This window comes from Capricornis sumatraensis, chromosome 19 (genome assembly GCF_032405125.1).
Source record: "Capricornis sumatraensis isolate serow.1 chromosome 19, serow.2, whole genome shotgun sequence".
NCBI classification, from domain to species: Eukaryota; Metazoa; Chordata; class Mammalia; order Artiodactyla; family Bovidae; genus Capricornis; species Capricornis sumatraensis.
The window spans coordinates 65,721,424-66,009,781 of record NC_091087.1 but is presented as its reverse complement, the minus strand read 5'-3'; the positions used below and the strand labels follow the sequence as shown (position 1 = coordinate 66,009,781).

General features: G+C 43.6%; 6 protein-coding genes, 2 non-coding genes and 1 pseudogene across 14 annotated transcripts; 5 read left to right on the top strand and 4 right to left on the bottom strand.

Moving 5' to 3' along the window:
- Positions 1-8,842: 8,842 nt before the first annotated feature.
- Positions 8,843-20,802, top strand: LOC138094852 (alpha-1-antiproteinase). 2 transcript variants are annotated; one of them, XM_068990844.1, is made up of 5 exons: positions 8,843-9,097; positions 16,803-17,446; positions 18,312-18,582; positions 19,557-19,704; positions 20,528-20,802. In XM_068990844.1, the coding sequence occupies exons 2-5, from the start codon at positions 16,807-16,809 to the stop codon at positions 20,717-20,719; spliced, it is 1,251 nt and encodes a 416-aa protein (XP_068846945.1). In that variant the 5' UTR covers positions 8,843-9,097; positions 16,803-16,806; the 3' UTR covers positions 20,720-20,802. The 2 variants fall into 2 exon arrangements, with proteins under 2 accessions (XP_068846945.1, XP_068846946.1); XM_068990845.1 differs by lacking the exon at positions 8,843-9,097 and adding an exon at positions 11,333-11,410.
- Positions 20,803-54,994: 34,192 nt separating this feature from the next.
- Positions 54,995-55,066, bottom strand: TRNAW-CCA (transfer RNA tryptophan (anticodon CCA)). Its single transcript has one exon. It is a non-coding gene; the product is annotated as a tRNA-Trp (tRNA).
- A 7,922-nt stretch (positions 55,067-62,988) lies between these two features.
- SERPINA6 (serpin family A member 6) lies at positions 62,989-87,070 on the top strand. Its single transcript, XM_068991523.1, has 5 exons — positions 62,989-63,036; positions 75,352-75,980; positions 80,968-81,238; positions 85,050-85,197; positions 86,807-87,070. Exons 2-5 carry the CDS (start codon positions 75,371-75,373, stop codon positions 87,068-87,070), a joined length of 1,293 nt encoding a protein of 430 aa, XP_068847624.1. The 5' UTR covers positions 62,989-63,036; positions 75,352-75,370.
- Positions 87,071-95,021: 7,951 nt separating this feature from the next.
- SERPINA10 (serpin family A member 10) lies at positions 95,022-111,686 on the top strand. Of its 6 annotated transcripts, none has more exons than XM_068991555.1 (6): positions 95,022-95,082; positions 98,044-98,819; positions 100,650-100,923; positions 103,219-103,369; positions 108,092-108,205; positions 111,409-111,686. In XM_068991555.1, exons 2-5 carry the CDS (start codon positions 98,081-98,083, stop codon positions 108,158-108,160), a joined length of 1,233 nt encoding a protein of 410 aa, XP_068847656.1. In that variant the 5' UTR covers positions 95,022-95,082; positions 98,044-98,080; the 3' UTR covers positions 108,161-108,205; positions 111,409-111,686. The 6 variants fall into 6 exon arrangements, with proteins under 6 accessions (XP_068847656.1, XP_068847655.1, XP_068847654.1 ...); XM_068991554.1 differs by lacking the exon at positions 111,409-111,686 and adding an exon at positions 110,024-110,095; XM_068991553.1 differs by lacking the exon at positions 111,409-111,686 and having other exon boundaries at positions 108,092-108,991.
- Positions 110,108-159,806, bottom strand: LOC138095509 (serine/threonine-protein phosphatase 4 regulatory subunit 4). The gene is made up of 22 exons (XM_068991549.1): positions 159,686-159,806; positions 159,118-159,191; positions 157,357-157,463; positions 156,157-156,264; positions 155,129-155,250; positions 152,501-152,623; positions 151,208-151,377; positions 150,247-150,366; positions 147,396-147,473; positions 146,656-146,739; positions 145,898-146,080; positions 136,213-136,318; positions 134,604-134,751; positions 130,298-130,442; positions 127,886-127,927; positions 127,711-127,785; positions 121,019-121,088; positions 120,366-120,449; positions 119,972-120,068; positions 118,818-118,888; positions 113,137-113,284; positions 110,108-110,132 (listed from the first exon to the last, which is right to left on the bottom strand). Exons 1-22 carry the CDS (start codon positions 159,804-159,806, stop codon positions 110,108-110,110), a joined length of 2,301 nt encoding a protein of 766 aa, XP_068847650.1.
- A 3,045-nt stretch (positions 159,807-162,851) lies between these two features.
- On the bottom strand, positions 162,852-212,259 carry LOC138095512 (serine/threonine-protein phosphatase 4 regulatory subunit 4-like; annotated as a pseudogene).
- Positions 212,260-234,199: 21,940 nt separating this feature from the next.
- Positions 234,200-234,272, top strand: TRNAS-GGA (transfer RNA serine (anticodon GGA)). The gene has a single exon. It is a non-coding gene; the product is annotated as a tRNA-Ser (tRNA).
- A 28,407-nt stretch (positions 234,273-262,679) lies between these two features.
- On the top strand, positions 262,680-264,659 carry LOC138095229 (interferon alpha-inducible protein 27-like protein 2). The gene is made up of 4 exons (XM_068991248.1): positions 262,680-262,745; positions 262,879-262,908; positions 263,517-263,678; positions 264,457-264,659. The coding sequence occupies exons 1-4, from the start codon at positions 262,739-262,741 to the stop codon at positions 264,657-264,659; spliced, it is 402 nt and encodes a 133-aa protein (XP_068847349.1). The 5' UTR covers positions 262,680-262,738.
- A 9,595-nt stretch (positions 264,660-274,254) lies between these two features.
- LOC138095084 (interferon alpha-inducible protein 27, mitochondrial-like) lies at positions 274,255-279,963 on the bottom strand. Its single transcript, XM_068991051.1, has 6 exons — positions 279,835-279,963; positions 278,832-278,981; positions 277,789-277,917; positions 275,927-275,956; positions 274,959-275,120; positions 274,255-274,479 (listed from the first exon to the last, which is right to left on the bottom strand). The coding sequence occupies exons 2-6, from the start codon at positions 278,953-278,955 to the stop codon at positions 274,397-274,399; spliced, it is 528 nt and encodes a 175-aa protein (XP_068847152.1). The 5' UTR covers positions 278,956-278,981; positions 279,835-279,963; the 3' UTR covers positions 274,255-274,396.
- Between the last annotated feature and the right edge of the window lie 8,395 nt (positions 279,964-288,358).

Genomic DNA, 288,358 nt, shown 5'->3' with positions numbered 1-288,358 from the left:
CAGGGATTATCTCACAGTGCTGTTGTGAGGCTGCCAGAGGCAATATCCATGAAGACTGTGATCTACACATCATAGGGGAGGAAACTGCCGCTGCACTCGTTAGGAGCTTCTAGACGCTTGGACTGTACACCATCATCAAATTCAGGCCTCCTCCAAACACTCTAGTCAGTGAGTGACAGTCGTTCAGTCATGTCTGACTCTTTGCAACTCCTTGGACTGTAGCCTGCCAGGCTCCTTGGTTCATGGAATTCTCCAAGCAAGAATACTGGAGAAGGTTGCCATTTCTTTCTCCAGGGGATCTTCCTGACCCAGGGATCGAACACAGGTCGCCTGCATTGCTGGCAGATTCTTTACCATCTGAGCCACCAGGGAAGCCTCCAAACACTCTAAAGTAGGCACAATCTCTCTTTCATTGCTGGGCTTACAGAGATTAATTTTCATAAAGTCTCACAGTTACTAACAGCTGTCTAGAATTGGCTTCGTATGGAAGCCTTTCCACTCCATCAGGCAGACGTCCAAAGGGTAGGGTGTTTGGAGGAAATCCAAAGAGGTTAAAAGAGACATCCTAAGGCAATCTTCTCTGTCAGGGAGACTGCAAGGAACTGTCGCCTATGTGAGTACAGCGTCCTTCTGTTTGGTTGATCAGTTAAAAGGAAACGAAGATGTATGTTTTTACAGAAGCAACACTTCCTTGTGAAAATATCAACACACAAAAATATGCAGAAGGAAGTTAAAGTCACCCAGCTGGTTAGTGCATTATTCCAGATAATTCCAAGTCTGTTTCCTTCCGGAGCCCTCTATACATATTCTTTAGTTTCTACATATATTGGTTCTTACCCTCTACATTGTATTTCAAATGATGTTGGTCTCTTACTTCTTCATGTTCAAATCAAACCAAAAGACCAAGAGGGAAGAGGGTAGAGAAGGGGAATCAATTTCTACTGAGTCCATGACATGCCAGTCCTTTCCATATATTCAATGATCTTACCCTAACAGTCACCCTAGGACCCTGGAACCAAAATCTGCATTTACAGATAAGGACAGTGAAGACTTGAGGGGTTAAGTAACTTGTCCACAGTGAACTGAAGCCAACTCTGACTGTCCGCAGATCCTACATTCTTGCCAAACTCCACACTGATCCAGACAGGGTTGGGACCACCATTTTTCCAGAATTCTGCATACAAGAAAGGGGAGCCCCAAGTGTCATGTGGGAGGATACTATGTCTACGTGTGTGTGTGTGTGTGTGTGTGCACAAAGTGTTTGCCTTGGACCACTTGAACCACCCTAGCCTCCCTGTTGAGCCTGAGGCTCCAACCTACAAGAGGAGGCCGCGTCGTCCTGAGTTCCATCTGCTCAACTTCTAATACATGAAGCCCAGTCACTTACAGTGCTTCCCCCACCTGCTTCCCTTGTACCCTGGAGAGGCCGGAGGTGGAGGACAAGGACAGAGGGAGGAAAACACACGTCCCCACTGTTTGCTCTGCACAGACCCTCTTTCCAGGAGGCAGCTGTTGACCTAGCTGTGTTTACCTTACTTGCTCAACCCTCTGTAAGGTGGATGGTTGAATACAAGGCCTCAAAATCTGTGTAATTAGAATGGAAAGTATTGATTTCACCCACCTCCTAGGGGCAATATTGGCCTTTGCTCATTTGACTGAATTATTTCATTTGTAGTTGCCTGCTATTAAAATCACTGCCACACAGCCCCAAAGATGACCAAAAAGAGGAAAATCATATTTTTTGAGCCAGACTTTTCATGATCAGTATCTCACGGAATCAATCCTCCCTTAGAACCCCATGATGGTAAAATGGTCATACTCATTCCCACTCCCCAGAGAAGACGAAGCCACTGGATCCGGTTCTCAGCTCCTGAAGACAGGTCTGGAATTTAAACTGCGTCTATGCTCCAATCCCATGAGGTTGCTAAGAGTCGGACACGACTGAGCGACTTCACTTTGACTTTTCACTTTCATGCATTGGAGAAGGAAATGGCAACCCACTCCAGTGTTCTTGCCTGGAGAATCCCAGGGACAGGGGAAGCCTGGTGAGCTGCCGTCTATGGGGTCGCACAGAGTCGGACACGACTGAAGCGACTTAGCAGCAGCAGCAGCAGCAGCAGGCTCCAATCCCAGAAGCCTTTAGGGCATCAGGAAGGGGAAGGCGGAGTGGAGAGAGGGCAGCTCCTCATAAAGTTCCATGTAGGAGACCCTATCACTAGGCATGGGGGAGTGAGGGTGCATATCTGGAGGTGGTAAGGGGACAACAGGGTCAGCTCCTGGGCAGTGAGGCCAAGGAGAAGGGTCCTCACACTCGCCAGGCTGAGCCCCAGAGAGAGCGGAAGAAGGGGACAGAGGGCATGACGCAACCCCCTTCCCTCGGTGGCATTTCACCATTATAGCTCAGCCCCCGCTGTGCTGTGCTCCCATGAACTGTTTCCCTTTTCTTGCAGGACAGAGGAAGAGGCAGATGGGGAAGTAGCCCTGGGTGGTGGGGGGAGGCCAGGCACGGCGAGCAGAGCCACCAGGCTCGTGGTCCAGGCTGTAAGGAACAACAAGCCAGACCTCTCCCCTCGGCCTTCCCATGGAGGGGGCCCCTGGAGATTGTTCACACGATGACTTCTGGCTGGGCTCGATTAGCCAGAACAACTGTTTGTTCTTTAGTCTATGAAGTTGCATGCCCCATGCAAATGTTTAGCATCCTAAAGGTTTCCACACTTATATCTTGGCAAAGCACCGTAACCGTCTGATTTTTTTTAAGGCTCCATTTCGACTCTCTTTCATTTAGCTCAGCTCATCAAGCACCCTGTGAGCACCTGTTTGGGGTTCAAATCAGTCAGAGAGGCTGAAAGCACAGGGTCCTGCCCTCCGGTAACCGCAGTCTGGTGGTAGAGCTGAGTATGAGGGTTGCTCCTTGCCCTGTGGTCACACAGCTTGAGTCAAATCTCTCCTCTGCTGTCCCCTGGCTCTATGACCGGGGGCCAGTTGCTTGACATCGATGAGCCTCAGTTTCCTCATTGGGATAATGGGGATAACAAAATACCCACCTCATAGGCATAACGTGAGGAGAAGAAGAGCTCACTCTCTGAAATACTTAGGATCCTATCTGGCATGCATGATATGCTCAAGAAGCATCAGCTACTAAGAGAACTGTTGTAAAGGAGGTGGACAAAGTGCCGTGGAAGCAGCAGCCAGTGGGGATGCTGGGATATGGGGGTGGGGTATCAGGAAAGCTCACGGATGAATCTGTTCTGGAAGGCTGTGTCAGACACGTGAGGAGAAAGACGACGGTGCTTCCCTCACAGGATGGAGAGCAGCCTGACAAAGGCTGGCAGCCTGGGAGGCAATGCCTGGCCAGGGACAAAGTGATGACGAGATGGAGGTGTGGAGGTGACTAGGCCCTCAGTCAGGGGTCAGCGCATTTGTTTTGGGAAAGCCAGATAGTAAATACTCAGGCTTTGAAGGCCATCCGGTCTCTGCCACAGCCATTCAACTCTGCACCTGGAGCATGAAAGCTGTGTTGGACAATGAACAGACGGGCGTGGCTGTGTCCCCGCAGAACATTTTATGTGGATGCTGAGGACTGATTTGCATATCATTTTTGTGTGTGTTACAAAATGTTACACAATTCTTTCATTTTCTTCTCAATCATTTAAACATGCAGAAGCCCTCTTGGCTTGCTGGCCATACAAAAGCGAGAGCAGGCTGGATGGGCCTGTGGGCTATTATTTGTCCCCGGTGGAGGGGATGCTGGGATGAGCCCAGGGGAGTGAGATGGGCCAGGCTGCAGAAACTACAGAAACAAGAAGCTAGTGTTGGGGCTCCACAAGTGAACCCTAGGACTATGGATGGGGCGAGGGACAGAGGGTGACTAGATGGATGGAGGGTGCTGGGCGGGCACAAAAGAAAACAAAGGAATTTGAAGATTGTACGAGTTTCCTGTTGCTGCTGTAACAAAATCACTGTAACTTACTTCCCAAAACAGCACAAATTTATTATCTCACAGTCCTGGGGGTCAGAAATCTAAAATCAAAGGACTTCCCTGGTTGTCCAGCAGTTAAGAATCACCTTCCAATGCAGAGGACGCAGGTCCGATACCTGGTCAGGGAACCAAGATGCCACGTGCCACGGGGCAGCTGAACTGGTGTTCCACAACAAGAGAAGCCCGCTCGCCGCATTGGAGACCCAGTGCAGCCAAGATATTAAAAACTTATAATTTGTTTAAAATTTTTATCTAAAATCAAGGTGGTCTCTGTGCATGTCAGTCGTGTCTGATTCTGGAACCCCATGGACTGTAGCTCACCAGACTCCTCTCTCCAAGGGATTTTATAGACTAGAATACTCTAATGGGTTGACATTTCCTCTTCCAGGGAAACTTTCTAACCCAGGGATCAGACCTGAATCTCTTGCATCTCCTGCATTGGCTGGCAGATTCTTCACCACTAGCAATGTGGAAGCAGGGTGAAATTCAATTCCTTCTGGAGACTGGAAGTAAGTTCTTTCCCTTACTTTCTCCAGCTTCTAGAGGGCACCTGCATCTTTGGATCTGAGACCCCTTCCTGTCAACCTAACCTCTGTTTCTATCATCTCCTTCTCTGACTCCAACCCTCCTGTCCCTCCTTTATAAGGACCTTTGTAATTATATTAGGCTCACCTGGATAACCCAGGATAATTTCTATCCCAAGATCCTTAATCCCATCTGCAATGTCCCTTTTTGCCATGGAAAATGACACATTCACAGGTCCTGGAGATTAGGACATGGGCGCCTCTGGGGACATTCCTCTCTTGCTCACAAAGGTATGGACAGATATGGACCAAAGAGATGGACCAGAGGGACCACGAGGTTTAAGTAGATGACACCACACCATCTCCACATGTCCATACTGGTAGTCCCACGAGGGTCAGGGACAGAGGGGCAGAGGGGAGGGGGCAACCAAGAAGGGGCTGCAGATGAAGAGCTGATGGAAGAGGCCTCCAACTTGACATCGAACAAAGTGGGTCATGTGTGGGTGGAGAGAAGCTGAAGAGGTTGCAGGAGCAGAGAAGGACAGGAGGCGAGGGGCCGGAGGCTCAGACAGCCATCCACAAGGATGGTGATCAGCAGAAGAGCCCAGGCTGGGCCCAGATGCCCTTCCCCTAGGATGTAGGATGTGATCCCTGGGCCTGTGGGTGTCAGCGATGAAGCTGGGAGAAGGCAGGACTGTGCGGGGAGGTGGCTACATGATTGTTAGGGGAAGAGAGGTTTGGAGGCAGGGCTGGGGCCGAGAGAATTGGGCTTCTCATGTGGCAGGTGTGTACGAGAATAAACTGCCCCTACTGGAGAGGACTTCTGGGGAAGGAAAGCCTCTGGGGAGGGGTCTCAGCTACCTGACTAGGACACAGGAGGAGGAGAGGCATGGGTGAGGTGATGGGGGCCTGAGCTGCAGAGCGGAGATGGGGTAGAAAGAGAGGAAAACAGGAGACAGGCTGTGAAATGCCCCTGTCTGCAGGGCCCTGCCAGCAGGAGGTGGGTCTGTCTTTGGACTCTTTGCTCCTTCTTTTCATGGAGAACGGGAAAGACTCCCTCCGTAGAGGGAGGGAAGGGTTGGCAGAAAGAGAACTGAACAGAAAGTGAGGACATATGATTCCAACAGGGCTTCCAGGGAACCCTGGGGTCTGCCCCAGTGCCTCCTGGTATTTACACCCGGTGTCAGCTCTGCGTCCAGTGTTGCTCCTGCGTCCTGCTTATCTCTTAAACACATCCCCACTCCATCTCTCCCTCAGTGGGACGACTTAAAGGGCTTTGGCCCTTGAGGTTTGGATTCCCACTGGGCTGTGAGTTTCTGAGCAATTGAGACCACATCTTTTCACTTTTGCCAACTCTGAGCCTAAAGGTGATGATAATATGTAGTGAATGAATGAGTAAATGAGCAAGTGCATGAATCGGGGAGGAAATGAAGGAAGAGGACCACAGAAGCTGACTGTAAGTAGAGGAAAGAAGGGAGGAGTAGAAGAGGGGGGAGGCAGAGGGGCCGCACCGTCAGCTTCGTGGTAGCTGTGCCTCGGTTTCCTCATCTGTACTGAGAGGACATCGCTGGTACCCAATGCACCGGACTGACACAGAGCCTGGGGGTAGTACGTGCTCACGAAGGATCGGCTGTGATGTGATGCAAGTGTTGAAAGATCACACGTTGGAGCTGGTTTGGGAGGTTGCATTGTAAAATGAAGGCAGCAAGGGACTCAAGCAAACAGAAATGTCTAAAGTCAACAAGATAGAAGGCAACAAGGTAAATCGAACCACCGCAACCCAAGGTCTGTGTTGGGCAAGCTGAAAGAGCCCTATTGCTCTCTGTTATCTGAGACACCCACGCGGGGCTTATACTTCTGAAAAACAAGTCCCAAAGTCCTTCTCAGCCTCCTGCACATCCGGCCTTCCCTGTGGTGCCCAGGAGGACCTTTGCCAACCCCCGCTCTCTTCCTCGCCCAGAGAGGGTTGCTGATACCAAGTCTTGGGGAAGAAGAGAAAGAAGATGGGCCTGGGGCATGGTGTCACTGCCAAAAAACAAGCATGTGCTTTCCAAGATGTCAGCCAGGGTTGCAGAAAGGAGAAGAGAGATAAATGAAAGGGATTCCTTATTCCCAAAATGTGAACAACCACAAGGAAATACTTATTAAACAGGACAGGGGTTGAGCCTCATCAAAGGTGAAAGTCCATAATGGCCAAACATTCAAAAGGATAAAGTTAAAATAAAGTGTGTAAAAAATAGTGACAATAAAAACATTCCTTTTATCCATTTTAACAAGTAAGGGATGGAGCAACAGCTGGGTGTTCTATTCCTTCTGTTAATAGTAACTGTATTGTCCCTTCCAATGCAAAGAGTGGCCTTCTTTTTCTCCAGGTAAGGATGGAGAGTGAAATGAAAAGCTGTGAATAAGTCAGATAGTTCCAGAAAAAGCAAGAATTGAACCACACACACAGGAAGTAGCCATGGAGGTTGGGCACAGAAGGAAAGAAGGTCTGCAAGGGTGTTGCAAGCTGGTAGAGTTGCGAGATGCCAGGATGAAGTGAACTCATCCCGATGATGCAAACTCGGTCCATCTCCTGGAATCAAAAACCTGGACCACACAACTAACCCTACTAATATAAATGAGCTATGAGAAGACGGACATGGTGCCAGGCATGCTAATAGAGCAGGCCTGTCAAACACCCCACCAGCTTCCCTACATTTCAGCCTCATGACAATCGTATGAACAAGAGAGATTCTAAGTATGCCCATTTAACAGAGGAGGAAACTGAGGCCCAGAGAGCTGAAATGAGTTCTTCCTCTAAGTCCAGGTTCCCCTGCCTCCAACCACCCCTCACCCAACTTGGTCCTCGGTCCCTCACAGGTGCTCAGAAAGATGTAATTGCCCATGGCCCTCTGACCTAAGGAAGCAAAATGAGCCCAGCCCCCAGGAGAGGGGATTGGTGGCCTTTAGCCAGAAGCTTGAATCTGAAGAGGTGTCTCTGGGCAAATGCACTAGCCCCTCCCTCCAAATCTTTCTCCTGCTCAGATCCTGGGATTCATCTGAGGTTTTCCGGGCTCAGAATATCAAAGATAAAACATGTTTGGCATTGACTTAGGGCCCATCTGTGCCTGAGACTGTCTTGTATGTTATCATCACACTGGCTCTTCACAGTCCTGGTATAAGTGGTCATTCTTATTCCCCAACTCACAGCAGAGGAAATGGGGGTGCAAAGAGGTTAATTAGCTAAGATCTCATCAGATAGTGGTGGAGTGAAGGCTTAAATCCAGGTGCTCAGCCCCCCAGCCCATGCCTGAGCCACTAAGCCACAGTGCCCCCTGAAGAAGGGAGCTGGTGCCTGGAAGGGGGCTCCCATAGAGAGTATCGGGGGTACACTGATGTGTCTGTGTGTGTGCCTGGGACAGTCAGTGTAGGCTAGGTCCCACACTCTCTGGGAAACTGCCAACAGATGTAGCTTCCCTGAGGTGCTCCCTCACTCTCTGGACCAAGCAGGGCCTCGGGTCCTTCATCAACTTGGTCTATACTCCCCTCACTCCCTTCCTGCTGCAGACTGCACACGTCACTGTCATCTTTATTTCCATCCCTCTCCCACATCTAGGCAGGATTATGGGGGGACAGGGTCTCCCCAGACACCGCCAATTCACAGCCAGCCCACAGCATCTTTCTAGGATACACTCACTCCCAGAGAATCAGTCTGGATACAACAATCAACAGTTCCAGAAGTAACCAAGTGGACAGAACTTTCTCCAGCTTGGCTTCTGATTAGTGATTGGAGAATGGCCCCTGGGTGGACCCACCCCAGGCATTCTGTGCTTGCCCGTTTTCCCGGATCATCCCACCCCTCCTTCCCAGAATGCACGTCCAGAGGAGCTCTCTGCAGTGTGAAATACTACAGAAGTGGGCAGTGGGAGGATGGGGAGACGAAGAAGGGCTGAGCATGGCGCCCTGGACCCAAAAGGAACAGGTCCCAACCCAGAGCCCCTCACTTTCTCCCCGGCCCTGCCTCACATCCTTTCTTCACCCCTCCTCCAAGTGCCCCGGTGCCCCCTAATGTCTTACATCCCTCCTTCCTGCAGCCAGCGTCTGTAACACACCCTCCCCAATAAACACAGCCCATCTCAGTCTCTGTGGGGCTCCCCTTGTGCGTTTCAGAGGTGGCTTAGGCTGCCTCCCTCCACGGGTGGCCCTGAAAACCTGCCAAAACGTTGATGCCCGGCTCTGGGCCAAAAGGAGACACCTGTCATGCCCTTTAATCTGCTCTGCCAGGTGCTACCAGCCCGCTTACAGAAGCTCAAAGGCACTGGGTGATTCATCCTGGGTCACACAGCCAGACACAGCAGGGACAACAGGTGACACACAGGACTACCGCCTGGGCTGGGAAGGGCTTTCTGGCATCTGCCTGGCTCCTGGCAGCTTTGTGCAAGGCGGCTTCCTGCCCAGGGTCCCCACCCCTCCCAGACCTGCTGCCTGAACCACCCAGAAGCTCCTTCCTCCTGCGCTGGCAGAGCCTGGGCGCCGCGCTTAGGGCACACACTGCCTCCAGGAGCCCCAGGGGAGGAGGAGTTCCTTCTGCCACAAGAACCTGGCATTGAAGGTAAGGGGGATGGGGGGCACCTTCCTACCTGCCCCAGACCACCAGGCTGAGAGGCACTAAGCGTGGCAACAGCCTGGACACTTGCCTACACCCACTCAGTGCGAGAGCTGAGAGGGGCAGCCAGGCATGGAGGGAGGCCATTTTACAGATGGGGAAACTGAGGCACGGGGAGGGGAACAAATGTCCAGGAGGTACGGAGGGCAAGCCTTGTTTCATCACACCCTAGGTCTTCAAGCTACGGGTAGGTGCAGAGCCCTGGGTAAGAAACTCCTTCAGCCAGCTCAGGAGAAAGAATCAGAGTTCTGAAGCTAGCTTGTGGAATTGGAGAGTCCGGAGAGATGGGAGCGGAGAGTCCTTCCCTCCCTGAACTCGTTTCTGCTCCTATATGGTGGGGGAGGGAGGGGCGGTGGTACACACTCTCCTCACAGGGACACTGAGAGGACTGAGTAAGGGAAGCCTGGAGGGAAGCTCCTGGAACACTCCCCTCATCCCCAGACCACCCACCTAGAATCACAGCAGGGAGACCTACGGGCACAGGGCTCACCATGTGCCCCCGACGCTGGGCTCTGAGCTCTGAAACTGCTGCATTTAATCCTCACAGCAGCCCAGCGAGGTATGAACTGTCACATCCCCATTTTACAGATGGGGAAACTGAGGCATGAAGCGATTAAATGACTCACCTGAGATCTCACAGCTAGTGAGTGGGGATGCTGGGTTCCCTGGTCTAAACCTGTGTGGTAGAGGAACCTACCGGCTGTTCATTCGCCAGGCACAGTCCCATAGCTGGGGCCAGGGGATGAGCGGAGGACAAAGACACACTTGTCCACTGGCTCAACAAATACCGAGTGTACATGGCGTGCCAAGGGCATGTAGGGCGGTGCACACAGCGTGATGCCAACTGCCTCAGGCTTCTAAATGGACTCTAACCCACTGAAAAGCCCAAGGCGGCTGGCATCACACTACATGCACCACCCCAGTAGGGCCCCACTGGCCTCAATCCCACACTACCACCCTGGCCACCACCAGTGCCCCCAAAAGCCGGCCATAGCTCCTGGATGGAGCCACAGCTCCCAGGAAAATTCAGGCAGCCTGTGGGTCGAGTTAGCTGGCCGGAAGCCAGATCCAGCGGAAACAGAAACAGGCCTGAGGCTGGCCAGGAATTGCACCTCCTCCCACCTGGAGAAGCTTGGTGAGCAGGTGTGAGCAGAGGGCTGTGCAGATCAAAATCAGGAGCCTAGTGTGTGCCCGGTGCTTTATATAAGTGAGTTCCACATCCCTGGCAATGAGCTGGAAGTGGGACTTCCAAGGCCTTAGGATGCAAATGAAACTACCCCATGTTTCAGAGAGATGGACCAGCTTGCCTGAGGCCACACAACTCTCTGTAGATTTACTCTCTGACCCCGGGCTTGTGCCCACGCCACCCATATCAGCCTTAGGTAGCTGTGTCAACTGCAGTCAGGACCCATTTTCTTTCCAGGGAAGGCGAGAGCAGTTTTGTGTCTGCTTGGTGACTTTAGGTAGATGACCAGTTTCTCTATCTGCCAGCTGAGCTCATAACATTCTCTACCCCTTGCATCTTCAGGAGTGGGCCTTTTGTTTGTTTGTTTTTTATTTTTTATTTTTTTGGCTACGCTGGCTCTTCGCTGCTGCTTCCTCTTGTTGTGGCAAAGGGGCTACTTTAGTTGTGGTGCACAGCCTTCCCATCGCAGCGGCTTCTCTGGTTACGGGCCACGGTCTCTAGGGCACAGGCTCCAGCAGTCACTGTATGGGATAGTTGCCCCACAGCATATGGAATCTCCCCTGACCAGGGATCGAACCTATGTCCCCTGCACTGGCAGGCAAATTCTTAACCACTGGACTACCAGGGAAGTCCCAGCAGTGAGCATTGGGCATTTCAAGGTGGCTCCATCAGTGGTACCTCTTGCTACTGATGAAGCAGCAACTGAGAGCTCCCCAGTGGATTGCAGGCCAGCAAAATCATGCCATCCCCCAGAATGTCAGCATCAATGCCACCCCAGCTTGGATGCAGGATGCTGTGGTTTATGAGCTGGGCACAAAGACTCTCTCGGGGATATGGAGCACAGGGCTGCGTGCCGCCCAGAAGGAGCACCGCTGGACAACGTGAGCAGGCAGTCCAGTGTCCAGCCGATGGACTTAGTCCTTGTTTGTTCCTCTGATAACTAGGGTGACCTTGGTTAATGTTTACCAGCAGCCTCCCCCTTCGCCCTTCTGGGTCCAGTGGTTAAATAGGGGCAAGGACAGGGGTCTGTCTCCTCGGCCTCAGTCACCAGCCCTGACCTGGGACAGTGAATCGTAAGTATGCCTTCCACTGGCCAGGGGCCTCCAGGACCCTGCGCTCCCCAGGCAAGCCTTGGGGATGCAAGAAGGATGGAGCAGGCTGGGGCCGGGCCATCTGTTGTCATAGTAACAGCAGCCCTAGGGGTCCTTTCCTGCTTCCCAAGCCTATCCAGGGCCTCCCCAGTTCCTCCCGGTGACTAAAGTGGCCCTCTGCAAGCAGAAGTGGAAGTGAAGGGGTGGGGGCTGGCTTTGGCATCCAGTGACCTAGGAGGGAGTATGTTTCTGCTGGCACAGCTCCTGTATCTTTCCCGTTGGTGGTCTTCTGTAGGTCTCACCGCCTCTGCATTTGCTCGGGTGTGTATCTTTTCTCGCTTCTACAGATGAGAATGATAAGGCTCAGGGAGGGACAGTGAGTAGTCCAGGCTCACAGAGCCACCTGGTAGGGAAGCCAGGTCGGACCAGAAGCTCTGAGTTTCAGCTGCCTCCATTCTCTGCAGAAGTGCCCAGAACAGAACCGTACCAGGTCTTAGCCTGGAGTTACCGAAGCGGGCACCCCTGTGCACAGCGGGCCCCTGGCCATCTTTGTGTGCCATGGAAGATGGGGAGCGGGGGAGACCACTGTCCTGGGGGTGGGCTTTGAGCTGTATTTCTGAGCCCCCACTCTGCACAGGCAGCCTCTATTTAAGCCTCATGGCAATCCTCTGAGGTAGTTACCATGGCATTTCCATTTGACAGATGAAGACTTCTGGGACAGGGAGGTTCATCCCTTGCCCCCAGTTACACCATCTAGGATTCAAGCTTAGGCTGAATCCCCTTCAGAATCCCTGCTTCTGCCCTCATGCCCACTGCAAAATTGTCCCTTCGGGTCTCAGGCACCAGCTGAGGAATGGGAAGCCTGGGTTGGCTTTGAGTCACCTCTGATGCTGGGTGACCTTCGACAGTCACTCATCCTCTCTGCCCTTTTAGGCAAAGCATAGATAACGTTGGCCCTCCTGTCCCTACCCCACTCCCACTGCCTTTGATCTCTGGACTTTAGGAAGGATATGATTTTTTCCATCACTGGTGTTTGGAGATGGAATACAAATAAGACCCAAGCCAAGGCAACCAGACTCTTTTAGAGGATCCTGAAAGAGCCACACTGTCGATAACAACTGACGCCTCTGAGAACTGACAGAGTGCCAGGCATTTCTCGGCACTTTGCACCTATTTAATTTGCATAATAGTCTTTTAGGGGAAGTATGCCCATACCATCACTGGGAAACTGAGGTTCAGAGAGGTTGAGTAATTAGTCCAAGGTCACAGAACTGATAGCAAATTGAGCGTGGGCATTCTGGCCTCATAGCCTCCAATCTTAGCCACAAAATGACGATGTCCCTCTTTGTTCAGCCAGGTCACCCCTGAGGTTTTCTGTTCTGAGGCCTCTGCCTTCAGCTTTGTACACAGAGAAGGGCTAAATGCCAAATTCAGGGATCAAAACACCCAGGATTAAATTTGGTTCTGTAGAGACTTCCCTCGTGGTTCAGTGATTAAGACTCCCCATTTCCACTGCAGGAAGCACAGGTTTGATCCCTGGTCAGGGAACGAAGATCCCACATGCTGCACACACAAAACATTAGTTCTGTAAGCCACCAGTTCAGTTCTGTGATTTCCAGTCATTTATTTAACTTCTGCAGCCCTCGATTTCTCCATCTATGTTGTTCAGTCGCTCAGGCATGTCCAGTTCTTTGTGATTCTGTAGGCTGCAGCACCCCAGGCTTTCCTGTCCTTCGCCATCTCCTGGACCTCCCTCAAACTCACGTCCATTGAGTTGGGGATGCCATCCAACCATTTCCGCCTCTGTCGCCCCTGTCTCCTCCTAGCCTCAGTCTTTCAGCATCAGGGTCTTTCCCAGTGAATCAGCTCTTTGCATCAGGTGACCAAAGTATTGGAACTTCAGCTTCAGCAGCAGTCCTTCCAGGGAATATTCAGGACTGATTTCCTTTAGGATAGACTGGTTCGATCTCCTTGCTGTCTCCATCTATAAAATGGGGCTAATGATAACTCCCACCTCTCAGGGTAAGCTCTGAGGGAAGATGAGATGGTGCATGGATGCCTGCTGTTCACGAAGTGAAAAGAGGAGGAGGATGCTCATGCGGACGTTTGCTAAGAATAGGGTTTGGCAGCTAATAGTCGATGAATAAAGACCTGGAGAATTGAACTGAACATTTTCTAAACTCAGAGGCCATTCTCTGCGGAGCAGGGTTCCCCTCTCTGGCCCTGAGCCGTGTGGCTAACTGGCCCGGAAGAAATCTGCCAGTTCTCTACCCTGAACCCTCTCTGTGCACAGGTACGGGCTTCCACACCTGCTAGAGGCCCACTCACTCATCACCGTATCCGTTCCTCACACCTGCCTTGCAAGAGATTCTTTTCTCCACTTACAGGAAGGTGAGGCTCGAAGAAGAGCAATCACTTGCCCAAGGCCACTTATCTGTAAGTGGCGGGGCTGAGTCACCCTGGGCTTACCCAGGTGTCAGTAGGTTGTGACCTTAGGTCACAGTCACTTCCCTGGACCCCCCCTGGGTCACTCTTGGTCACTCGTTTTATATCCTGGGGGAAAGAAAGGGCATGAGATTAGGCAAAGGGACAGCTCATTCACTGTCCCTGACCTAACCCAGACTCCGGAAGTGGCACTGTGACGTCTTCATTCTGCTGATTTGAAGTTTGGTCCCTGCACCTCTGGGCGCTTCACCGTTTCCTCTGGCGTCTCTGGTCAGCTCCCCAGCGCTAGAATTGGGGGGTTGGGGGAAGGGACTGCCTTTGCTAGAAGGAAGAGGAGAGAGAAGTCTTGGGCACTCGAAGTTCTAAGGAACAGACTGGGAGGCAAAAGGGAGCCAACAGAGTCTCAAGACTGACGTCAGAGTGTTGGGGATCTAATTCTGACACTCACTGAATTGACCTGGGGACACTCTGTCCCATGTATAGCTTGAGAGGTGGGGAAACCAAGCCCTGCTCCAGCCAGCTTTGTCCCTGACTCACTGCGTAGCCTTGCCAGGGCTCTGACCCCTTCCTGGCCTCAGGCCATTTACTGTAAGAGGAGGAAGCCAGAGGAGGTGATTTAACCCCCAGGCAGAAGGATGGGGTGGGGGCAGGGAGGTGCTCACCCCAGCTGTAGCCCCTCTTCCCCTCAGCCCCACGCCAGCCTTGTTACCTTCTTAAGGCCAACATCCCTCTTGGCAGGAGGGCACCTCACCCTGTTAACCCCATGGGACGCTTCAGTCCATCTTGTTCCACCAAACCGAGATACCCCTGTAACTAAAATTCCAGCATTGGTACACAGGGACCTCATTTAGGTCTCCCTTAACCTCAGTTTATACAGAGGCAGAGTGAGGCCCCAAAACAAGTAAATACTTACCCAAGACCAAGTGGACAGAGGCGGCCCTGTGCAGACGAGAAGCCTCAGCCTCTGACTCTGAGGCCAGTTGGCGTATATAGTGTCCCCATCGTGCAGAGTTCAAATCCCTCATCATCTCTGAGCCTCGCCAAGATGGGGAATTTCCATCAACCACGAAGGACCACACCAAAATCCAGTGGGGAGGTAGCGAGAAACCCAAGGGTGATGGAAATATACAGAATTAATCTCAGCACCATCTTCAGCTCTAAAACCACTGGCTAGTTTACGAAAAATATAAACAGGTATTACATAATCTGTGGTCTCCTCTATTTGGGTTATTTAGAGGCCTGAAGTCCAGGAAAAAAAAAAAAAGGTAATGGAAAGAAACCAGTTTTGTGCTTCATCTTGTTGTTTATTGGAAAGAAACTTTAAGTCCAAAGAGGTAAGTAAAACCCAGCATTCTTTGTTTACAACTTTTTAACCTCGGGTTTTCATATGCCAAGTTCAAGAGCTCCTTTGTCTTTGTATTTTATTAAAATGATGGTTTTAGTTATGTGACTAATATCAATAGCCAGCTCTGTGGCTGCAGGCACACCCTCTCCTCTGCTTAGACCTCAGTTCCTTTATCTGGGAAGAGAGCAGGTGGTACTTAGGAGACCTCGGCCTGGTGGCCCAAGGCAGGGGTCTGTGTGGAGTGGAGGGAGCTGGTCCTGTGTTGCTGCAGGAGACATTGACTTTGACGATCACTAGATGGAGTCTGACCTTGCTGGGCCAGCCACAGGCCTTGCCATTCCCTGTTGTCTCCCCCGACCAGCCATGGAGCTCATCTTCCTCCCAGTCATCTTCTGAGGGCTTCTGCTTGCCCATCTACCAGCCTCTCCTTCAAGGCCATCTGCTCTCTCAGGTGCTTTCAACGTAAGGTGTGGAGGCTAGACTTAGTGGAGGTCTTACTTTCAAAGATCCCCCAAATCTGACTTTCTACCTGCGAGAAAGTGAGGACCAGAGAAACTAAGCAACTCATCCAAGGTCACACAGCAGGTGGTGACAGAGACCTAGATTAGAAGCCAGGTCTGTCTGAGAAGGAAAAGATGCTCTTCCAACTCTTACCCACCCACCCCCACCACCGCCCCCACCTCCCGACACACACAAAGACAAATTCCACTCGGCTGGAGGAGCCAGGACCTTCAACACCCACAAGCATGCTGAGCACAGAGCTGGGACAGAGGAGGCAAGCAGGATGTGTAGCTAAGCTGACCGTCAGCACAGTCCTGTGACTGAGGCCACAGACTCACTGTGAGGGCAGCCCTCCAGCTCAGGAACATCTACCAGGGGCTGAGGTTCATTGTGAGTGTTGGGGTACAGCCCCCCGCCCCAGCTGGGTTTCCTCACGGCTCTTCTGTGTTCCTGCTGTGTGTCATTGAAGCAAGATCCCTCCCACTCTGGGCTGTCACCTCTCTATCCATTAGGTGACAGATTTCAGCGGAAGTCCTCCTAGGGCTGTACCAGATCCAGTCATCCCCGAGTCCGATTCAGCCAACCTCCTGGGTCATTATCCACTTCCTGTCCCTCAGTTTCCTCTTCCCAAAATAAGGCCAGCAGCACTTACACCTTGGGATATTAGCACTTACACATTGTGGATATTAACAGAGCCATCGAGAACATGGACTATAGACCCAGACGACCTGGGAGTATGATTCTGATTCTGCTACTTGTCTGTCCTGGAACCCCGGACAAGTGACTTAACCTCTAGGAGCCTGGTCTCATCTGTAAGCCCAGGGGTGTCGCGTGACCTAGGTCAGAGGACCGTTGTCGGAACAGGGTGAGGTAAGACAGTAAAGAGCTTAGGATGGAATTTGGCATGCAATAAGTGCCATCAAATCCCTTCTATTGTTCTGAGTCATTCAATGATGCCGACATAGAAGAGTGCTTGGCATATAGATCCTCGATAAACCGGTTGCTTTGACCTGGCATCAGTCAGTGGCCAAGGGACTCACTGTATGGTCTGACCCAGCCATGGCACCCTTCTCTCTCTTGCAGGATAATGGCACCCTCCATCACGCGGGGCCTTCTGCTGCTGGCAGCCCTGTGCTGCCTGGCCCCCATCTCCCTGGCTGGGGTTCTCCAAGGACACGCTGTCCAAGAGACAGATGATACATCCCACCAGGAAGCAGCCTGCCACAAGATTGCCCCCAACCTGGCCAACTTTGCCTTCAGCATATACCACCAGTTGGCCCATCAGTCCAACACCAGCAACATCTTCTTCTCCCCAGTGAGCATCGCTTCAGCCTTTGCGATGCTTTCCCTGGGAGCCAAGGGCAACACTCATACTGAGATCCTGGAGGGCCTGGGTTTCAACCTCACTGAGCTAGCAGAGGCTGAGATCCACAAAGGCTTTCAGCATCTTCTCCACACCCTCAACCAGCCAAACCACCAGCTGCAACTGACCACTGGCAATGGTCTGTTCATCAATGAGAGTGCAAAGCTAGTGGAGACGTTTTTGGAGGATGTCAAGAATCTGTATCACTCCGAAGCCTTCTCCATCAACTTCAGGGATGCTGAGGAGGCCAAGAAGAAGATCAATGATTATGTAGAGAAGGGAAGCCATGGAAAAATTGTGGATCTGGTAAAGGATCTTGACCAAGACACAGTTTTTGCTCTGGTGAATTACATATCCTTTAAAGGTAAGGTTGCATAACCAGTCTGAGCTTTTTTGCACAGAAACACCCTCAAAATATTCTCAAACACTCAGTTCTTAACTTTCCTGGCAGCACAGAACGGGATATAGCCATGCATCTCTGCATGTGTTATTCAATTTTCCACACATGACCACTAAAACTTCCTATGATCAAATAGGGTTAGGGAATTAGGGATTAAACAAAGTACCCTCATCTCTGCAGGACTTTTCAGCGCCCTAAATGACCTAACATGCACTGCAAATTCCCACCAGGGAGAGGTGTATGATATGCAGTGCCTCCCAAAATAGAGTCAGAAAAACAAACCCCGAACCACACTTCTGACAACTGCAGCACAAAGGAAGTAGTGACACCTTTGGAGTCAGGAAGACCAAGATTCAGATGCTTCCTCTACCACATGAGCCTCCACGAAATTGAAATTCTGGATTCTGTACCAGCCTTGCATTATTCTCCCCCAAAGTCTTTTCTGTAGACTGCTGGTTCACTTTAGACCCATTTTACAGATGGTAAAACTGAGGTTTGGGGCTTCCCAGGTGGCTCAGGGGTAAAGAATCCACCTTCCAATGCAGGAGTGCAGGAGCCCAGGAGATGTGGGTTTGATCCCTGGCTCAGGAAGCTCCCCTGAAGAAGGAAATGGCAAAGCCCTCTAGTATTCTTGCCTGGGGAATCCCATCGACAGAAGAGCCTGGTGGGCTACAGTTCATGGGGTCGCAAAGAGTCGGACACGAGCACACACGCAAATCTGAGGCTCAGAGAGAAGTACCTCACCAGGAGGCTCAAGGCTCCTTTATCCTCCCACTGATACTAAACCTCCTCCCACCCTTGGCTGACGTCCGCTATCGTTTCTCTCCAGGAAAATGGGAGAAGCCCTTCGAGGTCGAGCACACCACGGAGAGGGACTTCCACGTGAATGAGCAAACCACCGTGAAGGTGCCCATGATGAACCGCCTGGGCATGTTTGACCTCCACTACTGCGACAAGCTCGCCAGCTGGGTGCTGCTGCTGGACTACGTGGGCAACGTCACCGCCTGCTTCATCCTGCCCGACCTGGGGAAACTGCAGCAGCTGGAAGACAAGCTCAACAACGAACTCCTCGCCAAGTTCCTGGAAAAGAAATATGCAAGGTGACCTCCCAAGCAGACCGACCCGGGAGCTGCCACATCTGGTCCGGTCAGAGGGTGGGGGTATAGACCCACTGACCACAGCCAAGACCACTGTGTGTCTGCTTCCAATAGAGGCCAGAATGCATGCACGCGGTACCAGGCAGACTTCAGGAGAGGGCTGGTGCCCAGGGGTGAGGAGGGAAAGTCCTGTCCTTGAGGACTTCCTCCCCAGCCTGGACACTGCCCCTTCCTGGTGCACGGGAGGGCAATGTCAACACATGTTGGCAAACCCAGAAAGAAGAGGATGGGCTTCCTGGCAAAGGTGGCAGTTGAATGTAGATTACAGGATAGAGTGTAAATTACAGGCTAAAAAGTCCACAGCAGGATGAGGGTGGGGGAGGGGGGAGAAATGCTTGGAGAGGCTGAAAAAGCCAACGCCCAGAGCAGGAAACTCCAGGACCTGTTTGAGGCTGGTTCTGATTCCTCTGTCATTCGATGAGTGTGGTTCGACCAGGTCCCCATCATGCACTCCGTATCAGTACCTGTCTCTGTGTTTGTAAATATGCCCAGGCCCGGATGAGCAATTTTATCATGTATAACATAAAACAAAGATGAAAATACAGAGAAGTACTCCTCACGCTCTCAAAAGATGTCACTCAGGACCTGCCACCACACCCCACAGTCCCCTGGGATACTGGCCCTGGAGGAGTCCCAGTCTAGGGGGCACGACCAAACCCTACAGGGAAGTAGTGAGTACAGTCCTTCCAGAGGACACCCCGGATCCTCCGGGAGGCCTTCTCAGAGGAGGTGGCCCCTGAGAGGCTCTGCAGGACAAGAGGATCGCTCTGATTCTAATATCCTCTGACCCTGGGCATAGAGGAACTAAAAGTGGAATCAACCAAAGCGTGAGAGCAGGGGGAGAGGGCGCCAACTGGAAAGAACAACCAGAAAAGGAAGCACTTTCAACTCTGCGACTTTTTTTTTTTTCATGACAGTTCTGCCAATTTACATTTGCCCAAACTGTCCATTTCTGAAACGTACGATCTGAAAACTGTCCTGGGTGAACTGGGCATCAACAAGGTCTTCAGCAACAGGGCTGACCTCTCAGGGATCACCGAGGAACAGCCTCTGAAGGTGTCCAAGGTGAGTGTGTCCCTGACATCTGTAGGTCAGAATGCGCGCGGGGCCACAGCTTTGGGGCAAGGCTGAGGAAGGGGCAGAGGGACACAGGCATGCCTGCAGACTGAGGCCCCTGAGGAATGCCATTGCTCCACCACGACAGCAGTGTGGTCAGCTGACGGAGGGGAGGAGGTGGCCTCCCGTGCTGGGCGCGAGGTTGTGTCACTTACTCTCTGTCTCATCCTTGGCGGGGACTTCCCTTTTTTGGGTCCCTATAACCCCCTACTTACAGAGAGAGACTTAGGCTCGGGGATTGCCGAGACCCTTTGGCCCCTGCATCTGAGACTCCGGGAACTACTGGCGAATCACCAAGTCTGAGTGATTTCAACCAAAGATGCCCTTTATTCAGGGGAATTACAGGTGCCCAAGAAAACAGCTGAGGTTCAGTGACTGTGAACGGAGTTCTTGGGTGGGGACAAGGTACATGGAAGCACCTCTCAAAGTCCTGCTCCCCAAGGAGCTTCGTATCTGGTTCCACAAATGAGAGGGGAGCCAAGGAGACCGAGGGCAGGAAAATCCTCTCTCCCCCGAGGTGATGGGTTGTTTCTCAGGAAGGCTGGGGAGGAAGAGGCTGGGGTACCCTCATGGATCAGACAGAGGCCTTTCGAGCATCCCTTGTGTGTCCCCTGCAGGGCCGGGTAGACAGCGATGGGGAAGGACAGGAGGCCGGGAGAGAGGCCAGCACATGCCCCACCCTGGGCAAGGTGCTCCTCCGCGCCTGGCTCCCAGGCCTGCGTGGGGGCCTGTCTCCACTCACACGTGGCCTCGTTGCTTTCCCCCCTTCCAGGCGCTCCACAAGGCTGCGCTGACCATCGATGAGAAAGGGACGGAAGCTGCCGGGTCCACGTTTCTGGAAGCTATCCCCATGTCCCTTCCCCCAGACGTCGAGTTCAACAGACCCTTCCTCTGCATCCTCTACGACAGAAACACCAAGTCTCCCCTCTTCGTGGGAAAGGTGGTGAATCCCACCCAAGCCTAACTGCCTCTTGGGGTTCAGCTTTCCCCTCCCAGGCCAGGTCCCCTTCTTCCCTCCATGGCATTAAAGGATGACTGACCTAGCCCAAGCTTGTGTGTGGCGTGTCAACCCTTTGTCCTCTTGCATCTGAGTCTTTCTTTGCATCCCCAGGATGTGTGTGGAATCCAGGCCATGGGCCTCCTTCACGTGTCCACTGCATTAAGATGCCTTAGCATTTACACTGCCCAACCCTGTGCTCGGCCAGGCTGAAAGGTCGGCTGAATCCCACAGCTTCCTGCCTCTCCCCAGTCACTACGGAAAAGCTCCAGGCTTTCTGGTCTCCTCTGGAGTCCCCAGGGGGAAACCCCACAGGCTCGGAATCCAGCCTGTGGCCCCCACCTCCACCCAGCATCCAACGGGTCCTCCTGCTCAGCCCCATCCCCAGTGGTCTTACTGCGGCCCCCACTTAGAGCCCCTCAGCTGCAGGCTGCCATGGCTTCCAGAGCCTTCAGCTCACACGGGGACACTGGGCTGCAGCGTCTCCAGCAGCAGAGATAGGAATCGGGTCCTCTCCTTGTCCCTGAGCCAGGGTTGGACACTGACCGCTCACAGGTCTCTCCTGCCAAAGGCTCTGGTTGGTGTTTGCAGGGGCCCTCTCCCATGAAGCTGGCTGGGAACACATATTTCAGACCTTGTCACTCCATCTCTGCGCCAGGACCCTCAAACATGCCATTCCTAGAGGCAGGTATCATCTCCCCCATGAAGAGAAGGTCCCGGTCTATATCACTTGTTCAAACTCCCCCAGGATGTCAGCCTCCTCCCTGCAAGACCACTTACCCTATGCCCTCTCGTATTCCCTAATCACGTGGCCAAGGTGCCCTGGATGGCTCTGGAAAGTCCTGACAATGATTCAGAAGTCACAGGAGGGGAAGTAGAGCAGACTGTTGACCCCCAGTCCCCCTGCCCCGGCCCTCCCTTAGCTAAGCTGTGTCAGGGGCCATATTTCCACTTGTCTTGCTCCTATGTTCCTACTCCAGGACCCTTCCTGTGGTCTCTGGCTGGAAACCACAGCTCCCAGGCCACAGTTAAAGGATGTCCCCTTTCATTGAGGGCCACATGGCTCCTTCCCACCCCCCAAGGCCCTACAGGAGGGCTGCTGCAGTCAGAAGGCCTGGCTGGACCCCAGCCTGAAGGAGCCAGCTCCCCAAACTCTCATGGGAATACACTTGTCCCGGAGAAGTACAGCCCCATCCTACACAAATCCAGTGATCACCGTCTAACTTCTCACTGGGAGGAGTGCACAGCTAAAGAACAGGCTTGAGTCACATCAAATGTATACCACTCAAGTCAAAAGGGCCACATCTGTGCAATTTCACAGAACTGAAGATAATGGATGGAGATCAGACCATTTCCCAAATAAGCCTCACATCTCTTGAGTTTTCTCTGCCTAGAGACTTCCAGCTTCTACAGATTCCATTAATGACACGACTATTGCCCAGCACTCAGAATGAGGCCAGACCTGAGGGTCTAAAGAACTTGGATCAAATCTAGACTCTGCCACTTCCCGACTGTGTGATTTTAGCAAAGTCATCACACCTCTCTGATCCTCAATATCCTCCTCAAAACATACCTTGAGTTGCTGTGAGGTTCACATCAGAGTGCTAAATCAGCTGTTTAAAGGCAACAGGAGGGTGCGGGTGGAAGGGACAAGGTTTGCTGACTCTCTGAGCATCTTCTCTAAGCCTGGCTCCCTGGGGGGAGCCGTGCAAACATGGTCTTGTTGAGTCCTCGTGGCAGCCCTGTGATGGTGAGAGTGGAGTTGCTCTGCTCTTCAGTGTGGCACTTTGTGCAGATGAAGAAATTGAGGCTCAGAGGCTCGTCATCTCTTTCAAGGTCATGGCAAGTGGCAAAGTCGGCTTTAGAGGCTCTCCTTATTCCTCCAAACCCCACCCCATCATACCAGACGGACTACACAGGACTTATTCAGTCATTCAGTCCTGCCTGACTCTGCAGCCCCATGGACTGCAGCACACCAGGCTTCCCTGTCCTTCACTATCTCCCGGGGTTTGCTAAAACTCATGTCCATCGTGTCGGTGATGCCATCCAACCATCTCATCCTCTGTCATCCCCTTCTCCTCCTGCCCTCAATCTTTCCCGGCATCAGGGTCTTTTCCAATGAGTCAGCTCTTCGCATCAGATAGCCAAAGTATTGGAGTTTCAGCTTCAACATCAGTCCCTCCTGTGAACACCCAGGACTGATTTCCTTTAGGATGGACTGGTTGGATCTCCTTGTTGTCCAAGGGACTCTCAAGAATCTTCTCCAACAGCACAGTTTAAAAGGATCAGTTCTTCGGTGCTCAGCTTTTTTATAGTCCAACTCTCACATCCATACAAGACCACTGGAAAAACCGTAGCCTTGACTAGACGGACCTTTGTTGGCAAAGTAATGTCTCTGCTTTTTAATATGCTGTCTAGGTTGGTCATAACTTTCCTTCCAAGGAGTAAGCGTCTTTTAATTTCATGGCTGCAATCACCATCTGCAGTGATTTTGGAGCCTGAGAAAATTAAGTCAGCCACTGTTTCCCCATGTATTTCCCATGAAGTGATGGGACCGGATGCCATGATCTTCGTTTTCTGAATGTGGCACTAAATTCCTCCTCAAGCCCTGAGGAGTGCTGGGGCCCACGGCACTCGCGTAGGATGCCTCTGCAAGGAATTCCGGGATCTGCCGGAATTCCTCCCACCCAAGGTTAAAGAGCTCACAGCCTTGAGCAAGCAATGTGGCACGCTTCCCAACACTGACGTTCTGGGGGAGTATAGGCCACTTGGAGTTCCTGAGAGTCCAGGGAATTCACCTAAGATACAATCATTTCACAAAAAAGTGGCCCGTCGTTACATAAGTCTGGACTCTGGTTGACAGAGACCCAGTTCAAACTAGCTTAAAACCCCAGAGCAGATTTCACTGGTGCATATGGGAACCAACAGGGTCCACTCCCTGGGGGCAGGGGAAGGGGCACCCCACAGGCCCAAAGGTCAGGACAACCTTGTCACTAGGGGGACAAGAGTGTGCCACAAGCCAAGCAGGATAGTCGTACGCCTCAGCATTGCCTATTCTTTAGAGTTTTTAGATGTAATCACCGCCTAGTCTGACCCTCAAAATTGGTCCTTGAAGGACGCAGCTGGGACTCGTTATCCCCAAGGTATAGATGGGGAAACGCAATCCAGCAGGTTGGAAGACCTGCCCAGCATAGGCCTAAAGGCAGGTCCCTCCGTCTTCAGCTGGGACTGCCCTAATGCCGTCTATTCTCCAGTGCATCTCAGACCTTAGGAAGAATTCCAACCTGCCGGTCTAGGCAGGGTCCAGCTCACTGCCCTAGCACCAGCTGAAACACAGCTGCTGGGGGTTCTAGATTGCTCTGCATCCCCAGGCAGGGACTCAGCTCTGCCCTGAGATGGATGGAAGGGAAAGACACAAGCATGGGCTCAGACAGAGCCAAGTGGAAGGGACACTGACACCTCCCCATCAGTGGCAGGGAAAAAGAAAGTATACCCATTAGATTTTCATCATAAATACATGAGCCTTAAAAAAAAAATAAAAAAAAAAAATACATGAGCCTTTGAGGTTAAGTGCCGGTTCTGCCACCACTGGTGGGGTCACCTGAGCCTCATTCATAAAGTGAAGATGAAAAAGATGCCTCTGGCTTCTCACACATGTGTGCTAGTCTAGAAATGGAGAATACTGATTACATGTTGATTTCCATTCCAGGAGATCTCCTGATCCTCTCCACAAGCCCATGGGGTGGGCATGAGCTATACAAGAGAAAGCAAATCTTTTCTGGATATTTGTGCTCCCTGGGATAGGAGGAGACCCAGACCTCACCTTCAAAACATGCTGGTCTGTGGCTGTGGATAATGGGTGTTGAATGAGGTTGTGACATTATGATTAATACAAATGAATATGTGTATTTCATCTTCATGCCAGTTCTGCACAGAGATCCTAAAACCCTTGGATTTTCCTAACTGATGAGCGCCAGAAAGGTGTTTTTTGTTATATTAATAAGGCGACATTTGGAAAACCCCCTAGGTCACCTATGGATGGGGGTTGTGGCCATGGAAAACCAACCCCTAATCTCAGGAATGGGGAACGGGATTGGGGATCCAGTTCAAACAACAAAAGTAACACTGGGGCTCTGTAATAACCTAGAGGGTGGGAATGGGCAGGAGGTGGGAGGGAGATTTAAGAAGGAGGGAGCATGTATACACCTATGGTTCGGTTCAGTTCAGTCGCTCAGTTGTGTCTGACTCTTTGTGACCCCATGGACTGCAGCACACCAGGCTTCCCTGTCCATCACCAACTCCCGGAGTTTGTTCAAACTCATGTCCTTCAAGTCGGTGGTGCCATCCAACCATCTCATCCTTTGCCGTCCACTTCTCCTCCTGTCTTCAATCTTTCCCAACATCAAGCTCTTTTCCAAGGAGTCAGTTCTTCAAATCAGGTGGCCAAAGACTGGAGTTTTAGCTTCAGCATCAGTCTTTCCAATGAATATTCAGGACTGATATCCTTTAGGAGTGACTGGCTTGATCTCCTTGAGTCCAAGTTACTCTCAGGAGTCTCCTCCAACACCGCAGTTCAAAAGCATCAGTTCTTCGGCACTCAGCTTTCTTTATAGTCCAACTCTCACATCCATACACGACTACTGAGAAAACCATAGCTTTGACTAGATGGAGCTTTGTTGGCAATGTCTCTGCTTTTTAATATGCTGTCTAGGTTGGTCATAGTTTTTCTTTCAAGGAGCAAGCACCTGTGGGTAATTCATGTTGATGTATGACAAAAATTAAACCAATGTTGTAAAGCAATCGTCAATCAATTAAACATAAATAAATATTCTTTAAAAAGTCAGTGAGACTGCCCTATTAGTAGGCAAGGGTGTGTGCCAGCATGGGACAGTCTATGGGGTGAGTCCAGCTCAGCAAGCCTCCCGAAAGAAGAGAGAATTTCCATTTCCTGCGTGAGTAGCTCTCCGTCAGCCCATCCTGAGTTGACACAGTGAGTGAGGCTGGGCCACCTTGACAGAGGAGGAAACTGAGGCACGGACAGGTTTGACTTCGATTTGCCAGGGTCAGCATTTGAAGGCAGGCAGTCGAGGCTTTGCAGTTCTGCCCAGCACAGTCGGTGGGGGGGATGGATTGACATGGTTTTCTAGAGTCTTTTCCTATGTAGGTTATTACAGAATATTGAGCTGAGTTCTCTGTGCTATACTGTACGTTTTTGTTGATTATCTATTTTATATACGTGTGCTGTGTTAAGTCAATTTGGTCGTATGTGACTCTTTGTGACCCTAGGGACTGTAGCCCACCAGGCTCCTCTGTCCATGGGATTCTCCAGGCAAGGATACTGGAGTGGGTTGTCCTTTCCTTCTCCAAAGGAACTTCCTGACCCAGTGTCGAACCCGTGGCACCTGTGTCTTGTCTCCTGCGTTGGTACGCAGATTCCTTACCACTGAGCCACCAGGGCACTCGGTTTCTTATATAGAGTAGTGTACATATGTTGGGCCTCCGAGGCGGCTCACTGGTAAAGAATCTGCATGCCAAGCAGGAGACACAGGTTCAATCCCTGGGTCGGGAAGATCCCATGGAGAAGGCAATGGCAACCCACTCCAGTATTCTTGCCTGGGAAATCCCATGGATAGAAGAGCCTGGCAGACTCCTGTCCATGGGGTCTCAAAAGAGTTGGACACAACTTAGTGACTGAACGAGAGCAACAATAAGTGTGTATACGTTAATCCCAAATATCATTGCACACTTTAAACTTCTGTAATATTGTAAGTCGTTTATATCTCAATAAAGTTGAGGTAGAGAAAGTAAATGCAATAAAATAGTTAAAGGCAAAAAATGTAGCCATAAACAACTTAAAAATATAGCTGAATATTTAACTGAAAAATAAAAAAGGGTCCCAGCACACAGGAGGCCCCTGTAATAACCAGGCTGGTGGGAAGGACTGTTTCAGGGTTACAGTTCTCCTTCTCCCGCCTGCCCCAGGCTTGGACAGAACCCCGTAGTCTCAGTGGTCTTCACCAGCATGTCTCCCCTGCAGAAGCCGGGCACGAGGCCCCTCAGAGGGGCCCCCATTCCCAAGCCAAGTTCTCTAAAATGCTTTTCTGTCTCAGGAAATTTTCCTTTTTCTTTGCTTGTTTGTTTGTTTTCATTTGTGTTCTGAGATAGATAACATTATTTTCTTTTTCTTTGTGTTTTATTTTTTATTTTTTGAGAAGATCCTTCTTCCTTACCTTGTTCATTTAAACTCCAGCCAGAGCCAGAGTTCTGGACCTCGCCTTGTAGATTTCACGCTCCCCTTTAACCCAGCTATCTCACTGGAGAAAGGCGAGCCCCTTTCGTCCCCTTTCCCCCGTGATAGTCTGTCCCCCAGATTTTCAGCGGACAGCCCAAGGTCTCCCCCTCTGCTCCCCGGCCCCCACCTCTTGCTCCATGGACCCTGGCCTTGAGCTCACTCTTGGAACACCTCCTCTGAAAGGCTGAGGTGTATTCATTAACTCCTCAGATAACCCTGCTACCTTTTCTGTCACCTCCTCCCCTTTCTTATCTGGGTTCAAGGGCCTGTCTTCTATCTGCTTGCCCCTTGTTGATCCTAAAAGCTTTAGTTTGCAAAACCCTCTGCCCCCTACCCCCAGGAAGCTCAGGAAAGCCTTCTCTCTGGGGGCTGTGGTTGCATGTGAGTGTTTAGTTTGAGCAGCCTTGACCCTCAGGTGCTGTTGTCAGTAAGTCTTAAAGGTCATGGTCATCAGGCTCCTGGAAGCCCAAGGACCACAGAGGCATCTGAGCTCCAAAGGTGACAGATAAAGAGATTTTTGTACGGTCTCTCAAACCTGTTGCAACAAAACCTGGGATCCCTTGACAAGTTCCCCAATGGTGATTGCAGCCATGAAATTTAAAGATGCTTACTCCTTGGAAGGAAAGTTGTGACCAACCTAGACAGCGTATTGAAAAGCAGAGACATTACTTTGTCAACAAAGGTCGGTCTAGTCAAGGTTATGGTTTTACCAGTGGTCATGTATGGATGTGAGAGTTGGACTATAAAGAAAGCTGAGCACTGAAGAATTGATGCTTTTGAACTGTGGTGTTGAAGAAGACTCTTGAGAGTCCCTTGAAGTGCAAGGAGATCCAACCAGTCCATCCTAAAGGAAATCAATCCTGAATATTCATTGATAGGACTGATGCTAAAGCTAAAACTCCAGTACTTTGGCCACCTGATGTGAAGAGCTGACTTTTTTGAAAAGACTCTGATGCTGGAAAAGATTGAAGGCGGGAGAAGGGGACGACAGAGGATGAGATGGTTGGATGGCATCACTGACTCAATAGACATGGGTTTGGGTAAACTCCGGGAGTTGGTGATGGACAGGGAGGCCTGGTGTGCTGTGGTTCATGGGGTTGCAAACAGTTGGACATGACTGAACAACTGAACTGAACTGAACTGAAGAAGAATGAACACCCCAAACTAACTGAGTCCATTAAACATTTTGGTCCCCATGAGCAAATTCAGTTGGGAATCGCTTGGCCCAAGCCTATTCTGAATGAGAAAAGTCTCTTCAGCCAGGATGAAGGAGGCCTTCCAAGTGGCTCTCATACTCCAAGCCCTCCCTCCCTGCACAGCAGAGCCCCCCAGAGGCGCTCTGACCCCATGGGACCCGGGGCAATGCCTGGACAACTTTCGATTGTCACACCTGGGGGCTGGGGAGGGGTTACTGGGATCTAGTTTTATCCAGGATGCTGCTAAACACCCAACAATGCACAGGATACTGCTTCACAGCCTAGAATTTTCCAACTCATAACTAGTACTGAGCTGGAGACCCCTAACTCCCTGTGGCCCCAGCCCTTAGAAGCAGCCAAGCTCTCCCTTCAGGAGGCAGTTATCACATGAACAGCCCATTATGCACAGAGCCCCAGACCAGAAATACAGAGATCTGTCTGTCTCAGCTCTTCTTGACCAACTGCATAGCCCTGAGCACATTAATGACCATCTCCGAACCTCACTTTTCACGTCCTGTAAAATGAAGATAACAAAATTTGAGACAAAATGTCTATGAGTGCCACATGGTTGAGGGTTCTCATGTGATCTATTTCAACAGCCTTCTCCTGGCCTAGAGCATTTTAGAATCTGAGGACCATCAGCTCCATACTCTAGGGGCTTATAAAGTGATGGCTGTAAGAGTTGCAAGAAAAATGAGAGATGGAGGAAGTGCGTGGAGTTAGGGAGAATCTGGGCTGGAATCAGGGAAGACGGATTCCTCACCGCTTTTCTGTGTTCTGGCTGTGTGTCATTTGGCAAGATCCTTCTCACTCTGAGAAGCAGCCTCCTTGTCCTTTAAAAACCAGGGTTCAGTGGAAGTCCTCCTAGGGCTGCTCCAGATCCAACCATCCTTGAGCCTGATTGGCCTGCTTCCTGACTAATCATCCACTTCCTGAGCCCCAGTTTCCTCTTTGAAAACTGGGGGCTGTAGCATTTACACTTCGGGGTCATTGTGGATATTAACAGAGTCTTCAAGAGTGTGGATCCGGATGACCTGGAGGTGTGATTCTGATCCTGCTACTCATCTGGAACCTTGGACAAGTCACTTAACCTCTAGAAGTCCCGTCTCCTCATCTGTAAGCCCAGGGTTATCTCATGACCTACAACATAGGGATGTTCCCAGAGCATGGTAAGATAAGACAGTGAAGGACTTAGAATGGAACTTGGCATGTGGTAAGGGCTTCCCTCGTGGCTCAGACTGTAAAGAATCTGCCTGCCATTCAGGAGACCAGGGTTCGATCTCTGGGTGAGAAAGATCCCCTGGAGAAGGGAATGGCTACCCACTCCAGTGTTCTTGCCTGGAGAATTCCATGGACAGGGGAACCTGGCGGGCTACAGTCCATGGGGCCGCAGAGTGGGACTTAACTGAGTGACTGACACACAAGTGCCATAGTCTCTGCTATTGTTCTGAGTCTTTCAAAGATGCTGATGTAGGAGAGTGCTTGGCACACAGATACTCGATGAACTATGGTTACTTTGACCTGGCATCAGTCAGTGGCCAAGGGACTCATTATATGGTCTGACCCAGGCAAGGTACCCTTGTCTGTCCTGAGGGACAAAGGCATTCTCTTTCACGTGAGGCCTCTTCCTACTGGCAGGTCTGTGTGGTCGGGTCCCTGGCACCATGTGTCAATCAAGCCCTAATACTTACAATGTCCCACACTTCTCCAAATTCACCTTCAACCTGTTCCATAAACTGGCTTGTCAGTCCAATCACACCATCTTCTCCCCAGTGAGCAACAGATAGCCTTTGCAATGTCTCCCTATGAACCAAAGATGATACTCACACACATATTCTGAATGGCATAGGCTCAAAGTTTAAGAAGCTACCTAAGGCTGAGCTATGGAGGGAGGTTCGTGACACTGTAAAGGAGACAGGGATCAAGACCATCCCCATGGAAAAGAAATGCAAAAAAGCAAAATGGCTGTCTGGGGAGGCCTTACAAATAGCTGTGAAAAGAAGAGAAGCAAAAAGCAAAAGAGAAAAGGAAAGATATAAGCATCTGAATGCAGAATTCAAAGAATAGCAAGAAGAGATAAGGAAGCCTTCCTCAGTGATCAATGCAAAGAACTAGAGGAAGAAAACAGAATGGGAAAGACTAGAGATCTCTTCAAGAAAATTAGAGATATCAAGGGAACATTTCATGCAAATATGGGCTCAATTAAGGCCAAAAATGGTATGTACCTAACAGAAGCAGAAGATATTAAGAAGAGGTGGCAAGAATACACAGAAGAACTGTACAAAAAATAGCTTCATGACCCAGATAATCACGATGGTGTGATCCTGGAATGTGAATTCAAGTGGGCCATAGAAAACATCACTATGAACAAAGCTAGTGGAGCTGATGGAATTCCAGTTGAGCTATTTCAAATCCTGAAAGATGATGCTGTGAAAGTGCTGTACTCAATATGTCAGCACATTTGGAAAACTCAGCAGTGGCCACAGGACCAGAAAAGGTCAGTTTTCATTCCAATCCCAAAGAAAGGCAATGCGAAAGAATGCTCAAACTACCACACAATTACACTCATCATACATGCTAGTAAAGTAATGCTCAAAATTCTCAAAGCCAGGCTTCAGCAGCACATGAACCGTGAAATTCCAGATGTTCAAGCTGGTTTTAGAAAAGGCAGAGGAACCAGACATCAAATTGCCAACATCCTCTGGATCATGGAAAAAGCAAGAGAGTTCCAGAAAAACATCTACTTCTGCTTTATTGACTATGCCAAAGCCTTTGTTTGACTGTGTGGATCACAATAAACTGTGGAAAATTCTGAAAGAGATGGGCATACCAGACCACCTAACCTGCCTCTTGAGAAATCTGTATGCAGATCAGGAAGCAACAGTCAGAAGTGGACATGGAACAACAGACTGGTTCCAAATAGGAAAGGAGTACGTCAAGGCTATGGTCACCCTGCTTATTTAACTTTTATGCAGAGTACATCATGAGAAACGCCAGGCTGGAAGAAACACAAGCTGGAATCAAGATTGCCGGGAGAAATCTCAATAACCTCAGATATGCAGATGACACCACCCTTATGGCTTTTGAGGAACTCAAAAGCCTCTTGATGAAAGTGAAAGAGGAGAGTGAAAAAGTTGGCTTAAAGCTCAACATTCAGAAAACAAAGATCATGGCATCCGGTCTCATCACTTCATGGGAAATAGATGGGGAAACAATGGAAACAATGGGAGACTTTATTTTGGGGGGGCTCCAAAATCACTGCAGATGGTTATTGCAGCCATGAAATTAAAAGATGCTTACTCCTTGGAAGAAAAGTTATGACCAACCTAGATAGTGTATTGAAAAGCAGAGACATTACTATGCCAACAAAGGTCCATCTAGTCAAGGCTATGGTTTTTCCAGTGGTCGTGTATGGATGTGAGAGTTGGACTGTGAAGAAAGCTGAGAGCCGAAGAACTGATGCTTTTGAACTGTGGTGTTGGAGAAGACTCCTGAGAGTCCCTTGGACTGCAAGGAGATCCAACCAGACCATCCAAGGAGATCAGGCCTGGGTGTTCTTTGGAAGGACAGATGCTGAAGCTGAAACTCTAATATTTTGGCCACGTCATGTGAAGAGTTGACTCATTGGAAAAGACCCTGATGCTGAGAGGGATTGGGGGCAGGAGGAGAAGGGGACAACAGAAACAAAGGATGAGATGGTTGGATGGCATCACCGACACAATGGACATGAGTTTGAGTAGGCTCCCGAAGTTGGTGATGGACAGGGAGGCCTGGTGTGCTGGGGTCATGGGGTCGCAAAGAGTCGGACATGACTGAGCAATTGAACTGACTGATATAGGTGCCCAAGGAAGCACCAACTGGGCTCCCAGGGGGCGCTAGTGGTAAAGAACCCACATGCCAATGCAGTAGATGTAAGAGACGTGGGCTTGATCCCTGGGTTGGGAAGATCCCCTGGAGAAGGGAATGGCAACCCACTGTAGTATCCTTACCTCGAGATCCCATGGACAGAGGAGCCTGGAGGGCTACAGTCTGTAGGGTCACAAAGAGTCAGACATGACTGAAGCGACTTAGCATGTAAGGAAACAATTGCAGTTCAGCAACTGTGAACAGAGTGCCTGGGTGGGGATTAGGCGTGTGAAAGTCCCCATCAAGGTCCTGGTCCTGAAGGAGCTTAGAACCTGGTTCTACAAATAACAGAGGAGCCAAGGAGATAGGGTGCAAGAAAAGCTTCTCTCTCCCAAGGTGGTGAGCCGCTTCCCTGGGACGCTGAGGAGGCTGGTGAGGAAGAGGCAGGTGCCCTCGTGGGTCAGACAGAGGCCTTGGGAGCGTGCCTTGTGTGTCCCCTGCAGGCAGGGGTAGGCAGGGATGGGGAAGGGCAGGACACATCATGAGAGAAGCATGAATGTGGTGTTCCAGGATGGGACCAGTCCTCTGGAGAGAAGGGACCAGTCTTCTGGAGAGAGAAGGGTTCAGAAGAGGAGTGTGGGATGGTGCTAAGTAAGTAGCTGTGACCTGTTCATGGAGTCTTACAATCACCAGATGAAAATCTTAATTTTGATGTCCTTATTCACACACACACACACATGTGTATACCTCCCAGACATGTACACACATTTATTAAGCACTACACTGAGTGAACATCCTCACAGGAAGTACCATAGTGGCCCTGGGTCATACTATCCCATAGCACTGAGTTTTGTGTTTAGAAAATTGAGGTTTCAAGGATAGCCTCCTCCTCGAAGTGACAGTGTTAGTTATCAGGGAAAACTGGATTCGAACCCAGATCCTTGAGATGGAAAGTCGTGTTCATTCCAGTACACCATGGTGATGCAGTGGTTGAGTCTTGTGGTTCTCTATTTAAAATGCTCTGGGATGATTTGGGAGAATGGCATTGAAACATGTATAATATCATATAAGAAATGAATCACCAGTCTAGGTTCGATGCAGGGTGCAGGATGCTTGGGGCTGGTGCACTGGGATAACCCGGAGGGATGGTGTGTGGGCGGAGGGGGGAGGTGGGAGGAGGGTTCGGGATTGGGAACACGTGTACACCTATGGCAGATTCATGTTGATGTGTGGCAAAAACCAATTTAACATTGTAAAGTAAAAGAAAAAATACCGATAAAAATAAATAAAATAAAATAATAATAGTAAAATGCTCTGGAGAGGGCATTTCCTTGAGTCCCAGGACAGCTCTCACCAAACTGAGCCTTGCTCCCAGGTCTGGGTGAGGAGTGGTGCAGCCTGTCTCTGCCTCAGACAAGCCTCTGTCCTCTCTCTCCTCCAGGTTGTTCATAAGGCCTCGATGACCATCAGTGAGAATGGGACAGAGCACCTCTCAGGAGAGAGTAGCTGGTATAAGCAAGAAAAAGAAATAAAAGACTCCCAAATAAGAAAAGAAGAAATAAAACTATCCCTGTTCAAAGACAACACAATCTTCTATGTTGGAAATTCTAAACATTACATACACACTCACACACAAAGCTGTTAAAACTAATAAATGCATTCAGCAAAGTTGCAGGAATCAAAATCAACAGGCAAAAGCCAGTTGCATTTCATACACTAAACTTCCAAAGGAAATTTCAAGAATAGTTCCATGTATAATAGCATCAAAAAGAATAAAGTACCTAGGAGTAAGTTTTCATCAAGGAGGCAAAAGACTTGTACACTGAAAACTACAAAGCATTGCAGAAAAAATTAAAGAAGAACAAATAAATTGAAAGACATTTCATGTTCATGGATTGGAAAACTTAATATTGTTACAATGTCAATACCACCCATACCAATCTAGAGATTTATTCAATCCCTAATGAAATCTCACAGACATCTTAGTAGAAATAGAAAAATCCATCCTAAAGTTCACATAGAGTCTCAAGGAACCCAAACATCCAAAGCAATCATGAAAGAGAAGCACAAGTTGTGGATTTCATATTTCCTAATCTCACAGCTACAGAAATCAAAATAGTGTGATGCTGGCTTAAAAATAAACATACAGACCAGTGAAATAGAATAGAGAGGCCAGAAGAAAAACCCTCACATATATGGTAAAATGATATGAGACAAAGATTCTAAGACTATTCAATGGAAGAAGGACAGTCTTCAACAAATGGTGTTGGGAAAACCGGATATTCACATGTAAAACAATAAGTTGGACTCTTATTTTATATCATATACAAAAAATAAATATAAATTGGATCAAAAACCTAAATGAAACTTGGAAGAAAGCATAGAAGAATGTTTCAAACATTGATTTAGCAATGATTTCTTGGATATGAAACCAAAAACGCAGGCAACAAAAGTTAAAATAGATTAACTGTACTATATCAAAATTAAAAACATCTATGCATCAAAGGACATAATTAACAAAATGAGAAGGCAACCTGTAGAATGGAAGAAAATACATGCAAATCACATATCTAACCAGGAGTAAATATTTACAAACATAAAAAACTCATACAACTCAGTAATAGCAAAAAAACAACCCAACAAAAATACAAACCAATTAAAAATGTATCAAGAACCTAAGTAGACATTTTTCCAGGAATATATAAACGGCCAAGAAGCGTATGAAAAGATGTTCAACATCATTAATCATTCAGTTCAGTTCAGTTCAGTCGCTCAGTCATGTCCGACTCTTTGCGACCCTATGAATCGCAGCATGCCAGGCCTCCCTGTCCATCACCATCTCCGGAGTTCACTCAGACTCACGTCCAACGAGTCCGTGATGCCATGCAGCCGTCTCATCCTCTGTCGTCCCCTTCTCCTCCTGCCCCCAATCCCTCCCAGCATCAGAGTCGTTTCCAATGAGTCAACTCTTCGCATGAGGTGGCCAAAGTACTGGAGTTTCAGCTTTAGCATCATTCCTTCCAAAGAAATCCCAGGGCTGATCTCCTCCAGAATGGGCTGGTTGGATCTCCTTGCAGTCCAAAGGACTCTCAAGAGTCTTCTCCAACACCACGGTTCAAAAGCATCAATTCCTCGGCGCTGAGCCTTCTTCACAGTCCAACTCTCACATCCTTACATGACCACTGGAAAAACCATAGCCTTGACTAGACGGACCTTAGTCAGCAAAGTAATGTCTCTGCTTTTCAATATGCTATCTAGGTTGGTCATAACTTTTCTTCCAAGGAGTAAGCGTCTTTTAATTTCATGGCTGCAGTCACAATCTGCAGTGATTTTGGAGCCCAAAAAAATAAAGTCTGACACTGTTTCCACTGTTTCTCCATCTATTTCCCATGAAGTGATGGGACCGGATGCCATGATCTTCGTTTTCTGAATGTTGATCTTTAAGCCAACTTTTTCACTCTCCTCTTTCACTTTCATCGAGAGGCTTTTTAGTTCCTCTTCACTTTCTGCCATAAGGGTGGTGTCATTTGCATATCTGAGGTTATTGATATTTCTCCCGGCAATCTTGATTCCAGCTTGTGTTTCTTCCAGTCCAGCGTTTCTCATGATGTACTCTGCATAGAAGTTAAATAAGCAGGGTGACAATATACAGCCTTGACGTACTCCTTTTCCTATTTGGAACCAGTCTGTTGTTCCATGTCCAGTTCTAACTGTTGCTTCCTGACCTGCATACAGATTTCTCAAGAGGCAGATTAGGTGGTCTGGTATTCCCATCTCTTTCAGAATTTTCCACAGTTTATTATGATTCACACAGTCAAAGGCTTTGGCATAGTCAATAAAGCAGAAGTAGATGTTTTTCTGGAACTCTCTTGCTTTTTCTATGATCATTAGAGAATTACAAATCAAAACTACAGTGAGACATCACCTCACACCATTAGGATGACTAGTTTTTAAGAAACAAGAAGAAAAGAAAAAGTGTTGGCCAGGATGTAGAGAAACTGGAACTTATATGCATTGTTGGAAAGAACGCAAATTGGGGCAGCCACTAAGGAAACACTATGGCAATTCCTCAAAAGAACAGAAATTGAATAACAATATAATCCAAGACCTTCCCTGGTGGCTCAGATAGTAAAAGAATTTGCCTGAAAATCAAGAGACCTGGGTTTGATCCCTGGGTTGGAAAGATCCTCCAGAGAAGGGAAGGGCTACCCACTCCAGGACTCTTTGGGGGAGAATCCCATGGACAGAGGAGCCTGGTAGGCTATAGTCCATGGGGTTGCAAAGCCGGTCACAACTGAGTGACAAAGCATGTCAAGCATGTCACGGTCCAAAAATGTCACTTCTGAATATATATCCAAAAGAACTGAAAGCAGCCTAAAGGAGAGATTTGTATATTCATGTTCATAGCAGCATTATTCACAGTAGACAAAAGATGGAAGCAATTCAAATGTTCATCAACAGCTGAATAAATAAACAAAATGTGGTCTACAAATACAATGGAATATTATTCAGCCTTTAAAAGGAGGAATATCCATGATACAACATGAATAAGCTAAAACATTATGCTAAGTGAAATAAACCAGTCACAAAAGAGAAAATACTATATGATTCCACTTATATGAGGTACCCAGAGTAACTGAATTTATAGAGAAGGAAGGCAGAACAGTGGTGCCAGGGGCTGTGGGAGAAGGAATGGGAGTTGGTGTTTAATGAGTATAAAGCTGCTGTTTTGAAAAATGTAAAGAGTTCTGGAGATTGGTTGCATAACCATGTGAACATTGTTAATTCTATTAAACTGAAAACATGAAAAGTTGGGATTAACATATACACACTATTATATATAAAATAGATAATCAACAAGGATTATAGCACAGTGTCCTGTATAGCACAGGAAACTCTGCTCAATACTCTGTAATAACCCATATGGGAAATAGAATCTCCCAAAAGAATAGATATATGTGTATGTATAACTGAATCACTTTACACTTGAAACTAACAGAACACTGTAAATCAACTATACTCCAGTATAATTTTTTTTTTATTTTTTCATGGCAAAATAAATAAAATAAATGTTATGCTATAGTAAGTGGGCATAAGTGTTAGTGTTAGTAGCTCAGTCATGTCCAACTCTTAGCACGCCATGGACTGTAGCTCGCCAGGCTTCTCAGTCTATGAAATTCTCCAGGCAAGAATACTGGAGTGGGTAGCCATTCCCTTTTCCAGGGCATCTTCCCAACCCAGGGATCGAACCCAGGTCTCCGGCACTGCAAGCAGATTCTTTTACTATGGGTATAAACACCACTAATAAAAAGTAATAAACTTTTCTTTCGAATTGCATGGGAAAAACTGGTAAGACAGTAAAATTTATATATGTTTTCCACAATTAAAAACAAAATAGCAGATTATTTTTAAATGTAATAATAATAATAATTGTATAATCAATATTTTCTAAAGAAGCCAGTGAAATTTCTGACATTTTGAGTTACAACTCATAATCCTATGATATTAATGGTAATTTCACATCAATTAGTTTAAAAATGGGACTTCCCTGATGGATCAGATGGTAAAGAATGTGTCTGCAATGTGGGAGATCCAGGTTCGATCCCTGGGTCAGGAAGATCCCCTGGAGAAGGGAACGGCCACCCACTCCAGTATGCTGGCCTGGAGGATTCCATAGGCAGAGGAGACTTGTGGGCCACAGTTCATGGGGTCACAAACAGCTGGACACGACTGAGTGACTAACACACACAATCCAAAAATGCCATAAGCAAAGTAAAAAGAACAAACTGAGAAATTATATACCAGATATGTTAAAGAGAATCATTTTAATTTTAAAGAATTCTTTTAAATCTATAAGACAGTAAGTAATCCAGTAGAATAATGGGCAAAGGATTTAAGCAGGCATGCTACAAAAAAATAAATACAAATGGCCAGTGAAAATATGAAAGAATTCTCAACCCATTCATTATTTTAAAAATACAAGTCAGAGTGTCACTTCTGAGCAATCAGATTGGCATAAATACATGAGTTTATTTGCAGAAATTCTCACTGCTGATTTACATGTGAGGGAATAGATATTCAAACAGTAGGTTGGGGGAATATAAATTTGTGCAATCTCTTGGAAGAAAATTTTGTAACATCTACTAAAGTTAAAAAGAAACTTTTTTTTGACTCAGAAAGTCCACTACTAGGAATTGAGCCCATAGAAATACATACAAACAGCAAATGTTTTAAAAAATTGTCTTCTTTTCAACTACAGCATTCTTAGAAAAACAAAAACTCTTCAATGCTCATAATAATAGGGAATTAATTATGTAAAATTGGATATCCCTAAGATAGAGTATCATGCAGGTTTTTTAAAAGTACAAGGCCAGTTCTGCAGAGGCTGATAGGGGAAAAGCTCACATATATAAATGTATACACAGTTGCCTATATATATGTGTGTGTATAAGCAAAATACAGAACAGTGTACATAGCATGATTTTTAAATGTAATTTCTGAATGAATGTAAACACACGTTCATTTCTCTCACCGTTACTTACTGAGCATCTACTAGGAGCCAGCACTGGCTGTGCAGCTATGAACAAGACAGACAAAATCCCCCTCCACAGGAGCTCAGTGGGGGATGCAGGAAATAATCAGGATAAACCAACACCATGTATAGAGTAGAAGAAGGCAATGAGTCCGTCAACAAAAAAAATAATGCAGAGACAGGGGATGGGGGGCTAGGGTGTGAAACACACTCGAACAGAGCGGTCAGGGAAGTCCTCGCTGAGAATGTGGAATCTGAAACCCAAGGCAGGTGTGAGAAGAAGCTGTGTGGGCATCTAAGGGAAGAGTAGTCAGGCAGAGAGAACAGGAGGTGCAAAGGCCCTGGGGCAGGAGTGGGTCTGGCTTGTTCAAGGGTAGCAAGAAGGAGGCAAGCGCCTATCGCAGTAGAGGCAAGGAGAGGGAGAGAGAAGCAGAAGCGTCCAGAGGTGTGACTGCAGCACCTGGTTTCCCGAGGGCAGGGGGCTGGGGGAAGTTGTACATCAGACCAGAAGCCCAAAAAAGGTATCCAGCAGACACATAAAAACTCGGTCTTTATGGACAGCACCACACACCGCTGTCCAGAGACCCAGCCCACCAGCCTCCTCCCTGGACGTTAATGGGAGGGCAGCTGAGGTGCAACTATCAAAGATGATAAACAGGATCATCAGCTGGGGAGGAGGTGGCCAGGCCCTGATTATGCAAGCTCGCATCACCTTGGGCCTGTTAATATTAACTCACTCTCCAGCCAGGGGAGCACCAAAAATCCCCGAAGTCACTGCCCTGATAAACATTGTTTTGCTCAAGTTGTTGGCTAAATCTTCAATGATACTCCCTTGGACTTAGATTATGATCTTGCTGAGTCCCTCACAAATGTGTAGCTTTCATCTCCTGGGGCTATATGTTGGGGAACATTTCTCCCTTGGGACAGGGCAATACCAGGTGGAGTACCGAATATGAGCACAAACCCAGCAGCAGCGACATGAATGGTCAGCCAACAGCCTTCAGGGCAATTGCAACCTTGAACCATTTCAGTAATTGAGCCATCCGACCTCCTTCTTAGAAGAAAGGATTTCTTCCTAGCAGGCACTCCCTGTCTTTGGAGTCTGGATACTTTTTTAATTCCTAGTCATTGCTCAATAAACTAAGCTTATGAGGAAGTAGATTCAGTCAATCAATCAGCCTTTCATTCAATCATCTTGGACTAAATGCCAACCACATGCCAGTCCTGGGCTATACATTTTGCTAGGGGCGAGTTCTGTGTTAGTTTGGAGAATAATTCTGAATTACAAACTTATTTGTTAAAAAAGTCCAAGGGCCTTGTAGAGACTCTACTTCCCTGCCATTTCTTTCAGGGGATATCTTTGGGGTCAATAAGGACAGTGGTACAGGTTGTGTACTGCACAAGGGCACGGGTAGAGATAGTGTGGGGCCTGAAGTCCACCCCAGCCACACTCCCCAAGTGGCGAACCCTGACATGTGGTGTCATCCACCTGGTTAAAAGATGTTCTTTTTGATTTGCCCAAAGATGCTGTTATTCCAGACAGCATGTGATAAAATGAGCATACTAAAATGTTAATGGGGAATCTAGATAGTAAAGTGTCTACTGTAAAAATTTTTCCCCTTTGCTCTGTTTCAAAACTGTCACAGGGAGGAAGGTTTAAGAGGAGGGGACATGTGTATACCTATGGCTGATTCACCTTGATGTATGGAGGAAACCAACACAGCACTGGAAAGCAATTATCCTTCAATTAAAAATAAATAAAGCTGTCATAATAAAATGGGGGTGGGGGTTAGAATGTCATTCCTCATGAATTATGTACAAGAAAAAGAGATGCTATTATGGGTTGAATTGTGTCCCTTCCAAAATTTATACATGGATTCTCAGCACTTCATTTGGAGATAGCCTTAATGTGCAACATAGGTATATGCTTAGTCGCTCAGTCGTGTCTGACTCTTTGCGACCCCACGGACTGTAGCCTGCCAGGCTCCTTTGTCTGTTGGATTTGCAGGCAAGAGTGCTGGAGCAGGCTGTCATTTTCCTCCTCCAGAGGATCTTCCAGACTCAGGGATTAAAGCCAGGCCTCCTGTGTCTCCTGCATTACTGGTGAATTCTTTACCCACTGAGCCACAGGGGAAGCCCAGTCTTTATAGAGGTCATAAACTTAAAATGAGGTCGAGGCTGGGCCTAACCCAATATAGGAAAGGGGAAACATGGGCACAGAGATAAGAAAACAAGAGAACACTGAGTGAGCCTGGTCAGTTATAACCTACACACCAAGGAGAAAGGCCTGCAGCAGACCTTTCCCTCACAGCCCTCAGGAAGAATCAACCTTGTCAACTGCTCGATTTGAAATCAAGCTGGAGACTCCGGCTTCCAGAACTGCGGCACAATACATTACAGTTTTTTAAGGCACCTAGCTGCGGGCACTCAGTTACAGCAGCCCTAATGCAGATGCTTTTCGGCAAAGAGAGAGGCACCCTGAGGGCTGGCGGTGTCCCGATCACCCTCCTTGAACCCCCGGAGTGGACACAAATGTAAGGAGGGTGTTGGACAGTGTTTTAGAAGAGAGACTCTTTACTGAAAAGTTTGAGAAGCTGGAAACTGACCACAGGCTAATGCTTGCCTAAGGATAAAAAGTCATTGCCTATCAGGATTTAAAAGCCAGTTCACGTCCAACAATGGAATACAAGCAAAGAGCTTTTGCCACTCTTGACTTTTGACACTCAGTGATATTCTACAAATAAAGACAGAAGACAAGATTGTTTAAAAATGCACAGGAACCCAAGTAGCCAGGTATGGCAAAGAGTGGTTGGAGTCTGGGTTCTGTTGCTGGCACTAACTACTCACGAGCTGCATCATCTTGGGTGAGTCATTTGAACTCAACCTTCTCGTTCACAAATCCACTCGTTGTTGGGAGAATTAAGTATGGAATGACAGGTAAAGCTCTAAGCACATAGTAGGTGCTCAAGAAATGGGAGCAAAAATCCAGAGACAAGATAAGCCTCATGAGTACTAATAAACAGGCTCAAAGGCTTGTTTGTTCAACAAACAAATAGTTGCAGGTGAAGGTCAGCAGGACCTGTGATGTCAAAATCAATACTCAGCTGGTGTCAGGTGTTTATTCCCTTTAGACACTGTGAAAATTGGCAATGATTTCTTAGTAATCCTAAGAAAGCATACAGTGAAGTACAAAGACTACCTGCTCTTGAGGCTAGACAGAGGATTCTAATTCTCACTTTGTCCCAGTATGTGCAACCCTTGGTGAGTCCCTGTTATCTCTCCTAACCTCTGCTTCCTCATCTATACCATGAGAACCTGGACTAAACTAAAAATGGCAAACATGTGGCCATATGCAATTCCTTCCAAATCTCACATCCACAGCAGACATCACCAATCAACCATGACCCTATTTTCATCTCCATTCAGGCATGGCTTCAGAATCCACATGATGGATCCAAGATGGCAGCTTGGATGGAAACCATCTACTGTCCTATCCTAGATGGAAACCGTTTACTGTCCTATCCTAGACGGTCTCTAAAATGCCTCACAGTTCCTATGTTTCCTGGGCCTGATTCCTCTTTCAGCTAAACTGACTGCATTTTGCATCCTTCAAGACTTCCATGGGGTAATTATTTGGGATATTTTACTATTTGGGGTCTTACATCTTGAGTGGTCCTATTGCTCTATATCCCCCTCTCCTAGAATAGATACTCAACATTTTCACTAGGGTCCTAAATTTTGGTAACTCCATTATTTTAAATAAGCTGGCTTCCTCTGTTCATGCCCAAGACAGTCATGGATAATGATTTAAGGCACTCTCACACAGAAAGATGGAGTCTCAGAAATTTTTTTTTTTTTTTAGTCATGCCATCAAGGCTTGCAGGATCTCAGTTCCCTGACCAGGATCAAATCCAGGTCCACAGCAGTGAAAGTGCTGAGTCCTAACCACTGGACCGCCACCAAGGAATTCTCTCAAATGCCATGTCAACTCAGTCTTCCCAGGCAGCCCTTACCAATAACTTGAAATTAATGTATCAGATAAAAACTTCTGGCCATTTCATCCCAATAAAGTGCATCCAAAGAAACTCTAGAACAAATCATTGAAGCAAAAGGAAACTAGCTGTGTGTGTGTCTATGTGTCTTTATAGAAATCAGTTTTAAACGAGTGCTAAATGAATAATTTCATTTTCAACACTGATCCTCCGAACTACTCTTCACTTCTCCTCTTACCTCTGTAGCAACCTCAGAATGTGCCCATTCCCAAGAAGTCACCTGGTACAGTAGAATACAGATCTGGATGCCACAAAGCTTTCCATGCCAAACCTGCCTCAATCTCTACAAACTGTTTGCTTTTGAACAAGTTACTCAATCTTTTCTGGGCTCATCTGTAAGATAGGTCTAATGCCTTCTCATAGGGTCATTTCAGGAGATAGCACATGTTCTATCACCTGGAAGATAGTTAACAAATACATAAGATTAGCTGTTATCCTTGCATATATTACTACAATGATTATTAGTTCAGTTCAGTTCGGTTGCTCAGTCATGTCTGACTCTTTGCAACCCCATGAATTGCAGCACGCCAGGCCTCCCTGTCCATCACCAACTCCCGGAATTCACTCAGACTCACATCCATCACGTCAGTGATGCCATCCAGCCATCTCATCCTCTGTCGTCCCCTTCTCCTCCTGCCCCCAATCCCTCTCAGCATCAGAGTCTTTTCCAATGAGTCAACTCTTCGCATGAGGTGGCCAAAGTACTGGAGTTTCAGCTTTAGCATCAGTCCTTCCAAAGAAATCCCAGGGTTGATCTCCTGCAGAATGGACTGGTTGGATCTCCTTGCAGTCCAAGGGACTCTCAAGAGTCTTCTCCAACACCACAGTTCAAAAGCATCAATTCTTTGGTGCTCAGCTTTCTTCACAGTCCAACTCTCACATCCTTACGTGACTACTGGAAAAACCATAGCCTTGATAGACAGACCTTTGTTGGCAAAGTAATGTCTCTGCTTTTGAATATGCTATCTAGGTTGGTCATAACTTTTCTTCCAAGGAGTAAGCGTCTTTTAATTTCATGGCTGCAGTCACAATCTGCAGTGATTTTGGAGCCCAAAAAAATAAAGTCTGACACTGTTTCCACTGTTTCCCCATCTATTTCCCATGAAGTGATGGGACCAGATGCCCTGATCTTCGTTTTCTGAATGTTGAGCTTTGAGCCAACTTTTTCACTCTCCTCTTTCACTTTCATCAAGAGGCTTTTTAGTTCCTCTTCACTTTCTGCCATATGGGTGGTGTTATCTGCATATCTGAGGTTATTGAGATTTCTCCCGGCAACTTGATTCCAGCTTGTGCTTCCTCCAGCCCAGCGTTTCTCATGATATACATTGCATATAAGTTAAATAAGCAGGGTGACAATATACAGCCTTGACGTACTCCTTTTCCTATTTGGAACCAGTCTGTTGTTTCATGTCCAGTTCTAACTGCTGCTTCCTGACCTGCATACAGGTTTCTCAAGAGGCAGATTAGGTGGTCTGGTATTCCCATCTCTTTTAGAATTTTCCACAGTTTATTGTGATCCACATAGTCAAAGGCTTTGGCATAGTCAATAAAGCAGAAATAGATGTTTTTCTGGAACTCTCTTGCTTTTTCCATGATCCAGCAGATGTTGGCAATTTGATGTCTGGTTCCTCTGCCTTTTCTAAAACCAGCTTGAACATCTGGAAGTTCACAGTTCATGTATTGCTAAAGCCTGGCTTGGAGAATTCTGAGCATTACTTTACTAGCGTGTGAGATGAGTGCAATTGTGCAGTAGTTTGAGCATTCTTTGGCATTGCCTTTCTTTGGGATTGGAATGAAAACTGACCTTTTCCAGTCTGTGGCCACTGCTGAGTTTTCCAAATTTGCTGGCATATTGAGTGCAGCAGTTTCACAGCATCATCTTTCAGGATTTGAAATAGCTCAACTGGAATTCCATCACCTCCACTAGCTTTGTTCATAGTGATGCTTTCTAAGGCCTTCTTGACTTCACATTCCAGGATGTCTGGCTCTAGGTGAGTGATCACACCATCCTGATTATCTTGGTCTTGAAGATCTTTTTTGTACAGTTCTTTTGTGTATTCTTGCCACCTCTTCTTAATATCTTCTGCTTCTGTTAGGTCCAGACCATTTCTGTCCTTAATCGAGCCCATCTTTGCATGAAATGTTCCCTTGGTATCTCTAATTTTCTTGAAGAGATCTCTAGTCTTTCCCATTCTGTTGTCTTCCTCTATTTCTTTGCATTGATCCCTGAGGAAGGCTTTCTTATCTCTTCTTGCTATTCTTTGGAACTCTGCATTCAGATGCTTATATCTTTCCTTTTCTCTTTTGCTTTTCGCCTCTCTTCTTTTTACAGCTATTTGTAAGGCCTCCTCAGATAGCCATTTTTCTTTTTTGCATTTCTTTTCCATGGGGATGCTCTTGATCCTTGTCTCCTTTACAGTGTCACTAACCTCCATCCATAGTTCATCAGGCACTCTGTCTATCAGATCTAGGCCCTTAAATCTATTTCTCACTTCCACTGTATAATCATGAGGGATTTGATTTAGGTCATACCTGAATGGTCCAGTGGTTTTCCCTACTTTCATCAATTTAAGTCTGAATTTGGCAATAAGGAGTTGGAAGAGGGTGTTTGCTTTGACCAGTGCATTTTCTTGGCAAAACTCTATTAGACTTTGCCCAGCTTCATTCCGTATTCCAAGGCCAAATTTGCCTGTTACTCTAGGTGTTTCTTGACTTCTTACATTTGCATTCCAGTCCCCTATAATGAAAAGGCCATCTTTTTTGGGTGTTAGTTCTAAAAGGTCTTGTAGGTCTTCATAGAACCATTCAACTTCAGCTTCTTCAACATTACTGGTTGGGACATAGATTTGGATTATTGTGATATTGAATGGTTTGCCTTGGAAATGAACAGAGATCATTCTGTCATTTTTGAGATTGCATCCAAGTACTGTATTTCAGACTCTTTTGTTGACCATGATGGCTACTCCATTTCTTCTAAGGGATTCTTGCCCACAGTAGTAGATATAATGGTCATTATTACTACTTCTTTATTAATCTGTTGGTCCTTGGGCCTTTGCATAGAGAAATACATCTGAGGAAGTGCCAAAGGGGATTTAAAAAGGGTAACAAACCAGAGGAGTACTGGGTGACCACAGTAGACTGTGAGTCTACTTGGGACACCGCTCAGAGGTTGCTTAGCCCAAATTTTGCCCATCCTTCAGAACTCAGCTCAAGTCCACATTCTTACAGGAGCCCCACTGATGTTCAGTCCTCTACTCTGCCTGGTACGTGTTAGTCACTCAGCTCTATCGGACTCTTTGAGACCCCATGCACTGTAGCCCGCCAGGCTCCTCTGTCCATGGAGTTCTCCAGGCAAGAATACTGGAGTGGGTTGCTATTCTCTTCTGCAGGGGATCTTCCCAAACCAGGCGTCAAACCCAGGTCTCCAGCATTGCAGGCAGATCCTTTCCCATTCTTTACCAGAGCCATCAGGGAAGCCCACTCTGTCTGGTGGAGGAAGCTTACTCTTGTTAACTCTAACTGAATCCTGTTCATTCATCATAAACTTTGCCAGCTCAGGATTATTTCAGTCAGTTCAGGGTTTCCAGACTCCATTACCCATTCCTGAGCTAAGTATGTGGAAAATAGGCATCCATGGCCTCAGATGAAGTATGCTTCATGAAGGCAGTGATACAATTACTCTAAATCTGCCCTCAATGCCCATCCAGGGTTAAGCATATAGTAAGTGCTTCAGAGGTTTCCCTATGGCACAGACAGTAAAAAATCTGCCCACAATTCAGGAGACCTGGGTTCAGTCCCTGGGTCGGGAAGATCCCCTGGAGAAGGGAATGGCAACCCATGCCTGTATTCTTGCCTGGAGGATCTCATTGACAGAGGAGCCTGGTGGGCTACAGTCCATGGGGTCACAAAGAGTCGGACAGGACTGAGGGACTAAGCACTGACACACAAGTGCTTCGGAAGTGGATGAATGGTTGGGAGGATGCATGGATAGGAGGATGAATGGATGGGAAGATGAATGGTTGGGAGGATGAATGGGTGAGAGAATGGGAAAGTACTTTCCCCACAGAATATAATATCTGTCCTTTCTCCTCAGCATAGTGAGGCCAACCTACTTAGGTCAGGTCAGCAGTTCCTCTCCTCTTGTTCCTAGTGCACCACACACTACACACCCAAATGATGCAGGCACAGAGGGCTGAGAGCTGGAACAGGGTACAACCTGGGGAGGTATGCAAAAAGTTACTCTTAAAAGGCCTAAATTATTAGAGAGTTATGCCACATCCCTGGCTTAAAAGATACATGTTTAGAAAGGATCACATTTCCCCTCAAATTGTTGCTGTTTGTGTCCAACTCTTTGCAACCCCATGGACAGCAGCATGCCAGGCTTCCCTGTCCTTCACCATCTTCCAGAGCTTGCTCAAATTAATAGTTCTTATTGAAATCCCATCTGGATTTTTTCAATTTGGTAAATTGATTTGAAAATTCATCTGACATGGAATAAATCCACAAAAAAAGTTGAGATTTTTGAAAAAGAAAAACAAATGCCTTGCAAATGACTTGTCTTGCAAAAATATATATTTTAAAGTATTTTAACATGTGTTTTAAAACTACTACAATTAAAACAGTATGGCACTGGCAGGAAAAAAGGAAAGCATATGCATGAGACCATATAAAATGTCTAGAAGAATCTGTGATAAATTAATTTTATATATGACAATGGTGTTTTTTCACATCCATGGGGGCATTTTGGGGGCAGTTGGTAAAGAATCTGCCTGCAATGCAGGAGACCCTGGATCAATTCCTGGGTTGGGAAGATCTGCTAGAGAAGGGATAGGCTGAATTTTTACTTTACATTGTAAATATTATATTTTAAATAGAATTTATTATTATTATAAATAAAATCTAAGCACACCTAGAGGATATAGTTAGGACTTTTCTTCTACACCTATGTGTTTATTGAATGTTGCATTTTTCCCACCATGGTCCCACATCAAGCCTCACACAGTTCCAGAGTCAAAGTCTGCCTGACTCCACAGCTGGAGCCTTACCCACTGCTCCCTTTGAATTCCCCACTAAAGCTGCCCCGGGCAGTCGATGGAGGAGGAGAGCTGCAGGAAGTGTTCTGAGCATCCTGTGTGGCTGGCTGGGCTAGCTTGAGGGTACTCTGTATCAGTTCGTCCAGGATCGATGACCTGGAAAACTGACCAACCCCAGTGACCCTGTCGGCCTCCGCAGCCTCCCTGAAGGACCCCCACTTTGCCTTCAGCCTGTACTGGTAGATGATATCCACACTCCAGGCAGGAATACCATCTTCTCCCTGGTGAGTATCTCCATTTCCCTCACCCTGCTAGGTCTCCAGGGCAGGCCAGCAGCACACACCCAGGGCCTGGAGGGTCTGGGATTCAGCCTGGCCCAAATCCCAGACAAAGGGTTCCATGGGCACTACAGTCAATTCCTCTGCACCCTCCTGCCACCCCCAGGGCATGCCAGCCAGACAGCATGCTGTTTGGGGCCAGAGAAAGTATGAAGTGTGAGTCGCTCGATCATGTCCGATTGTAGCCCACCAAGGTCCTCTGGCCATGGGAATCTCCAGGCAAGAATGCTAGAGTGGGAAGCCATTCCCTTCTCCAGGGGAATCTCCCTAACCCAGGGATTGAACCTGGGTCTCCCACATTGCGGGCAGATTTTTTTTACCCTCTGAGCCACCAGGGAGGCCTATACAGGGAGGGAAGCAGCATACTCACACGGAAGTTTGTTGATAACGCCCAGAAATTGTGTGACACGGAAGTCTTCCTCACCCACTCTGAGAAGGACCAGGTAGCCAGGAGGCAAATAGCTCCCTTCACTTCAAGACTGAGAAACTTGCCCTGGGGTTGAGCCCAGACACTATCGGTTATATTTTCTTTAACGGTAAGTAATCCAGTACTTTGGCCACCTCATGCGAAGAGTTGACTCATTGGAAAAGACTTTGATGCTGGGAGGGGTTGAGGGCAGGAGGAGAAGGGGACGACAGAGGATGAGATGGCTGGATGGCATCACTGACTCAATGGATGTGAATCTGAGTGAACTCTGGGAGTTGGTGATGGACAGGGAGGCCTGGCGTGCTGTGATTCATGGGGTCACAAAGAGTCGGACATGACTGAGCGACTGAACTGAACTGAACTGAATCCTTTAAGGATTGTTTAAATCTCGTTGCAGTTTATTAAAAAGGTGACCCACCTTTTGTCTAAGATGTGATCAGGTCATATCACACTCCCTACTGCCTCAGCAAGACTTCATTTATTGACTGACTCCTCTCTCTTCCATACCTCCAACCTTTCTTCTAGAACCTTCACCTGAACATTCAAACTCCAGTTCCTTCTCCAGCAACAGTCCCAGCTCCCTCCTTCCTGCCACAACCAAACTTCTAGGACCTGCTACATAATTTGTAGGTCTCAGTACAAATGAGTATGTGGGGCCCCTGTTCATAAATCACATTTCAATGTGGAGACAGCCGAGCATTAAACCACATTCCAGACCTGTTAAGAGCCCAGGTGGCACCTCCTGGAAGCCAGCCCTGCCCACAGAAGATATCCCAAATTGCTGTCCATTCCACCAAACACAAGTCTTGCTTCTGGGCTCATGACCTAAATTGTTTAATCAAGCTGCCTCCCCAAAAGAAGCCCCTTATTTAGCAGGGGAGCCTCTTCCTTGTGTCCTCCTAGCTTTGTGACGTTTACCTGCTCTGTTAGCCTCTCCTCAACACCCTCCTGTCTGGGCTCAGCGTGGCTTTCCTGATTCTCCTTCCACCCTACCTCCTTTGCACACACTGAGCCCATTAAATATTTACATTCCATAGAGCTCTTCCTCAGCCACCCATCTTTTCTTATTCTTCATTCTCGGGTGAGCTTGGCCCCCTCAGTGACCTCCAAATCTGCTATGCACTGAAGACTCTCAGCTCCTTTTGTCCAGCCCCACTTCCCATGAACTCCAGACTCATTTCCTTACCAGTCATCTGGTCACCTCTGTCCAAATGTCCAAGAAGTGCCTCATATTTAGCATATTCAAAAAAGGATGCATTTCTTCCCACTCTGTCCTCCACCCCCAAAGAAAGTCCCCTCTTCCTGTTCCTTTCCTCTCAGTTCAGTTCAGTCGCTCAGTCGTGTCCATCTCTTTGCGACCCCATGAATCACAGCACGCCAGGCCTCCCTGTCCATCACCAACTCCCGGAGTTCACTCAGACTCACGTCCATCGAGTCAGTGATGCCATCCAGCCATCTCATCCTCTGTCATCCCCTTCTCCTCCTGCCCTCAATCCCTCCCAGCATCAGAGTCTTTTCCTTTAAGTCTCAGTAAATTGTCCTGATTCTGTGCACTGCCCAAACCAGAAACCTTGAGGTCACTGTGGTCCCTGGCAAGCAGTGCACGGAGCATGGCTAACTGTGGATTTGACAGGAGCAGAAGAGGAGGACGCCACAAGCCCAGGTGCCTTTCCCAAATCCCATTTGCACAAGTTTCATGCTGACAGGCTTTTCCTGCTGTTAGTTTTTTGAGGAAGGCAGCCACCACCTTCTCTGCATGGGGAAAATGATGATCCTATGCTAAAGTCAAAGTCAGCTGGGAAGCAGGTGTGCCTCCTCCTTCCTGCAATGCCTGCCAGGCTGTCAGATGCTCTGGGCTCTTGAAGAAAAAGAAAAGCTATGACTGAAGATATGAGCAGAAGTAGAGTGTCTTTACACAAGATCACTCTGAGTTATTGGACCCATTTCACAGATTAGCAAACCAAGATCCATAACAACTGTACAATTATAAGTCAAACTCATTGGCCCAGTGTGAACATTCCTGGGAGGACTTATTGACCCACCTCACTCTCATGACCTTCCATCAGCTTCATATCCTCTGTTGGTTTCTGGATTTTTCTTCTTCCAGTTTCCTTGCTGCCTGAACAAGGTGTGCTCAGCTCAGTGAAGCAGCAGGTGACAACCTTGGGTGAGGGCATTTGGGTGCCACTGGGAAGGCAGTCCCCTGGCAGGACTTGGGAAATCCACACTGACTGTGGCCTGGGAGTCTGTGTGTGTGACATAAAAGAGAGTGAGGCTGTCCTGTCATCACTGCCTGTTGGCATCCAACAGGCCCAGGGGCTTACAAGGCACCAGCCAGGTCTCAGGTCCCCTCCACAAGTGGCAGAGAAGGAAAGCCTCTCAGGGTCTCTTTGATAAGAAAACCTACACAATATTATTTTGTGTCTGTGTTTGGAAGCATTGGCATGCCTCAGCCATGCCCCTGCAAAGGATGACCCAGCACCAGCACTCCCGATGAGGAAATCCTCCTTGGACTTGCAGGGCAGCGACTGAGCTCTTCCCAAGTCTCCATCTGACGTTCAACCCTGTGTACTATCTGAGAAAGCATCCACTGAGTACTAGATGTGTGCCCGGCATGGTCCGAAGGCAGAAAGGATACAGAGGAGGAGACAGTCCCATCCTCAAAGAGCTATTGGTGGAGGCATGCACAGCACCTGTCATACTACAACTACTCCTGGTATGGGAGTAGATTTCACTACAAGCAAGATACATGTTCTTACTGCGAGTGTGTCAGATGGAATTTTAAGCTGAACTGGCAAGGAGCCCAGTGCTGACAGAATGAATCACTGTGAAGGAGAAGGGTGTAGCCTGACCTCAAACTGGTGCCAGGGAACAGCTGTAGGTTGATAAGAATCCATGGGAACTTTGTTCTCACAGTCATCCCATGCACACCATCATTGCCGTCATCCCTTCACAGACTCAACTATTCCACCCTCTGACCACTGCTCTTTTCCTTCCAGCTCATTACTCTTGGTACTCAGCTCCAACAATCCCCCAACCCCCAGGAATGCACCGTTCATGGATCCTACTAGTTTTCACCTCCCTCTGTTCCCTCAGGTCCTCGCTTCCTCCTCGTCCAGCTTAAGTTCCATGATCAATCGTACCCTGAGTTCCTTTGCCCTTGTCTGTCTCTATCATAGCTTTGTGACAAAACCCTCTAATTCTAACCCTATTTCACAGCTACACTCAAACTTTTGGATGTAGCTAGAAGAAAACACAACACATTGATAGATCTCGTTTTAAATTCATGATCACTGAGCCTCAAGACAGCCGTTGATCCCTGGCAGCAATCAGTGTCTGTTCCAGCCCTTTCATGCTTCCTGTCTTAAGTAAATACTTCATACCTTCACAGTACAACAAACCTCTGACACCTCCTGCCCTGAATCACCCCGGGCAAGGGAACTTACTTCCTTTTGCTGGCAAAATATAGGTAACCGTCTTCCTACTCACCTGCGGCTCTCTCTGCTCATGTGTCTATTTCCCCCTCGTTATAATGGAGCACCTGACCTAGCTGAAGCCACCCCTCCACCTACACCCTTGGTTATATTTCATCTCAGGCCCTCAGGGACATCAAACCAGTAACCCTGCCTCTATCATCTCCTCAATCACAAATCTTCACTATCTACTAGACATGTTCTACCAGGACGCAGATTCTTCCATGTTCATGTAGATGGATGAATGGGTGGATGGATGGATGCTAGATAGGTAGAAAAATAAAGATAGATAAAAGGGAGAGATGAAGACAGAGCATCTCCTCCTCTAGCTGATGCCATTGCTTGAAAAAATTATTCTCTTGTCTCCAAATTAGGATGATGAGCCATCCAGCTTGCCTGGGGATGAAAAATAAATTGGACTCCACTTACGTAAAATGTTTACCCCTCAAAAGATATTGTTAAAAAATGAAAAGATAAGCCATAAGTTTCTTACAAAATTGAATGTGATCTTACCATATGATTCAGCAATCATGCGCCTATATATTTCCCCAGCCAATGTGAAAACTTTGTCCACACAAAAAACCCACACCTAAATATTTATAGCAACTTTATTCATAGCTGCCAAAGCTGGAAGCAACCAAGGTGTCCTTCAATGGCGGTGATTTAGTTATGAAATAGTGTCTGACTCTGCAACCCCATGGACTGTAGCCTGCCAGGCTCCTCTGTCCATGGGATTATCCCGGCAAGAATATTGGAGTGGGAAGCCATTTCCTTCTCCAAGGGATTTCCCCCACCCAGGAATTGAACTCACGTCTCCTACATTGCAGGCAGATTCTTTACCGCTGAGCCACCAGGACTTCTATATTGAAATCGGACTCAACTATGAAAAAAAAAAGAATGAAATTCTACCATTGGCAACAACATGGATAGACTTAGAAGGCACTTCAGTTCAGTTCAGTCGTTCAGTCGTGTCTGACTGTTTGCGACCTCATGAATTGCAGCACGCCAGGCCTCCCTGTCCAGCACCAACTCCCGGAGTTCACTCAAACTCACATCTAGGTGTGGTGAAATAAGCCAAACAGAGAAAGAGAAACACTGTGTGCTGTAAGTAACACTTGGAATCAAAAAATTAAGCAAATGAATGAATACAATAGAACAGAAACAGACTCAAAGATACACAAAGCAAGCTAGTGGTGACCAGTGGCAAGCGGGAAGGAGAGGACTTGCCAGATAGGGGCATCGGATGAAGAGGCACAGAGTACTCTGCAGCACAGAAAACATAGTCAATGCTTCACAATAATATAAGTGGAGTTTAATAATCTATAAAAATATTGAACCACTATGCTGTATACCTGAAACTAATATAACCTTGTAAATCAGCTATACTTCAATTAAAAAAGTGGAAAAGAGAAGAAACATAGGCCATTACTATTTATCTAAAGGATAAACAAAGGAATGTTATGAAAACTTCATATACATAAATTTTAAAAGCTAGATTAAATGAGCAAATTTTCTTCTTAAAAAATATTGCTTGAAGAAATAGAAAATCTGAAGAGTTCTCTATGAGAGAAATTAAACCCATAAATAAAAAATTCCTCCCAAAGATAACTCCAAGCCCAAATGATGTCTCTGGCACATTCTGCCAAGCATTCAAGGAAAAAAAAAAATGATGTCAGGCTTACACACTTTTCCAGATTTTAGAATAACAGACCATACTTCCCAACCTGTTAAATGAGGCCCTCATGACACGGACACCTATATCTGGCAAGAGCAGTAGTAAAAAGGTGACAAAATAAAATTACTGTAAACCAGAACAAGAACATGTTTGAAGATAAAATTCTCTCTGCCCGTTTAAGCCACAACCCGCCCCCCCTCACTTTAGTGTGTATCTGTATTACATATTAACTGGATCCCCTTGGAAGACAGAGGAATGCTTGCTGCTGCTGCTGCTGCTGCTAAGTCGCTTCAGTTGTGTCCGACTCTGTGCGACCCCATAGACGGCAGCCCACCAGGCTCCCCCATCCCTGGGATTCTCTAGGCAAGAACACTGGAATGCTTACCCACCACAAAAAGGAAAAACATGTTACCAGCAAGGTAAGTCCTTACGAGATAAGGCTCCTTTCTCAATCCTGTAAGGGGTCACAATGACTCATTCCTCGCCTTGGACTATGTAAAGGTCAGTGTGTTGCTTTGATGCACTTCATCGCAAAAACTTGCACAACCGTGCCTTGACCTCTCTCAGGTGGAACAGTCCCGGGAGTTTTCTGAAAGACTGTCTCTTGACTTATAATCCTCAGTTTGGCTCAAATAAAATCTTCCATTTCTTTCTTAGATTGGCTATTGATTAATTTTTCGTTGACAAAAGAAACTCACCAACCACTGTGCATAACACTACATTAATTGTTTTCATTCATCACCAGGAAAATGCTCTCAAGGTGGGCATGACCCTTCACCTCACTTAATGAACCAGAAAATTGAGGTTGGTGGAAAGTAGAGAATGCGCCTAAATCACACAACCAGCCATCGGCTGGAGTGATACCGCAGACCAGCCTAACAGACACCAAGCCTTCTCTCTTAGGGTCTGGATTTTAATCTCCTGCCTCCTCTGTCTTCAGGGAAGCTGGAAAGCTAGGAAGGTGAGCCTCAGAGAAGTCAAGCGACTTGTCCAAGCTCACAGAACACGTTGGTGACAGGGCAAGAGGCAGAGCTGGGACTCAGCCCGGCCCCTCCTAGCTTCTCCTGAGGATACCTGCACAGCTTGCCTGTCTGACCCCACAGTTCTCAAACCTTCTCAGGCTACTCCCCACTGTGGATCTGTAGACGATGGCTGGATCAACAGGCGCATCCACATCACCATCACACCCTGACCCAACATGCCCATCAGCCCCCTGGGCCCAGAATGGCACTGCAGAAAGTGAAAGTGAAAGTGAAGTCACTCAGTCGTGTCCGACTCTTTGTGACCCCGTGGACTGTAGCCCACCAGGCTCCTCTGTCCATGGGATTCTCCAGGCAAGAGTACTAGAGTGGGTTGCCATTTCCTTCTCCAGGGGATCTTCCCGACCCAGGGATCGAACCTGGGTTTCCTGCATTGGAGGCAGACGCTTTAACCTCTGAGCCACCAGGGAAGCAGAACTGCTCGTTATTAAGACAAGAGCACCTGTAACTTCTGTTTTGATGTGGAATGAGACGGGGAAGGAATAAGGGAAGACGGAGGCAGTGGAACTTCAATAAGGGCTTTAGCTGAGGTGTGTGGGCCCCCATTCTGATTCCTCTGCGTAGTACTGTGAGTTTAGGGAAGTCTTTTTGCAACAGAGAACAAACCTGACTCCATATTGGTTCTATTCCTGTAGCTCTAACAGCCCTGCTCTGTTGCCTGGGCTCAGCCATGCTGGCTCTGCACCTTCGGTAGAAGAAAGTTGCCCACAGCCTGAAATATGCGTGATAGTTCATGCTCAAGGCTCTGCTTACCAGGCTTGACCTTTAAAAGTATAATACTTTTATGGAAAATAAGATTTGTCGTGGAGGTTTATAGGAACATCATGAGGGAGGGAGGTGGGCAGCCGCAAAAGCAAAAGAGCAAAAACAAAGAAATATCACATTCCCTCTAGGAGCCTGACCAGAACCAAGGAGTTTGCCACAGCAAGCCACATGGCCGAATTCTGACTCTGAGAGATGGTTCTTTAGGACCATCTTCTAAGTCTGCTGACTTTCCAAATAAAGTCACTATTCCTTGTCCCAGCATCTTGTCCGTTGATTCCTTGGCCTGTGGTATGGCAGGCAGTAATGAACTTGGACCTGGTAACATTAGAGCTTCTCCCTGCCGGTTTCCCAGTTGCTAAATGAGACTAGCAGCAACAGGCATACCTTGGAGATATTGAGGGTTTGGTCCCAGACCACTGCAATAAGGCAAATATTGCAATAAAGCGAGTCACACATATAGTTTTTTTGTTTGTTTCCCAGGGCATATAAAAATTGTTTATACTATACTGTGGTCTCTCAAGTACGCAATAACATTCTGTCTAAAAAGGCAGTGAACATACCTTAATTTAAACATACTTTATTGCCAAAAGATATTAACCACCATCGGAGCCTTCAGCAAGTCAAAATCGTTTTGCAATAGCAATACCAAGGATCACTGGTCCCAAATCACCATAACAAATATAACAGTAACGAAGACATTTCAAATACTGCAAGAATTACCAAAATGTGACCCAAAGACATGAAGGGAGCAAATGCTGTTGGGAAAATGGCTCATATAGACTTGCAGGACACAGGGTTGCCACAAACCTTTCATTTGTAAAAAAGCACAATATCTGAGGGACTTCCTTGGTGGTCCAGTGGCTAAGACTTCACGCTCCCAAGGCAGGCAGCCGGGGTTCAATCCCTAGTCAGCAAACTAGATCCCACACACTGCAACTAGGACCCAGTGCAGCCCAATAAACAAGCAAACAAATAACCACAGTATCTGCAAAGTACGGTAAAGCAAAGTGCGATAAAACGAGTATGCCGGTAATCATCAGCATTCGTATAGCACGCAGAATACATCGGGCGCTGTTCTGTGCTCTTTCTGCATATGCAATCTTCACAACAACCTAGAGTGACTCTAGGATCTCCATTTCTCAGCTGAGGCACAGAGGGCTTAGTAACTTGCCTGATATCACACAGCTAAGGTCTAAATTCAAACCCTGCTCTTGACTGCTGTGTTATCCTAGGTGATAATACTACCTGCCTGGTTAAGTTCATGTGAGAGTCAAATAGGTCAGTACGCACAAAACACCAGAGCTGGTACCCAGCAGCAGCTCAATAAATACCAGTTACTACCCTCACTACGTACCTACCAGACTCGATGCCCAGTGCCTTACTTTAGGCTGTGATATCAGGGCAGAGCAGGAAATGGCAGGGAAATGAGAAAGGAGTGAGCCCGTCAATGCAGAACCCTATCAGCAAAGTAATGGTGCCTCTGGGCTGTGTTCCTACTTGTCCAGGAGAAGGGGGTGGGGGTGTGCTGGGGATTAGATTCTTGCTTGGTCCAGGAATTGCCCAAAGGCTGAGCCTGCAAATAGGACAGGTGACCCCAGCAATGAAGCCTTGCAGGAGAAGAAACCAGGAAGTCTTCTTGACCCATAATAGCGACAGGCCCCATGCTGGCCACATGTTGGCATCCTTTTTGCCAACACAGTTCATGATCCCTCGAATAAACAGCCGACCAGGGCTCAGCAAATGCCATTGAAGGCTCCTCCCTGGCAAGTCTCATCACTGCAGGTCTCCGGCTTGATACGACCATGTCAGGCAAGGGTGTTTTTTTTTTTTCCCGGAGACCTGATTCCAGATAGCAGGTAGCCTCACAGCTGCAGAAGTTAGGAGGAAGCCTCCCCGTCACAGCTTCTGTGGCCGGCAGAGTTGGGAAGGCGGGACTCAGAGCGATACATCTGTAGGGTGATTACAGAGGAGGAGATGGTCGTTCTTAGAGGGCTTCAGCCAAAAGCTCCTCCCTGGATTTGGAGTGAATCCTGAAAGGCGGGTACATCTTTCAAGTGAGACCCAGGTGCAGCCGCAACTAGCCCAGGGGGAACAACGGAAGCGGACCTCCTGGTAATCGGGGAGCAGGTTGCACTCACCTGGAAGCCACTAGCCAGGGCCTGGTGGGCACAGACCAGTGGTTCAGGGAACACACAGTAAACCGATGGACTTCTGACTCAACAATGCTTCTGAAAAAATCTTCTTCTACTTTTTAAAATTATTTTTCTATTGGGGCTAAGAGGTTGATAATTAAAGAAAATGCATTCTAATCAGGCACTGTCTAAGCACGACCCAGCACTTAGTGGATACCAGGGGAGATAAAATAACCGTTCTAGCAATGGGTTTCTTAACAGGCCTTACCTTCTGTCCTCTGTCATGCTAGGTTTATGGTACCATCCAGTCTTCACAGGAACCCCACGTGTGTATCTCAGTTCAGTTCAGTCGCTCAGTCGTGTCCAACTCTTTGTGACCCCATGAATCGCAGCACGCCAGGCCTCCCTGTCCATCACCATTTCCCGGAGTTCAGTCAGACTCACGTCCATCAAGTCCGTGATGCCATCCAGCCATCTCATCCTCGGTCGCCCCCTTCTCCTCCTGCCCCCAATCCCTCCCAGCATCAGAGTCTTTTCCAATGAGTCAACTCTTCACATGAGGTGGCCAAAGTACTGGAGTTTCAGCTTTAGCATCATTCGTTCCAAAGAAATCCCAGGGCTAATCTCTTTCAGAATGGACTGGTTGGATCTCCTTGCAGTCCAAGGGACTCACAAGAGTCTTCTCCAACACCACAGTTCAAAACCATCAATTCTTCGGCGCTCAGCTTTCCTCACAGTCCAATTCTCACATCCATACATAACCAATGGAAAAACCATAGCCTTGACTAGACAGACCTTTGTTGGCAAAGTAATGTCTCTGCTTTTGAATATGCTATCTAGGTTGATCATAACTTTTCTTCCAAGGAGTAAGCGTCTTTTAATTTCATGGCTGCAGTCAGCATCTGCAGTGACTTTGGAGCCCCCAAAAATAAAGTCTGACACTGTTTCCACTCTTTCCCCATCTATTTCCCATGAAGTGATGGGACCAGATGCCATGATCCTCGTTTTCTGAATGTTGAGCTTGAAGCCAACTTTTTCACTCTCCACTTTCACTTTCATCAAGAGGCTTTTTAGCTCCTCTTCACTTTCTGCCATAAGGGTGGTGTCATCTGCATATCTGAGGTTATTGAGATTTCTCCCAGCAATCTTGATTCCAGCTTGTGTTTCTTCCAGTCTAGCATTTCTCATGATGTACTCTACATAGAAGTAAAATAAGCAAGGTGACAATAGACAGCTTTGATGTACTCCTTTTCCTATTTGGACCCAGTCTGTTGTTCCATGTCCAGTTCTAACTGTTGCTTCCTGACCTGCATACAGGTTTCTCAAGAGGCAGGTCAGGTGGTCTGGTATTCCCATCTCTTTCAGAATTTTCCAGTTTATTGTGATCCACACAGTCAAAGGCTTTGGCATAGTCAATGAAGCAGAAATAGATGTTTTTCTGGAACTCTCTTGCTTTTTTGATGATCCAGCGGATGTTGGCAATTTGATCTCTGGTTCCTCTGCCTTTTCTAAAACCAGTTTGAACATCTGGAAGTTCACAGTTCATGTATTGCTGAAGCTTGGCTTGGAGAATTTTGAGCATTACTTTACTAGCGTGTGAGATGAGTGCATTCATTACTTTGCCAACTAAGGTCCGTCTAGTCAAGGCTATGGTTTTTCCAGTAGTCGTGTATGGATGTGAGAGTTGGACTGTGAAGAAGGCTGAGCGCAAAGAATTGATGCTTTTGAACTGTGGTGTTGGAGATGACTCTTGAGAGTCCCTTGGGCTGCAAGGAGATCCAACCAGTCCATTCTGAAGGAGATCAGCCCTGGGATTTCTTTGGAAGGACTGATGCTAAAGCTGAAACTCCAGTACTTTGGCCACCTCATGCAAAGAGTTGACTCATTGGAAAAGACTCTGATGCTGGGAGGGATTGGGGGCAGGAGGAGAAGGGAATGACAGAGGATTAGATGGCTGGATGGCATCACTGACTCGATGGACATGAGTCTGAGCGAACTCCGGGAGTTGTTGATAGACAGGGAGGCCTGGTGTGCTGCGATTCATGGGGTCACAAAGAGTTGGACATGACTGAGCGACTGAACTGAACTGAACTGGACTGAGATGAGTGCAATTGTGCGGTACTTTGAGCATTCTTTGGTATTGCCTTTCTTTGTGTGTATCTATATATATGCATATATGTATGGGTGTGTATACATATATAGTTTTTTAAAACTATAAATTTGATATATCATGATCTTTTACCTTTAAACACTTCGATGTATATTTCCTAAGAACTTGGGGTATTATTTTTTCAGTAAAGCTATTAACTTCAGGAAATTTACCACTGGTACAATACTTTTCTCTAACATATGATTCATATTCCAGTTCTGTCAATTTTTCCACTAATGCCCCTTAAAGTACATGTTTCCTGCAGCTAAGGACCTCAGCACGACATTAAGTCACGGATAATGATTTATTGGTCTTTCTGGAGTCACCCCAACCCTTTCAAGGAGCTTCTTGCTAAAGCCCTACAAGAATTGGAGACCACCTTCTCCTCAGAAATCCCACCATTGCAAACATCATGCCTCTTCAATCTCCTCCAAGATGTAACATATCGTGTTTAAAAAGCACACTTCCTGTCATCAGTAAATGGTGTCAGCATGCATATGGAAAAAGATAAATTGACCCTTTCTTCACATCATACTCAAAAATAAATAGATAAAGCAATAGAAGCTTCATAAGAAAATGTTTCACAACATTGAAATGGACAGTGATTTCTTAAATAGGACATAAACTATCTGTGGAAAAATAAATAGAAGGATTGAACTTCGTTGTGAACTATGTTCATCAAAAGATTCTGTAAAACAGAGTAAAAGGCCACAAACTTAGAGAAGCTATTTTGCAGTATATAACACATCTAACTGGCACATCTCCCAGTGACTAAGAAAAAGACAATCTGACAGAAACAATTTTACTAAAACAGGCATTTCTCAGAAGGTAAAATCATTGGCTATGAAGGAGAAACTATGCTTTGCTTTGTTTTGACCCAGAAAGTCCTGGCTCTTTCATAGGAAACAACAAAAAAAATAAGCTTATCTATCTCCTCTCACATTTTACTGTAAATAGCAGGAAGAAACTGGAGAACACTTTCAACAGTCTGCCTGGGTATCTCATCAGCCACCAGTTCGCTTGTTATTCTCTGTTTTCATGTTTCCAGAGATGACAGTGTTACTTCACTTCCCCCCACCTTTCCTCCAGCTTTCCACCACCTGATCTTCACTTTCCTTTAAGCCCTCGCATCAAGGACCACCAGGCATCCACTAACAGTCTTCAGAAGGCCTTTCCAACTCCCATTTTCCAACTGATCCCAGAACCACTGCCACATATTCAGGCTTTTTGTTGTGAAGCACTCCATTTCCAGGAGCCAAAATCTGTCCTCGGTAATGTGGCCTCATAAACTATCCAAAAATTTAGTAGCTTAAAACAGCCATTTGTTACACTCTTGGGTTCTGTGGACAGGAATTCAGACCAGGCACAGCAGGGATGGCTCGTCTCTGCTCCTTGACAGCTAGGATCTTAGCTGGAGGTTTCTGGTGTTTTCAGTAAACGGAGACCATCATAAGGCCAAAAATAGAATGAGTATCTTTTAAACCCGTGGGAGAAAATTCAACCATTTCAACGCAAAGAAGTAAAAGACACAAAAAGAAAAAGAAATGAAAAATATGAGATGAAGCGGTATGTCAGTCCTAAAACAACCATAATTAAAATGAAATGTAATAGGTTAATTTTGCCAACTGAAAGGCAAAGAGACTTTCACTGTCAGAAAATAAAAAATAAATCCAGCAAAATGTTGCGTATATGAGATGCTCTTAAAACAAGAAAGCACAGATAGCTTGCAAATGAAAAGGTGTAATATATCAAGCAAGTGTGAACCAAAACAGTTGGGAAACCAATCTTACTAGATAAAATAGAGTTTCAGACAAAACTGTGCCACATAAAGACAAGATAAAAGAAAAATGAACAATAGAGAGAAATGATACAATAATCAAAAGTTGCATAAGTTTTAATGGGCTCAAAGTATATCAACCAACAACTGACGAGAGGTAAATAAATGAACAATTATGAGTGGAGATTTTAACATTTCCTATTAAGCTTAAAATACTGATAGGACAGAGATTTGAAAAATAGTAAATTCCTAGTTACATTTATATATTTCTAGTTATATATTTATAACTATTCCTAGTTATAAATCTATAATTGGCTTAAGTAATAAAAAATCTTGAAAAGGCCAATAACTAGTAATAAAACTGAAGTGCCCTCAAAACTGTCCACTGATTTGCAGGCCTCAGGGGAACATCTCCCCACATCCCTGAAAAGTAGTAATAGCAGCACCAGTCCAGCAGAGGGCACAGTACCCTGACTCACAATTCACGATGTTGTACTCTTCCACACACTGAATCAGTCCAAGGATGGGCAATCATGTCCTTCGGGGGACTGATATGAACACTGAAATAAAGTGAGTCCCTCTCCTTCTGATGTCAGATTACCAGTTAGAACCAAGTAAACTGCAGCTGCAGTGGCCACCTTTTCCCCACCATAAAGAAACTGAAGCAGGAAAGAAGACAGCGGAGCAAAGAAAGAATTTTTTTAAAAGAGAGAGAGAGAGAGAGATTGATTTAATGACCACCTTGAGACTCCTGGATCCAGCCAGGCCTGAAGCCCTCACACCTCAGAATTATCCTTCAAGAGACCCAGTATAAATTCTTTCCTGCTTTAAAGCTATTTGAGTTGGGTCTGTCATCTGCAGTCAAGAGAGCTGATGAATAAAAATGTGGGGAAGAGAGAAGGGAAGGTGCTAGGTTTCAGAGTTGAATGGTCTTGTATTTGAATCTCAAGAGCAGCTCCGTTAAGCTCCATGCGCCTCAGTTTCCTCGTCTGGAGAAGAGTGATAATAATACTATCGCTTCACAGAGTCATGAGGATTAAATGAGCTAATCCACAGGAAGCCCTCCCACTGCTTTTATTCCACGTCTATCTTTCCCTCACACTATGGCCCCCGTGAAGGTAGGACCTTCTGGGCTGGACTCATTCCCAGACCAAGCTCAGCACCTGCTTCTTCACAGGTGTGAGCACCATCATGCTAATTAAGGACACCTGTGGCTTCTGCGCCCACTGCCACCCAGGCAACCGCAAACCCTGACGTAACTCCAGCCGCATTTTGCTATTAAAAAATCAAACCTCAGGGAATTGAATGCAGAAGAAAGTTAATTTGCAGCACTGCTGTGTTTACTTAAATTTCCTGGAAAAGGCTCCCATTGGTTAGTGACTGGGGGGAGGGGACCACCAAATGGTGAAGGCCACTGGCCCCCCTCTAACCATTAACCAGCTGGGAAGCTGACCAACAGGATTTAGCAGCAGCAGCCCTGCTGGCTTACTGTACTCATGACATGATCCAGGACAGCAGGACCAAGCCAGCAGTTGCAGCCTGAGCCCACTGCAGACCGTGAGTACCAGCTGCCCGGCCTCCAGAAGCAACCCATGACTGCGTCTTGCTCAGTTGAATTTTTTTTTTTTAATGGGGCATGAAGCCTTAGGGCAACCAGCAGTGATAGGAGACAACCCTAGAGAGGGTTTTCCAGAGTCTGTGGGCCACCCACAGGGGTTTTGATTTTTCCTGGGCTCCTGTCTTGCAGGAGTTGACTCGGCGCTAAAAGCCATTCCCAGCAATTATTACACGATGCCCCTAAGGCCAGCCAGACAGCCATTAACAGCCTCTGAGATGGAGTCTGAGAGCTGGGATGGATCAGCACAATAGAGCACCCCTGCGGGGGGGACACAGGCAGGGGAGGGCAGTGCCCAGGTGACCCAGCACAGACTGTACCCTACAGAGCTGCACACACCTGCTCCCTGGATGACCTGGGGCAAGGATCCTGCAGACAGAATGGAACTACCAGCATTACAGCGCATGGTCTGAGGTTTAAATGCACAGGGCCTGGGACTGTGCCTGACTTATACAGAGCATCTAGAAAAATAGAGAACACAGTGGGTGTGTACTGCATGTGTGACTTCAAAAATGAGGGACAAGGAGGACATACATGAATGAAATCCATGGATAATATTGATACTCTGCATTTTTACGTTGCTGGGTTTTCACTCTAGAGGAAGGCAGAACACAAGCTATGTAAACAGACGGCTGGGCTTGGGATTTCAGCTCTCACTCCCTGGGCATCAATTTTCTCATCTGTACAATGGATCCAGGATGACCCAGAAAGTGAGGTCATTGTTAACAGCTGTGACTGATATTCACAACAGTCTTGTGAGGTGGGTAGAGTTTTAATCCCCATCTTGGAGGATTAGCACAGGAGGGGATGAGGCGTGAAATCTCAGAGACAGCAGGAAGAGAAGGGAAGAGAGGACTTCTATTGGGGGAAAGCCCATCCCATTCCAGGCTGTGAACTGCATCAGGTCCTTGCCGAAGTAGGGGCCAAAGACGAGTGTGGAGATGGCCAGGACTGAAGCAAAGATCTCACTACAGTCTGACAGGGGCAGTGACAGACAGAAGCACAGAGGAGGCATTCCTGGAGGAGGTGAGGAGGTGATCCAGGCAAGACAGGGAGGGGACAGGCCAACAGACGGCAGAGTGGAGCCACATGGGGCAGGACTGGAACTGGCCCATCTTTGTCTCCAGTTCTCAGGCCAGAGCCAGGCTTTGCAAACATTGGAGAATGGAATGACCTCCCTGGCCTGACCCAGGCAGAGGGATGAAAGTCTGGTACGTGCTTGGAAGACACCCCAAGAGACACAGTGTTGCTATGACTGAGATTTCAACAGGCCAGATTTGGGGTTGGGGGGTGAGGCAGGACTCTCTGGGCAACGTGAGTGAGGATCAGCCCTGCCTGGGAGCAACAGGAGTCCCTGACAGCTTTTCTGCAGGAGGCTGGCTCATCCACTTGATTCTGGAAACATGCCCTGGCTGCAGAGGAAAGACAGGTTGGCAGGTGGTGAGCAGGAGGCATGGAGATCAGGTGGAGGAGGAGGGGAAACTGGGAGGGATGTCAAGTCCCAACTTTGGGCTGTGTCCTAGAACTGGAGAAGAGGACAGACCCCAGAAATGTAGACGGTCAAATGGGCCAGGCCAGGGATAGGTGTTGTTATCAACTCTATTTTATATCAAGGAAACGGGCAGAGTTTAAACAGTGAACCCAGGTCACCTGGGTCATAAAGATAGTGCTGATATCTCCATCTGACTTGGTCTGCTGTGAAACCTGGGAAAATGGAGATTGTCTGTAAGACAGGCAACTGGGCAGGGACGGGGCAAGGCTCTTATCAAAGCTGAGTAGCCAGGAATAGGAATTGTATTTCCACCATGTGGAGGGAGGCAGGCAGGGGGTGTTGAGGGGACTCAAAGAGAGGTTCTCATGAAGTTCTGGGTTTGCAGTGGGCTAGGAAAGGGCCTCAGGGTGTGTTCTGGAGCAGACTAGTGACTCCCACCCTCAGTGTGCACGCATTCTCCTGGGGGACTGGTTTCAGTGTGGGTTCCCAGCCCCCTCCCAACATAGCTAGTCCTGTAGGTGGGGTGATGCAGGGGGACCTGCTTCTCCTATAAGCATCCTTCCTTTATAGGAATACGGGAGCATTCCATAAAGCACAGGGCTTCGGACCACTGGCCTTGCAGATAGAGTGTCTGCTTACTGATTCTGACCTTGGCTGTATTTTTTGGAATCATACCAAACCGTTTTAATGGCTTATCATTAATTTTTTATTGTGGTAAGATATATAAAGATTGAGCCTTTCGACCAGGTTTAAGTGTGCAGTTCTCTGGTATCAGGTACATTCACATTGCTCTATAACCATCACCACCATCCATTTGCAGGACTTTTTCATCATCACAAACTGAAACTATACCCATTAAACCCTGACTCTCCATTTCCCCACTCCCCACCCTCCAGTGCTGTTAACCACTAATCTATCTTGGGTTTCTATGAACTTGACTGTTGGAGGGCTCTCATGTGGCTCCGTCAGTAAAGAATCTGCCTGCAATGCAGGAGACATACTGATCTCTGCCCCCTGGTTCCTAGCACCAAGTTCCTAAAACCCTTGTAATTCCCTAAGTGATAAGAACGCGAGAAGCATCTTTTGTTCGAGTATTTGGTCTTTGACCCTGCTTCCTGAGGCAGAGCTCCGAAATCCCTTGGCATTTCCTGGGTGACAGCAGTGTCCTTTGCTCTAATGAGATGCTGGGTGACCTCCTGGATGACCTCAGGATGGTGGCTGGTCACCTGAAAGACCAAGTCATGACTGGAACTTGGAACTTTCAGCCCCATCCTGCAGGAAAGGGCGAGGGGTTGGAGATTAAGTTCATGATCAATTCCACCTACGTGATGAAGCCTCCATAAGCATGGCAAAGGTGTGGGGTTCAGAGAGCTTCTGAATGTACATGGCGAGAGGGTGGTATACATACAAGCCACAGGGACAAGAGCCCCTGTGCCTAAGACCCCTCTAGACCTTGCCTTCAGAGAAGGCAATGGCACCCTACTCCAGTACTCTTGCCTGGAAAATACCATGGATGGAGGAGCCTGGTGGGCTGCAGTCCATGGGCTCGCTAAGAGTCAGACACGACTGAGAGACTTCACTTTCACTTTTCACTTTCATGCATTGGAGAAGGAAATGGCAGCCCATCTAGCATTCTTACCTGGAGAATCCCAGAGACGGGGGAGCCTGGTGGGCTGCCGTCTATGGGGTTGCACAGAGTCGAACACGACTGAAGCGACTTAGCAGCAGCAGCAGCAGACCTTGCCTTACTCTCTTTATTTGGCTGTTCATCATTATTATACCCCTTACTTTTTATTTATTTCAAGTTTATAGTGGAGTATAGTTGATTTACAATGGTGTGTTGATTTCTGCTGTACAGCAAAGTGAATCAGTTATACATGCACAAGTATTCACTCTCTTTTTAGATTCTTTTCCCATGTAGTTCACTGTGAAGTATTGAGTAGAGTTTCCTGTGCTATACAGTAGGTACTTCTTAGTTATTTTATAATAGTGGTGTATGTATATTAATCCCAATCTCCCCATTTATCCCTTCTCCCTCACTTTCCCCCGGGTAACCATAAGCGTGTTTTCTGTATCTGTGATCCTATGTAAGTTCATTTGTTTAGATTCCATATATAAGGAATACCATATGAGCTTTGTCTGTGTCTGATTTACTTCACTCAGTATGGCAGTCTGTTGGTCCATCCATGTTGAAGCAAATGGCATTATTTCAGTCTTTCTATGGCTGAGTGATATCCCATTGTATATATGTACCATATCTTTATCCATTCCTCTGTCAAAGGACGTGTCCTGACTACTGTAAACAGTGCTCTGGTGAATCTTGGGGTATGCATCTTTTTGAATTATGGTTTTCTCTGGATACATGGTCAGGAATGGGATTCCCTCCTCATATGGGAGATCTATTTTTAGTTTTTTAAGGAACCTCCATACTGTTCTCCATAGAGTCTGGACCAATTTACATTCCCACCAACACTGTAGGAGGGTTCCCTTTTCTCCACACCCTCGCCAACATTTATGGTTTGTAGATTTCCTGATGATGACCATTCTGATCTTGCATTCCAGGAATTAATCCCACCTTGACATAGTGTAAAATCCTTCTACTACGCTGCTGAATCCTGCTTGTTAACATTTTGTTGAGGGTTTTTGACTCAATGTTCATAAACAATATTTGTCTGTAGTTTCCTTTTCTTATAGTGTCTTTGTCTGCCTTTGGTATCAGGGCAATGAATGAGTTAAGAAGCATTCCCTCCTCTTCAGTTATTTTGGAAAAGTTTGAGGAGAATTTGTGCAAATTCTTCTTTAAGTGTTTGGTAGAATTCAAAACTGAAGCTGTATAATCTGGGTTTTTCTTTGTTGGGGGGTTTTCAATAACTGGTTCAATTTCCTGACTACTTAAAGGTCGATTCAGATTTTCTGTTTATTTGTGGTTTAATTTTGGTATGTTTTGTGTTTCTATAAATTTTCCATTTCATCTAGGTTGTCCAGTTTTTTGGTGTGTAACTTCCAATTTTTTCATAGTATTCTCATAATTTTAAAAGAATTTCTGTGGTATCACTTCAGTTCAGTCGCTCAATCATGTCCGACTCTTTGCGACCCTATGAATCGCAGCACGCCAGGCCTACCTGTCCATCACCATCTCCGGAGTTCACTCAGACACACGTCCATCGAGTCAGTGATGCCATCCAGCCATCTCATCCTCTGTCATCCCCTTCTCCTCCTGCCCCCAATCCCTCCCAGCATCAGAGTCTTTTCCAATGAGTCAACTGTTCGCATGAGGTGGCCAAAGTACTGGAGTTTCAGCTTTAGCATCATTCCTTCCAAAGAAATCCCAGGGTTGATCTCCTTCAGAATGGACTGGTTGGATCTCCCTGCAGTCCAAGGGACTCTCAAGAGTCTTCTCCAACACCACAGTTCAAAAGCATCAATTCTTCGGCACTCAGCCTTCTTCATAGTCCAACTCTCACATCCATACGTGACCACAGGAAAAACCATAGCCTTGACTAGACGGGCCTTAGTCGGCAAAGTAATGTCTCTGCTTTTGAATATACTATCTAGGTTGGTCATAACTTTCCTTCCAAGGAGTAAGTGTCTTTTAATTTCATGGCTGCAGTCAGCATCTGCAGTGATTCTGGAGCCCCCCAAAATAAAGTCTGACACTGTTTCTACTGTTTCCCCATCTATTTCCCATGAAGTGATGGGACCAGATGCCCTGATCTTCGTTTTCTGAATGTTGGGCTTTCAGCCAACTTTTTCACTCTCCTCTTTCACTTTCATCAAGAGGCTTTTTAGTTCCTCTTCACTTTCTGCCATAAGGGTGGTGTCATCTGCATATCTGAGGTTATTGAGATTTCTCCCGGCAATCTTGATTCCAGCTTGTGTTTCTTCCAGCCTGGCGTTTCTCATGATGTACTCTGCATAGAAGTTAAATAAGCAGGGTGACAATATACAGCCTTGACATACTCCTTTCCCTATTTGGAACCAGTCTGTTGTTCCATGTCCAGTTCTAACTGTTGCTTCCTGACCTGAATACAGATTTCTCAAGAGGCAGGTGAGGTGGTCTGGTATTCCCATCTCTTTCAGAATTTTCCATAGTTTATTGTGATTCACACAGTCAAAGGCTTTGGCATAGTCAATAAAGCAGAAGTAGATGTTTTTCTGGAACTCTCTTGCTTTTTCCATGATGCAGCGGATGTTGTCAATTTGATCTCTGGTTCCTCTGCCTTTTCTAAAACCAGCTTGAACATCAGGGAGTTCACGGTTCACGTATTGCTGAAGCCTGGCTTGGAGAATTTTGAGCATTACTTTGCTATCATGTGAGATGAGTGCAATTGTGCAGTAGTTTGAGCATTCTTTGGCACTGCCTTTCTTTGGAATTGGAATGAAAACTGACCTTTTCCAGTCCTGTGGCCACTGCTGAGTTTTCCAAATTTGCTGGCATGTTGAGTGCAGCACTTTCACAGCATCATCTTTCAGGATTTGAAACGGTTCAACTGGAATTCCATCACCTCCACTAGCTTTGTTGGTAGTGATGCTTTCTAAGGCCTTCAGGGTAGGGGGCACTGAATGAAGCAGTGCCTGCATGGGACCTTTTGAAGGAGGTCTCCATTATCTTCATTACCTCCACTGTAGTTTGGCCTCAGGTCAAATAACAGGGAGGGAACATAGCCTCACCCATCAACAGAAATTGGATTAAAGATTTATTGAGCATGGCCCCACCCATCAAGATCCAGTTTCCCCCACAGTCAGTCTCTCCCATTAGGAAGCTTCCATAAGCTTCTTATCCTTCTCCATCAGAGGGAAGACAGAATGAAAACCATAATCACAGAAAACTAACCAATCTGATCACATGGACCACAGCCTTGTCTAATTCAATGAAACTATGAGCCACAATGTAGGGCCACCCAAGACAGATAGGTCATGGTGGAGAGTTCTGAAAAAACGTGGTCCACTGGAGAAAGGAATGGCAAACCACATCAGTATTCTTGCTTTGAGAACCCCATGAACAGCATGAAAAGGCAAAAAGATAAGACACTGAAAGATGAACACCCCAGGTCAGTAGGTGCCCAATATGCTACTGGAGATCAGTGGAGAAATAACTCCAGAAAAAATGAAGAGATGGAGTCAAAGTAAAAACAACACCCAGTTGTGGGTGTGATGGGTGATGGAGGTAAAGTCTGATGTTGTAAAGAGCAATATTGCATAGGAACCTGAAATGTTAGGTCCATTAATCAAGGCAAATTGGAAGCAGTCAAACAGGAGATGGCAAGAGTGAATATCAACCTTTTAGGAATCAGTGAACTAAAATAGACTGGAATGGGTGAATTTAACTCAGATGACCATTATATCTACTACTTCAGGCAGGAATCCCTTAGAAGAAATGGAGTAGCCATCATAGTCAACAAACGAGTCTGAAATGCAGTACTTAGATGCAGTCTCAAAAATGACAATGATCTTGGTTCATTTCCAAGGCAAACCATTCAATATCACAGTAATCCAAATCTATGCCCCGACCAGTAATACTGAAGAAGCTGAAGTTGAATAGTTCTATGAAGACCTACAAGACCTTCTAGAACTAACACCAAAAGAGATATCTTTTTCATTATAGGGAACTGGAATGCAAAAGTATGAAGTCAAGAGATACCTGGAGTAACAGGCACATTTGACCTTGGAATAGAGAATGAAGCAGGGCAAAGGCTAATAGAGTTTTGCCAATAGAATGCACTGGTCATAGCAAACACCCTCTTCCAACAACACAAGAGATGACTCTACACATGGACATCACCAGATGGTCAATACAGAAATCAGATTGATTGTATTTTTTGCAGCCAAAGATGGAGAAGTTCCATACAGTGAGCAAACACAAGACCCGGAGATGACTGTATCTCAGATCCTGAACTCCTTATTGCCAAATTCAGACTTAAATTCAAGAAACTAGGGAAAACCACTAGACCATTCAGGTATCAGTTCAGTTCAGTTCAGTTCAGTCGCTCAGTCATGTCCAACTCTTTGCAACCCCATGGACTGAAGCACACCATGCCTCTGTGTCCATCACCAACTCCTGGAGCTTACTCAAACACATGTCTATTGAGCCATCCAACCATCTCATCCTCAGTCATCCCCTTCTCCGCCAGCCTTCAATCTTTCCCAGCATCAGGGTCTTTATCAAATGAGTCAGTTTTTCAAATCAGGTGGCCAAAGTATTGGAGTTTCAGCTTCAGCATCAGTTCTTCCAATGAATATTCAGGATTGATTTCCTTTAGGATGGACTGGTTGAATCTCCTTGCTGTGCAAGGGACTCTCAAGAGTCTTCTCCAACTCCATAGTTCAAAAGTATCAGTTTTTCAGTGCTCAACTTTCTTTATAGTCCAACTCTCACATCCATACGTGACTACTGGAAAAACTAGACAGATCTTTGTTGGAAAAGTAATGTCTCTGCTTTTTAACATGCTGTCTAGGTGTGTCATAACTTTTCTCCCAAGGAACAAGTGTCCTTTAATTTTATAGCTGCAGTCACCATCAGCAGTAATGTTGGAGCCAAAAAAACTAACGTCTGTCACTGTTTCCACTGTTTCCCCTTCTATTTGCCATGAAGTGATAGGACCAGATGCCATGATCCTAGTTTTCTGAACGTGGAGTTTTAAGCCAACTTTTTCACTCTCCTCTTTCATTTTCATCAAGAGGCTTTTTAGTTGTTCTCCACTTTCTGCCATAAGTTTGGTGTCATCTACATATCTGTGGTTTTTGATATTTCTCCCAGCAATCTTGATTCCAGCTTGTGCTTCATCTAGTCCAGCACTTCTCATGATGTACTCTGCATATAAGTTAAATAAGCAGGGTGACAATATACAGCCTTGACAATACTCCTTTCCCAATTTGAAACCAGTCTGTTGCTCCATGTCCAGTTCTAACTGTTGCTTCTTAACCTACATACAGATTTCTCAGGAGGCAGGCCAGGTGGTCTGATATTCCCACCTCATGAAGAATTTTCCACAGTTCGTGTGATTCACTCAGTCAAAGGCTTCGGCATAGTCAATAAAGGTATTATTATACAGTGAAAGTGACAAATAGCTTCGAGGGGTTAGATCTGATAGACAGAGTGCCTGAAGAACTATGGATGGAGGTTCGTGATATTGTACAGGAGTCAGTGATCAAGACCATTCCCAAGGAAAAGAAATGCAAAAAAGGCAAAATAGTTGTTTGAGGAGGCCTTACAAATAGCTGTGAAAAGCAGAGAAATGAAAGACAAAGGAGAAAAGAAAGATATACCCATCTGGATGCAGAGTTCCAAAGAATAGTAAGGAGAGATAAGAAAGCCTTCCTCAGGGATCAATCCAAAGAAGAGAAAAACAATAGAATGGGAAAGACTAGAGATCTCTTCAAGAAAATTAGAGATACCAAGGGAAAATTTCATGCAAAGATGGGCACAATAAAAGACAGAAATGGTATAGACATAACAGAAGCAGAAGATATTAAGAAGAGGTGGCAAGAATACACAGAACTATACAAGAAAAATCTTCATGGCCCAGATAACTACGATGGTATGATCACTCACTTAGAGCCAGACATCCTGGAATGTGAAGTCAATGTGAAGCCTTAGGAAGCATCACCATGAACAAAGCTAGTGGAGGTGATGGAATTCCAGTTGAGTTATTTCAAATCCTAAAAGATGATGCTGTAAAAGTGGTGCACTCAACATGCCAGCAAATTTGGAAAACTCAGCAATGGCCACAGGACTGGAAAAGGTCAGTTTTCATTCCAATTCCAAAGAAAGGCAATGCCAAAGAATGCTCAAACTCCTGCACAATTGCACTCATCTCACATGATAGCAAAGTAATGCTCAACATTTTCCAAGCCAGGCTTCAACAGTATGTGAACCATGAACTTCCAGACATTCAGGCTGGATTTAGAAAAGGCAGAGGAACAAGAGATCAAATTGCCAACATCTGCTGGATCATCAAAAGAGCAAGAGAGTACCAGAAAAACATCTATTTCTGCTTTATTGACTATGCCAAAGCCTTTGACTGTGTGGATCACAACAAACTGTCGAAAATTCTTCAAGAGATGGGAATACCAGACCTGATCTGCCTCCTGAGAAATCTGTATGCAAATCAAGAAGAAACACTTAGAACTGGACATGGACCAACAGACTGCTTCCAAACTGGGAAAGGGGTACACCAAGGCTGTAAAGTGTCACCCTGCTTATTTAACTTACATGCAGAGTACATCATGAGATATGCCAGGCTGGATGCAGCACAAGCTGGAATCAAGACTGCCAAGAGACATATCAAAAACCACAGATACGTAGATGACACCACACTTATGGTAGAAAGTGAAGAAGAACTAAAGAGCTTCTTGATGAAAATGAAAGAGGAGAGTGAAAAAGTTGGCTTAAAACTCAACATTCAGAAGAGTAAGATCATGGCATCCAGTCCCATCACTTCATGGGAAATAGATGGGGAAACAGTGGAAAGAGTGGCAGACTTTAGTTTTCTGGGTTCCAACATCACTGCAGATGGTGACTGCAGCCGTGAAATTAAAAGACGCTTGCTCCTTGGGAGAAAAGCTTTGACCAACCTAGACAGCATATTAAAAAGCAGAGATGTTACTTTTCCAACAAAGGTCCATCTAGTCAAAGCTATGTTTTTTCCAGTAATCATGTATGGATGTGAGAGTTGGACTGTAAAGAAAGCTGAGCACTGACGAATTGCTGCTTTTGAACTGTGGGGTTAGAGAGTCCCTTGGACAGCAAGGAGATCCAACCAGTCCATCCTAAAGGAAATCAATCCTGAATATTCACTGGAAGAACTGATGCTGAAGCTGAAACTCCAATACTTTGGCCACCTGATGTGAAGATCTGACTCATTTGAAAAGACCCTGATGCTGGGAAAGACTGAAGGCAGGAGGAGAAAGGGGCAGAAGATGATGAGATGGTTGGATGGTATCACCAACTCAATGGACATGAGTTTGAATAAACTCAGGGAGTTGGTGATGGACAGGGAAGCCTGGCATGCTGCAGTCCATGGGGTCGAAAAGAGTCGGACATGACTGAGCGAATGAACTGAACTGAACTGATAAGTAATAATGCCCCTACTTTCATTTTTGCTTTTGGTAATCTGAGACTTCTCTCTCTTTGTCGAATTAGTCTAGCTAAAGGTTATCAATTTTGTTAATCATTTTGAAGATTAGATTTTATTATAATTATATCCTAATATATTGTTACAATACTATAAAATATTATATTTTGGCTTCATTGATTTTCTCTAACTTCTATTTATTTATCTGTGCTCTGATTTTTATTGTTTCCTTTCTTCTGCTAGCTGTACTCTTTTTTGGTGCCTATTGACATGGATTATCTTTTTCCATTCTTTCATTTTCATATATGTGCCTTTGGATCTAAAGTGAATCTTTTGTAGTGAGCATATAGTTGTTTCTTTTTTTAAAATCCATTCTGTCAATCTCTGTCTTTTGACTGGAGAATTGTATCCATTTACATTAATTACTCATACGGAGGAACTACTCGATCATTTTCCTATTTGTTTTCTATATGCCTTATGGGTTTTTTGTCCTTTGTTTCCTGCATTACTAATATATTCTGTGTGTGTGTTTAGTTGATTTTCTGGATTACATAGGAAGATTTATATTCCTTCATACAAAGGAAGGATTTTAATTACCTTCTCCCTTCCCTCTGTGCATGTGCTATGCTGTGCTCAGTCGTGTCCAACTCCTTGTGACACTATGGACTGTAGCCCGCCAGGTTCCTCTGTCCATGGGATCCTTCAGGCAAGAATACTGGTGTGAGTTGCCATGCCCTCCTTCAGGGGATCTTCCCAACCCACAGATTGAACCCAGGTCTCCCACATTGCAGACAGATTCTTTACCAGCTGAGCTAGCAGAGAAGCCCCTCTCTGTGCACACTCTATAACTATTTCTTTTTGGGTTTTAATGGAAATTACATTTAATATGGTAAAGTTATACCACTCTCATTTGACTTTATGCCAGATCATCTTCAATAACATACAAAACTGCTCTTATATAGTTCCATTCCCACATCTTTTCAGTTATATAAGTCACAAATTACATCTTTATTCATTCTGTGTCCAAAAAGATACATGAATAATTACATTTTATGCATCACTCTTTTAAATCGTATAGAGAACATAAACAAGTGGAAATACAAGTCAAAGCTATACTAGTTTTTATACTTACTCATGTATTTACCTTTTGCAGAGATCTTTACTTCTTCTTACAGCATCTATTTACTTTCTGGTGTTCTTTCATTTTAACCAGAAGTACACCGTCTAGCATTTCTCATAGGAGAGGTCTAGTGGTAAGCTCCCGCAGCTTTTGTTTATCTGGAAATGTCTTAGTTTCTTCCTCACTTTTGAAGAACAGTTTTGACTGATAGAGTATTCTTGGCTGATAGTTTTTTTCTTTCAGTACTTTGAATGTATTAATTGAGTGGGTATTTAACCTTTCTGAGCATCTATTCTGCCTACATAAAATCAAAATAATCCTTTATACCTTGTTGTTGGTGAAGCAATCTTTTGGGCACATGGTTTGGTATTTGAAAATCACAGCAGGTGCAATTCACACTTTCAGGTGAGGAAATCAAGGCCCAGAGTTCTGACTTGCCCCAGGTCATACAGCCAATGTAGAAGAAATTGGAGCTTGAGTGGGGTCTTTGCTAGGGCTTCCGCCTACTGCTCACCATGCCCCACTGCCTTGGAGGACCTGCATCATCTAATGAGCATCTCTGATTTTGCAGGACCTGGCCATCCTGGACAATGCTGCTCACGCTGTACACCTGTCTCCTCTGGCTGTCTACCAGTGGGCTCTGGACCGTTCAGGCTAAGGGCTCTGACACTGACGTGAGCACAAGGAACCCTCACCGGGACTTGGCTCCAAACAATGTTGACTTTGCCTTTACCCTGTATAAGCACTTAGCGGCCTCAGCTCCAGGCAAGAATGTCTTCATCTCCCCTGTGAGCATCTCCATGGCCTTAGCTATGCTGTCCCTGGGTGCCAGAGGCTACACACGGGAGCAACTTCTCCAAGGCCTGGGCTTCAGCCTCGCTGAGATGTCCGAAGCTGAGATCCACCAGGCCTTTCGGCATCTCCACCACCTCCTCAGGGAGTCAAACACCACCTTGGAAATGACCATGGGCAATGCCTTGTTCCTTGACCACAGCCTGGAGCTTCTGGAGTCATTCTCAGCAGACACCAAGCACTACTACGAGCTGGAGGCCTTGACCACAGATTTTCAGGACTGGGCAGGAGCCAGCAGGCAGATCAACGAGTATATCAAGAATAAGACACAAGGGAAAATTGTGGACTTGTTCTCGGAGTCAGATAGCTCAGCCATGTTCATCCTGGTCAACTACATCTTTTTTAAAGGTACCCCTCACCCATCCCATTCAGTTAAAGCCATCAAAACCCAGAGTGTACTCTTAGGCAAAGTCTTTGATCTTACAAAGCACATGCATGTCTGAAGAGTCTCCATCTTCACCATGATCCTATTAGAAAAGTGAATTACATCACCCTCACCAAGGATTAAAATGACACTCAGAACAGCTTGCCCACGCTCTTGCAGGTTGGTTTAAGGGCCAGACATGTAACCGTGAACCCTCTGAGTGCCTCTGACTGAGAGTCAGGCACTTGGGCAGGGGCTGAAAATACAGCCTAGAACCAGACAGACAGCCCACACTCTCAGGAACTTCCAGACACCCTATTAAACAACTTCCCAAGCCAGCTCTGACCAAGATCCCTCTCAGTCAAACCGCAGCCCCTCCTCACCAACTTGGAGCAAAATTTTCCAAAGTGCCTGTCCATAAAAATCACCATGGAGGCCTGTTAAAATGACAGATCCTGGTGTCTGTGCCAGATCTGCAGGAGCAAAACTACAGCAAGAATGTTCTAGAATTTGTAATTTTAAGAAGGCCCCCTCCCCCAATCATTTTTATGAACAGGCAGCTTGAGGATATACTAAACTTTGGTAGCTTAAACAGCACAAATTTTAGGCTCGTTACTTGTGTGTGTGTTTTGAGAATTTTAACATCTGCTCTCTTAGCAACGTTTAAGTTTATGTTAGTGTTGGTGTGTTAGCCACTCGGTCATGTATGACTCTTTGCAACCCCGTGGACTGTAGCCTGTCAGGCACCTCTGCCCATGGGATTCTACAGGCAAGAATACTGGAGTAGGTTGCCATTCCCGTCTCCAGGGGATCTTCCCAACCCTGGAATTGAACCTAGGGCTCCCACATTGCAGGCAGATTCTTTACCATCTGAGCACCAGGGAAGCCCCTACAGTGTTATTAATTATAGTCACCATGCTGTACATTCGATTCCTGAAACTTACTCATTTTGTAACTGGAAGTTTGCACCTTTGACCACCTTCACCCATTTCTCCCATCATTCTATTCCCTGTTTCTGTAAGTCCTACAGTTTTAGATCCCACATGTAAGTGACAGCGTACAGTATTTGTCTTTCTCTGTCTGATTTATTTCACTTAGCATAATGCCTTCAAGATTCATCCATGCTGTCACAAATGGCAACATTTCCTTCTTTTAAGGGCTGAATAATATTCCAATCAGTGTGTGTGTGTGTGTGTGTGTGTGTGAACATAAATGCACTTTTCTTTATTCATTCATCAGTGGACGCTTAAATTGTTTCCACATCTTGGAAACATGGCTGTTGTGAATAATGCTTCAATGAACATGGGAGTGCAGGTATCTCTTCAATATAGTGGGTTCATTCCTTCTGACAATTCCTAGAAATGGAGTTGCTGGATCATGCGGTAGTTCTAGTTTTAATTTTTTGAGGAACCTCCATAGTGTTTTCCATAATGGCTGCACCAATTTACATTCCCACCAACAAGGCACAAGGGTTCCCGACATCCTTTTCCCCACATCCTCACCAGCACTTGTTTTCTTTTTAATAATAGTCATTCTGACAGGTGTGATGCAATATCTCATTGTGATTTTGATTAGCATTTCCCTGGTGGTTAGTGGTGTTAAGCACATTTCCTTGTACTTATTGGCCATTCATATTTTATCTTCTTTGGGGGGAAAAATATCCATTCAAGTCCTCTGCTCAGTTTTAAATTTGATTATTTGAGGCTTCTTTTGATATTGAGTTGGATGAGTTTCTTTTTTTTTTTTTGGATATTACTCCCTTTATCTAATATATGTCTTGCAAATATTTAATTCCATTCCATAGGTTACCTTTTTACTTTGCTGACTATATCCTTTGCTATGCAGAAGCTTTCTGGTTTGATGTGATCCCATTGGTTTATTTTTGCCTCTGTTTCTTGTGCTTTTGCTATCTTATTAAAAAAAAATCACAGCTAAAATTAATGTCAAAAAGCTTCTTTTTACCCTAAATTTTCTTCTAGGAGTTTTATGGTTTCAGGTCTTATGTTTAAGTCTTTAATACATTTCAAGTTTGTGAATGGTGTGAGATAGGTGTTCAATTTCATTGTTTTTTATATGAATATCCTTTTCTCAGCTCCATTTATTGAGGAGATTATTTTTTCCCCTTGAGTATTCTTGGTTCCCTTGTTATATATTAGCTGACTATAAATGTGAGGGGTTATTTTAGGCTTTCAGTTCTGTTCCATTGGTCAATGTGTCTGTTTTTATGCCTGTACCATACAGTTCTGATTACTATAGCTTTATAATACAGTTTGAAATCAGGAGGTGTGATGCTTCCAGCTTTCTCTTCTTTCTCAATATGGCTTTGGCTATTCAGGATCTTTTGTGATCCCAATCAAAACACAGTATTCCTTACACCTGCCAATGGGAGGACCAAGGAGTCTAGGAATGTTTTGCCTGGAAATGTTCCTGGATGCTCGCATGAATTCTCCAGGCCATGTCTCCCACTAGACTATGTGCTCTCATGCATGGCATCCTCAGCTCCCTGGGCACCCTAGTGCCTTTGCATAGTGCTTGGCACATGCAAGGAACTCAGCAGTGGTTGCATAGAAGTTCTGCAACACCGGTAGAAGCCTAAGGGAGACAGAGATGGCTGGCAGGACAGGGGCTGACAGAGTACCATTTGACACAGGGCTTTGCTCTCAAAATTTCTAAGCATTCTCATGACTGCAATGGGGCTGAGTTGATAGGAAATAATAGCTCCTGGTAATAAAATCAGAAATAGTTTGAACATCTGAAAGAAGAGCAGACATTAACAGGAGTGTGGGTTGCTTGATTATACACAGATGTTCTATGATAAAGCAAAGCTAATTAACAAGCCCCTGTTTAAGCTGAGAGACACTTTGAAATGTTTCCAGCAAGTCAGGATAATAATACAAATGAAGAATGGTGCAGCTCTCATCACTAAACTTGGGACATGGACAGTGTCCCTGGCATGTTCCTTACTTAGTGAACTGTCTTAACAGCTCTTTTTCAGAGAACATTAGAAATATTGTTAAAAGATCTTCCAGGGACTCATCCTTGCTGTCTCCAATTTCCCTTCATAAATTCCTAGGAATTTTCAAGAAGAAAAATCCTTTAAAGTAGAAATTAGATGGCATTCTAAATTTGGTTTTCTACCAAGCTGGATATATGATACACTTGCTTCTAGAAAAGAAGTACTTAGTAAAAAGCACACAGCAAACTTTTAAGTATGGAAAACCTAGCTCTAAAAAATATTTCATCCACATATTTTTGGCTGTGAATTGGAGCAGTTGGCCATAAAACACACACCCCTTTAATTCTGAGGAGTCCAGACTTCCTTTGTTTTTGTTTAGTCACTAAGTCATGTCTGACTCTTGCAACCCCATGGACTGTAGCCTGTCAGGCTGCTCTGTCCATGGGATTTCCCAGGCAAGAATACTGGAGTGCATCGCCATTTCTTTCTCCAGGGGACCTGCTGGGCCCAGGGATCAAACCCATGCCTCCTGCATTGGCAGGCAGATTCTTTACCACTGAGCCACCAAGTAAGCCCAGAGGATGGCTTGAGAGCCCATAGACTATCTCACGTGCTGTGAGACAGCCTCAGTCATGGAGATGGACCAGGCACAGTCCCCGAGTCTCCAGGATCTGCATCCATTGCTCATTACCCTGCATTCTCTGGCTTCTGCCTATCATCTCCCTTAGATGTCCTCCAGGGTGCTGAGGCTGCCTCTGAACCGAGAGTCTTGGCCTCGTGGTCCAGAGACCCCACAGGTGAATGGATGGAGAATGTCTCTCGGAGCTATGCTCTGGCCACTTTCAGGCAGCTTCAGGTGGCAATCAGTGACTTCACAAGGGTTTCTGGGTTGGAGGTCAAGGGCAGCCAGAACACTTTGGGTCTGCTGGACTCAGGGTCCTCATTCATCTCCAGACCTGTGAGATAACCTAGAGCCAAAGAGGCCCTGGTGAGACTCAACCCGTGTCTAAATACCCAAAAACCTGTCATCTCCAAGAGGACTTGGAGTTTCTTGGAATAAACTCAAGGGCTGAACAGGCTCAGGCAGGCATTACCATCAGGCAGGCTTTGGTGGCTCAGATGTAAATAATCCACCTTCAATGCAGGAGATCTGGGTTCAGTCCCTGGGTTAGGAAGATTCCCCTGGAGAAGGGAACAGTTATCCACTCCAGTATTCTTGCCTGGTGAATTCCATAGACGGAAGAGCCTGGCAGGCTACAGTCCATGGGGTCGCAAAGAGTTGGACATGACTGAGTGACTTTCACAAGGAGCAATTTCCTTCCCATCAGTATTGACCAGTAGTGGAAAGTACCATCAATTACAGTAGTGAGTTCCCCATCACAAGAGGAACAAACAAATTGCATGATGCTGTGCTGGAATGTGGTGAAGGGGATATGAGTCCAGGTGGGGATGGGAGTCTGAGACCTTGAAGGACTCATCTCACCCTGATCCTGTCTCTAGGAAATGTGCTGTGGCCCTTGGGGCCACTCAGGAGGGGAGAAGCTGCCTGCAGGAAAGTGGGTACGACTGACTGGGTGACCAGGCTGCCTGCTGTGCTTCTGTGGCCAGGACATCAGGGGGTGAGGATGGAATAGTTGATCAGTTCCCCCAGCACTACTTCAGAGCCCTCCAATCCAAGATCCACTCGATCCAAAGTCTAGTGTACTGAATCCTACTCCCAAATCCCAGGACCGGCATTCTCTGTTTTCTCTCTCCTCCCATTTTTAGAAGTCAGTCTCAGAAAGCATACTAATCTGCAGTGTATCACAAAGGAGGATGAAGCAAGGTTTACACCTTTGGGAATTTCACATCCTAGCACAAAATTCCAGCAGCTCTGGTGAGGACCTTCCAGGTTGAGGAGGCCACTGCCTGATTTGTTTGGTGGTCATCCCTGGTGCGCTGATGCCACCCAAGCTGTGCCTTCCTCCTGCTGTCACAGGCCTGTTTCCTCCCCTCCCCTCCCCTCCTCTCCCCAGGCATGTGGGTGCACTCCTTCGACCTGGAAAGCACCAGAGAAGAGAACTTCTATGTGAACGAGGCGACCACAGTGCGGGTGCCCATGATGTTCCAGTCGAACACCATCAAGTACCTGAATGACTCGGTGCTCCCCTGCCAGCTGGTACAGCTGGACTATACAGGCAATGAGACTGTCTTCTTCGTGCTTCCAGTCAAGGGGAAGATGGACTCGGTCATCACCGTGCTGAGCCGGGACACCATTCAGAGGTGGTCCAAGTCCCTAACCATGAGGTAAGCCCTTAGCCAACTGTTTCTGCAGTTCCCAGAAAGTGGGGCGAGAAGAAAAGGGATCCATCTAGCTATCCTTCTACCCCTAGACTTGCCCTCCAGGGCTTATTGTTTCCCTGTGTGCTGGGTTCTCTGACCTAGAAGTCACACTTGTTTATCCACCTGTTGATTGACACAGGGATGCTCTGGGGCATTCCACAAAGAGGGGTCCTTCTTAATCAGGAAGTTGTCCTGATTAAGTTAATCACCATGTCCTTCATTCATCCATCCAGTCATTCAGTATCCATATGTGGAAGCAACTGCTATGTACGACACACTAGGCTAAGCAGAAGGGATGTACTCTAGAGAAGGAAGCAGATTTTAGTGGAATTATTAGTGGTACAGTGATGTAAGCGCTGTCAGAGCAAGAGAAGGAAGGAGAGGCATAATGTATAAAACCTGAAGGAGTGTAGGAAACTGGACTCTGCCCCAGGAAACTGGGGAAGGGGCTACAGAGCGGAAGGCTTTCACTTTGAACTGAGCCTTAAGCCTGAGTAGAAGTTCAGTTAGCACAAAGCACCCCAGGATCACAGGTGGAAGAGGTAACAGCACCAGCCAAGTCAGGGAGGCCAGGACCCGAGCACCGTCAGCAGCAGAGGTAAGCCAAATCCCTCTCAGATGAACTTGGTAATCCAAGAATTTTGCCGGCAGAAAAATCTAGAAAGAAGCTCTTCTACTTTGTTATAGACAAAGGCTTTGTGTTCCATGGTTTGGGTTTTTTTTTTTTTATTATTATAAATGATCCTCTTGGAGAGCTGCGGAGTCCTGGTGCTTCTGGAGAGGTTAATCCAGTTCCAGAGTAGACAGGAAGTCCTAGGGTATTCTCCTTCAGGGAAGAGAGCTCTGTGTTCCAGAGAGATCCCCAGAGCCACATGGGGGCCATGGAAGGCATTCTTAGTGTCCTTGGACCAACCATCCCTCCCTTCAGTGTGTGTGCTTGTGAGCCCATGTTTGGTCCATCCATCCATCCACCCATCATGTGCTCAGTCGTGTCTGACTCTTTGCAACCCCCTGAATGCCAGGTTCCTCTCTCCATGGGATTTTCCAGCCAAGAATACTGGCATGGCTTGCCATTTCCTCCTCCAGGAGATCATCCTAACATAAGGATCAAACCCATGTCTCCTGCATTGCAGTGGATTCGTTACTGCTTGAGCCACTGGGGAAGCCCCACATGTTTGGTTAATAGTTGGGACCCATTTGCCAGTTTTTCTGGTCAACCATCCCATCCCTCCCTCCCTCACCCTCACCCCTCGAAGGGACCCTGTAATTCAGGTACAGTCCCACCAGGTGGTGATAATACTCTGTGATTCAAATTCTAAACCCTGATGTATTGAAAATTAGACAAAGGATACCCTTTCTCTTTACTCCAAAAATAATCTCTAAACTAAAATACTTTAAAACAACATTCACCAGTAACACATGCCATTTTCATCTAGATTTTTTAAAAATAAACATTCAAGGTAAAACTTTGCACCTTTAGACATCATATGTGATTGGGCATCTACTTTATTCCAATGATGTCACCCACGGCTCCTCACCTCCACACTCACGTGGTCACTTCTCACTTTTCACCACTCCCAGCATCACTACCCCTTCCCCACCATGCTCTCCAGTGGATCTGAGCTCAGCATCCTTCAGAGCCCAGCTGACACCCCACCTCCCACTGGAAGCCCCTGAGCCCTACTCACAAGGTGCTCTCACAAGAGCCTTCCCCCGGGTCCCCTTGCTCAGCTGTCACCTGCCCGCTGCCGGCAGGTCATGGGCACAGCTCTCGGGGTAGGGCAGTGGGGCTCCAAGGCAACAAGTCCTGGTTTCTTCACAGTCCTGCTGCTTCCCAGGGGTGTGACTCTGGAGAAATTCCTCAGCTTCTGAGATTCAGTCTCTCAATCTGGAAATTGAAGATGTTGACTCCACTTTGTAAGGTTGCGCAGACTAGGTGAGGTATAGGAGGTCAGGAAGGTGAGCCAGGAGCTGCCTGGTATGGGACTGCCTCCCTTACCTTCTGCTGCCACTGCTCATCAAGAGAAGTCCCACAGCTCGTTGGCCTTGGGCTCCTCCTCAGTTCCCCAGGTTGGCAGCCTCCAGGCCTCCCCAGGGTGGCTTGTGCTCAGTGCAGAGCAGCTCTCCAGCCTTCCCTTCCACAACGGACAGCGTGGGCCTTATCACTGACTTCAGGGTTTCAGGCATCTTCTCTCCCCCGTGTGGTGTAGATGAGGACAAGCACAGAGAGGGATGGGACTTGGCTAAAGCCACACAGCATTAGCAGCACAGCTGGGGCCAGGACCGCTGCTCCCAGCTGCCTGCTCCCTCCACTCCATTTCTCCCAGGGGATGCTTGCAGTTCCACAGGACTTTTTTTTTTTTCTTTTTAAAATTAAAGTACAGTTGATATGCAATATTGTGTTAGTTTCAGGTGTACAGCAAAGTGATTCAGTTATATATATCCTTCTATCATTCTTTTCCACTATAGGTTATTACAAGATAATGAATACAGTCACCTGTGCTATAGAGTAAATCCTTGTTGTTTATCTAATACATATGGCAGGGTGTATCTGTTAATCCCATACTCCTAATTCATCCCTCCCACCCCTTCCCTTTTGGTAACAATGTTTGTTTTCTATGTCTGTGAGACTCTTTCTGCCTTATAAATGAATTCATTTGTATTATTTTTAGATTCCACATATAAATTATATCATATAGTATTTGCCTTTTGCTATCTGACATTTCACTTAGTATGATATTCTCTGGGTCCATCCATGTTGCTGAAAATGGCATTAATTCTCTCTTTTTCATGGCTGACTAATATTCCATTGCATATATATACCACATCTTCTTTATCCATTCATCTGTTGAAGGACACTTAAGGTGTGTTGTCTACTGTAAAGAACGCTACAATGAACATAGAGGTACAGCCATCCTTTCAAATTAAGGGTTTTCTCTGGATATATGCCCAGGGGTGGGATTGATGGATCATATGATAACTTTTTAATGTTTTAAGGAAACTTCATACTGTTTTCCACAGTGGCTAAACCAACTTCTATTCCCACCAACACTGTAGGAAGGTTTCCTTTTCTCCATGCCCTCTCTAGCATTTACAGACTTGTTATTCACAGACTTTTTAAATGATGGCCATTCTGACTAGTGTGTGGTGATGTCTCAGTGTGGTTTTGATTTGCATATCTCTAATAATTAGCAGTGTTGAGCATCTTTTCATGTGCCTGTTAGCCATCTGAATGTCTTTTTGGGGAAAATGTCTATAGAGGTCTTCTGTCCATTTTTTCGATTGAGTTATTTGGTTTTTTGATATTGAGTTGCATGAGCTGTTTGTATAGTTTGGAAATTAAGCCCTTGTTGGTAGCATGATTTGCAAATATTTGCTCCCACCCCATAGGTTGTCTTTTCATTTTGTTTATGGTTTCCATTGCTGTGCAAAAACTTCTGTTGTGTTTGATCCTATTTTTCATTTTTGCTTTTATTTCTCTTGTCCACAAGGATTTCTTTAGGGATTCTTTCCTTCAGGGTCCAAGAGTTTAGCTGGATTGAGTGGAATCAGCTCCAAGAAAGAGCTGAGAAGAAAGGACTTTGCAATTCAGAGGTCCAAAGAAGAAGCTGCTTGTGTGTTGCAGGGAGAGGCAGATCCTGCCTCCTGCTCTGTCCCCTCCTCTGTCCCCAAACAGCAGGTCCAGCAGGGAGGCAGGGGCATCGCAGGGGAAACAGGAGTCTGGCTGATCAGGCCCAGCCCAGGAAAGTCTAACCCCATCTGCTTACTCGAGCAGCCAGGTGGACCTGTACATCCCAAAGATCTCCATCTCTGGAGCCTACGACCTCGGGGGCATCATGGGGGATATGGGCATTGCAGACTTGCTCAGCAACCGGACACATTTCTCAGGCATCACCCAAGAGGCCCTGCCGAAGGTGTCAAAGGTAGGTGTCTTTACAGCCCCTCCTTCCCCCTCTACCAAAATTCACAGTACAAATAATAATAAGCAACACAGAGCCCATCCATGAACAGGTCACTAGACCCCAGGCTGAGAGGTCTTCTCCAAGCCTCCAGTTTACAACAGGCTAAACGGAGGCTCAGCAGGAACGTGACCTCCCTAAGGTCACACAGGAAGCTGGGGACAAAGCAGCAGCACAGTCCAGCGTCCACCTGTTCTGCCAGGCCACACAGAGGGGCTCTGCAGAAGACAAAGTCGTCACGGCAGGACTGCTAGCAAAAGGAAGGGTCTGCATGAGATCACACTGAATCTCCATCCTTCAGCTTTAGGTTCTGTCACTCATTCAGAAATACTACAGACCAAGTTCTATGTGTCCCCACCTGGGCTAGACACTAGAGATGCCTCAGATGTGGCCCTGCCCTCGCAGGGTCTTACCATCCTGTGGATGACAAAAAAAGAAGGGGGGGGGGGTCAGGAGAGTGAGAGAAGCCCCTGCCCTCATACACGCAGTCTTTGACCACTGTGATGCCTGGCACACAGTATGCGCTCAGCAGTGCCTGTGTGTGAAGGACTCAGTCAGACCGCTACCACCTTACAAGGTGGCTGCAACCCCAGTTTCTCAGAGGAGGAATCTCTGGGAGAGTGAATGACTCATCAAGGTCACAGAGGCAGTAAACAGGCTAACATACGACTCAAAACCTCATATTCCCAGGACACACTGCAGGGGTTCCTAGCCCAGCTCAGCTTCTCCCTAGCCACGTGGGCCTCATTTCAGAGTGCTCTGAGCCTCTGATTCCCAGCTGCTCCATCTAGGAGAGTCCTGTCCCTTCGTTGTTGTTGTTTAGTTGCTAAGTTATGTCTGACTCCTTGCAGCTCCATGGAGCCCGCTAGGCTCCTCTGTCCATGGGATTTCCCCAGCAAGAATACTGGAGTGGGTTGCCATTTTCTTCTCCAGGGGCTCTTCCCCACCCAGGAATCGAACCTGCATCTCCTGCATTGGCAGGCAGATTCTTTACCACTGAGCCACCAGGGAAGCCATCCTATCCCATAGGTGGTGTTATTTAATCAGCCAGTTCTGATCTGTCCAAGGCTTTTGATACAAGCCACTCAGGAGTTTTACCGGCTTGAGAATATCTTCTAATTTTGATTATAACTAGGGATGTTTGAGAAGTCACAGGTGACCCTTTCCCCTACAGAGTGGGTACAACCCTTTTGCATAAATCGAACCCTCGTATTTACCGGCAAAGTGAAGAGGGAACGAGGTCTCCGTCCACCAGCGCAGGACCCAGTAAGGGACGCCCAGTATGGATGCTGAGCTCCAGTTTCAGCCCCAAGTCCTTCTCTCTCCGTTGGTGGGCTCCACCTGCCGATTTTCTAGGGAGGCAGCCCAGGTGTGACCTGGGTCCGGGGGGTGGACAGATTCCGGCGCTAGTCCGGGGGCTGCCGCATAGATGAGGAATCAGTAAGTGCCCTTCTCTGAGCCACAGCTTCGCCGTCCAGAAAACCGAGGGTGGGAGGAGCTGAGGCGGCGGAGCTCAGAAAGCTCCGCCCATGCAGCCGGTACTCATCCTCCTCGCCGGATCTGTTCCCACCAGGTGGTCCACAAGGCCGTGCTGCAGGTCGATGAGAAGGGCTTGGGGGCAGCCGCCCCGACCCGGGTCAGCGTGAGCGCAGCGCCCGGGCCGCTCACCCTCCGCTTCAACCGGCCCTTCATCATCATGATCTTCGACGACTTCACGTGGAGCAGCCTCTTCCTGGGCAAGGTTGTGAATCCGACCGAAGGTGCACTCCCAGGAGCCAAGCTGCGTCTGACGCGGGCACCCAGAGCCCACAGAAAGGGGTGGGAGGGCTCCCCCTAATCCTCCCCAGGTTCCCCTCTTGTAATAAATCACTGTCATTGCTACTGGTGACAAGAGTGGTTGAAGGGGAAGAGGGGGACGACCGATACACTGAGTAATATCAGTATAATACTGTGCCGATGTAATTTTCCGGTTTTGATCCTTGTCCTTCGGTTATGTGATATGTGGAAGCACCGTGAAAGGTCTATGGAAACATTACTATTTTTGTAAACTTTTGTCAGTTTGAAATTATTTCTAACCAAAAACTTTAAAAAGAAGGAATCATCCAAGTCAAAACACAACAGAAGGATGTATTTAAAGTGCTGGAGGGGGGGTCGGATATGTCCTATCTCTCAGAAAGCAAAAAAAAAAAAAAAATCCTTCAAAATTGAAGACAAAATAAGGAGGTTTTTCAGAGAAATAAGAGCTGAGGAAGCTTGCCACCTTTACTAAAGAAAAATTTTAAGTAGTTCTTTATAGAGAAATAAGATGCTTCTAGATGGAAACTAGGACAGACACAGAAGAATGAAGAGCACTGGAAAGAGTATACATGTGGACAAAGAAAAAATATTTCTAAACACATTTAAAGTATAACTGACTGTTTAAAACAAAAAGGTATCGATTTACCGCTTTTCAACTCCAAATTCTCCTTTCATTGCAGCTCTGCAAAAACTGATCTGGACCTTTCAGATCAGGGTCTGGACCTTTTATTCAGCCCCGGGCATCATATTAAGCTTTGTTAGAAGAGGTCACTAGAGAAAGACTGCAAGAGGAAGAGACCTTACTGTCACAGTTCAGGGCAGAAAACAGCAAGTGAGATAAAGGAGAATCAAATGGGCAGATACATAGATAGATGTTATAGATGAGAGATAAATAGGTAGATAGATAATAGATGATAGAGAGATAATTAGATGATAGATACAGGATGCTGGGAAAGATTGAAGGCAGGAGGAGGGGGGATGACAGAGGATGACGAGATGGTTGGATGGCATCACCAACTCAATGGACATGAGTTTGAGCAAGCTCCAGGAGATGGTGAAGGACAGGGAAGCCTGGTGTGCTGCAGTCTCTGGGATCGCAAAGAGTCGGACACGACTGAGCGACTGAACAACAACAGCATATGTCTCGAGAGAAAGGAACTGAGGATACCTGAGAAGGAAATGGCAACCCACTCCAGTATTCTCGCCTGGAGAATCCCCTGGACAGAGGAGCCTGGTGGGCTACAGTCCACGGGGTTGCAAAGAGTCGGACACAACTGAGCGACTTCACTTCACTTCACTTCACTTTGGTCACTCGGAAGGTAAAGAATCTGCCTGCAATGCAGGAGACACTGGGTTTGTTCCCTGGGTTGGGAAGATCCCCTGGAAAGAGGAATGGTACCCACTCTAGTATTCTTGCCTGGAAAATTCCATGGACAGAGGAGCCTGGCAGGCTACAGTTCATGGGGTCACAAAGAGCTGGACATGACTGAGTGCATTTCACTTTCTTTAAATAGACATATTTGTACACCTTTCTAAATCAGAATCTTTTTTTATTGGCGTATAATTGCTTTACAATGTTGTGTTAGTTTCTGCTGTACAACCAAGTAAATCAACTATGTGAAATTTGCTCAGTCGTATGGTCCATGGACTTCTCCAGGCCACAAAACTGGTGTGGGTAACCTTTCCCTTCTCCAGGAGATCTTCCCAACCCAGGGATTGAACCCAGGTCTCCCGCATTACAGGTGGATTCTTTACCAGCTGAGCCACACGCAGATCAACCATATGCATACATATATCCCCTTTCTCTTGAACCTCCCACCCACCCGCACCGCCCCCCATCCCACCTCTAGGTCATCACAGAGCCCCGAGCTGAGCTCCTTGTGCTATTGGCAGCTTCCCGCTATCTGTTTTTCACATGGTAGTGCACGTTCGTCAGTCTACTCTCAATTCATCCCACTCCCCGCTTCCCCCAGCTCTGTGCCCACATGTCTGTCCTCTATGCCTGTGTCTCAATTCCTGCCCTGCAAATAGGTTTATCTATACTATTTTTCTAGATTCCATATTTATGTGTAAAGTCAGCATCTTAATAAGAAAACACTAAATGCATTCCCACTAAGATCAAGAGTAAGACAACGCTACTCGTTCTATTCATTACCATTTCACATTGGGGGTGTTAGCCTATGCAATCAGACAAGAGGGAGCAGAGACATAGAAGTGTAAACTCTTTCTATTTGCAGATGACATGTAATGTACTTGCATAACCTAAGCAAATCAATGGTAAAACGAACTCAATAAAAGATTTCAGCAAGATACCAGAATACAGAGTTAACACGCAAAAGCAATGCCTTCATATACACAAACAACAACCAATTAAAACAGATAATGGAAGAGAAAATCCAAAAACAATCAAAAAGATATAGCACTTAGAAATAAACCAGAAATGTGCAGAATTGATATTGAGAAAATTATAAAATATTCCATAAAATACAAAATTAGACTTGAGCGAATGCAAAGATATTCTTTATTGAATAAGATGTCCAGCCTCATCTAAGATGTCAGTTTTCCCTAAGTTATCAACTTAATTGTATTCCAATACAAATACTAGCAAATGTCTTTTCTGGAGATAGACAAAATGATGCCAAAGTCCATACAGAAGAATAAACCTTCAAGAGTAGCCAGGAAAACACAGAAAGAGAAAAGATGTGGGGGCAGGGGGTGGAGGATAGGGGACCGGCCCAACCAGATGTCAACTCAAACGGCACAGACACTGTAACTAAATCTATGGCACTGGAATATGAATAGATAGGCAGACCAATGAAGTAGGTTAGAAAGTCTAGCAATACAAATGGAAATTTAATATTTGATAAAGATTTTCAAGTAAATAGTATTGGGACAACTGAATAGCCATTTGAAAAATGAAAAGGATAAAATTAGACTCATTCTTCACACATAAGAATAAACTAAGAATCAGAGACCTAAGTGAAAAATAAGAAAAAACTGTATAAGTACTAGAAGAAAACACAGGTAAATTTCTCTGTAATTTAGGTAGAGAAAATGGTTTCCCTACCATGACTCAAAGTCCATATGAAATTTTTCAAAGGACTGAGAAATTTGACCATATAAAATATTTTTAATTGCTTAGTCAAAAATTCGTAAGCAAAGTCAATAGAAGTGAAAATCTGAGAGAAGATACTTGCAAGAAATGTCACTGATAAAGAGCTAATATCCCTATTATGAGGTGTTTCAACATATGAAAATATGTTCAACCTCATTATAAGAAAAATGCAAATTAACACTACATTGAGATACCATTTCCTATTCATCAGATTGGAAAAATGTGAGAGCTTTTCAGGACACTCTACTGGTTGTACGGAAACAATCATTTTCATATGTTGCTAGTGTGAATGCCAGTGGGTCCTTGTAAAAAAAGGATGACCTAGAAACTAATTAAATGGTTACCTGCAAGGGAGTGAGGAGGACAGAGTGGAAGAGATTGGGGGGTAAGGAATAGCACTTCTCTTCATCGACCTTTTTATATGGTTTAGACTTTTAGAGTAATGTTAATATTCTGTATATTCAAAAATAAAATTAAGTGAACAAATGAGGAATGCCCTAAAACCATGTGAAAAGAAAACAAGTGAATTCAAACATATTTCAAACAGATAATATAACTACATTAAAGGGGAGAAGAAGAATCAGTCCAAGGAGCTTTTCAACATACTAGTTGGACAATATGCTTCATCAGCTACTAGCAGGCGCAAGGCGTGTATACGCATGTCCGTGCACACACACTGCCTTATGATGGACCGCTGGAGATGATAAGGTGACCCCAAGAACAAGAGTATTCTCTTCCGTGAGTAGTATCAAATTCTCAAATCCAAGAAATTTAGTATGGTCACAATACCTGAAGCTGCTGCTGCTGCTAAGTCGCTTCAGTCATATCCAACTCTGTGCGACCCCATAGACGGCAGCCCACCAGGCTCCCCTGTCCTGGGATTCTCCAGGCAAGAACACTGGGGTGGGTTGCCATTTCCTTCTCCAGTGCAGGAAAGTGAAAAGTGAAAGTGAAATCGCTCAGTCATGTCCAACTCTTCACGACCCCATGGACTGCAGCCTACCAGGCTCCTCCGCCCATGGGATTTTCCAGGCAAGAGTACTGGAGTGGGGTGCCATTGCCTTCTCTGATACCTGAAGCTACTATGTATAAAAAGAAGAGAATGGTAAAACATGTGGAAAATGTTTTAAAATTAGTGAACCTGGGTAAAGCGTAACAGTTCTTTGTAACTATCCTTGCAACTTTAAAGTTTGAAATTATTTAAAGATAATTTTTTAAATTAAAAACTGAAACAAATGACTAATGAACCCCAGCACAAAACAAAAAGAGAAAGGACGTGATCTCCCAGGTAGAAGGACCATCTCAGTGAAAACCTGTTGTCACACTAGGTGGCTGTACTGGTTAGCTCCGTTGGAATCCAGAGGTCTGGGTTCAAATTCAAGCTCTGTGTTCTTGAATAAGTTTATTGACCTCTCTGATCATCTGTTTCTTTATACTAAGGAAAACTTACTACCATGTCCCTCTGACTCTGATGTCCTTTTCCCTGAACCAAAGAGAAAGCCCATCTCAAGGAAAGAAAGCTAGGTTAGTTAACCTGTCATGCTAGGCAGATGCAGGTGCTATCCAGGCAAGCCCCTAATTACCCGGAAGTTAAACCCACCTTGCTGATCACAGTAGCACACTTGCCTGGACCATCAGCTTTCTAGCACTGGGGACAGAGGATGAATCTGCCATCTTGTTAGGTGTCACTGGAGCCGGGGGAGGCAGGGTGGAGGCAGCCTGGAGCAGAAGCAGGGAGATAGAAGGCCAGTGGGGAGGGAAAGAGAGGCTGCTTTGCAAACAGTGAACCATTTGCCCCACACATCTGTGTGTCGCAAGGATTTTGGAAGCTCTTTGTTTTCTATCTCTGTGCCCCACACTCACCCAAGCTTTCCTCTTGATCTGATCCACACTGAGCGGACTAACTGCGATTCACTGGTTCCTGAAGCCTGATTCTGGCAATACCTGGCTCTGGTTGTTTTTCAGACATTCAGCCCCTTGGGCCCTAGGACAGATTTGCTTTAGAAGCCCCTGGATCTCGCCCTCCAGAGTGGCTCCCGGAAGCACTATGCTGCCTGCCTACTGAGCTGTTCCCGGAATGACTGTACTTTCTCCTCTGAGTTGATTCTGATCACCACACACCTTCCCATCAGATGTTTCCCAGTCTCTCTCTGCAGAAGCTGGTGAATGAAATGCAGATGGGAAATCAGGTGGCCTGGCTGTATTCCGGCACCACCACAGGCAGGAAGGGCCTTAAGGAGTATGGGTGTGCATTTTCTGGCTTCCCTGGTGTCTCTACCAGAGGGTAAAGAATCTACCTGCAATGCAGGAGACCCAGGCGTGATCCCTGGGTGGAGAAGGGAATGGCTACCCACTCCAGTATTCTTGCCTGCAGAATCCTATAGATTGAGGAGCTTGGCGGGCTACAGTCCATGGGGGTCACAAAGAGTCAGACACCACTGAGCGACTAACGTTGACCTTTTCCCCCCCAGCATCTTCTCCTCTATCAAGTCCAAATCCAGGGTCTGGGCTTGCCGCTGAAGTTCATTCTGGCTCTGAAATTATACCACAAATATCATTCATCAGCTCTTCCTACCAGGTAGCAAGCTCTTTACAGGCACTGCTTTATTTAAGCCTCACCGCAGTCCTAACAGCTCAGCCCTGGGAGTCACACTTTACAGATCAGGAAACTGAGGCAAGAAGAGGTTAAGGAGCTTGTTCAGGCCCACACAGCTGGTGAAAGAGCTTACAGTTACTGGGGCAAGTGTTGACCTTGACCTGCTGGGAGCAGTGCAGGACTCATCTTTGCTGAAGGTGGAGAACTTCCCGGCCACCCTTCCTGGGGGTTGGGACCCACCACCTTAGAAGCAATGTTGCCCATAGACTTCCTGGTTCCTGGGTGCTGCTGAGATATTCATGGGTCAGGGGCACAGTTTTGGCTACTTTATGGAGAAGGAAAAGCAAGTTCACAGAAGTTAGGTTACATTCCTGATGTCCAGCAGCCAGGAATTTGGAAGACTTAAGATTCAAGCCCAGGGAGTCTGACAGAGGCCTTTACACTCTTTCCAATACATTCTGCTGCCTTCCTTATAAAGATCCATTTCTGAAATTCCCGCAGAAGTTTTAAGACTCCCAAATGGTCAAATGCCCCATGATGACTTTTATGGCACCTCTGAATCCCCTGTGAGTGCTGTGCTCCACACCCTCCATGCTCACGAGTTCCTCCCAGGCGTTTGCCCCAAGCAGAAGCCCGTCACCCCCAGCAGGAAGCAGACCTTGCCTCCTGGTTGCCAGCCGCCCCTCAGCTGCAGAACTCCAGGGGCCGGAAGGAGAGGCTGGCTCCTGTGCTGAGCCTAGAACCCTGGCCCAGCCTCATCTGCCTGCACCCTTCACTTTGGCCTCTTCAGGCAGCCATTCTCAACAGAGCAAGTACTTCCCCAGAGGAACACTCTGGAAACTTGCTGGGGGCACTTTTGATTTCCACAACCATTTGGAGCAGCGTTATTGGGTTTCCATGAGTGCGGGCCAGACATACCAGATATACTGGAAACACACAGGCCTGTCCCCCACAATGAAGTGGCGTCACATGACTGCAATGTCCCGCTGCAAGTCCACGTGGGTGGAACATTTGAAAACCCACTTATAAATGATCTGAGCCCAGACTCTCACAGGGCCACAAGTATTTTAGCTCAGCTAAAAACACCATCCCCCCCACCACCACCAATTTTTAATTCCCAAGAAATTTCCTATGAAAATAAATCAGAGGAAGATTTGTATGTTGTTTTGGAGGAACTGAACGTGACTCACCATTGCAGAAAGCCGCATCGCTGGTAGTGATCGTGGCTGTGGTGTGGAAGGGCCAATACGACAGGTGCGCAGCAGAGAGCGCTCCCACCTGGTCCCACATCTGACAGCATCACTGCCGCTTCTAGTGCAGTCACGGCAGAGCATACTTAAAGAAACGTTATCTTCTCACAGTTTCCTTTTCCCCTCCATATTATAAAGCATTATTATTATTTTTTAAATTTTGTGGGTAGATTCTATTAACTACAAATTTCACTTCAGAGTAGTAAAGGGCACATAAAATATTTATATTATCAAAAAGAGTCTAACAGTCTAACAGTTTGAGGATTTTAGTCTTAGAAGTCCATTGACCTGGTGAAGCAGAGAGTTAACCTTGAAATAGGCTCTTTATGGCTGGTGGTGATTAAAGGGTCTGTCTCTCCCACTGCGGGGGGCGGGGAGGGCATGGGGGGGGGGGGCTTCTCAGGTGGCACAGTGGTAAAGAATCTGCCTGCCAATGCAGGATATGGAACAGATGTGGGTTCAGTCCCTGGGTGGGGAAGGTCCCTTGGAGAAGGAAATGGTAACCCATTCCAGTATTCTTGCCTGGAGAATCCCCATGGACGGAGGAGGCTGGTGGGCTACAATCCATGGGGTCACAAAGAGTTGGACACGACTTAGCAACTAAACAACGACAGCTCTCCCAGTGGACTGAAAAGTTCCCTGGGAGGTGCTGGGGGCAGGCCTTATTCATTTCTGCCTTCCCTCCTCACACGGAGCCCAGCTTTGAGTTGGGGACCCGGGAGGCCTCCATGGGATCCAGCCCTTCCTTCCTGCGAGGTGTTCAGCACCTGCAGCAACTATGTCCCACGAGGAGCTGGATGTCACTAGGGTGCTGCATGGGTTGAGAAGCAGAGGCTCTCATGGAGGAATTGTCCAAGAGTCAGGAGTGCAGGATTACAGGGGATTATGGGAAGCTTCTCTCTCCATCTTGGCTTTCCCAGAAACACCACCGTCTCCAAGCAGGATGTTAATCAGTAACAGCCCCCTGAGGGCAGGGGGGGGTCACACTTTGGAATAGCAAATATTTACTTCAGCCTTTCAGCTACAAGCCCTAACCTTCTGTCTTTGCCCTGAATGAAGGACCTTCCCAGGCACCAGGTGGCCACTCACTGGTAAGAACAGTGGATCAAAGGGAGCCTTCACAGTGTCTGCCTAATGAGGAATAGGGAGAGAAGACCTGTCCTCTCTGGGTGGGTTCTCAGGGGAGGGGGTGGCAACCTGGGCAGCGCTGAGCCCTCATTCCTGGACTGGATGGGGTGGGCAAGGAGGTGGGGGGGGGGGGTAAGAGGCTTGTTGTAGACACAGGAGGCTTCCTCCGCAGAGAGGAGGCCAGTGGAAGAGGCTTTGAAGGCTTGAGATGTCATGCCCACAGCACTCCGTGCAAGCCCCACATAGCTCCCTGGCCCTCTTCTCAGGGACCTGTCTGCCCGAGCAAGTGAGTTCCTGCTGCTTCCAGATTTGGGGGTGGGTTTGCAGCTCCAGGTACATTCAGGGCTGAGAAGTGGTGTGTGAGGGGTAGGTTTATTACTACTCAGGTTCTAGAGTGCTGCATCTCTGTGTCATCCTTAAAAAAAGTCTTTTAATTTTTTTTATTTATTTATTTTTGGCTGTGCTGGGTCTTCATTGCTGCACGGATTTTTGTCTAGTTGTGGCAACCAGGGGCTACTCTCGAGTTTGCAGTCCATGGATGTCTCATTGCAGTGGCTTCTCATGTGGGCTACAGGCTCCAGACGGGCAGGCTTCAGTAGTTGTGGTACGTGGGCTCAGTAGCTGTGGCTCATGGGCTTTGCTCCGTGGCATATGGGATCTTCCCAGAGCAGGGATTGAACCCGTGTCTCCTGTATTGGGAGGCAGATTCTTTACCACTGAGCCACCTGGGAAGCCCCTTAGAAAGTGAAAGTGTTAGTCACTCAGTTGTGTCTGACTCTTTGCAACCCCATGGACTGTAGTCTGCCCGGCTCCTCTATTCATGGGATTCTCCAGGCAAGAATACTGGAGTGAGTAGCCATTTTCTTCTCCAGGGGATCTTCCTGACCCAGGGACTGAACCTGGGTCTCCCACATTGCAGGCAGATTCTTTACCATCTGAGCCACCCGGGAAGCCCCTTAAACAAAATTAATGGCAATTACAATGAAGTGAAGATGAACAGGTTCAGGAATAGCAGAGGACTTGCAATTTGGGACAAACTGGCAAACCATAGACAATTCTCAAAGAGACAAAGGCAGGCTGGCTTTTCTTAGGTTCTGGGAGGAAGCTGGGGAGGGTTGCTTTGAACAAAAGCTCATTGGAGGAGAATGAGAGTTCAGAGTTATTGCAATTTCTTGTTGGAACCAAGTGGTGGGTAGTTTGCTGTTACTAAGGTATGTGGAAATCTTCCTGCTGATCATGAATACTGAGATGAGTGGGAATGTGTGAGAACCCACCCTGCCATCTCCTTCTTCAGGGGTATCTTCACAACCCAGGGATCAAACCAGCATCTTCTACATTGGCAGGCAGATTCTTTACTACTAGCATCAGTCTGTGGAAACCATTACAGACAGAAGTGACTCTGAATTTGAGAGTATCGCTGTGGGATTAATTTACAAAGGGGTGCTAAAGCCTGTGATATAATGAAGGCATGAACCTGGGTACTTTTGGTACACTCCAGCAGGTCTTTACCTAGCACATTTAATGCTGGAGTTACCTTTAGAGTGCAGGCTTGCCATTTAGAATTGGGCAAAGCTTCCTAAATGCTCACAGAAAACAGAGGAGTATTTCGCTGAGTAAGGTCATGCCACTCAAGCAATGGAAAGAATGAGGCCCTGGATCCTATGACACTGTTTAGCAAAAGCCAAAAGCAATGTGCTAAGTCCCAGAGCCAGGGGTCATCTTGTAGCCGGCCCAGCGAGGACACAGGTCTCTGCATCCACAAGAGGCCGGGGAACCTCACCCCACCAGCACATTTTGCTTCAGGTGGCCTGGCTGAGTGAAGGTCTCTGCTGATAGAAACTCTGTGAGGCCTGTGGCCTCCCTTGCCCTGTGTGCCCTGCGCTGAGTGGTCCTGCCCCACCCAAGCCCTCCTGGGGCAGTGGGTTCAGAAGAGAGCGAGGGTGCATCTCAGTGAACTTCCCAGCCAGCCTCTGGTGGTGTCAACACTAGGAGCCCCGTGTGCCCATGGGGGTTTATTCAGATGGAAACTCCAGGTGATCGGGAGCTAGGCTCTGGGCCCAAGGATGAGAGGGAGGCCAGAGAGGGGGCAGTGGTGGGGAGTGTGGTGTATGGAGACCCACTGCCCAAGCTGGAGGGCTGGCTCCGCTAGAACAGGCAGCCTCGGAGTGGGCGAGAGGACGCACTTCACAGGTTGAGTGTTAGACAAGACGGTCCAAGCAAAGTTTAGCCCGGGCCTGAGTGGTTTGAATTGGCTCATCATCCGTTCCTATCCTGGGGGGCTCTGGAGAGAGTGAAGGCAGGAAGTCCTGAGAGGAGCTCTGTGACTGGGCCCCAGGGCTGGGCCGAGCGCTGTAGGGGAGGCACGGGGTGTCTATTGCAGAATCAGGCAAACTCAGCATTCATCCTTGCCCCATGGCCACCCAGACCCTCTAAGTCCCCAGCCAAAGGCCAAGGTCCAAGTCCGCACAGCCCAGCCTGAACAGGCTGCCCTATTGCCCAGCGATCCAGGGCAGCGAATGAAGCAAGCAGACAGGGAAAGCTCTGGGAAGACCTCCCAACTCCCGGCGCTGCTGTGACCAGCATCCAGTGAGGCCGAGGACCCACACCGCATTCCCTCTCATCCCTTCCCTTCTTGGCTGCCTGCCATTCCCCTGGATAGCTGGGGCAGACCAGGAGCTGCCCGAGGGCCTGATCCCTGATGGAAACGGGAGGAGGTTTCTCTCCGTGAAATAAGATATCTCCCCTCCCACCGACTCAGGTAACAAATGTGACCCTAATTGCTCAGGGTCTCCCCAGCCCTGCCACGGGGGCATAAGCCCCGACCCCCAGGAAAGAAGGAGGGTCACCGGAGGAGCTGTACCAGGACCCAGGGAGGAGGTGGGCATCAGACATTAAGGACAATCTCTGCCTTCTTTTCTCCCAAGGAAGCCTTGCTGCTGACTGGGCCTCCACGCTGCCCCAATGCGAGTGGTGCTGAGCCTCCCACTGGCCTGCCTCCTGGCCCAGGCGTGGCTGGTGCCTGGTTCCACCCTTGCTTTCCACTCGCCAGAGGCCCAGGAAGGGCTGGAGACTCTGCCGACCCCCAGGGACCAAAACAAGACCAGCCAGACCAGTGAGAGACCATGGGCTCCAGAGGAGGAGGACGGGGAGGAAGACTCCCCCTGGCTGTCAGCCAAGGGGCAGCAGTTCTCCAGGGAGGCCTCCAACTTGGGGTTCAGCCTGCTACGTAAGATCTCCCTGAAGCATGATGGCAACGTGGTTTTCTCCCCACTCGGCCTGGCCTGGGCCATGGCTGCACTGACTCTGGGGGCCGGGGGGCACAGCAGAGCCCAGCTGGAGGGACTCCTCTTGCAGGCCTGGAACCAGACCCAGCCCACGGTGAACCAGACCCGAACACCGCGCCTGCCTGCCCTCTTCAAGAGGCTACGAGAGAGCCTCTCCCATAACCCAGAGCTGGGCCTGGCCCAGGGGAGTTTCGCCTTCATCCACAAGGACTTTGACATCAGAGAGACCTTCCTCAATCTCTCCAAGAGGTATTTCGATATGGAGTGTGTGACTGTGAATTTTCGCAACACTTCCCAGGCCAAAAGGCTCATGAATCATTACATGAGCCAAGAGACACAGGGGAAACTTCCCAAACTCTTTGATGAGATTAATCCTGACACCAGATTAATTCTTGTGGATTACATCTTGTTCAAAGGTACATGGATAACATTCTGCTCTTCCAGAGCCGTGGGTCTCTTCGCCTGTATCTTCCTTTCCTGCTGGGCCTGTGTCCGGTTGATGCCAAGGGATTTCCTAGGAACATGTTGTTCTCAGGTTTCACAAACAGATTGAAACATGCATTGAACAGGTAGGATGTACCGGGCACAGTGCCAGACAACGTGTCCATTTGATACCCCTGCCCTGGGGCCCCTATGTGCCTGCAGGGCTTACTGCTAGTTTTCTAAGCATATCTACACAGCTCTCCTCTGACATTCTGACCTGGGGAACCTTCTGGGTTTCTGATCATCTGAGATATTTAAGGTTGCATCTTCGCTCCTTCACCCTCTACTTCTGCGACCTGGGGCAAGTGACAAAATCCCTTGTCCTTGGATTCTCAGTATAGAAAATGCAGACTCTCCCACCTCCTATAGAGAAGTGAGGCTCAGAGAAGTTGGCTAGATCAAGGTCACAGGGTAAACGGCAGAAGCTGACCTCAGATGAGGGGTTCATCCCAGGTCCTTTCCATCCTGCCTTTCTCGGGGAGCACTGGCTTTGCATGGCCACCGTTGTAGCAGGAAGGTGATACCAGGGGGCTTGCAATGTCCGGGAGGAGGACTTTCATTGAGCCAGGCCAGACAGATGTCTGTGTGTAGAGCTGTGTGCCTGCATGCAGGCGGCCTCCTCTGGGTTGTGTGGCTGCTTGTCGACAAGGCGCTCCTCCCCTGAGCCTCACTGAGCACAGGATGGGTGGCAATGTCATCATTTCTGCCCCAGTGGCCTCTGTTTGCACATTATATGCACCAAAGGAGTGGTCAGAGAGCCCTTCCTGCACACAGGCCTGTGGCCAGGCCCAAAGTCTTCTCCAGGTTGGAGCTAACCCACCACAAGGAAGTGAGTGTAGACAGAAGTGGGTCCTTCGGGCATCATCTGGAATGAGTGACTTTTGCTCATCCTGTGTTTTGTCCAGAACGTGAGGGAGCCACAGGTGGTTAGGAGACATCTCCTTGCTTCAGTGCGTGATTCCAGCAGGACTTTGGGTAGATTCGTGTGTGTGTGTGTGTGTGTGTGTGTGTGTGTGTGTGTGTGTGTGTGTGTAACGGGCTTCTCTTGTGGCTCAGTTGGTAAAGAATCCGCCTGCAATGCAGAAGACCTGGATTCAGTCCTGGATTGGGAAGATCCCCTGGAGGAGGGAAAGGCTACCCACTCTAGTATTCCGGCCTGGAGAATTCCATGGACTGTTTAGTCCATGGGGTCGCAGAGTCAGACACAACTGAGCAACTTTCACCACTTTATTTTTGGCTGTGCTAGGTCTCTGTTTTGTCACGCTCCATAGTTGTGGCACTCGGGCTTAGTTGCCCCACAGCATGTGGGATCTTCCTGTGTCCCCTGCATTGGTCCAGGGATCAGACCTATGTCCCCTGCGTTGGAAGGCGGATTCTGAACCATAGGACAAGGGAGGTCCCTGGGTTCATTTTTTGCCAGTTTGGAAAGAAGCCTGGGAAAGGCTGATCTTCAGGAAATGTATTCCGGCTGCCTGCATCCAGGCATGCTTAAGCCACTTTACTCATGTCTAACTTTGTGAGACCACATGGGCTATAGGCCCCCAGGCCCTTCTGTCCGTGGGGATTCTCCAGACAAGAATATTGGAGTGGGTTGCCATGCCTTCCTCCTGACTGCCTGAGCTGTGGTCAAAACAAATCCAATAAGGATACCTGTCCTAGTTGGGCAGAAAGGGGGACGGAACCCTGGCCCTTTATTACTTTGGCAGGAAGGATGCTTTAGGGGAGGATCGTTTCCACAATGAGTTCCTTTCTTACCTGTTCAGGGAAATGGCTGATCCCTTTTGACCCTGCTCTTACCGAAATGGACATTTTCTACCTGGACAAGTACAAGGTGGTCAAGGTGCCCATGATGTACAGGTCAGGCAAGTTTGCCTCCACTTTTGATAAGAATTTTGGTTGCCATGTCCTCAAGCTGCCCTACCGAGGAAATGCCTCCATGCTGGTGGTCCTCATGGTGAGGATAGGCGACCATCTCACCCTTGAAGACTACTTGACCACAGACCTGGTGGACACGTGGCTCAGGAACATGAAAACCAGGTACGGCTCTCCTGCCGCCCAGCTCAGCCTCTCCTTCCCTGTGGGCACTCCCAATTTCATTCTGTGCCTGTCCTGTCCCACGGCGGGCTCCCTGATGGCAGGGGCTGCCTTTGTCCTGTTTTCCACCCTGTCACTGTGTATCATACTGCGTGGCTCCTTGTTCACTTGGCCAGTCCTTATCAAGGCTCTTCCACTTGTCAGGCGTTGTGATGCGTCCACGATGCTAGCCCTCCTCATGGAGCTCACATTCTAGTGAGGTGTAGGTGGGCAGCAGGGAAGGCCAGGCCAAGAAGATAGATGTAAGCAAACACTTAAGATGAAGGAGGGCTGTCAGGGTGCCCTGGGAGAGAGAAGAGTTACAGGCAAAAGTGTGAAAGTTCTGGATTAGGAGTGTGCTTGGTGGGTTTGAGGCACAATGAGGTGGCTGGTGAGGCTGCAGCAGTTTGGAGATGAGGTCGCAGGAGAACCAGCAGCCGTCACCCAGGACTGTACGTTACAGGCCCTGGGAAACACATGGGCTTTTTCAAAAGAGATGAGAAGCCACTGGAGTCAGGCTGAGGGGCAACATGGGTCTGTGCTTGTTAAGAAAAGACACTGGGGCCATGTAGGAGGAGCAAGGGGACCAGTCACGTGGTCAGCGTAAGCACCCAGATCAGGATGCTCGGCAGGTAGTGGCAGTGGAGGTAAGGAGGAGCAGGTCCTGGATCTGTGAACCTGGAAGTCACAGGATTGGCCCATGGACTGGAATGTGGGTGAGAGAGAAGAGGGAGAGTCAAAGATGAAGCTTTTGGCCTTAGCAACTGGAAAGATTTGCCACGTACTGAAAAGGGAGACTGTGGGACGAACATGCCGAGGGATATGTGCAAAAGTTCAGCTGGAAAGAGCTGGATCAGAAATACCTATAGACAGCCAGGTGGGGATATCAAAATGGCAACAGCTGGGTATCAAAAGCTGGATCTGGTGTGTGCAGGGTGAGGTCCAGGCTGGGGAGTCAGCAGCACAAAAATGGAACCATGAGACCAGATGCGAGGACCTGGAGAGGAGGCTGAGCACAGAGAGCAGGGGTGGGAGCACAGGGCAGGCTCACAAATGCTTGTGGAATAAATCAATCCACCCATCAGGGTACAAGGAAGTTAGCACCAGTAAGGAGGCCAAGGCGATGCCTCCTGAATCCGTCACTCTAGAATCTGACACAGAGGGGAGTTCAGCTAAAGGTCCCAGTGTTCATTTTATCTTCATGCCTCTTCTTCAAATCCTTAGAGCCTAGCAAAGGACTTCAACGTAGTAAGCCCTCAACAAATGTTTAGGTGCATCAATTTATATATCAGTCTTCAAGACCTGTCATGTCCTGAGTATGGGCCCTGCCCAGCTCTACAAGAGAGGAAGAAAGAAGGGTTGAGGGGGCAAAAGGAAATGAATATTCACTGGGCCTCTACTCTACACCAGACATTGTTCTGGGTGCTTAACATATGTTATGTCATTGACTCCTCTGAAGAACGCTGAAATCTTGGTATTTTGGCTGTACTTCACAGATGAAGACACTGGGACGTCTTTAAGACTAACTTAGTACCAGTCAGTAGTTTACATGCTTTTATTTTTGAGCCACAGAATCCATCTTTCTAAACAAGGGTAAGAACTCCAATGTGCATCTTTATAGGTGGTATAGAAAGACCTGAATGGGCTTTTTGGCCAACCCAATATAGCTAGATAGATAGGCAGAGAGAGAGAGAGAGATCAGAGTTTCTCTGGCTAAAAATAAATAGGGGGTTGAAAATTTCCTTTTTTCCCCTCCCCCTGTCCATTCCCAGACTCCCAAGTTTCTCCTGGAATCCTAGGAGTCTGCAGAATAGGGACTGAAAACAGCCATGCTCCAGGAGTCTGCAGGATTCATGGCAGGAGATATTTGGTTGGGTTGTTTTTAAGACATAGGGAAACAGATACAAAGTATGGCTGCTGCTGCTGCTGCTGCTAAGTCACTTCAGTCGTGTCCGACTCTGTGCAACCCCATAGATGGCAGCCCATCAGGCCGACAAAGTATGACATCTTTTCCTAAAGAGAATGTGAGTCATTGACTGGGAAATAAAACTGGTTTCCTGAAGCAGAAGTAATACATATTTGATAAGTCAGAACTCTCTTCTCTGAGTCAGACCATTACAAAAGGGCAGAATGAGCTACAGTCAACTGAAGGAGACTTGTTACTAGGAATAATCTTGGAGGAAGGTGAAGTGACCTTTTTAGTGTTCAGAGTCTAAGATTTTTGTCTATGGTTCACCATTATATGTACTTGTATCACAGAAAAATGGAAGTTTTCTTTCCAAAGTTCAAGTTAGACCAGAAGTATAAGATGCATGAGCTGCTTAAACAGATGGGAGTCCAAAGAATCTTCTTACCCTGGGCTGACCTAAGGGATCTCACGGTTACTGAAAGAAATCTGAAAGTTTCCAAGGTAAGTCAGGCTCTTTCAGGGGAGTCCAAGAGAACAAATATTTTTCCATTCCACTGAACGTCGATAAAAGGCCAAGTTGTAGTAGAAAAGTGAAAGTCGCTCAGTCGTGTCCAACTCTTTGCGACCCCATAGACTATACAGTCCATGGAATTCTCCAGCCCAGAATACTGGAGTGAGTAGCCTTTCCCTTCTCCAGGGGATCTTCCCAACCCAGGGATGGAACCCAGGTCTCCCGCACTCTAGGCGGATTCTTTACCAGCTGAGCCACAAGGGAAGCCTTGTAGTAGAAAACTAGATTAAAATTCCCAAAGACTTGAAACAGCGCCTAAGCTGGATGTTTGAAGAATTTGGAGCTACTTTATTAAAACATCTGTTTAATTTATGTAGAGCTCCCTCTCTTCTTTCTCAGTGCTTAAGGAGAAATTTACCCCCAAATGGAACTGCTTCACAGATTCACTTAGAATTCCATGAAACTGCACCACCTTACTGTTTTATTCATTTATTTGGGTGGGTGGAGGGGCTGCACCCTGCAGCATGGGGGATCTTCGTTTCTTGATCAGGAATTGAACCCATACTCCCTGCAGTGGAAGGGTCATCTTAACCACTTGACTGCCAGTGAAACCCACTGCTTTGGAGAGGGAAGAAAACCCCAGAGGTTATCTGCCTAACTTCCTGCCTCTTGTGAAAACCCCCTCTGATATATCCCTACAAAACAATCTTCCAGTTTTGTTTTTTAATGTTTGCAGTGAAAGCAGCCCAATCCACAAATGGCAAAAACTGTTTTTGAGTTTTATTCATATATATATTTTGACCTGTAATTCCCCCAACTTACATTCTTTGTCCCTAGTTCTGCCTCTATAGCATCCAACACATGCATTTCTGCTACAAACACATGAAACATTGAAGAAATGTGTTTTGGTTTTAGAGCTTAAATTCTAAATTATTGATATTTTCCCTTTGTTTACTCCAGGAAGGGAATTTTCACTCCAGGAACTTAAGAGAATGTCTAGGTATTATTATTAATACAGTTTTCATTATCTTCTTTTAGAATAATTATACAGGTCCATTACACACATCACATGAGGTTCTTGGACAAAAGGGCCTCACAAACGGGACAGGTGGCCTATATCCAGGCCACCTGAGTTCAGAAAGACTTCAAGGACCCAGAGGCTTGCTCAGGGGACACTTTAGAGTGGTACCAAGTTCTAGGAAACTGCTACAGAAGAATAACCACATTCCTGCCCCACCTCCCTCCCACCCCTTGCCTGCCAGAAAAAAGGTCAAAGTTCTCAGGGGTTCCAGATAGCTTGAAAACCTTCCAGGAGGAATATCAGCTCAGTTCAAAAACCAGTAACACAGAGACTTCCCTGGTGGTCCACTGGTTAAGACTCCACACTCCCAGTGCAGGGGGCTTGGGTTCGATCCCTGCTCAGCGAACTAGACTCCACATGCTGGAACTAAGGGTTTGCATGCCACAGCTAAGACCCGGTACAGCCAAATGAATAAATATTTTTAAAAATCAGTAGCACAAAGTGCATGCTCAGTATTTGTTGATTTGATCCATGTGTGTGTGAAATGGCCAGCCACAGAACCCTCACGTCCTTGGCCAGAATGAACTTCACAATCGGGTTCCTGGTGTCTCCTGGTGTTTGAGGGGCTTCTGAGGCAGTTGCTAGGGCAACCACAGACCATTCCTCTCTGCAGATGAGCTCTATACCAATACATCCCGAGAGCACAGCCCCATGGGTAAGGACCATAACAAAAAGTGTTCAGGGATTCAGTGAATCCTATTCCCCATGAGCACACAAATGGTCTTCCACATATTTCCTTTCCTAGGTTTTACAAAGAGCTATGATTGAGGTGGATGAAGAAGGGACAGAGGCAATGGCAGGAACCGTATTAGAAATCACTGCTTATTACATGCCTCCCATCATCAGAGTGGACCGGCCATTTCTCTTCATCATCTATGAAGAAACCTCCAGAACCGTGCTATTTCTGGGTCGGGTGGTGAATCCGACTCTCCTGTGATTTACAGCACGTGTGAATCCTTGGAGCTACAGCGATGCTGGATGCGAGGTGTCTGAGTCCACACAGGACGTTGGCACTGGGTGTCCCCCCTTGTTCTCAAGCGCTAATTTGAGCCATTCTTAGATGGATCCGCATATGAAATTCAGGCTTATTTTAAGGAGATGTTTGTATGAGCTGGCTGGTATTTTAAGTCTGTTTCTAAGAGCCTATGTTATTAACTGAAACCATCTTGGTACCTGGACTCGGCAGAACTCTATTTCAAGATGAAGTCTGGGAAAACAAGTACACCTTCTCCGTGGGTCGTGTGCTTCACTCCCTCTCCTGCTCCCTGGTGCGAATTAGTGCTTTATTTTAACCTACTATAGAATAATTTCCTGGCGACTAAAATTAGAAAAAAATAGCTGTAGTCAGGCCTGATCACAGCATCTGCCGCCATGTGGCTTTGTCTACTCCATGAAGCCATTAACTGAGCTACATACAGATCTTCCAGTTCAATCTGTTAATTTTATTATACAAAGCCAAGAAACGGGAAACTGGAGAAAGGGCCACAGTAAGGCTTTCATGGGGCTTCCCAGGTAGTGCTAGTGGTAAAGAACCCACCTGCCAATGCAAGAGTTATTAAGAGACTCGAGTTCGATCCCTGGGTTGGGAAGATCCCCTGAAGGAAGGCACGGCAACCCACTCCAGTATTCTTGCCTGGAGAACCCCCAGAGGAGCCTGGTGGGCCACAGTCCATATGGCCTCAAAGAGTCAGACACAGCTGAGCAACTGAGCACACACGGATACAGGCAAGGCTTTCATGGGCACCAGGCCCTTTTGCCTTCGTGGATTCCTTCTTCCATTTTATACACACACATATATACATATATGTGTATATACATATATATACACACACACATATATGTGTGTATAATAAAAATTTTATGACTGTATTTGTATAAAGGTGAATATATTCTGGGTTATATCTGTCTTTATACTAATTGCAAAGCATGGAACTCACTGATAGAGCAAGAAATAAGACATCTTCATGGGTCCCTGAAAGTACTGTGGGCCTGACGTCCTATGCCTACAGCATCTAATGGAGAAATCATACAGGGCATCTCAGAGGAAGAAAAACCACTGCATTAATGGCAGAGTCAGGGCCCTGCCACTGACTCCAGGCCCCAAGCCCATTCCACTCTTTCTTCTTTCTGTCTAAAGCATCTCATGGGGTGCAGTTCAACAGGCGGCGTGTGTTCATGTCTGTTACCCATTGTGATTAAATAGAATGTCAGCATGGACTTTGTCCCAAGGGTCAAAGAAAGATAACAAAACAGCTTCTGAGCCGGTCGTCTTCTGTTATAGAGATAAGAAAACATTTTAGGAGTAGTTTCAGAAACTCAGGAGTAGAGTTAACTATTTTTGGAATGTCAACTAGGTTGACTAACTACCTAATTGGATTTTTATCTGTTTGCTAGCCAATTTAAATATACTTAAATTTACTGTATTAGTTATTCCTCTTATTACAACTGACAGATTTATGTGAACGGTACCTAATGTGAATAGATAATAATAATAAGCCACAGTCTAGAGACTGACTCTTCATCATTATAAAACCTGGATATTGGTTCATTCCTGTATGCCCTTCACATGCACTAACTGATACCGGTAAGCCAGGCAACTCTAGAGCCTAGAAACAAAAATAGAGGACTAACTTCAGTTGACATCCTTAAGTGACGTGTTACTATTCAGTTAATGAGGTTCATTTGTAGAAAAATAGCAGAAAGAGAAATAAAAGAGGGCTCAGTCAAATTATTCATGTTTTTAGAAATGAAATCTAGAGAAGAAAGCCACAATACCCTCTGAAATAAACTGTGTTTAGAGAACACAATACCCTCTGAAATAAATACGGCCAAACCCAGTGATAAAAAGGTTCATTATTATCAAGGGATTCATAGAACATATACTCACACTCTTGCCTTCTCTGCATATATTTGCACAAAATGATGATGACATGGGACAACGATATCTAACGCGTTACTCTTTAAGGCAGAAAATGGCCCTATTCTCTATAAAAAAATTAGTATTTCCCCACATATGCTTAAGAAGCTCCAAGGATACTAGATTTTCTAAATATGTATGCATGGTGAAAAAATGAAGGTCAAGGAAAAATGTAACTGATCTTGCAAAAAAATCTGTTTCAACCAAAGGGGAAAATGCTGACTATTCTAACAACACTTCACTGTATTTAAGGGTCAGATTTTAAAAACTGTTCCTACACAGACACATACACACCCATACTCACTTCCTAACACACATGCCACAACTGAGATCAGATTATTGAATTAATTGAATTCATTTTATCTTCATGGTATAAACCTAGTCAAGCTGAAGAGACTGTTCTATTTCAATTCAAATTATTTCACATATGCCACTGACTGTAGGTAAAATGGACTCACTCTTCCAGAATAAGGCATCTTTATAAAGCCCAGGAAGTCAAGTAACAGAAATGATTTTTAAATGTGATGGTTATGGGAGCAAAGCTCTATATGCTCTTCTCTATTAAGTAAAATCTTTTTATCTCTATTTCTGCCAGTAAGATTGATTCTATAGGTCTGTTTTTTTGCTTATAATGCTGATTAGTGACGTTCTAGAACCTATCCTTAAAACTGCAAGTTTCCATACTTAACAAGAGATGTGTCTATTTCTCTGCAGCTACAGTTAGAGATGTATCTTTGTCATACAACTGGTTTAAAGGAACTATTTGATAAGCTGTTAGACTGAGAACTTCTACAAGAGTATCAATCATTTTTTCCAGTGGAAACTGAGGTACATATGGATATTCATAAATGTCACCAATTGGTTTTTTGCTCTATGTATCTGTCCTTGGAAGTATAATTTTAACAAATATTTCAACAATTTTAGAAATTATCATGTTCTCTTGGAAAAAAAGAAAACCTCTAAACATAATTTTGATTGACTGTCTTAACTGATAATTTAGTGCCTAAGATAAGACTGCAGCTGACTTCTGTAGATTTCTGAGCTTTATAAACATTAGTGACTTTTCTGTCAAATCACTTTCTTCTTCTCCTGCATGCATGCTGAAGAAAAGGTCCTAACTCTGCTAAACTTATTATTGAACAAATAAACTAAAATTCTGCATTTTATTCAAAGTAACAGAGTCAATGCTGACTATGAACCAAAGTGCTAGAAAAACTGATGCTGCTTTGACATCCATTACGTACCCCTGATGCTCTCTCCTAGATCATAATGTACTTGGTTCCATGTTAGCGATGTTAGTAGGAAACATCACTAACATGGTTAAGTGAAATCCACAAAGATGTATGAACTAACCAGTATTGTCCAGCTTCTCATACCTAATCAATTTTTAACTACTGACCAAATGAATGGTTGAACAATTCCATTTACCTGATGGTCCTTCAATGAGATATTAAGCATCACTAAAACTAGCCAAAAAAAGAGGCCAGAGGTAAGAAAAGGAGGAAAACAAACACCATGAAAGCCTCATACTGAGTAGCTGCCCCCTGGGTGATTTTAGTTGATGTCTGTGCCCTTTTCTTGTTCATTACTTAAAAATAAACTGTCTTTAATTACAGAATAAAAACTGCAGAAAATACTTAAAACTGTTTTCACAAACACAGGTATCTCATTAACCTGTGTTTTATTTTGGGTAAATTCATTATTCATGATTTCACATTATAAAAAGTAACCACACACGCATATGCATTCACAAATTAGATCATCTTTATCATACATCAATATATTTTTTAAAAAAAACAAATATTTTCAATATCAATATAATTATATGCTGATTGCATTTTGAAATAGAGAAGCTGACAATAGCTTCATACAGTATATCTCAAGAACTGACATTTTTAAAATTAAGAACTGTATAGGTTCCACAGGCAAATTTTGATGGAAATAATAGCATTAGTACAAATAAATGCTGTTGACATAGCTTAAGCATGATAGCTTGGAATAACAGCTGATTCAAACTAGATTCATCATTTCTAATTCAGTAAGGACAAATACAATCTAAAATGTAAACAAAGTATTTATAAAATAAATTCTTCTAGGTAACAAAGGAAATCATCAATCTATTATTTTTAAGTTAGTTGTAGCTAAAAGTTATCAGAAATCTTTGTAGAATTTTCATTGCCAAATTTTAATTTCAGAATGCCCAGGTACAACATCTTGTCACCACAATCGCAGGACTGAAATAATTTCAGACAGCTGTTTGTACCCTGTTTCAGTGTGACTTTTCTATTGGGCTGAGAGATTCGTGAGAAAATGCAGTGCCTTTTTTACTCCCAAGTCCCCTCCAAGTGATTATCTAGGTAGGGTGATTTCAGTTGATTTGGGCCTTTCATACAATTTTTAAATGCTAAACTCTAGCACAGTTAAATAGGTGGTTTCCTGCACAAATAAATGCAGACTTATCTCTTTTGTAGCAGTAGTTAAAGCACATACCTAATGTTTTTTTTTCATTACACTTCACTATAACATTGGAATTCTGTAACCACATTATTGTTCAAGAAATATATATTATACCTGCTAGGGAATATAATTTCAAATATGGAACGTTTAACAACATCAGCTGCCATTATGTATCTCTCTCTTTTCCAGTCATCAGCCATTGCTTTAGCTTTTGTTCATCAATCACATTATCTCCAGTTGTCTTTGTTTTGCCTCCTTCTTCAAGGAGATGGCCTAAGGATTGGATTTTCTGGATTTTCTTAGTCATAAAGGAAGAAAGAAAGAAGAGAAGGAAGAAGGTGGGGGGAGAGGAGAAGAAAAGAAGAAAAAAGAAAACAAAACATGAAAAAGTTTATCCATATGATACTTACAAAGTAAAGAAACAGATATACTCTACTATGAAAAAACCTAATATATGAGAACTGTGATTAAGTGGATAAGTGAATGACACGTTAAAGTTTACTTGGAATAACCTTTAATTACTCAATCTTATGTGCATCTAACATAGCATTCAATTCAACTCATACTTTTCCTGTTTTTCATTTCTATAACCACAGTGGAAATTAACACAACCTAAAATTATCAATCATCTGGCCTTGTAAAACGTAACATACAATGCATTCCTAAACTTCCTTTAAGACATATTTTTAAATGCCAGATGTATCATCTTTATGGCAATGGAAAGTTGGAAAATGTACTGCATAGAATTTTTTTAAGCAGCAAAACTGAGATAATTAATACTTTCTGAGATCACTTCACAGGCTTATTTTAAGCAAAAAGGATAGATTTTCATTTGGATATGCCATAGTGCTGAATGGTGGATAAGGGTCCACAGAAACATGACTAATATCTACAGATACTGATCACCTATTGCAGTTATGTGGCAGTGTGCATTCATGAGAAAGTCTAAATTAGAACCACATAACATGGAGAGAGTGTGGACTTGGAGATTCAGTTACACATTAACCAAGCAGCTGTGATACCAATACACCTCCTACTTCCGATTATTCAGAAAAAAAAACAAACTTCATGTGACTGTTTAGCAGTGTTTGTTTCTAGATTCATTTTTTTAAACAATTATATATGCAACTGATTATATAATTATATATTATAAATACTGAGCAAAATAAAATTTAGTCCATAAAAAGGAAAAGCATGCTCAACAATGAAAGAACACATAGAGAAGTAATCTGAAATAATGATCAGTCGCTCAGCTGTGTCCGACTCTTTGCGGCCGCATGGACTGTAGCCTGCCAGATGCCTCTGTCAATGGGAATTCTGAGGCAGGAATACTGGAGTGGGTTGCCATTTCCTCCTCCAGGGGAACTTCCTGACCCAGGGATCAAGTTTACCCATCGCTTGTGTCTTCTGCATTGGTAGGTGGATCCTTGACCACTGGTGCCAATACTGGAGAGCTGGTAGAAGTAGATTAGACTGCAATGGTCTTTACTGTTAACAATAAATGACTATCGCATTTAGAAAGATGAGGAGAGAATGAATTGCATTCTGATATTATTAAATGTGTTTTTCAATAGAAGAATTCCAGACCAGTCTTTTGAGAGGAAGAGGGTCAAGAGTGATCAAGAGGAAGAATTTCAGGATGTCAAAAGGTTAGGTGCCTCAGAGGATGAACTGAGTCTGTCCCATCGTTTCACAGAGGGCACAGTGAGGACCAGAGTGCTGACATGAACTGCACATGGGAACCAGAGCACGAGGCCCAGCTCTGTGGTCTCCATAGATCATTACCCTGTTCTACCTCTATCTCAAGACTTTAAATGGAGCTTCCACAGCACAGTCGTTAAAACAATAATAGTAGGGCTAAGAGATTCTCTGTAGTAACACTACTAACCTGTACCATCAATATTACTATTTACTATCAATTTTTTTCTATTATGTAGTCTTCCTTTGAGCTCTATTCAATAAATATACTTCTAAGTTTTAAATGAATTTGGAATACATCTATATTTGTATATACCAATATGGCCAATTAGAAATTTAGAACAAATTATAATACAGTTCAGTTCCTAAATGGGACTCCAGTATGGAGCTTCTGATGTGCAAAAAGATGCACGATGGAAACTTTATTAGAAAATATTCATCAAAATATTCATGAATTACCCTGATAGCTCAGTTGGTAAAGAATCCGCCTGCAATGCAGGCAGGAGACCCCAGTTCGATTCCTGGGTTGGGAATATCCCCTGGAGAAGGGAAAGGCTACCCACACTCCAGTATTCTGGTCTGGAGAATTCCGTGAACTGTATAGTCCATAGGGTTGCAAAGAGTTGGACATGACTGAGCAACTTTCATTTTCACTTCATTCATGAATTAAGTGAACTATGTTTAAAAGAAAATCTGAATCCTGTTTAAATTCTCTTCTAATCAGAAGAGTCAGGTGTCCCATATGGAAGAGGAAACCTGTAACTATAATTTGGGCATCTTGGATGAATTGCTTCTCATGGATATGACCTCTACTTATGTTGATTTTTTTTCCCCACTACCCTCTTACATGTCTAACCTAAGAGAAACAAACGTTTCATCAATTCAAATAAGATACAACTGGTGCATAAAAAGGAACCACGAAGGGGTTCCTTATAACTTTAAGGAACAAATGTCAGTAGAAATCTCTATCTTATTGGACCCACAACTCTAGATTATGTGTGGCAGTAGTATTTCTTAACTGGCATCATTACACCCATCCTTCTGAGCACTGGCTGATTAAATACCACGACCTTAAGCTAGTTGCTTGTTTTTGCTGTTGTTTTAGTCTCTTAAGTCATATCTGACACTTTGTAACCCCACAGACTGTAGCCAGCCAGACTCCTCTGTCCATCGGATTTTCCAGGCAAGAATACTGGAGTGGGTTGCCATTTCCTTCTCCAGGGGATCTTCCTGACGCAGGAATCGAACCCACATCGCCTGCACTGCAGGCAGATCTTTACTGCTGAGCCACCAGGGAAGCCCAAGCTAGTTGTTTAAAGAAATGCAAATATTTTGCAGAAAAATACATAGATCTCAGCTATTAATGGGAGCCATTTAAAGTTTCTTGTCAATTTCCTAAGGTTACAACATCTTCGCCATATATAAATTATCTTATACAAAATATGTAACATAACCAGAGGCATGTGATAACAACCATTTTAACTGATAGCATTTCTCCATTACAGACACTTCCCATTCTTTGGGAACTATTTAAGGGGGAAGGAAAGTACACTAAGAAAAAGAACAGAATAAAACACTTGGCAGTCCACTACTGGATTACTTACAAGGTAGCCTTCCGTGGTTGTGTATCTTTACTTCCGCTGCTCTTGGGATCAACTGAGTTACCTGTCCCTCGGGAGGTGCTGGGCAGGGAGGTATTAGACGAAAAGGAACTGGGAGCACTATTGGTGTTACGCGTCCGGAATGAGTCATCTGAAAGGAACACACGTACAGTCAGCCAGATGGAGTCCACTAGAGAGATGTGGACCTTCGAGAAGGTTCATGAGAGCTGACTTTTCCCCTTCTTTTAAAGCCAACTTTACTAAGGTATAAATTATATACACTAGACTGCACAAATTTAAGGTCCTGAAATTTGTATATACTATGAAGCCATCACCACAATCAAGCGTGAACACACCCATCACATTTGCTCCTGCCTCATCATACCTCTGCTCCCTCTCCGATGCCAGGCAACCACGAACCTGCCTGCTGCTGCTCACTACAGATTAGTCTGCATTTCATGATATTTCATATAAATGGACTCAGTATACACTCTTTTTTTGTCTGACTTCTTTCACTCAGCATAATTATGTTGCAATTCATCCTCATTTTATATGTCAATACTTTATCCTTTTTATTGCTGACTAGTATTCCTATTGGAAAATGGCATTACACTTCAGTATTTTTGCCTGGAGAATCCCATGGACAGAGGAGCCTGGTGGTTTAGTCGTTGGGTTGCAGAGTAGGACATGACTAAGCGACTGAGAACATTCCCATTGCATGGACACACCGAAATTTGTCTATCCATTCTATTGATAGACATCATGATTTCCGCCCCCATTCCATTATAATCTATTACAAATAAAGCTGCTGTGAATGATAGTGTGCAAGTTTGTGTGTGGAAATGTGCTTTCTCTTTCGTTAAGTCTTGAATGGAACTGCTGAATCATGCAGTCAGTGTATATTTATATTTAAGAAACTGCCAAATTGCTGTCTGAAGTGGTTATACCACTTTGCATTTCCAGCACCAAAATGAGAATCCTGGAGGGTTACTCCATATTCTCACACACTTGATATTGTGAGCGTTTTTAAACACTAGTGGATGTGATGTGGTATCTCCTTGTGTGTGATTTTTTTCTCATTGCATCAACTTTCATTTCTCTACTGTTACTGATCTTACTGCTACTGCTACTGCTAAGTCACTTCAGTCGTGTCCGACTGTGTGCGACCCCAGAGACGGCAGCCCACCAGGCTCCCCCGTCCCTGGGATTCTCCAGGCAAGAACACTGGAGTGAGTTGCCATTTCCTTCTCCAATGCATGAAAGTGAAAAGTGAAAGTGAAGTCGCTCAGTCGGGTCCGACCCTCAGCGACCCCATGGACTGCAGCCTTCCAGGCTCCTCCGTCCATGGGGTTTTCCAGGCAAGAGTACTGGAGTGGGTTGCCATTTGATCTTAAGCATCTTTTTATTTACTTACTTGTATGTCTTCTCTTATGAAATGCCTGTTCAAATCTTTTTCCCATTTTAAAATCAGTTGCCTGATTTGTTTTAAAGATTGTTATATATTCTAAAAACTAAAAATAGAGCTACCATATGATCCTGCAATCCACTCCTGGGCATATACCTGGAGAAAACCATAATATGAAAAGATAAATGCACCCCAGCATTCATTGCAACACTATTTGTAATAGCCAAGACATTAGAAGCAAACTAAGTGTCCTTCAACAAACGAATGGATTAAGATGATTTGGTGGAATATGGAATATTACTCAACCATGAAAATAAAGTAATGCCATTAGCAGCATTTGAATGGACCTATGACAGTAGATTGTCATACTATGAGAAGCCAGGGAACAATATCATATATCACTTATATGTGGAATCTAAAAAAAGAAAAAAGATGTAAATGAACTTATTTCCAAAACAGAAAGAGACTCACAGACATAGAAAACATAAAGAGGGTGGCAGGAGGGATAAATTAGGAGGTTGGGAATAGCATACACACACTGCTATATATAAAACAGATAGCCAACAAGGATCTATTGAATGGCACAAGGCATGTATACTCAGTCTTGTCTGACTCTCTGTGACCCCATGGACTGTAGCCAGCCGGGCTCCTCTGTCCATGGAATTTTCCAGGCAAGAATACTGGAGTGGGTTGCCATTTCCTTCTCCAGGGATTGACCCAGGGATTGAACCTCCGTCTCTTGAGCCTCCTGCATTGGCAGGCAGATTCTTTACCAGCTGAGCCACCGAAGAAGCCAGCACAAGGAACTATACTCAATATTTTGTAATAATCTATAAGGGAAGAGAATCTGAAGAATATATATATAACTGAATCACTGTGCTTATACACCTAAAACTAACAATATTGTAAATAAACTATACTTCAACTTGAAAAAAAAAAAAAAACTTTTATATTCTAGATACAAGTCCTTTGTCGGGTATATGTAACATGAATATTTTCTCCCAATCTGTGTCCTGCCTTTTATTTTTTTAACACTCTATTTCAAAGTGTCAAAGTTCTAAATTTTAATGAAGTACAGTAAGTTAATTTTTTGTGGTTTAGAGAAATTTTTGTCAATTCTAAAATCACAAAGACTTACTCCTATATTTTCTTCAGAAATGTCACATTTTTAACTTTTATGTTTAGGTTTACAATACATTCTGAGTTAATTTTGTGTATAGTGTGAGATAAGAATTGAGGTTCAGTTTTTGGGGTTTATTATGGATATTCAATTGTTTTAGCATCAAAAAATTTTAGTAAAAAAAATCTTAAAACTCAGCTAACTATGTTTGTCAGTGTAGGTCACACAGTCTTGAGTACTGAAGCTTTAGGAGTAAATGATATCAGGTAATTATTTAAATACACAGTAACTTTCAAAAATATTTTTATCAGGATTGCATTGAATCTCTGGCTCAATTTAAAAACAATTGACATCACAATATTAAGTTTTCCAATCCATGAACAAGGTGACTTCCATTTACTTATGTCTAATTTCTTCCAGCAATGTTAGTATCTAGCAAACATTTTGCTAAATTTGATCCCTGAGCATTTAATATTTTTAAAGGTTATTTAAAATGTTATCTTCAAACAGACATAATTTTTTAAAGAATTAGGTTTACAGAAAAATTGAGACGAGCATGAAGAATTCCCACCTACCCCCACAGTTCATTCAGTTCAGTTCAGTCACTCAGTCGTGTCCAACTCTTTGCACCCCCATGGACTGCAGCATGCCAGGCTTCCCTGTCCATCACCAACTCCTGAAGCTTACTCAGACTCATGTCCATCGAGTCAGCAATGTCATCCAACCATCTCGTCCTCTGTTGTCCCCTTCTCCTCTCGCCTTCAAATCTTTCCCAAAATCAGGGTCCTTTTTATTAATACCTTACATTTATATACTATACTTGGTACAATCAATGAGCCAATGGTAACATGGTATTAACAAAAATCCACAGTGTGTTCAGATTTCCTCAGTATCACCCAATGTCTGTTTCTATCTAAGGATACCATTCAGGACACCACAATACACTTACTTGTCAGGCCTCCTTTGCTGGGACAGCTTTTTAGCCTTCCCTTTCTTTTGGTGACCTTAACAGCTGTGAGGGGTTCTGCTCAAATGTTTTGTAGGATGCGCCTCTGCTGCAATCTGTGTGATGCTTTTCTCACAATTAGACTAAGGTTATAGGGTTGAGGTAGGATGACAGAGTTAAAGTAGTATTTTCATCACATCATATCAAGTGTGCACACTGACAAATCGTTTTTTCTGTTTTCTGTTTTTTTATTTTATACTCATGACAGATCACTAGATATGGGATTTTTTGAGGAAATATTTTTAAAAACTAGGATTCTTGATAAACTTGACCAAATTGCTCACAAAAACGTCCACCGATTTTCATACCCACCTGCTATGGAGGATACACTGCAATTTGTTTCCATGAATCCTTACTAGAATTCCCTTCACATTTCATCCAAACTGTGGTGCCTACAGAGCTTTGCAATGCTATACTTGATGACTGATAGGTACATGTTAAGTAAAAAGCATCAATTTGAGTTTCCATACTGTGTCTTTGACCTTTCCATTTTTTATTTAACACTATTCCCCCGCAATACACACACCCCTTCTCCACACTCCAGCCTGACAGGCTGCTGTTGTTCTCTAAAGACACAATAGTCAGCTTTTACTTCCAACAGGTTCTCTGAATGGGATGGTATTCCATACCCATCTCTGCCAGTCAAAATATTACAGCACCTTAAGGTTCATCTCAAATGACAATCATCCTGAAGCCCATCTTCATTCCCAAAGTAAATACAACCTCTATGTGAACACCTAATATATTTGTTTAGAGATATTTTGCTCCCATTTTCTCATTATGGAGCAGATATGTAATTGTACTGATGTTTTCCTCAGTCTGAAATTCATTAAGTAATAAATAATAAGCATACTTTTCTAACCAAGAAACCTAGGAAATACTTCATTCAATTTATTTCCTCTCCCCAAAATAATACTGAAACTTTAGGACAATATTTTTCAAATATTTTAATAAATGATTTACCCTTACGAGAGATATGCTTTTTAGGCCATGGATGTTAAACTTTAGAATCTGCAGATCATACACAGGCCTAACTCAATTTATTGCTCTTCACTTTATTGCAGATAAAACAGATAATGCATTTTTTTGTGTTTTTTTTTTGTTTTATGGGTTTTTTTTTTTTTTACAAATTGAAAGGTTTGTAACAACACTGCATCCAGAAAGTCTACCAGAACCATTTTTCCAATAGTATTTGCTCACTTCTTGTCTTTGTCATATTTTGATAATTCTTGCAATATTTCCAACTGTTTCCTTGTTATTATATTTACAGTGGTGTCTGTGATCAGTAATGTTTGATGTTACTATTGAAATTGTCTTAGGGCACCATGAACCACATCCATATAAGATGGCATACCTAATTGATGAATGTTGTACATGTTCTGATTGCTTTACTTTCTGGCCATTCCCTGATCGCTATCCCTCTACAGGCCTCCATGTTCCGAGATACAACAATATTGTGTCGAATAAAAGCCACACCTACTTCTTACGTATTGTCTGTGGCTGTTTTTACTCTGCTATACTACAGTTGAGTAATTGTGACAGAAACCAGTTTGGCCAAGAGAATCCAAAATATTTACCATGTGGTCCTTTACAGAGAAGTCTGCTTATCCCTGGTATAAACTTTCAAGTATGTAATACTATAATTGTTTAGCTGCATACGATCCACAGTGAAGCCTTAGTGTTTTAACTTCCTTAAAAATTAAAACTTTTAGTCTATGCCTGAGCAGGTCTTCAGACTGCAGTAAAAGCATTTCCTTAAACTTCTGCTTAACAGTTTTTCTTTTGATATGTAGCCAAAACAGGTAATAGAGATAAAATTTTCCTAGGAATAATACATCTTTAGTTCTATTCTCTTTTGCCCATCTTGAGATCACCCTATTGGCTAGGGGTCACTGCTAGATCACCCTATTGGCTGCAGTATCCTATCATTTTGTACTTCTCCTTTTTTAAAAGTACTGAACTCTGACTCTTGACACAGTGAAAACAAAATAGTATTGTCAAGTATTTTAACTGCTAGGGGAAAGTTTCTTTGCTATTTGATAAAGACATAAATTTGGAGACACTGTACCTAGAAATAAAGAAATGAGTCATTTAAAGAAAACTGTATTTTATTAAATTTAATAATTATTTGAAGAGCTCAGATTTCTACTTACCAGTTAGTGAAATCATAGAAGTCTTTGATAAACCTGAGACAGATGGTGTATACGCTGCTGTAGAAGTTTTACTAGAAAAGAACATGATTTAGTTAAAATATAAGAAAATGTATCTTTCAGTCTCAGCCTCTGATTAGAAAATACCACTTGGTCTTTCCTAACTTTTCCTTAATGCTTTCCTCTACTTGTTATGAAACATGCTTACTACTTTTATTTCTCATTTATTTTTTACATTCCACACCTCACAATTACTTTAAGTGAAAAGCATTTCCTTAAACTTCTGCTACATCAGAATAACAGTTTTTCTTTTGATATGCAGCCAAAACAGGTAATAGAAATAAAATTTTCCTAGGAATAATACATCTTTAGTTCTATTCTCTTTTGCCCATCTTGAGATCACCCTATTGGCTAGGAGCTGTAAATAATTCTACAAATAATGTCCAAAAGCATAGCCGAAACACATCCAGAGTAAGCTTTTTTTCAATTTTTTATAAAAAGGTTTAAAAAAATAAAAGAAAAACATTTTCCCATAACATAGTCTTTTTCTTGATAGTTTTAAAGACATTTACGGTTCCTTAAAATTACTTTGCTTGCTGACTGATTTGCAGCCGTTACATATTTACTATATGCATACAATATATATAAGAGTCATGGTCATTTAATTTATACTGATTCTCCCCTAATCTTAACTGTTTATAATTTTGTCTGCTGGGCCAAAAGGGAGACTAGACGTACAATCACAGTCAGGAGAACTCTGTTGTGACCATTTTACCACAGAAAGAGGCCAGTGGTTTCTTCATGGACAGAAACAACACAAACAGCAAATGGATATCACATCTATTCAGTGAATGGGGCATGTCCACACCTATTTAGAAGTTGTGTGGCACATGCGATAGAGCACCACTACAGATTCCATGATGTCGTTACACAGGATCGGAGAAGGAGTCTTCCTAGAATTCCAGGATAACTGTTCTCATGCAAACTGGTAAAATTACTATTTTTCTTAATATGAAATCTTTATAGATGGTAATTTATTGTTCACCTATGAAAAACCTCAAAATTAATTCCTATTTTATATAATAATGTAAACATCTCACATAAAGATGTGTTAAAATAAAAATTAAGTCAGAATGTGAAGAGCTGACAGATCATACCTAGTAGTACATTTGTCTAAGTTGCCATATTTTGCATGAAAAGCTTGATTATTAAAAGACTGGCTTCGAATCAATTTAGATTTCTTGATTTCTTTACCTAGAGTAACAAGCAGAAGGCAAATGCAATTGTTTAGTTCATCAGTTCATCCTCAGCTGCCCCAACCCCACTGCCTCTCCAGCTCCCACCACTGTGAGTAACACACTGAGTGGGTGGCTTCCCTGCCTTTGTTTGACCTGACTGGAGTACTTCTTACTCCACTGCCCATTAAGAAGCACCAAATGAAGTAAAAGAAAAAAAGAGCTTTTCAAACAATATCTCATATCTCATAGAGTGACTTCCTTGTAACTATCATTTATAAAAGGAAAAAAGCAGACACAAAACCCAGTTTCTTACTTGTGGATGGGGTGGCAGAAGAGGATCCAGGAACAGAAATGGGGATGCTCTTGGGCAGACTTGTTGGTGTCTTGGAGTCTCTACCTAAAACAAACTCTGTTTTAAGTGTTATAATTTCCTCTAATTAATCTCCATATACACAAGACAACACAGAGACTATGAACCACTTTCTCTCACTAAGCAGCACTTTTTTCCAAATCTTATTCTTTATATATTTAAATATTTCATTCTTAGTTACTCAGTGATCAAGTTCACAATCTTATTGCTGTTATCAAACTTCAAACTTTCCTTTGAAAGATCTGGACCTCTGCACTGATCCTCACCATTTATTTATTTGTGAGGATCTGTACGAGTTAGCATCCATTTATGAGAACAACTTTTGATAAACCAAAGAAAGTGATTTTCCATATAAAATTAAAAACAGCGTAGGGAGGTTCAAGAGGGAGGGGATATATGTATACCTATGGCTGATTCATGTTGATATTTTGGCAGAAACCAACAAAATTCTGTAAAGCAATTATCCTTCAATTAAAAAATAAATAAACAAGTACATATTAAAAAACAAAAACAAAAACTCAGCATGGCCTTTCAGAATGCTGGGATATAACATCAATTGTGTACCTTGGTGGTGAGGATGTGGGAAAACTACTCACGTTTCTTTTCAAAGGTTTTCTCATTCATGGGCCTTCCGTCATTTTGTTGCTTTTCTTTTTCTAATTGCTCCTATTAATAAAACAGTACCTTAGCATTAAAGGTAAGCATAAGTAGGTTTACTTTTTTAAGGTTTCTGAAATAACATTTATTAAAAGTTAACGTAATAGGCAACCAAAAAAACGCAAGAAGCAAAAAGCAGTCATTCACAATCACAAGCAATTTACCATCTGACATGTCCTCCCAGGTCTCATTTGTGTATTTTCATAACTAAGCATCCATTTTTATGTAATTAAGATCATACAGTTATGTATCATGTTGTTTCACACATCATGATTATTTACCATTTCAAAGTCCCAAAGCTATGAATATTTTAATGACCAAGAATACACTACACCAACTCAATCTGGAGGGAAAAAATGTAATCTTGCCTTTCTTGATGACAAAAATTTCAGAGAAGACAAAAATGGCAACAGAACTCTAGATAACGATACTGGCAGAGCTATGATTAAAATACCACATTCCCTTAATGTCCAATTAAAAGTGAGACATAAAGCAACAGAGTATGTGAAGTATAATGCTTCTAGGAGGATTCATTACCTGATCTAAATTATTAAAGTATAGCAAGGAGGTATGCTTCCATTGAATTAATTATTTAACAAGCATAAGTAGATTTAGAAAACTATTCTAATCAGAAATTACTCTAAGCTTTAGAGATATAAAAATATAGTTCACAAAAATACCTAACAGAAGTAATTTTTTTTCAAAATTGGTATCTAAAGAACTCACAGTTCTTTCAGATTTTTTTTTTTTTAACATCTACAGAATTGTGCCCTTGGAGGGTTGTCAAGATAAAACAATGAATTTGGTATCACTGTTGCAATGAGCCTTTCAGATGGTAAAGAATCTGCCTGCAATGCAGGAGACCCAGGTTTCACCCCTGGGTCAGGAAGACCCCCTGGAGAAGGGAATAGCAGTACTCGAAACCAGAATACTGGAAACTACTCCAGTACTCTTGCCTAGAGAATTCCATGGACAGAGGAGCCTGGGGTTTATAATCCATGGGGTCATAAACAGTTGGACACGACTGAGTGACTAACACTTTCACTTCACGTTCATTTACTAATTCTCATCAGCAAAATATTGGCACTGTTGGCCCTTTCCATTTCTAACTGATGAGTGAAAAAATAATATCCTTCTTTTAAAAGCCTGAGAGAAAAAAAAATTGCAGATATTATTTAAATTTTGATTGAAGTATAATACACATAGAGAAAGTAAACAAACTAAGTATACAGCTCAGTAAATTTTCCCAAAATGAACACACCCATATAATCAGCTCCCAGACCAAGAAACAAAATGTTACCAAGCTCAAAGTCTTTTTTATCCAAACAGAATAACCAAGATAACTCCTATCAAGTTCCGAACAAACATGACATAACAGGCATGTACAGAACACTACAATCAACAATGGAGAATACACATTCTTTTCAAGAAAAAGTATAAAATGAAGAAAAAGAGAAAACAGACAAGACAAAAAATTCCACACAGACTTGGACTGCATAAAAAACCATTAAATAAAAATTCTAAGACTGAAAATAAAACATGCAAAGCTGAAAAATATTGCTAAGTGAGCTTAAGAAGTAGTGTCATTTGTTTTATCTTTTCCTCTACTATTTGATCATAGTAATCACAATTATCTTGAAGTCCTTGTTGGGTAACTCTAATAGTAGGATCATCTGTGAATCTTTTTGTATTTTCTGATTTTTGTCTTGGGTTTAGGTTATTAAGTCTTAAAATTTTTAGAGCCTGTTTATTCTTTAGAACGTCTACCACTGGCAATCCTGAGCTCTAACCTTTGTTTTAGACTGCTGAATAACACAATTTGCTTTTCAGAGGATTTCTACTTAAGTTTTTAATCTCACAGCACAATTTTTTTGTAGAGAAATAGGCAATATAATAAAATAAATGGGAATATTATAACTGAAAAACACAGTACTGGAAATTTTAAAACGACTGGATGGGCTCAATAGCCAAAAGGAGAAGGCAGGAAAAGAATTGGTGACACTGAAGATGGATCAAAAGAGATTATTCACTCTGAGAAGCAGAGTTTAAGGGGAGAAAAGAGAAAGAACAAAGCCTCATGGACCTGTGGGATGATATCAAAAGATCTAACACGTGTATAATTATTGATGCAGAAGTATTAGAGTGAGCAACAGGGGACAGAAGATATATTTAAACAAACAACAGGTCAAACCTTCCCAAATTTGGGAAATAATACGTGTTTACAGATTCAGGAAGCTCAACAAATCCAAAACAGGATAAATATGAAGCAAATCATGCCTAAAAATACCAAAATCAAACTGCTGAAAACAAAAAACTATCTTGGAAGTAGTCAGAGACAAACAACATTATACACAGAAGAACAATAATTCAAATGAGAGTGGATATTTTATCAGATTTCTCGCCCTGCTTATTTAACTTATACGCAGAGTACATCATGAGAAATGCTGGGCTGGAGGAAGCACACGCTGGAATCAAGATTGCCAGGAGAAATATCAATAACCTCAGATATGCAGATGACACCACCCTTATGGCAGAAAGTGAAGAGGAACTAAAAAGCCTTTTGAGGAAAGTGAAAGTGGAGAGTGAAAAAGTTGGCTTAAAGCTCAACATTCAGAAAACGAAGATCATGGCATCTGGTCCCATCACTTCATGGGAAATAGATGGGGAAACAATGGAAACAGTGTCAGACTCTATTTTCTGGGCTCTAAAATCACTGCAGATGGTGACTGCAGTCATGAAATTAAAAGACGCTTACTTCTTGGAAGAAAAGTTATGACCAACCTAGATAGCAAATTGAAAAGCAGAGACATTACTTTGCCAGCAAAGGTCCATCTAGTCAAGGCTATGGTTTTCCCTGTGGTCATGTATGGATGTGAGAGTTGGACTGTGAAGAAAGCTGAGTGCCGAAGAATGGATGCTTTTGAACTGTGGTGCTGGAGAAGACTCTTGAGAGTCCCTTGGACTGCCAGGAGATCCAACCAGTCCATCCTAAAGGAGATCAGCCCTGAGATTTGTTTGGAAGGAATGATGCTAAAGCTGAAACTCCAGTACTTTGGGCACCTCATGCGAAGAGTTGACTCATTGGAAAAGACTTTGATGCTGGGAGGGATTGGGGGCAGGAGAAGGGAACGACAGAGGATGAAATGGCTGGATGGCATCACTGACTCAATGGACATGAGTCTGAGTGAACTCTGGGAGCTGGTGATGGACAGGGAGGCCTGGCGTGCTGCAATTTAAGGGGTTGCAAAGAGTCGGACACGACTGAGCAACTGAACTGAACTGAGACCAGAACATTGATAGAAATAACTCTTTTAAGTACAGTATGAAAAAAGGCTTGAAAACTCAGTATTCAATAAAAATATCCCTTAAAGAGGAAGGCAAAAATAAGACATTTTAGATAAAGGAAAACTAAGATAATCTGTTTAAAAATACTTGCACTCCATTCTTCAGGCTGAAGGGGAAAAAAAACGAGAGGGAAACTTGGGTCCTAAGCAATGAATGATGGTTCTATAATGACCTACAAGACCTTATAGAACTAACACCAAAAAAAGATGTTCTTTTCATCATAGGGGACTGGAATGCAAAAGTAGGAAGTCAAGAGATACCTGGAGTAACAAGCAAGTTTGGCCTTGGAGTACAAAATGAAACAGGGCAAAGGCTAACAGAGCTTTGCCAAGAGAACGCACTGGTCATAGCAAACACCCTCTTCCAACAACACAAGAAAAGACTCTACACATGGACATCCCCAGATGGTCAATAATGAAATCAGCTTGATTATACTCATTGCAGCTGAAGATAGAGAAGTTCTATACAGTCAGCAAAAATAAGACCAGGAGATGACTGTGGCTCAGATTATGAACTCATTGCAAAATCCAGACTTAAAGGAAGCAGGGAAAACCACTAGACCATTCAGGTATGACCCAAATCAAACCAAATCCTTTACAATTATACAGTGGAAGCAACAAATAAATTCAAGGGATTAGATCTGACGGGCAGAGTGCCTGAAGAACTATGGACGGAGGTTTGTAACATTGTACAGGAGGCAGTGATCAAGATCATCAAGAAAAACAAAAGCAAAAAAGGCAAAATGGTTGTCTGAGGAGACATTACAAATAGCTGAGAAAAGAAGAGAAGTGAAAGGCAAAGGAGAAAAGGAAAGATATACTCATTCGAATGTAGAGTTCCAAAGAACAGCAAGGAGAGATAAGAAAGCTTTCCTCAAGATGACATAATGGCTCAGGTAGAATGTCTGATTGAATCTAAAAACCAACTTCTAGAACAAATAAGAAAACAGCATGTCTGCAAAACACAAGGCTAATATACAAAAAGCAACAGTATTCTTAAGCTCCAGCAACAAAAAACTAGAAAGCAAAATTTAAACTTACAATTCCATCCTCAGTGTCAAGAAACATAATATACTAGAAATAAATCTAACAAAAGACTTCCTAGAACGCTATAGTTGAGACTACCAAAACTACTGAGAAGCAAAGTAAAGACTAAATAAACCAATCATGAGAAGACTCATAATGTTTAGATGGCAATTTTCCAAATTGATCTACAGATCAATGATAATTAACACAATCCTAACTAAAATTTCAGGCTTTTTAGAAATTGACAAACTGATTCTAAACTTCATATCAAAATGCAGAGGGCCTCAACTGGCCAAAGCAACTTAAAATAATAAGTTTGAGAACTGATCCTATCTGACTTTGAAAATTACTACACAGTGTTCAAGGCAGTTTAGAATGGCCAGAAAGACAAACATATAAATCAGTGGAATGAAATAGTGAGTCCCGAAGCAGAGACACACACACACATACACACACATATATACATATGAACAACTGATTAAAACAAACAAACAAAAAAAGGTGTTAAAGCAATTCAATGGGGAAAAGAAAGTTTTCCACAAATGGTGCTAGAATAATTGCTTAGTCAGATAGAAAAAAAAAAAACAACATAAAAATTAACTTGAAATGATTCATAGACCTAAATGTAAAACCTAAAACTAAAATTCCTAGAAGAAAACAGGAAAAGGTCTTTATAATTTGGGGATAGACTAAGGGCTTCCTCTGGCAGCTCAAAAGGTAAAAGCGTCTGCATGCAATGCAGAAGACCTGGATGCAGTCCCTGGGTTGGGAAGACCCCCTGGAGAAGGAGATGGCAACCCACTCCAGTATTCTTGCCTGGAAAACTCAATGGATGGAGGAGCCTGGTAGGCTACAGTCCATGAAATCGCAAAGAGCTGGACATGACTGAATGACTTCACTTTCACTTTCAAAGGATTCTTGGGTACAAAAAAAGCATGAACTATGCTAAGAGAAAACATGGATATAAGTTGCACTTGATCAATATCAAATTTCTGCTCTTCAAAAGACACCATTAAGTAAATGAAAAAAGAAGCACAGACTCCAAGAAAATATTCATAAAATGTGTATCTGACAAAGGAATTGTATTCAGAGTTTATGAAGAACTCTTACAACTTGATAATAAGAAGAGAAACAACCCACTTTAAAATCTGAAAATAGACTTCAACTAAGATATAAGGATGGCCAATACACAAAGGCAAAGATGCTCAGGCTCATTAGGCATCAGGGATATGCAATCTGAAATTGCAATGAGATACCATTACACCCTCACTCTAACAAGCATTACAGAGGATATGAGGTAACTGAAGTTCTCCACCACAGTCCGTGGGGGTGTAAAATGGTGCAGTTACTTTGCAAAACAGTCTCTGTTTTTAAGTTAAGCATACTTTAACATATGATCCATCCATTCCACTCCTAGGTTATTTTCCCAAAGAAATCCAAGTATACATCAACTCAAAGACTTCTTCACTAATATTCTCAAGCTAGAAGTAACCCAAATGTCCATTAAGGAAGGGGTATACACATGGTAAGTGACTTTCCAAGTGGCACTAGTGGTATAGAACCCGCCTGCCAATGCAGGACATGTAAGAGATGCAGGTTTGATCCCTGGGTAGGAAGATCACCTGGAGAAGGGAAAGGCAATCCACTTCAGTACTCTTGCCTGGAGAATCTCATGGACAGAGGAGCCTGGTGGGCTATAGATGGCGTCACCAAGAGTCAGACATGACTGAAGCGACTTAGCATGCATGCAAAAACACGGTGGTATATCCATAGTTTGGGCTACTATTTAGAAATAAAAAGGAGTGACCTCTTGATATACACAACAATGTAGAAGAATCTCAAAATAATTATGCTGATGGAGAGAAGCATGACCCAAAAAGTACTAATAAATGATTCAATTCATTAGTTGTAGATCACAAAGGGGCACAACAAAATTTTTGAGGGAACAGCAATGTTTGGTATTTTATATGCTGGTTTCATAGATATGTCCATATGTCAAAATTCACCAAATTGTACACATTAAGCATTTGCAGTTAATCATAAGTCAATATACTTCAAGAAGGTATTTTTTTAAAGGCTTCCAAATGTAGTTTTCCTTCCAGTTCATAAAAGAACATATTTCAAAAGATTAGGACTCTTCTTTAGTCATTTATAGAGAAAGTAAAAGTAGTGTGATACTGAAATAATTTATTAACTTTAATAACATAGCACAGTTAATACTGGTCAGAAAGGAGTAGGTGTATATGCATGTGAAAACATACCATTTCCAAAAGAAGTAGTTCTTCTCTTTCTTTCTCTTGATCCAACAAATCTTTCTCATAAAACTTTTTCTGAAACTAAGTTTAAAGTTTAAAATGAAATTGTGAAACAGTAATGATGAGTCTCTGCCAATTTTTAAAGATTCCTTTCCACACAAGGTAAAGGGAGTATACTTACAGCATCCATGGACATTTCCATCCTGTCCAACTCTAACACGGTCTGTAAAGAAAACGTTTTAAAATAATTCAACAGCAATTAAATCAACTACTCATTTCTCAAAAAGACTCTTTTTCTAGGAGAGGTCCAAAGAAGAGATTTCTCCATTATGTCAAAGGCTATCATTTGGTTTAATATTCTTGGTTCCTTTCCACAGAAACTTTTGATCCTTATGACATTCTAATGAATAAAAAATATTTTGCTCTGAAAGCATTCTCTTAATTTATGTCTTTCAGAATACACTGTCTGAAATAAATTATTTCAATCAAACACTGGCCCATCTAATCCAGGGTTCTATCTCTGACAGACGACAGTACTTCTTTACAGGAATAACTCTGATAGTCAAGATACAAGTACGTTTATTCATATGTCCAAAGCTATTGACTGCAAACATAGTATTTATTTGGTTTTATTTTTATGGTGAAATTTATGAAAATGTTGTAATTCACATCATGAAATATTCCTTTTAAATGAAATTACTTTTCATCTTAAAAAAACTGACTAGACTAAGCTATTTCATTTTTATCACAAGGCTTTGAATAGCTTCCTGAGGGGTCCCCACACCAATACATCAGTTTGATAAACATTATAGTACAGAATTTTTATGAGACAGAATGACTTCCTCATCTGCAATGTTCTTAAAATAAGAACTGTACTCCTGAATAATCCATTCAATAATCTATCTATTTAATTATAGCATTTTGCCCCTATTTTATGGGGTCAGCTTGAGTTATCTCTTCAGTTTATATATAAATACTAACTAGAACTTCCCTGGTGGGGGAAGGGTTAAGAATCCACCTTTGGATGCAGGGGACACAAGTTCAATCTCTGGTCAGGAAACTAAGATCCCACATGCTGCCAGGCAACTAAGCCCACACACCACAAGGGAGATCTTACATGCGGCAACATGCAACCAAATTAACTAATTATTTTAAAAAGTAATTGTCTCATATTTACTATTTTGAAAGTTACTGTAATTAAATGGTAAAGACAGACATATCTGGTAAAAACAAATGTATGTATATCTATGTTTTAAGATTTAGATGTATGTCCAGATTCTGAGTATTTCTGATTATTTCAATTAATGAAAGGAGAATTTACATTTCAGTAAAAGAAAATTATACTAATTAATACTAAGTTATCAAATCACTTTTTAAAAAAGCTTCCTATGTAACATCACAAGGGTCCCTAGAAAAAAGAAAATAAAATCAAAGGGTTCTCTTTTTTGCCCCCTCATCACTGACACCAAGTTGTTGATGACATAAATTCATTTCTCTCACTACAAATCAAGGCTCAAAACCTATGTATCCTGATTTCCACATTCAGATTCATAGAAATAACGACTTGACTTAATTTCATAAAAACATCAGGTAAATGTTTGGCGAAAAAGATTTTAAAGACTGTCAAGTATTTTCAAGTTTGACTTCACTAACCCAAATGTTTCCTGTTTCAGTGTTAAACACTGCCAAACAATCCATATAAGATCACAGGCTTAAAAAAAACTAACAAAAAAGCCATAAAACACAATGTTACATAGTTGAAAAGGGTTAAGAGGTCTCCATTCCAGCCCTGTAGCTACCACTTACTTACTAATAAGATCTTAAGCTGACACCTAACATTTCTAGGTCCGGAGCTTCTGCAAAGTCAAACAGGTCACTGAAGGCCCTTCTAACCCTTTCATGCCTAAGTTCCTAGGGACTCAGTTGTGGGATATGGGTAGTTCCCTGACAGGGAATGAACCTGGGCCCCCTGCATTGGGAGCATGGATTCTTGGCCACTGGACCACCAGGGAAGTCCCAGGGCTAAGTTTCTATCAAATGTGACTTTACCAACAAAGTCTTACCAATTATAATCACTTATAAACAGTCTGGTGAGTGAAACAGTCATTATTAGCTAAAGTATTTACAGAGTACCTAAAATGCAAGCTCTCTCTCATAGAGCTTATATTACCAGTAATAAAAGCTTAATGTTTCAGCGCCCTCTGTGCTTAGTTACTCAGTCATGACGTCCGACTCTTTCTGACCCCATGGACTACAGCCCACCAGGCTCCTCTGTCCATGGGGATTCTTCAGGCAAGAATACTGGAATGGGTTGACATGCCCTTCTCCAGGGGATCTTCCCAAGCTGGGGATCGAACCCAGGTCTCCCACATTGCAGGTGGATTCTTTACCAGCTGAGCCACCAGGTGGGTGCTTTCTAAAAGAACTTCCCTCTCCAGTTAGAGCACACATCCACCAAATCCTTACTACTCTAGCAATGATTAAAATATTTTAACATACTACTGTTAGCCCATCAAGTTAAAAATAGTGAAGCTATGATTAAGATCATCTTAACCCAAGAAAGACAAATGCCATTTGCAAGAGGGATACTTACTCTTTTGACAATAGCCAGAACATCTTTATCTTTTTCTTGACAGAGGAGTTTTCTCACACACATTTCCAACTGCTGAAGTAGATGCTTATCTGCAGGAATCTTCAGAGTAGATTTCACTTTGGGCAACAAGTAGCAAAGTTTCATTCTATAATAAATTAAAAAGCATTAGCCTGTGAGTAAATTTAATAACCTGGAATAATAGTCACATGAATTTGAAAGAAAATTCAAGCTTTAGCTAGCTTGAGAGTTTATTATGCAACAAATATCTATGGAGGGCCCATGATGAGTCAAGCATTCATTACTCTGGGTGCTGAAACATTGCAGTGAATAAAATCAACACAATTCTCTGCTCTCTCACAGAGCTTTCATTCTAGTCCACAGGTAGGGAGAGAGGATAAACAAATGAATAAGTGTTAGTTGCTCAGTCATGGCTGACTCTCTGCGACCCATGGACTGTAGCCCGTCAGGCTCCTCTGCCCATGGGATTCTCCAGGCAAGAATACTGGAGTGGGTTGTCATTTCCTTCTCCGACGAATGAGTAATATGTCCATCAAACAGTGGTAAGTGCTGCAGAAAAAGATAAAGCAAGGGAAGGTGAAGGACTACCAAAGGAGGGGGGTTACAAGTTTCAAACAGGTAGTCAGAGAGGGTTTCTGTGAAGCTTTCACTGAAAAAAAAATGACATTTAAGCAAAGACTTATAGTAAACTGGGGACTAACCCATGCGAATACCTAGAGAAGACTGTTATCGTAAGAGCAAATGCCCTATGAGGGGAGCCTACCTTAGGAGTTGCCCCAAATTAACAAATTGGCCCAAACTGGCTAGAGTGGTGAGAACAGAGCAAAAACAAATTTAGCTAGAAGCCTGAGTGTGGAAATAGGAGGTCAGATCATCCAGGGCCTTGTGACTACAGACTGGAAACTGGTTTTATTTTGAGAGCAATGAGAAGCCATGAAGGGTTCTGCACAGCGGGGTAAAAAGATTCAACTTAACATTTGGGAAGTATCATCTGGTTACTGTGTTGAGATTAGACTGTAGGTGGACAAGGACAGAAGGGATAGGATAGAGAAGGCTCTTTCAGTAATCCAGGCCAGAATCCAGTAATTCAGTAACCCAGTATGATGATGGTGGCACCACCATCACTCTGGTTCTTGAACCAGAGAAGCAGAAGTGAGGCGGTGGGAAGTGGCTTGTATCTGAATATTTTATACAAGCAGCAGGTTGTGCTGAGGGCCTGGAGGTAGAATGGAGAAAGGAGGTCAAGGCTCTGACCCGAGCAAGTGGCAAGACAAAATGGTTATTTACTGAGATGGAGAAGATGGCAGAAAACAGCAAGTGTGGATGAGGAAGGTGTGGCTTAACTGGACAGATTAACTCTGAGGAGCCTGTTAGGTAGTTGATGGAAATGCAGTGGGCAGTTGGCTCGATGAGTCTTCTGTCCAGGGTGGATGCCCATGCTGGAGATGTGCTGTCAGGAATCTTCAGAACATAGATGCTATGTGAACCAGGAGCCCAGAGAATTACCCAGGCAGCAAGTGCAGTTTGAGAAGGAGAGATAAAAGGAGAGTTTCTATGTCACCACCATGGTCCAAATGGGCTGATAAGGAAGCAACAAGCAAACTGAAGAATTCCAGGAGAGTTTAAAAAAAAAAAAAAAAACAAAAACCTACCAACCAAACAAAAAACTTCCTAGGAAAAGGTGGTGCAGGAAATGTTCTATTTACTAAGCTAAAATTCTATTGCTTTGCCAGGGCTGTTGTCTAATTTGTGGCTGCTGTATTCATTCATTCGTCTCAGCACTCTCCAGATACTATATTTTTATTTCTATGCCAAAGCTTGAGACAACTAAGTCCCACTCCTGGAGTTCTCAGGATGCTTTCTCAGCTGAGCTTCAGTCAAGGATTCCTCATATACAAGAAAATTTGCTTTTTATTTAACCAAAAAGGCAAAAGACGTTTCTTCCCCAGAATTTTCATCTCTGTACATAGCAATAATAGTCTCAAACTTATTCAGGACTCGCCACGGATACTGCTAAGCATGGTGGTGATGCTTTCTTTAGTTAAGAGGTCCCAATCACCCCCAAAGAGAATTGTTTTCATTTCTGGCAGCTGAAGAGAAGGCTCCTCTGAATACCAATAGTCTTTTTTCTAGCTTTGATATTGTCCAGACTTGGTGATTTTAATTTTAAACATTGACTTAAGGAAAAACAGAAACAATTAGCAGTCCATGCACACTTCATTCTTTATAACCTAAGGCACATCTAGAAAACCTACATGCAACAGAAGCTACCTAAGCCTTAGCAATTATTTATCTCGATGAGAATCCTGGGCCCAGGAAATTATGAAGATTTCAAAATTAAGGACCACACTTTTCAAGTAAGCTAAATTTTGCATGTACACTATCTCAGGTATTTATTCCTCAGAACACCCCCATGAATTAAGTACCAAGGAAACTGATGCACAGAGAGGTTCTGTAAGTTGCTGGGACACACAGCTGGTGTAGAGGTCACAGAGTGTGGCTACAGGCACTCTCCTTCTAACCTGCACGATCCTGCCACTCTCGCCTGTGGCGGCTTCCATTTTATCCACCCATCTCTACAGAGCTGGGCGAAGGCTTTGGCATCCAAGAATACATGGTGTTGCTGGATCCATTTTTTTTGGCTGGCAGCTGCACAGGCAGGAGAGTCAGAACCAAGATACATGGCTATACGATGATCTCTTACTCAACAAAACCACCAAGACTCACAGAGCAATATTCATCTTCATTTGGTTTTTGAATTGACAGGTTGCTTTCTCTTAGAGTCAATGCTATGCTGCTAGTCACACTGACTTGAGTAGAGATGATTTCATTCCCTTTCCAATAATTTTTGGGAACTGTCAGATAAGGGATAATGCAATCTGCTTTTCAAGAATCTTTTCTTGGAATCTGCTTTTCTAGAACCACAACTTCAATTTGCAAAAGGTTTACAATGTGGTTGGATCCATTATCTATTTACCAAGAGATAAATTCTAAAGAACTGCCATCAGGGTCTTTCAATCTACTTAAAACCACTTTAATTTAAATCTCAAGTCAAGGAAACCTTAGCTCTCATTTATACAGCACAGGGAAGATGCACAAAATACTAAAGCCAATGCTGTTATGTTTTCTGTATTTTCTCTACAAAATAAAACCAATATCTAGATTTGTTCCTCCTAAATAATGCTCATAACATTCTCAGGCTGAACTCTTCAACATCTTTTGACAAATCTTCTTGGTATATTTCTTTCTCAACAACTATGCTATTAGTCTATGCTTATTACCTGGCCAGTTCTTCCTGTTAAAAAGTGTTAAATGATTGTACGTTGCCTACAATGCACATCAGTTGTTTATAAAAGATGCACATATGTCACACAGCATGAAACGAGCATGAGGCATGGCTGGCATGTGAATACTCAGCAGGGAGCTCTGTAGTCCTGTTCAGGAAGTCTTGACTCTGACTGTGTCTCCTACGGACGTGAGTTCCTCACACATGGAACACCGACATAGAGCACAAACACAAACCTCACGGCTGACAGTTTAAAATTCTCTTTAAATCAGTATGCAATGTACAAATAACTCAAACACTGTGTGTGTACGTGTGTGTCTACTTAATGCCACTGAATTGTACAAAATGGTTAAAATGGTATTATGCTATGTATATTTTACCACTACTTTTTTTTAAAAAATAATATGCTTATTTAGGAAGAAAAAAGAAAGCAAAATACAATTTATTCATTTTTTTCAATTTCCAAGCAAGCCATTTTCAGGCCTGCTTCATTTAACTTCACAGTTAATTAATCAAATCCAATTACCATTTACTGGATTTCAAAACTGTGAGAGAGCTGAACAAAGGAAAAAGAAAAGAAAAAGACCTGGAAACAGCCCTGCTTCAGTGAATAAAGGGGCTTATAAAAATGGACAGGTCTTCTCTAAGCCAACTTTGAACTATTTTTTTCTCTAGGCTTAAAAGATAGATAAGTTAATCATATCTACTCAATCTTCTCCTGGTGTCAGTGTATGTATCCCTGTGGCTGGAGAAGCCTGTCAGTCTGGCTGTGACTACAGCTGTCAACCCAGTAAACTAAAGGTCTCAGAGAGTGTTAGAAGATCACACTTTCAAGTCCTACTGAGGCTCAATTAAGACTACCAAGAATTTCAAAACGAGTACAAGTTCTTGATTATTTTCAAGACTAAGAAAACACTTTTGAATAGCTCAGTTTCTTATTCATGAATAAGATACATTAAAAAATACAATTTTTTCAAATATATTCTTGGATTAGTATCATACCTTACATTTGCTACTGGATCATGTGTCAGTTCAATAGCAGGTAGAAAGAAATATTTACAGAAAAATGATTTGGAAAATATCTCTATAATAAATTCACAGGTATCCAAAAATCGGAGTCTGTTCCAATAACTTTTTCCTTGGCCCAGTTCTAGAAACAACAACAAAAAAGTTTTGAGTTTTAATTTTTCCTACATAAAATTTCCTGTGACAAAAATCACTAAGTCCATGACATTTTTTTTATACCCACAATTTGCTTAGCAAAAACAAGAGATAAGGGGAAAAAAATCATATTATATACCCCTGAATTAATGAAAGCATAAAAAACAGAAACAAATTTATTAAATATTACATTCAATTCTTCAAGCATTTATTAAATATTGAAGGAACATATCTACTATTTTTTTTATTACCCGCTATGTGCTAAGTACTGATACATATTATCTCATTAAATCCTGAAAGCCCATCGGGAAGGGCATATATTTATTCCTCCTAAAAGATAAGGTACCGAGATTCATAGAGGTTAAAGGAACAGAGCTAGAATTCAAATGCAGGTCTGTATAACTTCAAAATCTTTTGATCAATGAAGTTAACTGTTTTCTTCCTCTTGTTTTCTTAAAATGCTTTGAAATAAAATCATATATAAACAAAATTATCACTGAAAATAATTCAGGTCAATATTTAAAGGATAATTTTTTCTCCCTTATTACACACATGTTCAAAAGCAAAATTCTTAATGTTTGAAACCAAATATAATCTCCATTCAAAATAAAACATTCTAAAGGGCAGGCCCTACCACTAAAAACTGAAAATTGAATTAAAATACAGTAAAAAAAATAAAAAGAAAGATTAAAGTATATTGAGCAAAATTTTTCTTTAAACAGAATTTTATGTGCTCTAATTTTTTTTTAAGTGGTGATCCATACTTAAAATGGTAAACTATAATAACCAGAAAATCTCATTACCTGTCTATGCTGGATAATAGTTTAATAAAAGCATTAAGGCACTATGGTCAAAGCAAGTACACAATAATTAACAAATTCGCTAAGTATATATAGGTGTCTATCACTACTTCAAGAATTCATTCTTTAACCAAAGGTTTTGTTTTGATTTTAGCCCATAGCAAATTAAAATATATTTGCATTTGTTAACTGACAATTTTTTAAGACATTATAAACCACTTCAGCTCACTAGATTCACATTTGAGTGTACTATCAAGTCTATTCAAGAGAACAAAACCCACATTCCGTAATATTTAATATAGGAACACAAAACAAATTATTGGATTCATGGATAGCCTGGTTGTATCTTATTTTCAAATTGTATTCATCAGAATAGAAACTGAGTTTTCAACGATGTGTATGTATTTTAACATCTCAAGTGTAGAAATTCATGAAAGGTAGCCTAGAGTAGATGAATTTTTCATTCATCAAAGATCGGATCCTGTAAAAAAATTTCTAAAACAAACAAGAAATTAGCCTATAAAGCTCAAATACAAATATTTAGCAATACTGGCCTAATTATTCATAGCAATATGATAACATAGGCCAAATCTAACTAAGGCCAACCAGTTTATTTACTTTCTGTTCTCCAAATGAGAGTGATTACTTACGTTCGATTAATTTTTGAATCACCTCATGTCTCTGTTCCTGTTTACGATTATAACGTAGAAAAATGCATAGAGTTCGTGAAGCCGCCTTTTGGACAGGTAAGACATTCTTAGAGAAATAAGAAAAACAATTAAACAAGTCTAACGGTATATGCTCTAAATAATTTGACCCCACACATCAATTTTAAGTTATCGACTGAAAGCAGTGCTGTCTGGCTCTGAAATCAGTGTGGACGTGTCTTCATAATTTAATATTATCAGTCAGGCAAATCAACTCATCTATCATACTGCAAAGTTCAAGTAATTTGGCAGAGTCACTTCCAAATCATCCAGATTTAATTTATATTTGACTCACACCTCCTTGGCACCTCATCTTAAGTGATATTCTTCCCAAATACATCTCAGCCACTTCTAGACCATGTTACTCATTTATTCAACAAACATTTGCTAGTACACACCCCGTGTCAGGTACCTCGCCAAAAACGTGCCACTTCTCAAATTCAGAGATCCTATGACCAGGTATACGTCAGATTCCTCTCACTTAGTTCTGCCTCCTCCATCTCAATACTATCCTTTAAGATCCCTGGTCCATGACACAGATAAAGTTTAGAATCCAAGGGACACCATGCCAGTTATTCTTACTAGTGTTTTAAACTCTTTGATCCTTTGGATTTGTGTCACACCAACTGGGCAGAACCTTAATTCTAAGTAAATTCAACCATCCATCTTTACTATGGCTTCAAACTATGCATCAGAGAAAAATCTCTCAACCAGGTATACTGTATCCAGTATAAATTCACATTCACTATCTTGACTTACATATATATAACATTCAGTTCTTGAAGATTCAGACTATCATGATAGGGATGCTTGAAATTCAAATAGAAAAAATAGACATTGCTAAGAGAGTATTGCCTATTACCTCCTATTTTATACAAGCTATTTCCATTCTATCTAGTACCATTTTGTGCACTGTTTTTAATCTGTTGAAGGTAAAAAAGAATATTCACTATAAATTAGAACAGAAAATTTAAAAAATGTACATAAACAGAAATATCAGTCGAATTAAGGAAAACGAATGTTAGATAAATGAACTTAAATAAAAGGATGTTACTCTTTTCTTTTATTTTGTATATACTAATAGAATTCCAAATGCAATAAACACTAATTATTTGAAACAGAAATAATATAAAATATGTATATTTTATACCTCACAGTATAAGGTAATATTTTGGGGGCCAGAAATCAAAGACAAAGGTAATTATATCAAAACAAACAAAAGTCAATTTAAAGAAACTGCAACCACTTGAGCATGTGAATGACTGAAATTGATTAAAACATTGTTCCATATAAAAGATGAGTCTAAATGAAAGGATAAAAACAAAAACAAAATTCATTCATCATCCCTGGATTAACTCTGAAAATTGACAGAGGGAAAGAATAAGAATTAATTCTCTCTTTACATTAGGAAATATATTTTAGTATAAATTTAAAAAAGCATTTATCCTGAGAAGAACATCATCAACAATGTAGAAGAAAATAGAATTTTAAAGGCCACTCTTTTGTAAGTTCTAATGAAATAACTGATTCAGGCAAGGATCATCAATGGATGCTAAAACTGAAAGGTAAAAGGTGACTGGGAAACTGGGTATTCAGTGTTGAAGTGTCAGCTTCAGATTATGACACAGATCACAAGGGAGAAAACACAATTTTGCAGTGAACTAACAGAGATGTCCCTGCCTGCACAAGCACTCTGAGCTCATTTACAAAGGTATGGGCATCCACATGCGATACAACACAAAACACAGCAGCGCTGATAAAGCATTCTTGCCAAACACATTTGACCTAAGACTTGACAATATACATTTTAGTATAAATTAAAAAAAAAAAAAGATCTTCACAACCCAGATAATCATAATGGTGTGATCACTCACCTAGAGCCAGACATCCTGGAATGTGAAGTCAAGTGGGCCTTAGAAAGCATCACTACGAACAAAGCTAGTGGAGGTGATGGAATTCCAGTTGAGCTGTTTCAAATCCTGAAAGATGATGCTGTGAAATTGCTGCACTCAATATGCCAGCATATTTGGAAAACTCAGCAGTGGCCACAGGACTGGAAAAGGTCAGTTTTCATCCCAACCCCAAAGAAAGGCAATGCCAAAGAATGCTCAAACTACTGCACAATTGCACTCATCTCACACGCTAGTAAAGTAATGCGCAAAATTTTCCAAGCCAGGCTTCAACAATACGTGAACTGTGAACTTCCAGATGTTCAAGCTGGTTTTAGAAAAGGCAGAGGAACCAGACATCAAATTGCCAACATCTGCTGCATCATGGAAAAAGCAAGAGAGTTCCAGAAAAACATCTACTTCTGCTTTACTGACTATGCCAAAGCCTTTGACTGTGTGGATCACAATAAACTGTGGAAAATTCTGAAACAGATGGGAATACCAGATCACCTAACCTGCCTCTACAGAAACCTGTATGCAGGTCAGGAAGCAACAGTTAGAACTGGACATGGAACAACAGACTGGTTCCAAATAGGAAAAGTATGTCAAGGCTGTATATTGTCACCCTGCTTATTTAACTTATATGCAGAGTACATCATGAGAAATGCTGGTCTGGAAGAAACACAAGCTGGAATCAAGATTGCTGGGAGAAATAGCAATAACCTCAGATATGCAGATGACACCACCCTTATGGCAGAAAGTGAAGAGGAACTGAAAAGTCTTTTGATGAAAGTGAAAGTGGAGAGTGAAAAAGTTGGTTTAAAGCTCAACATTCAGAAAACGAAGACCATGGCATCTGGTCCCATCACTTCATGGGAAATAGATGGAGAAACAGTGGAAACAGTGTCAGACTTTATTTTTTTGAGCTCCAAAATCACTGCAGACGGTGATTGCAGCCATGAAATTAAAAGACGCTTACTCCTTGGAAGACAAGTTATGACCAACCTAGATAGTCTATTCAAAAGCAGAGACATTACTTTGCCGACTAAGGTCCATCTAGTCAAGGCTATGGTTTTTCCTGTGGTCATGTATGGATGTGAGAGTTGGACTGTGAAGAAGGCTGAGCGCCGAAGAATTGATGCTTTTGAACTGCGGTGTTGGAGAAGACTCTTGAGAGTCCCTTGGACTGCCAGGAGATCCAACCAGTCCATTCTGAAGGAGATCAGCCCTGGGATTTCTTTGGAGGGAATGATGCTAAAGCTGAATGAGTCAACTCTTCACATGAGGTGGCCAAAGTACGAAACTCCAGTACTTTGGCCACCTCATGTGAAGAGTTGACTCATTGGAAAAGACTCTGATGCTGGGAGGGATTGGGGGCAGGAAGGAGGAGAAGGGGACGACAGGGATGAGATGGCTGGATAGCATCACTGACTCAATGGACATGAGTCTGAGTGAACTCCAGGATGTCTGGTGATGGACAGGGAGGCCTGGTGTGCTGCGATTCATGGGGTCGGGAAGAGTTAGTTGGACACGACTGAGAGACTGAACTGAAGACTGAGCAAGCCCTTATCAAACCTCCAGCTTAAAACAAATATGGAGAAGAGACAAACAAGTAAATCCATAGAGACATTCTACAGGACAACTAAGTCTCTTCCACAATTCAATGTCATTAAAAATTGGGGGAAGGGCAAAGAGGGAATCTGTTCTGGATTAAAAGGGAACTAAGAAATATAACTACCTGAGGCTATGTATCGAGGTCAGGGGCTGCGGCCGAGAGGAGCTGCTGCATGCCTGAGGCCAGCGGCGGCGGCCAGGAGGAAAGACCCCATATCCAAAGAGCGGTGGCGGCGCGGGTGCCGGAGGGCCTAGAGAAGCTATTCCATGTTCAAGGTTGGGAGGGGTGGCGGTGAGGAGATACCCCTCGTCCAAGGTAAGGAGCAGCAGCTGTGCTTTGCTGGAGCAGCAGTGAAGAGATACCCCACGTCCAAGGTAAGAGAAACCCAAGTAAGACGGTAGGTGTTGCAAGAGGGCAGACACACTGAAACCATAATCACAGAAAACTAGTCAATCTAATCACACTAGGACCACAGCCTTGTCTAACTCAATGAAACTAAGCCATGCCCTGTGGGGCCACCCAAGAAGGGCGGGCACGGTGGAGAGGCCTGACACAGTGTGGTCCGCTGGAGAAGGGAATGGCAAACCACTTCAGTATTCTTACCTTGAGAACCCCATGAACAGTATGAAAAGGCAAAATGATAGGATACTGAAAGAGGAACTCCCCAGGTCAGTAGGTGCCCAATATGCTACTGGAGATCAGTGGAGAAATAACTCCAGAAAGAATGAAGGGATGGAGCCAAAGCAAAAACAATACCCAGCTCTGGATGTGACTGGTGATAGAAGCAAGATCCGATGCTGTAAAGAGCAATATTGCATAGGAACCTGGAATATCAGGTCCATGAATCAAGGCAAATTGCAAGTGGTCAACAAGAGATGGCAAGAGTGAATGATGACATTCTAGGAATCAGCGAACTACGATGGACTGGAATGGGTGAATTTAACTCAGATGACCATTATATCTACTACTGTGGGCAGGAATCCCTCAGAAGAAATGGAGTAGCCATCATGGTCAACAAAAGAGTCCGAAATGCAGTACTTGGATGCAATCTCAAAAACGACAGAATGATCTCTGTTCGTCTCCAAGGCAAACCATTCAATATCACGGTAATCCAAGTCTATGCCCCAACGAGTAACGCTGAAGAAGCTGAAGTTGAACAGTTCTATGAAGACCTACAAGACCTTTTAGAACTAACACCCAAAAAAGATGCCCTTTTCATTATAAGGGACTGGAATGCAAAAGTAGGAAGTAAAGAAACACCTGGAGGAACAGGCAAATTTGGCCTTGGAATACAGAATGAAGCAGGGCAAAGACTAATAGAGTTTTGCCAAGAAAATGCACTGGTCATAGCAAACACCCTCTTCCAACAACACAAGAGAAGGCTCTATACATGGACATCACCAGATGATCAACACTGATATCAAACTGATTACATTCTTTGCAGCCAAAGATGAAGCTCTATCCAGTCAACAAAAACAAGACCAGGAGCTGACTGTGGCTCAGATCATGAACTCCATATTGCCAAATTCCAACTTAAATTGAAGAAAGTAGGGAAAACCACTAGACCACTCAGGTATGACCTAAATCAAATCCCTTATGATTATACAGTGGAAGTGAGAAATAGATTTAAGGAACTAGATCTGATAGATAGAGCGCCTGATGAACTGTGGACAGAGGTTCATGACATTGTACAGGAGACAGGGATCAAGACCATCCCCATGGAAAAGAAATGCAAAAGAGACAAATGGCTGTCTGAAGAGCCCTTACAAATAGCTGTGAAAAGAAGAGAAGTGAAAAGCAAAGGAGAAATGGAAAAGATAGAAGCATCTGAATGCAGAGTTCCAAAGAATAGCAAGAAAAGATAAGAAAGCCTTCCTCAGTGATCAATGCAAAGAAATAGAGGAAGACAACAGAATGGGAAAGACTAGAGGTCTCTTCAAGAAAATTAGAGACACCAAGGGAAAATTTCATGCAAAGATGGGCTCAATAAAGAACAGAAATGGTATGGACCTAACAGAAGCAGAAGATATTAAGAAGAGGTGGCAAGAATACACAGAAGAACTATACAAAAAAGATCTTCATGACCCAGATAATCACGATCGTGTGATCCTCACCTAGAGCCAGACATCCTGGAATGTGAAGTCAAGTGGGCCTTAGAAAGCATCACTATGAACAAAGCTAGTGGAGGTGATGGAATTCCAGTTGAGCTGTTTCAAATCCTGAAAGATGATGCTGTGAAATTGCTGCACTCAATATGCCAGCATATTTGGAAAACTCAGCAGTGGCCACAGGACTGGAAAAGGTCAGTTTTCATCCCAACCCCAAAGAAAGGCAATGCCAAAGAATGCTCAAACTACTGCACAATTGCACTCATCTCACACGCTAGTAAAGTAATGCGCAAAATTCTCCAAGCCAGGCTTCAGCTATACGTGAACTGTGAACTTCCAGATGTTCAAGCTGGTTTTAGAAAAGGCAGAGGAACCAGACATCAAATTGCCAACATCTGCTGCATCATGGAAAAAGCAAGAGAGTTCCAGAAAAACATCTACTTCTGCTTTATTGACTATGCCAAAGCCTTTGACTGTGTGGATCACAATAAACTGTGGAAAATTCTGAAACAGATGGGAATACCAGATCACCTAACCTGCCTCTGCAGAAACCTGTATGCAGGTCAGGAAGCAACAGTTAGAACTGGACATGGAACAACAGACTGGTTCCAAATAGGAAAAGTATGTCAAGGCTGTATATTGTCACCCTGCTTATTTAACTTCTATGCAGAGGACATCATGAGAAACGCTGGGCTGGAAGAAGCACAAGCTGGAATCAAGATTGCCAGGAGAAATCTCAATAACCTCAGATATGCAGATGACACCATCCTTATGGCAGAAAGTGAAGAGGAACTAAAAAGCCTCTTGTGGAAAGTGAAAAAGTTGGCTTAAAGCTCAACATTCAGAAAATGAAGATCATGGCATCTGGTCCCAACACTTCATGGGAAATAGATGGGGAAACAGTGGAAACTGTCAGACTTTATTTTTGGGGGCTCCAAAATCACTGCAGGTGACTGTAGCCATGAAATTAAAAGACGCTTACTCCTTGGAAGAAAAATTATGACCAACCTAGACAGCATATTCAAAAGCAGAGACATTACTTTGCCAACAAACGTCTGTCTAGTCAAGGCTATGGTTTTTCCAGTGGTCATGTATGGCTGTGAGAGCTGGACTGTGAAGAAAGCTGAGTGCCGAAGAATTGATGCTTTTGAACTGTGGTTTTGGAAGAAACTCTTGAGAGTCCCTTGGACTGCAAGATCCAACCAGTCCATTCTGAAGGAGATCAGCCCTGGGATTTCTTTGGAGGGATGATGCTAAAGCTGAAACTCCAGTACTTTGGCCACCTCATGCGAAGAGTTGACTCATTGGAAAAGACTCTGATGCTGGGAGGGATTGGGAGCAGGAAGAGAAGGGGACGACAGAGGATGAGATGGCTAGATGGCATCACTGACTCGATGGACATGAGTCTGAGTGAACTCTGGGAGTTGGTTATGGACAGGGAAGCCCGGTGTGCTGCGATTCATGGGGTTGCAAAGAGTCGGACACAACTGAACGACTGAACTGAACTGAACTGAGGCTATGTGTAGATCTTACTTGGATCCTATATGGAATAAAATAACTATCACACCCATTTGGGGGATAATTGGTAAGCTTTGATATGAATTTTAAATGATATTAAAGATAATTGTTCATTTTGTCAAATGTAATATTTGTAACATGATTATTTAGGACAATGTCCTTTTCTAGAGATGAACACTGAAATGCTTAGAGATAAAATATGACATCTATAACTTAAACTTTTTAGCACAATGAAATGGAAAAGGCAAATATGGCAAAATGTTAATAACTGTTAAATCAGGGTGATGGGTTCGTGAGAGTTCATTGTAGTGTTTTCTCTGCCTTCATGCATCTTTAAATTTTTTTCATTACAGAAGTATGAAAAAAAGTTAGTTGATGTCATTCCTCTACTCCAAAACCTTCCAAAGCCTTCCCCTGCATAACAGAATATAATCTCCGTTCTACATCATGGCTTTTGAGCACCTGTGTGCTGTGGGCCCAAAGACCTCTCCAAGCTCATCTCTAACAACTGCCACAGTGGCTTCCTTGCTGATCTTCATAAAACCAAGCACACCCTGAATCACATCTTTGCATTTCCTCTTCCCTTTGTCGGGATCACCTGTGCTTCAGACCTCCACACGGCCACTCCCTTACTTGGTCCAAGCCTCTTGATCAGAGAGGGCTTTTTCCTGACCACGACATCCACAGTACCCTCCATCACTTTCTTCCCCTCTACCCTGTGTTTTAGTTCTTCCTTGTACTTTTCATCCCTGGTGTTCAGTGCACTGGGTTGGCCAAAATTTCATTCGGGTTTTTTTTTGTAACATCTTAAACAGAAACCTGAATGAAATTTTTGCCAACCCAATATGTGTGTGTTGTCTGTCTCCAACAGAACTTAAAGTTCTGTGAGAACAGATCCTTTATCTTTTCAGTCACTAACAGTACATGGCACATTGTAAGTGCTCAATAAATTTTATTAAGTGAATGAATGAATAAATATTATGACCATGAAATATGGAACTAAAAATATAAACCTTTTTTTCCAGAAGACACTGAAATGAAATATGTCTTTATTTGATCATGGAAAATATGCTATAGTAAATCATATATCTCTTTTAAGTGTAGAATTACCTCCTTGCAAAAGAAAACAAAGCAAACCCCTCAGACTTGAAAGTATGTTGTTCACACTATGGTGTAAATTATTTCTCTTTCCTGATACGAGAGGCTAAAACTATGGAATAATTTTGTATACTTATTAGCTTTATAAACACAAAGATGACTTCTTAGTAATTAGGTTGAGACAAACAATTAAGATCAAGCTTCACAGGACTTATCACCTCCTGTTAATACATTTTATTTTATTATTTATCACTTCCCATACCATCACCTCTTTAGAACTCAAGGTCCATTAGAGCAAGAATCTGTCTTGTTCACACCCAGATCCCCAGCTCTCAGAACAGTGCGTGAAACACAGCAAACAGAAGCTAATTGTTGAATAAAGTCATCAATAAATTCTGCTTAACTTTATGTGAAATTTTCTATGTGTTGCATTCATGCATTATCCTCTGATAAGAAGTTATTTTTGCCAGTATCACTTTTTAAGATGACTACACCTATAAAACAACTTTCAACCCCTAGGCTTTGCTTTGATACATGAAACAAACTTCAAGCAGAGGTGTTAGCATATGATATACGCCTATCGTTTTTAAGTTAAGTTATAAAATGACACCAGTGATGTCATTTTTTTCCTCTTTTTAATCTTTGAAGCTAAAACTGATTTGGGGTTTTCGAGATGGCTACTAGATTTCATTATTTCCCCCCCTTTTTTTTGAGAACAATGAGAATTCAAAGTACTCTTTAAAAAATAGTTTCTAACACATACATATTATGTGGAACTTTTGTAAACTTGAAAAAACGGTAGTAGGATGTTATAGTGAACATATAATCAAACTGCAGGTTAAATGATCCTCTGGGAATTTTAAGGAAAAAAGGCAGACAATTTACTCTATGGGGAAATTTGAGTACAAGCCTTTCTTTCCCCCTGCTTTTGACTCTAATTTTGAGGTTATCCACAGCAGGGTACCCATGTTTTTTCTATAAATGTTATCTGTTACAAGGTAAAAGAAAAAGAAGCCAAAAAAAGAGAAAGAAAGCAAACTAATATTAAGGGGTTTCAGGAATACTCTTAGGTAAGGTGAGAGAGCACAGCTGAGGCCATGACACACGGAAGGTGCACATCAGAGCAGAAGTCGCTGTGCAGTGGAGACTCCTGCCCATCTCCCCCGAGCACTGTATCAAGCGTGAAGCGAGTGTGTTGACACTCTCCCCTGTGCATCCCTCTCTTCAGCTGGGTAGCTGATCAAAAGGAGAACCCAGTGAGGAGGCAAAGGTAACAACACCCTCTAGGCAGAAGGGCGTGAATGGAGCTTGCTATTCTATTTCAAGAATGTGGAGAATTTGGTTAATTCCAAAATGTGCTCCAGTTCAAGAAAAAATCAGATAAGAGGCATTGGGCTCACATTTGTCATCATGATTGTGAACATTCTTTGTAAGAAACGATAATAGATCTGATCACTTGATATGACTTGTGGCAGACAGGCGTATTTCTGGAGCAGCTTCTCATGAGTTCTCCACTTTAAGGAGGCTGCAGCTCGCTGCTCAGCAGCTGTGAGAGCTGGAACCAAGTCAGGCAGAGATGATAACTGAAGAAGAAAACACATCAAGAGAATCAAAGATAATTAAATACATCAGCTGCAGCACTCAGCCAAATTATTCAGACTTACAATACACTGGGGAAGGGAAAACTCTTAATCATTTCCGAACTTAGGAGGCATTGCAGTTGTCACAGGGAGGTAATTATTCAGTAAAATCAAAATTTTTTTTAATCTATAAGTAAAATTTATGATTCCTGACAACAAAATTTTGAAAGAGACAAATTCATAGCTCTTCCGTATTCTATTTCACCATCAACAAACTTTGATATTCTAAATTCCTACCCTTTGTCCTCACTAGCTGCTATTCTTGCAATAACAATTAATGCTAATAAAAACTGAAAATATGAAAGTAAACCCCAAGGACAGTAAATAAAGATTGTCGTAAGAAAGGTAGAGGAAATTCAAGCTGTCATAACTCCAAAAGACTTTTACTGAGCCCTTCCAGGTGGCCAGCACTGCGTTAAGTGTTTTTCATACATTCTTTCATTGATTCCTCTCAACACCTCTGCAGAGTAAGGTCACCCATACAAGATCCAGAAGTTCTTTTGATCCATGGGATTCACCTTATTTTCTTGAACACTGCTCTCCCCACCAGTAGACATCAGTTCCAGAATCTCTGGAAGATGATCTATGAGAGCATCTAGTACCTGTTAACAGAGATATTGATTACCCTTCTAGTGATGGCTGTTTTTTTCTAATCTTAGATCAATTAACTTGCCAATTTCTACACAGGAATAGTGGGTAGTTACCAAAGAGCATTTTGGGGGTTTCTAATCTCCTGCTCTATCATCTTTCTGCTGCAAAGTCTTAGAAACATAATCAACTACCGTGGTCAAACTACCTTTGAAAGGAGTTTAGTATGTCTGCCTCTTGATAGTATTCAAATAGTTTCGATGCGAGACAGCCTAACAACATCCTTAAAACTGCCTCCCAACTTTTGAAAAACAGTTTAAGTCAGACAACACCCTCAGAGATGTCTCACGTTGAGGAGCTGAGCTTTGGCAAGCCAGCAGTTGTTTGAGTGATTAGGATACACTAGATAAAGCATCTGTCTACTTTTTGGCATTTCCAAAGTTTTCCATAACATAACAAATACATATATATTTTTAAAAACTTAATTTTTTTTTATAATAGACCTTCCCAATCTCTAGTCTATGACACAGTCATTCATCAGTTACAAGCTTACGGGACTAGTCAGCTATTAGAATTCATGAATTCCCAAGAAGCAGGAAAATAAAAAAGGCACTGATATACTCAAACCTGATATAAAAGAAGTAAAAAACAAACAGTAAGAAGATATTACCTCCAATGATTCATCTTGCAACAATGTTATTAGTTCTTTATGTATTAAATATACTCCAGAATTCAGAAGTTTAGATACCTAAAATATAGCAATAAAGTCTCTCAGATTTGAGATTACTAGACATATAAAGGTTATAACAACAATTAAGAAAAAAAAATCCCTGTCAGATTTACTTTCAAAATGAGACTTGGTTACAACATAAATATAAAATTAGATTTCTAGAAAAAATTACTTGCATACCTAATAAGCTTTTCCATCTGCATCTTAACATGCTAGAGTGTATGAACACATGATGGTAGGGAAATGCACAGGTCGGGGTGGGAGGTGTAGAAGAATGGATTTATCAATCGTAAGTTTCCTACCACAAGCAGTAACGAGCCCACGGGTGCCTATAGTTCCTATTTTAGTCTTAGAGCAGCCAACAGTGTCTTTCAAGAGAGCGAAGCCAGGGGAGCACTCGTCCTGGTTTAGAGCTCCCTGAGGGCACAAGTTCTGCTGAAGGCCAGCAGTCACACAGGGACAGGGCAAACTCCTAAGCCAGCAAAACGTCAAAGACTTTTCTAATCAAAGACTTCAATCAGCAAGAGAGGAGTTTGGAGTTGTTGTTCAGTCGCTAAGTTGTGTCCAACTCTGCAACAGGCCAGGTTCCCCTGTCCTTCACAGTCTCCCGGAGTTTACTCAAACTCATGTCTACTGAGTCGGTGATGTCATCCAACCATCTCATCCTTTGTCACCCACTTCTTCTGCCCTCAATCTTTCCCTGATGCTGGGAAAGGATAATCTTAGTATCCAGCTCCTTAAAGAACCACTTTTTCCCCCTCCAGACAAGCAATGGTGAAAATCTACAATGGTATATTCACCAGGTTCCACTTTACCTTTAAGTATTTTTTTTTAACATACTAGGTTTGAGTAAGCTTTAATTGAAAAGGGAGCTCCTGATAAAGAAGGTATTTCAAAAATCTTTGCTCTACAAGGTTGTTTTTGATTTGAAAGTATTTTGAAAATACTATCTTTCTCAAAAACAAGAATAAACTTGGACCATACTAGAGTAATTATCAGAATCAAATAATAACATTGTCAGGAAAATTTAAATCTGCCAGTGTATTTTCATTATTTAAAAGGACAAACCTACATTAAGCATCCATTTATGGAGTCAAATATCATCGTAACCCACCACCATGGTATGACTGGGTGAATACAGAAACTAGCCCCCCAGCAAATAGCTAAACCAATGATTTCCAAACTCACTTCTATCAGTGAAATATTCTTGTATATATATTTCAACACGCCTATTTCTATGGTGCTAACACATTATGTCCACTATAAAACATAAATAAAAATAAAATAGTAAAGGCATGAGATAAAATAAACTTAAGTAGAAACTCTCATATTGCATAAATACTGCTTTCTCAGCCTCTAATCTCATGCAACCATCTCATGAACCAATCTAGACAAATACAAGTATGCAGGGCAGCAACCAAGCATAAATGCCTTAATACACATAATAGATATGTAGCTCACTCAGCCAGCTAGTGCCCTCTGCCATTTCTCCTCCTCCAAAACCAAATATTCCTATATGTGTATTTACAAAGATGACTTAATTGTTCAACAATGAATTATTTTAATTAATTATACCACTTAAAGGGAGTCTTTCTTGGACTTTGCACACAGAACATTCATTTAATTCACACCAGAAAAAAATAAGCAATGACTATCATTCAATAGGCAAGAGTCTAAAGCAACATTTCTAATGCTGCTATGGATATCCTACATAGTTTTAGCTAATCTAACAATGCTTTGAACACAGTTCAAGGAAGGAGATACAATATTCTCAGTGAGAATAAGAATATTACTATAAAGGAAATAAATATTTTATTAAGCCACTAAGATTTTTTAAATTTCTTTTTTAAAATTTTATCTTTTGGCTGCACCCCAAGGCATGTGAGATCTTAGTTCCCCCACTGGGAAACAAACCCATGCCCCCTGCATCAGCAGCATGGAGTCTTAACCACTGGATCATGAAGGAAGTCCCAAGCCCCTCAGATATTTTTATGTGACAGTCCTGAAGTCGACAAATTATAGCTTATCCATGTTTACGGCAATGATGGCACGCATCTACTTCCTACAATCACTCAAGAAACATGCCCTAAATTTCAGCCTCAAGGTTTAAGAAGTTAATTACATTTATCATAAAATTTAAATTCACTTTTGTGGGACTTCCCTGGTGATCCAGGGGTTAAGACTCTGTACTTCCACTTCAAGGGGCATGAGTTCATTTCCTGGTTGGTGAACTAAGTTTCCCACATGTCCCTCAGCAAGGTAAAAAAAAATATCCACTTTGGCTCTGACACTATGAAGAGTTGTCATAACAGCTAAATATATAAGCTGTGCTCACAAAAGATGAACCATGTATGGTAAAAGCCACAAATTTAAATAAATACTCTCTCAATTTTCCATTTGTTCTCAAGTTCTTGTGTTTAGGTGCAATGCTAAATATAAACATTATAAAGCATTATAAAACCGATTTTACTTCCAGATCTACAACAGCCATATTCATACCACAATGTCTGGCTTAAAGTAAGAGAGAGTATAATTTAAGACAAGATATACTGAATGAATGGATTAATACATGATAAATGAATGTAACATCTGTATGTAAATGAATTCTGTAAACATTCTAAACAGAACTACGAGAATTTTTCCAAATTTAGGATTAGAATATGAAAGAGATATGGAGCCAATATATTTTAATAAATCTGAAAACAAAAGTGTACAATGTATCAGAAACTCATCTGGTACACATAAGCAAAAAACAACAAATGTAAAGTGGTTATCACTTTTTCAGACTTACTTCATAAAAGCAAATAGCAATAGTGTATCTGACTGGTACTTCGGGGTCATGACAAAGGCAGAAGAATGTAGAATAGAGTTCCATGTGGAAGTTTTTGGGATCAACAAAAACAATCATGGCCTGGTGGAGGTGGAAGAAGATGAGTTTTGAAGAGAAAAACATGCGTCAATAACAATATCATAGTCATTTCACTTAAATTGAAATCATGTTCTGAATCATAATTTAGTTAGAAATTATATTTGGAAGATCCAAATACATGCACATAATTCTAACATATATGCTGCTACTGCTGCTGCCAAGTTGCTTCAGTCGTGTCCGACTCTGTGCGACCTCACAGACGGCAGCCCACCAGGCTCCCCCATCCCTGGGATTCTCCAGGCAAGAATACTGGAGTGGGTTGCCATTTCCTTCTCCAATGCATGTAAGTTAAAGTGAAGTCGCTCAGTCGTGTCCAACTCCTAGTGACCTCATGGACTGCAGCCCACCAGGCTCCTCCGTCCATGGGATTTTCCAGGCAAGAGTACTGGAGTGGGTTGCCATTGCCTTCTCCCACAATAAACCATAATTGTGTAAAATAACCTGATTTGTATACTATTCTTAAGTAAAGTCTACATTACCCTCTCCTTATCTCACTCTTTTCCTCCTAAGCAACCTGACCCCTACCCCAAATGCAGGTGTCAGATTCCTAAAAAAGTCTGGAGGAAAGCTATGAAAAAATGAGGAGGCATGCAGGTTTGTGGAAGAAACCAGCCAACCGGTTCAGAGAAATACTTTCACTGCCAGCTTTATGGTCCAAAATGTAGAGTGACATATATACATAGAGACAAATATAAATTACACCAATATATACCAGACATAATGCTAACTAATAAGTGTCAAATATGGCAACAGTTTTCAATGTCATCTATTCATATATTTTATAATTAAAATGTGCAGCCACTACAAATGTATAATGTATTACCGGAAAGTTATAAGCACAGTTCTTCCGTACTGAAATATATTTCTTCTCCTGCTCTAAGATTTGGGGTGGTATCTGGTTTTCATTGTGTCCATTTTCTTGTTGCAAACCCAATGTACAAAGTTTCTTATAAAACTCCAAAAATCTCAAGTGTTGATCTGGAGTAAAAATTCCTAAAACACATGTAAAAGGTTTGATCAACATTTCATTTGAAAACAAAAATTAAAAAGAGAAAAGCAAAGTGCAGTAAAAACATAATTAGAATCGGATATTTAAACAAATGGTTGGAAATCATAAGTAAAAGTAATAATGAGGAAAAAGTAACTACTGTGAAGAAATCTAGTGAGTCTTTACCTTATGTTAATTTTAATAATATTTTCATTTTAATTTTTACAGTATAAACTGTGTGATGTAGGAATTACCTGCATTAATTTCTGCAGCATGTACCACAGTATATACCACTAATGAATAATTACAATAATAATATAGCAGCCATTATTACTATTTATTTCTGATAAATATTTTTAAAGTTGCCTACAGAAAAGACTTGCACATATGTCTGCAGAGAAGAAGCTTAAAAATGGGATCTGAGGGAATTCTCTGGTGGTCAAGTGGTTACGACTTGGCACTTCCACTGCCAGGGACCTGAGTTTGATCCTTGGTTGAGGAACTAAGATCCCAGGAGCTGTGTGGCATAGCGAAAAAAAAAGCCCCAAATATGAAAGACAGCAAAATAAACCCAAAATACTTTTGATCAATGACTGGTTCCATATTCATATACTATCTTAGACAGCTAGTAACTCGACAAATATTGCAATACTTTTCAATAGTCTATTGAAAGCCTACAGTCTACTTAAAAATATTTTTTGCTATGCTAGATTGTTACAATTAATGCTTACATTATTTTAATAAGAGAGAACTGAGTAATACATTTAAAATGCCAAGAGTTACAGGTATTATTCTACATTCTAATTTGAACTGCTTATGTGATATATTAATCATTCAAAAAAATTAATAAGGGTATACTTACTATGTACCAATAGTTAATATATCTAAACTTCTATGATCAAATGTCAACTAATATAAAAGATAAGATATTCAGAAATTTAAAGGCCTATGCCTACTTCACTCCTCCATTGTTCTTTTACATAGGTTCTATCAGTGAAAAAGTCATTAAGATGTTACACACTTATAGGGTAGGCTTTACAACCTACTGAAGAGCTGCAGTTTAGGGGCTAAGGTAAAAGAAAAAGGAAAAATTCTCTGCAATCTTGACATTTTTAGCACATATCATACCATATAATCCATGGCATAGTTTTCCTAAATGGAAAGATAAAGAAATAAGAATTGATTCATCTGCTTTGAAAGATTTTTCACAAAATGATTTCACTACGGGAAGTATAGTTTGACTTCTGTCATCTGAAAAACAAGAATAAAAACACAGTTTAGATCCAGTTGCCCACACTGCAAATGTGCAAATTACTGTGTACACACAAATTTCAGAAAGAAAAATTACTATGTTAGCCTCAGAGTAACAGAAACTATCTGACAGCAATGATGATGGACATATGATACAAAGAGGAAGTGAGAAGTGAGTGGAAATCATCAAGAACTTTAGTCACGCTAAAGAGTCTGCGGGCTCCCCTTGTGGTTCAGTGGTAAAGAACCCTCCTGCCAATGCAGGAGTTGTGGGTTTGATCCCTGGGTCCAAAAGATCCCCTGGAGAAGGCAATGGCAACCCACTCCAGTATTCTTGCTTACTGTTAGCATTCTTATAGTCATGTAGACTCATACCATGCTGCATTTTATCATTTTATTTTTGATATATTTTAAAAGTTAGTTCATATTACATTCTGTATAATGAATGTCTTCACTTTTACTTCTTATGTGACTCTTTTTAAAAAACTTCTTTTGAGTTTTTGCTTCTTTGAGTGTTTGCTTACTCATAAGTTTCTGATATTAACAATATTTCAGTTTTGATTTCAAATACTCCCTGAATTTCCCACAGTTCTCTTAACCTTTCAGGACAGAATCACTACTTTATTAGGGTCAAATCAGTCAATCCTAAAGGAAATCAACCCTGAATATTCATTGGAAGGACTGATGCTGAAGCTCCAATATTTTGGCCACCTTATGCGAACAGCTGACTCAGTGGAAAAGACCCTGATGGTGGGAAAGATCAAAGGCAAGAGAAGACGGTGGCAGCAGAAGATGAGATGGTTAGATAGCATCACCGACTCAAAGAACATGAATTTGTACAAACTTCGGGAGATAGTGAAGGACAGAGGATACTGGTATGTTGCCGTCCATGGCATCGCAGAGTCAAACATGACTTAGCAACTGAACAACAACAAACTTAAGGGTGTGACAACACTAAGTAAAATTTTGTAACAGGATTATTGGTATTATTATTGCTGCTATTATTATCATCACATTTCAGCACCACATCTATTGTTTTTACTGAATAACATTCATCCAACATTTACTGAATTTCTTAGAGAACAAACATTAACAGAAATAGAAAAGTGAATGATAAGTGGTTTCTGAACTTATGAAATTCAGACCAGCAAAGAAATCAAGCCCCGAAAATATCATAAGACAATGTGATCATTATTTAAATAGTTAGTATAAGGCAGAAGTCTGCAACTGTTTTTGCAAATGCTTTGTAGTTTATCTGTCACAAGTACTCAACTCTGTCACTTTGGCACAAAATAGCTAGAGACAATATAGAAACAGATGAGCGTGGCTGCATTCCAATAAGCTCTGTTTATACAATGGGTGGCAGTGGGATTTGACCCACGGGCCATAGTTTGCCAAGCCCTGGTATAAAGGGATTTAGAAGTTGTCAGCAAGGACACTGGATCTGAACTAGGCATTGAAGGAGAAGCAACTGGCTAGGAGGAAAATAGAGGGAAGAGTGAAAAAAGAGAACATGGAAAGCCTAGAGGTGGAAAGAATTTGGTATGCCAAGAAAATGGCAAGTGGGGTTAGAGCACCAGAGCCAAGAGAAGCAGGAAAGAACGGCAGGAAATACAGCCAGGAACACATGTTAAGACAGATCTGTGACAGCCGAGTGTGTGGCAGGAAAGGTCCCAGATCAGAGATGATCTCTGGCTTTAGCTTGGAGGCCTAGGGGTACTCCATTATTAAGAAACAGTCATTCATTCGCTTCTCAGGTACTGCTGTTTTTAGTCCTCTGGTGCACCACATGGCTTAAATTATTATTCTGTAATATCCACACAACACAGTTGTCCACATTGCAATAATTGTTAAGAGATTCTCCTAACTCAGTTAAAACATTGTTAATCCTACAATTACACAATAGTGTTTTGCACCTGAGTACTTGACATCTGTCCTTTCAAATTACACCCTACCAAAATAGTCAATTTGCATGGATAAAACTAATGTCCAACATTCATTAAGAATCTAGTCACACACTCACAAGAGCAACTAATCATCTCGCTGATTTGATCTGCGTAACACAAAGAAACACCTCCTTACCGATTCCCACCCAAATACCCCGCCCAGACTTCTTGCGACCAGGAGATTTCTAGCATTAAAATATAAAATAGAGGAAACTAATAGTGATATTGCTTCAGTCAAGATCTGTCTTAGGGTCAGTTAGTTGAGCAAGTTAAAAGCTAACCCACCAACCCAAATTCTTATTAGCTCTCCATACTAGTCAGTTACATGCTGATGAGAGGAGAGAGAGAGGTAGGGAATATACAACACCACCAGGTGCAAGGAGGGGAAAAGTGGCAGCAGAGAAAGTACTCAAAGAGGAAGGACCACAGCAAGAGAGAGGGGAAGGGACGCCTCACTCTCATCAGGAAGACTGACAATACTGCAGCAAGCTTCCTCCTCTACTAGTGACACGGAACAGGAAAACAAAATGCTTTTGGAAGCAAAGCTAAGGAGACTCACCTGTATCAAATATGTCGAGCAGATTAACCAAAGTTTCAAAGGCTGCCAGCCGCACACTGCTGCCTTCATCCCTAGAAAGTTCTATTAATTCAGGGAGCACCACGCTTTTGGTAAGTTCTGTCCTGCACAATAAGCAACAGAAGAAAACAAATCAAATCAATAAATTTTTGGTAAGAATGTGATTAAGGATCAGTTGCTGAGCTGCATGCTGCATAAAACAGGAAAAATCATGAGGATATGGCTCCTGCTTTCTGGAAGCTTGCAGTCTGGCTAGAAAAGAATGACAGTTTAAATATAAGAAATATCCATGGTAATTGCATCATTACTTTTATAGCTAACAGTAGCTGCTCAAGATATACTCACTAAGTGAATGTATTTCTGTGACAACTAACATGGTTGAACAATGAGGCTGAATATATGCGTATTTCTTTTATTTCACTTGTATTCACTTGTATTTCTTCTTTATGAAGCATAATATTCACTTTCTTTGCTCAATTGCAGTTTCATAAAAGTTCAGTGGAAATAAGGCATCACTGTGGACCTACATGTATGATGCAAACATTTTCCCTCTTCATTAGTTCCTCTCAGCATACTGGATTATAGGCGAGGAATTCTTTCAGGAAGTAGATACAAGGTGTATACTGCCCAAACTAGTCAATTTATGAGACTATCATTCTCTTGTCTCACAGCCAGAGGTATACGGGATAGAAGTTGAAGGACAGCCCGATCCTATTACCTTTGTAGGAGTCCATATTTACCAGTTTAGATGCTGGTAATTACAATCTAACCCTGTCATGATGTCAAAAGGGGGTAAAATATACGAACAAAAAGGTGAATGAAATAAGCAAGCTTCACTTTTATCTCTCTTAATACAAACACATCAGAAGGTACTTACCATGATCACTTTTAAAGATCATAAAAAGTTTAGTTCTTCAAATAAACGCCTGTTTTCATGGAATACAGAACAGGATACACATGTCTGACAATCCAGAAACAAAAATGTGACAAGAAATTGAAAGTATACTTACCCAATGCCCTGAGCTATATTTTCTAATTGACGACACATGCAAGATCGAACTTCATATTCTACATCTTGACAGAGTGATTTTACCAAGGGAAGTATTTCTCTTTTAATACTAAGAGAGAGAAGAAAGAAACACACAAATAAGTATTATAGAGTAATTAATATTTTTAAGAAATTATCCTTAAAATCTTAGCTTAATAACAACATACTTTAATATAGAGCTTTATAGTTTCCAAACCAGTCAATCCTAAAGGAAATCAGTTCTGAATATTCACTGGAAGGACTGATATTAAAGCTGAAGCTTCAGTACTTTGGCCACCTGATGCAAAGAGCAAAAGACCCTGATGCTAGGAAAGACTGAGAACAAGAGGAAAAGAGGGCAACAGAGGATGAGATGGTTGGATGGCATCATTGACTCAGTGGATATGAGTTTGAGCAAACTCAGGAGAAACTGAAGGACAGGGAAGCCTGGCGTGCTACAGTGCCTGGGCTGGCAGAGTCAGACATAACTGAGCGACTGAACAACAACAGTTTACAATGTATATTTATATATGTGATTACATTTGCATGTTAACAGCTACTTTAACGACGGCAGAATCTTTTAAAAATAAGGGTTAATTTGGAATTGGCAGCTAAAACATCTTAGCTAGATAAAAGCCTATGGCCAAATGGACTATCTGATTCTAGCAGCCATCAACCAAAATATTCTTCAATTTAATATCTCACTTTTGCATCATAATTACATAACATTCCATTCTTTCCACTTGGTATTTGTCATCTATGCAGAGAGTAGCAAATAAATTATAAACAATCTCCATAAAACCTCAAACTAAGATAAATTATTCAACACAATGAATTCATAGCAATAATAGAAAAGAGCAGAAATCTATCTTTATATCATATTTATCAATTTTTAAAGACTATAAGATAATATCATGCTATCCTCCAAACTACACTAGGTACATGATGGAAATGACTAATACGGGAAATAAGAAAAAAGAGTTACCCTTACTGATTTTGAAAAGCCAAATCAAGAAGAAATGCATCTGAACAGTAGATTTCAGAGATTTCTATATTTATAAATTTGACTCAGTTAAACTGTATACAGTATGGAGTAGTACAAATATAATTATTAAACATATAGTCATTAAACATTTTAAATCAATTTAATAAAGTAAACAAAAAATTATGTACAAATACTCACGCAAGGGCATCAAATTTGTTGGTCAATTTTCCTAAAATTTTACAACTAACTAAACGAGACTGGACTGTTTGGGAAAGTTGTGCCTTGGAAACGAGTGGATTCAAAATCTAAAGAGAAAAGATTTAGAGAACAAATTAACAAAACTTTATATATTCCTGATATTAATGTTAGCTATTTTGTTCAAAGAACATTTTAATATCCTAAATATTTTTTACAGAACCTCAGTTACATTTTGAGATCCATGATGATAAATCAAGCAATCAAAAATAACCAGGCACACAAAAAATTCAATTAAGGCTTATGGTGAATTCTTTAATGATCTGTATGTACATATAGGGGTGAAAGATTCACTTTTTCAAAAGAAAAAAGCAGTTAATTGTTAAATACTGTGAAATTTGTTTTTGTTCCATATAGAGTAATTTTTATATTTGTCCTCATGGGAAATAGATGGGGAAATAGTGTCAGACTTTATTTTTTTGGGCTCCAAAATCACTGCAGATGGTGACTGCAGCCATGAAATTAAAAGATGCTTACTCCTTGGAAGGAAAGTTATAACTAACCTAGATAGCATATTGAAAAGCAGAGACATTACTTTGCCGACTAAGGTCCGTCTAGTCAAGGCTATGGTTTTTCCAGTGGTCATGTATGGATGTGAGAGTTGGACCATAAAGAAAGCGGAGTGCCGAAGAATTGATGCTTTTGAACTGTGGTGTCGGAGAAGACTCTTGAGAGTCCCTTGGACTGCAAGGAGATCCAACCAGTCCATCCTAAAGGAGATCAGTCCCGGGTGTTCTTTGGAAGGACTGATGCTAGAGCTGAAACTCCAGTACTTTGGCCACCTCATGTGAACAGTTGACTCATTGGAAAAGACTCTGAGGCTGGGAGGGATTGGGGGCAGGAGGAGAAGGGGACGACAGAGGATGAGATGGCTGGATGGCATCACTGACTCGATGGACGTGAGTCTGAGTGAACTCCAGGAGATGGTGATGGACAGGGAGGCCTGGTGTGCTGCAATTCATGGGGTCACAAAGAGTTGGACACGACTGAGAGACTGAACTGAACTGAAACAAAACATTGTAACTTCAGGGACTCCCCTGGTGGCCCAGTGGTTAAGACTCTGTGCTCCTAATGCAGGGGGCCAGAGTCAGGGAATTAGATCCCACCTGCCACAATCAAAACCCAGAACAGCCAAATAAATATATAAACTTAACTGAAATGCTAACATGAATTTTCTCATATTATTAGTCTGAAGTTTTAAGAATATTAATGCCTTCTAACCCAATAATTCCATTTTGGGAGAAGTTACAGTTAAGGAAATTGTCCAAAAAACAGGAAAAGCTCTATGGAAATGTTCATTATTGCCTTACTTTGATAATAAAACACTGAAAACAGGCTTAAGTATTTCATAAGTAAGTCAAATATTTATAGCTACCACCAAATGAGTGATATGAGGAAACAATGAAGAAAATAATGCTAAATGAAAAACATGTATAGATTTATTATGATCACTAACATGTCAAACAGCACCATATACAGGGAAAAAATTCTGAAATGAAAATACATCAGAATGCTAAAAGTAGCAAAGTACAGAATCATGATTTTTCTTCCTTCTATATTCTCTACTACTCAAATTTTCTATAATGAATATGTGCTGCTTTCAGAGTAGGAAATAACTCTATTCTTTTTGAAATACCATTTTTATCAAAAAACAAAAACCTTTAGAGTAACTTAAATATTAAAATTTATATATAAAAGTTTTACCTCATGCCTTAGGGTATCTTTGGGCAATACTTCTATCACAGACAGAAGAGTTTCCAGCCATGCATTGCTGACACCTGAATGACAAAGACAAAACATAAGTTAACTATCTCACAAATTCAGTTTCAACTTAGCCATTAATATTTTCAACAAACTTTAATTATAAAATACCAATAATTATCTTTATTGCTACTGTAAGAAGTTTCTCTGCTTTTCTGTCTTAGCCAATATCTGGAAAACATTGATATTTTTAAAAATAATATCAAGGTGTTATCTTTAACCCAAAGTGTACTTTTTTCTTATACTATAATACTATAAATGTAAGTGTTGTATAAGAAGCAAATCTAAGAAGAAAGCATAAACTATGGGTCTTCAGGCTTCAAACAGCACTGAATTTTGTGGATTGGTTCAAAATGAGCCATCAAGAATTTTAGTCACACCACTGACCAACTAACTCTTAGGGAGAACGGCCTCACTCAATTATGGTCATCAGACTACCATGACTCAAAGATCCCACCCACATATGAGCAACAATAAGCACATGTAGGATGAAGCATGCCAGGCCCCTGACCTGCGTCCCTGTGCTCCAGGTGCAGCAGGATGACTTGGAGGAAGGAGTGGGCATATGTATGAACTGACACCGATTCGTCCTGTAGGATGGTCAAAAACGACACTGCGGCCGTTAACTGCATTTCCACCCCTGCAACATGCAGGGCTTCCTGTATAATCAGAAAGAGTTTGCTATTACATAGATGAGAGATCAGAAGTTATAATTTTTTTAAAATCCAAGGTCATAGAAACCAAACAGTCATATTCTACAGAATAACTATATATGACATTTAAGGATAGGTACTTCTTCTTAACACTTTATTTAAGAAAACTACATTAATCTGCTCCTGATTGTTTAACTCATTAGACAACATAAAGTTTTAAATGTCTTAGATAATTTATAACACTCCATTGTTTTACTGCATAAAAATCATAAAAAGTACATACACCTTCAGATAATAGGATTGGCATTTTTAACAGATCTCAGTTTCTGTTTTTCTATTTGTATTGTACAGTTTGCCACCCCCTGAAAACAATAATGCCAAAACTTAGACAATTGTGTTTTTATTACTTGTATTTCTGCTTCAAAAAATAAATATTATGCATTTTACTATAAAAAAGGAATACACTTATGATTGTGAAAATGTATTTTCCCCTTTAAACAAGTGACAAGAACACAAATTACTATGAAGCAAACTGTTTTAAAAAAGGAATATTGCTTAATATAAGAATGTTTTTAAAAATTAGTTATATTCATAACCATCTCCACTCACCTTTTAAAGTCAAAGTCTACATTAGAATAGTTTAACACATCAAAGAGTAAAACAAAAGAAAACCTATCTTTCATATAAACCTCACCAAGGTCTCATCTGTATTTCTCTAGAATACTATGTAGGTGTGCATAACATAAATATAGCCAAAAGCATTACTCTGTTTAATCAATTATGATAACTACTGAAATTTCCCCTGTATGCCTATTTTTATAACTAATAAACTTGGTAGAACAATGTGGAACTCACATCCATAAAACAAAGTTTCATATCTGTGATGTTAGGAAAATTAGTCTTTCTGCATTATTTCCTAATATATAAAACATAGATATGGCTTCATCTTCTTAAAGATTTGATTTAAATCATTTACACAGAAGTTTTATGACTTACCAACTTGTGCAAACTGAGCATTTACATAATGACCACTGTATATCCAATTGTCTCCTCTACAGCACCCTTGGATATCTGGTAAGAGTCTCATCACCTGAACCCATCTCTCCCCAAAACCTGTTCCTCCTCCTATCTTCTCCAACTCAGTAAACAATACAGGATAACTCTGTCCTTCCAACTTTCAACCCCAAAACTCTGGAGTCACCCTTAACTCCTCTCAATTGCTTACTTCCCATAATCAAATGAGCAGTCAATCCTGCCCCAAATCTGACCATCAATCACCTTTATCACTACCATGCTGGTCCAAGCCACCATCACCTCCAGCCTGAATTACTCCAATAACCTGCTAATCAGTGTCTGATTCTGTCACTGTCTCTCTATTATCCATTCTTTACAGCAGCCAGAGAGATTCTTCTAAAGTCAGATCATGTCACTTTTCCACTCAAAATTCTCCAGTGGTTTTCCAACCCACTCAGAGGAAAAGTCAAAACCTTTTCAATGACTTACAAAGATCTGCTCCCAATTTCCTCTTTTCCCAAATTTCCACACAGTTGGCTCTCTGAACTCCCTCAGGCCTCTACTCTCATCACCTTTTCAGCGAGCCATTCCCTGATGGTCCTATTTTAAACTGAAAGCCACCCCTCCGCCCCAGCCCTCACCATGACCCAACTGGGTTGATCATCACCATTATCCAACATGCAACAGTCTTGTTTACAGTCTATCTCCCACATCTAGAACACAAGCATCATGACTGCAGAATTTTTTTTGTCTGATTTTGTCTGATTCACTACTGTATCCCCAACTCCTACGGCACATAGCAGGCATTCAGTGAGTAATTGCTGGATGACTGAATATCTCTTACCCTTTCACCTAAACTTCCTGCTCTTGTGGCTCTCTCCCTTCACACACTTTGTCCACATCTCCTAAAAGGTGGCTTCAAGAGATTTTGAAGTGAGTCCTAAAGATTAGGGATTGGGAGAATTAGATATAAGGCAAAGTAAAAATGGATCATATAGAAATGCATTCTCAATTCTCTATCATGTCAGTATGGAGATGTTCCTGCCATTTTTCCTACCCCAGTGTCTCTGTAACTGTGATTTAGACCATGTACCCAGAGTCCTTAATTCAGCATGGTGGGGCCACTGCCAGGCATCAGACTAGGGAGATAACATTGTCATTCTACAGCAGCAGGGAAAGACGCAGAGCTGTCAAGCATCTTGCTCAAGGCCAGCACGCTTGTCATCGGCAACTCTAAGACCTAAGCTTTGTTGGCCTATTGCCAAAGCCAAGGATTGAATTCTTCCTTGCAGACTCTGCACTCCTCGTCACCATTTACTAAGGCATGGCTTACTTCAACCCTGAGTCTGTAGGTAGTAGTGTCAGAGACTTGGCAGATGCCTACATGGTGGGGTTCATTCCCAGAAAACTGATCACATATTAGAGTGGCTGATTTCTGTTGCATTTTGTTTTAAACTTTTGTACCACACACACACACATGTCATTTCACAAGTTTTTTTCAATTAGGTATCTTAAGAGTTCCAGGCTGAAAAGAAAAAGAGAAGCAATGATAAGGTATAAAGCAGAGTAGCAACTGGTCTCTGAAATAACCCTCCCACATCCCCTTCTCATACTGTTTCCCAAAAAGAACATTTGCTCCAAACTAAGAATTCTGGATTTGGAAAACACTTCTAGAAGATTTGATGTGGCCAGGATACATCACTTACAGGTTTCAGAAGGCACAGCTTTTATTTAGAAACAGAAAGCACTTTGCAAAGTAATATTTAAATAAATTGTGAAGGCCACAGTGTGCATTCCAGTTCACATGAGTCTGCTGTTTTAAGTTCCAAGAGATGTGATTCTGCCCCTCTTAAAGTCATTAAAGTCCTGGGTTTTGGACGTGTGCGAACTTTATGCAAAGGAGGAACAGGAGGAGTTCTCCAACTTCACATCTTCTTACTGTATTACTTAGTCTTGACTCCCGCAGCAACATATGCCCCAACTATTTTGCATTTAATTTTCGAAAAATCCTCAAGTCTTATCAGGATTTGGGTTTTTCTCTTGTTGTGCTGACTTCAACATCTGGGACTGTCCACTGTTAAGAAACCAGCACAGACTAAGAGACTTCATCAATGCTAAAATTCAATTGATTTCTAAACATATTTTTCTGAAACATAATACAATAAGAATGTGATACTTACCAGTTCCTGTTTCTCCTCCACAGAGTCACACCCTCTGGACAAACATAGTGAGATCCATACTCTCTGGGTAAATAAGTGTGCATCCTCATGGACCTTGGAAGACACTGAAAAGTAAATTCCTCTATTGCTTAAGTGCATGCCTTAATGCCAGTTACTGTTCCTCTTACATACTATCATGTGGCTGGCATTCCAACTCAAATTCCTCAAAAATGAAATAAGACGTTTTATAAATGAGTGAATGGTACACTTTCAAATTTAAAAAAAACAAGTCCCACTCAAGGAAGGAAAATGTACTAGACACTTCTGTGTTTCAATTCAGTCTTTAGTTAGCATGAATGCTGCAAGAAAGCATTTTGTAGACAATGTAATACAGTCCTTGCAGAGAAGGAAACTGCTGCCTCCAATAAACCCACATCATATGCATCCAGAAGGCCTTTCTCTTTACAATACGCAACACAGAGAAGCATAAATAAATCATTGGCTTATTCCAAAAGAGCAAATATTTTGGGTCCATGTATTTGGAAACTAAACTTTTAAAATAAAACTGATAAACATATCTACTGTAAAGACTGCTGTTAAAGGTAAAGGAATCCTAAAATTACAAAGTAACTTTGTATATTTTTAGAGATAACATCACTGATTATTTTGAAATTAAATAATAGGTAGTTAAACATGAAAATACTAACCTGGGACAGATATTAAAATACTAACCTAGTATTTATATTTTATATTAAAATATAAACCTATGACATATAAAATATCTGGGGTTCTGAGAGTCACAGTATGGCAATTTTTAGTACTTAACAGTAATAGTGAACAACTCTTTTTACTATATAATTATACTATTTATAAAAGACTTTACAACTGATTTAAATATGAATAATTGGAACGCCAACCCCGAAATATCTTTAACAATTTAACTACAGTATCTCATTCATTCCCTGATCACTCACTGCCATGTTCCACACTTACATGAAGGATGGGGAGAACTAGTTGAGAGTATCAAAAATCAAATTCTGAGAGGGGAAAATAAAGAAGAGGCGGCAGACGGGAATAAAAAGGGTGTGTTTTACCCTTCTTCTAATCTGTTTCAGTGATCAGCAAGGTTCATGAGGAGGTACACATAAAAATATCAGAAGATATCTTTCCAGAAAAGGAAACACCTGTACCAACAGAAACTATCACTTGATGACTGCAAGCATGCAATGGAGTATTCAGCCATGCATAATCACCAGAACACCCAAAGAGATCAGTGCACTTCAAGACCATGGTTCTGAAACTGAACTTGGAGCTGGAACAACTGTCATTTTTCACACATAATAAATCAGACTCATCAGAAATTTCATGATTTACACTCGAACTGTAAATAAAAATTTAAAACACTGCAAAAAAAGGATGTGCCCATTTCAAAGAAATAACTAATGGATACAAGAGCTATAAATAACCATTTCAAATGTTCCACTTTATTAAACATTTTTTTGAAAAAAGAAATTATAAACGGTTTACAGAGGGAGATGGCACTGGAAAGTGTGACACATTTCTATAAGCAAGTAATGCCTTCTTTTCTCTCTAGTCAGTCACTTTCCCCTTCTATCCTAATCACTAAGCCAATGAAAGTCTAATTTTGATAATATAATTTTAATTTAAGTCACAGCCATTTATTAAGTTGCTGTTGCTATTTAGTTGCTCAGTGGTGTTTGACTCTTTGCGACCCCATGGATGGCAGCCCACCAGGCTCCTCTGTCCATGGGATTTCCCAGGCAAGAATACTGGAGTGGGTTGCCATTTCCTTTTCCAGGGGATCTTCCCAACCCAGGGATCGAACCTGCATTTCCCGCTAAGCAGGAGGATTCTTTACCACTGAGCCACCAGGAAACTCCTATTTATTAAGTGCCAACATCACACTAAATATTCTGAGAAACTGGAGAAAAGTCAAAGACATGTTTTCCTACCTTGGAGGGGCTGCTATTGATGATATACATGCCAATATTGAAACATATCCATTTAGTTACAGCCAAGGGGCTGAAGACATAGTGCAGAGCAGGGCTAGCAATGTATCTGGTCATCCTGTAAGTACGCACTCTCATTCGATTCTTTCTGCTGAAATTCCCTGTATGTCCACGCACATCACTGTGAGGAAGTGGGTAGTTCCCTGTTCCCCAGTAAGAATCAACAAACGGTCACACCTGCATCACCAGGTTCTCTCCAGCCTCCTACCCTGCCCAAGGGGGCATGTGACAAAGAGCCCACAAGTGAGTGCCAAGTTCCCTTGTGTCTGGAGCTCTGAGCTATTCCAAACGGATAGCAATCTTTAAAAACTTTTTAACAGTTTAGCTGATTTTTCCTAACGATTTTATCTGGTGGCCACTTCTTTCTCTGAAACTCTTGTCAAAAGTCAGCATCCTTGTGTCTCATTGCTCTTCAGAGAGCTCTTCTGAATAGAATTCACTTGTTTCTTTGTGACCACTTCCGATGGGCTTGAGAAAAGTTACAATCATGTGAGTTTTGTGAACACAAGCCATTATTGTTAGAATGGGAATGATGCTTTCCCGCACGTACCTAAGTAGAAGTGGATGAGACTGTTTTGTTTCTGAGCCCTGAATATTCCTTACTCTCTTACAAGCTTAACAATATATTTATTTTATTTTATTTTTTAAGCATGTACACCCGTGGCTGATTCATGTTAATGTATGGCAAAATCAATACAGTATTGTAAAGCAAAATAAAGTAAAAATAAAAATTAAAAAAATAAAATAAAATAAAATTAACCATACATTTAAAAGAATGCTTGTGAGACCTCATCGAGAGTGTCAAGATGTTCTGATATGGGAACATTTTCTAGGCTATCGACCTCAACAAACTACCAAAAGGCTAGTAAATCCATACAGTTTTAAATCAAACAAAGACCTTTATTATGGTGCAATATGTGAATATCTTCTTAGTTTTATAATTTTGCGAGGATTGTAGATAAACATATCCATAAATTATCCTTTCTATCATCCAAATGCCTAAAGTCAGAAACCATATTCAAGTAGTAATGGTGGTCCCATTAGCACAGAAATAAAAGATTTTCTAATTAAGAGATTCAGAAGTTCCAGCTCATTTTTACTGTAGGCAGGATAAAAATAACAAATGATTGAATGACTAAGAAATTCAAGTGAGAACACTGGTCTCCACTAGAATTTATCATACTGAAAGGCAGTATTTTTAGATCTATTAAGAATACTAGCTTGTGTGATTTTTATATATGCCCAGAAAACAACTATATTTACAGTCAATGTTTTCACTGAATTTACTACTATCGTCAAAGAATTAATGATGTTACTCTATTTTGTCTTTATGGATATACATAAAAAGATATAACACAGATATTATTTTCAGAATGCATTGTGGTCAGTGTACTTTTATTTTTGAGCTATAAACCAGAGAAGAGTCATTTTATACCATCTGTCCACGCTCTCTAAATCCTTTGGTTAATCCTACTTCTTTTTTTTTTCCTTAGTGAACTGGAAGAATAAGTTACACAATTTTATGCTTCCTTTCCTGTAAAAACTCCTCATAAGATCAATTCTGACCCTGATAAATTTTCTCCATCAATCTGACATTACAGGAATAACTTCACCTTACTTCACATCAGAGTGTCCTTAAATGCTTAGCCTGTCAGTAGAGACCTACTCTATTGTGGGCTTTTTATGACCTGCAGGGAGTCTGGAACATCATGTTCTGCTTATTATGTAGAACTGTGTTGCCTTTACAAAACCCTTCTTTTTTCAAGAACTTAACTTTTAACTTTTCTCAGAAAACATCACTGGCAGTGAGGAAGACAAGTACTTTTATTTTTGAAGTACAAACCAAAGGAAAAGGCAACTTGTATCATCTCTGTGCTCTTTAACTCCTTTAGTTAAGACTATTTCTTTTTTTCTTGGTGTATGGTAAGAATAAATTATATAATTGCATGCTTAAACAAAATATTATAGTTGAACAGAATTTTTTCAGCCTAGGTTTTCTCAACTGTCAAACAAGAATAAATATATGGCATGGAATTGTTAAGAAGTTTAAGAGGATGTATCTAAACTGCTGAGAACAAGGCCTGGCCCACAGAGAGGGTTCTTCACTTTATTATCTTGGTTATCCACATTTCTGTACCACTTGAAACAGAACTTAAAGAGTAGGTAAAGCTTTCAGTAACAAACATATTTACTTACATAGCAAAGGTTGTCTATAAAAAAATTTTAATAAAATCTTTTAAATCTACTTTTATTCAGCAGATATAAAATACTCAAATAATCACATTGGGAGAAACTTATGAGAAAAGTAGAAGCAATAAGTCTTTTCAGAATCAAAAGATGGGGGTACCACATATACTGATCTTAAATAATCAAGTTTCATATGATTAAGTCTACTTTATCTCTTCCTTAATATGTATCTTTCTCCCACTCCTCCCTGCAAAAAAGGTCTCCCTAGAAATGTCAGTCAGCACTGTATCACTTCACTGATAGACTGTTGATACTTCTCATCCAAGAATACCATTAGTGGTTCAGGCCAATGTGTCATTGATCTTTCAGGTAGACACTTACTGTCTCAGAATACTAAGCTCAATCAATGCTCATTTTAAAATTATTTTTGAGTGCCTATTTTTGCCAAGTACTGTTCTACATTCTGGGGAGAGAGTGATAAATCAGACTGACAAGACTTCTGTCCTGATGGAAGAAACAGAAAAGAATGGTAGGTGAGGTAGAAAGTTAGTCAGGGTCATTTTAGAGAATGGTAAGGAGCTTTATTCTATCTGAAATGAGAAGTTACTTGTATTACTTTCCTCTATGTGCATGCTCAATTGCTCAGTTGTGTCCAACTCCTTGCAGCCCCATGGACTATAGGCTGCCAGGCTCCTCTGTCCATGGGATTGTCCAGGCAAGAATACTGGGCTGCCGTTTCTTACTCCAAGGAATTGTCCCAACCCAGGGATCGAATCCAAGTCTTCTGCATCTCCTACAACTGGCAGGTGGATTCTTTACCACTGAGCCACTTTCCTATGGTTGGTATGATAAATTAGCACAAACTGAAAGGCCTAGAAATGTATTCCCTCACCATTCTGGAGGCCATTAGTCCTAATGAGTATCACTCAGTCAAAATCAAATTGTTGGCAAGGCCACACTCCCCCCTAGGCAGGATCAGGCACTTGCCTCTTCCAGCTTCTAGCAGTTGTTGGCTTTCTTTGGCTGGTGGCCACATCACTGCAGCCCCTGCCTCTGTCTTCACACTGCTTCCTCCTCCAGGTCTGGGTCAAACCTCCCTCTGCATGTGCTGGCATTTAGGGCCCACCCCAATAATCCAGGATAATCTCCCTCAGTCAAGAACCTTACCCACATCTATAAAAGCTCTTTTTCTAAAGAAAGTGACATGTATAGTTCCGGGATGTGGTAGGAACTGTTCTGCCTACCACACCACTTCAGTAGTTTTCATTCAAGAATGAAAGATATGATTGATCTCTCTGAAAGATCTTTAAAAGATCTCTCTGAAGAAAAAAAATGAACTATGTGAGATGATGGATGTTTTAATTATTTGATAGGGGTATTTCACAATGTATAATATATATTAAATCATCGCATTGTATACTTTGAATATACACAGTTTTCTTTGTCAAAGTTTATTTATTTGCTCCTAAATAAATAAATGTATTTATTTGTTCCTAAAGAATAAATAAACGAAAGATCCCTCTGGCCAAATGGGCTCCGGAGAGCAAAGGGAGCAACAGGTCCAGTGAAGAGGCTACTATAGTAATCAGAGGAGAGATGACTAAGGCTTAGGAACTAAAATGACATATTACATATTTATTGACATCATGATCGGCTAATGAGGCAGTTAACTGTGGTAGAGCAGTTAAGAGGAAGGACCTGGGTGTCAGACTCCTTATTCAAACCTCATCACACCATTTGCTAGTTTTGTGACTTTGGGAAAGTTAACTGACCTAAGTTGTGACCCATATAGAACTGCCATGGGCATTCAAAGAGATAAAGAATCAACAAAGTGTTGTAAAATGTTTGACGGAGTGCTTCACCCATCTTGAGACCTCAACAAATGCTAGCCATTTTTATTTTTATCTGTTCCTGACATTGCACATCTTCTAATAGATGGTTTTACAACATATCTTTTGGTTCCCAAAATAAGTGAAAAAACAATAACAGGATCCAATAACTCAACAAGCAGAAACTTTTTTTTGCACTTGATTTATAAAGAAGGCACTGATATCACATGGTTAATGATATCACTATTTTAAATTTTATAAAGGACCACAATGTTTTAGAAATGTATGCTGGTGAAACAAATTCTTTCATTTTCAGACAACCAGAAGTTCAAGTCAAATCTTAACATCCAATATTAACTCAACTTAATATGTCATAGGAAGAATTCAAACTTAATCAACAAAGACCACAGAAAAAACCTGTTTTCTTTTTCAAAAGATATCCTAGGATTAAAAATAGATACAGTAATTACAGTAGACCCTTGAACGACATGGTTTAGGGGTGCCAACCTTCCACTTGGTGGGAAATCCAAATAAAACTTTACAGTGAACCCTCCCTGTTTGCCAGATTCGGTAACCACATATTCAACCAAAACCTGATCGTGAAGGACTGTGGTACATGTTTACTGGAAAAGTTCAAGTAAAGATGGGCCCAAGCAGTTCAAACCCATGCTGTTGAAAGGTCAACTGTACATTCAGAAGTGTCTCATATCTAGAATTAGAGAATTTGAATTGGAGGTCAAAATGTTTCCTTTCTGGACTCTTATTTAAATTAACCTTGAAATGAGTGATCGAATTGCACTATCATTCATCATCCACTTCAGATAGAATTTAGAAAGCAAATTGTAGAATACTACAATTAGTTCAGTTCTAATTCTGCCTCAAATTCCTTCGTCTCTAAACAGTGAAAACAGCAACCTGTTTTAAAAGCCATTTTTAAGTTAATACATTATTAGAAAGATGAAATGCAAATGCTATACAACAAAACAGAAACAGAATTAAAAATATCTTGTTTGGTGAAATTTTATAATACATAAGGCCAGAAAAATCTGCATCGCTTTATCTGATGTTCTTCAAGGTAAAGATAAGGTACAGTGTGAATTCTAAAAAGCTGCTTATACTATTGTTATAAATGTGAAAAGAATCTGGAGAACGATTAACTTCTTACACAAAATATTTATTATTCATGTCTTTAAATTCTCGAAAAGTAAATCAATCATAGAAGATTATCATTAGTAAGTACTCAAATTATTTTTCCCTGTTGATGTAATAAACTATCAACCAAGACACTCAAAACCAGCAGAAACAATCTAGAAATCTGGAAGTCATTCCTCCATTTCCCACATCAGGTCTGTCATTAAGTTCCTTCTATCTCAATAAATACATCTCAGACATATCCACCATTCTCTGTCATCCTAATTCGCTCTCCTGCTCCAAGCCAGCTTCACATATTACAAGGACTAGAGCTGCAACTTCCTCCCACTCCAATCTACTCTCCACACAATTAGCAAAATGATCACTGCAAAATATCAACGGGATAAATCCTTCTCAAAGTCCTGCCCAGCTTCAAGTCTTCAAGGCCTTCCACTGTTCGAAGAAAGAATGACTATTGCACTCTCTGTCACTGACCATCTCTCTAACCTCTTCAAGTCATGACCTACCCTTACCCACTGGACTCCACCACACTTACGACCTCTTTGAACTCCCCCAACTCCTTCTGCTCTCTCTGCCTGGACCGCTTGTTCTCATCTCCTCAAATGGCTGTTCCTCCTATCCCATCCCTTCAGCTTTCAGTTCCTCAGAGATGCTTCTTTGGCCTCCCAATGCTCAGTTGGTGCCCTCTCACTTCCGACTCCCCCGCTTCCCCCCCACCACTTCCCCTCCCCCGCTTCCTACCCCCCCAACTCCCCCACCTCCCCCACCCCCACCCCCCCACCCCCGGACTTTACTCTGTTTTTCACGCTCACCCACTTGTTTAATGTCTGTTTCCCGGCCCCTAAAAAACTTCCTTGAGGGTAAGTTCTTGTTTTGTTCACCTCTGTCTTCTCAGAGCTTAGAACAGTGGGAGGTACTCAGTAAATATTTACGAAGCCATTATTACTAAATGCTCACTTTGAGACACAAGATTGCTTTTTTATAAAATTAGCTAAGGGAGTATGGCCATGCAAAAGTGAATAAAGCAGCTCTGTGTGATTTCTGTCATACTTGTATCACCTGGAAGTCACCACTCACAGAAGCAAGGCAGAATTAAAGAAGGTGTTATGAGTACCAATAAATCTTAATATCTGAACATTATGATTTTAAATGATTTGCTCATAAACATAGGTTTTATTATTTGAGGTGCAGTTGCTTAAATGTTCAGCTGCCTACATTTTACATTAAACCCTCTATTAAAGTCAGTATTATTGCCCCCATTAAAAAGTCTTTCCCATTTGCTTAATTCATCAGCATTTTTACATAAAGTCAGAACCACATGTTACATAATCCGCTATGCTTGTTCTTTCATTGTTTTCCATAGTTTCTATGTCTTCCTGATACAGAATCTAATCAGGGACTATTTTCTACATTTTATAGTAAAGGGTAAGATAGATGAGCATCCTAAATAAATGGCTGCTTGTTGATTGAAGAAATGAATGAAATCATTCAGCAATAAAGATTTTCTCAGTATAATATAGTCATTAGTTTATATTTTCCTTATATGCATTTATTCAGTTAATCTTCTATATTATGAATTAAACTTAATAAGGTTACTAAAATCTTATCCTCTATAACTCAGTTATATAGTTTCAGCAGAAACATTTGACTCTTTGTATAAATACACTTTATATAATATTCTGTATACATTTCCATGAAATTAAATTTTTTTTTTAGACGTTAGTATTTAATTAACTTCAGTGTGAACTCTTTGGCAAACACTTTTTTTCAAAATAATTCAGAGACCTCTAAAGCTCACCACTGTCTATCCTTCACCTTTCATTCTTGCTTTATGAAACTTGCAGCATGCTCTCTTGGCCCAGATTCAGCCTGCTCAATGCAGAGTGTACAGTGTGCTCAATATTTTGAGCTATAAATCTAATTTGCTTATGCATATTAACTCCTTAGTCAAGAGGATCTACACCTGTTCCCTTCTACAAGTGTTTAAGTGGTACTCCTAGGTGACATACTAACAAGCTTAGGTCAATTAATATCACTTCAGTTGAATGAGAAATTAAACATAGACTGTGTAGACTTCATTCCACTGAAATTATAGAATGAGCTGAGAAAAACAGACATGAAACAGCTTCCTTTGCTTTTGAATCACATGTACTACTAAAAATGCAATTTCTCCATTCACCTTTATAATAAGTTAATATATATATATATATATATATATACACAAAATACATCCATACTGCCTGCATAGAAATCTAGGCATCTTATAAAAATAACATGTTATATCCCTGATCTTCATCACTGGAAGCATGCCATATATGCCTAAAAATAAAATCCAAGGGCACATAATAATAGTATTTTAAACACATATAAATTAATTTAAAAAAAAATTTTTTTAAGTTAATCCAAACAGAAAGCTAAAGCCAAGTCTATAAAACTCACTATTTGCAAACAGAATCCCCTGTACTATGTAACCTCCTTGACCTCATTAGTAGGTCAGCTCCCTGAGGACCCAAAAGGCATTATCTGTTGTGTTCATTCAAGTTCTATTACAGAACACTTTGCATATGGTACAAATAAATAATATTGCATGTATCAGATATTTAGTATTGTATATTAATAATTAATATTAAATAAAGAAAAGAAAGTTCTAGTAGATCAAACATTTTATTAGTAGCAGGAAAACTAATCTGAAGGAATTTAAAAAGCAATTAAACATAAAACTAAAAATACAGTGGCCATAATCCAATCTTTATTTGATGATTCTTGAGCAGTCACCAAAAGGTGACTATTAAGACTATCAGTTAAACTGTATTATCAATGTTCTAGAAATATTATTAATAATATGTTTATGTCAACAGAATACCAAAAAAATTGCTATGATTTTATAGGACTAAGATTTTTTTTTGAGCTACTGAAAACATAATGTTTCTACTGGGAAAATGATTAGAGAAAACTTTGTAGTTTTAAGATCTAGATTTCTCCATTTCCATCAGCTAAGTTCTCTAAATATTTTCAAAATAATTCAAAGTATTTATAATACTTCCTCCACTCAGTGGTTAGGTACAAAAGATCAGCCATCCAAAGCTCTGAACTTTTCTCCTGGCAATGACAACGTACTACTGGGAAGACATGATGAATTCAAATCTTATTTCACAGCAACTTACTCTAACTTTTGGCAAGACTCTCCGAAGTGTCTCAGCAGGGTTCTGTCGCATCAGAAATGGAAGATTCGCAATCACGCTTGTTCCCTGGATATCCTGACCAGCACTTACAAAGAAAACACAAATTTAAGATTTGTAACTATAAATTTGTGATTATAATTTACATTGTAAAAAGCAGGGATTAACTTGAAAACAACTGCTTTTAATAATGAACACCAAACTTCTGACAATTTTAAACTTTAAATGCATCAATTAGATATAAAAATTAAGCCAGAGCTGAAATTTCATTAGGTAAATCTTTCAACAAATACATGGAGATATTAATTATGTTTATGCTAAAACATGATTATCTATACACGTCTTACTGAAAAAATACTGAGACCATTATTAAATACTTACTTTAAAATTCAACCACATTTTCTCCTATGACCTGCCAGTTTGCTATACTTTATAAAAATAGATTTGATAAATTTCATTACGGTAAAATACTAATAATCATAACAACAGCAGGGACAGCAACAAAATTAGCTATAGCAGAATCATACAACTTTCTTCTAGTACAATAAAACTATCTGTTGCATTCCACTGACTCTGAATTGCCAGAAACTTAATAATATATATACTCTATATTCTTAAAAGTCAGTAGGGTATAGTTATATGGTACCTTTTTGATACAGCATTCATTAGGTCACTGAGGTGTTACCAAAACAATCTGTAATACTCTAGCGGCCTAAATACTTCAAATTCTTCTCAAGAACCATTCTCATGCAAAAACTTACTTGTTTTTAAAACACAAGCTAAGCAACATAAGTTGTGCAAGTAACTTGAAACATAGCTATAACAAATGTCATTAAATGTGGTGTCACCTCAGAAAGAAATTCCACCTATCCTTAACTGATACTAATTTGAATATTAATTACTGATGCCATAATATTTATTTAAGTAAAAATGATTTCAGTTAACTCTCCAAATGGAATTATTTGTTAGTACACGTATATAAGGCCTTAACAAGGGAACTTCCCTGGTGGTCCAAAGGTTAAGACTCCATGCTTCAACTGCAGAGGTCATGAGCTCAGTCCCTGGTTGGGGAACTAAGATCTCATATATCCCGTGGCACAGCTGAAAAAAAGACCTTAATATGGCTTTTTTAAAGAGTGTTTTCAAGTATTATTTTATTTGCTTCAGTGCTTTGTAAATTCTGCTAATAAGCAGCATATTCTGACTAAATGAAGCTGCACTGCTGTGAAGAAAAAGTCTTTTCCCTGCTGCAGTATCTCTGTTCACTCGCTCAGTCGTGTCTGACTCTTTGCAACTCCAGAGACTGTAGCCTGCCAGGCTCCTCTGTCCATAGGATTTTTCAGGCAAGAATACTGGAGTGGGTTGCTATTTCCTCCTCCAGGGGATATTCCCAATCTAGGGATCGAACACGCGTCTCCGATGTCTCATGCATTGCAGGCATATGCTTTTCCACTGAGCCACTGCTGCAGTATGGTAGGCTTCAAAATATAGGTCAGTACAATCTTTCCAGTATTCTCATCACTCTCTAGGTGAATACTTTAAGAAACAAAATTCAAGAAGGAAAGAGAAGGGGGAGGAAAAGGAGAGCCATGCCAAGGTGAGGAGAAGATCAAAAAAGGGAAAATAAAACTGCATATAAAAGCACTACTTGCAGCTGGCTGAATGGTGCATATGTGTGTGTGCCCAGTCACTCAGTCATGTCTGACTCTTTGCAACCCCGTGGACTACAGCCTGTCAGGGTCTTCAGTCCATGGGATTTCCCAGCCAAGAATACTGGGATGGGTTGCCATTTCCTACTCCAGGAGATATTCCCAACCCAGGGATCAAAATCTTGTCTCCTGTGTATCCTGAACTGATTCAGTTCAGTTCAGTTGCTCAGTCGTGTCCGACTCTTTGCGACTCCATGAACCGCAGCACACCAGGCTTCCCTGTCCATCTTCAACTCCTGGAGTTTACCCAAACTCATGTCCATTGAATCAGTGATGCTAACCAAACCATCTCATCTTCTGTCGTCCCCTTCTCCTCCTGCCCTCAATCCCTCCCGGCATCAGGGTCTTTTCAAATGAGTCTGTTCTTCACATCAGGTGGCCAAAGTATTAGAGCTTCAGCTTCAACATCAGTCCTTCCAATGAACACCCAGGACTGATCTCCTTTACGATGGACTGGTTGGATCTCCTTGCAGGCCAAGGGACTCTCGAGTCTTCTCCAACACCACAGTTCAAAAGCATCAATTATTCTGCGCTCAGCTTTCTTTATAGTCCAACTCTCACATCCATACATGACGACTAGAAAAACCATAGCCTTGACTATATGGACCTTTGTTGACAAAGTAATGTCTCTGCTTTTTAACATGCTATCTAGGTTGGTCATAACTTTCCTTCCAATGAGTAGTTCAGTTCAGTTCAATTCAGTCGTTCAGTCGTGTCCAACTCTTTGCGACCCCATGAACCACAGCATGCCAGGCCTGCCTGTCCATCACCAACTCCTGGAGTCCAATGAGTAAGCATCTTTTAATTTCATGGCTGCAATCACCAACTGCAGTGATTTTGGAGCCCAAAAAAATAAAGTCAGCCACTGTTTCCCCATCTATTTGCCATGAAGAGATGGGACCAGATGCCATGATCTTCGTTTTCTGAATGTTGAGCTTTAAGCCAACTTTTTCACTCTCCACTTTCACTTTCATCAAGAGGCTTTTTAGTTACTCTTCACTTTGTGCTATAAGGGTGGTGTCATCTGCATATCTGAGGTTATTGATATTTCTCCTGGCAATCTTGACTCCAGCTTGTGCTTCTTCTAGCCCAGCTTTTCTCATGATGTACTCTGCATAGAAGTTAAATAAGCAGGGTGACAATGTACAGCCTTGAACTGGTAGGCGAATTATTTACCACTGAGCCACCTGGGAAGCCCAGGTTGAATAGTGCCCCCCGCCCCCCCCCCCCCATAAAATATATCTACACCATAATCCTGGAAACTGTGAATGTTATCTTAATTTGAAAAGGGATCTTGAGATAAAGAGCTGGTCATGGATTATCCAGTAGACTATAAACCAAATAACAAGTGTCCTTAAAAGAGACATTCAGAGAAGACAGAATAGGAGGCAATCTGACCAGAAAGCAGAGACTGGAGTGATGTTGCCACAAGCCAGAGAGTGCTGACAACCACCAGAAGCTGGAATAGACAAGTAACAGATTCTTCCCCAGGGCCCCGCTGACACCTTGATTTTGACTCAGTGCCTACTGATTTCAGACTCAGTTGCTTTTTTAGCAACTACTAGTTGCTAATGAAGCGACTTAGCAGCAGCAGCAGCAGCAGTTGCTAAAAAAGTACTTGCTACCTTTAGCCTCCAGAACTGTGAGAGAATACGTTTTTGTTGTTTTAAGCCATCCAGTTTGTGATGATTTACTACAACACCACAAGAAACAAATAGACCACTAAAGAACTAAAAGAGGAGAGAAATACCTGAAACAGGAATGTTTCATCTGACAATGCCTGGGCCAAAGTAGAGGTTCGGCAAAAGTCTCTTAAAAGGATGGATGAGTGGATAACTCATTGCATGAACTGATGTCATGAATATTTAATATGAACATTCAGTAAATTTTATTTACTTACTTACTTTGCAGTTAGGAAAATATATGATCACTAATACCTCATAGATAGGAAGGCAAAATATTTCATGGAAATTAAAGCAGGAAAAAAATTAATGGTAGATTTAAGACCCTAAATAAATAGTTACATTAAAGGTAAATGATCTAACTATACCAATTAAAAGACAGGGACTGGCAGAGTGGATTAAAGGACCTGACTCAACTAAATGCAGCCATAAGAAACTAATTTCAAATATAACAATATCAGCAAGTTGAAAGTAAAGGACAGAAAATGATATAACACAGAAATATAAACCAAAGTAAAGCAGTGGTGGCCAAATTAAGGTCAAATAAAGTCAACACCCTTGTAAAGAAAATCACAAGAGATAGACAGGGACATTGAAGATAAAATGATAAAAGAGGAAATCTACCAAGAAGACATAGCAATTCTAAATGTGTATACATCAAATATAATTGCAATGTAATTTGAAACAAAAGGTACAGTACTGAAAAGAGAGTTGTCTAGACAAATACACAGCTAGATGGAGACTTTCATATTCCTCTCCCAACAACTGATGGAACTAAACAGAAAATCATCAAGGACATAGAACTCAACAACAACCAACAAGATCTAATTAACTTTTATAGAACACTCTCTATCCAACAACAGTAGAATACACATTCTTTTCAAGTGCTCAAAGAACATACACCATGGAAAACCACATCCTGGGCCATAAAACAGTCCTTTTAAAAACTGAACTCATACAAAGAGTTCTCTCTGACCACACAGAATCAAACTAGAAATCAATAATAAAAAGATAACAGAAAGCTCTCCGAATTTTTGGAAATGAAACAACACACTTCTACATAATTGTGTCAAAGAGGACAATTTTTAAAAATACACTGAATTGAGTGAAAATGAAATACAAAATATAAAATTACTATATTTACAATAATAAATTTATACATTTATGAAAGGAAAGAGGAAAAAAGGCAAAAATCTCAAATTAGTAATCTAATGTTTCATCTTGAGAACAAAACAGTCACAATGCAAGCAAAGGAATAAAAACAGAAAACAATAGAAAAAATAAATGAAACAAAGACTTGGTTCTTTTAAAGGATCAATAACACTGATTAACTTTTAGCAAGACTGACAAAGTAAAAATGAGAGAAGACACAAATTACCAATGTCACAATTAAAACAGGAGATATTGCCATAGTCCCCATACATATCAAAAAGGATAATATGAGAATGTGATAAGTGATTCTACACACATAAAACTGAAAACTTAGACAAAATAGACCAATTCCTCAAAAAAACTCAAACTGCCACAACTTATCCTATACAAAAAACATTATTTGAATAGTTCTACAACTATTAAGGAAATTGAATTCATATTTTAAAACTCCTGGAAAAAATCTCAAGGTTCAGATTGTTTCACTAGAGAATTCTACCAAACAGTTAACAAAGAGTTAATACCATTCTACACATTCTCTTCCAGAAAACAGAAGGGGAAAGAACACCTTCTGAAAGCACTTTAAGAAGCTCTTACTATACTGATAACAAAACCTAGAAAAATTAAAATACCCGCACAGAGAGAACAATATCCCTCATGAATACAGATGCAAAAATCCTTAACAGAATATTAAAAAATAAAACATAGTAATACACTAAAAGAAGAGTTATACACCATGATCAAATGGGATTTACTGCAAGAATGCAAGGCTAGTTCAATATTCAAAATCAGTGTAATCCATCATATTAACAGGTTAAAGGAGAAAAATATCAAAAGTATCAATGCAGAGGGAATATTTGACAAAATTCAACACATGAACACTGAAATTACAAACAAAATACCATTTACAATCCCTCAAAAATGAAACACTAACAAAATTACAGGACTCGTATGCTGAAAACAATGTTAAAAAAATCAAAGCAGACCTAAGTAATTAGAAAAACAATCTATGTTCATAGATTGAGAAATTCAGCATAATAAAGATGTCAGTTCTCCCAAATTGGTGTATAGGGTTAATACAGTTACCATCAAAATCTCAACAAGATTTTTGGGAGGCACACAATATTTTTCTAAAATGTATATGGAAAGGCAACAAAACTAGAATAGCCAAAGCAATTTTGAAAAAGAATAATGTGGGAAGAGTCTGTCTATTCAATTTTAAGACCTGTTATATTGCTACAGTAACCAAGACAGCATGGTATTGGCAGGGGAATAGACACATAAATCAACGAAACAGAAGAGAAAACCCAGAAAACAACCTCCACATATATACACACTCCACAAACATGCACAGCTGATTTTTGACAAAGGTGCAAAGGTAATTCAATGAAGGAAAGAAAGGCAGCCTTTTCAACTAATCATGCTAGAGGGGCAAGAAGACACCCGTAAGCCAGAAAACAAAACAAAACAAAAAACTCCAAACCTCCAATAAAAATAAAACCAAATTGCCTTGACCTAAGTCTCACGGTAAAATGAATCTATAAAATGTAAAACTATAAGAACTTTTAAAAAACCCACGAGAAAATCCTCTAAATCTAGGATTAGGCAAAGAGCTCTTAAATTTGACATCGAAAGCAGGATCTATAAAAGGAAAAATTGACAAATTGGACTTTATTGCAATTAAAAACTTTTGTGCTGTGAAAGACTTTGTTAAGAGTTAAAAGACATGCCATAGAGGAGAAATATTTGTAAACTACCTGCCTGACAAAAGAATAATATCTAGAATATAAAAAGAACTCTCAAACTCAACATTAAAAAAAAAAAAAAGCACACAATCCAGTTAGACAACGGGCAAAAAGAATGAGACTTTTTAATGAAGATTATATACAGACTGTAAATAAGCACATGAAAAAGTTCAATATTGTTAACTATTAGGTAAAGTAAACCCACAATGAAGTATCACTACACTAAATCACTCATTCATTGATGGTAGAAACACAAACTGATATAGCCACTCTAGAAAAAAATTGGCAGGTTCTTAGAAGATAAAACATGCAATCAGCAACTGTACCCTTCAGCAGTTATCCCAAAGAAACGAAAACTTAGGTTCACACAAAAGCCTGTGGATGAATGTTTTGAGTGGCTCCATTTGAACCAAAAACATGTCAACAACCTATATATCCTTAAATGAGTGAATGGTTAAACACACTGTAGTCCATCCATACCTACACAATGCTACCCAGAAATAAAAAGGAACAAAAACTATTGACAGATGCAACAACCTGATGAATCTCCGGAGAAGTATGCGAATGAAACACTAGTCAACCCCAGAAGGTTACACACTGTATAATTCCATCTATATAACATTCTTGAAACAGCAAAATTATACAAATGGAGAAAAGCTTAGGTGATTCCCAGAGTTTGGGGCGGGGGCAGGAGGAAAAAGACATGGCTACTACAGAGTAATGTGTGGGATTCTGGGTGGTAGAAAGCCTACCTGTCTTGATTATATTGATGTCAATATTCTGGTTGTGTACCATACTACAGTTTTTCAAATATTAACACAGAAGTGTTGGGTGGCACCCCACAGGCCAACAAACCTTGAAGTTGCCCAGCCTCAAGACAGAAGAGACCAGAGACAGGGACAGAGACATCAGCGATTTACTGGATAGGGAATCTTTCACAGCTGAAACAAAGGGTCCTGGAGCAATAGTCCACCATTTACAGCAGATGGCAGGCAGGGCATGGTAGCAATCTTTGCTTTTTCCCGGAAAGAGGCTACCAGTAAGAGGGGGAACTGACATCAGGCTGGCTCCTCAGTTACCAGGGAAAACAGCAGCTGGGGCACTTCCCTCACAGCCCCTCAGTTAACCACCATCACAAGGGCAGATGTCTCCCTTGAATAAAACTAGGGCGTGGAGCCATTTTGGCTTAAGGATTAGAACAGTCACTGGCTGCAGCAGGCGGAAGCACAGTCACGAGGCAGGGTGTAAGTGAAGCAGGGACTGCTCGGGCAGAGGATGCACAAAGAACAAGGGAACAGCCATGTGGATGAAGCAGACCTGGCTAACTCTATTATATCTTTTTTTTGTTTGTTTTTATTTTTTAATATAAATTTATTTATTTTAATTGGAGGTTAATTACTTTACAGTATTGTATTGGTTTTGCCATACATCAACATGAATCTGCCACAAGTATACACATGTTCCCCTTCCTGAACCCCCCTCCCTTTTCCCTCCCCATACCATCACTCTGGGTCATCTCAGCGCACCAGCCCCAAGCATCCAGTATCATGCATCGAACCTGGACTGGCTATTCGTTTCATATATGATATTATACGTGTTTCAATGTCATTCTCCCAAATCATCCCACCCTCGCCCTCTCCTATTATTTCTTACAACTGTCTCTGAATCTATAATTATCTCAAAATAAAAAGCAAATTTTTTAAAGATCAATGTGACAATGTTTTTTTAAAAACACATATGAACACCTCAACAGATGTAGAAATCTGACAAATCCAACATTCATTCGTGATTTAAAACTATCATGGGTGGGATGAATTGGGAGATTGGGATTGACATATATATACTACCATGTATAAAACAGATATCTGATTAGAACCTACTGTATAACACAGGGAACTCAATGATCTGTGGTGACCTAAACAGGAAGGAAATCTAAAAAAAGTGGATATATATGAGTGTATAAGTGATTCACTTTGTTTACAGCAGAAATTAACACAACATTGTCAAGCAACTATACTACAATTAAGAAAAAAATGACCAACAAATTAGAAATAGAAGGGAACTTCTTTAACCCAATTAAGGGCATCAGTGAAAAACTTATGGCTAACATCATACTTAACCATGTAAGAATGAATGTTTTCTCACTAATCATGAACAAGGTAACAGTGTTCAAATTGACTGCTTCTAAAATTCAACATTGTGTTAAAGGTTTGAGTCAGCACAATAGGCAATAAAAAGAAACAGCTTACAGATTGGAAAGGAAGAGGTGAACCTGTAATGTACAAAATAGCTAGTAGAACTAATAATGAGTCTAAAAGTGTGGCAGGATACAAGGTCAATATACAAGTCAACTGTATTTCCATATACTAGAAAAGAAAAATCATAAACAGTAGGAGGAATTGGGAGATTGGGATGACTCACATACACTACTGATCAGTTCAGTTCAGAGGCTCAGTCCAACTCTTTCAACCCCATGGACTGCAGCATGCCAGGCTTCCCTGTGCATCACCAACCCCCGGAGCTTACCATGTCCATCGAGTCAGTGATGCCATCCAACCATCTCATCCTTTGTCATCCCCTTCTCCTCTTGCCTTCAGTCTTTCCCAGCACCAGGGTCTTTTCCAGTGAATCAGTTCTTCGCATCAGGTGGCCAAAGTATTGGAGTTTCAGCTTCAGCATCAGTCCTTCCAATGAATATTCAGGACTGATTTCCTTTAGGATTGACTGGTTGAATCTCCTTGCTGTCCAAGAGACTCTCAAGAGTATTCTCCAACACCGAGTTCAAAAGCATCAATTCTTTGGCGCTCAGCTTTCTTTATAGTCCACTCTCACATCCATACATGACTACAGGAAAAACCATGGCTTTGACTAGATGGACCTTTGTTAGCAAAGTAACGTCTCTGCTTTTTAATGTGCTGTCTAGGTTGGTCATAGCTTTTCTTCCAAAGAGCAAGCATCTTTTAATTTCATGGCTGCAGTCACCATCTGCAAAGATTGGGAGACCAAGAAAATAAAGTCTTTCACTGTTTCCATTGCTTCCTCATCTATCTGCCATGAAGGGATGGGATCGGATGCTATGATCTTCATTTTTTGAATGCTGAGTTTTAAGCCAGCTTTTTCACTCTCCTGTTTCACTTTCTTCAAAAGGCTCTTCAGTTCTTCTTCATTTTCTGCCATAAGGGTGGTGTCATCTGCATATCTGAGGTTATTGATATTTCTCCCGGCAATCTTGATTCCAGCCCGGCATTTCACATGATATACTCTACATATAAGTTAAATAAGCAGGATGACAATATATAGCCTTGATGTACTCCTATGCCAATTTGGAACCAGTCTGTAGTTCCATGTCTGGTTCTAACTGTTGCTTCTTCACCTGCATACAGATTTCCCAGCAGGCAGGAAAGATGGTCTGGTATTCCCATCTCTTGAAGAATTTTCCACAGATCATTGTGATTCACACAGTCAAAGGCTTTAGTGTAGTCAATAAAGCAGAAGTAGATGTTTTTCTGGAACTCTCTTGCTTTTTCTATGATCCAACAGATGCTGGCAACTTGATCTCTGGTTCCTCTGCCTTTTCTAAATCCAGCTCAAACATCTGGAAGTTCATGGTTCAGAAACTGTTGAATCCTGGCTTGGAGAATTTTGAGCATTACTTTACTAGCATGTGAGCTGAGTGTAACCGTGCGGTACTTTGAACATCCTTTGGCATTGCCATTCTTTGGCATTGCCTTTCTTTGCGACTGGAATGAAAACTGACCTTTTCCAGTCCTGTGGCCACTGCTGAGTTTCCTAAATTTGTTGGAAATACATAAATTACTTTTTTTTAAAGAATAAAATTTTTTAATTAAAAAATATTTAAAAGACTTGAGAGAAAGTCATATATTGGGTTCAGTCTGGTTTTTCCATAATAGCATATGGAATATCCAAACGAACTTTTTGGCCAACTCAACATATAAGAGATCCAACATACTTTTAATAGGAGTCCCTAAAGAAGCAAAGCAAGCAAAAGATCCAAAAAAAAAAAAAAATTATTTGAAAAAAAGATTCAAAAGAGCACACCGTATACCTGAGAAAATCAAACCAGCATAACCAACACTGAAAGGTGTTACAGACTTTAAAAAAATCCTTTGGGCTTCCAAGAAAATGAGCATGTTACTTAGTAACAGAAGGAACATACAGACTGTCATTCAACTTTGACAGCTGTACCAGAAAAGCACATAATAACCTGTAGGTGACACTGCTTACTATAAACAGAACATGAAAAAATATAAAAAGTACACTTAAATTATAATTATAATCTCTATCAAACACATATGGATCTATGCTACCATCAGGATTTCCAGACGGATAGGTGGTAAAGTATCTGCCTGCCAATGCAGGAGATACCGGTTCGACCCCTGGGTGGGGAAGATCCCCTGGAGGCGAAAATGGCAACGCACTCCAGTATTCTTGCTGGGAATTCCATGGACAGAGGGGCCGGGCAAGCTACAGTCCATGGGGTCGCAAGGAGTCAGACATGACTAAGTATGCATGCATGCTACCATCACTGGATGGAAGGAACCCAGAAATAATCAGCATAAGTTTAAGTTAACAATATAAAATTCAGTTTATTGCTATGTGGTATGGGATATGTAATTTTAAAATAAATGCTGATCAGTACTAGATTTTTTTTTTTTTTTTTTACAAAATAAGCTTCCTATACTTCAAAGCCTACAACTTCCAACTGAAAGGCACAGGGAACAATCCTCCTGGCTACAACATGAGCTCCTCTTTTCTGTCCTAACTGCGTTATTCTTTGGGGCATGTTCCTTTTCTAGGATACCTACTCAGAAACAAGAGGACACAATCCCATTCACTCTGCAAACCACTCCTCTAAAACTAAAAAGAACTGGGTCAATCATCTAAGCTGTACACTAGTGGCTAAAAAGAAAAGATAGGGAGGGGGAAAAAAGACCTAGTGAAATAAATAAATTTAGGACAGCTGCCTTTTAAATTAATGCTACTAATTATTTTATTCCCATTGAGGGAATGCACCTATTTCAGAGAGCCTTTTATAGTAATATGTTAAACCAATGAAAAATAAGTCAATCCACTCAAGCACTTTTCGGTAAAATAGAAGGTTTCTCAGTCTTCGTTGTCATCCCAGTCCTGCCACTGTCATGGGCAACTTCATTCAGCTGAATGAGGAACAGCTAGTTTTGGCCCCCCTAATACAATGAGATCTGGGTCAAATTTTACATTCCCCAATGCTTAGCACAGTGTATAGCACACAGTAAGGGCTCCAAAAATACCTGTTGATTTAAAGTGAATTTGTCTCCACATCAGCAGCCATTGTCAAAGGCTGGATCACATTACCCAGAAATGCTCCATCTCTAGAATCTCAAATTCTGTGATCTCCTTTGCTGCCCATAACCTCTTATCTATTTTTCTATTACTAAATCCGTCTTTTACCCTCATTTCTAATCCCTTCACTTCCTACTTATTCTCCAGTTTCTAATATTCCTCCTAGTGTCACTTTCTTCCTTGGCAGCCTAATCCTCCCTATTACTTCAATTACACTCTCACCAATAAACTTACTTATTCAATTCTTCTCCTAATTACAACAATAAAAATAGTATCTAATATACTATATACTAGGCATTTAATAAACACCTTCCTTGAGATGTATTATTAGAAGTATGAGGGCTTCCCTCATAGCTCAGCTGGTAAAGAATCCGCCTGCAATGCAGGAGACTCCAGTTCGATTCCCGGGTTGGGAAGATCCACTGGCGAAGAGATAGGCTACCCACTCCAGTATTCTTGGGCTTCCCTGGTGGCTCAGCTGGTAAAGAATCCACCTGCAATGCGGGATATCTGGGTTCGATCCCTGGGTTGGGAAGATGGCCTGGAGAAAGGAACGGCTACCCACTCTAGTATTCTGGTCTGGAGAATTCCATGGACTGTACAGTCCATGGGGTCGCAAAGAGTCAGACATGACTGAGCAACTTTCACTTTCTCTTTCACTAGCTCCATTCCAGAGATGAGGAAATCAGGGCTTAGAATGATGAAAGTACTTGCCCAACATTACCCAGACTGTACAACTCCAAAAGCAATGCACTGATCATCACACACACTGCCTCTCTTCCAATCTGTGCACTCAGTTAATACCAAACTCATCCATCTGTTTTTTTCTATCCCACTCCTGCTCACAAGCTATGTAGCACTAAAAGATAAAACTGCATAATAATGGTACTTTTAAAAAACGTACAATTTCAAAAAAAAAAAAAAAAAGCCAGTCCTCAATGATGTGAGAGGCAAACAAAATGATAACCAATTTGTGGGAGATCAAGAAAAGGACCAGAAATTCTTAGTATATCATATTTGCCTAAAGCACTTTCAGAAACATTATCTTGAGTTTCCAAAAATGAGGCTTGTCTGTGCTAGTTCATGAAACCCATGCCCTTGCCCACAAAGAATAAGCTGCGTGTTGCAACAGATCTAGATACTGACAATCCTGGCTTTCTCTATTCTTATTCCTTGTTTCAACCTTGTGAGAGCTCAAAATCTAAAGAAGATGGACTCACATGCTAAAAATTCTAATCATACAGCAAGAATGAGCTAGACAACCTGCACTGTTTACCAAATGGAAATGGTTTCCTAAATCAATGGGAAAACGAAGAGGGGGAGGGAGCAGATGCTATCCAAAGGTGAGCACATAACAGTCTCCTGGAGAAATTAACCTAAGAACTGTAACTCTGCTGTTTGACTATGTGTAGGATCCTAAATGATTTGTAGGTATAGAGCCTGCTATCTAGACTAGGATCACTGCAGTTCTCATTTCAAAACCCCAAATACAACATATAAGCAGCTACTACTGTGTTTGGATTTGTAACAGTGAAACAGATGTCACCCAGGCCATGCTTTGAGTTCCCAAAGAAAACTAAACTGGACATAGTTGATATTCATTTCTTTATCCAAAATAATTAAAGCTTGTCTCAATGAAAAGAACAAAATTTTAAACATGATTAGCTTAGAGAATTAAACTTCCAAGAAAGACAAAACTTCTTTTGAAGACAAAGATGACTCAAGAATCTAAAGCAGAAGATACCAAGTATCAATCCACAACATCAAGAATTTTTCAAATGTGATGTATTTTCATGTTGTACTATAAAACTGAATCCTTAATAATGTTACATCTTCAAAACATCAGGTTAGAAAGCTTGCAAAGTTGGAGAACCATTCAACTCTGTTTACAGTCATCATGTTTAGACTCACTGAGAAACGAATTATATTTTTAATAGCACCAGAGGAAGGCAAAAGAAAACTGACATTTGAAGGCCTATGTGTCAGGCAAGATGCTTTATATATACTATCATGCTATTCTTGATAATATTTATGCAATATATTTATTTATTACTTCTTTTATTGGAGTAAAACTGCTTTACAATGTTGTAGTTGTCTGCTGTGCAACCTGTGAATCAGCTATATGTATACATATATTCCCTCCCCCTCAAGCCTCCCTCCCACCCTCCCATCCCACCCTCGAGGTCATCACAGAGCACTGAGCTGAGCTCCCAGTGCTATACCACAGCTCCCCACTATTTTACACATATGTCAAGGCTTGTCCCACCCCCTCCTTTCCCCACTGTGTCCACAAGTCCATTCTCTCCATCAGCATCTCTGTTCTTTCCCTGCAAACAGGTTCATCCATACCATTTTTTCTAGCTTCCATATATATGCCTTAATATACAATATTTGTTTCCTCTTTCTGACTGACTTTACTCTGTATGACGGATTATAGGTTCATAAACGTCACTATGGATCACGCAATGTCATTCTTTTTCACGACTGACTAGTATTCCTTTGTATATTAAATATATGTCCCACATCTTCTATACTCCTTCACCTGTCAATGGACATCCAGGTTGCTTTTATCTCCTGGCTATTGTAAATAATGCTGCAATGACTATTGGGGTGCAGGTGTCTTTTTGAATTAGGATTTTCTCAGGGGTATATGCCCAGCAGTGGGATTTTTGGGTCATACAATAGATTGTTAGTTTTTTAAGGAACCTGCATACTGTTTTCCATAGTATTTATAACAATTTACATTCCCACCAATAGTGCAAGAAGGTTCCCTTTTTACTTGAAAGTTGAAGAAACTGAGTCCCAAGGGAAAAAAAATGTGACTTCCCCAAAGTCATCTTACTGAAGATTAGAGAAAGATTTCCACCATACTCTCGAGCTATTATACCACTTATAATCATCGTTTCATCCAGTAAAAGTGGTGGACTGGCAGCCTAAAAATGCCTTCAAATTGGTAATCTTGCAAGAGAAAAATGTGCACACAAACTATTTAGTGATATTAATCACTAAATAATCACTAAAGAGCCTCTTGATGAAGGTGAAGGAGGAGAGTAAAAGAGCCGGCTTAAGACTAGATACTAAAAAAACTAAGATCATAATCTGGCCCCGTTACTGCATGGCAAACAGAAGGGGGAAAGGTGGAAGTAGTGACAGATTTCCTCTTCTTGGGCTCCAAATCACTGCGGATGGTGACTGCAGCCATGAAATCAAGACAGTTGCTTCTTGGCAGGAAAGTGATGACAGACCTAGACAGTGTGTTGAAAAGCAGTCATTACTCTGCCGACAAAGGCTGGTATAGTCAAGGCTATAGTCTTCCCAGTGGTCACGTATTGTTGTAAGAGTTGGACCATAAATAAGGCAGAACGCCAGAGAATTGATGCCTTAAAACTGTGGTGCTAGAGAAGCCTCCTGAAAGTTCCTTGGACAGCAAGGAAATCAAACCAGTCAATCTTAAGGAAGATAAGCCCCAAATATTCACTGGAAGGACTGACGCTGAAGCTCCAGTATTCTGGTCATCCAATGCAAACAGACGACTCAATGGAAAAGTCCCAGATGCTGGGAAAGATTGAGGTAAGGAGAAGACAGCATCAGAGGATGAGGTGGCTGGACGGCATCACTGATGCTATGAACATCTGTTGTTCAGTCTCTCAGTTGTGTCCAACTCTTTGCAACTCTGTGGACTGCAGCGAGCCAGGCTTCCCTGTCCTTCACCATCTCCCAGAGCTTGCTCAAACTCATGCCCATTGAGTCAGTGATGCCATCCAACCATCTCGTCCTCTATAGCCCCCTTCTCCTCCTGCCTTCAACCTTTCTCAGCATCTGGATCTTTTCTAATGAGTTGGCTTTTCTCATCAGATGGCCATAGTATTGGAGCTTCAGCATCAGTCCTAATGAATATTCAGGATTGACTTCCTTTAGGATGGACTGGTTTGATCTCCTTGCTGTCCAATGAACATGAACTTGGGCAAACTCATGGTTTTTTTTTTTTTTTTTTGGCAAGAGAAAAATGTGCACACAAATTATTTAGCAATATTCACATTATAATAAATTCTTTTACTGATAATTTCCACTATCCATCTTTTACTATCCCAAAGCCGTGTCAACATAGTAAGCAGAAAGTATCACGCATTGTGAAAAGGAGACAATCTTCTGACTACAGCAGTACCACAACTTATAAAGAGAACATTTCATTTTGAATGGCTCTTCAATTTCACATATGAAAACCTGAGCTCATGACTCCCCTCCCTCCTTTTAACCACAGAGGTATAAACTTCCCCCTGCTTCTCCGTGGACATGTCTTAGAATTACTCTATCCTTTCCTCTCTCCCTCACAGCCCACATCAAGTCTCACAACAGTATACAAGATAAGCATTTTCCTCACTTGTTCTAGGGTAGAATGAACTTATCAAGGAGCAAACATACCTGCTGCATTAATAAATTTTTCCTTATTGTTGTTTATGTATTGTTTATTCAGGGTTTTTTTCCATATTATATTTCAGTATTAACAGGATAATATTGCATGTTAACTTTGATATGTTTTTAATTTGATATACGTAGAAGGATAATAATTATTGAAATTTAGTTTCAATTATATATACTAATTCCCACACACAAACACATATATGTATATACTAGGTCACAATTTTTAAATGTATTCCTTACTTGTGAATCATGGTAAAAAAATATTTTTTTGAAAATCACTGTTCTACAGTGTTCTGCAAAGAGTAAAAGGGAAATTACCAATATCTGCCCTAAATATTGAGCTATAACAGGAATATTGAAAGGTATATAAAACATGAGTTCAAGAATAACATTACAAACTTGGAAGATTCCTGGAAACATTGTAATATCTCCTTTTATTCTTCTTAATGTCTCCATTAACAGATGGTAGTAAAACATCCATTTTAAAATACTTTTAAAAAATATAAAGACATAAAACATACCAATGGAAAGGGACTAGCTAAGAGAACTGGGTTTACATATCAGCCAATCCAGGAAGCTAAGATCCCAGGAGAAAAACAGAATAGTAACAGACAGCTATTTTTAAAGAGAGATAGATGGAGAAAATAAGGCCAAATCTCTGGCACCTGCAGAAAGAAAGGATGATAAACAGCTATCATAGGGAGGGGAGGAGACCCGATTACTTAACCTATAGAAGATGGGTGGGCTGATATGTTCAATAATTCAGTAAGTGTTTATTCAAGAGCTGCTGGGGACCAGGCACTCATTCTGGAGTCTAATGATCACAATCTAATGATGCTTTACATCTAGCCAGAGAAAGTATCAGACAAACAAATATGGAACTGAGTGCTTATTACACATTGGACTCCAAGGTGAGCCCTGGCAGGAACATGGTGATAGACAGACAGACACAAACCCTGCCCTGTTAGAGCTTCATAGTCAGAGAAGAACAGGTTAAAAAAAAAAAATCAATGAAATTATGCTAAGTATGCAAAGACCCGTTAAGGAACAGTCTACAGTACTATCAGGAACACTTTTGATATCGAGGTCAAGGAGGCCTTCCCTGAAAAGTCAAGCCCTGAAAGATGAGCAGGAATCAGCGACAAGTGAGAAAGTGGAAGGAACAGTGTGTTCCAAGGTCCCAGGCTGATGGGATTTATTCAATGATTTCATAAAGGCTTACTGATCTCTCAGTATTTGACAGTCACTGTGTTCTGGAAATAGAAAACAATAAAAGCAAAGCACTCTGATTCTGTGTATCCGAATTAGAGTGGCAAGGAAGGAACGCCTTCTTGCAGAAATAAAATCAATAGGACTTAATACAAAACTAATGACTGAGAGAAAAAGGAAGAGTATAAAATTATTCCCAGGTCCCCCTCCAGCACAATTTAAAAGGATGGTCAGGCTCCAGTAACAAGTACAGGCATATTTAGATAAAAAGTAAAGAATTCTGTTTTGGGCACATTGAGTCTGAAAAGCCAGCAAGGCATTCTGGTAGAGACATGGTGGTGGTGGTGGTGGCACCTGGCAGACATACTGGCCCAAAGTCAGGGAGAAAAGCCCAAGCTACAGCCACCGGTTTGGAAATTCTGTCAGAGAGATACTAAGTCTGGAAGTGGAGAATATGACACTTCTAGATTTAGTAGAAGAAGAGTCCCTAACACAATGTACATAGACCCTGTCTGCTCCTCTGACTGATGCTACTGTAAATTGGGCACCACATCAGAAATACAAACAAATCATTGTAAAATGTAAAAGCTCATCGGTCAACCCAAAATCAATCTGTAAAAGTTGTGTGAAAGTGAATCCTTTTCCATGATGTTAACGATAGGATATAATAGAACGGTGCTGAAGAAGCCCTATACATATTAATTCAATCCCTCACACTGCAACAATGAATAAACCAGCATCCACAGAGACTATGGAAGTAGTTCAAGGTTTGTTGTTCGGTCACCAAGTCATGTCTGACGCTGTGACCCCACAGCAGCATGCCTGGCAACATACCAGGCTCCCCTGTCCTTTGCTATCTTTCCAGAGTTTGCTCAAATTCATGCCCACTGAGTCAGTGATGCTATCTATCCATCTCATCCTCTGCTGTCTGCTTCTCCTCTTGCCCTCAATCTTTTCCAGCATCAGGATATTTTCCAATGAATAGTCTCTTCTCATCAGGTAGCCAGTGTATTGGAGCTTCAGCTTCAGCATCAGTTCTTCCAATGAATATTCAGGGTTGATTTCCTTTAGGATTGACTGGTTTGATCTTGCTGTCCAAGGGACTCTCAAGAGTCTTCACCAGCACCACAAGGTTAGCCAGCTAGATAGTGTTCAAGGTTAACCAGCAAGTCATTGCCACAGTCAGGATACTACCTCTACAAAACAAGAATCTAATTTAAATAAAACAACGAAACTAAGATCACTCATGGATTCCTTAATAACAACTTAATTTCACACGTATATTTTCTTCTTTTGAAGGAGCAGAGAAATAGATGTGCTAACCATGTGCTACTGCTGCTGCTGCCACTTCAGTCGTGTCCAACTCTGTGCAACCCCATAGATGGTAGCCCACCAGGCTTCGCCATCTCTGAGATTCTCCAGGCAAGAACAATGGAGTGGGTTGCCATTTCCTTCTCCAGTGCGTGAAAGTGAAAAGCGAAAGTGAAGTCGCTCGGCCGTGTCCAACTCTTCACCTCTGCAGCCTACCAGGCTCCTCCGTCCATGGGATTTTCCAGGCAAGAGTACTGGAGTGGGGTGCCATTGCCTTCTCCAATTAACCACATGAGGAAAGCTGATAACGAGGGTGAGCACAGAGTTAAGTTTACAGAGTCATGGAGCAAAATAGAGTCTCAGCAGCATGACTAGTTCAGCTCCCTCACTTCACTGACAGAATTCAGAGGAGTTAAATGATGCTCCTAAGGTCACACAGCTGGTTAGTGGCTGTGCTCTGTTTCTTAGCAACAGGGATTAAAAGAAAAACTCAAGTTGCTGTACATAGCTTTCACTGCCAAATAAAAAGAAACATAAAATTAGTCTAGAGACTAATATACATTGCTGTTGAGTCGCTAAGTCATGTTCGACTCTTTTGCGACCCCACAAACTATAGCAGGATATTTTCAGCCAAGAATACTGGAGTGGATTGCCCTTTCCTTCTCCAGGGGATGTTCCCAACCCAGAGATGGAACCCATGTCTCCTGCATTGGCAGGCAAGTTCTTTAGCACGGTGCCACCTAGGAAGACTGATTTTATATATATGTATGTGCTGTGCTGAGTCACTTCAGTCATGTCAGACTCTTTGTGATCCTATGGACTGTAGCCTGCCAGGCTCCTCTGTCCATGGGGATTCTCCAGCCAAGAATACTGGAGTGGGTTGCCAAGCCCTCCTCCAGGAGAATCTTCCCAACCCAGGGATCAAATCCAGGTCTCCCACACTGCAGGCAGAATCTCTACCATCTGAGCCACCAGGTAAGCCCATGTTTACATATAGAGCTAACCAATAAAACATATGTCATTCTAGAACATGAAGAAATATTTTTCTTGAAGGGAAAAAAAAAAAAAGGAAGCCACGTCTACTTACCCACCTGTATACCAAAAGAAATGAGTAAAATGCTGAGATTTTTGACCCTCCAGCAAGTTTCGGCTAATCCAATATTTGAAAACCATTTTGACTAAACAAATGTTTTCTCACTAATGTGTCTATCAGTAAACTACAATAAGCCATGTGAATGTTCCTATTTAGTAAATGAAAGATTTAATCAGCTTAAATAGCAGAGATGAGGAACAGGGATATTCCCGGGTTTTTAAACCTGCGACAGTAAGTATTGATGCTGGTGCCACTTATCTGAGATAAGTAGGCAACTCAAATCAGGAAAGATCTGACGGAAATGATAGAGCTAGCAATGCAGATATCTGAGGAAACATTAAAGCAGAAGGAACAGCAAGTGGAAAAGCGCTGAGGTAATGTGTACTTGGTATATTTAATGAACAGCAAGGATGGCTGCAGTACACAGCAAGTGAAGAAGAGAACAGTAAGCAGTGAAGTCAGAGCTGTAATGGGGAAAAAGCAGAGGTCACAGAAGTCAGGCCAAGTACATGCTCAAACCATAATGGAACTAAATTAGAAATCACTAACAAAATAAGTATGCAGAAAATCTCCAAACATTTGGAAATGAAATAATGCACTTCTAAATGACTCATGAGTTTCATGAGTCAAAGAAGAAAATCTTGAGATAAATTAAAATTTTTTCAACTAAATGATAATGAAGATGCAACATATCAAAATTTGTAGGATGCAGCTAAAGGGAAATTTACAGCATTAAAAATGCACACATAAGAGTAGAAGAACATTCTAAAAATCAATAATCTGAGCTGCCCCTTAAGAAACTAGAGAAAGAAGAGAAAATTAACTGCAAAACAAGAAGAGTGAAGGAAATAATAAACATTAGAATAAAATCAATGAAACTGAAAACAGGAAAACATTAATAATAATGATGGTGAAACCAAAAGCTGGTTCTTTGAAAAGATCCATAAAAACAAACAAACAAACAAACAAAAAACCTGGTAAACCTCTAGCTATGTTAAACAAGAAAAAAAGCAAGAAGACACAAATTAGCAAGATCAAGAATAAAAGATAGGTAGGACATCACTACTGGGCCCACAAACATTAAAAGGGAACATTGGTGAAGTGAGATCCCAGGGACTGTAGTCTACCAGGCTTCTCTGTCCACGGGATTTTCCAGGCAAGAGTACTGGAGTGGGTTGCCATTTCCTTCTCCAGGGATCTTCCTGACCCAGGGATCGAACCCAGGTCTCCTGCATTGCAGGCAGACACTTTACCCTCTGAATCACCAGGGAAGCTCAAAAGGGAATATTAGCATAGCATAATTTGATGCCCATAAATTCAATAATGCAGATGAAACAGAGTTAAGTATCCAAAACTATCAAAACTCACTCAAGAAGAAATAAATGAGCCCAATAGCCCTATATCTATTAAATAAATAGAATTTTCAGTTTAAAACCTTTAAAAAATAAAATTTCAGGCCCAGATGGTTTAATGGGTGAATTCTACCTAATATTTAAGGAAGAAATAATACCAATTCTAGATAATCTCTTCCAGAAAAATAGAAAACCACCTCCCAAGTGATTTCATGAGCATTCTTCTAAAACCAAAAACTAGACAAAGATATTATAAGAAAAGTGCAAACCAGTTATCTCTCATTAAAATAGATGTTAAAATCCTCAAAAACATTGTAGCAAATAGAGCCCAGAAACATAAAATGAAAAATTCACCAAGTAGATTTCATCCCAAGAATGCAAGGCTGGTTCATCATTTGAAAGCTGATCAGTGTAATTCACCATATTAAAGGACTCAATAAGAAAAGTCATGTACATTATCAATAGATTCAGAAAAAAAAATTCAACAAGATTTAATACCCATTCATGATAAAAACTCTCAGCAAATTAGGAAGGAATAGAAAAAACTTCCTTAACTTAATGATATCTATTAGAGGCTTTCCAGGTTGCTCAATGGTAAAGAATCTACCTGCCAAGCAGGAGATGCAGGAGACATGGGTTCAATCCCTGGATCAGGAAGATCCCTTGGAGGAGCAAATGGCAACCCACTCCAGCATTTCTGCCTGAAAAATCCCATGGAAAGAGGAGCCTGGTAGGCTGCAGTCTACAGTATCACAAAGAGTCAGACACAACAGGGCACACAGGTATTAGAGACTTACAGCCAACATCTTACCTAACGATGAGAGACTGAATGTTTTCACCCTAAGATCAGGAGCAAGGCTGAAAGATCCTCTCTCACCACTGAAACAGTGGAGGAATCTAGCAGATACAACTTTAACCCAAGTGATCAGGATTAACATCACCAGTGAATAGTCATACTGATGTCATGTACCCCTGAAATGACAGGATGAGAGAGGCATGTCTATGCCTCTATGATACTCTTTCTTAAAGGCTATACCTCCAATCTAACAATGAGAAAAACATCAGACAAACACAAGTTGAGGGGCATTCTACAACATACCTGACTAGTACTCTTTAAAACTATCAAGATCACGAAAAGCAAGGAAAAGACTAAGAATATGTAACAGCCAAAGAAGACTAAGGAGCTATGACAACTAAATGCAATGTCCTGGGCTGGATCCTGAAACAGGAAAAAAGAACATTAGTGAAAAAACTGGTGAAATCCAAACGAATTCTAGCACTTAGTAAACAGTGTTGTACCAACGTTAATTTCTCAGTTTTGACAAATATACCATAGCTATGTAAAGATGTTAGTTTTAAGGAAAACTAGTAATAGGAATACAGTAACTATTTTTGTAACTTCTCTGGAAATCTAAAATAATTCCAAAATTTAAAAACCTTCTTTTGAAAAAGTAAAAGGGTAGAAAAAGATATACTGTGTAAACACTAACCAAAAGAAAGCTGGAAAGAGTATATTAATATCAGATAAAGTAGACTTCAAACAAGCAATATTTCTAGGGGTAAAGACAAACATTACATAGCTATGAGAGATTATTTCAGTGAAAAACATAACAACCTTAACAGTATATACACTAATTACAAAAATCAAAATACATGAACTACTGGTAAAAATGATATATGTGAAAGAAGGAGTAGACAGATCTGTTAGAGACTTCAATATTTTACTATTTTAGTTAGTAGAACAAATAGAAAATATTCTTAGAGATATAGAAGATCTGAAAAATATCAACCAACTTGACCAACTGACATTGACAGAATATTACACCCAACAACAGGAGAATACATATTCATACACATGGAATAATTACCAAGACTGACCCATGCTCTGGTCAAAAAACAAACCTCAGTATATTTAAAAGAAATGACATCAAGCAAAGTGCTGTCTGTGACCATTACAGAATTAGACTAGAAACAGGAAGATATCTGGAAAAATCCCACAAACAACTGGAAAATTATGCAAGATATGCATACATACCAATCACAGGTGTAAATCATCTCTCTCCATATCCACTGTCATGGGGATGGAGCTACATGGGGAGCTGTCTTCTCCTCCACATTCTCAGGCTGGACTTTTGTAAGTCCTTTCCCCCTCCAATAATGTCCATTAAGCAAGGAAATATAGTTCATATGTTTATTACGAAAAGTATTTCCAAGCAAATGCAGCTTGGAAGCTTGTTACCAAGAGAATTTTCATGACTATTCTAAAGTCATCAGACTCCTCAGCCTGATTTTTCACCTGAATATGTAAATATTTTTATGCTAGCCATATAACTCTCATTCTGCCCCAAACATACTCAAACCAAATCTACAGAACTCTTTAAAGAAAATATTGTTGTACTCTGATAGTTTTTAGTAAAAAATGACATTTTCAGATTCATTTTAACACTACTACATCTACTCCTTAAAGAACATAGGCACTTTCCTGAATTATGAATATCTTCTTCAAAAATGACCTTTTAAAAAGAGCTCTGAAACTGTTCACCTATCCAAGGTGAAGATCCCTTATATAGATGTCCATTAGCACCGCCTAGTGGAGCAAATAACCAAGGTTCAACATCTTTTCCTTGTCTTCTTAGAACTGAAGACACCTGCTGAAGCAAGATGGACTCTTTTGAAGAAACTCAGAGAGACAGTGAAGGACAGGGAAGCCTAGCATGATGCAGTTCATGGGGTGGCAAAGAGCTGGACACAACTTAGCGATTGAACAACAACAACTCATCATATCACCTGGAGTAAAGAGGAAACAGTGTTTAAAGAACTTAAGTGACTTGAATGTGACTGCAGAGACACCAGGTCCCCTGATCCTGGCCCTTTTTCTACTACATACTATAGCTACGTGGGGGGGGGGGGGGGAGGAGGGGGAATTAACCTCAACACTTACCTTATACCACAAACAAAATTGAAGTGGAAATGAATCATAGACCTAAAATCAAGAGCTAAAACCACAAAATTTCTGAAAGCAAGCATAGGAAAAAATTTAATGACCCAGATTTGGCAAAGATTTCCTAAATATAACACAAAAAGCACTAACTATAATGAAAAAAAAATCACTAAATTAGACCTCATCAAAATTAGACCATAGCAAAGCAAAGAAACTTTGCTCTCTAAAAAAATAGGTACACTTAGAAAAATTAAAAAGCCACAGACTGGCAGAAAATATTTGCAAAGCACATACCCAACTAAAGGGAGTTCCCAGGTGGCACTGGTGGTAAAGAACCCACCTACCAATGCAGAAAACTAAGAGACACAAGTTCGATCCCTGGGTCGGGAAGATCCCCTGGAGAAGGGCATGACAACCCACTCCAGTGTTCTGGCCTGGAGACTCTCATGGACAGAGGAGCCTGGTGGGCTACGGTCCATAGGGTCACAAAGATTTGGACATGACTGAAGCAAACTGGCATGCACTCATATCCAACAAATAGGCAAAAGATTTAAATATACCTTTACCAAACAAAATATATGTGTCTGACTCATAAATACATGTAAAGATGCTCAGCGTCCACTGATCATTTGGGAAATCCAAATTATAAATACAATGAATACCACTACTCTAGACCACTGGTAATACCACCAGAATGCCTAAAACCAAAAAGAAACTGCTCATACCAAGTGTCAGTAAGTATACATATTGAGCAGCCCAAACTCTCATACACTGCTGGTGGAAATGTAAACGTGTACAATCACTTGGAAACAGTTAAGCAGTTTCTTAAAAATGGAAGCATACATTATACCTACTGTATACCCAGCCATTCCACTCTCCAGCTGTTCCCCAGAGGAAAGAAAGCACATGGCCACCCAAAGATCCATAAATGAATGTTTACAGCCACTTAGTTTGTAATACCCCCAAACTAGAAATGATCCAAATGTCCATCGACTGATGAATGCATAAACAAAAGGGACTGTATCTTTAAAATGGAATTATCAATAATAAAAAGGAATGAACCATTGATACATGCAACATCATGAATGAACTTGAAAATTATGTTGAGTAAAAAGAAGCCAGAAGAAAAAGTAGCTACTATATGATTCATTTCTATAAAATTCTACAAATTGAAAACATAGTTATAGTGTCAGAAGGCAGATCAGTGGTTGCCTGGAGTGGGAGAAGGAATCAGAAGGAAGGGAAAGAACATTACAAAGGAGCACAAAACTACACTGAGGAGTGACGGCTGTGTTCATGATCTTAACGGTGATGATGCTTTTATGGGTGTATATATATATGAAGTCAAAGTCGCTCAGTCGTGTCCAACTCTTTGCGACTCCATGGACTATACAGTCCATGGAATTCTCCAGGCCAGAATACTGCAGTGGGTAGCCTTTCCCTCTCCAGGGGATCTTCCCAACCCAGGGACTGAACCCAGGTCTCCTGCATTACAGACAGATTCTTTACCAGCTGAGCCACAAGGGAAGCCCATATATAGATATACGTGTGTGTGTGTATATAAATGCATCAAACTGTATGGTTGAAGTATGTGCCAGTTATTTGACATCAATTATACCTCTATAGAACTGAATGAAAAAATATGTACTCATCCTATGACCAGCATTCCATTCTCAGGCACTAGCCAAGAGATAGGAAAACATATGCCTATGTTCTAGAACAGGAGAATTTGCCACTGAAGTATACTGACAAAAAGCAGATCATCTGTTGCCCAAGCTCAGGGTAGAGGATTAAATGCAAAGGGGCACCATCTGGGAGACAAGATTTTCTAACTACAGGAATTCTCTGGATAGGAATTTTCCCATACATCCAAAGTAAAGGATGTTCTGAATTGCCGGCAGTTTATTTAAAAGACCAAGAACAGTTATTCTTTACTGAACATGACTCTACACTAAGCATTGTGCCCTCCACATACATTCCCAAATCTTAACAATCCTACAGTGTAGGTTTTATTATTCCCAGTTTAGATTAGGAGGCTTGGGCCCAAATAAGAAACTTAGCCTAGGTTTCTCAATAGCTAAACGAACAAGTCTCGGCCTTGGAGAATAAATCTGTTATGTCTTAATATAAAGTATTTCTGACACTACATACTGCCTTCTCAATGCCCAACATACTTATTAACTAGAGATGACTTCTAGTCTACTAAAATTTAAGAAAAGTGTGTTTGCTTCCTTAAACAAGTATCAATACTTCCTTAAACACAAGTATTTGCTGGTACAATGCCACTCATTCCCCAGGAGATGCCTAATACAAAGTAAGTACTCAGTAAATATTTTGTGTGCCTGAGCTACCAGAGAAGCCCTTTTCAACCCTAGAAAGTTATATTTTTGGAGAAAAGTTGCTGCAAGTACTTTTGTATTCTTTTTACTTTCATTTTATTAAATGTTTCATTTCTTTCTAACTATAAATTAAGATCATTACCGAGATGAAAACATTATGAATTCTAATTTTCAATGAGGAAATTTAAGAAAGTTATTATAAAAAACAAAATGTACCTGGAAATTAAAGGTAACTGAAAATAACTGGCTTAAATGCACTTCTCCATTTTTTCCCTTATTCAACTTGCAGAGTTATTGCTTCATGTAGTTAGAAAATTGTAATGTTTTTTGAAGTAACTTTCAAATGGTGATTAATTTTCCTCTTATGCACAATGGTTAAATACAATTTATATTTTACTAAATTGATTTTTAACTTAGTTTTTTTTAAAAAAAAAACAAAACCTCCTCAAATGTCAGTATATGATTAAATGATAATTTAAGTGAGAAGTGATTGTAAAATAATTAATTATTGGGAGAGATTTCTTTTTTCAAGTTAGTGTCTGTCTTGAAAGTAAGGCTTAGAAAGCAGAAGTATGGATTTAATATCTTCTTGTATCTTATATCGGAGAAGGCAATGGCACCCCACTCCAGTTCTCTTGCCTGGGAAATCCCACGGGTGGAGGAGCCTGGTAGGCTGCAGTCCATGGGGTCGCAAAGAGTCGGACACGACTGAGCGACTTCATTTTCACTTTTCACTTTCATGCATTGGAGAAGGAAATGGCAACTCACTCCAGTGTTCTTGCCTGGAGAATCCCAGGGACAGGGAAGCCTGATGGGCTGCCATCTATGGGGTCGCACAGAGTCGGACACGACTGAAGTGACTTAGCAGTAAGCTAAATTAAATTTTTTTTAAAAAAAAGCTAAGATTAGGGCATCTGGTCCTATCACTTCACGGCAAATAGGGGAAAACTGGAAGCAATGAGAGATTTTATTTTCTTAGGCTCCAAAATCACTGCGGATAGTGAGGGCAACCATGAAATTAAAAATTCTATCCATACTCTGATGAGATATCTTGTATTTTAATTTGAATACCCAGTTTGCTGTTGTGCTATCTCTTTGAATGAAATACAAATCTTTTGAGAGTGCCATGGGAAAAAAAAAGATGCTTGTTCCCTGGAAGAAAAGTTATGACAAACCTAAACAGCATATTAAAAAGCAGAGACATCACTTTGCTGACAAAGTTCCATATGGTCAAAGCTATGGTTTTTCCAGAAGTAATGTACAGATGTGAGAGGTGAACCATAAAGAAGGCTGAGCGTTGAAGAATTGATGCTGTCAAACTGCGGTGCCAGAGAAGATTCTTGAGAGTCCCTAGGACAGCCAAGAGATCGAACCAGTCAGTCCTAAAAGAAATCAACCCTGAATATCATTGGAAGGACTGATGTTGAAGCTGAAACTCCAATAATTTGGCCGACTGATGCAAAAAGCCAACTCATTAGAAAGACCTTGATATTGAAAAAGACTGAAGGCAAAAGGAAAAGGGAGAGGCAGAGGATGAGATGGTTAGAAGCATCATCAACTCAATGGACATGAATTCGAGCAAACTCAGAGAGACAGTGGTGGACAGGGTAGCTTGGCGTGCTGCAGTTGTCCATGAGGCTGCAAAGAGTTGGACACAACTTTGAACTGAACAACAACAACAACCTAAATTCATAAAATTTATTCTAAAGTAATTGCTAGTTGCATTATAAATCTCCATTATTAGCATCTCTGATTTGGAGGGGGAATTACACTGTAAGACATCCGCATACAAGGAAATAATAGATTTTGCTATTATTTCTGACATCATTACTACACACCAATATTATAAAGTCAAAAAGGTGGTGACTGAAGAACTAAGAATGAACACTTTCTCCCTGCCTCTCACACCTGGTGGCCAACAATGGCCAGCAAAAGATATTGCAAAAAGCAAAATATCTATGTTGAAAGAGGTATAAATTTAAAGATCACTGAAACACTCACGCGAGCGTGCTCAGTTGCTTCAGTCGTGTCCAACACTTTGCGATCCTATAGACTGTAGCCCGCCAGGCTTCTCCATCCAAGGGATTTTCCAGGCAAGAATCCTGGAGTGGGTTGCCATGCCCTCCCCCAGGGGATCTTACTGACCCAGGGATCAAGCCTGGGCCTCCTGCACTGCACTCCTCATCACCATTGAGCCACTGGGGAAGCCCTTAATCCCCTTCATGTGACCCTAATTCTAAGAGTTATGATTTTTACCATTAGTTGAGTCAACACTTTAAATAATAATGTGACTACTAAGAAAACACCATGCAACAAGATTGGGAGCAAAGCAATAAAACCCCAAATTTTTACTGGGAACTAACTAGATAATTCTGGGGACAAAATTCAGTCTCCTTGTGCCTCACTTAGCTACGTCTCAAGTGTCAGCATGAACTAATTGTTCGTGAAAATAAATATATACACACATATATATACATTTATAGCATACACACATATATATGCCATAATATAGGTACACTGCAGTTACAGACCTTAACCTGCATTTTATTTGAATCTTCATACAAGCATTTGTTTTAGCATTACTTTATAGTCTGTTTTCTCATAGAAACCTGTAGGTATTTTTTTATTTATATTTATTTATTTGGCTGTGCTGGGTCTTACAGCACGTGGGATCTTCAGTCTTCATGTGGCATCTGAACTCTTCAGTCGAGGCATGTGGGATTTAGCTCCCTGACCAGGGATTGAACCCAGGCCCCCTGCATTGGGAGCACAGAGGCTCAGCTACTGGACCACCAGGGAAGTCCCACATGTAGGTATTTAAATAGGGTATCAAAAAACAGCTATATCAACAAGATGAAAACTGCTCAAATCTTTCACAATTGCATCCTGTTATTAAGCTCTAGGTCTTCCCAGTGACATTATACGGGTCATCTTTACATTGATGAAAATAGTTTACTCTTTATTTTTAAGCTTTTCTTACAGATCCCATGAGAGCATTCCGCTTTCCACTGATGTCACAGAGAGCCTTCAGAAGCTTCAGTAAATAGGAAAAAAAAAGAAACAGATGCCCCGCATCGTTGTTCTCATAGCAAAAGATAAGCAAAAGGAGATGGAAAATAATCTTCAAACCCCTTAGATTCAGAGATCTAGTACTTTTCCAAAACAGGGAGTTCAGGGTTTGCCAAGGACTTAAGTAATGAGGCCTCAGCGATGATGCAAGACATACAGCTGGAATCCATTATGTACGCCTCTGAATATATGAAACAGTGATCCTGCTTATCCTAGGATGAGAAAATGAAGATGCCTCCAATTTCTATGCACAAAGGCAAGAAATCTGTGCGTCACTTTCACACTGGATAACTTGGATGATTTTTTAAAAATAGGACCCTTGGAATCATTAAAAAGCACAGCGATTAGAGATGGCACCCTTGAAAGAAGACCTTCTAATAACCAAGAGTCTCCTAGCCAAGCCATCTAGCACAATTAAAAACTAAGTGTAAAAATTCATGGAAACTCTCTTACACAGAAAGAAAAAGTTGTATGACATAAGTAAATCAGATACAGAATAACAGATAATAATATGGGCTATTACATAGGTAGTTCGTTATTGATATACTAGAAATTGCTGTACTAGAAAGTTTGTCACTTTTGTTTCCTAAAAAACATAAGGTGAGACCACTCATGCACTGCTGGGAGCAGTATAAACTGTGCAAGCACTTGGAAAGATGGTTTAGCAGTATCTTCTAAGTGGGACATATGCATATGCTGTGACCAGTTCTACGTCTATGAACATAACTGAAAGAAATGCATGTGTATCTTCACCAAAAGACTTGTACAAGAATGTCTGTAGCAGCATTATTCATAACAGCCAAAATCTGACAACAAATGTCCACCAAGAGTATATATGGTATGTTCATATAACAGAATATCACACAGCCATGAGGATGGACAATCTATTTCTCCATGCAACAATATGAACAAATCTCTTTTCTAAAAGGTTGAGCAAAAGTAGCTAAACAAAAAACTGTATATTCCATGGTTCTTACTATACTGAGCCCAAACTCAGGCAAACTAATCTATGCTGTTAGACGTTAGTATAGTCGACACCCTTTGCAGGGAATGGGGGAAACTGGGAAGGGTACAAGACAGGCTAACACAACTAGACAATCGGTCACATCCTGTTTCTTAGTCTGGATGCCGGCTATATGGGTGTTTTTGAACTTCTGAAAGCAAACAAGCTGTGTATTTCATGATGTGAGCTCATTTCTGCATATGCTCCAAAAGTTTGTTTTAAAAAACAAACTATATGTTTATGACAGTACCTCTTTAACTGAGATTCTTAATCCATTATTTTCTGTTTTTTAGAACAGAACGGTTAAAGGAGAATAGACCAGACCAGAGACCAAACTCAATACAGAGACAGGAGAGGAATATTATGAGTATCCAAGGATAAAGCAAGGCCATCACAGCGCATGCTCTGAAAAGGGATCGTATATCTCTCAACAAGGTGTTAGAAGACTCTCAGCTAAGCAACACTCTCCACTTCCCTGGCAAAGACAAGCTGAGAGCTTAGAGCTAATAGACTGCTCTCTGAAATACCCACACGCTTCTGTTCTAGCCAGGTGAGCTGTAACCAAGAGTCAGCTGTGTTTGTTCTCAGACCAGTTTATCCCAATTTACTTGATACCACAATTACATAATTTAATTAAATATTACATAAACATATGAATGCGAAGAGTCGTTTCTATGACAACTAAATTGAAAGTTTTAGAAAAACTCAAAGATAAGTTGCCAAAGAAAACTGTTATTGAATTAGGAAGAACAAGACAACTTGCAAAAGATGAGCAAAAAAGATCATAAAAATCTAAAACAGGCTTTCAGACTGCTTCAAAAGCATCTTTAAATTCTCAACTTTAAAGAGACCTGACCTTGACACTCTAAATTTATTATGGAAGTATTTATGCAAGAAAAAGGATTATGAACTGTGTTAAGCAGACCCTGACTCAAAAGGCAATGGATCTACAACAAAACTCTGGCAAACAAACATATGAAATACTGAAAGTATGTATCAATTTTATGATTCCCCACATTAACCAACTCCAGGAATTACCAACTATTCATCTCAATTGTGAGGTATTAAAAGTTGTGATGTGTCTCTCATGTACAACAGTGGAGAAAACTGGGTAAGCAATCCTGGCTATTCAAGACCCGCCTCCTCCACCCTCATTTCTCTCTCTCTCTCTCTCTCACACACACACACACACACACATATACACTTTCTCTCTCTCACACATCCCATAAGCACCCCACCTCACCAAAACAGTACTAACACACACACACACACACACACACACACACTTCCTCTCTCTCTCTCTTACATACACCCCATAAGCACCCATCTCACCAAAACGGTACTAAATGGCAGAAGTCATCAAAAATGAAAAAAAATCAAGACAATAGTAAAGGCAAAAGAAGTGTGAAGGTATAGAAGATCTTGGAAATAAGAGCATACAGAGGAGGTTTTCACACATTTCCCATAGGCAAATGGGATAAGTACTTTTTAAAGATAAAACAATGAAAAGCAAGCCAGTAGCAAAGCTAATTACTGGAGTTCTTTCTTCCTCATGAACCCATTGCTGCCTTGTGCTAGTCTTGAGTGCAAGAGTTCCCAGGATGTGATTAGCAACAGCCACAGTTTACAGGTTTTTATTTTCAGATTTGGCAGAATTCTCAGTCTGTGCTTTCACTAAGGGGAGCACTTACTATTTTCTTAATTAAAAGGCGGGCAGTGGGGGGAAAAGGGGGGAGCGCAGAAGGGAAAAAGTTCCTAATTAAAGATGTACTTTATTTGACTATCCCTAAAAGGCAAAGTGCAAAATGTTTTAAAATTCACAGTGCAAAGTGACAGATGGTTTTAAAGTGACTGTAAAAGAAACCAACATAAAAGTTAGTTTAGATACATTAATAAAGCACGTTTAATGCATAATACAAATAGCAAATATTGCTTAAACAGGCTGACCTTATCATCAGTTTAAAACAATTATAATATGTAAAGATTCTGGTAAATACCATTAGCAAAGGGGACTTCCTTGGTGGCTCAGTGGTAAAGAGGCAAACCTGCCAATGCAGAGGACATGGGTTTGATCTCCGGTCCAAGAAGATCCCGCGTGCTGTGGAGCAACGAAGCCTGTGTGCCACTACTGAGCCCACACTCTAGAGCCTGTAAGCCAGAGCTACCGAGCCTGCATGCTGTAACTACTGAAGCCTGTGAGCCTAGAACCCGTGCTCTGCAACAAGAGGGGCCACTGCAACGAGAAGCCCGTGCACCACAACAAGCAGTGGGTCCCATTTGACAGCCCATGAGCAGCAACAAAGACCCAATGCAACCAAAAATTAATTAATTACTAAAAATACAATGAATCTAAAAATACTATTAGCAAAGGAAGCTAATAGATTATCTATCACAAACCTGTTGATAGACTTTACTTGCCTGTTACTTTATCTGATTATTGGAAGGCAAAATTAATACTGCTATCCTCTTTTAAAAGTCTGAAATGTACCTTGAGCAGGTAAGTAGTAAGGAATTAGGGACATGGTACAGGAAACAGAAGGAAATTCATATTAATTGGGTTCCCGTTTGGTGTCTGGGGCTCTACACAGAACACAACAACACTGTGAAACAAGAACTACTATTTTCCACTTAACAGATGAAAAAAAACTAGGACTTAACAACCATAAATCATTTGCCCATGGTCGCACAGGCAGTAAATGGTAGAATAGTATACACCCTAAATCTGATTCTATGGCCCACAAAACAGAAAAATCAAAAGTTGCTGAATTCACCAGGCATTTTTTGGTCATCTTAAAATAAGTAAATAAATACACCTTATTCCATTAAGAGGTATATATTTATATCACAGCAAAGAATAAGAAAGAACCAAAACAGCAACAACAATAAAACACAGCTTGCTCTCCAAGAGCTTAGTCTATTGAAGAATATGTATGCACACTTTTACATTAAGGAATACCAAGGTATGCAGCCACTAACTGATACAGGAGCTCAGAGAAGCCTGAGATCCATGTGGTTTCAGCAGACAGGAAAGGTCTTATGGAAGATTCAAGACTACAGCTGGATCCTGGCAATGGAAGATGCTGGAGAGGTGTCAATATAATGAAAGGTATTCCAGGGAAGGGGAAGTACAGGGAAGGGGAAGAACAGTGAAGGATGGACGTGATGTATCTGAGTAACAGTGAACAGAGGAAGAGGACTGCTTCAAGAAGGAAAGACTGAGTGGAAACAACTCACGTGTCCATCAGCTGATGAATGAACAAACAAAACGTGATATACCCCTATGGTGGAATACTGCCCAGCAATAAAAAGAAAAAAAGCACTGACACACGATACAACAAGGAAAAACCTTGGGGAAAAAGGCAGAAAAGGACAAATACTGTATAATTTCATTTACATAAAATGCCCAGAAAAGACAAATCCATAGAGAAAGTAGACTTCTGGTTCCCAAAGGCTGGGAAGACTGGACCAAAGTACCAACACAACAGGGAAGTGACTGTTAATAGGTAAAGGGTTTATCTTGGATATGATGAAAATGTTCTACAATTGTGGTAACGAACCCACAACTGTGTGAAAACACAAAACCATTCAACTAAAAATGGCACATGAACTACATCTCAATCAAGCTTTTAAAAAGAAAAGCTGAAGGCCTAATGGGACATCCCATTGCACAGCTAAGATGGAGTCACTTATGCCAAATTAAGGATCTGCCTGCCATATCTATCTGGCAGGCAATTAGATATGTGAGTAAAGGTTTACCTAATGAAAACAGAGTATACAAACTTAGGACCCTTCTCTAAAAAATCCATTCACCTGCTTTAAGTACACTTCTAAAATATATGCCAAACTCACAAAGAAAGGAGAGAACTAGATGTTGTAATATCATTTTGACTAAGCCACAAGCTGTGACTATTAGGAAAGCTGTTTTGCTTCACAGCTAAACGCCACAGACGGGTACAGCAGCAGTACATTTATGCAAAACCACAAAATCATCTGTGTCAAATCTTCAAATAGTGTAATGTTCTAAACTTAATTATGAAAACAGCATTAATAATTGATCTGTCATATTTTAGGGTAAGATAATGAACAGTGTAATTTGGTTTTCATTGGACAGCAGTCCAATATAATGCCTTTTTAGACACTACATTCAGTTTAAATGCTGTCAGAACCCCCACTAATATAAAGCATCTCCTACTGATATTTACACATTTGACTCTGAATTCTAAGGTAGCTTAATCTCCAAAATAGATGTAATAAACAAAAATAAGACAGCTTAAAAAAAAATCTGACATTCAAAAGCAAGGAGGAAAATTCTGGGTAGAGAATATCTAAAACAGGGGAAAAGGTAATGTACTCAAAAATAAACCTGAAAATCATAGGAAATAAAAAGAACTCAGTATTAGATTTTACAGCATTGGGGAGTACAAATAGGAAAAAAAGGAATACATTACATTTAAAATAGAAGGCTCAATACGTGAGACAAGAGGCTTTAACAGCTTTAACAGAGGCAAAGTTTGGAACACGTCCATAAGACAATCCCACACCCTTCCCCTGAATCCCAGGGAAGAAAGAACCTTTCAGGCAGGCCTCGTGTTCTCTCTTCAGGAGCTGTCCTAAAGGTGAAACCCCACTTTCCCCCAGGAGGGGGTGAGATGGCAGGAATACAAAAAAAGAACTTGGCTGGAGGACCCATGCACAACCAAACTAGTGTTTGCCTTTGGAGTCACCTTGCAAACCTCCTTCAAGGTAGATGAGCCACAAGAAACTAAAGGAGGTATCAGATTTCTTTCCAAACTCTCTTGCCTAAGAAGGAGAGGCCCCATCTGTCTCTGTAAGGGCTTTGTAAGTTCTAGAACTGGGTGAAACTCATGTCCTGTGTCCAAGAACCACTGACAACTTAGACGACCTGGTTCGCTAACAACAAAAGCAAAACAGAAAAAAAGCTATCCTCAAAAAGAAGCCTTGTCACAGATACCTAGAATGAGGTATCCGTTGTCGCAAGTAAGTAGAGCAAGGCTCTCTATTTCCTAATTGTAAGCCAGCGTTTATCTGGAGAGGATTCAGTAGGAGTAAGTAGGCAGTGACTTCACATCATCAACTGCTGTATGCTAAAAGAAGCTTACCCAATTTTCACCAATTGTCTGCCTACTCCAAACAAGAGAATTGTGGGAAAAGGCAGATGCTTACAACTTCTGTTCACCACATTGGATATGTTCATCATTAAGGAATAAAGTACTTCAAATATTACACAATTATCAAAACAGGTTAAATGGAGCATTCTCTATGAAACATCAAAAACACATACTGCTAATTCATACATAAATAAAACCATTTTATTTTAAAATAAATAGGTAGATAACACCAGAAACTAATGCAACACTGTAAATCAACTATACTCCAATAAGTGGCTTCCCAGGTGGCGCTAGTGGTAAAGAACCTGCCTGCCAATGCAGGAGATGTTGGTTTGATCCCTGGGTCAGGAAGATCCTCTGGAGGAGGGCACAGCATAGTATTCTGGGGTGAAGAATCAGAGAATCAGACAGAGGAGCCTGGCGGGCTACAGGGTCGCAAAGAGTTGGACACAACTGAAGCAAAATAGCAGCAGCAGCATACTCCAATACAAAAATGTTTTTAAATAATAAAATAAATAGAAATGATGAGAGCAGGCTACTATAAATCACCAAAAGAGAAAAGGAAACAACATCGACATAAAGTCTAAGATCCAGTAACGTTTTAAAGTAACAGAATTATTGAAGAGAATGGTCTAAATTATAAGCATGCTAAAATTCTGACTTAAATAAGAACAGAAGCCAAGATGTCAGAATAAGAAAATGGAAGTCAAGGAGAGGGTTGCTTTTTTTTAAATGGAGGAAAAAAAGAAAAAAACAGTCATTCAAAGAATGTCATGGGACTAGAAACATGATCTATAAAACAAGAAAAGAACAAGAAACTTTCCAGCACCTGAAACTGGCAAAGCAGACCTGAGCTAAGGAAACAAGGATAACAAATATTCCAAGGAGATCAATAGTACCAGTTTTCAAAATCTGATTCCAAAAAACAAAAGTGAAAACTAAGTTGCCAAAAGGGTAAAAAGAAATGTGCAAGAAAAATGTTAAAACAAGGTACACAAAATACTTTAGGAAAATTCCTATTTTTGAAGTATTTTTATATATTCATTAAATGCTCACATTAGCTTTTAAACTTAAATCCACAGCACAATTTTTAAAATAGCTGAAAGAAATCTTGTAAATATTTGTCATAACCATTTGGCGTAAGCAATTCTGCAGAGCTTATGAGATGAACCTTAAGTGAGAGTAGACTCAATTAAATTTTAAAATCTCTTAGGCAAAATTATAAAGCACACATAGCAAAAGCAATATAAACAGGTTATCCTGAGGAAAAAAATTGAACTACCATATTTGCAGATTTTTTTTCTGCAAATACCATATAAAGTTCAAACTCCAAAATTAACTTAAAATTAATCATTGGATATTCTTTAAATTCATCTAAATTTACCGGCTCTTATGTGAACACAACCAAAGCTGCAAGATATTTTTTTTTTAAGAGATTTAACTCAAATCATGAGTTGTTCTGTTCCTCCTCCAAGCAATATTCTATAAGCTAGGTACCTTACTTGATTTCAGTTCTGAAATTCATAAGCCCACATCTAAGTCTAATTTATGACATAATTAAGTGCTGTGCATGCAAAGTACTCTGTTCAAGTGGTTAAGTAAATCGTAACATAACCGTAACATGACATTTCAGGAATCATTTGTGGATGCTGCCACAGGAAAAGAGAAGGAATTATCGCAAAAAGACTTTCGAAATACCTGAGCAGATAAACAGCCCTTTCAATATCACTGAGGTCTTCATCAACTGTCAATCTTTCTATTTCTTCTGGTGTCTGTCAAGTGTAAAACACAAATTATGCACACAAGCATCAGCTCAAGTCTTGCCTCCAGGGACCCTACACGAGTGCAGACTAATGAAAAACTTTCGCAATTAAGCATTATCCTTGAAAACTAATTAAGGGGTCTGCCACCCTCAAATCACAGATATCTCTAATGGTCGGGTTTTGGTGGTGGAGTTTGGGGGGGCTCTGGGGCTTTTTTTTCCCTTTTGTTTACTCTTCTAGCTTCTAGGCTGAAGCCTGAGAAACACAATGTGACTTCAGAACCTTGCTGAAATCAATCGTATGTGCATATGTAAAATATGTACGTAGATTTCATCTCTAATATCTAAGAGTGTTTTGCCAGCATTTCCATCCCAGGAAATGCTTAAAAGGGGTGGGGGTGGGGGATGAAGACTGCAGCCAGCGGAGGGAGAATGAGAAAGACGAAATCTGGATTGGGGGAGGGAAGGGAATAAACTCTGGGGCTGGAAGGAAATCAAAGATATTGTGGCAGGTGGGAGTGAAAAGAGCTAAAGGAGCAATTGCGGGGGTCGGTGGTCGGTCAACCAGGTTTGGCAGCAGTAAGGGTTGGAGCCTCGGGAAGCAAGATGACTTTGCGGGGTGGGGGAGCTAGTAGCAGGTCGGGGCGGGGGGGGGTGCCTAGTGAAGGCTGAGGATTGGGGAGCAGGGTCTCTGCTAAGAGTCTTGGAGGGGCTGGAAGGAAGGGACACGTGGTGACTCAGGATCGGGACAAAGGGTCGAGAGGGCTTTGAAGACGGAGAGGTGCAGGACGACTCCAGGATGGGTGTTGGTGGGTTGGGAGGTGAAGTGGGGGCCTTGGGTTTGCTCGGATGAGGACGGGGGTTGGAGGGGGGGCGGAGTGGGATCTGAGGTATCTCTGGAAAAGGCAGCCAAGAGAGTCGGGGCCGTGTTAACTGAAGACTGGGACTAGGTCCACAACCCCGGGCAGCAGCAGCACCAGGGAGCCGAAGCGGGGGGAGGGGGAGCCCCAAGGAGAGGACGCGGGAGGCAGCGGGCTGCGGCTGTGAGGGGCAGCTCCCGCAGGGCCCAGGAGGAGGGGGCCGCGGCGGAGGGGCCCCGGGCCGTGAGAGAGGGACGGCGCGGGAGAGGACGCCGAGCTGGCCCGAATCGAAGGGGCTCGGCGGGCCGTTCCTGAGGTGGCCGGGTTGGGGAAAGGGCCCGGGGCGGGCAGGGCCGGGACGGGCAACTGGAAAAGCCAGAGTGTCTGAGGGGTCGCGGGCTGGCCCCGGGCGCCCGTACCTCAGGGCTGGGGGTCCAGGCTGGGAGAAGCCGAGCCGCGTCGAAGAAGGGGGCCCGAGTGGGGTCGGGTTAGGGTAACACGGCCCTCGGGGACTGAGGGGGGCGGGGGCGGGCAGCAGGACTCTGAGAGGGTCCCGGGCCGCCTCCTGAAGCGAACGGGCGGGGGTCGGGGCAGGGGCCAGCCGCCGGGCGCCCTGCGGGCAGTTCCTCCTCCCCGGGGCGCACCTTGAGGCTCCGGCGGACCGGCCTCTCGATGATGGTGAGCTCCTGCAGGTCCTCCATGTAGCCGAACAGGCTGTTCTGACTGAAATCCATCGCGGTGGCGGCGGGCGACGGCGGATGCATGGACCGCCGGGCCCCCTCGCCGCCCGGGCCGGAGAGGTCCCGGGATGCCGGACGCTCACAGCCCCGCGGCCGCCCACCAGCAACACTTTCTCCCGCTCTCCGCCGCCGGAGCCGGGCGGGAGGCTAGCGGGCGGCTAGCTGGCGGCGGGAGAAGGAGCGCGGCCACCGAGGGGGCGGGGCGGCCAAGGCGAGGGGGCGGGGCGAAGCGCGCGGGCGGGCTGTGGGGGCGGGGCCGTGCCGGGGTAGGTGCCCGCCTCGGCCCCACCCCCTCCCGGGCACCCGCTGCCGGCCGGCCGGACGCAACTGCCGCTCCGCGTCCCCTCGCCGCCCTCCTCGCCCCTTCGCCCCGCCCCCGTCAGAGTGCGCCCCAGCGGTAGTGCATGCGCAGAGCCTCCTACCTACTGCAGCCGGTGGAGGTGCTGTGGGGTCGGTAGACCCCGGACGGAGATGAACCAATAAGTGAGGGAAACAAAGGGAAGGTGGGTTGGGATCTTGGTTAACTTGCCGGAATTGTGGTGCGGTTATTCGTGGGACCGCCCACCCCAGCGCACGAGCTGGGTAACTCTGCTTTGTCCTTGGGGGAGGGGTGTGTACGAAAAATAAGCATATAGAACTTGGGGTGTGCTAGGTTGTTGGGACGGGTGATCTGGGAATACAGTCCGGGAGGGGTTAACGTAGGGAGGGCAGCCGTCAGAAAAAGGACTCCTGAAGACACTTAAAACTGAATTTTAAAACAGGATTTTTCCAAGAGAAATAAGAGTAAGCGGATTCTGGGTTGAAGCCTGAGCGTCTATATGGCTGTAGAAAGTGCGGAGTAGAGCTTGGAGTGCAGGCAAACGGGTGCTTGACGAGGTAGAGAGGTCCTTAATGGAGAAGAGCCCAGGCAGCGACGTTGAGTTGCTTGAATTTTTATTCTGTTACGAGTGGGAAGCGATGGAAAAAGTTGGGGCAATTTGGGGGGACCTCAGAGACAAGAGTTTTGTTGATCATACTCTTCAGCGCCCGAGAGTCAGCAGGACCTCTTTTTTTTATTATTATTATTTTCCACTCATTCCCTCCCCACGGTCCTGTTGCTCTACCCGCCTCCTGTATGCATTCTCTCTCGTCTGATGTGTCCCAGTGCGTGTGTGTATCCTCGAAAGACAGTGCTTTTGGTTTAAGTATCTGTTTCTAATATACATGAATGCTGTTGTGATAAGAACTCATTCTGTAGTTTTTTCCCTCAACATAATGTCTAAGAGAGCTATTGGTGGGGCTTATCATATCAGGAGTTCCTTAACTGTCCTTTAAAAGTATTTGAATTGGGGATCTAGCACATTTTACTTATAAGTTCTTTAAATGATAAACTGGTTGCCAGCGGTACCTTGTTATCACAGAAATGCTGGAATGGGTATTACATGTGTCTCTCATGGACCTTGAGGGAAGAAATGGAGTTCCTTGCTCATAGAACCTACACTGCTTGGTTTCAGTCTGCCCTGGTACTCTCTAGGATGGCTTTGCACTCCACCGATGAAGATAGGAAGGTTCCTGTCTCTCCACTTTGTATATTAACTTTTGGTATTATGTCCCAATTTATATTAATCTGGCATTGGTAAGGGTTTCCCTGGTGGCTCAGATGGTAAAGCATCTGCCTGCAGTGCAGGACACCCAGGCTCCATCCTTGGGTTGGAAAGATCCCCTGGAGAAGGAAATGGCAACCCATTCCAGTATTTCTGCCTGGAGAATTCTCTGGACAGAGGCTACAGTCCACAGGGTTGCAAAGAGTCCTACAGGAGTAGTACCACATTTTAATTTTCTTGATTTGTTGTTTAGTCGCCAAGTGGTATTGGATTCTTGAGACACCATGGACTATAGCCCGTCAAGCTCCTCTGTCCATGGGATTTCCCAGGCAAGAATACTGGAGTGGGTTGCCATTTCCTTCTCCACGGGATCTTCAGGATCTGGGGATCAAACCCACATCTCCTACTTGGCAGGTGGATTCTTTACCACTGAGCCACTAGGGAAGCCCAGTTTTCACGATTAGGGATAACTATTTTTGCATATATTTAAGAGTTACAGAGATGTTTTTCCTTCCGTGAACTACCTGCTTACATCTTTTGCCTATTTTTCTGCTAGATTTCCTATTATTTTTCTGAATGAATTTTTAAAGTTTCTTCAGTTCAGTTGCTCAGTCGTATCCGGCTCTTTGCAACCCCATGGCAGCCCACCAGGCTTCCCTGTCCATCACCAACTCCCGGAGCTTGCTGAAACTCATGTCCATCAAGTTGGTGATGCCATCCAACCATCTCATCCACTGTCATCCCCTTGTCCTCCTGCCTTAAATCTTTCCCAACATCAGGGTCTTTTCCAAGGGGTCAGTTCTTCGCTTCAGGTGGCCAAAGTATTGTGCTTCAGCTTTAGCATCAGTCCTTCCAATGAATATTCAGGACTGATTTCCTTTAGGACTAACAAATTTGATCTGCTTGAAGTCCAAGGGACTCACAAGAGTCTTCTCCAACACCACAGTTCAAAAGCATCAATTCTTTGGTGCTCAGCTTTCTTTCTTTATAGTCCAACTCTCACATCCATACATGAATACTGGAAAAAGCATAGCTTTGACTAGAAAGACCTTTGTTGGCAAAGTGATGTCTCTGCCTTTTAATATGCTGTCTAGGTTGGTCATAGCCTTTCTTCCAAGGAGCAAGTGTCTTAATTTCATGGTTGCAGTCCCCATCTGCAGTGATTTGGGAACCCAAGAAAATAAAGTCTGTCACTGCTTCCATTGTTTCCCCATCTATCTGCCATGAAATGATGGGACCAGATGCCATGATCTTAGTTTTCTGAATGTTGAGTTTTAAGCCAGCTTTTTCACTCTCTTCTTTCACTTTCATCAAGAGGCTCTTCATTTCCTCTTTGTTTTCTGCCGTAAGGGTGGTGTCATCTGCCTATGAGGTTATTGATACTTCTCCCAGGTATCTTGATTCCAGCTTGTGCTTCATCCACCTGGGCATTTTGTGTGATGTACTGTGCATATAAGTTAAATAAGCAGGGTGACAATATACAGCCTTGACGTACTCCTTTCCTAATTTGGAACCAGTCCATTGTTCCATCTCTGGTTCTAACTGTTGCTTCCTGACCTTCATACAGATTTCTCAGGAGGCAGGTAAATTTCTTATATATTCTGAATATTAACTTCTTGTCAGCCTTGGACATTACCAGTATGTCCCAGTCTTTCTTGCATCCTTTTAGCCTGGTATTTGCTCTCTTACAGTGTAGGGGAAGTCCCTATTTTGATGTACTCAGATGCATGCAATTTCAGCTTTGTGAAAACCTTTTTGGGATCTTGTTTGAGGATCTTCTCCTACTCATGGTTGCAAAATATTCTCCTACATTTTCCCCTCTTTTGCTTCACATTTGTACATAACACATGTCTTAATTCATCAAAAGTTCACCTCCTATGTACTGCAAATAGGAATTCAGTATTACTTTCTGCACATGCTAAGCCAGTTTTCCCAGCAGTACCCACCAAACAATCTGTCTTTTCCCTAGCAAGACGTGATGGCATCTGTGATGTAAGCCAAGTCCCCTTAGACATCTGTCTCTGTCTCTAGGCTCTCTTTGCTCTTCTGTTGACGTAGCTCAGCTCTTATACCAGTGCTGCACTGATTTTATTGCTGTGATTTTGTTATTAATATATGTCCTAATATCCAATAGAATGAATCCTCCCACTCTTTGCCTCTTTTCTTTTTCTTTTTCTTTTTTTTTTTTTTTTAGATATTGCCTTGAAGATCAAAGCAAAAAACGGTCAGGAGTTACCCCACAGCTGCAAGTCAGGATTCCTGGTCCCTACTCCACTAGGGAGAATTCAAGGGAAAATGAAAAGGGGTGGATCTTGATGGAATCAGGATGGAGAAAAAGCAAAGACACAATGAAGGTGGTTTTCCTTAGCTAATATCTTGTAGCCTCCGTCTTCTATGAATTTTCTGAAATTCTCCTTTTCCTCTTGATTTGTAGCTGCTACTAAACAATACTTGTAAGCTTTACCCTGTTTCAGATAAGATGTGTTATGTTATCTCCTATTTGAATTTTGTAACAGCATCCTCTGGGACTTGCTGCTGCTGCTGCTAAGTCACCTCAGTCGTGTCCGACTCTGTGCGACCCCATAGACAGCAGCCCCCGTCCCTGGGATTCTCCAGGCAAGAACACTGGAGTGGGTTGCCATTTCCTTCTCCAATGCATGAAAGTGAAAAGTGAAAGTGAAGTCACTCAGTCGTGTCTGACTCTTACCAACTCCATGGACTGCAGCCTACCAGGCTCCTCCGTCCATGGGATTTTCCAGGCCAGAGTACTGGAGCGGGTTGCCATTGCCTTCTCCTCTGAGACTTGAGGCTGTTCTTAATGAACAGTTGAATACTCTGACACAGCTTTCATGGACAGGAGGTTGGTGAAGTGAAAATACTCAGGCTGAAGAGTTGCACCTGCTGTAGTTACCACCATGTGGTAGAAATAGCCCACCTTGCCAGGAAACCTGAGTCCCAGTCCCGACTCTGTCAGGGACATGCAGTGGAATGACTCTTGGAGCCCTCTTTTCCTTATCTGAACTGCTTTGTTACAGCTTGTCTCAATGTTTCCTCAGAGCAGCCATGTGAGGTACAGAAGAGATGCACTACTTTTCCAATTTTATAAAGAAACTGAGGTTCAGAGAAGTTCTGTGGCTTAGGCTTGAGCAGCTAAGGGGAGGTAGGTTTACTTATTAGTTCTGTCCCTTGAACAACACCATGGTGGTTGGGTGCATGAACTTTGGATCCCAGCTGCCTGAGTTCGAGTCCTGGCTCTGCCACTTCCAGCTGTGGGCAAGGTACTTAATCACTTTGTCCCTCGCTTCACTCATCTATAAGACAGAAATAATGAAACTGAAAGTCACTCAGTCGTATCCGACTCTTTGAGACCCCATGGACTCTACAGTCCATGGAATTCTCCAGGCCAGAATACTGGAGTGGGTAGCCTTTCCCTTCTCCAGGGGATCTTCCCAACCCAGGGATCGAACCTAGGTCTCCTATATTGCAGGTGGATTCTTTACCAGCTGAGCCACCAGGGAAGCCAAAGACAGAAATAATAGTACTGGCCCTTAACACAAAGTCATGTGAGAATTAAATGAGGTAATATGGGTACAGTCCTTAGAGAAATTCCTGGCACACAGCAAGCATTCAGTGTCTGCTGTTATTATTGTTTTTACCACCAGATCAGTATTCCTCTGTTCCCAGATTCAGGAAAGATTAAATACATTGTGCTGAATCAGTTATTGTGGGAGGCAGAATGAAGCTGTCCCAAAGATGTCCATATCCTAATCCTCTTAATGTGTGACTGTTTTACCTGACCCAACAAAAGGGACTTTAAATATGTGACCGTTGTTGTTGTTTAGTTGCTAAATCATGCACAACTCTTTGTGACCCCATGGACTGTAGCCAGCCAGGCTCCTCCGTGGGATTTCCCAGGCAAGAATACTGGAGTGGGTTGCCATTTCCTTCTCCAGGGGATCTTCCAGACCCAGGGATCAAAGCCATATCTCCTGCTTGGCAGGCAGATTCTTTTTTTTTTTTTTTTTTTTTTTTACCACCAAGCCACCTGGAAAACCCAAAAGATGTCACTAGTTTAAAGATTTTGAGGTGGGAGGATTTTCTTGGATGATCCAGGTAGGCCCAATGTCATCATAAAGAGTCCTTACAAGTGAAAGAGAGAGGCAGGAGGGTCAGTGTCAGAGTGATGGGAGGCAAGAGAAACTTGACTAGCCATTGCTTTGAAGGTGGAAGAGAGCACACGTGGATAGCTGGGAAAAAACAAAAACAAGCTTCTAGATTCTCCAGGTGGAAATGCCATGCAGCCCCTGCAGCCACCTTGAATTTAACCCAGTGAAACCCAGTTCTAATCTCCGGAACTGTGAGATAATAAATTTGTGTTTTTCAAGCTACTAGATTGGTGGTAATTTGTTACAGCAGCAGTAGGAAACTAATATAATTATAATATGATAATGAGAAAACTATTTAAATTAGATTTCTAATTGAGACCATAGGCAAAATCATTTTCAGGTGAGTAAAAAACCAAAGACAAACGTTTGGAAGAAAATATAGAAGAATAGTTTTATGACATCATGGAGAGTTTTCTTATACAAAAAAAAAAAGATTATAAATATAATATATAAAAGATTGATAAATGTAACTACTTTGAAATTTAGAACTCGGTTCGTCATAATGCACAAGAAAACCTACAAATCAGGAAAGGATATTTACAATAAAATAGCCATGGAAAAAATGCTGTCTAGAATTAAGAACTCCGAAAACTCAGTAAGAAGACAGCTAAGTGGAAACACCGGCAAAATATATGAGCAACTGTTTTGCAAAAGAAAACTCACTAGTAAACCTATGGGAAAAAGCCCAGCCTCATTAATAATCAGGGGAAGGTAAATGTAGACACCTACAGAACAGGCACAAATTTTAAAAGTCTGACGGCATCAGGTGTCTGAAGGATGTAGAACGGAGGGGACTCTTGCACACTGTTGGTGGAAATGAAAATTGTTGTAAGCACTTTGGAAGCCATAGCATTGACTTGTAAAATGGAATTTACCTCTTCAAGGTATGTACTGTGTACCCTAGAGGAATTCTTTGCACACTTGCACAGAGACATGTACAAGAAAGTTCACAGCAGTACAAATTGCAATTGCAAAAAGCTGGTAACAATTCAAATACCCATTAACAGGAGGATAAATTAATTATATTAAACTCTATCAGTGGAAAACTGTGATGATAAAAATGAACCCCAACTATGTAATTCTACAAAAATAAATCTCACAAAGGTGTTGAACAACAACTGCAAATTGCCAAAGACTACATACAGTGCTATACTATTTATATAACATTCAAAAGCAATACTATATGTAATAACTGCATCCATGACAAGTCGCTTCAGTCATGTCTGACTCTTTGTGATCTGACGAACTATAGCCATCCATGCTCTTCTATCCACAGGATTCTCCAGGCAAGAATACTGGAGTTGGTTGCCATGCCCTCCTCTAGGGGATCTTCCTGACTCTGGGGTCGAACTCGCGTCTCATTTCTCCTGCATTGGCAAGTGGGTTCTTTACCATTAGCACCATGGGAAGCCCCATGTGGTTAAAATGTTGATAAGGAAAAGGAGATGATGGATAAAAAATGGAGGCTTTTGTTAATCTCTGGGACTGAGATGTGATCAGGGAGGGGCACATAGATGTTAGTGACCTGTTTGTTTTCTGTTTCAGTTTTTCAGCCACGCCCAAATCAGCATGTGGGATCTTAGTTCCCAGACCAGGGATGAAGCTCACCCTGCAGTGGAAGTGCAGTCTTAACCACGAAACCCCCAGGGAAGTCCCAAGTGATGTGTTATTTTTTAAACTGGGTAGTGATATGTGAGTGTTTTATTGTTAGGCTTGAAATATACATATGTATTCCGTATCATGTTTTATGCATGAAGTATTTTAGAATTTTTTAGATCTGGGAGGTGATGTGGTTTCCAGTCATAGCATAGCCACTGCATTCATCCAACCATTCATTCAAAAAATATTTCAAGATTATACTTTATATGTTATATTAAGCATTAATCATAGCTATATTATAGGCACTGTTCTAGGTCTAGGGATTCATAGTAAGCTAGGTACAGGTCCTACCATTAAGGAGTACATACCCTAGGGATAGCAATAGAAATTGATCTAATAATTGATATAATTAAATAGATAACTACAAACTGTAATAATTACTATGGAAAAAATACAGGGAGCAGACTGATGGAGGAGGATCACCTCAACTATTTTTGCATAAGTCAGAAATCAACTTCTATTGTGTTAAGCCACTGAGAATTCATGTTTTCTGTTACTGCGGCATAGCCCATCTGTCCTAATGAATAAAAGATTCTAGGGGCACCAGAGTGACAATAGAGAGACGAGCTAGGAGATGATAGGAGCTTGGACTAGAGTCATGATGATAGAGATGGAGCAATGTGAACAGATTCAAGAGAGGTTTTGGAGGTAGCTGGGGATGGATTAGAGGTGGAGGGGTGGGGGTGAGGGAGACAAAGGCATTAAGGATATTTCCAAGTTCTGTGCTTGTGCAGCTAGCTGCATGGAGCTATCACCCACCCTGTGCTCATTCTGTGATTTCTTCAATGTGTGAGTAGATGGCAACTGCTGACAACGGTCGCGGAGGTCCACCTATAGCCCCAAGAGGACTTTCCCCAAGTTAGCACCTGCCCCATGGAACAGCTCCCTTCTCACCAGCTTGGGTCTGAGTGAACTAGTTCAGGTTCCTACTAGGCTATACCTGTTAGAATCTGCCCAGTACCTGGCACAACAATTAACAGATAGCAAGGCTTCTGTTACTGTTTGTTGAGAAAGTGGTAAGAGAAAGATGGAAGAGGCAGGGAGCATAGGGCAGGGAACACTAAATTGACATTGTTGTTTAGTCACTAAGTTGTATCCAACTCTTTGTCACTCCATGAACTGTAGCACTCCAGGCTTAGCAGAAGATCTGCCACCCTGGGCCAAGTCACCTGGATTAATGGAGCCTTTGCTGCTTCTTTTTCTTTTCTGCCATGATGTGCGGCTTGCAGGAGTTTATTAACAGTTCCCCGACCTGGGATTGAACCCAGGTCACAGCAGTGGAACCTCCAAGTCCTAAGCACTGGCTCTCCAGAGAATCCCTGCTCTTCTTTTGAAGTCAGTCCCAGCACAGTCAGAATGATACTATGCTCTAAACCAGGGCTTCTCAACCTTGTTACTGTGGGATTCTTGGTAATTCTTTATTTGGAAAGTGAAGTGACAGTTCGCTCAGTCATGTCCAACTCTTTAGGATCCCACGGACTGTAACCCACCAGGCTTCTCTGTCCGTGGAATTCTCCAGGCAAGAATACCGAAGTGGATTGCCATTTCCTTCTCCAGGGGATCTTCCTGACCCAGGGATCGAACCTGGGTCTCCTGCATTGCAGGCAAATTCTTTACCATTTGAGCCACAGGGAAGCCCTCTATTTGGGAGCTGGAGCAAAATGCTATCATGTACGTTAGCAGCCTCCCTGGCCTCTACCCACTAGATGCCAGTGTCTGACATAACCCTCTCCTCACACCTTCTCAGTTATGACCCTGGAAATATCTTCAGACACTTGCCAGATTTGGACACAAAACCCTCTTCTTCCCAACTGAGAACCACCGCTCTAAACTCTGCAGCGACTCCCCACCTCCTGCAGAGAACGTCCTCCCACATCCCATCACGTCTCTGATCTCCCATCCTCCCGTTTTCTCCCTCATCCACCCTGCTTTTTTGCATGCACTGGAGTCCATGCTGTCCCGTGGGCACTCGCGGGGTGAGGCGCGTCAGAGCCCTGAAGCCTGGGATGCTCTTCCATCGGAGTTTCAGAAGATTCCCCCCCCCCACCCCATTGCATCCTTCAGGGTTTTCCTCAAATGTCCCTTTCTCAAGGAAGCCAGCTCAGAACACCTTTTATGAAAATGTTTTGGTTTGTTAGGGCCAAAATACCACAGACTGGGTGACTTAAGCAACAGAAGTATACTGTCTCTCCACCTAGAGGCTGGAAGTCCAAGATCAAGGTGTCAGCAGGGTTGGTTTCTCCTGAGGCTTACAGGCAGCTGTGTCTTCACAGGGTCTTTTTTCTGTTTGTAGGCATCCCTGGTGTCTCTTTATGTGTCCACATTTTCTCTTCTTATAAGGACACCATGCATGTTGGGTCTGGAGTAGGAAATGGCCACCCACTCCAGTATTCTCGCCGGAATAATCCCATGGACAGAGGAGCCCGGCCGGCTAGAGTCCCTAGGGTTGCAAAGAGTCGGACACAGCTGAGTGACTGAACACATATATTGGGCTAGAACCCACTCCAATGGCCTCATTTTAACTCCACCCCTTTAATAGCCCTGTCTCCAAATGCAGTCACGTTCTGAGGTGCTAGGGGTCAGGATTTAACACATGAATTTTGGAGGACATAGTCCAGCCCATAATACCCAACCATCACCACTACCAGCACTCATCTGTCTAACATCTGAGTATTTTTCTTATTCATCTCTTACAGTCCTCTCCCCTCTGACCCTCCCCTCAAGCGCTGTCTGCCATAAAAGGAGGGGCTTTGTCCACGTGGTTCACCACTGCATCCTCAGTGCCTAGAATTGCCCCTGGAACATGGTAGCTGCTTATTAATTAGTTGTTCAAGTGATGAATGGGCAGAGCTTCTCCATTAACTAGTTATGAACTTGGGGAAATGACTGAACTTCTCTAGCTCTCAGCTCCCTCTGTCAAGTGAGGGAGTCAGGCTAGATAACATAGAATGAGAATTCTGCCCTATTTGAATCTTAGCACACACTCTTCCTTGGATGGTGCAGCCCTAGGGCAACCCAAGTGAGTGGAGTGAAGCAAGATGGGGCACAGATGGAAACAGATACAGGCACTGTGCTGCCCAGCCAGCCGCCAGTTCACAAAGACACAGCCAGGTAGGTGTTTAGTCACAGAGGACCTTCTCCAGACAGGCTGTGCAGACACCTGGCCTGGGAACCACTGTGAGAATCAGTTTCCCCTGCCGTCTACCTTCTATGGGTCACAGTTGGCTCCCTGAGGAGTCAAGTCCCTGGCACTCTAATGGTTTCACCTGGTTCCTTCAGCAGCTCCTGGGGGCACCAGGCCCCAAGCCCTCTGGAGGAAGGTCTCAATCCTATGAAGGCCTCAACCTCTGAGGCTGCAGGGAACCAAGAAAATAGGGTAATCGGGACAGCCATCTCTGGTCCTTAGGGTCAAAGTGGCTCAGAGCCTAGGAGACAGCCGAGATGCAGAGACTCTCAGATGGCCTAAGATGTGTCCAAGCAGGAAGATAAGGGAAGGAACAGTGAGGAGGGTCACAGCTGGGGTGTCTGCCACCCAGGTCAGGATAGAGCTGGTAGGAAGCATTGATGGGCTGCAGCCATTGAGGAAGGAGGTCAGACAGAGACGTGCATCCTAGCAGGCAGGGCACTGGGTGGGCTAGATGGAATCGGTCCTTTTGAAGTCCTGAAGGGGACTCCATGGCCCCATGAGCAGCCCAGCCTCCTGGAATTATTCTGGCTGGTCCTTGAACAGGCAGTTAGCATCATCACCCGCAGGGGTAGGCTCCAGGTGAATGTGATGGGGAAGTGGGGTGGGGGGTGTCCCATTTCCTCAACAGGGAGCCCTGTGGTGGGGCAGGCAGGGAACTGTTTCATTAGCAACAGGATTTGGGTGCTCAGCTTAACTTCCCCCCACCCTGGTCCTCCTCACTATTAACTGCCTCCACCCCTAGCCCGGCCTGATTGTCACTTTGCCAACTCTTCCAAACTCCAGCCGCCCCCTCAGCTGTCTCTGGAGGGTGAGAGGGTGCTCACTGCCACAGCGCTTCTCCTCTGGGAGGGGGTGTTCTTTTCTCATGTGTGGGCCGGGTGTATTGGGCTGTGCCCCAACACAAGGGCAGGCTCCTCCCTCCAGAGGTGGTCATCCCCGCCAGAAGTGCAGTCGCACATTTGTCTCCTGGGAGGCGGTGGGCGAGGGAAGCAGAACGCAGCGTGTGAGCGTGGGGAGGGGTGTCTGCAGATCCTGGGATGGGGTGATGGGCCCTGAGAGCAGGGAGCTGATGCTGCTGACTGTCTGGAGAGGCAGCGGGAGGCTGATTATAGGGCTGGGTCTCTCGGCCCTGGATGTGGGTGCAAGAGCCTGCGGACGCACTTGACTGTCAAGGTGGGGGTGATGGTTACCCTGGTGACTGGGCTAGGAAGTGGGTTGGCCTTGCAGGCAGTAACGCTGGAAAGAAAATATAGTAAGCACTGGTTAGGGCTTCTCTCTTCTTTTTCTTGATTGGAGCACCGGTTAGATGGAGCCTTATTATCCTAAATGAAGGACAACTTTCAGTGGTCAGCCCACCGTATTCTCTACTGTTTCCTGTGAACACCCCACTTCACACCTTTAAGTCCTGATGGCTCAGCAGTAAAGAACTGGCCTGCAATGCAGGAGGCACAGGAGACGTGTGTTCAATCCCTGGGTCAAGAAGATCCCCTGGAGGGGAGGACATAGCAATCCACTCCAGTATTCTTGGCTGGAGAATTCCTTGGTTAGAGGAGTCTGGCCGGCTATTGTCCATAGGGTCACAAAGAGTCAGACATGACTGAAGCAACTAAGAACAAGCATGTCAGCTAGTATAGAAGATCTTGGTCCTAGTCTCAACTCACCCTGGTACCTGGGGAAAGTCACTTCCTCTCTCTAGGTACCACTCAGATCTCCAAGACCCCCAAGATCCCTTCATATTCTAATTCCTTGGCCCAACCCCCCAGATATTCTGACTCAGCAGGTCTGGAACTGGGCCCGGGACTCTGCATCTTAGCCCTTCCTCTTCCACTTCCCCAGGTTCATTGTTGTACCTTCAGTTCAGAACTACTGAAGCTGGGTGCTAAGAGCTCAGGCATGGGAATCAGACAGTCCCAGATTTGAATCTCACCTCTGCTGCCTACCGTTTATCTACAGCCCATCTGAGCCTCAGTTTTCTCACCTCTATAATGGGGGAAAGAGAACTGCCAGAGTGTTGTGATGAGAATCAGCTGAGATGAGGCTGCAGGCGTGCCTGGCACGTGATGAGGGTCCCATAAGTGTTACGCTAAATTTTACTTGCTATTCTGTGTGAATCGGTAGTGTCTCTACTATCCTCTCCCCTTCCCAGCAGCCCCCTTCCGTCTAGCCTTCTCCAGCCAAATCCCACATCCAGGAAAATGGTCTCAGCAGTAAGCGAGGAAGCGTCAGGCTAGAGGAGGAGGAGACAGTATACTCACAGCTGGGGCCCTCACACCCTGTTCCATCTGTTTAATCTGTTGCCATGACAACTCATAGCTTACCAGCCTCTGTGGGGTAGAACAACTTCCTCGGACGCTCTGGATGTGAATGGTCATTTTCCCCAGGCACCAGCAGCTGGGAGATCTCTACGGCCACCCCCATCCTATCCACCACATTTTCATTTCAGGATAAACTGAGGGCCTCTCCAGGACAAGGACATAGCTGAATTTTGCTTCAAGGCTCCAGCACCTAACATAGTTACCAGCATTTGCTTTTATTCAGTTGCTAAGTCAGCAAGGAGATCAAACCAGTCCGTCCTAAAGGAGATCAGTCCTGAATCTTCATTGGAAGCACAGATGCTGAAGCTGAAGCTCCAATGCTTTGGTCACTTGATGCAAAGAACTGACTCTTCGGAAAAGACTCTGATGCTGGGAAAGATTGAGGCAGGAGGAGAAGGTGACAACAGAAGATGAGACGGTTGGATGCCATCATTGACTCAATGGACATGAGTTAGAGCAAGCTCCGGGAGACAGTGAAGGATAGGGAAACCTGGTGTGCTGCAGTCCGTGGGGCCACAAAGAGTTGGACACAACTGTGCAATTGCACTGAACTGAGTTGCTAAGTCGTGTCCAACTTTTTGCAACCCCATGGACTGCAGCATGCCAGGTTTCCCTGTCCTTCACTGTCTCCCAGAGTTTGCTCAAACTCATGTCAATCAAGTCAGTGACGCTATCCAACCATCTCATTCCGGCATAGAGCTCAAGAAATGCTGGCTGAATGAATACATAAATGTCATGTAAATCTGATTCTCTGGAGTTTCTTCATCAACAGTGATCTTCATTTAGGAGAGTTGAAGTTAGGAGTCCAGGTGTCTGTCATTTGATTTCCTCTCCACCTACCCACTGGGAAAAATCCATTCCAACCTCTTTGAATGGCGTTTATTCACCTTGACTGCATCTACACATGAATACATAAGAAACCCTGAGGCCTCCAGGACCCCCAAAGTATTGTAGTAATGTTGCCTCAACAAATTGTTCATCTAAGCTTTTGAACCACAGTGGTTATTAATATATCAAAATCTGTACACCAAGAACATTCATCTTTCCTTTGCAGGGACTTGCTTCTCCCAACCATGAATTTTTCATACCCCCCTTCCCTCCCCTTGCCCAGTTAAAAATAAATCTAATATTGTCAGTCCATCAACTTTCATCCTAGCAGCCTGTACGTTCAGATAATATATCCTCCTGTCTGGAGACAGACCCATAGGTGAATGAGTCTATGACTTTTAGACCCAGTGGTACCAGGTGTATCTGAACCTTTTTTTAAGACACATGTGCATAGGGAGAAATAGAATAGTGCACTTACTTTTCTTTTAAAAATTAATTAAAAACAAAAATTAACTGAAAGCAAAACAAAGTCATTTCCCATCTTCCTCTCTCTTGAGGACAACCTCTCTCAAGCAAAAGGCAGAATTGGTAAAACTCAAATCCACTCAGTATTGCAGCTGATTAACAAATTTCATAAGAAAAAGAGATTAAGACTCTTGGCTCAGAAAATGTTTTCAATATCACAGAGATTAATTTTCTATTATGTTCACCATTAATAGACAATTGTGAGATAATAAAAAATACATACATTGGTTTCTGCTCCTGGTTCCTGGCACAGAGCTCCTAAAACCCTTGCTAATTTCCTAAGTGATAAAAACACTAAAAGCATCTCTTGCTCTGTTGAGGACACTGCGGATAGGCTGCTGGGTGAAGGCTGGGCACCAGCATGAGCAAGCCTTTGTTAGAAGCTTGGAATTTTCAGTCTCACCCCTGGTCCTCCAGAGCAGGAGGAAGTTGAGTTAGTCATTGATCATGCCTCTATGAGGAAGCCTCCTTAAAGTCCTAATGCTAGGAGGCTTGGAGAACTTCCAGATGGGTGATCAGGAGGAGGTGATGGGAGAGTGGTCCCGGAGAGAGCATAGAAACTCCTCGCCCTCATCTCTTCCATCTGGCAGTTCATCTGTATCCTTTATCATATCCTTTTATAATAAACCAGTAAATGAAGTAAACTGTTCTGAGTTCTGTGAGCCACTATAGCAAATTAATCGAGTCTGAAAAGGGGGTCATGAGAACCTCTGATTTATAACTGATGGGTCAGAAGCACTGGTGACAACCTAGACTTGTTTTTTCCCCCATATTTTTAAAAAAGATCTGGTCCCACTCTGCAGCATATGAGACCTTAGTTCCCTGACCAGGGATCGAACCCACGCCTCCTGCATTGGAAGACAGTCTTAACCACCAGACACTGGGGAAGTTCATGACAACCTGGACTTGTGATTAGCATCTGAAGTAATGGGGGGCAGTCTTTTGGGGTTGAGTCCTTAATCTGTAGGATCTGATGCTACCTTGAGGTAGATCACATCAGAACTGAGTTAAATTGTAGGACACACAGCTGGAGTCGAGGAGAATCATTTGGTGGGTGTGTGAGAGAATTCCCCCACACACGTTGTCATTGGATCATAGAATAATGCCAACAATTGAGCTTTGGTTAATGAAGCCTGTGCTTAAGATGTAACATTTGTACATTCATTAACCAAAAATCTGAGTACTTAGCATGGCTTCACCGGTGGCTCAGCAGTAAAGAATCTGCCTGCAATGCAGATGCCGCAGGAGATGCAGGTTCAGTCCTTGGATCAGGAAGATTCACCTAGAGGAGGGCATGGCAACGCACTCCAGCATCCTTACCCAGCAAATCCCACAGACAGAGGAGACTGGCAGGCTACAGTCCATAGGGTTGCAAAGAGTCAGACACAACTGAAGCAACTTGGCATGCATGCATATATCTGCTGCTGCTGCTGCTAAGTTGCTTCAGTCGTGTCCAACTCTGTACGACCCCATAGACAGCAGCCCACCAGGCTCCTCCGTCCATGGGATTTTCCAGGCAAGAGTACTGGAGTGGTACTGGGAGGTGGTAAAATGACAGGAAAGCCTGGTGTGCTACAGTCCGTGGGTCACAAAAAGTCAGACATGACTGAGCGACTGAGCAACGACCCCTTTTAGTGTAAATCTGGCCACATCACGTATTTGTTACTTGTCTGTGTTTTTATTTCATGTTTTAATTTTATTATTTTTTAAATCTTTTTTAATTTTTACGTTGGCCATGTGGCACGGCTTGCAGGATCTTAGTTCCCTGATCAAAGATCAACCTGGGCCCCCTGCAGTGGAAGCACAGTCCTACCCACTGGACCGCCAGGGAATTCCTGCTTGTCTGTGTTTTTAACCTTGAATTTATTCAGCAGTCCCTTCAACAAGCAGAATTGAAAGCTGGTTTGGGTTCATGTTCCGCATGCCCAACTCTGTTGCAGAAAGAAAAGGACTCCTTTATTCGAACCCCATGCAAAAAGCATATTTGATCTAATAGAAATATTTATAAAGCCTCACTCTACTCACCTAATACAATGCTTGGAGTGAAGCAGGAGCAAAAGGGGTGAAAATGAGATGCAGCCCCCACCTGTTTGAGCTTATGACCTAAGAGGAGAAATAAGATATGCAAACTGTTAACAAGGGCAGCTTCATATAATGACCATATATGTGTTTTAATACAAAAAATGATTTTAGCTGCTAGAGTTATTTCCTAGGCAAAGCAGGAGTGTGGGAATGGCGGTGAGGAGAAAGAGTGTGATCTAACTGATATGTGCATGCTCAGTTGCCCAGTCATGTCTCTTCGTGACCCCATTAACTGCAGCCCACCAGGCTCCTCTGTCCATGGAATTCTCCAGGCAAGAATACTGGAGTGGGGTGCCATTTCCTCATCCAGGGATCTTCCCAACCCAAGGATCGAACATGCATGTCCTGCATTGGCAGAGAGATCCTTTACCCCTGAGCCACCTGAAAAGCCCATATACTTACTCACACTTTCCTCTTAAAAGGACAAATAGGACAAGAAGTAATGCCTAAGGTGGGTGCTTCCTGTTCAGAAGATTGCCTTAATAAATGTTTAGCCATCAGAGGTCTTCCTTGAATCATTTGGAGGGCAGGAATGAAAGACAAGCTCACTAAGGAATAGAGGAGAGAGGAGATACCAAAAATCCATCACTCCGTCGTGTCCAGCTCTTTGCAACCCCATGGACTGTAAGCCCGCCAGCCTCCTCTGTCCATTTATTGAGGAGATACAAAAACCTCAGGCATAGTAGTGGAAAGATTTTGAAAGACAGTAATGTCTAATATTCAGTATTAAGTAGTTGGCATTGGTGACTTGTAAAGGTCCTTCCTTTGCCTGAAAATCTTTGATAAAATCTGCCCCACAGACGAGGGTACGGGGTCCCATGAGTGAGTCTTCTTCATTCATTTTTATATCTCCCAATGTGTCTGGTACTTGGCAAGAAATTGATGAGTATGTATTATAAGAGAAAAAAAAAGTTTAATGAATAGACACAAACGAGAGCATGACTGATGATTTGCGAGCTTCTCCAGATGTCACATCCGAGTACAAGTTGGAGACACAGAATGTGCTATAAGGTGCTTCCAGAGGGTGGGGGTTGGGTGGGGGAGGTGAAGCAGAGCCTTTGTTCACGTAAATTTGGAGACCCAGCTATAAATAGGTGCTGTGGCCCAAAAGACTCAAAGCACCTTAAAAGTAAGCCTGTATCTGAAGGGCCCACATTCAGGATGAAACAGAATGAGCTGGGATCAAATGCACACAATTTCTCAGCAAGACAGCATGAGGCTCTTTAACACTGTGTGCTGTGACAGCGTTTGCCTTGGCAAACAGAGCCCCAGGCAGTCGGCTGGCACCTGTTTCGCCCCAACACCTGCTAAGGCTCATTCCTGACTCGCGCCAGCTCGCTGTTTCGTAAGACGGGGTAGTACCGTCTCTCTTCCTATGTCACCACAATAATCACTGAGAACAATAATTTGAACAAGGAGAATTTATAATTCTCTGGTAACATGCAAAATACTGTGGTTTATGGCCAAATAATCTCCTGACTGTTGGGTAATGGAAACTATTATGTTCTGCTTCAGTTTGCACGGCAAGCGTCAACCTTGGCTGTGTACGGAATTAGAACCACTCACTCACTTGTTTACTCTTCAGCCCATACTATTAATAACCAGAATGCCAGTGATGGAGCAGGCAGTGTGCGCCATGGAGTCGAGAGTCTGGCTTTATTTCCTCCCAGGGAATCGTGATCCAGGAGGAAGACTTGCAAAACAATGACCCTTTGATGCTGGGCTTCAGGGGAGTAATAAAATATCTCACAGACACCACTGTCCCTAGAGTTCTATCTCAAAGGCCACCATCTTTGAGGGGTCACACAGTACAGTAATTCACGTCTCAAACCCCAAACCCCACAAACATAACACAGGGGGCTGATCTGGGTCTGAAGCCTAGTCCTGCCCCTCACTAGCTAAGTGACATGGGGCATGTATCTTCTCCTTCCTGACTCTCTATTACAGGAGGTGAAGTGGAAATAAAGCATGTCCTTAAGATCACTCCAGCAACAGGGCATGGGAGGGATTGATGGATTTAGAAGCTAAGGTGGGGACATTTCTGGTGGTCCAGTGGCTAAGACTCTTGTGCTCCCAATGCAGGGTTTCATCCCTGGTCAGGGAAATAGATCCCACCTGCATCAACTGAAAAAAAAAAAAAAAAAAGATTCCACGTGCCACAATTAAGATCCAATGCAGCCAAATAAATAAATATTTTTTTCAAAAAAAAAAAAAGAAAAATAAGTAAGGTGGATCTTAAGAATGGATATTCTATGCCATTTCAGGCAAATTGTTATAACTCAAAGCACAGCACTCATTAAATGGCAAGCATAAACAGATAAGAGTCATTCCTCTTACAATTAGCTCCAGATCCATGAATAAATTTCAAGAATACTATATCCTTTCAGGCTCTTTGTCAGGCAACTGCACTGCAGTAGAATCTCAAGAACAAATGGATCCACAAACGAAATGTCCATTTACCTGCAACAGTCACTACATTTCTGACTGCACATGCACCCAGACACAGACGAGACCTACTTAACACAGTTTCTGGTTTGTTGCTAAGAAACCACACTGCCCGATATGCGTGTGACCACTCTGGTCTTGTGTCAACTCATTATGCCCACATAATTAGAGTGAGCTTAGCACTGGAGAATGGAACGTAGGATTGTGTTTTTCATCACCTATACAGTTAGTCTATTATTGTCCAGAGGCCTAGAGAATATTTTCCAGAACCAGGTGAAAGAACAGAGAAGTCAAGGAAGACTTGAGATCGTGTGAAGGGAAGGAGGAAGGAAACATGGTTCTTCACCTGACAATCCACAAAGGCCTACCAGTCGAGTGGTACCCTTTGATTATCTATCTTTTTTCCGCTTTCGAGTACTGTGCTGTCACAGTGGACAAGCATGGATACCCAGGCCTGGACGCCATGGTGCAAGTGAACCGGAAGAGTGAGGAGCAATATTCCCACAGTGATGATCCGGGTGAGCTATCTGGGCAGCCCGCAGTGATGATCGGCATCCCCCTAAGCCACTCCCCGCGTAGGAGAAAAAAGACTAGTGTGAACATGGCTGCATCTTCTCCCCTGGGAGTGAGAGGGTCAAGATAGCCCTGCCCCCACCAGCCAGCCTGTCCCAGATGAGCATCCTTCAGCCTGTAGGTGGCTGCAGTTTCCCAGAATTCCACAGTCACACCAGAGCCCAGAAGCACAAGACACGGTTTCTTTCTGAGCTTCGAGAGGGTGGTCCATAAATCACTTCTCTCAGGAAAGCAGTCTCAAGATAATTCAAAACTATTCCTCCAGTCCCGTGGCTGGCTTTCCATTTCCTTACCCCATTTTACTGCACAGTCAATTTTTTAAGATCCAAGCGATGACGCATGGGAGACAGATAATTTAGTAAACAACTTTTCAGTGTGGTGAGCAATGTGACTAAGGTAAACCCCCAGGGCTGCAGACCCCAAATAAGGGACCTATTCCTCAATGGGACAGGGGTGTGTAGCAGAGAAGGGGCCCCCGAACAGGTGACACCTAAGAACCCATAACCGTGGCTTCTCTACTTGACGGCAGACTCTTGACCTCAGTCATTTTTGCCTCTATCTTGTGCCTAGCACAGAGCCCCACATTTGGTGGGTATGCCATAACCATGGCCCTGTACTGTGAGTTACTTAGACATCTCAGATGACCACTGACCATCTCAGCCATTAGTCACATCTTTCTCTAGCTTGCTCATTCCTTGAGCCCTAGGATAATTTATGTTTGCGTAACTTTGATTGGAAGTTTTATAAAAAATGAACTCAAAGCCAGCTTCCAGGCTCTTTCCATGTCTTAGAAGAGGATCTCTTCCACTAAGGCTCTAAGCAGAGTCTGGCAGGCCAGGCCCATGCTAGCCATCAAAACCTGAGGCTCCTCAGAGCTGACCCTCCTATTCAGCACCTGCTGAGGGTCCAGGCAAGTCAGAGGCAGATGGCAAGGCTGTCACCCATCGTCTCCGTTGTCCAACAACAGGGCTTTTCACACTGCTGTGTGGGCACGTGCGTGTGCTAAGTCACTCAGTCGTGTCTGACTCTTTGCGACCCTACGGACTGTAGCCCGCCAGGCTCCTCTGTGCATGGGATTCTCCAGGCAAGAATACTGGAGTAGGTTTCCATGCCCTCCTCCAGGGGATTTCCTGATGCAGGGATCAAATGAGCATCTTTTACGGCTCCTGCATTGGCAGGTGGGTTCTTTACCACTAGTGCCACCTGTGTGGGCATACATGCGCTCATGGGTTTTGGTTGGGGGCAGTAGTTTTTAGAAAAGTAATACAAGTGTCAGTTAAACTCATTTTCAGAAAGTAGAAACAAAACAAAATAAAACACATCTAGTTCATATGTTAGCTACATTTTGAATGACAGCCTTTTAAAAAACATACCCAGTTCTAAAGGGAAAACTTAGACAAGGACTGTGCTTAAAAGCCACGTGTCATTACTACTATTCTTACTAACTTCTGTTACTATATTACATGCATTATTCCAAATCCTGTCCATGGGGGGAAACTGTGTGCCTTGGATTTTAATCTTCCCTAATCACTGCTTTCATCATGTCACTTTTCTCTTCAAGAACTTGAGCTAATGCGCAAGTCCCACTGAAGCCAGTCCAGAGTCTCGGCCCCCGTATTCTCTATTGTGAAGTCCTTCCACGCTTCCGCCCCTGCTCTCGCCAGGCCCACTGCCTCGGCTTGTGCTGGAAACCACCCTCCCTCCTGCCTTCCTACATTTATTTATACTGTTCCCCCACCATGAAGACTCTCTGCCTTTTCTCCAGTAATGGTAATCCACCTTGTCCTTCAAAGGTCAGTTTATGCCTGCTTTCTTTCTAGAATGATCCCAGATAATTAAAAAAACAACAAAACAAAACATTTCTTTATGTGACTGTCTGGAGTCTTCGTTGTGGCACGGGGGATCTTTCGTTACCACACACAGACTCTCTAGGTGTGGCTTGCGGGATCTTAGTTCCCTGTTGTTGTTGTTGCTGTTGAGTCTTCCAGTTGGGTCCGACGCTTTGGGACCCCATAGACAGCAGCACGCCAGGCCTTCCTGTCCCTCACCATCTCCTGGAGTCTGCCCAAGTTCATGTTCGTTGCATCAGGGATGCTGTCCAGCCATCTCATCCTCTGATGCCCTCTTCTCCTTAGTCTCCTGACTAGGGATCAAATCCATGTCCCCTCCATTGCAAGGCAGATTCTTAACCACTGGACCACGAGGGAAGTCCCAAACCCAGATATTCTCAGCTCTCTTCCCTCCCCAATCTGGATACTCCCCTCACTTATGCCCATGGTTCTGTCAGTTTTCTACACGTCCATGTGTTTTGTGTTTCTGTTTTAGAGATAGATGGCAACATAGTCAAATTAGAAGCTCATTGGATTTGAAATTGAACCTCAGCTGCGTCACCTATTAGCTGTGTGGTCTTGGGCAACTTGCTAACCTTCTCTGGGCCTAGTTTCCCCATCTGTTAAAAAAGGACAATAATAACTACTTTGCAAGATTGTGGTGTTTTTTAGAGGAAATGGGCATAAATGCATCTGGCACACAGGAAGCTTCATAATGATGGCTACTTTTGGCATCAGTGATCTTCAAGGTCTCCTTCTTCTGGCCTGGGCTTCCCTGGTGGCTCAGTGGTTAAAGCGTCTGCCTGGAATGCAGGAGACCCGGGTTCAATTCCTGAGTCAGGAAGATCCCCTGGAGAAGGAAATGGCAAACCCACTCCAGTACTCTTGCCTGGAGAATCCCATGGAGGGAAGAGCCTGGTAGGCTACAGTCCACGGGGTTGCAAAGAGTTGGACACGACTGAGCGACTTCATTTCACTTCACTCCACTTCTTCTGGCCTGGCCTTCTCGGAGGGTGTGATTAAAGAGAGCTGGATATCTGTGGTGGAGCAGGAAGGCAGTGACTTCTTCCTGATGCCAGTCCTGCCTGAACATGCAAACCCTCCTACCTACTCCTCCCCTCCCTCCCGCCACACACAGAATGCCACTCCCCATTGTTGACCCGTGAGATAAATTGTGCGTTTTGATCCAGGAGTGTTTTTTCCTCTTTTGTGCCTTGATCTGGGCATTTCAACATAAATATGTCCTCTTCAAGCTGTTCTCCCCTGTGGGACAAGATCTAATCCACCTCCTCCCTCATCTCTTCAATCAAAAGTTGCCAGGAATGCCCCTGGATCCTCATCTTGCTTTATGTGTCTTTGGCTCATTGCCCTGCAGGATCAAATGAGTTAATCTATGAGAAGCCCTTGAAATAGTTCCTGGTGCAACGGGAGCTCTAAGGAAGTCTCGGCAATTCTTACTATTACGCCGGTCCTCCATCACCGACTGTGCTGGATACAGTCAATCCTTCTGTCCGTGAGCCTCTCCAGACTCAGGCTCTGGCCATGGAGGCTGATGCCCGAGGATGCAGGACTTGGACCCTTGACGCTAGCTTCCCTATGGGCTCAGCTACTGAGGAACCCTGAGGAGGAGGAGAGGGAAGGGAGGGGAGTGTTGTCAGGGAACTGTTCTCTCCCAGCGCCTTCCCAGAGGCTACAAAAGGCCCTGCCTGGTAGCAGCTCCTCTCCAACTACCCCCCACCAAGTCCTCTGATGTTACTAATCCCAAAGTACTGCGTGGTTCCTTTATTAAATTCTTCTGAACTTACCCAAATTAACTATGTCATTTGTTTCTTGACAGTCCCCCGTTTGAGACCCTGGTGGCTCAGACGGTAAAGAATCTGCCTGCAATGTGGGAGACCTGGGTTCAATTCCTGGGTGGGGAAGATCCCCCGGAGGAGGGATGGCAATGCACTCCAGTATGCTTGTCTGGAGAATTCCATGGACAGAGGAGGCTGGTGGGCTACAGTCCATGGGGTTGCAAAGAGCCGGACACGGCTGAGCGACTAAGCACACTTTCTAAGTCTCGTGCACCTTACACTGTTTGGCTTAGTAGAAGAACACAGGTGTGTCAGGCTTCCTGAGGCTCTTCTGAATTTTGTTTTAAAAGATGATTTGAAGAAAAAAAAATGTATATTTACACAAAGATCATTATGAGGATAAGCTTAAGAATTGACACTCATTTTAAAGACTTAACCTTGAGACTCCCTGAAAGTATGTCAGGAACCCGTGGGATTTGGAGTTTCCTAGAGAATGTTGCAGTTTTGAGGGTGGCTGAGGAGATGCCGAGAAGACACTCAGTGAAGACCATGGCTGGGGCATGGCTCCCCTTGGCAGGGTCCTTGGGAATGGGTATCCTCTGTCCCCTCCTCAGAGCCACAGCGCCTCTCAGAGAACAGAGGCGGCACCCTGGCCAACTGCACGGAGGAAGCCATGATCAACACCAGGGGTTCCTCTGGACTGCAGAGCCGGGGTGTGCTGGAGGGAGCCCCACAGGAGGCAGTCAGCCTGCCCTAGACCTCGACAAAGGCAATGCCAGGCCAGACTTGATTTATTTTTTAATAAATAAACAAAGGCTTCCTTGACAGCTCAGATGGTAAAGAATCTGCTTGAAGGAAGATCTGCTGGAGAAGGGATAGGCTACCCACTCCAGTACTCTTGGGCTTCCCTGGCAGCTCAGCTGGTAAAGAATCTGCCTGAAGTGCAGGAGACCCTGGTTCGATTCCTGGGTCAGGAAGATCTGCTGGAGAAGGGATAGGCTACCCACTACAGTACTGTTGGGCTTCCCTGGCGCCTCAGCTGGTAAAGAATCCGTGTGCAATGTGGGAGACCTGGGTTCTATCCCTGGATTAGGCAGATCCCCCGGAGAAGGGAAAGGCTGCCCACTCCAACATTCTGGCATGGAGAATTCCATGGACTATACAGTCCATGGGGTCTCAAAGAGTCAGACACGACTGAGTGACTTTCACTTTCAAAGAAACAAAACATTTCTTGAACCTCATTGTTACGTTGTTGTTTAGTTGCTACATTGTATTCGACTCTCTTGCGACCCCATGGACTGCAGCCTGTCAGGCTCCTCTATCCATGAGATTTTCCAGGCAAGAATACTGGAGTGGATTGCCATTTCCTCCTCCAGGAGATCTTTCCAACCCTGGGACTGAATCCTCATCTCCTGCATTGGCAGGCAGATTCTTTACCACTGAGCCACCTGGGAAGCCCTGTTATAAGGGAGACTAATTGTCACCCCTCCTATCTTGTAGAAGAGGCTTGTGATCAGGGCCACCCAGAAGAAAGACCTTAATTCCTAGAATCCTTTGCAGATGGGTGTGAGCAGAATTTCCATGTTCTGCCCTTAAGGAAAGTGGCATGATGATAGGAGGTTGTTCCCACTCAGCTCTACTCTGTGCAGCCTCGGGGACTTTGGCCTAAGATATTGCCTTTATCTGCAGGATCTGGGTCAGCTCCCCACATATGTCTCCCTTCCAGTGGTTGCCAGGGGCTCGGGATGGGGTATGAAGGTCTCTGGAAAGAGATAGAAGATGAGAATTTATTGGGGTGATGGATCTGTAGTTCATTATGGTGGGGGTTACATGAACTTAAACATGTGTCAAAATTCCTAGAACTACACACTAAAAGGGGAGAAAAGTCAATTTTACTGCATAACCTAAAAAATAAAATTAATGCACACATGTACATATGTATATGTGTATGGTGGTTCGGAGAAGGCAATGGCACCCTACTCCAGTACTCTTGCCTGAAAAATCCCATGGAAGGAGGAGCCTGGGAGGCTGCAGTCCATGGGGTGGCTAAGAGTCGGACACGACTGAGCGGCTTCACTCACTTTTCACTTTCCTGCATTGGAGAAGGAAATGGCAACCCACTCCAGTGTTCTTGCCTGGAGAATCCCAGGGACGGGGGAGCCTGGTGGCTGCCGTCTATGGGGTCGCACAGAGTTGGACACTACTGACGCAACTTAGCAGCAGCAGCAGCAGCATGGTGGTTTAGTTGTTCAGTCATGTCCAACTCTTTCAGATCCCATGGGCTAGCCCACCAGGCTCCTCTGTCCATGGGATTTCCCAGGTAGGAATATTAAAGTGGGTTGCTATTTCCTTCTCTAGGGGATCTTCCTGATTCAGGGATCAAACCCTGGTCTCCTGCATTGCAGGTGGATTCTTTACTGACTGAGACACCAGGGAAGGCCCTATACATGTGTGTATATGCACACACCTAGTGTTTCATTGTGTGCCTGAAAAAGTGTTCAAGAACAGGTCCACTCGATCTGTGATCCATAGACCAGTCACCCACAAGTACTATTAGGATCCATGGTGAGACAGGACCTCATGTTAGAGGATAATTCAGCTACTTTGCTAAGTACATGTTTTAGGCTATTGCTGAGTCTTCTTTTTCACAAGAAGACTTTCCTGGTAGAGTTAATAGCGTGTTGATTTAAGTTATGGTGCAAACTCCTTTTGTAGAAGCTGGTGGGCCCTTTGAACAGCACCGCTGTGGAAATTGTAGCTATAATAATATTCATGGTATTTACATAAGAATGTTATAACAATGGTCGCTGAAGGCAGAGACCACGACATTGATTCCTGGTGATCAGCACCAGGCATGGGACCTGGCTGGCAGACAGTAATGTCAAATCAGGTTTGTTGGAGGAGATGAGGACTTGTGCTAACAGTTATCCACTCATTTGATTAACAAACTGAGGGGCCAACAGATAAACAGCTAATGCAAGGCATATTGAAATGCCTCCTGAATAGTGGCCCAAGAAAAGAGTCCTGCACAAGGATTAAAAGAGGTGACAACCTGTTGGAATGTGTCTCTCCCTGATGCCCAAGATTTTGCCTCTTTTTCATGTACACCCCCAGAACGAGTCCTTCTCTCCCAGTCTCTAAAGTCTGCTGCCCTGCTATTTTTTTAAATAATTTATTTTTAAAATTGTTTGTTTATTTTATTTTGTGGTTGCACTGGGTCTTCATTGTGGTGCACGGGCTTCTCGTTGCAGTGGCTTCTCTTGTTTCAGGGCAGGGGCTCTAGGCACGTGGGCTTCAGTAGCTGTGGTATACCCTCTTAGTTACTCCATGGCACGTGGAATCTTCCTGGACCAGGGATTGAACCCGCTCACTTGACTGATGAACCGAGTCCTCCCCTGCATTAGCAGGTTGATTCTTATCCACAGTCTGACCAGGGCTTCCCAGGTGGTGCTAGTGGTAAAGAACCTGCCTGCCAATGCAGGAGACATAAGAGACACGGATTCAGTCCCTGGGTTGGGAAGATCCTCTGGAAGAGGGCATGGTAACCCATTCCAGTATTCTTGCCTGCAGAATCCCATGGACAGAGGAGCCTGGCAGGCTACGGTCCATGGGGTTGCAAAGAATCAGAAATGACTAAAGCCACTTAGCACGTACCACCAGGGAAGTCTTGTCACCTCTTTTAATCCAGAGCCCCTTGTCCTGCTTAAGAAAAGTCAGACAAGAGAATTCCCTGATGGTCCAATGGTTAGGACTCTGCACTTCCGCTGCAGAGAGCCTAGGTTTATCCCTGGTTGGGGAATTCAGATTCTGTAAGCCTTGTGGTGCAGCCAAAAAAAAAAAAAAAAAAAAAGTCACAGAAGATCTGGTCCATGAAAAGGCAAAGAGGTGAAACAGAGGAAAAAACTTAAGACTTAAATTGAGAAGCCATTACCCTGGCCCCCTGGCACTGTCCACAACAAGCAGAGTGACCTCAGGCAGGCGTCCCCATCTATGGGCTTCTGTCTCCCCAGCTGACCAGTGGATGGGCTGGGCTCTCAGACTCCCTCACCTTCACCCCTCCAACCACAACATTCACAGAGTCACTGGGGCTGAAGTCATCACTCATCGAATGGACCCTTTTTGTCCTTCTTTTCCTCCCCAAGCTCTGCATCTCTGGGTATGTTGGTCCTTTGCTAAAGGCCGGTAAGCTTTACCATGGAGAAAAGCATGGTTCCCTCCTGACAGCAAGTCCAGAGGTTGAATGCCTGGCCCCAACCTCCTGACCCTTCTTGAGTTCTCTGGGTGCCCTTGGCACAGTTCACGGCACCCCAGCAAAGAAGTCCACCATCCTGCCATCACAGACCTTCTGGCGGATTGCAGCAGCCTCTATTATTTCAATGTATAATTTATATGTCCCATTTCCACTGCCAAGGACAGCCCACAAAGCACACTTGATCCCACACAGGAAACTGGGATCTCTGCACTCTGAGATATGTGTGTTCTCCACCCGCGACCACACACAACTTTTCTGAAGTCTTTCACTTTACTGGGGCACCTCACTAGGTCAGGAACAGTGAGACCTGGGAGTAATAGGACAATAACCACAATTTCAAGGCTGAGCTTAGAAACGGGGACATGGGTGACGTCAAACACATATGAGGCATTTGTCGCTGCCACAGGGCTGTACCCAGCAGGCTGGGATTCACAGCTTCACACAGGTCTTAGTAGCCAAGCAGCGTGGCCAACCTGGCATACGTTTTTTAAATCAGAACCCTGAGTTCCAATTTTGATGCTGCCGGCTACCCAGGAGGCCTCAGAAACATCATGCCAAGTCTCTGGACTTGAGCCTCCTCATCTTTAAAATATAAATGCACTAGCTCCTGCCCTCCCAGCCCTGCTAGGTTGCAGCAAGAATCAAGAGGAGTAATACCTGGTTTGCTTTATTGGAGATAGTGAAAAACATGCAAACCTAGACAGATAGGTAAGGGTTTTAAAACTTCTGTAGCAAAACTGCTAATTTTTTGATATAGTAACCACATATGTTGCCGTTTAAAACAAGGGAGATGTTATGTAAATTGCTTAGTTGTCTCTGCCAACGTATACGTATAACTTGCTTAAATAAAAAATATCCTCTGTGCTTTAAAAAAAAAAAAAAGAGAGAGAGGAATAATACACATAGACGTTCTTTAAAGAAAGCACTGTACTCTGGACTTCCCTGGTGGTTCAGACTGTAAAGAATTTGCCTGCAGTGCAGGGGACCCGGGTTTGATCCATGGGTTGGGAAGATCCCTTGGAGGAGGGCACAGCAACCCACTCCAATATTCTTGCCTGGAAAATCCCATGGACAGAGGAGCTTGGAGGACTGCAGTCCATGGGGTCACAAAGAGTCAGACATGACTGAGCAACTAAGTTCTCTGGCTACTCAAAGTGGTCCGGCAGCATTAGCACCACGTGGGAGCTTGTTAGAAATGCAGGTTCCCAGCTCCCTCTCCAGGCTTCCCTTGTGGCTCAGCTGGTAAAGAATCTGCCTGCAATGCAAGAGACCTGGGTTCGACCCCTGGGTTGGGAGGATCCTCTGGAGAAGGGAATGGCTACCCACTCCAGTATTCTGGCCTGAAGAATTCCATGGACTGTATAGTCCATGGGGTTGCAAAGAGTCAGACTCGACTGAGCCACTTTCACTTTCACAGGTCCCTCTCCAGGCCTGCTGATTTGGAATCTTTTACCCACTCCCCCCGACTAGGTGATCTTTGTGAGAAGCTCTGTGATAAGCAAACCTAAGTGTGGTGTGAGCAGGGACATGCAGGGTGGAGGCTCCTACCTCTCTAAGTTCAAGTTCAGTTCTCCCACTGCCTGCCTTAGTGGCCCTGGGAAAGCTTTTAGAGGCTTGTTTCCTCAACTAGAAAATAGTATCTTATTACTTTCTCTTTCCTGACGGGATGAAAGGAAAGGAAGGTGTGATCAGATATAGCCAGATATAGGCAAATGAGAAATGGAGAAATAGAGAAGATAAAATGGTGGAGAAGAGCAGGAAACCGGTCAGTGCTTCCTCCTGCCTGCCCTGTGTCCCTTCCACCCCTCTCTTCCCCAGTCTCCTAAACCTGTTGACCAAAGGCAGCTGAAGAGTGAGTGGCTCCTGTTCTGTTGGCAGAGAGCCCCAAGTGACAACCAACGTAGATGGAAAGAGAAGGCGTGGAATTGGGGGCTCTGAGGGTCCCTGGTTCTTCCAGGAGAGCTGGCGGGTTGTCAGCCTGTTCCCAGACCACAGAGCATCCAAGGGATGGTACCTGGGGAGCCAAAACCGAGGTCAACAAGGGAATGGGAGGAACCACAGAGCAGCCTTATCCTCTGGGTTGCAGGTTGTCTTGGAGACCTTGCCTACACGTGTAATGAGTGACATTACACTCGATTTTCTGTTAAGCAAGCTTCTTGGTACAACCTGAAGGTGAGGGCACTTGACCTGTGTTTCATAATTTTCCAGTGATGCTGGGAAATGGACTGCATCACACTCTACAAAATTCCATTCAAGTAATTACCCAGGGAGGTATTATAATTGCACAGATGGAAGTGCTCTATTCCGTGTGTTCAAAAAGACCAGCTTTACGGGGCTGTGGTGAGCATTAAATGAGATAACGTGTCGCCTGCCCTTGGCATACAGCTTTTGATTAATCTTTTCCCTTCAATCTTGCAGATGAATTGAAAGCTTTGGTCTGACCCAGAGGTCTCATCCTTGGCCTCAGCCCTGGCAGCTGCATTCTAATGAATCTGCTAATCGACATTTCTAGTTCACAGTGATGGAGCCCCCAGCCTTGATCCTAAAAGCCCCGACTCATGGCTGATGGATTTTTTTTTTTTTTTTTGAAAAAGCTCTTCTATTTTTTTTTTTCCCAAGTACCACAGGCAGCATGGCCCTCTGTACTTTCTGCAGCTAAAAATGATCTCTTGAGAAAATCAAGTTAAAGAAATCCTTGCAGACAATAGTTTTAAATGCTCTTGGGTGCACATTTAAAACATAGAGAATTTACAGGCCAACGTGTGTGATAAATAGTACAGAATGAGCACTGACCAGGTGTGACAGAGAGATGTAATGGCCCCAGTTCTTCACCCCTCCCTGCATCCACAGCACTGCCATGGCCTCATTTGGGGCAGGGTAATTCTGCACTCTCGGATTTGCGGCTTGATTGTGTGACTTGCTTTGGCCAAGGGAATGGAAGAGAAGTGACAGCATGCTGATTTCAAGCCGAGGCCTTAAGAAGCTTCGTAGGCTTCTCTGTCACCATAAAAGAACTTCCCCTAGGCATCTGCTTCCCCATCAAGCTGGACTCCAGAATGAACCCACTTGGATCAGAGCTACCCCAACTGCCCACTGATCATCAGTGAAAGCCAAAGCTGCTGCAATTGCCACAGCTTGAAGCAGTTATCTGGTCAACCCCAGCCTAGAATAACAGAACTGCCCCAGCCTTTGTGCAAACCCAAAGGGGTGGGGGTGGGGGGGAATGATTGTTGTTTTAAGCCACTGTGTTTGGGGATGGTTTATTATGTGGCATTCTTGTGACCATAGAAAACCTATACACCATGTGATGAAGCCAGGAAAATAAAGCGGGAGGAAAAGAAATACAGAAGGATAAAAGGAGAGCAGGAAAGAGGGGGAAGCTGAGAGTTCCTTGCACTGTGTTAGCTCATTCTGAAGATGGACCTGGCCTCCTGGGTGTCCTCAGCTCCAAGCGCACGTAGTGATAACGCACTTTGGTGCCACAGCTCCCGGTTGTACAGGATGTTCAAAATCCTGGGAAACTAAGACCAAGCCTGGAAGAAGCGGAGTTCACAGGAGGGCAGGGAAGCAACTGCAGAGTTAGAAACACCCAGGACTTAGAACCAACAAGGCCCGTATCTGCATTCAAGATGAGAGGAAGACGGGGAATCAGAAGTTACATCTTGTTGAGACTCGAGCACAACTTTGGAAGGCAGGACGGGGCTGGTCAGAGAGTTAGTCTTGGGTTGAGGGAGGCGAGGGAGACCCAGACTGAGCTTGTTTCCTGTGGTGGGGGTGGGGTGGGCAAGGACAAGGCAGGTGCCTGGTTTTAGGAGGCAGGAACCTGAGGGTTGGAAGGAGTCTAATGGGTAGACAGGGTGTATTAATCAGGGTTCTCCAGAGTACTGGAACCAGTTGGGTAGATAGACAGATAAATATAGATACAGATATGATAGTGGTGGTTTAGTCACTAAGTTATATCTAACTCTGTGACCCCATGGACTGCAGCACGCCAAACTTCTCTGTCCATGGGATTTCCCAGGCGAGAATACTGGAGCGGGTTGCCATTTGCTTCTCCAGAGGATCTTCTAAACCCAGGGATTGAACCTGCATCTCCTCCTGCATTGGCAGACATATTCTTCACCACTGAGCCACCTGGGAATCCCAGTATAAATATAGTAGTCCCAATTATTCCACGCGATATATTTATTCTACACAATTTCTGTTTATCTGCCATGATCTTATTTTTTTGAATGTTGAGTTTAAACCAGCCTTTTCACTCTCCTCTTTCATTTTCTTCAAGAGACTCTTTAATTCCTCTTTGCTTTCAGCCATTGTCTTATCTTGTTCAGTTGCTCAGTCGTGTCTGACTCTTTGCGACTTCCTGGACTGTAGCACACCAAGCCTCCCTGCCCTTCATCATCTCCTGGAGCTTGCTCAAACTCATGTCCATTGAGTTGGTGATGCCATCCAACCATCTCTTCCTCTGTCATCCCCTTCTCCTCCTGCCTTCAACCTTTCCCAGCATCAGGGTCTTTTCAAATGAGTCAGTTCTTCACATCAGGTGGCCAAAGTACTGGAACTTCAGTTTCAGCAACAGTCCTTCCAATGAAGATTCAGGAAGAATTGACTGGTTTGATCTCTTTGCTGTCCAATGGATTCTCAAGAGTCTTCTCCAACACCACAGTTCAAAAAGCATCAATTCTTTGGCTCTCAGCCTTCTTTGTGGTCCAACACTCACATCCATACATGACTACTGGAAAAACCATAGCTTTGACTAGATGGACCTTTGTTGGCAAAGTAATGTCTCTGCTTTTTAGTACACTGTCTAAGTTTGTCATAGCTTTTCTTCCAAGGAAGTGGTGTCATCTGCATATCTGAGGTTGTTGATACTTCTCCCAGCAATCTTGATTTCTACTTGTGCTTCATCCAGTCTGGCATTTCACTTGATGTACTCTTCATAGAAGTTAAACAAGCAGGGTGACAATATACAACCTTGACTCACTCCTTTCCTGATTTGGAACCAGTCTGTTGTTCCATGTCTGGTTCTAACTGTTGCTTCTTGACCTGCACACAGATTTCTCAGGAGGCAGGTAAGGTGGTCTGGTATTCCCATCTCTTTCAGAATTTTCCACGGTTTGTTGTGATCCACACCATAAAAGGCTTTGGTGTAGTCAGTGAAACAGAAGTAGATGTTTTTCTGGAATTCTCTTGCTTTTTCTATGATCCAGTGGATGCTGGCAATTTGACCTGTGCTTCCTCTTTCTTTTCTAAATCCAGCTTGTACCTCTGGAAATTCTCAGTTCACATACTGAGGGGAGAGTGCCCCTAAAATATATCCCACAGAAGAGTCCCTTCACACATGAGCATGTGTAAAGTGTCTCGTCCTGATATTATCTCATGCCTGTCAAAATGGCTGTTACTAAAAAGACAAGAGGGATGTCCCTGGTGGTCCCGTGCCTAGGACTGTGTGCTCCCAGAGCAGGGGCATAGGTTCAATCCCTGGTTGGATAACTGATGTCCTGCATGCATGTGGCACGGCCAAAAAAACAAACAAACAAAAAATGACAAGAAATAACAAGTTTGGGCAAGGATGTAGAGAAGAGGGATCCCAAATGCACTGTTGATGAGAATATAAATTGGTGTAGTCATTCTGGAAACGTATGAAAATTCCTCAAAAATCCAGAGTAGAACCACATGATCCAGCTATCTCACTTTTGGGTATTTATCCAAACACAAAAACTTTAATTTGAAGTAATACATGCCCGCCTATGCTCATTGCAGCATTATTTACAATAGCAAAGACATGGAAGTAACCTAAGTGTCCATTAAGGGATGAACGGTTGAAGAAGACATGTGTGTTCATGTGTGTGTTCAGTCACTCAGTCATGTCCGACTCTTTGTGACTCCCTGGACCGTAGCCCACCAGGCTTCTCTGTCCATAGGATTTCCCAGGCAAGAATACTGGAGTGGGTTGCCCCTTTCTCCTCCAGGGGATCTTCCTGATTGAAACTGTGTCTCCTGCCTCTCCTACGTTGGCAGGCAGGTGCTATACCCCTAGATCCACCTGGGAAGCCAAAGAAGACATGGTGTGTATATATAGAATAGAATACTATCAGGTATAAAAAAGATGAAATCTTGCCATTTGCAACAATATGGGTGGATCTTGAGGGTATTATGCTAACTGAAATAAGTCAAACTGAGAAAGAGTACTCCCATATGATTTGACTCATGTGAATGATAAAAAACCAACCAACCAAGTGAACAAACCAAATCAAACAGAAACGGATACATATGTCCAGAGACCAGATAGTGGTTCTCGGAAGGGAGGGAGAAGAGGGTGATCAACTGTATAGTGATGGATGGAAACTGACTTTTGGTGGTGAGCACGCTGTAAGACATATAGACGTAGAAACACAATATTGTTCACAAGAAACATATATAATGTTAAAAACCAGTGTCACTTTGTAAAATAAAATGGAAACGTGTCTCACCCTAAGGAGTGGCCTCAGTCTTATTTTGCACAACAGAGCACTGTGGGACTCCTTTAGTTAAAGCTAGTTCCAGACGTGTGTAACGATCACCTGGCAGAACTGGTAGAAAGGAGTTTCATAATTTTTGCCAGAGAGTGTGGTCTCGCTGTGCAAGTGCTGGACATCAAGTAACAAGACTTCTAAAGCATCATGGTAAGTTGTTACGTGGACTTCCCTGATAGCTCAGTTGGTAAAGAATCCGCCTGCAATGCAGAAGACCCTGGTTCGATTCCTGGGTCAGGAAGATCCCCTGAAGAAGGAAAAGGGTACCGACTCCAGTATTCTTGGGCTCCCCTTGTGGTTCAGCTGGTAAAGAATCCGCCTGCAATACAGGAGACCTGGGTTCGATCCCTGGGTTGGGAAGATCCCCTGGAGAAGGGAAAGGCTACCCACTCCAGTATTCTGGCCTGGAGACCCATGGGGTCACAAAGAGTAGGAAGAATTGATCTGACTTAAAAAAAAATTATGAAACTCCTTTTTAAACAACTGAGCGACTGAACTGAAGTTGTTAAGTAGTGAGATTACAAACACTTGAAGAATGGTTCGAATGTTGTGCAAACAAGGACTTGTGGCTTGGGATTAATTTTCCAGCAACAGCATCTTTAATAGGTTGAAAAAGTGGGAAAAGAGGGCATCATTGAATATTCAGGATCACCTGCATGGTTTTGCACCTGCTCCTCAGGGACAGGCTCTTGACAGAGGCTCTGTTAATGTCTCTTTGAGGATAAACAATGTTTGACGTGTAGGAAATTAAATATTTGTTGAGTGAATAAATAAACCCCATCTTGATACAGCAATCAATGAAAAGAAATCGAGCAAAGCAATAGAATGATAAAGACTACAGATCTCTTCAAGAAAATTATGGGAACTTTTCATACAAAGATGGGCTCAATAAAGCACAGAAATGGTGTGGACCAGACAGAAGCACAAGATATTAAGAAGAGGTGGCAAGGATACACAGAAGAACTATACAAAAAAGATCTTCACAACCCAGATATTAATGATGGTGTGATCACTCACCTAGAGCCAGACATCCTGGAATGTGAAGTCAAGTGGGCCTATGAACAAAGCTAGTGGAGGTGATGCCATTCCAGTTGAGCTATTTCAAATCCTGAAAGATGATGCTGTCAAAGTGCTGCACTCAATAAGTCAGCAAATTTGGAAAACTCAGAAGTGGCCACAGGACTGGAAAAAGTCAGTTTTCATTCCAATCCCAAAGAAAGGCAATGCCAAAGAATGTTCAAACTACTGCACAATTGCACTCATATCACACGCTAGTAAAGTAATGCTCAAAATTCTCCAAGCCAGGCTTCAGCAATACGTGAACCATGAACTCCTTGATGTCCAAGCTGGTTTTAGAAAAGGCAGAGGAACCAGAGATCAAATTGCCAACATCCGCTGGATCATGGAAAAAGCAAGAGAGTTCCAGAAAAACATCTATTTCTGCTTTATTGACTATGCCAAAGCGTTTGACTGTGTGGATCACAATAAACTGTGGAAAATTCTGAAAGAGATGGGAATACCAGACCACCTGACCTGCCTCTTGAGAAACCTGTATGTAGGTCAAGAAACAACAGTTAGAACTGGACATGGAACAACAGACTGGTTCCAAAAAGGAAAAGGAGTACGTCAAGACTGTCTATTGTCACCCTGCTTATTTAACTTATACACAGAGTACATCATGAGAAACGCTGGGCTGGAGGAAGCACACGCTGGAATCAAGATTGCTGGGAGAAGTATCAATAACCTCAGATATGCAGATGACACCACCCTTATGGCAGAAAGTGAAGAAGAACAAAAGAGCCTCTTGATGAAAGTGAAAGAGGACAGTGAAAAAGTTGGCTTACAGCTCAACATTCAGAAAATAAAGATCATGGCATCTGGTCCCATCACTTCATGGAAAATAGATGGAGAAACAGTGGAAACAGTGTCAGGCTTTATTTTGGGGGTGCTCCAAAATCACTGCAGATAGTGCTTGCAGCCTTGAAATTAAAAGACGCTTACTCCCTGGAAGGAAAGTTATGACCAACCTAGACAGCATATTGAAAAGCAGAGACATTGCTTTGTCAACAAAGGTCCATCTAGTCAAGGCTATGGTTTTTCCAGTAGTCATGTATGGATGTGAGAGTTGGACTATAAAGAAAGCTGAGCACAGAAGAATTGATGCTTTGGAACTGTGGTGTTGGAGAAGACTCTTGAGAGTTCCTTGGACTGCAAGGAGATCCAACCAGTCCATTCTAAAGTAGATTAGTCCTGGGTGTTCATTGGAAGGACTGATGTTGAATTTGAAACTCCAATACTTTGGCCACCTGATATGAAGAGCTGCCTCATTTGAAAAGACCCTGATGCTGGGAAAGATTGAGGGCAGGAGGAGAAGGGGATGACAGAAGGGGAGATGGTTGGATGACATCACCGACTCAATGGACATGAATTTGGGTAAGCTCCAGGAGTTGGTGATGGACAGGGAGGCCGGGCGTGCTGCGGTTCATGGAGTCACAGAGTTGGACACAACTGAGCGACTGAACTGAACTGAAGTGAACCTTGATACAGACTCCATTAACTTCACTTTGAGGCAATGAGAGGTTGTCCCATAGACCAATGGGCACTCTGACTCATTCTCTAGGATGGCAAGAAACAGACCAAGGCAACTCTAAAATAAGCTAGTCCCCGCCCATGCAAAAGAGATGGAGGTGGGTCATTCCAGGGCGGACACAGACCTGGCCCCATTGAGCATCAAGGGGCAAGCCTAACACTGGGGGAGGAAAGCCCTTCTCCAGAGGTCTGGGGCCCAGGTCTGGTGACCTGCAGGCCAGATCCGCTCAAGGCTGGGATGATCAGGATGTGGCTGTTGTTCTGGATGCTGATGCTGGCTCAATGGAAGACTCTCTGGAGACTTCACTTGTCTTCAAAATTCAGATGATTTGGCCTTCTTGGGCCCCCATCCCACAGGGCAGCAGCTCGAATCTGACCCTCCGTTTGCACAGGATGGCAGCTTTCTGGGCAGACCCGCCCACTCCAGCCCCTGTTGTCATTTATCATGGCACTTGGACTGCAGTTTTTCTTGCATTAAAACACTGTTTCAGACTTCCTTGGTGGCTCAGCAGTGGAGAATCCACCTGCCAATTCAGGAGACATGGGTTCGATCCCTGGTCTGGAAGGATTCCACATGCCTCAGAGCAACGAAGCCCGTGTGGCCCAACTACTGAGCCTGAGCTCTAGAGGCTGGGAACTTCAACTTGTGCATCCCAGAGCCTATGTCCCCAGTGGGAGAAGCCACCTCACTGCACCGAAATGAAGAGTAGTCCCCCTCTCTCTGCAACTAGAGAAAAGCCCTCATGGCAACCAAGAACCAGCACAGCCAAAGATAAATAAATAAATAAAATTATATTTAAAAAGACATTGCTTCTCAGTACAGATGCCTATCAAAGAAAGAACCACTGGGAAGACCCTGTGTGTCCATGAAATAGGAGAAAGGATTTATACTGTGAATTCGAGGAAGATTCCCAATTGTTTAAAATGCAAAGACAAGGGGGGGGGGGGTCCCTGATCTTTCTCACTCACTGCAGGCCTCCCCTCCCCCTTGCCCCACAGTTTTGTCTATTGAGAGGGATCTGGGCAGGGTGATGGGTCCCTTCTCCCAAGCAGGAGGAGACCAGACCCAGCCCATCTTTCAGTTCTGTCTCTTGGGAGAAGAGAGATGGAAATTCTTACAAGAGAATAAATCAAATAGGCAAAGACCTGAGGATGTCAAGAAGCCAGAACGCAAGCCCAGCCTCTCTGAGCCCCCATTCTTCCTACAAATGCATCCCAGTTGCTGCCAAGGACCCAGACCTGTACCCTCCAGGGAGTGTTCGCCACCTGCCCTGGGATGCTTTTGCAGTTTCAGCATCTCGAATGGATCTTCCCACGCTCTGAAATGAACACCAATGTTTGATTACACACAATCTTTGAAAAGTGTACTAGAATCACGTGCTGAATTGCTAAGTCATGTCTGACTGTTTGTGACCCCATGGAGTGTAGCCTGCCAGGCTCCTCTGTCCATGGCATTTCCCAGCCAAGAATACTGGAGTGGGTTGCCACTTTCTCCTCCAGAGGATCTTCCCAATCCAAGGATTGAACCCTACCTAGTTTTCCATACTTTAGCCCCTCTGATCGTTTCCTGTCTAACTCAGAGCAAGAGTCAAAATCCTTTCAAATGCCCACAAGGCACTGGGCCACCTCCACACACATAGACACACAGCCTCCCCAACCCCACGCTCCCTCCACAACTCTGACCTCATCTCTATCCTCACTCACTCCTCTTGTCATACTTGCTTCCCTGCTGCTCTTCAAACACCTCCTACCTCAGGACCTTTGCACTTGCTGTTCTCTCTGTGAGAGAGATGACAGCACATTTTTCTTTTTGTTCCTGTTTTCCCCCCAAGTTCTACAGCAATACTTGATATGTACAAATGGTCAATCGTTATTTGCTGAATGACTAAACAAATGAGAGAATGAATGAGCAGCAGAGGCCAGCAACTAGAGGGATGCGGCAGGACTTCAGAGAGCTTAAGACCTTAGGAGGCGTGAATAAAAAGGTCTAGGAGCATCTCAGAGCCTGAAGGCTGGATGCAGCCAGACCTCAGTGGGGCCTAAAGTTGCAAACACAGAGGGGCCTCTCTCCATCCTCACTCTGGCTTCTTTCTGTACGTTTGCCCTGTTTCTCCTTATCAGTGGATCAGCTTTCTCTCCTACTCAGTCCACATGGAGATGGCAAAGAAGAACCAAGGAAGCAGCTACCCTACAATTCTCATGTCCTTTATTATAGACCTAGTTACTCAGTGTCTCTGTGACACTTCATTTGCAGATTTCCAGGGTATGAAACCTGGTTGGTCCAGATTTCCAAGTGCCCGGCCTTGATCCAATCAATGTGGTCTGGGAAGTGACGTCATGTTCACGAACATGCATGCCAGGAGCCCACTCTGTGAATGGGAAAGAAACAACATTTAATGCTGTGAGTGACAGTCGGGGAGACGTCCAAAAAAAGAAGGTGCTGGAAAACCTCTTCCATAGAGAGATCTCTCCTTGCCGAATACAAAAGTTTGCTCCAAGAAAGGGAACTAGCCTTGCAGTTTTTCCAGTTTATGATCCACGACAAGTTTGATCCAGCCCACGAAATGAATCTCCACCTCAAGTTGGATGTGTGGTACCCAGCTCACCTGCAGTTATGCTTCGGTTTAAGGTGCTGCCACAAGAGGGCGCACAAAGCAGGGGATCTGATTCTCCCCAAGGCTGGTCCTCGAAACTCCAAGGCAGCAGACCCAAACGGGTTAGCTGTAAATAGTCAGTCTGCAAGGCTAGGAGAGACTCGGAATTCTCGGCCTGGTGCCCAGCGCTGCCACGTCTCCTGAAGCATGACACATCTCAGGCAAATTTAGTCACTTTATTATGACTTGGAGGATTGGCTCAACCTCAATAGAATTTCCAGAAGAGCTGAGGCAGGAGGCCTCAGCTGGAGGCAGCCCTAAGGACTACATATTGTCATTTAGTTGCTCAGTCGTGTCAGACTCTTTGTGACCCCGTGGACTGTAGCCCACCAGGCTCTGCTGTCTAACTAATTCTCCAGGCAAGAATACTGGAATGGGTTGCCATTTCCTTCTCCAAAGGAACTTCCTGAACCAGGGATTGAACTCACATCTCCAGCACTGTCAGGCAGATTTTTTTTTTTTTTTTTTTTTTTTTACTGCTGAGCCACCAGGGAAGCTAAGGACTACATACCAGGCAGGCAAAGTGGCAAAGCTCTGAACCTGAAAGCATCAACAGAGGTTAGTGATAGGGAACAGAGGGGCTTAATTTTTTTTCCACTTTGCATATCTAATAATGTTTAAAAGTTCAATGAACATGGACTGCTCATATAATTCACTTGTTACAGTACATCTTGGATTCTTTTCACATGGGGCTATTCTGAATAAAGTTGTTTTGGCCTCTGTGTACAAGTCCAGAAGTGTGACATATATCTTCATTTCTCTCGAGCAAAAACCTGAGAGAGGCGTTAATGGATCACATTGAATCTATAGGTCAATTTGTGGAGCATCGACAGCTTAAAATCCAGCCTTCCAACCCGTGAATATGGTTTACCTTTCCATTTTTCAGGCTCCCTTTCATTTCTATCTACAATGTTTTCTAGTTTCACTGTACACATCATGCATATATTTTGATAATATATTCCTAAGTGTTTTACAGTTTTGATGATATTGCACGTGTCATTTGGAAGATGCTTTGATGCTGTGACAATTTTACTTTAGTTGGTACTATTTATAAATACAATTGATTTTTGCAATATTTTAAGTTGCTTCTAGCAGTTTTTTGCAGATTCCTTAGGACTCACTACATAAATAATCATGTTGTACATGAGAAAGGTTTTTACTTTTTCCTTTCCAATCGTCATGCCTTACTTCCTCCTCTCCCTCCCCGCTTTCTTCACTCCAGGGGTTAGGAGGTCCAGGGAAATACCAAACAGAGGTGGTGAGAGTGGGCATCCTGCCTCCTCCCAACAGGAACGGGAATGCACCCGATATAGCAGGATTAAGAATGATGTTTGTTGTTGATTTTTTTCCATAGAAAACATTTGTAAGATTGCAAAAGTTTCTTTTTTATTTCTAAATTGTTTAGAATTTTATTTATTTATTTATTTGAAAAGGAATCTATTTTAATTAAAATTTAACACAAAGAAGAAAGAATGCAAGAAAATTGGTACAAGTTTTTACTCATTAAATGCATATTGACTGGGTAGCAACTATATTCTGGAACTGTGATAGACAGTCAGGAATAAGATCCAAGCCTGTCCTCAGGCACTCATAGTCTGGGTGGGAATAATGGAGCATCTACTAGATAAGAATATGATTATTTTTTCCTCTATTTCTGTACATGTGGGAAGTTCAGTTCAGTTCGGTTCATTCGCTCAGTCATGTCTGACTCTGCGACACCATGAATCGCAGCACGCCAGGCCTCCCTGTCCATCACCATCTCCCGGAGTTCACTCAGACTGAAAGCCATCAAGTCCGTGATGCCGTCCAGCCATCTCATCCTGGGTCATCCCCTTCTCCTCCTGCCCCCAATCCCTCCCAGCATCAGAGTCTTTTCCAATGAGTCAACTCTTCGCATGAGGTGGCCAAAGTACTGGAACTTCAGCTTTAGCACCATTCCTTCCAAAGAAATCCCAGGGCTGATCTCCTTCAGAATGGACTGGTTGGATGAACTCATTTTCAAATATTGGGCTAGCCTTATTTGCCAGGATAAACTTCACTACTTCATGACATTGTCTTTTATATATTGGTAGATTTAGTTTGCTAATATTTTGTTCAAGTTACTTACATCTAAGTTTTTAAGGGATATTGGTCTATAGTTTTCTTTTTCTGCAATGCTTTTGTTAAATTTTGATAATGAGGCTATATTGGCCTCATAAAGTGAGTTATGGAAAATTTCTCTTTTCCATTTTCTGAAAAAGTTTGTATAAACTTGGTAGCTTTCCTCCCTTTAAATACCTGATAGACTTCATCAGTGAAGCTATCTGGGCTTGGAATTTTTTCTGGGAATAATTTAAATTACATATTAAATTAATTCAGTATAGAGAGTCTTTTCCCCTATCCCTGTAGGTAAAGAATCTACCTGCAATGCAAGAGACCAGGGTTCGATCCCTGGGTCAGGAAAATCCTCTAGAGAAGTGACTGGCAAGCCACTCCAGTATTCTTGCCTGGAGAATCCCATGGACAGAGGAGCCTGTCAGGCTACAGTCTTTGGGGTTGCAAAGAGTCAGACGCAACTGAGCGACTAACATGCATGTGCGTGCGCACACACATACACACAGAGTCTTTCAGGTTTTCTATCTCTTCTTGGGTGAGTTTGTTAATTTCTCAAGGAATGCATCCATTTATTTATATTATCAAGTGTACAGACACAAAGTTGCTTATAGATCCTTTTTTTCCTTTCACTGTGATAACTATCCTTTCATTCTTTGTGATGGTAGATTTGTTTTCTCTCACTTTTTTCTTGATCAAGGAAAACTCTGGATAGATTTTTTTTTAATGTTTTACTATAAAAAGGTTGGGTTTGTGCATTTTTTCCTTATTGCTTGCTTTCTATTTCATTAGTTTCTGTTATATGTCTTTCCTTCTACTTACTTTGGAAATAATTTGCTCCCTTAATTTGGAAACTTAGATAATTTATTTTAAATCTTTTTTCTAATATGAACATTTAAAACTGTACAAAAAAAATTTCTATGTACTAATTAATTGTGTCCCACAAATTTCAGTGTTTTACCTAATCAACTAAAAATATTTTCTAATTTCACTTGTGACTTTTTAATCTGTCCTATGGATTACTTAGAATTATGCTGTTCTTTTCCATATATTTGAGAAATTTCTAAATATCTTATTGTTCAGTTCAATTCAGTTCAGTTGTTCAGTCTTGTCTGACTCTTTGGGACCCTATGAATCACAGCACGCCAGGCCTCCCTGTCCATCACCAACTCTCAAAGTTCAGTCAAACTCATGTCCATCCAGTTGGTGATGCCATCCAGCCATCTCATCCTCTGTCATCCCCTTCTCCTCCTGCCCTCAATCCCTGCCAGCATCAGGGTCTTTTCCAATGAGTCAACTCTGCGCATGAGATGGTCAAAGTATCGGAGTTTCAGCTTTAGTATCAGTCCTTCCAATGAACACCCAGGACTGATCTACTTTAGAATAGACTGGTTGGATCTCATTGCAGTCCAAGAGACTCTCAAGAGTCTTCTCCAACACCACAGTTCAAAAGCATAAATTCTTCGGCACTCAGCTTTCTTCACAGTCCAACTCTTACATCCATACATGACCACTGGAAAAACCATAGCCTTGACTAGACGGACCTTTGCTGGCAAAGTAATGTCTCTGCTTTTGAATATGCTATCTAGGTTGGTCACAACTTTTCTTCCAAGGAGTGAGCGTCTTTTAATTTCATGGCTGCAGTCACCATCTGCAGTGATTTTGGAGCCCCAAAAAATAAAGTCTGACAGTTACTGAGTATTAATTTAACACTTTTGTGATCATAAATGTGCTCTGTACGTTTCGCAGTCTTTTGAAATTTATTGATTTGCTATGGCCCAGCATATGGTCTATCTTATACAATTTTGAACTTAAAGTTTTCATTATAAAATTGGTTTTAAATATAATATTTTTCATCTTTATAGTCACAAGATGAAATCTCTTGCCAAAGCATACCATCAAAATTGGGATCATAACTCAAATGGCAGGTCAGGTGGTCTGGTATTCCCATCTCTTTCAGAATTTTCCACAGTTTATTGTGATCCACACAGTCAAACGCTTTGGCATAGTCAATAAAGCAGAAATAGATGTTTTTCTGGAACTCTCTTGCTTTTTCCATGATCCAGTGGATGTTGGCAATTTGATCTCTGGTTCCTCTGCCTTTTCTAAAACAAGCTTGAACATCTGGAAGTTCACGGTTCACATATTGCTGAAGCCTGGCTTGGAGAATTTTGCGCATTACTTTACTAGTGTGTGAGATGAGTGCAATTGTGCAGTAGTTTGAGCATTCTTTGGCATTGCCTTTCTTTGGGATTGGAGTGAAAACTGACCTTCTCCAGTCCTATGGCCACTGCTGAGTTTTCCAAATTTGCTGGCATATTGAGTGTAGCACTTTCACAGCATCATCTTTTAGGATTTGAAATAGCTCAACTGGAATACCATCACCTCCACTAGCTTTGTTCATAGTGATGCTTTCTAAGGCCCACTTGACTTCACACTCCAGGATGTCTGGCTCTAGGTGAGTGATCACACCATCGTGATTATATGGGTCATGAAGCTCTTTTTTGTACAGTTCTTCTGTGTATGCTTGCCACCTCTTCTTAATATCTTCTAGTTCTGTTAGGTCCATACCATTTCTGTCCTTTATCGAGCCCATCTTTGCATGAAATGTACCCTTGGTATCTCTAATTTTCTTGAAGAGATCTCTAGTCTTGAGAAACCTATACGCAGGTCAGGAAGCAATAGTTAGAACTGGACATGAAACAACAGACTGGTTCCAAAAAGGAAAAGAGGTACGTCAAGGCTGTATATTGTCACCCTCCTTATTTAACTTCTATGCAGAGGACATCATGAGAAACGCTGGGCTGGAAGAAGCACAAGCTGGACTCAAGATTGCCGGGAGAAATAGCAATAACCTCAGATATGCAGTTGACACCACCCTTATGGCAGAAAGTGAAGAGGAACTAAAAAGCCTCTTGATGAAAGTGAAAGAGGAGAGTGAAAAGTTGGCTTAAAGCTCAACATTCAGAAAACTAAGATCATGGCATCCAGTCCCATCATTTCATGGGAAATACATGGGGAAATAGTGGAAACAGTGTCAGACTTTAATTTGGGGGGCTCCAAAATCAGTGCAGATGCTGATTGCAGCCATGAAATTAAAAGACGTTTACTCCTTGGAAGAAAAGTTATGACCAACCTAGATAGCATATTCAAAAGCAGAGATATTACTTTGCCGACTAAGGTCTGTCTAGTCAAGGCTATGGTTATTCCAGTGGTCACGTATGGATGTGAGAGTTGGACTGTGAAGAAAGCTGAGCGCCGAAGAATTTATGATTTTGAACTGTGGTGTTGGAGAAGACTCTTGAGAGTCCCTTGGACTGCAATGAGATCCAACCAGTCTATTCTAAAGTAGATCAGTCCTGGGTGTTCATTGGAAGGACTGATGCTAAAGCTGAAGCTCCGATACTTTGACCACCTCATGCACAGAGCTGACTTATTGGAAAAGACCCTGATGCTGGGAGGGATTGGGAGCAGGAGAAGAAGGGGACGGCTGAGGATGACATGGCTGGATGGCACCACCGACTCGATGGACATGAGTTTGAGTGAACTCCGGGAGTTGGCGATGGACAGGGAGGCCTGGCGTGCTGCGATTCATGGGGTCCCAAAGAGTCAGACATGACTGAGCAACTGAACTGAATTGAACAGAACTGAACTCAAATGGCAGATATACCATATTCTTATGCATAAGCTAAATGTTCAATACGCACAAATTATTCTTAAATAATTGCCTAAAACATTAATATCATTGGTTTATTAAGTTTATTTCATTTTAAATAGTTATAAGCATTCCAGGTTTTTTAACTGTCTTGAAAGTGAAAGTGAAAGTGAAGTCGCTCAGTCGTGTCCGACTCTTTGCGACCCCGTGGACTGTAGCCTACCAGGCTCCTTCCTCCGTGGGATTCTCCAGGCAAGAATACTGGAGTGGGTTGCCATTTCCTTCTAAAATGTTAGTGTTTAACTGGGATGGTACTGCCACCTAGGGGACATCTTGGGAAATTGTTGGCATTTTTTTGTGTGTGTAGCTAGATGGCGTTCCCTATGAATTCCATTTCAAGACAGTAGAGATCATTGCAATGTATTTTTAAATGTTTACAAAAGATACACAGGGCTGGATTAATGCTTCTTGTTGAAAATCATTTATTTATTTTTTGTCTTGGTTGCACTGCGTCTTCACTGCCCCCTGGACTTTCTCTAGTGCAGCAAGTGGGGGCTGCTCTTCATTACAGCGTGCAGGCTTCTCCTGGGGGCTTCTCTAGTTGCAGAGCACAGGCTTTAGCTGCGTGGGCTTCAGTACTTGCAGCTTATGGGCTCAGTAGCTGTGGCTTAAGGGTCCTAGCGTGTTGCCTCGGTAACTATTGCGCGCAGGCTTAGTTGTTCCGCGGCATATGGCATCTCCCCAGACCAAGGATCGAACTTGTGTCTTCTGCACTGGTGGGTGGATTCTTATCCACTGTACCACCAGGGAAGTCCTCTCACCTATCTTAATCCAGAGCCCCTTGTCCTGCTTAAGAAAAGTCACACAAAAGGATTCCCTAGTTGTCCAGTGGTTTGGACTCTGCACTTCCACTGCAGAGAGCATGAGTTCAATCCCTGGTCTGAGAATTCAGATTCTGTAAGCCTTGTGGTGCAGACAAAAAAAAAAAAGTCACACAAGATCTGGCCTATGAAAAGGCAAAGAGGTGAAGCAGAGGGAAAATTTTGAGACTGAAATTGAGAAGCCATTACCCTGGCCCCCCGGCACTGTCCACAACAAGCAGAGTGACCTCAGGCAGGCGCCCCATCTATGGGCTTCTGCCTCCCCAGCTGACCGGTGAGTGGGCGGGGGTCTCAGGCTCTCTCACCTTCACCCCTCCAACCACAGCATTCACTGGGGCTGAAGTCATCCCTCATCAGTTGGACCCTTTTCGTCCTTCTTTTCCTGCCCAAGATCTGCATCTCTGGGTATGTTGGTCCTTTGATAAAGGCCAGAAAGCTTTGATCATAGAGAAAAGCATGGTTCATCCTCCCAACAGCGAATCCAGAAGTTGAATGCCTGGCTCTAACTTTGCCTCCCTTTGTGAGTTCTCTGGGTGCCCTCAGCACAGTTGGTAAGAAGGGTCCTTCTTAAGCAAGAATTGCTTGGGATCCAAAATGGTTGCATGGTTACCAGGAAAGACCTTAAGACCATAAGGTGGCAGCTGGCGCTAGCAGATACTATTTTGAGAATGGCTGGTAGGGTCCTTCACTTTGATATACTTCAGAAAATTCAAGTTCTCAGTGATGCAGGAATGTGACTGGAACCACATCCACAATCCATACACATGACCTTGCTATCTAGAGAAGGAATCTTGTCTTGCACTGATGTCATGGGAAGGGGGAAAGCATCTATCCTTATCTTCAAAATGGACCTTCTAATCAACCTGGGAATTGCATTCTTTTTATTGTGGTACTTAAAGAAGATGCACCAGAGATATCTGACAGGTCATAAGACAAGTCATGCTAGCTATCACAATGTTCAAGCCAAATCACATATAAGCCAAAATGACTTCCCCATACCACAATATGTGAAAATGTCTACCGTCAACACCAACAGCTGTAAGTTGATAGCGTGTACTTTTGACGCGCTGTGATGAGAATGACAATTTACCTCTGTGATCTTCCTCCACGAGACTTTTATCTAATCATGAAGGGAAATTTCAGACAAATCCCAGTGAGGGAACATTCTCCAAAATATCTGACCAGTACTGCTCAAAACCATTAAGGTCAACAAAAGCAAGGAAAGCACGAGAAACTGTCACAGCAAAGAAATACCTAAGTAGCCATGAAGACTAAATGTCATGTGATATCCTGGACTGGATCCTGGAACAGAAGGATGTTAGGTTAGAAATAAGAAAATCTGAATAAAGTATGATTTTGATAATAACATGCCAGCATTGGTTCATTCATTGTAACAAGTGTATCCTACTAATATATTAATAATAAGGGAAAACTGGGTGCAGGATATGTATGAACTCTCTGTACTATCTTTGCAATTTTTTCTTTGAAAATAAAGTTTATTTTAAAATATGTAGTCCTTATAGTGGTAAAGAACCTGCCTGCCAGTGTGGAGAAGTAAGAGACGCGAGTGTGATCCCTTGGTGGGGAAGATCCCTGGAAGAGGGCACAGCAACCCACTCCAGTATTCTTGCCTGGAGAATCCCATGGACAGAGGAACCTGGCAGGTCACAGTCCTTAGGGTCGCAAAGAATCGGACACAATTGAATCAAGTTAGCACACACAGACACATACAATGACAAAATCTTACCCAGGAATATGGAAAAAGAATAAGTAGAAAGACTTATCATCTTCCTGGATAAAAAAATTGCTTTTGTAAAAATATTTCTCCCTGAATATTTATTTTAAAAATTAGCTCAATTTCCATCAAAATAGCAAAAAAAAATTTCTGAAATTGAAAAAAGATATTTGTAAATTTCATCTGAAGAACTAATAAGTAGGAAGAATCAGAAGTATTTTAAACCTAAATGAAAATGGTCACAGACATGAAATCAAATATTAAATGTATAAACATTAAAATGGTATTATATTGTTGCCAGAAGAGATCCTCATTAGGACAGAATAGAATATTCCAAAACAGGTACACTGGTTTATACACAAGTATGTGTATTTTGAATATAAGATTAGAATTTCAAATCAAAGAGGAAATGGAAGATGATTTAATAAATGATGTTGGAATTTAATAAATGGTGTTTATATCTGAGCTCATTGGCTAAGACATACATAGATATGTAAAACACCCTATATGTACAAACTAAATTCCAGATGGATTAAAAAGTGAAGTCACAGAAGAACCCCTACCCCCACTCCCTCGAAATACAGGTGATGATGTATCTGATAGCAGGAACAGCTTTTTTTAGACATACAAATAAAATAATAACAAATTAAAGTACTAGTATATTCTCATAAATATTAAAAACTTTTCTACATTAAAAAAGTCCCCCTACCCCCTTGAAAAAAGAGACAATGATGAAACAAAACTTTGCAACATCTATAAGAAAGAATTGAGATAGTTAAATATAAATAAATTCCTATATCTGTAAGGGAAAAATATAACACATCCAGGGAAGAAACATCCTAGAATACCAGACTGTATTCACAAATAAGACTGCATAAGCCTAAGTAACAGAAAAGTAATTTAGCCTGGGGTTTCCCTGATAGTTTAATGGTTAAGAATCCTCCTGCCAATGCAGGGGACATGGGTTTGATCCCTGATCCTGGAAGATCCCACATGGCACAGAGCAATAAGATCCCACATGGCACAACCACTGAGCCCACACACCCTAGAGCCTGTGCTCTGCAACGGGAGAGGCCCTTGCAATGAGAAGCCTGTCCCCTGCAACTAGAGAAAGCCCTCAGGCAGCAGGGAAGACCAGAGCAGCCAAAACTAAACTAACTAATTAATTTAGAAAATAATTTAACCTGATCAGCAGTAAAAAAAAAAGAAATTTAAATTAAAATGTCATCATTTTTTTTAATCTTTCATCAGAAAAGGGATTTTTTTGTTTTAATGACAAAGCTAATTGTTGGTTAAGAGTAGAGAAAAATAGATCCCCTCCCATACTTTTAGAGGGAGTATAAGCTGAAGCAATACTTTTGAAATATAACCTAACAAGAAAGTATCAAGTGCCACAAGAAATGTATAGTTTCTGACCCAGCAATTCCTCCTCCAGGACTATATTATCAGACAATACTTGAGCACTATGACATAAGCACTTCAGGCCAGGATAAGCTATAGAGCAAAAATTTAAACCCTTAAAGGCTATGCAGGGAAGGGCTGATGCATCAAACTATAGTTTACCCCCAGGACAGAACATCTGATGACAAGTGAAAAATCACATTGAAATTCTGAAGAAAAAAAAAAAAAAAACCCAAATGCGTAGGGACAGAAAACACATCAGAAGTGGCCAGAGGCCGGGGTCAGGGAGAAGTTGATTACAAAAGACCATGAGAGAACTGGGGACTAGGGGGACTGGTGATGAAAACGTTCTGTATCTGAGCTGATGGTTGCACAACTGTAAAGGTTTGTCCAAACTCATAAAAATATACACTCAAAAGTTGAGTCTGGGGGTTTCCCTGGCAGTCTCGTGGTTAAGACTCCACCCTTCCACTGCAGGAGTCTCAGGCTCCATCCTTGGTCAGGGATCTTAATCCTGGCATGTCTCATGTAACACACTGCCCTCCCCCCCCCCACCCCCACCCCATTGAGTTTTACTCCGGGTAAATTATACCTCAATAAATATAACTTTTTAAAATATCCGGTTGAAGAATATCAAACAACTTGTGCTTAGTCCCTCAGTCGTGTTTTTTGTGACCCCAGGCTCCTCTGTCCATGGGGATTTTCCAGGCAAGGATACTGGAGTGGGTTGCTATGCCCTCCTCCAGGGGATCTTCACAACCCAGGGATGTAACTCAGGACTCCCGCACTGCAGGAGGATTCTTTACCCTTTGAACTACCAGGGAAGCCCATGAACACTGGAGTGGGTAGCCTATCCCTTCTGCAGAGGATCTTCCCCACCCAGGAATTGAATCGGCGTCTCCTGCACTGCAGGCAGATTTTTTACTAGCTGAGCTACCAGGGAAGCCCATTAAACAGCTTGGGGAAATATAAACGGTAGATTAAATAAGCAATTTGCAAAGTAGCATGCAAGTGTGATTGGAACTTGGAATTGAGGTTACACGATGGAGATGGGGTGGTCTTGGCGAGACAGGCTGGAAGGAAAAGCAGTAAGATCTACCAGTATCTCCCTCTGGAAGTGAATTAAATTTTCTCCTTGCGTTCTGTGTGTGTGTGTTTATTTTTTTGTTTTGTTTTGGTTTTGGTTTTGGTTTTTTTTTGGCCGAGAACAACTCGTCTGTCATCAGGGGGCAGAATGTTACACTTGGAACCCCGGTCCACTTGCAGCGTCTTTCGGGTGTTTTCAGGTTCTTTTCCCTTTGGTGGGGCCACCAAACCAGAGAGAATCCCATTCGGGCGGGGGGCAACCACCGGTGGGTAGAAGAGAGCCGGAGGAGAGGGGCAGGTGAAGAGAAGGACCAGTGGGGTGAAGGTGGGGGTGCGGGCGAGTAAGACCCGGGTGTAGGGATGGGAAGCCGGTGGGGGCGGGCGAGCAGGAGAGCAGAATGTGCTTCCTGGCAACCCACTCCAGTGTTCTTGCCTGGAGAATCCCAGGGACGGGGGGAGCCTGGTGGGCTGCCGTCTATGGGGTCGCACAGAGTCGGACACGACTGAAGCGACTTTGCAGCAGCAGCAGCAGAGTCTAATTGGGGCAGAGACGCTGCGAGGGGCCGGCCGCTTCCCCATTGGTTCTTCGGACAATCACAGCACCTCCTGGATCTTAGTCATTTCCTGAGCTCAGCTGCTGCGAAGAGGGCATCGCCATGATAAGTGAGTTTCTCCTTCCCATCAGGGGACGTTCTGGGCAGGGGGCGGCCCTCCCAGACCCCAACCTACCAAGGGCCAGAGGACTCGCTTCTTTCCCTCAATACTTCAACCAACTCTCTCTCCTCTCTCTCTCAAGAACGAGCGGCGGCCGCTGCGATCGGAGGAGGTGACTTCCCTGCATCCCTGCATCCCTGCGTCGCCAGGCCTTCACCTGGCCCCGGTCCGGGGATGGACGGGAGGCCTTAGAAAGGGGGCGTTCCCCTCCACTCCTGGAGCCGCTGGGGTGACTGCTAGGGACCAAGAGCAGTACTCCCTAGGAAGAGGACCCCGCGATCCCCCACGGAGCTGCTCTAGTCCTTATATGTAAAGAGCATGTAGAGAAGGTTTCATTTGAAAGGGTATTTGCTGCTAAAACCAGCAGTGGTTTATTGATTTATTTCTCCCCCACACTGACACACACACACGCACACACACACACACACACACACACACACACGCAGACCTGAAGCCCAGGAAGGGGTGGTGACTTCCCCGTTGCCACACTGCAAGTTGGAGACTCAAATAGGTGCCTCCCCTAAACTACTGTCCCTAGCTGGCTCCACAGCCCCGCTCCCATACCATTTTTTTTTTTTTTTTACCTTGGGACATTTCTCCAAGCGGCTGTCTCCCGTCTGCTCCAAGCAGACAGCCCCCAGAAACTGTCTAGGATTCCTAAAGGGGGGTCCACTCCCCTCAGCCCATGCCCCCGACCCCAAAGCTCCTCTCTCCCTGCAGCCCTGGCGGTGGCGGCGGTGCCCGCGGTGCTGGGCGCCGTGGGCTTCACGGGGGCTGGAATCGCCGCCTCCTCTTTAGCGGCCAAGATGATGTCAGCTGCCGCGGTGGCCAATGGGGGCGGAGTTGCCGCCGGCAGCCTGGTGGCCACTCTCCAGTCCGTGGGTAAGGGGCTGGGCCGGATGAGGGGCGGGAGGAACGGAGGGGAGGAGGGTCCGACCAGCACAAGTGTCGGCCAGAGGCTAAGCCTGCGGGAGGGCCGGTCCCTCCCCTCCAGTTTCGTGGTCCTCAAGGTCCCTGGTTCTTCGTCTCTCCCTCACTGTTCTCCCGAGTCCTGGGTGAGCCTTGCAGGCAGGAGTGGAGTGGAGGGGTGAGCGGGTCCTGGGAAAGAGAAGAAGGGAGGGTCCCAGGGTTTGTGATGGCTGGGCTCTAGGTCTTTGTTTTTGTTGTTTAGTTGCTAAGTCGTGTCCGGCTGTTTGTGCCCCATGGACTGTAGCCCACCAGGCTCCTCTGTCCTTGGGATTTCTCAGGCAAGAATGCCAGAGTGGGTTGCCATCTCCTTCTCCAGTGGATCTTCCCAACCCAGGAATCGAACCACATCTCCTGCATTGGCAGGTTCTTTACCACGGAGCCACCAGGGAAGCGTGGGCTCTGGGTCTACCCCTGCCAAAATCTGACCCCAGAGTGGCCTAGGCAGATCCCCTCCCCTCTCAGCCTCAGTGGGACCTGTCGCTCTTGGGGTCTGTGGCTGACTCTCTCTCTTCATCCCCTTCTCTCTCTCTTCCAGCCACCTCTAGCTCCCTCTGCCCAAAGCAGAGCCCTGGGGGATTCAGGACCTACAGGAGGCATCCACGTGGCATCTCTGGGCCTCAGGCCTTCTGAGGGGGTCCCAGACACTCGCCACTGCACCCTTCCTGCGCTCACCCTTTTTCTCTCCCAACAGGGGCAGCTGGACTCTCCACATCATCCAACATCCTCCTGGGCTCCGTTGGATCAGCTTTTGGGGCTTTGCTTGGAGGGGCCAGAAGTGCACCTCCTTCCCCTCCTCCAGGTGGACCCAGACCTGCAGGGGAGCAGCCAGGAGAAAATGTACCCCAAGTCAAACCTTCAAAACCCCCACTCGGGCCAGAGAAGCATGAGAAATAAAGATTACCTGCAGATGTAACTCCCTGTCTTTACTCCTTGCAGCCCTGGGGGGCTGTGAGTTGTGAACTGGAAGTTTCAATTCCTCCCCATTCTCCCAACCTGAAGGGCTTCCCCGGTGACTCAGTGGTAAAGAATCCACCTGCCAATGCAGGAGACATGAGTGCAATCCCTGGGGTCAGGAAGATCCCCTGGAAAAAGGATATGGCAACCCACTCCAGCATTCTTGCCTGGGAAATCCCATGGACAGAGGAGCCTGGTGGGCTACAGTCCATGGCGTTGCAGTCTTAGCGACTTAGCGACTGAACCACCACACTCCCAACCTGTCTTCTGGTGGGGGGCAGAGTGGGGTGGCCAGCTGATCAAGCACAGTATCACTTGGCAGGAGGCTCTCATTGGTCCCCATCTTACAGAGCATGGGCTGTATAACCCAGGGCTATTCGTGGGCCATCCGTGGGTCTCAGTTTACCACTCACTCAATGATGCTTGAATGCTTAGTTGCTCTGCTGCTGCTGCTAAGTCACGTCAGTCGTGTCTGACTCTGTGCGACCCCATAGACGGCAGCCCACCAGGCTCCCCCGTCCCTGGGATTCTCCAGGCAAGAACACTGGAGTGGGTTGCCATTTCCTTCTCCAATGCAGGAAAGTGAAAAGTGAAAGTGAAGTCGTTCAGTTGTGTCCAACTCTTAGCGACCCCATGGACTGCAGCCTACCAGGCTCCTCCATCCATGGGGTTTTCCAGGCAAGAGTACTGGAGTGGGGTGCCATCGCCTTCTCTTAGTTGCTCAGTTGTATCCAATTCTTTGCAACCACCTGGACTAAAGCCCACCAGGCCTCTCTGTCCATAGGGTTTCCCAAGCAAGAATGCTGGAGTGGGTTGCCAGTTCCTCCTCCAGGGGATCTTCCCCACCCAGGGATCAAACTCGCGTCTCCTGTGTCTCCTGAATTAGTAGGTGGATTCCTTACCACTGAGCCATCTAGGAGGCCACACTCAGTGATGGGGTTGACAGAGGTTCCTAGGTAGGCAGAGATGAGGGGTATCTAGGATGCATATAGAGCCACTGACCACAGGTCCCTCTGCCCTTAATGTCATTAATGGACACCAGACATCCAGAGGTGATCAGGACACTGGCCTTTCTCAGAATGCTGTGGGGTGGCTGACCAGCAGACCACCAGGACAAGGACAGTGCCGTGTGCCAAGTGTTACAGTGGATACCTCGAGAGGAAGAGATGGGGTCAGGAGTGGTCCCTACGCTTTGTGCCTGGAAAATTGAAGGGGAACTGGAGTTTACCAGTTCCTCCCCTGGTGACCGTTTGCCTGCAATGCGGGAGACCCGGGTTCAATTCCTGGGTCAGGAAAGTCCCCTGGAGAAGGAAATGGCAATCCACTCCAGCCCTCTTGCCTGGAAAATCCCATGGACGGAGGAGCCTGATAGGCTACAGTCCATGGGATTGCAAAGAGTCTGACGCAACTGAGCGACTTCACTTCCTTCACTTCCCCTGGCGACAAGAGTTCTTGGTCTCCCCTGAGACTCTGTTCCCATCCAGAGTGAGCGCTCACTTCCTTCCAGAGAGGCCTACATTCTCTGGAGTCTTTTTAAAGAAGGAGATAATCAGTTCTAAAACTGCTGTTCCTGACCCTATGAAGAAGGAGGGGCTGCTTAGGACACAGGAAGCTGGAGAGAGTGTTAACTCCCTCCGACAATAAGAAAAAGCCAGAAAACTTACAAAAGCATAAATTTCCTTGAACCCCTGAAAGAGCTGAAGCGGGGGCCACCAGATGGGCCTGAATTCTCAGGGAGGTCAGGTTCCTCCAAGGAGAGCCCTGGAGACCACCCTGTGCAGAGCGCAGGAGGGAGCTGAGGCTGCTGCAGGGGGTGCGAGTTCAGCTGAAAGCCTTAACTGATTGCTCAAGGGCAAGGATAGGCTTGCATGAGTGCAGGGGCCCTGGGGAGCTACAGTCACAAGGATGGATGCTTCAGGCCAGCCTGAAAGTTCTTCTCCCAACGACCTACTGGGTGCTACCAAGAAAGACTGGAGGCAGGAGGAAACCCAAGGAAAACGTCCCTCATTGAGGCAAGACTGGCAGAGGGGAGCTGCAGCCCCGCCCCCTAGGGAATAAAAGCCTTATTCTGCTAGGGCAAGGAGAGTAAACTGTAGTCCGCAGAGCACAGGTGAAGATCACTATAGACAGGAAAGAAAAAGAGAAAAAAAATACCTTTCCCCCTGAAGTTGGGGTGCTAAACTTTCTGGACTGGGATAGTAAGGCTCCGCCCACCACTGGGGCAGCAGGGGGAGGGGAACGGTAACCAGACAACAGCGCCCCCAAGTCCAGATCCACAGCGCCTGCGAAGACTGAGACCCGCTGGGGCCACAGAGAACCCCTCGGTCCTGGCCGCCAGGCTAGCAAAGGACAAGCAACACTGCGGGAAGGCCAGGGAACCCAGATGTGAGCTTGCTGGGTCACAGACGGCAGCCATAGGAACAAGAACTCCAAACCCCCAGCTGAACTCCTGATCAGATCGACCTCTCGCGCGGCAGTGCATGCGTGCTCAGTAGCGCCAGACTCTGTGGGCTATCTGCCCGGCACAGGGGTCCAATCTGCGTCTTCTCCATTGGCAGGCGGATTCTTCATCACTGACCCACCTGGGAAGCCCCGTTCTCGCCCCTCCCTCTCCTCCTCCCCGTCACCTGGTGCAGGGCCCGGCATAAATCCGGTTCACCACTCTCTCCACTTCGCTAGAGCAACAGACCCTGTGGGAGCTTTGTCCAGGTCTCCCCAGCACTGGCTCCCAGTGCCTGCTCCCGGGGGCTACAAGACAGCCTGGAGGTGTCAGGTGTTTGTCCCCCCACTCCCGAGAATAGCCCTCAGCCAGGGGTGGGTTTTAGTTTTGGGGGATAACTCCCCACCTCCAGAGGTCACATATCAGTACATACCAGCTAAACAGATCTTCAAGAGTTAATCTTGGTTATTCTTTAGCTGTTACTATTAACACTAACAAATACTTGTAGCTAGACTTGCCCTTCACAAAGTTAAACAAAGCTAATTACTCTCTGACTTCAAATAAGTTGTATTCTGCACCTGGCATTCTTTTCTCCCTACCCTCTCTTGCAGCATTCTGCACTTCAAGGGGAGGGGGGGGGTAAAAAAAAAGGTCAGGAGACAATAAGTTTAGGGACACCAGACCCAGTTCCTCAATTGCCTAAATGCTGTGGCCATTTCAAAACCCTGCGAAAGGAAAAGGAATGATGATAGAAAACTTCTCCCTAATCCCAGAGAGGGGGTTCACAGTTCTTGAGACCCTAGCCAACTGTGTTTCCCTTTTGCTCTTCAAAAATAAATAAATAAATAAAGCTGCTCTTTTCTCTTCCCTCCAAACTCTATCTCCATATTTCCATTCCTCATCGGCAGACAGGGAGCCAAGATCTGGGAAACACTACCCTTTACAAAGCCACGGGTCAAGGCCCTTGAGGGCGATCACCAGCAGACAGTCCCTAATCCTGTAGCTTGTCAGGGAAAGCCTGGCACAGTTTCAGTTTCCCTTTCCTTTTCAGTTTCCTTTTCTGCTGGAAAATTCCTATTTCCAAAGTCACTCAGGAGAGGCTGGCGGAGGCTGGCTGGACAAGGGTTGTAATTGTTTCAGTGTATCCCTCCCCAACCTCAGGTCTCCTCATCACTTTGAAATTATTTGAGTTATTATGAAAGCTATTTTATCTCCCTGAACACAAGCTGATTGCTTGAGCAGGCAGCTGGGACAGAGCTGATGGGCAGCGAGCCAGGTAAAGGCTCCAGATCTCCTGGAAATAACGCACCAAGAAAATGTGAGTTATGGAAAGAAGCCCGTCTTCAATAGCAGCCGGAGTCAGGGACTTGGGGTCGTGTCTTACAGGCTCTTTCAACAACGCCTATAAAAACAGGGGTGGCAGTGTGACCTGTCCTGGAATAGCGTGTGGATTTTCTGTGCTACATCGTGCCCAGTGTCTTAACCAGGGTAAATATATTTTTACCGGTGTTTGCTTTGCTGCTGCTCTTGCCCCAGTGCTTTTAGAATTGCTCTGGGGGTAAGAGACACTGAGTTTGATCTCTGAGTCAGAAGATCCCTTGGAGGAGGAAATGGCAACCCACTCCAGTATTCTTGCCTGGAGAATCCCGTGGGCAGAGAAGCCTGTCGGGCTACAGTCCATAGGGGTATAAAGAGCTGGATGACTGAGCAACTGAGCACAAAGCCTTTCATGGCTGAGCCTTCACAGATGTTGCATCATTGCAATAACAATAGAAATGAAGTTTTCTTTCCTCTCCTGAGAACAAGGGAAGTAAGGAGAACAGGGAGCAGGCTGGAGGAGAAACATAAACAGGCCTGAAAGAGTTAATCAGCCCCACTTTTTAAGTTACTAATCTGTAGTGTCTGACTCAATCTGTCCTTCAGAAAGCTAACCTATCACTCCGATACTGTGTAAACCCGGGGTCCCCAAATTTCTGGGATCCAATGCCTGATGATCTGAGGTGGAGCTGATGTAACAATAATAGAAACAAAGTACACAATAAATGTGATGCACTTGAATCATCCCCAAACCATCACCCACCCCATTGGCCCATGGAAAAACTGTCTTCCATGTAAACCGTCCCTGGTGCCATTAAGGTTGGGGACAGCTGATGTAAGTTACATTCTGCACTTGGTATTTGCTCTCTTTGCACTCTCTTATAGCAAATAACCCCTTATAGCTGTTTGTATTTCAGAAAGAAGGTCACAGGTCAATAACCCAGAGATAAATGGATCCAATTACTGGGCTGCCTGACACCAGCTGTGACTGTTTTGAAATAATACAGGAAGAACAATAGAAGACATTCATTACTTTGAGCCAATCGTTTACCCTAAAACCACAAGACCCAGGCTACATCAGTTCGGTTCAATTCAGTCTCTCAGTCGTTTCCAACTCTTTGCAACCCCATGGACTGCAGCATGCCAGGCCTCCCTGTCCATCACCAGCTCTCAGAGTTTATTCACACTCATGTCCATTGAGTCGCTGATGCCATTCAACCAACCATCTCATCCTCTGTCGTCCCCTTCTCCTGCCTTCAATCTTTCGCAGTATCAGGGGCTTTTCAAATGAGTCAGTTCTTCGCATCAGGTGGCCAAAGTATTGGAGTTTCAGCTTAAGCATCAGTCCTTCCAATGAATATTCAAGGTTCATTTCCTTTAGGATGGACTAGTGTGATCTCCTTGCAGTCCAAGGGACTCTCATGAATCTTCTCCAATACCACAGTTCAAAAGCATCAATTCTTCGGCTCTCAGCTTTCTTTATACTTAACTTCTTTAAATTTAAATTCTTCATAAGTTCTTTAAATTCCCCTAGGATGAGGGCACAGCTCTTGAGGCGATAGCCTGCTGTGTTCTACCCTTGCCTGGTAGAGGAATAAAGCCATCTTTTGATTTCCTCCAAACTCTAACTCCGTATTTCTTTTTTAAAAATTGGGATATAGCTGATTAACAATGTGATACTTTCAGATGAACAGTGAAGGGACTCAGCCATACATGCACATGTATCTGTTCTCCCCCAGACTCCCCTCCCATCCAGGCTGCCATATAACCTTGAGCAGAGTCCCATGTGCTATACAGGAAGTCCTTGTTGGTTATCCATTTTAAATATAGCGGTGTGTACATGTCCGTCCCAAACTCCCTAACTATCCCTTTCCCTGAACTTTTGTGCTGGCAACCATGTTTGGTCTCTGTGAGTCTCTTTCTGTTTTGTAAATAAATTCATTTGTATCATTTCTTTTCAGTTTGCACATATAAGGGGTGTCACATGATGTTTCTCCTTCTCCGTCTGATTTCACTCCGCGTAACAATCTCTAGGCCCATCCATGTTGCTGCAAGTGACATTATTTCATAATTTTTAATGGCTGAGTATATATGTACATCTTCTTTATCCATTCCTCTGTCAATGGACACTTAGGTTGCTTCCATGCCTTGGCTTTTAAACAGTCCTGCAACGAACACTGAAGTGAGTGTATCCTTTTGGATTGTGTTTTTCTGTCTCTTCAGCATCAGTGGACAAGGAGCCGGGAATCTGGCAACACCATGACAGCCCTTGCCAGCTCTCGTCAGCTTGGAGACCGTACGAGGTCCGGATGAACCTTTCAACAGGCACCTCCTTCCAGATGTTAGAACACGAGCAATTTCTTTTTGGGGGCTGGTCAATTCCCAAGAAGAATCTTCCTCCCTCCGTTTTGGATGTTGTAGGCTAGCTACAGCATTCTCAGTTCCCATCAAGGAGGAAGACTGAGGGTCTCAACCCATGTAAGGAGACTCTCATTCTCAGTGTGAAGCTCCTGGTGCCTCCTGGCCCAGGGACTCCACCTCACCAAAACGAAACTTCCAGGAGTCTGCCAGAGGGGACTAGCTGGGGGCCTGTCTGCTTCCTAAATAGACTTCCGGCCAGCCCTCTTGCTGCCAGTCCATCTTACTGCCAACTTGCAGTAGCACACACCACTCTGATGTCCAAGGCTCTGAGGGGTCCTAAGGGCATAGTTGCCTCTTTTTCCCTTTATCCACTGACACCTTAAGATTCAGCTTTGTTGGGGCTGCCAAGTGGAGCCCCAGGTCCGTGTGATTTCCACCTCCTAAAGTATGTTACTGTCATCTTCTCTCCCAGCCTCTTTGTTGATACAGGTTTAAGCCTTTCTTTAGTCCTTTCCTGTTCTTTTAGTGGGATTTTGAGAAGGAGCAGGTAAAAGTAACTCTCTTTATTGGATTGATCTCTCTATTACTTGCAATCAAAAGATTCCCCTGTGTTCATGAGAGTATACATTTGCTTATTGTAAAAGAAGCCCTCTTGACTTAAACATGAGAGGTTTCTTTCTCTGTTACTCAGTCATGTAAGAACCAGAGCGGTGGTTCAGCTCAGGGAGGCCCAGGCTCCTTGGGTCTTGTTGCTCTGCCTTCCTTGAAAAGCTGCTGTCATCTGCAGGGTGGAGGATGGTCACCCCTCTGACCACAGCAGAGCCCATGGGAGAGGCCAAGGGGCAAGGCAGAGCCCCCCCACTCCCCTTAAGGGCATGCCCAGAAAGTTGCATACATTTCCACTCACTTCCCACTGTCCAGACCCAGTCCTGTGAGGGCTTCACTGCAAGAGGCCTGAGAATGCAGTCCTTGGTTGGGAATCATGTACCAGCCAAAGACCAGGGCTCTGATTTTTGCCAGAAGCAAAGAGTAGTCCTCTGCCGTGTTGAAGAAGACAGGAAGCCATCCTAGCTAGATTCCCACAGTGGAAATTTGCCCTGCCTCCTCATGCCCTACTGAAACTGTACAACTCAGACGGGACTCAAACCCAGCCAAAACCCAAGTTGGGACTTGAATCCACTGTCTTTTAACCAAGATCACACACCTGGTCTCAGGACTTAAGGAAGCTCGGGTTCTTTATATTTTAGCACAGAAGGAATTCAGCAAGAGGCAAAGTGATAGGTAACAATGGGTTTATTTAGAGAGATACACATTCTATAGACAGAGTATGGGCTCTCTCAGAAGGCAAGAGGCTGTGAAATATAGGGTGGTTAATTTTTTTTTTAATTCTACTTATTTATGACTGTGCTGGGTCTTCACTGCTGTTTGGGGGCTTTCTCTAGTTGCTGTGAGCAGGGGCTACTCTGCTTGTTAGGATCTGAGATCCTGTCAGGCTGCTGATGGCTCCTAGGAGAGGGTGTTCAGGGGTGTCAGGCCTGTGATAGGGTCACAGTCATACTGAAAACCCTTCAGCATTTCTCCGAAACCCTCCGGATAGAATTCAAGTTCCCCTTCCCCAGTATGCCGACTATGGTCTGAATGTTTGTACCCCTCTGAGAAATGGAGCATTTCCTGCCATATCAATAAGCAAGGCTGTCACAGTCATCAGCGATTCCAGCCCTCCAGGGCAGCTAGGAAGGAGAAGGATACCAGCTCCCTCTGGCCCCATTCAGGCTGCAGCCCCTCCCTACAGTGAGCACTGAGGAACCCGGGATGCGAAAAACACAAGATACTGGCCCCAGCTAGCTGAGACGCACATGAAAGAAACGATTGCTGTGAGCCCAGACTCTTGCATCTTCCCATACATTGAAAAGCCCCATGAACAGAAAAGCACTAAATTCCTTGAGATATCTCATTTCCTTTAATTCACAACAATACTTTTGATGTTCAGACTACCTGCCCTCTGTTACAAACTTCTATATAACCTGACTCCTCCCCTCACCTTCTCCGCGCAGTTCTCTCAGAGTTACTTGAGATGCTGTCTCCTGGGCTTGAAGTCCTAAAAACTGCCACCAAATAAAACCCAACTCTCAACTTTTAGGATGTGACTTTTTTAAGCTGACAATGTCCTTATAAAAGAGGCCATAGAGTGCTCTATTGCCCCTGCCGTCATGTGAGGACGCAGGGAAAAGTCTGTCACTTAGGAACCGAAATCTGCTGTAGCCTAGAGCTCTGATTTCCCAGCCTCTAGCACTATGACAGATACATTTCCATTGTTTATAAGCTGCCCATTTGACAGGGTTTTTGTTACAGCATCCTGAACGGACTAAGACGGTGCTGTTCTGTGCTTCCTTCTGGGCGTGCCCAGAGCCCTGGGCTGGCTCCTGGTGTCATCAGAGGCCAAATTCAATGGACCAGTGCCTGGGGCCCATCCACCTGGCCAACTAGGAGTGCTGCCTTGGGAAGGCTAAATTCCCCAGCACCAAGCCCAGTGCTTCTCCTACAGCACATGCTCGAAGATTTCGTGGAAAGGAGGACTGAATCAACCCCTAAGTGAGTTTTCTGATGTTTTGGAATGGAACCCATCCTGCTGATAAGGAGTCTCTAAGAGGCCTTATACTGGGGTGAGAAGGGTGATAGGGACCAAGGCCCTGAAGCGGAAAGATCAGGGCGGGTGTGCTAAGTCACTTCAGTCGTAAATGGCTCTTTCTAACACTATGGACTATAGCCTGCCAGGCGTCTCTGTTCATGGGATTTCCCAACAAGAATACAGGAGTGGGTTGCCATGTCCTCCTCCAGGGGAATCTTTCCAGGCCAGGGATTGAACCCGCATCTCTTATGTCTCCTGCATCGCCAGGCGGGTTCTTTACCACTAGCGCCACTCGCTGGCCAAACTAGGTTTCTTCTCTAGCTGTTGGGGGAGAAGAAAAGCCAAAGCACTGGCTTTGACTTCGGAAGGAAGCGGTGACATCCTGAGATCCTTGCTTTCTGAGCCTGAGGCAGGCCACTTAGGAAACAGCTATGGGCAGGGAGCCTGCCAATGAAGCTCCAAAGGGGAAGCTCCCTTCCATTCCATTCCTGACTTTGCATAGGCACTGTGCCTAACACCCACCCTAGCTGAGACCTTGGAGTTTATTTAAATGAATTCCCCACAAGAGAAGGGGAAATGCAGACCCAGAGTGCAGGTGACCCTTTGGGGCCACACACAGCCCTAAGCCAGGCAGGGGGAACCTCCAGTCTTCACATTTAGACTCAGTCCAACTCTGGGCACCCCAACACCATGCCACTCTACGAGTGGTGAGCCTTCCCCCCAACTGACTTCAGGCCAGCAAGAAGGAAGGGACCCAGAGGCGCGGCACAACTCGTTTTGTTTTGTTTCCACAACTTGTTTTTATTTCTCATTTTCCTCTGGGGGTGCAGCGTTTGGCACTTGTCACCCCAGGACTGGGTCCCTCACTGCATCAGGCTGGTGGGCAGGACCCCACCTGGTCCTCTTCTCTGCTGAGGGAGCAGAGGGATGTTACAGGCCCACCAGTTTGGACACGAGGGTGGACCCAGCGAAGCTCACCAGGAGTTTGGATGACAGGGAGAGTCCACTTGCTCCTGGGGGAGAAGCAGAGGGTGAGTAGAGTGGGGTGGGCAGGCTGGGGGGGGCATCAGGCCCAGAGATTCCACCCTGAACCCTGCTCTTTTTCCCCAGCCCCCAAAGATCTCTGTTTGCGGGAGTGCTGCTGCAGGCAGATACTCAAAGGCATGAACTCCAGTGATGAAGTCAAGAGCTGGGAGCTGCCTCCCACTCCAGGGAAGAAAGCTGAACTCCAGCTGGGACAGAGATGCTCCAGCTAACCCAGAAAATCTGCTTTGGGCAGAGTCAGCCTGATCCCAGAACAGCTGCAGGCCAGAGCATCTTCCCTCCTTCCTATATCTGCTTCAGAGAAACCCAGAGAGAGAAAGGGACCACGGAGGAAATACCAAGGAACAGGAAGACTGGGGCTCACTGGGGCTGAGGTCAGGGCCAGAGGCACTGAGGCTCCTGTCCTTTACCCTCAGCCCTATGAGCAAGCCCCGCAGGGGACACTTACCCACGGACTGGAGAGTGGCCACCAGGCTGCCAGCAGCAACTCCGCCCCCATTGGCAATGGCAGATATTGACATCATCTTGGCTGCTAAGGAGGAGGCGATGATTCCTGTACTGGTGAAGCCAACTGCGCCCAGCACCACGGGCACAGCCACCACGGTGGAAGCTGAACAGGGAGAGGATAAGGTGAGGGGGTAATGGATATTCCCCTCCAAACACACACATGACATCAAGCCTGGGGGGCTTTGGGAAGTCTGGAGAAGGTTAAGTCTGAGCTTGGGAGAGACTCCAGGAGGCATGGCCAGCAGTCAGGAGTCCAGGGAAGCCACAGCTGATGGGGAAAGCAGAGGCAAGGGCTGTGGGGTCGCCGGGGACACGGTGCTGGCTCTCAGCGGGACCTTCCTTGGGAAGGGCCTCAGTTTCTGCCTTAGTGAGATGCTGGAACTGGGGAGGGAGAGGGGGACATTTGCAAGCTTCCTGTCTTTGCTGAGGAAATCTTTAAGCAAATCTTACCGAGGGCCCAGCATAAAGCAAGGAACACATTCTGAGCCCCACTTGAGTCCCGACACTGGGCCTCCGTGCCATCACTGCAGAGCCCTTGGAAGCCAGAACCACTGGGCTTCTCCTCAGTGCATCTCATGTGTCCAAACTGTGCATATGTGTCATCCTACATAATCCTCACGGTAACCCTGAACGCAGTCTTGGCGTGTTTTTCATGAGGAAAGCTGAGCTCAGAGGATTTCAAAGCCACATCCAAGGTCACACGTTAAAGGGTCTGCAAGAAACCGGGGCCCCCGTTGGGGCTACCTCCACATGAGTTTGATGGAAACGTCTCATTTCTCTTTCCAGCGCCTCCTCCCCCACCATGGACAGGAGGCCTGGGGCAGGCTGGGGCAGGTACAAGGCCAGTTGCTCCCCAAGTCCCAGGGCCTGGGGACAGACAAGGGCGAGCCTGGCCTGGCAGAGACTCACCTCCGCCCACCACAACTGCAGCAGCCTTGGCTGGAAACCAAAAGAACATTCTGTGAGTTGACCTACACTGGACACCACCCCTCCACTCCCTGAGCCCACAGTCCACCTACACAGAGGGGGCTGCCCCAGCCTGGGAGACACAGGAAGGAAGGAGCCTGGCTGCTTCACCCAGAGAACTGGGATTTCCTAAGAAGTGGCTCTCTGGGCCCTGATGTTAGTTCATCCAAAGGCGGGTCAGTATTTTATGAGTGTGGAGTGAAAATGTGAGTCACTCGGTTGTGTCCGACTCTTTGCAACCCCATGGACTGTAGCCTGCCAGGCTCCTCTGTCCATGGAAATCTCCAGGCAAGAATACTGGAGTGGGTAGCCATTCCCTTCTCCAGGGAATATTCTGACCCAGAAATTGAACCCAGTTCTCCTGCACTGCAAGCAGATTCTTTACCAACTGAGCCACCAGGGAAGTCCATGAGTGTGGAAGTCAGAGGTATTATATGACCTTCTCCTATCATCCAGAGAAAGCTATTCAGACAGCAGTCAATCCTCACTTAGAGAGACATGTTTCCTTTTGCAGGACTTGACTGAAGTCTGGGCAAACACTGTTGAATGCCTGAGTGCTACTTGAGAACAGTGCTGTAACGCGTTGAATGCTCCTGATTCTTCAAGGCCACACCTGTTGCCTCCTCCTCTGGAAGGCTGCCCCAGACTCTCCCAATTAGAACTATCCTTGCTTTCCTGTGGCTGGAGCTATTCACAGCACGGAACCATGGTTCCCTGAAACTAGAGTTCCTGGAACTCCCTGGCAGAGGTCTTAGCCCACAGCAGCCATGGAAGCCAAGACTGAGATCTTTGGGGCCAGTGGGGACCAGGAGTTCTAAACACAGCAAGGTGTGCAGGAGTGAGCTCAGCCAGCCTCCCAAGAAGAGAGCTTTGGGGTGGCAGTTAAGGAGGTAAAGAAGGTATGAAAAACAAACCCTACGTGACCAGCAGGGCTTCCCTGGTGGCTCAGCGGTAAGGAATCTGCCTGCCAATGCAGGAGATGTGGGTTTGATCCCCGGGTGGGGCAGATACCTTGGAGAAGAAATGGCAACCCACTTGCATATTCTTGCCTGGAAAATCACATGGACAGAGGAGCGTGGTGGGCCCCAGGCCGTGGGGTTGCAAAAGAGTCGGACGTGACCGAGCGATTAAACAACAACAAAGTGACCGGTGAGCCACCTGGCTGGGGTATGGAACTGGAGACTCAAGAATCAAGAGCCAATTAGAGTGTTTGAGGCTCAGTGTTACTGTTAGGGAGGAGAGAGGATAACAAGCTGGCTGGCCCCGTGGCGTGCCTGGGCCCCGAAGCACAGACAGTCCAGGGGAGAGGGTGCTATGTCTCTGATGGCCTGTCTGCTGGGCTCATCCAGTGGTCACCCTCGGAGAGAGGGGCCTGGCCCTTCTGGGCTTTTCAGAACCTCCCCCTGCCCTGAGGCTTCCTCCCAGGCCTGCGCCCCTGCATTTCTGTTCTACTTCCTATCCCAGGCTCTGATGCAGCCGCCCACCCCAGCTCCCAGCCCAGGGACCTTGGACAACGGTTCCTTCCCTTATAAATAAGAGGTCATATCATCTTCCTCTGGGGTTGTTATGAGAATTAAATGAATTGCCAAATGTCAAGTGCTAAACTTAGGATATCACAGTGTTTGATAAAATGTAGTTGTTCTGATTATTTCATCTTGTGAATTGCTTCTCATACACTGAGGAGTCCTCTTACTTCTGATCATAAGGAAGGATTACCAGCTGTGGCCAAGGTCCTCACTTTCTTGTCCCACTCCCGCGCTGAGTGGGAGTCCAAGGAGGGGTATGTATCACCCAGGGCTAGTTACCTCCTACTGGCAAAGTGCTCAGGGCCGCAGCGGGGGATCCGAGCAGGAAGGAGCCTTTCAGCGTCCCCACCAAGGATCCGAGGGTAGACGTGGCCCCCGCCAGAGCAGCGCTGGATGGCAGCGTGAGCCCTGAGAAAGAACAGAGGGTAAATGCGCAGGAGTCCGAGGTCAGAGGTCAGGCAGCCCTGGCCCGCCCCCACTTCCATCTTGTACTATTTGCACTGGCAGAGGTGGAGTGATCCTGGGGGTCCACCACAGGGCACAGAAAAGTGAATGATGGCGGATGTGCACGGGAGCACTTTGTGTAGCGATTGGAAGCCAGGGACACAGGCTCACCTATCGACCCTGATGGATCTCAAAAACAAAGTTCTCAGGGTGGGGTGGGGGTGGGGAATACCAATACATTGAGATATTCCACACAGTCTTCTATATGTAAATTAAAACGCGTGCAAACAAAAAACACCTATTTTGCAAAAATGTAGATGAAAAACAGAGGCACGTTCAACATATTAGAAGGTTGACTTGGGGAGGGGGAACTGCAGGCAAAAGGCAAGATAAAAAGCGAGACTAATTTAATAAAACCAAAGATGGGGCTTGCAAGAAGGAAATGGACCTGAGTGGAAGAATTGTGTTCAAATCAAAGCTCTGGATTTGAAATCTAGCAGGACAAACTTACAAAAAGCTGGCTGGTCACTGGAGTAAAAACATAAAGGAGTTGAATTCTAGGGGTGTGTCCCCGGGAAAATGAGAGCCAGAGAATGGGTCCCAGCCGCAGGGTCCCTTAGTCTAGACAGGAGAGGCAAGGGACCCAGATCACCGGTACACCACCCCACCTCCCCCATGTCCCCCATGTCAGAGTCCTGCCTCCCTGTGGCCCTTCTCAGAGAGAAAGCCAGGGCAGATGCCCGAGGGGAAGGACAGGGGAGGGAGACGGGCTGAGGGTGATGCCACGCTCCCTGCCCAAGGCTCCTAGAGCAGGATTCTGTGGGCTCCCTGGCGCCCTCACACCCGGCCCCCCGCCAATCCCTAGCAGGAGCACTCACCCAGTGAAGGAAGTCCTGCCAAGATGCTGCTGGAGGCTGCCCCGCCCACTTTGGCCAGGCTCCCTGCAGACAGTATCTTGGAAGCCAGGTTAGAGGCTAAGAGGGCAACCTTGGTGAATTCCATGGCACCAAAACGGACAAGCACCAAACCTGTCAAAAGAGTGGAGCCTGGATGGGGGATAGGGACACCAGAACTGGGGACATGCCCACTGCCCTGAAAAATCTCAAGGGGCTCCAGCAGGTAGAGAGGCTGCTCTGAGCTTGTGGAGAATGCAGGCTTGGAAAGGGCCCAATGACACGGTGTTGGAGTGACTGAGTGAGGGGAAGGCAGATGGGGGAGCTGGAAGAAGCTTTTACTTCCTGAGGCGGTCTGCTTCCCTCCTCCCCAAACTCACGTTTCTAGAATGCCCTTAAACCTCCATGGAGCCATTTAAAAGGTGTCAGAATTAGGAAATCAGAACCAATCACGTTTTTAAGGTATATGCCATGGGTCAAGTTGGTCAAGTTCTTGTTCTCATGCCCTCTCCTCACTAACTCAACGAGAAGAATGAAATTATCATCCCCATGTTATGATGAGAAAGCCCCGGCACAGAGAGGGTAAGGGACTCATCCAAGGTCACACAGCTTTGCTTGGCAAAGTACACGGGAACTGATACAGGTCTCGGGGCTTCCAAAGCGTGGGCTTGGAGTGGCTCTGATTTGCTTCCTCCTATTGCGTGTCTCTTCGCCTGCCCATCTCACCCCCACCCAGCCTCAAGCCTTGAGGGTCACTCGGGCACAGACGAGGCTCACTGCTCCCAGAGTCCGAGAGCCCAGGGACGGGTGGAGGTTTAAGTCCCTTCCCTCTGGAGACCCAGCTTCGCCAACCGCAGCCGCCCAAATGAGGAACAGGAGACAATTCTCCCAGTGCATCCACAGGGGTCTCCCCTACAGTCACCGAGCCCACCAGCTCCCCGAGGGTGGGGGCCGCAGGAAGGAGCAGTCCCTGCCCCCCCCATCTTACCCAGGGGAGCAGACTTTCTGAAGACGTGGACCTGACCTGGTTCTCTCGAGCTTCGCTGAGTTCAGGGAAGATCTGAAGCAGGATGTTTACAGCAGCTCTGCAGATAACAGAGGAATACCTCCCATGGGATGCAGGCAGCCAATGAGATAACTTTCATTTTCTCAGAAAACGAAAGTCACACCTGGTTTTCTCCTCTCTTGGGAAGCCCACAGAACCGTTTGGATGCTTCCTGGACATCCCTCCCCCATGTCCTCTGCTTTAGCTCTTCTCCGAAGTTCCGAGATAATAGTAGCTAATGCTAATTTCCTTAATTTTTCAAACGCTAAAACCATCACCAAATGGAAGAAATTAACTACTGGATGATCCTGCGCTCATAGCCCCCAGACTTACTGGTGCCTAAGGGTTGATCCCCATCAGTGAATCAGAGAATTGTGTAGGAGCTGATCATATACCCTGGCCACTTCTCCCTCACCTAGCCTTTAAAAATACTTCACTGAACCGTTCAGGGAGTTTAAGTTTTGGGGACACAAGCCACTTGCTCTCCTTGCACTGCCCTGCCATATACCTTTCTCTGCTTCAAACTCCAAAGTTTGGGTTTGTTTGGCCTCCCTATGCCTGGGGCCCATGAACTTGCGTTTGAAAACACTTCCCCAAAGGACCAACTGTTACTACACAGATCAACTTTCTAACCACTTCCTGCTCCCAAGATCTTGCCAAGTGCCATTTAATTTCTCTGCTGCCTTTATTACAAATTGTTAAAATAGTTGTAGACAATTGCTCTCCTCTTTTTCACCTTATTCTTAAAATTTAAATATATAATGCAAAATATTACAGAACATGAAATACTTTCAGGCATCCAAAAAGCTATAGATAATAAAAACAAACAACATCTTCACCCACCCCTGAATCAGGACTTCATAATGTTACAGATACAATTTATGTGACCTGAGAATCCCTTCTCATGTTCCTCCTTTCTCTACCTTCTCACAGGTAGTCACCCTTGAGAGTTTAGGGTTGATTAGTCCCAGGCAAGGGACTTCCCAGGTGGCACTAGTGGTAAAGAATCTGACTGCCAACGCAAGAGATGCAAGAGACACAGGTTTCATTCCTGGGTTGGAAAGATCCCCTGGAGGAGGAAATGGCAACCTGCTCTAGTATTCTTGCCTGGAAGTGCCAGGAGCCAGCACGGGAGATCCCACCCATGACAAGGTCATGCAAAGGAGACCTGATAAGCAGGGCTTCAGGACTTGAGGGACTCCCTGGGGGGTCATGCGGAAGAGACCTGACATGCAAGGCGAGTCAGGACTCGAGGGGCCTCCCCTGGATCTGCTCGAGCATCTACCCCCAAACCAGAATCTGTCTGTCTTACTATTTTATGTCTTTCACCAACTCTTCTGACATTAACAGGGGCTATCCCTGACCACCTTTTTCTGGAAAATGTTTACTTAGGGCTTTAGTTAATAAGTCTCCTGGACATGATAGGAGTGTTTCAATTCAAACCCCTCTGATGGCTCTTGAGCTTGATTGGCAGGTTTATCCAGACTTTTGCAGCTATGCATGTGATTGTTCACAGCCTCCCAACTGTGAGAGGCACGGGAAGCCTAAAACATTCTAAAAATATAGAGCCTTTCGAAGAGTTAAAAACTATTAGAATAGTGCTGGTGTAGGATTTCACTGTTGAGCCAATGCTTGCTGCCAAGTTCCCATATCCCTCATCCATTGTGCACCTGGGAGTGCATTAGTTAACATAGTTGGAATGTAAGAAAAACAAGTGTAGCCTTGGAATTAACCACATCAGACCTTTGAACTAATTGGTTCTTTCTTTGTTGTAACTCACTGCACCTTTTCTCCGTGAGAATGGAACTCTGTTTAATACTTTTTGAGGCTGACGTAGATTAGAAATATAAAGAAAAAACACTTCAGGGGAAAATAAGTTTTCTGGTTGAGCAGCCTTTATCAAAAGAGGGTCATAAAATGTCCACAGGCCTCCAAGGCCAGAAGATAATGTACACAACATTGTTTATGGGAAAGGTATGCAGAAAAAAATCCTGAGTTCGATAAGGGCAAAATTGCTGGAGTGTTTGGGCTGACTCTGTATGACCTTGCATCTTTCATTTCCCTCTATGTACAAGTCAAGGTATAAAAGTTCCTTTTGAAAATAAAGTTAGGGGCCTCGCTTACTGAAGCTTGGTCTCCCAAGCTTGGTGTCATTCATTCATTCACCAACATCATCCATCCTGAGGGTATCCCTGGACTCTGCTGAGGCTGGTCCCCGGCATGGAAGATTCCATGGACAGAGGAGCCTGGGGGGCTACAGTCCGTGGGGGTCAAAGAGTCGGACACTGAGCACACGTGCACGGATTGCAATGCATGGATTTATATTTTTAACACATATGAATATTAAATGCATAATTTTCTTGGAATTGATTGAATGTTCATTGCTATTTCAGTTGGGGTTCAAAGACAGGGAATGTGTCAATCACGTGCCAAGAGCCTTGACCTTGTAACTTCTGCTGGAACACTATGCTAAGAAACAAGAAAACTAGTTTTCAAAGAAGTAGCATAATGAGTTAAGGAGTTGAGATTGGAGAGGAAAGGGAGAAGGGGAAAAAGAGAACTAGAGAGGCTTGGTGGCCAGTGCTTTCCTCCAAGTCCCAAGGGTGACAGGATGGCGAGTGGTTCTCCCGGCTGGACCTCAGTGGGACCCCCTTGGAAAGCTTGACGAGACTCCCTTGAAATTCGAGGGAAGCAACGACACGTGTCTTACTTGGGTCTACAAAGGCTAAAGGCAGGAAACTGGTGAGCAGGCCTTCCTGAGAAAGGAAGGGGACTACTCTGAAGGTGGGTGGGTGGGGGGAGCTGCCCCTTTAGAGCTCCTTACAATTTCCTGTGGACCAAACGTGGAACCAGACAGGCAGAGCTGGAAGAGAACTGTTGCCAGCACCACCCAGAGGTGGAGGGGAGCCCAGGACAGGTGCACTGCTGGGGGGCAGTGGTGGAGAACAGAGGCAGAGATATCCGGCCCAGGGAAGCTTCCCCTTGTCAAGGACCTTGTGGGTAAGTGAACCCAGCTGGCAGCAGGGTCCAAAAGCCTACAAACAGCTGGGAGTTTGAATGTCTCCCACCAGAGGGTGTCAAAGACAGATTGACACAGCATCGGCAGAGTGCTCCTACAAAGGGACACTTCTGGGCCAGACTCTTATTCTGGGCCAAGCACTGTGCATTCAGGTATTAAGCATTTTCATCTTCACAACCACCCCGTGAAGAGATACTACTACTATCCGTGTTTCACAGATGAGCTGATGAGTCTTGGCTGACTCTGCATGGGGCCCTCTCACTGTGTTCTTTACCTGAATTCTCTGGATCCTTTTTCTTTCCCTGCCTCCTGCCCCTGCTGCATCCATTTCTTCCTGGGTCTCCATACCGAGGTGAGCACCCTCTTGGCTGAGTCTTTTGAAGACGGCTCATGCCCCATCGCCTCTCCAAGCCTCTGTGTGACCCTCAGGAACATGCAGCCTTCCTCATACAGCCGAACTCCAACAGCCCAGTCTCTCCTCCACTGCCCACTCACTGCGGACGATTAGCTCTGGATGGACCCAACAATCACAGGTCTCAAAATTTCTTATACTGCCTATCCCAGGGGCTCCAAGAACAGGACCAAAAAAAGCTCAGGCATGCTCCAGGCCCCCATCAAAGCTCCACAAGGACGATGTCTCTGACTCGTTAAGCCCTGTGTCACAGCACTCAGCACACCTTGGTTGAAGGACTTCCTTTTAAAGCATCTTTTCCAATGAATCCCAAGCCCTCCCTTAGACAGACTGGATATGGGTACCAAGGGCTGATAGTCACAGAATTGTTAGCCCAAAGAGGCAGGGCCAGCAGCTCTCTCAGAAGTGTCTCCCACTGCTTTCAGCTTTGAAGTTTCTGTTGAGATTTTTCCGAAGCAGGAAAGTTGTGTGGTTTTTTGTTTTTTTTTTTAAGATCCAGCTACACAAATATTGGTAAAATAGATAAAAGGGTAAATACGACATGGTATATGATTATCATGGAATGCCAAGCAGCAGCTAAAAATAACAGGAAGGAGCCGTAGAACAGAAAAAGGCCAGCTGCACAACAATATGTGTGAGTCAAAACAGAACTCTATCAATGAAAAGGCCTATAAGAGGATTACATTAAGTGTTTTCTCTGAAGTTATCTATCTCTCGTCCTTCTACTTATCTACCTATCCTCCATCGAGAGAAGTTGCTTTATATTTACTTAAAAAAAATTTTTTTTTTGGTCACACCTTGCTGCAAGCAGGATCTATTCCCTAACCAGAAAATGAACCTGCTCCCTCTGCAGTGGAAGCAGGGAGAATTAACCCCTAGACCACCAGGGAAGTCCCAGAAGTCACTTTAAAAGGGCATTGAAAGTACTTATCAATTGCAGCAGCACTTATTTCTGGAAACAGGAGTCAGGAACAGTGAAAATTTGAGAGGATGGTTGTTGGATCCAAATTAACTTTAGCCTAGTCTGGAGTCATTTAGATTGTTAACAGCAGAATGCATTTATCAATGATTAATATTTCTCGGGTGTGAATTTAATATTAGAATGAATATATTATTAGGTGAATTTTTACTAGGTAATTTTTAATAGACCTTATTTCCTAGAGCTGTTTTAGGTTCTGAACAAAAGTGAGATTCATAACAGAGGTTTCTCCTATATCCCTTGCCCCCAGCCACATACACAGCCTCCCCCATTATCAAAATGCTGCAACTTTGATAATTCATTTGCGGTAAAATGTCAGTTTTCATTAGCAAGCAATGCAATCCCATTTTGTAAAATCTAAAGTGAAAAGACAAGGGGGTGGTAGAGGCATTGGGACGCTGAGATTGACACATATTCACTATTGATGTTACAGGGAAGAATAAAATCTTGTATCTATTGTCTCTGTCTCTTTAACTTTTGCTTCCCATTGCTTCTGTTCACTGACAGGATAGTGTCCATACTCAATATCCTGCCTCAGGGAACCCTGCTCTTCTGCCTAAACGTAAAACCTAAGTGCCTTTGGTCAGGAAGACAACAAGACCCTGTCTACCTGTGAATGAATAGCTGCAAGAAAGAATAAATTAACATGTGCCCTCCCCAAAACTGATCATTCCAGGAGATATTTGCAAGATTAATGGCCTTTTCATTTTACATCCTCACCTTGCCCCCCTCCTCTATGTTCTGTAAAAGCATTGGCATCCAGACCCATTTGATGATTATTTTGAGACATTAGTCTGCCATTTCCTAGGTCTGCTAGCTTTCAGAAGAAAATTGTATTCTTGCCTCAACACCTCATCTCCAATTTATTGACCTGTCCCAGGTGAGCAAAACAAGCTTGGACTGGGTAACACTGACACTATGTATAAGATAGATAACTAATGAAAACCGACTGTATAACACAGAGAACTCTACTTAATGCTCTGTGGTGACCTAAACGGGAGGGAAGTCCGAAAGGAAGGAGATATATGTGCATGTACGGCTGATTCATTTTGCTGTACAGTAGAAACTATCACCAGCTTAATGGCCATGAATTTGAGCAAGTTCCTGGAGTTGGTGATGAACAGGGAAGCCTGGCGTGCTGCAGTCCATGGGGTTGCAGAGTTGGACTAAAACAACTGCACTCCAATAAAGATGATTAAAAATAAACATAAAATAAAAAGACAAAATTCTGCTGATGGCCTGCCTTCCAATCCATAATGCTCTTCCCTATTCACTGAAGAGGTAGGGAGTATTTAAACAGGCAGAGACAGACACACAAGCATGGTTAGGAGGCTGCTCCAGTTTTCCCACAAGGATCGACCCTTTAACAGAGGACAAACCGCGTCTTGTCTGTAGGGCACAGCCACTGTCTTTGGCCACACAAGTGTCCTGTGTTCCTGTTCTCTTTGAAACGGGAACTTGCTTCTCTTTCAGGTACTAGAGTCCCTGCCCTGACCCTGGGCTTGTCAGAGGCCTGAGCGCTCCTGCCAGCCTCCAAATGTGAGCCCAGAATGAGTGAAACCGATCATCGTATCCCATCCTTTGGGCTAAAGTAACTGGTTTAGGAATAAAGAGATGATTCCGTTTAGGATATTACAGGAACATTTACCAGAGATATTTGGGAAGGAAGTTTCCTTGCTTATCAGCAGGAGGTTCATGAAAAAATACCTTTTAGGGGGAAGACCAGAATAAAGAAGCAGATATCCTCCAGAGCATGCAAACAGGCCTCTATTAAACCAGGAGTGTGGCAGCCAAAGGATGGAGCTGATACCTCAGAAAGCAGATGTAACCCAGAAGGACTCTATGGGGCCTCCCAGGGACAGAGCCCACCCCCGTAGCCCCTCTCCGAGTGCTTCCCTGGTGGCTCATGGCGAATAATCCACCTCCCAGTGCAGGAGAGGCTGGTTCGACCCCTGAGTCGAGAAGATCCCCTGAAGAAGGAAGTGGCAACCCCCTCCAGTATTCTCGCCTGGGAAATCCCATGGACAGAGGAGACTGGTGGGCTACAGTTCATGTCCAAAGAATTGGACGTGGTTAATGACCAAACAACAAGAGACGTTCCTCTCTGAAGTACGCAATAGTATCTCGTGCATATCTCCTGAGGTTTTCAGCTGCTGAAATCCACCACCAAAAGGAAGAGATTAATTACTTGATGACCATGCGCATGTAGCCCATAGACCTGCTGGCACCTAAGCACTGATGATGTTAACTGCCCTATTACCTCACCATAAACCAATCTGAGAACTGTACAAGAGCCAATCACATGCTCAGGGATGTCTTCCCTCACCTGGCTTTTAGAACTGCTTTGCTGAAACCCTATGGGGAGTTTGGGGTTTTTCTGGGCACGAGCCACCCATTCCCCTTGCATGGCCCTGCCATAATCCCCAAACTCCATTTTGGTTTGTTTAAGCTCACTGAGCCTTGGTCACACAGTCTTTCATTGGGTAACACAAAGAGGAGGGATAGGATAAAACAGCCCCTTGGATTCAGTGTTGAGCTGCTAATTCACACTTGGCCTGAAGCCAAATGACCTTTTTATTGTTCAGTTCAGCAAGCCAGTAAATTCCCTTGAACTCAGTGCCAGTTATAACCAAGATTCTATTACTTACAACTACATAGGCCTTAAATAAAGCAACACCTACTCCAAGCAGTCTTCCCAGATAACTACAATTACAATTAATGTCTGCCTTCTCTGTCCTCCAGGTCATAAAGCTTGAATCCCCCAATGGATTACATACATTGTTTCATGTTATCAGTTAGTTATTGGTGGGTAACAAATGCCCCCTGCCCTAAATATTTATTTAGTTTGTGATTCACTGGGTCAGTAGTTTTCAGTTCAGTCACTCAGTCATGTCCAACTCTTTGTGACTCCATGGACCCCAGCACACCAGGCCTCCCTGTCCATCACCAACTCCTGGAGTCCACCCAAACCTATGTCCATCGAGTCAGTGATGCCATCCAACCATCCCATCCTCTGTTGTCCCCTTCTCCTCCTGACCTCAGTCTTTCTCAGCATCAGGGTCTTTTCAAATGAGTCAGCTCTTCACATCAGGTGGCCAAAGTATTGGAGTTTCAGCTTCAACATTAGTCCTTCCAATGAACACCCAGGACTGATCTCCTTTACGATGGACTGGTTGGATCTCCTTGCAGTCCAAGGGACTCTCAAGAGTCTTCTCCAATGCCGCAGTTTAGAAGCATCAATTCAGGAGTTTAGGCATGTGGCTTTCCTGGGCTCAGCTGGGCTCCCTGCTACACCTGCAGTCAGCAGCGGGCTGGCTTTGTGAATCTTAGCTGGGCTCATTTCTGAACCTTGTCTGGGAAAAAAGAACTGACTCCTCCATTAGGTCTCTGTGCTCGTTTTCCTAGAGAAGGCCAGCCCGGCTTCAGGGAGGGATAATAAATTCCAGCTCTCAGTGAGATGAACTGTACAGGTACGTTGAAGGGCACTGGAACGTGCTCATTTCTGTCCTTGATCACAGGTCTCTTAATGGCATTATATCTGTGCTTTCCTCCAACTGCCCACCAACACTGCACCTGTTTGGAGTCTAAGCTCATATTACTTGCCACATGACGGGTCAATAAATTGAGAGACAGGTTGCTGGGGCAATGAAAAGAGACTTTATTCAGAAAACCAACAGACTGAGAAGATGGCAGTCAAGTGTCCCAAAAAGTCATCTTCCCAGAGTTAGAATTCAGGCTTCCTTTATTCTAAAAGCGGAGGGGATGTGGCTGATTGTTGCAATCTTCTTGGCGCCTTTGTTCTTGGTACTATTCCCATAGGTCTGCTCACAATGTTCCTATAAACCTCCAACTAAACAAGTGTTATTCTCTGTTCTGCAGCTTTTTAAAGAAGTGTTCTATCATTAAGAGTCAGAGCCTTGAGAATGGGCTGTCCTGTGTATTTCAGGCTACAGGAAACATTCTTTTACAAAGGTGCAAGCCAGCATGACTAAGCACAGGCAACAGAGAACAAAAGTTAGAGCTGAAGGAATACACCCAGTGTGGAGTCAGGCTTGTC

Coding starts and splice junctions, on each gene's coding strand:
- LOC138095229 (XM_068991248.1), top strand. Junction 262,909..263,516: donor GGCCGCTGCGATCGGAGGAG/GTGACTTCCCTG, acceptor CTCTCCCTGCAG/CCCTGGCGGTGGCGGCGGTG. Junction 263,679..264,456: donor GGCCACTCTCCAGTCCGTGG/GTAAGGGGCTGG, acceptor CTCTCCCAACAG/GGGCAGCTGGACTCTCCACA.
- SERPINA10 (XM_068991550.1), top strand. CDS start 98,081: ATGCGAGTGGTGCTGAGCCTCCCACTGGCCTGCCTCCTGGCCCAGGCG. Junction 100,924..103,218: donor CTCAGGAACATGAAAACCAG/GTACGGCTCTCC, acceptor CTTGTATCACAG/AAAAATGGAAGTTTTCTTTC. Junction 103,370..105,205: donor GAAATCTGAAAGTTTCCAAG/GTAAGTCAGGCT, acceptor TTCCTTTCCTAG/GTTTTACAAAGAGCTATGAT.
- LOC138095084 (XM_068991051.1), bottom strand. CDS start 278,955: ATGGAATTCACCAAGGTTGCCCTCTTAGCCTCTAACCTGGCTTCCAAG. Junction 277,918..278,831: donor GGCAGGACTTCCTTCACTGG/GTGAGTGCTCCT, acceptor GTTCTTTCTCAG/GGCTCACGCTGCCATCCAGC. Junction 275,957..277,788: donor GAGCACTTTGCCAGTAGGAG/GTAACTAGCCCT, acceptor TTTGGTTTCCAG/CCAAGGCTGCTGCAGTTGTG.
- LOC138094852 (XM_068990844.1), top strand. CDS start 16,807: ATGGCACCCTCCATCACGCGGGGCCTTCTGCTGCTGGCAGCCCTGTGC. Junction 17,447..18,311: donor GAATTACATATCCTTTAAAG/GTAAGGTTGCAT, acceptor GTTTCTCTCCAG/GAAAATGGGAGAAGCCCTTC. Junction 19,705..20,527: donor AGCCTCTGAAGGTGTCCAAG/GTGAGTGTGTCC, acceptor CCCCCCTTCCAG/GCGCTCCACAAGGCTGCGCT.
- LOC138095509 (XM_068991549.1), bottom strand. CDS start 159,806: ATGCAGTTAACGGCCGCAGTGTCGTTTTTGACCATCCTACAGGACGAA. Junction 147,474..150,246: donor TTGCTATTTGCTTTTATGAA/GTAAGTCTGAAA, acceptor GCTATATTTTAG/GTATCTAAACTTCTGAATTC. Junction 120,069..120,365: donor TTCTGCCACCCCATCCACAA/GTAAGAAACTGG, acceptor TTGTTACTCTAG/GTAAAGAAATCAAGAAATCT.
- SERPINA6 (XM_068991523.1), top strand. CDS start 75,371: ATGCTGCTCACGCTGTACACCTGTCTCCTCTGGCTGTCTACCAGTGGG. Junction 81,239..85,049: donor TCCAAGTCCCTAACCATGAG/GTAAGCCCTTAG, acceptor TTACTCGAGCAG/CCAGGTGGACCTGTACATCC. Junction 85,198..86,806: donor CCCTGCCGAAGGTGTCAAAG/GTAGGTGTCTTT, acceptor TGTTCCCACCAG/GTGGTCCACAAGGCCGTGCT.